Source organism: Triturus cristatus, chromosome 7 (assembly GCF_964204655.1).
Source record: "Triturus cristatus chromosome 7, aTriCri1.1, whole genome shotgun sequence".
Taxonomy (NCBI): Eukaryota; Metazoa; Chordata; class Amphibia; order Caudata; family Salamandridae; genus Triturus; species Triturus cristatus.
In genome coordinates this window covers 1,270,818,845-1,271,107,202 of record NC_140590.1, presented here as the reverse complement: position 1 = coordinate 1,271,107,202, position 288,358 = coordinate 1,270,818,845, and the positions used below count along the sequence as shown (strand labels likewise).

The 288,358-nt window shown below is 44.6% G+C and overlaps 1 protein-coding gene across 1 annotated transcript; it reads left to right on the top strand.

Annotated features, from left to right (window-relative positions):
- The first annotated feature begins 111,863 nt into the window (after nucleotides 1–111,863).
- On the top strand, nucleotides 111,864–277,337 carry KCTD13 (potassium channel tetramerization domain containing 13). The gene is made up of 7 exons (XM_085618795.1): nucleotides 111,864–112,107; nucleotides 158,577–158,837; nucleotides 159,339–159,508; nucleotides 200,603–200,692; nucleotides 201,661–201,713; nucleotides 229,015–229,210; nucleotides 274,538–277,337. Exons 2-7 carry the CDS (start codon nucleotides 158,588–158,590, stop codon nucleotides 274,766–274,768), a joined length of 990 nt encoding a protein of 329 aa, XP_085474921.1. The 5' UTR covers nucleotides 111,864–112,107; nucleotides 158,577–158,587; the 3' UTR covers nucleotides 274,769–277,337.
- The last annotated feature ends 11,021 nt before the right edge of the window (nucleotides 277,338–288,358 follow it).

Genomic DNA, 288,358 nt, shown 5'->3' with positions numbered 1-288,358 from the left:
TTCACTAACTTTTCTAAATCACACACCATGACATGTGTCCCCCAGTGCACTAAACTGCACAACCTTACCATAAATGGAAACAAGCTTGAATGTGTATAGTTTTCCCACATTGGGATGTGGTTTTCGATTCTAGCGTGTTGTAACGCCCTGAACGTCTCAGGATCGTTTAACAGACACGACAATGAGGACGCAACCACTTGTGAAGGGTTAGTTCTTTTAATGAAGGCAAATAAAATACAAAGAACAAACAAAAGTTATAGTCACTGGAATCCTCCAGGCTAAGTACGTTACCAGCCCACAGCACGGATGATCCTAACCATCCTCTGCATATACGCCGATCCCGGCGTATGCCAACAGAGGGCAGAAATGAAATGGCCGACAATGCCAATCGGTAGGCTGTGAGGGGCACGAAGAGTGTTGGGGAGAATCGAGGAGTCAGGGAAACACCCAGCCGGGGTCTCTACCTGAAGGGAGCAGCCGCTCAACCTCTTCCTCAGACTGCACCGGGACGCGGAGTCACCTCCTGGTGATGCGTCACCGATACCCCAATCACAAGCAAGAAGACTGAACCGAGAGCAGCCGCTCGATCGATCCTGTGGACTTCCGAGTCTGTAACGCGGCAAACACCTCCTGGTGTGCGTTACAGCTGGCAGTCCCTGTGTCTCTGGTCGGGCTGGGAGTTACGACTCCAACCAGCAAAAGCGCCACTGCGCTTGGACTCAGCCGAGTCAAAAAGCGAAGCTCAATGGTTGACCGGTAGAGCTTCCGGGTCCTTCACAGGTGACGATGGGGCAAGACACGGCCCAGGGAGTAACGACTCGACCTACCTCCGTTCTTGCCTTACTGGAGCACCACTCCGAAACACTGCTCTTCACGAAGCAGGTACGTCGGTGTAAACACAATATCCGACAGCCTTGTACCTCCCAGTTCCTCCCTTTATAGGGCGTGTTTTCCTTGAGTTATGTAACAGCTCTCCTGTTTACATAAGGGCGTGTTTCCCTTGAGTTATGTAACAGCTCTCCTGTTTACATAAGGGCGTGTTTCCCTTGAGTTATGTAACAGCTCTCCTGTTTACATAAGGGCGTGTTTCCCTTGAGTTATGTAACAGCTCTCCTGTTTACATAAGGGCGTGTTTCCCTTGTATGACAGGAATTCTTGACAGTACATCCTCCCTCTCAGCGGCTCCCCACGGGTCCAGCGCTGGCAGGAAAACGCCGATCGAACAAGGAGACCAATCGCGGAGCATGAACCCCTTCAGCCGGTTCCCATGAATGCTCCTCCGGGCCATAGCCTTTCCACGCAACCAGGTACCACAGCTTCCCCCTGCGCCATTTGGACGCCCGTATGCCCGACACTTCATACTCCACCTCCGACTCCACGCATACCGGCCTAGGTGTCCCAGACGGCTTGGAGGGTGCTGGTTTGAGCAATGATACATGAAAGACAGGGTGTATCCGCAATGACTGGGGCAAGCACACCTTCACGTTCACGGGACCCATACACTTGGTAATTCGATAGGGGCCCATGTACTTGGGATGGAACACACTGTTCTTTCGAAACCTCATGTTTCTTGTGGATATCCAGACGTAGTCTCCAGTGCGGTACAGTGGCCCGGGCCTTCTCTTCCTATCTGCCGCAGCCTTGTATCTTCTCTTGGCCTCTATTAGGACATCCCTTGAGCGCATCAACGTGTCTTTTATGTGTGCCACCCTGTCCGCTGTGGCGGGAATCCTGTCCTCTCTGAACGGATGTAGAAATGGCAAGAACCTGGGATGTTGGCCATAGTTGCTATAGAACGGAGATGACTGTGTGGAGCTGTGAGTGGCGTTGTTATAGGCTATCTCTGCAACCCATAGCAAGTCGACCCATTCTTCCCTGCCCTGGTCCACAAAACATCGCAGATACTGTTTGAGCGTTTGGTTCAGGCGCTCGGTTTGGCCGTCCGTTTGAGGGTGGTAGCTGGTGGACAGGGCGGTCTTAACATGCAGCGCAGTGCACCAAGTCTTCCAGAATTGCGCAGTAAACTGCGACCCCCGGTCCGACACGATCACCCCAGGTAATCCATGCAGTCGTACCACATTCTTTAGGAGTAGTGACGCCAATTCCCCGGCCGTAGGGACTCTCTTGCAGGGGATGAAGTGCCCCATTTTCGTCAAGTAATCCACCACCACCAGTATTGCCGTCATCCCCTGGTCTACCGGTAGGCCCACCACGAAGTCCAGTGATATGCTATCCCATGGTCTATCCGGGGTCGGAAGTGGATGTAAGAGCCCTTGGGTTCGGCCATGGTCGGCCTTCATGGTAGCACACGTAGGACACTCCTGACCCCACCTCCTGACATCCACTCTCATGGTTGGCCACCAGAAATGCCGTCCCATGCTAGCCACCGTTTTTTCAAAGCCCAAATGACCTGTGCATGGAGAGTCATGGCACCAGATGAATGCTTGTTTCCTTAGCCTAGGCGTGGGTATCAATAGGCACCTGCCCTTCAGGGGTATCCCGTCCTTTAGCTGCCATTCTCTGTGACTGAGGAGCCACCTCCGCCATGCGAATGACCTGATCCCTCTCTTTATTCCCCTCAGGAAAGTATCCGGTTGGATAACCCCCAATACCATCCTCGGGGAAATGATGGAACGCTCGATTGCAGGCAATGGTTCCTTAACTGCAGATTGACGGGACAGGGCGTCCGCCTTCCGGTTTTCCGTCCCCGGCCGATATGTGATGCGGAAGTTGAACCCCGCAAAGAAGATCATCCACCGCAGCTGCCTGGGAGAAAGGTGTCTAGTGGCCGTCATGAACTGTAGGTTCCGATGGTCCGTGTACACCGATACCACATGTCTTGCCCCCATCAACCAATGCCTCCATTCGGTGAAGGCGTCCTTGATTGCGAGAAGCTCCTTCTCCGCAATATGGTAGTTGCGTTCGGCGTCGTTGAGTTTGCGGGACATGTACGCAACGGGATGAAGCACCCCTGTGTCGTGGTTGCGTTGGGACAAGATAGCCCCCAGCGCCACATCCGACGCGTCCGCTTCCACCACGTAGGGGAGATCCGGATCGGGGTGAGCCAACACCGGCGCCTTACCAAAGGCGCTTTTCAGGGCCTCAAAGGCTTTGTTCGCTTCAGGGGACCAGACAAACTCCTTGGACTTCCTCAGTAGCTGTGTGATTGGGGCCACCACTCCTGAAAATCCATCTATAAACCGCCTGTAAAAGTTGGCGAAGCCAATGAAACTTTGGACGTCCTTCACGCTTTGGGGCACCGGCCATTCTTTCACCGCCTTGATCTTTCGTTCTGCCATCTCCTGTCCCTCTGGACTCAGCATCACTCCGAGGAATTCCACGGATGTGACGTGGAAGTCACACTTGCTGAGTTTACAAAACAGCATGTTTTCCCTCAGCTTTTGGAGCACAGCTTTGACGTGGTGTACGTGCTCCTCCACACTGGACGAATAGATGAGGATGTCGTCGATATATACGACCACGTAGATATCCAACTCCTCTCTGAATACCTCATTCAAAAAGTACTGAAAGGCTGCCGGGGCGTTGCACAGACCGAACGGCATGACGAGGTACTCAAAAAGGCCGAACCTGGTCTTAAAGGCGGTCTTCCACTCGTCTCCGTCCCTCATGCGCACCAGATGGTATGCCCCTTTCAAATCCAACTTGGTGTAGATACGAGCTTTCTTGACCTGTTCCAGAAGTACACTGATGAGAGGCAAGGGGTACCGATTTTTTATGGTTATCGCATTCAATGCCCTAAAGTCCACACAGGCTCTCAGCTCCCCATTAGCCTTCGGGATGAAGAAGAGTGGCGAGGCGGCCGGAGACTGGACGGGCGGATGAATCCTAGCTTGAGGAGTTTATCCAGGTACCCCCGGAGATGCACGTTTTCAGGCTCCGTCAGGGCATACAGCCTGCCGCTGGGAACGCTGGCCCCTGGCACCAGGTCGATCTGGCAGTCAAACTGTCTATGTGGTGGTAGCACTTCCGCCTTCACCTCATCAAATACATCCTCAAAACTGTGATAAGCCTGGGGGAGAGCCACATCTTTTTCTGCCGCTGTAGCCACCGTCTGACTCCCGCTCTCATCTGCGTCAAGGGATTCCGTTCTTATTCCACAATGCAGGATGCAATACGGTGACGTCATTTCGATGCGATGTGTTGGCCAATCCACAAAGGGGTTGTGTTTCTGTAGCCACGGCAATCCCAATATGACGCCATATTGGGGCGCTCGGATGATGTTAAAATCGATTTGTTCCAAATGGTTCCTCCCATATCTCATCGGAAGGACCCCCGTGTGCTGTCCGATGGGCCCCGTCACCAATCGCCTTCCGTCTACCGCATAGACGTCTTCGGGTACTGCTTTGGGAAGAAGCACTAGCCCTAGCCTGCATGCCTCGTTGTGGTCCATAAACATGCCAGTGGCCCCTGAATCCACCATGGCCACAACGGGTATCCACTGGTCATGCACTCCCACGTGCACCGTGATAAACAGGTGTCGTTGTCCCTTAGTGACCGAGTTGGAAAGTGAAGGGATGGATGAGTGACTCCGAGATGCCCCTTCTCTGGTCTTGGAGTCCTCTAGTTTTCCGCCGGTATGTCCACCACAGCTGTTACCGACCGGTTGGCCCGATAACGTGACGTCTTCGGTTTGGCAGGGCATTCACGTACGTAGTGGCCTTTTTTGCCACAATATAGGCACAATCCTTGTTTACGGCGTGACTCTTTCTCCGTGGCTGTGAGGCTCGCTCGTATTGCGCTGATGTCCATGGGTTCTCCCTTGGATACGGTGGAAGTTTCAGGACTTCCCACCGTCACATAGGATGGAAGGGATTTTCCTTTTCTCCCATGATCCCCCTTTCTTTCACTTAGCCTATGTTCCAGCCGTAATACCAGGTTGATAAGGCCCTCACATGTCTTGGGTTGAGGGTCAATATGAGCCACGGCGTCCTTGAGCTCATCGCACAGCCCTTGATGGAAGAGCGCCGTCTGTTTAGCAACAGGCCACTTGGTTTCCGCAACCAGCCTTCGGAACGCGTTGAGATACTGCACCAGGTCGTTGGATCCCTGTCTCAACTCAAGCATTTCACGGTCCGCCGTGTACGAGTCAGCCCTTCTGTCGAATACCTTCAGGAATTCCTCGCGAAAAGCACCCCAATCACATAAGAGGGGGTCGTCCCTGCTCACCAGAGGTACGGCCCATTGTGCCGCGTTTCCAGCCAAATAGGATATAAGGAAAGCCACACGAGCCTGACTCGTGGGGAACGCCTTTGGTTTGCACGATAAATGTAGCGCCACTTGTGTGAGGAATACCTGCACTGTGTTAGGATCCCCACTGTACCTCTCTGGTGTTGCCAAGGGGATGGCTACCGGCATTTCCACTACTACCGCAGGGGTCTGGTTCGTGAGGGAGGTGCTGGGCGTGAGCGGGTCCAATTGGATAGCATCCAGTCTGGCTTTTACATCGGCTGTTTCTTGCCTAGAGGCAGCCACTTCAACTTGCATGGCCGCTAAAGCAGCCAGCACATCATCAAGTGTTGCCATGTCTGTTATCGACCGGGAGACAGTTAGTGTTATTAAGGTCGGATATTTTGTAACGCCCTGAACGTCTCAGGATCGTTTAACAGACACGACAATGAGGACGCAACCACTTGTGAAGGGTTAGTTCTTTTAATGAAGGCAAATAAAATACAAAGAACAAACAAAAGTTATAGTCACTGGAATCCTCCAGGCTAAGTACGTTACCAGCCCACAGCACGGATGGTCCTAACCGTCCTCTGCATATACGCCGATCCCGGCGTATGCCAACAGAGGGCAGAAATGAAATGGCCGACAATGCCAATCGGTAGGCTGTGAAGGGCACGAAGAGTGTTGGGGAGAATCGAGGAGTCAGGGAAACACCCAGCCGGGGTCTCTACCTGAAGGGAGCAGCCGCTCAACCTCTTCCTCAGACTGCACCGGGACGCGGAGTCACCTCCTGGTGATGCGTCACCGATACCCCAATCACAAGCAAGAAGACTGAACCGAGAGCAGCCGCTCGATCGATCCTGTGGACTTCCGAGTCTGTAACGCGGCAAACACCTCCTGGTGTGCGTTACAGCTGGCAGTCCCTGTGTCTCTGGTCGGGCTGGGAGTTACGACTCCAACCAGCAAAAGCGCCACTGCGCTTGGACTCAGCCGAGTCAAAAAGCGAAGCTCAATGGTTGACCGGTAGAGCTTCCGGGTCCTTCACAGGTGACGATGGGGCAAGACACGGCCCAGGGAGTAACGACTCGACCTACCTCCGTTCTTGCCTTACTGGAGCACCACTCCGAAACACTGCTCTTCACGAAGCAGGTACGTCGGTGTAAACACAATATCCGACAGCCTTGTACCTCCCGGTTCCTCCCTTTATAGGGCGTGTTTTCCTTGAGTTATGTAACAGCTCTCCTGTTTACATAAGGGCGTGTTTCCCTTGAGTTATGTAACAGCTCTCCTGTTTACATAAGGGCGTGTTTCCCTTGAGTTATGTAACAGCTCTCCTGTTTACATAAGGGCGTGTTTCCCTTGAGTTATGTAACAGCTCTCCTGTTTACATAAGGGCGTGTTTCCCTTGTATGACAGGAATTCTTGACACGTGTCTTGGGCCAGTAACATCTACAGCCGCAGTTTAAAGTTTGCTCAAGCAGTTAGTTCACTTTTCAATCTTAGTTATTCTTTGGATGGCAAACCTAGCCCTGCTTCTCTGCAGATTTATAGTTCCCAATGCGCATCGATTGCGAACTATGGGAACAGTATTTGGAGCTAGGCTGATTGTCACGCACTCCGTCTCCAAGCAGAGAAGAATCGATAACAGGCGTCTTCTCTCCCTCCCCCATTTCACCTCTCATTTTATCTGTCATTAAAAACTAGGTCTACCATACAATGAGTGTCAAACTTGCATCCTTCCTATTGTGGCTTTCCAGTTGGAAAAATACCTATGCTATTTTTAATCTGGCAATAATCAAAGATTGTTTGCTATGTGAACATGGACTGAAAATACTCTGGTTCGCATACGTCAAGCTGAACCTTGGAGAGTTAGGCAGGTTCTCTTTGTTTGAGGATTCATCATCTGTAAGTAAGAGGGATAAGATTCATGTCAAGCGCATGCTCTTAGAACTAAAGTGTTTACTAAATCAAAGTGTAGAAATGAGTAAACTGCTGGAATTTGAAAAAACTGTTGTGGTAGGGCGCCCTCCCTGAACTTTGTACGTGGAAGCTGGGAGAGGGCCTTGTTACAAAGGTTTAGAGCTGGGACTATTAGTCATCCTCTATGTTTCCCTTTGTGCCAATTGACTAAACTGAATGTATGTGTGTGTCCTTGTATTGTATTTCTATAGCACTTCCTACCCAGACGAGGCACTGACCTACTATATGGCGAGTAGCACGCTACTCAAGAACCCAAGGTTAGTGGTTAATCCTGTGGTTACTGTTGGTTATTGTCATTCGTCATGTGCTATCCAGAAGAAAACTGCATGCATTTATTCCAGCTACTTTGTGATAAACTATGTAATACCAGTTAGGTGTGATCATTAGTGGTGGGCTATGTGGTTTCAGGTGAATGGCTGGTGAGATATTAGGCTGTTGGAGATTAGGTAAATGTTAGGTTACAGGTATAGGGTTTTAAAGAGGAGAGGTTGAGGGCTATAAAATGAGGTATCAGCCAATTGCAGAATTATAACAAAAAGGATTAAGGCATACAGGCATAAGACCAACAGTAGGCTATACTCAGCAATAGAAGGCATAGAGAGGAAGGAATGTAAGGAGAAGGTCACTCTGAAGAAAGAAATTAGCAGATTCAACCAAGACTATGTCAAGGTCAACTTCTCAATCAAGGTTTTAGGATTATAGTGGGGGAAGGATTTCTGAGATAGTAAGCAATCAGAGGATATAGGCTGTAGAAAGAAACAACATTATACATAGCGTTCCATATCTGGGAGACAGCTTAAACATGTGTTTCCGAGTTTGCACATCATTTAAACATTAAGAGTCCTAGCTTGCTGTATGCCATGCTTTAGACAACCATTTTAAACATAAACAGGAGTATCTCCGCCTTGGTACAGGGTCTGCACAAGGGGAGCTGGCAGCGAAAAAGAGAAGGTCTTATTTAAAGATCTTCCCTTACTATTCTGTAATTAAAGCTTTTTTTCCACTCACTCAAAAATTAGTCATTTGGCACTGGCTGAGTGCGCAATGCGCAGTCATATTTATACCGTTTTGTCACCTTATCCCATTCAAGTGTATATTGTCCATGTGGCTATTGTAGTACATGCATTGTATGTATAAGCGACACAGAGGGATGGAGGCCTGTGGGTTCCTTTTTTAAAGCCTTTGGCCTGTTCCTGTGCACAAGATGGGGGTGATGTGGTTTTTACCTGACAGAGGAAGTGTATCACAAGGGATGCAGGAGGGAGAAGACCTAGACAGTAAAGGGAGGACAAAGGAGACAAGATTCCAATAGAAATGTGTTTATGTCCTTTGGCTAAGAGTGTGACTACTCTTCCTGTAGCAAGGCTACTTGGTGGATTGTGGGAGCCACGGATGCTGTTGTCTCTGTTGTTCAGAGTGAGAAGGGTCTTTTAACTAAAACCACCCTTTTGTCTCTTTCCAGATCACTGTCTTTGTGCCTGTTGATAGCCAGATGCAGATAGTTCACACCTCTTTGTGCCTCTGCTGTGGGTGCTTCAGGCTGTAGACCACCCTGCTGTAAGGAGCATCACCCCACATAATGACTGTGTCTTCAGCACAGCATAGAGAGGCAATTTAAAAGGGAAGTCACATCAAACCATTTCTCTTGGCTGTGCCTTTTAATATGTTAAGCTTAACCTAAAACGTTTAAAGTTTAAAAACTTAGATTTTTTTTTTTACCTTGACAGTGTCCTTCCCGAAGTTAAACACAGATCCTTCCTACAAAACATCCTATGATCTCCACAATGCAAGAATACTCCAACCCAGAGAGAACAATTTTTGTACAACTATAGGCAGATTGTTTAATAAACAATGGCGCCAGGGGATACAGATATCAGTATTTGTGGAGCCTGTTGTCTCCTAACAAAGGAATCTGGACTGCACGCTGCACGCTGTATTGTGTTAAGTATCGCACATTCTTGCTTCCTACGAGGCCCAAATACACTTTAGGAATGAAAACACAGGTGCTGGCTCCGAAACAGAGCACACAAGATTTGTTGAGTGTCCTGTCTCTACCACTCTCTACCTTATCAAACTTATGTCTTGCGACCACCCAAACAGATCAGAACCTTAGTTCTTGCTCCTTTCAGGCTTTCTTTCTGTAGTCCCTGAATGTTGCCCCGGAAAGAAAATCCTAGTGCCACCCAAAAGGCAAGAATCTGAGCTAAACCTGCGCTCACTCATTGAGAGCTTTAGTTGGTGCACTCAAGGTTAGATTGGGGCCAAACACATAAAACACGAACTACAATGACCAAATCTTCCAGGTTCCTCGCACCTAACAGAGCAAATACAGTCTATTGCCATTTGTGCTGAGCAAGCAAAATCCATGGTCTGTATAAAAAAATTACGGTGTGTCTACCCTAACAATTTTGCAATTTATAATTTTCTGTAAATTTTATGAATTTTTTGGAGTTCAATTTTTGCTACCACTTTTAAAAGAATATAAATATACCCAATGTAGAATAGCACTTCGATTTCTGCAATTATCTAATGAAGACGTGTGCTATAGAATAGGATATTTTTTTAATGAGGTGTTTTTCGTCCTAAGCATATGCTTTTGTAACTATCTTTATGTGAAACTGTTTTTACCCATGTTTTTATTTTTATGTAAATACTTTTATGATTGACTCTGCCTTTCAAATAAAGTTGATGATTACCTTAGACCATTCCTTAACTATTAGCTCAGTTCTAATCCTATACCTAAAGCAGCTGTACACCTTATCTTAAATATATGTTATACCATGAAGTAACCCTAACCTGTAAACATAACCTAAGGGGAACCATAAACCTCTCCCTAGCCCCATCCCTCAAACTATGCATTTTCACAACTTTCCATTTGATATTTCTGCATTTTTCACTTATTTTCAGTCTTATATTTTACTTTTCTCTCTGTATGTTTTGTTACTCTAGATTTTTAATTCTACTTTTAACTGCAAATTGTTTCTCGCTCTGACATTCCCCAAGCAGTCATATCGGACTCTAGACCTTCAGAGGAAAGAATGTCAAGGATTTTTCAGAGAACATGGGCTTCCACCATTGTAAAACCACTGTATTGTGGCCTCAAGCAAATACTATACTGGAAAAGTTCAGGCTAGCCCTGAAAAGGCAATGCCAATCTCCAAACTGACTCATGAAACTGTACACAAAGTTTTGTTGCAGACTCCAAGAGACTCTAGGGTCACTCCCCAAAGCACCACAGTAAAACAGTGTATGTGGTAGATTATGGAATGAGTGTTCTTAGCTAGGCCAAACAACCAATGTTGCAGAAGCTGATTAATCTTTGTGAGCTAACTTTTGTGTTCAGAGTGCATAGAGATGAACTTGATACAAGTTTAGAAGAGCAGGAAGCTGCATTTGGCTCAACTTGGGTCGTTTGAGAGAAATCAAACATGAAATTATTCTGAAGAATGGTACTGAGACTGCTAAGCAGAAGGTGAGGAACATTAATTTATTGGCACGTAGTAAAGTGAACCAACTATCAGATTAGTGGTGCAAGTCTGGGGTGATAATGCCATGGAACGCATTATAGTGGCTGTCACACGTAGCCATCACAGCAAAGGAGAATGGAAAAATTAGATTTTGCAAATACATGCGCCAGTTGAATCGTCATGTGATAGCAGACTGCCAGCATCTTCCACTCATCAATAAAGACATTGGGTCAAAAACATTTTTCAAAACACTTGATTTCAGCTCTGCAATCAACCAGATTGACTTACACGAAAATGTAAGTGGGTACATTGCGTTTATTATACCAGAGGTTGCATATCAATTTTACCCCCATCTGTGTTTCAAAGATTAATTAACAAACTCTTCATAGAAATGTATATAGTAATGGCATTCCAAAATGATGTATTGATTTTTTGTTCTAATATGAATGATCATGTTACAACACTCAGGTAAGTGTTCCTGAGATTAAGGGTAAATGATCTCACTTTTTCATAAAACGGGTGTTGAAAACTAAAACAGCGATATGATTAAGCATTCACTAAAGACATGAATTCTCTCTAGTTAAAACATGTTTCTTGTCTTATGTTGACTAATGTCCGGACTCCATTTTGTATTGTCATGTCTCCACGTGCTTTGCACGAGAAGAGTCCTACCTTTTCGCTAGTTGCTCTTGTAATCTGCCTAGTAACAGTCTATCAATAGCTCCTTTGTCCGTCTGGCGCATGCCCAGACTTGACCACATCTGTTATCAGATATTCCTTGTTTGACCATGTTTTCGCAGGCTCAGGAAACTGTTAACTCCGCCCACATATTGATCCTGTATCGAAAATGTCCATAAATGGTAATGAATTTTGCTCTATGTTGTATCCACCCACTTATGAGCCCCTCTGTTGTGTATAAAAGGGGACCACGTACGCAAGTTCTGTGTGCTACTCTATGCAATACTGAAGAGTGTTGTGTAGGTTGTAGGACCACCCTTAAGGGTTAATAAACTCTGTCTTTGTATTTGCAGTTTCCGTGCCAACTTCCTTCTAGGTTTTGTTACAGGAGAGCGAACCCTTGTATTCTGCGGGCCTAGCTGGGGCCTGTACTCATCAATTGGCGCCCGTCACGTGGGGCTCATCGGCGACTCGGATGCTCGAAGGACTGGTCGTGACGAAGGTGAGGAATTTGGCCGGGGATGTGATCACTGCCAGCGGCGTCTTTTAGTCCTGGCATCCCGAGGTTTCTTCCTTCCCTTCCGAGCTGACCATCTGGGTGGCGCCGGTCCTCGACTGAGACCTCTTCTGTCGGTTTGCCGTGTGACAGCCGTTTGGGCGAATTTTGGAACTTGGCAGTTGGAATCTGGACACTCTTGATTGGTAAGAACCGTTGTACGGTACTTGCTCCGAGTTTTTGAAGCCTGGGATGGCTATTTGAGTTTGATTTGTGATGACCGGTCATATTTTGTATCGATTACTGTGAGAATATATGCGTTGCAACACATATAGGCAGGTAATGTGGAGATATTTCTCCGGAGTTGTTTAAATCTGAACGGCGCAAAGTTTAAGTGCCATTTTTTTGATAATACTGCATATTTTGCATTATTTTTGAGCATGCCTGCTTTTAGCGCACTCCGTAAGTGGTGCTGCTGCTTTGGAAACCGGTTAAATCTTGAGGAATCCGCTCCAGCCCCCCCAGAGGGGACTCCTAATAGGGATATGTATGTGAAGCATGGTCTTTCCTCTATAATGTACAGCACAGTATGGAGGAAATACACCAAAAAGGATCCTGAGTTACGTTGGCCTTTGTATGGATCGTTTGATATGCGTAAGATTGAGTATGTGGAACAGTGTATGTGTAAACGGCGTGCTCGGCAAGACATGTTTGAATGTGTACGGTTATGGGTGAAGGAAGTGCGTGAGCGAGAGAAACGTTAGAAAGCGCTGATTGATAAAGAGCAACAGAAAAATGATCATGTGAGAGCACAGGAAGCGAAGCGTCGGGAGGAAAGAGAACTGGCGGAGAGACAAGAGAAAGAGCGTAGGTTGCAAGTCTCGGGTCAATATGCTGTCCGCCAGCCACTTTATCCTGTCCTTACTAATCTCGAAGATGATTTTTATTTATTAGATCGCTCTCCGCCCCCTTATGTTGGCGCGTCTGCCCCGAGGTCACAGGACTCTGGATCGGTTTCGGATAAGGTAGCCACGCGGTCCATATTATCAACTGCTCGTATGGGTGAGCTTCGGAAAATTTCTTTTCGTGCGCTTAAAGGCAAGCTATCTCTTACTGAATTATTGGAATTTTTGGAAAGTTGGCAGGATAAAGTGAAGTTGTATTTTGCTGAAACTTTTTCTGAGGAAGTGATTACTGCCTTTCGGAAATATTCAGATGTTTTTGAGCCTGATGATGTAGTATCAGATTCTAAAGCATTACGTAACGGTGTCTTTTCTCCCTCTAAGGTACCCGATGTGGTCCGACGGCTGTTTGCATTGCGGGATGCGGCGTCTGAACTTAAAGAAAAAGCGCGCCAAAAGACAGGGGAGAAGGAGCAATCGGATTCACATGTCGGCGGGACACAATCGTCTACCTCCCATTCAGATAAGAGCGACCTAGTGCATGCTAAACCGATGCGAGAGGCGGCACCTTTGTATGTTCCTCCTAAAGGAACTGGACTAAGTTCAGACATATCTTCCCCCGATGCTAGGGGATATTTTGTGTACAATTGGGTTTATACTCCCTGGCATAGGACTGATGTTATGGCATTAAAGAATGCATTGCCTGACCCCCGCAAGAATCCAGCGGCCTTTTATGAAGAGGTCGAAGGGGCCTTGAATTCTTGTACTATGACTTTAGCAGATATAGATTTGTTCTTTGGGCTCATTTTACCACCGGATATGTGGCGATCTGTGCGGAAGGTGGATGATCCAACCGCTTTTAAGGCTAGGTGGTCTGAGATTGAGGATGAGGATAGGGAGAGGAAACCCGCGCAAAAACCGCCCCAGCTTATTTTAGATCTTCCTGCGGCTATCTTGACCAAGTTGAAAACGATTATTCCCCCTAAAAAGATTGACTGGAATATGTTAGCCTCGTGTAAACAGAAGGTTGATGAATCAGCTTCAGACTTCTTTACGCGCTTTGAGGAATTTCAGTGGTCAGTCACTTACGGATGATACGGGTCGACATCTTTTTGTTGATAAATATGTGGCGAATTTATTACCGGGAATAGCAGCTCGTTTAAAAGCGAGTGAAAGTTCTTGGTCCACCTCATCTCCGGCATCTCTCCTGACCATGGCTCAGTATTATGAGCGTCAGGAACAAGAAGCGAAGGGGAATGAGGAGAAGAAATCGAAAGATTTGAAAACTAAGGTGATGTTAGCACAAGTGTATGGTCCACCACGTCGGGGTGTTGAGAGAGGTAGAGGAGGATTCTATGGTCCCCCTTCGGGTCGGTCAGACGTTAATAGAAATCAATGTGCGTATTGTAAACAGTTGGGTCATTGGGCCAAGGATTGTCCGGTATTATATGCATCTCGTCAGGGACGTGGTCAGGGACCGCCGAGAGGTAGAGGGAGCTTTTCGAATTTTAGAGGGAACTCTAATGATCGTGCTCGCTTTGAGCCTAACGTGCAGCAACGAGATAGACCTAATGTGTTTGATCGGCAAAATCAGTATCCAATGTCTGGGAATGACCGTTCTGGGTACCATGATTCACAACATGCGTAGGATTGCGTTGGATGGGGGTTGGAATCAGTTGAAGTGCCGGTTGATCAGAGGGGTCCTTATGTTTCAGCAAATGTTCTGGGTTCTACTGATCAGTTCCTAGTTGATACAGGAGCTACTCGCAGTGCGCTGTCCAAACAATTGGTTCCGAGGGCTCCCCCATCTGGCTTAATGGTTACATCGGTAGGGTTTGATGGTACACTCTCTCGAAGCCCTCTATCCTGACCCCTTGCATTTCGTGTTGAATAACTTTCTGCACCTTGTCCGTTTTTGCTTGCCCCGAACACGCCTGACAACATTATGGGTCTTGCTATGCTTAAGCACTTCAGAGCTACGATCCGCTGCTCCCCTACTGGAGTACGTGTGATATTAAACGATAATCACCCTCTGACAGAACGGATGTGTGTGGTTGCAGAGGATACTGTATTAGCTTCTCTCCCTCGTACTTTGTGGGCCACTTCGGATACTGATGTGGGACAGATGGTGATTCCGCCTGTCCACATTAGTGTCCAGGAGGGTGTTACCACGCCTTCCTCAGTATCGTATTTCCCAGGAGGGGGAGGAGGCACTCATACAGATTGTGCAGGACTTGATTAAGGTGGGAGTAGTGGAGGAAGTTCCCTACAATGTCTGCAACAGTCCTATTTTACCCATTTTGAAGAAAGATACCGATACTAGGGTTTATCGTTTTATTATTGACTTACGAGAGGTGAATAAGATAGTGATACCCCAGTATCCAGTGGTTTCTGATATCACGACGTTACTTACTCTGGTCCCGCCAACGGCGACCACATTTTCAGTTATCGATTTGAAAAATGCTTTCTTTTCGATTCCTATTCATCCCGATAGCCGATACCTCTTCGGCTTTACTTTGAATAATAGGTCTTATAGATTTTGTAGAGTCCCTCAGGGTTATACAGAGAGTCCTAGTATTTACAGTCAAGCATTGAAAAGACAATCGGATTCCTTTGTTCTGCCTGATGGTGTCGCCCTTATACAATATGTCGATGACATCTTGTTGGCGGCCGACACTCCTGAGCTGTGTGAGAAGTGCACGTTATCTTTGCTTTCCTTTTTAGCATCTCACAATCACAAAGTGTCGAGGAAGAAATTGCAATTCTGTAGACCAAAGGTGACTTATTTGGGTCACCTTTTGTCTAAGGAGGGGCGTGCACTCACACCAGATCGTATTCAAGCAATTTTGGACACACCAGTAACTTCCACACAGAAGGATGTGCGTGCATTTTTGGGTCTTGCTTCTTTCTGTAGGCAATGGATATTGGGGTTTTCACACATAGCTAAGCCATTATTAGCACTTTTGACAAAAGATACCCCAATTCCTCTTCCCTGGTCAAATGAGTGTGAAATTGCCTTTCAGCAATTGCGACAAGCCCTTTGTTCAGCACCAGTGTTAGGTACCCCTGATTATACGAAGCCTTTTACACTGTATGTGCATGAGAAAGATGGATGTGCATTATCAGTTTTAGTGCAGATGCACGGCGACATGCAGCGCCCTTGTGCATATTTTTCGGCTGTACTTGATCCTGTCGCCCGAGCATTGCCTGGTTGTTTTCGCTCGGTTGCGGCGACAGCTGTGTCAATACACCAAAGCAAGGGAATTGTGTTATCTCATAAGCTGTTGGTATTAGTTCCCCATGCTGTTGATGCTCTGCTTAATCAGACAAAGACGCAGCATTTGACCAGTGCTCGTTTAACGGGATATGAGTTGACGCTTTTGGCTCCTCATATTACGTTAAAGAGGTGTGCAACGTTAAATCCAGCCACATTGTTGCCGTTTCCGGAAACTCAGTCTGAAGCACGAAAAGCACACAACTGTATTCTTGTGACTGAGGAACAGACAAAGGGTCGTATTGATCTCCAGGATACGCCCTTTACAGATGTAGATGGAGAACTGTGGGTGGACGGATCATGCCTGAAGCTACCAGATGGTACGACTTCAGCAGCGTATGCAATTACCACATTACAAACAATAGTGGAGACAGCACGCATACCGCAGAAATCAGCTCAAGCAGCGGAACTGATAGCATTAACACGAGCATGTGAGCTCAGTGCTGGATTGTGTGTGAATGTTTATACAGATAGCCGCTATGCCTTCGGAGTAGCGCACGATTTTGGCCTACTCTGGAAGGAGAGAGGGTTCCTAACGTCACATGGAGCACAGATAATGTATGGAGAGTTAGTTCACAACCTTTTGACTGCATTAACATATCCAAAGAAGATTGCTATAGTTAAATGTAGTGCCCATAAAAAGGTGGTTGATAAAGTTGGAGAAGGGAATGCTTTGGCAGACCGGGTGGCACGAGAGACGGCGATGCAGCCTGGCTCTACTGCAATGTATGTTGTGAAGTCACAGGCAGAAAGATGGCACGATGCTAGGAGAGAAGTGCTGGAGATACAGAGGACCGCTTCCGATAAGGAACGGGAGCAATGGTCCAATGATGGAGAATTAGATGATGAAGGGTGTTGGAGAAGTAAGCAGATGGATAAATGGAAGTTACCCACAGTTTTCGTACAACCTATGGTTCAGATGGCACATGAACTAGCGCATGTCGGAGCTTCCGCAATTGTCAAACTACTCACATGAGTTTGGGAGCATACGGAGATCGCTAGTACGGCAAAGAGGGTAGTGCAGACCTGCATGATTTGCCTGAGGTACAACCCAGGAAAGGGTACACGAACTCCAGCAGGAGGATTTGCAACACCCACTGCACCCTTTGAGGTTTTGCAGATGGATTACATTCAGCTTGAGCGCTGTAACAATCTAAAGTATGTTCTAGTAGTGGTTTGCGCCTTCAGCAAATGGGTTGAGGCATACCCTACGAAAGACAATACTGCAATGACTACAGCCAAGATGCTATTGAAGGAGTTCTTCCCTCGATATGGTGTTTGTAGATTGTTGTGGAGTGATAACGGACCTCATTTTATAGCAGACGTTATCAAGTATGTCCTGAAAGGACTGGGAATTACCCAGAAATTTCATGCAGTGTTTCACCCTCAGTCTGCGGGATTGGTTGAGAAATATAACGGTACTTTGAAGCTTAAGATCGCTAAGATCCAAGCTTCGACTTCTTTGACTTGGCCAGACGCTTTACCGCTGGCATTATTGTCAATTAGATCGATACCGCATTCTCGGACCGGTCTCACACCCTATGAGATCGTGTTTGGACGCCCAATGAATATTTGGGGTCCACCGAAACCGAAGTCAGTGTATGATGTACCTTGTGTAATGATGAATGATTATCTGGCACAGTTAACGGATAATTTGGTTTCTATTCATCAACAGGTTCGAGAAGCGCTCCCTGATCGGTCCACAGGTGAAGGACATAACCTCCGGCCTGGAGACCATGTCATGATCAAGGTGTTTGAAAGGACGAACAGTCTGGAGCCGAGATGGGTTGGTCCTGAGCAGGTCTTGCTCGCAACGAGGACAGCTGTGCGAGTCTCCAATCGGAAGAACTGGATCCACTCCTTGCACTGTCGTAAAGTGCCGCCTGGATTAGTGGAGCCTGCTGTATTGACCGACCATCGAGAAATCCTTACTGCAGAGAAAGGCCGTGCTGTGGAACCGACCGACACTGAGGAGCTCTTCCCGGACCCAGCGATTCCTGGAGGAAGAAGATATCATCTCAGACCGAGGAGGTGATTTCTTTCTGTATCAGGACACGTTGTCAGGACGGCCCTTAGGTTAGTGAAACGGAGAGCCAATGAGGCATGGGGGGGGGATCAGCCCTGCATTAGTGTAGTGACACCCGTCTTGGCCCGCTGGTGAAGAAATCAATGGCTGCCTAAGGGGAAGAGTTCTGACAACCTTTTAGTTTCAGGAAGATATTGACTTTTACTATAAAATGGAGAAGAAGAAGATTTTTTGTGCGACAAGCTTTATTCTCATTGTAGCTATTGTTGGTATAACCACGTGGTTTGTTGACGATGTGACTCCTGCCCGTGAGTTACTTGTTTTGACTACTCCAGTGCCTGAGGAGCACTACTTTTATACCCTTCCGTATCAAGAATTGAAGCATCGTCAGTCTTATTTGAATAACACTTTTATCCAGATGTTGCATCATACCCATGTTGCTACAAATTCTACAAACTGTTGGATATGTGGTATGATGCCAGCTCATCAGAAGAAAGGAGGAACGCTGTTCATACCTCTTCCTTTCTCCCATAATGGCTCTTGTAGAGCATGGTACACTTTGCTTTTTGCCACACGGAAACCTACAGTGGGACGATTACTTTTTAGACTTAATAGGGAATGTCATCAAGATAAAGAAGGCTATCCACAAGCGAATGGGACAATATGGGAGTGGGAAGAATATCGACCAGATAATGAATCGATCCCCTACATCTTCACGAACACCAGAGACACTGCTGGGAATGAACAATTTGTGATTCAAGTGGCACAAGCTCAAGCGGACCTGTGTGTTCAGAGTGTGGGTCATATTCCTGTTGGTGTTAGTGACTGTATTATTGTTTTGAATATAGATGGATTAAATAATAGCACTTTCTTAGCTTCCCATAATACGTATTTCGTATGTGGGAATAAGGGTTATTATCGCTTACCAGCCGGCTGGTCCGGAGTATGTTATGTAGCGTTCTTATTACCCCCTGTATTCTTGGCGCCCGCATCCTATCATAAAGATTTGAAATTATTGAACAATGTAACTGTAAACAGGTATAAACGTACTCTATCTATTGATGATGTTGACCAAACCGACACTAGCTTACAGCAGTATGTGGATTTTAACTTAGGATTGTTTTTCTTTGTTGGAGCTGCTCTAAATAGTAGGAAGGTTCGACGATTAACAAGAGTTGTAGAGGCTGTAACGAATCAAGCTGCTGCTGCTCTTGGGAATCTTACGGAAGAATTACAAATCACTAGAATTGTTGCGTTACAGAATCGTATGGTATTAGATGTTATGTTAGCAGACAGAGGTGGAGCATGTAGGATTATCGGAAGTAGTTGTTGTGTATTCATTCCTGACCACACGCCATCAGTCTATAACGCTATTAATAAATTGCATAAAATCGCAGCTGAGATCCATACAGAAAATGGCACTTGGACCTTTTCTGGATGGTTTTGGGCATTGATTACTACATGGGGATGGAAAGTTTTAACTGGTCTCTGTATTATTGTAGCAGTTCTGTTTTCCTGTTGCATCTGTGTTCAGTGTGGTCCCTTACTCTGTTCCTTATGTGTGTCATTCTGTATTCCTGATAAGAAAGCTATTGCCAATGTCATCTATCAGAAAAATTTAAACAAAGAGGTGGAAGAGATGATGAAAATTGACATATATGACGATTATCCTAACAAGCCGAATGTCTTCAGTAAATGCTGAAAGGGTCGTCTGTTGAAAACTAAAACAGCGATATGATTAAGCATTCACTAAAGACATGAATTCTCTCTAGTTAAAACATGTTTCTTGTCTTATGTTGACTAATGTCCGGACTCCATTTTGTATTGTCATGTCTCCACGTGCTTTGCACGAGAAGAGTCCTACCTTTTCGCTAGTTGCTCTTGTAATCTGCCTAGTAACAGTCTATAAATAGCTCCTTTGTCCGTCTGGCGCATGCCCAGACTTGACCACATCTGTTATCAGTTAGTCCTTGTTTGACCATGTTTTCGCGGGCTCAGGAAACTGTTAACTCCGCCCACATATTGATCCTGTATCGAAAATGTCCATAAATGGTAATGAATTTTGCTCTATGTTGTATCCACCCACTTATGAGCCCCTCTGTTGTGTATAAAAGGGGACCACGTACGCAAGTTCTGTGTGCTACTCTATGCAATACTGAAGAGTGTTGTGTAGGTTGTAGGACCACCCTTAAGGGTTAATAAACTCTGTCTTTGTATTTGCAGTTTCCGTGCCAACTTCCTTCTAGGTTTTGTTACAGGAGAGCGAACCCTTGTATTCTGCAGGCCTAGCTGGGGCCTGTACTCATCACGGGCAAATTCCTACAAAGGAGTGTTGAAAACTTGGGCCAGGTCATTCGTGAAAAAGCCCTTGTTGGTCATAGCAATCACCAGAACCTCAAAATAAGGAGGAGTTGGTATCATTTCTGGGCATGTGTGAATTCCATTTCAATTTCATCTAGAACTATGCAGAAAAGATGGAGCAGATGAGGCGTTTGGTGAAGAAAGGAACAGACTTTAAATGGGACAGAACCTGGGCAGACAGTATAAGGGAAATCATTCAATGAGACATTGTAATCTGTGTTCACTGCTAATGCTAGCCAAATTGGTTAGGGGGTTATGCTTGGTCAACTGCAGGGTCAGAAATCTGCACCTATGCTTTTCCTTTACGCAAGGTAAGGGGACCAGAATGTAAGTATCAGGACTTGAATGGGAATTACTTCCTAATGTGTAGGTTAGTCAATAGGTTTAAAAGTTTTCTTTGGGGAAAGTTATTCATCATAGGCACACATCACAAGCCATTTAGTAGCATTTTGGAAGGTGGATGTTCTGGCAAAGTGTCTCATATAATAGCCAAATATCTTTACATTTGTGTTGAATCCCTGTACCAAACAGATTTTCAAGGGAAAGTTTCTCAGGTCAGTTTGTGAGTGGCAATGATATCCAGTCACTATACCAGGAGATTACAAAATTCCTCTTTTTTAATGGCATCAAGCACATCAAAGCGTTTCTGGACCATCCACAGAATAATAGTCAGGATGAAAGACTCAATCTGTCAATCAAGGAGACAATACAGTTTGCACAGAATCTCACGATGCCTGTTAAGGCAGCTTTAAGAACCCATCTGTGAGCTTATAAGACAATTCCACATAGTTCCACAGGAAGACTTGTCAAACGTAGCAATCACGTGTGAGTCAAAAGTTCCCATTTCAAGGGCCATGAGGAGATGTATAGTGAACTATTCCGGATTGTGACAGCCAAGGAGTCAGTTCTTTTATTAGAAAATGGGCAATTTTGGAATTGTTAGCGTGTTGTGTTAGTTAAACCTTTTGTAAGCAATTACTGGGTGCAAGGTTCACGTGTTGAACCATTAACTTTATCTAGTAAACATATGGACACAAGAGATGGCCCTAAATATTCCTTGTAGTAGGTTCCTAACGATGTCTCCTGGCATTTATTCCAATGTTGCTGGCCAACTGACATGTGGAAACAGTGTGTTGCAAGAGGTGGAACATCCATCAAAAAAAGCTGGTTTGCCTTTTAGGATTAAAAATTGCCTAATGGACTGAATTATTTATTGTAAGGGGAGGAAGAAGAAGTATTCATTGAGATATATTTGGTTATTGTTGGTGTTATTTCCCTTATTTGTATCCTCTTCATGTTAACTCCTCTACCTCTATGTGCATGCGCGTGTGACCCTATATGCGCTGGTGTGGTTTGACATCTCACACTGAATTGTAATGCATCGGGTTGTTTCCGGTGGCCGTTATTTGATTCGCCCCCTGGTCCTCATGGGAGAATAAACTGAGTTTCTTTCCTACTGTATCTCTCCCTTTACTACACCAATTTAAGGGATTCATGCTAAGGGTAAGAAGGGGTGGTGATATCTTGATGTACAATTCTGCATACTTTCAGAAGCTGAAGACCCTGTATGTTGTCACTGCAAGAAGAAGACATTTCTCTGGAGAATCCACCCAAAGAAGGAACACATATGCAAGGCTGTGCAGCCGACTACTCATCAAAGCTTGTGCCACACCAGTGTCCCTGTTTAAGCACAAATTATCCATCTCCCTATTTCACATTATCTCCAGCTCCCATCTCCCAAACTGCCACGTGAGGCCCCCGGAAAGACTTCTCAGTCATGCACTGGCTGTTGTGGGTAGATTGATAGGTAAGGTGAATGCCATTACTGCTCTGATAGTGTATACATCTAAGAACAGCTAAGACAGCAATTTCTTGAAAAGAATAAGGGACTGCAGTTTCACCATTAACTTGTTTTGGAGTGGATGACAGTTCACAAGTGAGAAAGATAAAATTAGTGTATATCTTCCTTAAAAAATCTGGAGTTTCCTGCCTAAATCGTGACTGGTGGTATGTATGGCAATAGTAATCCTGGCGCACTCATCACATACATACCAACAAACCTGATTCAGGCAGGAGACTCCTGATTTTTAATGCCCAAAATGGCTTTATATTAGGCATCTCCCACCTATAACCACCTTTTCAATGAAACTCAATTAGGAAAAATCTATTTCCTTGATTTTATTTTGCCCCAAATCTCTCTTACCAGGTTCAAAATGTTGGCATGTAGGACAAGTCAGGGAAATCTTTATTAGATTTGATAAACAAATTCGTAAAACATGCATATCTATAAAAAAGTGTGAAACACTTTAAAAATTCATACAAAAGGCATATTACAATACATTTCCTACAGTAAAAAGATGAGACAGTATAAATCATTTAAAATACTAAAATCTTAGTTGTAGGTCATTATCATCTGGGTTGCAGATGTGGGTGCGCAAAAATGAAAAACACAGGTTGTAAACGGAGGGCCAGAATCCTGTGGACTGGCTGTAGTGCTAGAGGCACTCTTGTGGTCTGACACCTTGTGATGACCTTTGACTACCATTATTTTAACTGACTTTAGTGTGCTATTTTATCCTAGCCTGAATGTACGATGGTCCTGCATATGCCTTCCTTCTCTTACAAGTCTCTTTCTTGTAATCTTGTTGTCTTTCAGTGGGAGCTGTCACGAAGTAGGACAGCCTTGCCAAGAACAGAGGTGTGGAATGTACTTTTTGGTCTCGAAGTGCAGTGTTGTGGGCAGTAATGCACACATGTGTTCGGTGTTGTACATTGAGAGATGAGGTACGTGAATCTATAAGCAGTTGGGCACAATTATGCATTGTGTTGTACATTGATGAGAATTATGAAGTTCTTACTATTGGCTTTGACATGGCCTCATGTCATCCTTTTTCCTCACTCTGCCTTGCTTCAGCTTTTCTGTGTGCACAGCAGTGCTTGCAAGTTGTTTAGGTTATTCATGTTCAAGGATTGTTTTTGTGAGAGATTGTTTAATGTACTTTCGTGTGCTTCGTCAAGATAAAGGCTGGAACATGCGAGATTTGGAGAAGGGTATGTGAGAACTCCTTCCTGCCATGGGAGTGCTTGCTTGGAACCTGGCCAGTTCTGGTAAGATTCCTCTGACGCGGGGGAGTGAGCTGAGATACAGTGTTTGCAACAGGTGAAGTATTAAGTTTTGGTTATTGCCATATTTGGCTAGTGGCTTTGATCATTTGAGGCGTTTTCTTTATGATGTGTGAGTTAGTCAAGGTGCACCTCCAAAGTACTCATTTGATGTATATATATATATAGCTTTCTGATCTCTTGCAGGACGTCCCAGTATATTTGCTTGAGTCTTATTTCATATTATTTGCTGCATGTTTATTCTTCAGTATTATTCATGCATTATATTTACCAAGTATGTTATTATTACTTGCATATCAACATATATCTCTTTGTGTATTTGAATCTTGTTCATTTGGCATATGAGAAAGCCTTTCTGTTAGAGAGCATTATGTAAAATAAAACCCCAAACCTTATTCTAAAAGAGAGAGAGTCCTTGCATTTTGTAAAATAAAACCCTTTTCTAAAGGTGCTGTCTTAGAGTCTTTTGCTTCAAAGTGTGTTGAGCCATCGTGTGGGAGCTGTATTATCTGATAGGCGCAAGCAAGACAACTTGGCATCACTTGCCAGGATTCAAATAGAAAATTGAAAGGGGAAAATGCTCTCTAAAATGCCTATGTTTTCAGTTGCAGAGTCCCAGATGCCAACTGAGTTATTTGAGAGGGAGATTGTCTCTCTTAAAGAGGGACAACAACTTGGTATTTTAGACAGAACCAGTGGTGTCATTTTGAATGCATGTATCAAAAATTTGAACATGTAGTGAGCTGAGACGAGAGTTGGATGGCGCTCAATTTGAAATCAAGTCTTTGAAAAAAGAGTTGTACATGTACCAAGCTCCAATGCGGTTTGTTTTGCAAGGCTGTTTAGATAGCCAGGGTGAGTCATATGTGAAAAATGTGAACTTAGAGATGTTGCCAGTTAATCTGCCGGTCTTACAGAAGGTCTTAATGAATTCTTTTGAGGACGTTCCTCAGCCAGAAATGAATTTGAAATGAGAAAATGTGAATGTGCAGGGAGATAAACAGAACAGTCTGTTAGAATTAGCGATCGCTGGTTGCAGGTATAAATCAGACATGTCAGTGAATGATGAATCTTGCTCTACATGAAAAAAACGCTATTTTGAAAAAAGAAATACAGCAATGTACTTTGTGAATCTGCACAACAGACTGTGCAGAATGTTTCAAACATGTGGTCAATTCAGAAAGGAGACAGTGTATCTTGTGTGCCAGTTCGGGAGCTGTGTGCTATCTTTAGTTACTGTGAAGAACAGAGAAACAAGAGCATACTTTTAAACGTATTAATTGAAACATTTTCAGATGCTGGACAAATACAGATGCTTTTGTGCTTTTGTGCATTGAAAGACGCTGGGCAGAAGACAATAAGACATAATGCAATTTGTCAATGGGAGGAAGCAACTGTTATTAAGTGGTATATACAGACAGAAACTGCAGTTTTGCATGAACAGTTGGTGCAGGTCCCAGGGGTGGTGTTTGAGACACAGGATGCCCCAGTGAAGTGGCAGATTGTACTGCAAAGCGCAGCTACTGTGCATGCTCATGGTCCTAAACATTCACTAGACAGAACCTTTAATTCCCTTACAGATGAAAAGGCAAAAATCTTGGAGACAGAGGTGGTGACCCACGATTCAGATTTGGTGTACATGACTAAATAAGAGCACCTAGGAGAGAAAGACCATACAAACAGGTGGACAGAGAACGAAGAGATGCATATCCCCCTAGATTTACATGGAACTGTGATTCTTATGTGTCAGTGTGTATGAGCCAGACCAGTCCCATAGAAGGTGAAGGGCGAGTTGAAGAAAGGAAAATTACCAGAGCAGACAGAGCAGATGGATTGCCTTGGGCTTCTGCCAATTGATAAAGGGAGCACGTATTCAGCAGTGAGTGGAAAAATAGTCAGGAAGGAGACTGCCCCAGCCCTTCTTACTGTGCAGGGAAAAGGAGAGTTTCACTCCAATACCAAGAATTCAGAAGCTAAAGCGTGGGTAGAATTCTCAGATAATTCCCCAGAGCCAGCAGAGAACCATGCAAACAGGAATGATAATGTTGTGCCTTCAAACTAAAAACAGAGAAAGGAAAGCGTGCGCTTTTTGAAAAATGTTTTTTGCAACAAGAGTGATGCTTGTTTCTTATCCAGGTCATCATACTGCGACGTGTTGGTGTACTTGATGTCCCTGTCCGTGTTTGTGTGCCCCGTGTGGGACCCCTCCCCTCCCCAACCCTGGATCATAACCGGACGGTGCAAGCTAACATCCTGTGGCTGAACAAACCAGACAGACTTACCAAGCCAAGAATCATGAACTAATATAAACATGAAGTGAAACGTTTTCAGTTATCATTTTAAATGCAAGAAGGCTGTGTGTCTTTCACACAGGAGGACATTATTTGTTCAGTATGAAGAAAAAAAAGAACAACAAAAATGTTGTAAAATTGAAGTGAAGTAGATTTGTTTTGGTTTAAAGATGATGATGTTGCCTTTATTTTCAAGCACAACATATATAAGTTTGGCTGCTTCAACAGAAGAAGTTCCAGTATTAGCCATTTGAGGCATTAGGAGCATTACTGAGTTCAAAAGCTTGATTCCATTTGTGCATTTATTTTGTGTACCAAACATTTATTCTTGCTGAATATCCAGATATGCATGAGCTACTTTTACATGCTTTGAAATGATTATTACATGCTTTTATGATTTCACTGTTTTAATGTGTTTCAATTATACTTCTGCTTTCAGTTCAGCACATGAGTCTATAATGTTACTGCTTTAACATGTGGTTCAATCATAGTTGTACTTTCAGTTAAGAAGTTCGGTTTGTTTTATGTTTGTTTGTGATGATAGTCAAAGGTCAAGGGGTGGAATGTAGTGCTAGAGGCACTCTTGTGGTCTGTCACCCTGTGATGACCTTTGACTACCATTATTTTAACTGACTTTAGTGTTTTATTTTATCCTAGCCTGAATGTACGATGGTCCTGCATATGTCTTGCTTCTCTTACAAGTCTCTTTCTTGTAATCTTGCTGTCTTTCAGTGGAAGCTGTCACGGAGTAGGAAAGCCTTGCCAAGAACAGAGGTGTGGGATGTACTTTTTGGTCTCGAAGTGCAGTGTTGTGTGCAGTGATGCACACATGTGCTCGGTATTGTACATTGAGAGATGAAGTATGTGAATCTATAAGCAGTTGTGCACAGTTGTGCATTGTGTTGTGCATTGATGAGAATTATGAAGTTCTTACTATTGGCTTTGACATGGCCTCATGTCATCCTTTTTCCTCACTCTGCCTTGCTTCAGCTTTTCTGTGTGCACAGCAGTGCTTGCAAGTTGTTTGGGTTATTCATGTTCAAGGATTGTTTTTGTGAGAGATTGTTTAATGTACTTTCGTGAGCTTGGTCAAGACAAAGGCTGGAACATGCGAGATTTGGAGAAGGGGATGTGAGAACTCCTTCCTGCCATGGGAGTACTTGCTTGGAACCTGGCCAGTTCTGGTAAGATTCCTCTGGGGCGGGGGGAGGTTTTTCCAGAACCTTCTAGTGTATTTTGAGATTATAAAGCTGAGGGATGTTGACTTAGAAACCGGAAGTTTGGAATCCGAGTGGGGACGGACGCATCTACCTCAGAGCATGGACCCTGGTTGCTGAGGCTGTCAACCATGGCTGTTTAACTTCCCCAGTCAGGAGTGGGCTGAGATGCAGTGTTTGCACCAGGTGAAGTATTGAGTTTTGGTTATTGCCATTGTGATGTTTGGCCAGTGGCTTTGATCATTTGAGGCGTTTTCTTTGTGATTTGTGAGTGAGTCAAGGTGCACCTCCAAAGTACTCATTTGATATATATATAGCTTTCTGATCTCTTGCAGGATGTCCCAGTATATTTGCTTGAGTCTTATTTCATATTATTTGCTGCTCGTTTATTCATCAGTATTATTCGTGCATTATATTTACCAAGTGTGTTATTATTGCTTGCATAAAAACATATATATCTCTTTGTGTATTTGAATCTTGTGCATTTGGCATCTGGCAAAGACTTTCTGTTAGAGAGCATTGCGTAAAATAAAACCCCAAGCCTTATTCAAAAAGAGAGAGAGTCCTTGCATTTCGTAAAAGAAAAGCCTTTTCTAAAGGTGCTGTGTTAAATTCTTTTGCTTCGCCAGGTGTTGAGCCATCGTGTGGGAGCTGTATAATCTGATAGGCGCAAGCAAGACAACTGGTGAAGAAAGATGATGTGTGCTAGATGTAGCACTATTACTATTGTTAAAATTCAGGGCCAGCCTTGGGCATGGGCGAGCAGGGTCCAGGCCCACGACACCTAGGATTGGGGGGCACACAATGAGCTGATCTAATTGCCTACTTTTCCTTTTTGTATTGCAGGTTGCCATCGCCTTTTTATTTTCTCTATAAATCTTCCCACTCTCTGTATTTGTTTGCATCCCTCTATTTCTCCCCCTCACTCCCAGCCCCAATACCACTGTCACTTATCTCCAATATAATTCCTGAATAGGTGACAAAGGTTTGGGGGTGTAAGAGAACATTTGTGTTCACAGGCTGCTCACTGCTAAGGTTACACAGCAGGACGTGACCGACCTGTGAATACAAAAGGCCACCCCCAAAGATCATCTGCAGTTGCCTAGGGGAAGACAAGTTCCCCAAGTCAAAAAGGAAGATCATCCTATAGTCATTCTGGAGTCATCCGATGACTTCAGCTTGGCTAATCCTGAAATTATCTGGGGAAGTTATCCCAAGCCATCCTGAAGTATGTTTATAAGGCGAAATATTTAAATGAGATGACTCTAGAGTCATCACAAAAACGACTTCTGGATGGTGCCCTGATTACTTCAATTGAAAATGCGTGATGATGTTGTACTACTTAAGGAATTCTAATTGACAATTTCAGGATGAGAGTGAACTATTCCAGGATGATTTCTGGACAACATCAGGATTACTGTGGATAACTCCAGGATGGTGTCCTGATTACTTCAATTGAAAATGCATGATGATCTTGTACTACTTACGGAATACTAAGTGACAATTCCAGTATGAGTCTCAATTACTCCAGGATCACTTCAGGACAACATCACAAATTTTGTGGATTACTCCGGTATGATTTTTTGACAACTTCAGAATAGAGTGTGGATTACTTTTAGATGACTTCATGTCTACTGCAGGATGAATGGAAGTTACAATTAATATACACAAGGGGGGTGGGGGAAGCACACTATGATCCATTCCCTAATCAATGCAGAACGTCCAAGAGTACTTAGTGGAATAATTTAGAAGTAATCCCCATTTGTAATGATCGAGCAGGTAAAACAAAATTTTGTATACCTCCTCTATTTTGCATGAAATTAATTACGTAATCATTCTAAGAATTAACTCGTACTAATTAGTTTGAAGTGAGAAACTATTAACCAACCCTTACACCTTGATAAACACAAGACACACGTGGGACTAAATTGCTAATTGCATGGCAGAACAACTCATTAATTAACTGCGGTACGCAAAGTAACTTTAGTTCGTGGTGAAATAAAGAATTGCATGATTCATGTTGCTTTGTGATGGTTTGTGCTTTCAGTACTGCAGAATGGTGAGTATTATTGCTTTAAACGTTGCTACAAGCTAGGAAAATACTAATATACATTGGGATTAGAGTGGTATTAAACATTAGAATCTTCATTTCTATATTCTAATTACTGTTATGTCTGTTTTTGCTTAAGTTGGCATTCAGGCCTGCTAGGCCACAGTACTTGAGATGGAGCTCCTGTGAAGTTGTCGTCATGTGAGCGCGATAACTTCTGCGCAGAATCGGATGGCTCTGGAGATCTCCATGTGACCTCAGCCCCTGTACCATCGTGTTCCTTGTCAAGGATAGGAGCATGGAGGGTTGCCAAATGATAAACGGTGTGAACTACCAAAGGGGCCAATAGGAGACCTGTACAAGGAGGCTTGCTTGTTATTACTTCTGAATTTTTGCCTGTGAACCGGAGGGGGAAAAAAAAAACATTTTGCGTTTTGCTATGCCAAGTCTCATGGAAAACCAGTGGGTCATGTGAAACTTTTGAGAAATTGCAAGTTGAACCGGACTGGCCAATCAGAACAGTTTCTACCCCTAAATTGTTGCATGTTGATCTGAAGTAAGAGAGAAAAGGGTATAAAAGACCCTCATCCGCCCAAGGGGGGTGGATCCCTGGGCTGGTCTTCCGTGGCGTTGGGTCTATGTTGCGCAGATGAAGATTTCCATGATTTACCTTGGGTTTCTTTGATTTTGCCTAGGCATGGGTCCTGTGCTCTCCATTCCACAAGAGTCAAGCTAGCTGGTCTGATGAGGGGCGAGACCCCGAAACCGGTTGGGCGATGCTTGTTTCTGGTCTGGGGGGGGGGGGGGGGCCTGGCAGTTCAGGCTGGACTGTTCCCCTGACTGATTTGCATATGGCTGGATTTAAACTGGAATGGCATGTGGTGCAACAAAACGATGAATTTAGGACCCGATCTGTGTACTGGGGTGAATGTTTGATATTGTTCAGCATTCTGTCCATCAATTGTTCTTTTTGCAGCATACACAGTAGCCATGTCAAAAATGTATTCCGATACCAGTTTTATCTCTTTGCAGGGAATCTACAATGCTTGTCAACACACAAAGTGCTGTCTGCAAATGTTACATAGCCCACTGATTTCCACACATATTTTCAACTGTCCTACAATGCAGTAGTTTTTTTAAAATAATTATTATCATTATTATTATATATTTTTGAAAAGTTACAGCATTTGGTGAACAGAAACCTATTTCTGATCTATGCAGGAGGGGATAAAATATATAAGTGCCAGGTGGAGCATGACGAAGATCTTTTTAAAGTGTTAGGAGTACTAGAAAAGGCTGGTATGACCCTCAGACACGATAAGTGTAAATTTGCAGTGCAAGAATTAGATTACTTAGGACACACATTATCACTTGATGGCATAAAACCAAAATATTCCCTCATAAAAGCCATTAGGGATGCCACCCCCCCCCCCAAAGATTCATTACGTTTGTTTCTGGGGTTGGCAGAATATTATGCCAGTTTTGTACAAGGCTATGCACTAATCGTGGAACCCTTAGGGGTTCTTTTAAGAAAAGGTACAAAATGTACTTGGTCAGAACGTCTTCAGTCAATTTTTGAACAATTCAAAAAACTAATTGAAAAGTCACCCGCCTTACATCCATACTTAGACGGTTTCAAGTGCTTCAATAGTGTTAATGCCAGTCTTTCTGGCTTAGGTGCTGTTTTGAGTCAATGGGTAGCAGGAAAAGAACACACCGTTGCTTTCGCATCAAGAGCACTTCAGCCTGCCGAGACTAAATACAGTACCATTGAATGCGAAGCCTTAGCTTGCGTCTGGGCCATTCACAAGTTCAAAATCTACATTTGGGGTCGAGAATTTGAGATATATACAGATCACAAGCCGTTCATGCACATGCTTTCTAAAAGCACTTCAAATCAAGCATTCACTAGATTAGTCCGTTTATTGTCAAAACTCAATGAGTTTCATTTTGTTATAAAGCACATTCCTGGTGGTAAAAATTTCAAGGTGGACTGTTTGTCAAGGATGTCGTTAAATGAAACACCGGAAATGGATGATGATGTTGAGTGTGTTGTTGCTGTTGTTCATGCAATTGCTAAATGTTCTCTCATTTCTGAACACGAATGGAGTACAGCCTGTCTTTTTTTTTTTTTTTTTTAAACCGTTTATTACAAAATTAAAAAAATATACACAGATGGGCCTACAACCTTCAGGCCGGCCGCTAGCAGACAGAAGGAGCATATGGTACAAACAATAGCGCACATGCTGCGGCAAAGGGAAATGCACAGGAGTTAGCAGCGTTGATAGCCACACCATCCGGAACCCATATAACGGTTTCTTTTTGATATAAATAACAACAAAAAAACAAATCCACAAGGCAACCCACAATCGGAAACAGCGACATGTGCTCCCCTAGAAGGGGGACCCTACCAATCCATAGGAGTATCAAGGGGGGGAAAAGGTCAGGACAGGGACTAGGTGGACTCAGTGCCCGGTACCGGGGCGATAAACCGGCTAAGGGGACGGGGCCGGAGACGGATCGGGCAATAACGGCGGGGTACAGATTCCCCCGCGGTAGGCGTTCCAGGGGCCCCATACTTTCACCCATGTCCCAGGCTTACCTCTCGCAACATACACCACCTTTTCCCGAAACATGCACCAGTCCATGTTGTCCTTCCAGGCCGAGACGGTCGGCGACCTCTGGGAACCCCACAATTGGGCAATGTCGCGTTTGGCCACCATGTATCCCAGAGTCACCCACCACGTCTGCGGCGCCGAGTAGTCGGTTGGCTCCCACACATTCAGAAGGCATCTCCTCGCTTCAGGCGGCAGCGACACATGCGTAACCACCCGCAGGACCTCATGCACACCACGCCAGAATCGCTCCACCTCCGGGCAGTCCCACAGAATATGAAGAAAGGTCCCCAAGGAACCACACCCATGCTTACACAGCCCGTCCACAGCATAACCCATACGCAATAGCCTTGGCCCCGTGACGTAGACCCTATGGAGTATCTTGAGCTGGACGAAGCGAAGGCGGGCCGGTATGGCCACCTCTTTCGGGGAGGCCACCGCAGAGACCCAGTCCTCGTCGTCCAGCTCCAAGCCATCGGCAACCCATGCCTCACGAAGGCTAGTTAGCAATCCCGCGCGGTCATTAATAAGTTTTTTATAGATTAGTGAAATCGTGCTTTCCGGTACATGTCCATCTAGCACTCTGTCTTCCAGAGGGGAATACTCCGGGATGGAGGCAACATCCGGGAAGACGGAGCCTAGCGCATGACGGATCTGCATATACCGAAAGTACTCCCTGTCCTGCAACTGGAATTCCGTCTGCAGCATCTCGAACGTTTTGAATCCCTCCCTAGTCCAAAGATCACCCACCCTGCTGATGCCTATCATGTCCCACCTCTCGAAGCCCTTCGAAGTCCACAGGGTGCCCAACTGCTCAGCTGCGTATAGTGGCGACGCCCGAGTCAAACGATCTTTCCACCCCATCGCTACATTAGCCGCGTGCCACACTTGTACCATGACACGCGTGGGCCCCGTCAGACGTGCGTCGAGCGAGCTGGAGTAAAGCGCACGGTTATAATCACCACCCGGCAGTAACATCTTATCCATTTCAAAGGCCGGGTTTAGAGCGGGCCCGTACATGCCGTGATTAATCGCAGCCAGCTGGGAGGCCCAATAATACCGCTTGATATCCGGGAGGGCAATCCCCCCGTCATACCACGGGAGCGTCAGCTTCGCCAGAGCGATACGCGGCCTCCCCTCCCAGAACATTCGGCGCTGCAAACTTTCTACTTCGCAGAAGTAGCGCGCCGGGACGACGTCCATTGTGTTCTGCAGAGCGTACAGGAAACGCGGCAGCGACATCATCTTAAACAATGTCGCCCGGCCGAGCGGCGAGAGCGGCAAGCGCCTCCAACGTGTGACATCCTCCTTCAGGCGCTGGAGGGGGGGAAGCAAGTTCTGACTATATCGGGCCTCCGCATCCAGGGTAATGAAGACCCCCAGGTACCGAAATCCCCGTGGGGCGATCTGGATAGGACAGCCCCGCGGAAGGATAGGTTCCTCCCCAGAGAGAACATAGACGCACGATTTAGCCCAGTTGATAACAAGGCCGGAGTTAAGACCAAATGAATGCAATACATCAACCAGTACTATCAATGACTTACGTGGGGAAGCCAGGTATAGGAGAATATCGTCAGCGTAGAGAGATACGCGGTCCTCAAACTCGGGGGTCCAGCGGAGACCACGAATAGAAGGTTCCCACCGCAGCCACTCCGCCAGGGGCTCCAAGGCGAGCGCGAAAAGGAGCGGCGATAACGGGCAGCCCTGCCGCGTGCCTCTGCCCAGCTCGAATGGAGCCGATACTCTACCGTTCACGACCACCTGTGCCAGCGGGCCAGAGTACAACAATTTAACCCAACTGATAAACCCAGGGCCAAACCCAAATTTCGCGAGCGTCGCCCAAATATATGGCCATTCCAGTGTGTCAAACGCCATAGTGGCGTCCAAGGACGCCAAGATGGCCGGCTCCCGTATGTACGGGACACGTGCGAGCACCCCATGCAAACGCCGCAGGTTAAGCGCTGTGTTGCGATGGGGGATGAAGCCGGACTGATCCTGGTGAATCAAGTCACACACTACGCCGACCAGCCGATTGGCCAGCACTTTGGCAAGAATTTTGGGCTCCGCATTCAATAGCGAAATGGGCCGATAGGATGTGACTCGGTCCCGCGGCCTCCCCTCCTTGTGGATAACCACAATTGTAGCCAGACGCTGGTCTAGCGGGAGGGAACCCGTCGAGTGGGCCGCAAGGAACATAGCACGGAGATGTGGTGCCAGCGTATCCGGTCGCAATTTATACAACTCGATGGGAAGACCATTAGGACCCATGGCCTTGCCGGAAGCGACCGAGCGTGTGGCGAGGGCAATTTCGTCAGAAGTTGGAGCGGCGTCCAACGACATTCTGTCCTCCTCCGAAAGGGAAGGCAGCGCGATATCTCTGAGCAGGGCATGGGAATCCTCTTCAGAGCGGGAGGACACCGGGGAATACACCCCACGGAAATAGTCTGCAAAGCAAGAAACAATTTCTTCCGGTTCAGTGACACACACACCATTCTGTTTCTCAATCAAAGGGACAACTCGACTCGCTCTCTCCTTTTTGTCCAGCCACGCAAGCAATTTACCAGCCCTATCACCCACATCATACAGTCTCCCCTGTTGCTCTCTACTGAGGCCCCTGGCCGCCTCCGTGACGAGGGCCTTATAGGCCGCTTGCTTGAGTCGGAGAACATGTAATTTGTTATCCGTCACCCCACATTCTAGATCCCCCTCCAACTCGGTTATCTCAGCTTCAACACGGGTCACCTCCTCCTGCTCGCGCCTCCGGGAGTGGGAAATAAGGGACAGGGCCTCTCCTCGGAGTACCGTCTTGAACGCCTCCCACAGTGAGACCGCCGATGACACAGACCCCATATTCTCGTCAAAGTAGCACTTAAGGGATTTAACCAACTCCGCGCGGATGGTGGGGTCACGCAGGTACCAGGGATTAATCGGGACCACCCTACCCTCTCCCCTCGGAAGAATATCAAAGCGCAACAAGAGCGGGGAGTGGTCTGAGATACCCCGTGCCAAATGGCTCACCTCTCCCACCCTCCCCACATGAGCCGCCGGAACCAGGACATAATCTAGCCGTGAAAGGCTACCATGAACCCCGGAGTGGAAGGTATACTGGAGCTGCGTGGGATGTTTCAAACGCCAACAATCCACCAGCCCCAAGGTGTCCAAGAGGCCAGGCAACCACGCCTGGGCCCGGGGGAGATCCCTAGGGGGGTGACGGTCCACAGTTCTGGAAACCACAGCATTAAAATCCCCCCCCCACCACTAGAATCCCCTCCGGAAGGCCAAGGAGGAGGCGCCCCAGGTCCGCAAAGGTGGTCGTCTGCAGCCCCGGCGGGACATACACTGACACAAAAACGACCACTCTGCCCTCCATTCTGCCCACCAAAACCGTGTAGCGTCCCCTGTCGTCATGGAGCACCTCATCAATCTCCAACGGAAGCGAGTTCTTAACCATAATGCCCACACCCCTTGAACCAGACGTGAAGCCCGAATGGGCCACAAGGCGGTAGCCCCGTCGATTCATAGCACGAAAGGAGTTGCCAATGAGGTGTGTCTCCTGCAGAAAAACTATATCGGGCGAAATTCGCTTCAAGAACTGCAGGACCACACCTCGTTTTATCCTGTCCCCCAGTCCATTAACATTCCAGGACAACAAACTCAGTCCCCTACCCCCCATCATAAACAGAAGCCATCGCTCGTCCCCCAGAGAGCACTTTAAAGATAACACAATGATACATTTGCCTTGTGGTGTAAACGAACAACACCCCGCCCCAACCCACCCGCCCCAACAAAACTCCCCCCTCCCTGCACCCCTGCATGAGCCCGGACAGCCTCCCCAACTTGCAGTGTGCCTGTCGCCTCTATATAATGAAACTAGCTAGACCCCCTAGAGGAGGAAAGAGTACCCCTTCCAGACCCCTCACAACCTCCATGGGAGAGGAAAGAACAAAGACAGAAGCTTAGTCGAAAGTGGCATCATAGTCGTCCAGAGTGAGGACCAATATCAATCCCTCAGTCCCGATCCAGTGGGCCGTCTCCTCCCGCCGCACCCCCCCCCGCCATCCCGACCACGATCCCCAGACAGAGTATCCAGCCAGTCCCCGGCTGCTTCGGGACGATCAAAAAAGTGCGTGCGACCATCCACCTCCACTCGCCGCTTGGCCGGGAAGAGCATGGCATATTTTAGGTTCATGTCCCGAAGTCGGCGCTTGACGCCCAGGAAGCTCAGTCTCTGCTTTTGGACCGCTTGAGTAAAATCAGGGTAAAAGTGCACCTCCATATTTTCCAGCTTAATCGGCCCTTGCAGTCTGGAGGCTTGCAAGATCGCGTCCCTGTCCCGAAAGTTAAAAATCCGGGCAATGAGAGGTCGCGGAGGGGCTCCGACCTTCGGCCTTCCCCCGGGAACTCTGTGGGCCCTCTCCACGGCAAAAAATTTACTCAGTCCCCGAGGCTGGAGATGGGTAGCGATCAGGTCTTCCACAAATAGATCCGCCGCCGCTTCCTCCCGTCCCTCGGGCACCCCGATGATGCGGATGTTGTTCCTCCGGGCCCGACTCTCGGAATCCTCAAGGCGCCGATCCATAAGCGCACTCGCCTGACAAAGTCGGCGCACCTCCGTTTGTAGGGCCGCCACCTCAGTCGTGAGGCCCGATGTGGTGTGGGCCAAAGAATCAACCCGGTCGTTGGTCTTAGAGAGATCAGCCCTCACCAGGCCAACATCCACAAGGACCGCGTCGATCTTATGTGCCAGGGTATCGAACCGCTGGCCCACCGAGGCCTTCATCTCGGCAATGGCGCCCATGACGTCTTGCAGAGTCAGATCCGTGGGCAAGTCCGGAGCATCAGAAGGGCCCTCAGAGGACTTGTGTGGTCCGCCAGGAGATCCCCTCTGAAGGGTATAGCGGTCCATGATGTTGGACTGGTGTGCGGCGCCACGCCGGGTCGACTTGGTCTTTGATCGATCTCCATCTTGTTTCGTGGCCATCGCCACCGTTCTCACACTCGCACCAGCGACGCCGTAGAGGGCAGGCAATCGGGGCCACAAGCTCCGAGGGGGGCCACCCCAGATCGGCGGGGTGGATCACAGCCGGCAGGCAGGCAGGCAGGGTCCCCCAGCGAGGCCACACCAACGCAAAGAGCTCCGAGATCTCACTCGCAGAGAAGGCGAGGGGGTGCGAAAGTGAAAGCGAAAGTGCGGGGTACGCGACCCACCAGGCCCAGCCCGCCGTTGTTGTTCACTTTGCCACCAGGTCACCCCTCAGCGCAAATCCGGGGTCAGGCGAGGAGAAGGCCGCAAACTTCAATCGGTGCTCACTCCGGCACCCGAGGTCCGATTTGAGAACGGGAAACGGGTACCACCTCAGCTCAGGCTCACCAACACAGTCCCCTCAACCGAGGCAGGATAAATACAGGATAAATGTAGGAGGTTGCGGAGGTCCTCGGAAGCCTCGCACCTACGCGGCCATCTTGGTTGCGCGCTAGGCTCCTCCCCCCGAGTACAGCCTGTCTTAATGATGAAACTCTTTCAAAAGTTAAGAATTTTATTGTAAACAAATGGCCAGAACGTAAAGTTTTATCTCAAGGTTTAAGAGCTTTTGCCAATGTTTCTGATGAACTTTCCTTAGTCAATTACATGATTTTACGAAATAATTTGTTTGTTCCACCTGAGTCCTTACGCAATTCTATTATTCATTCAGCACATCAAGGTCATTTAGGTATTACCAAGACCTGCCAGCGCATCAAACAATTTTATTGGTGGCCATCTTTAGACTTACATGTCAGAAAAATGATTGAAAATTGTACAGAATGTCTATTATCTGACAAAAACTGGAAACTCTTTCCACTCCATTACATCCTGTTCCTCTTCCAGAGAACCCATGGGATGAAGTGGAAGTAGATTTCTCAGGCCCCTATGATGTCTTGCCAAGTGAAAATAGTTATTTGATCTTACTAGTTGACTTCTACACTAAGTGGCTTTACTATGGTTTCTGTAACGGAGCATCAACATATAATGCCATCAATTTAAAAAAAAGCATATTTGATGGTGAAGGTTTTCCCACAGTGATTGTGACCGATAACGGAACGCATTTTGTTTTACAGAAAATGTGTTCCTTCCTTAAAAAAAAATGACATGTCCTATAATAAGGTTGCATTGTATTCACCTTCCTCCAATGGTTTGGTAGAGCGGGGCAATCAAATCATTAAGGAGGGAATACAAACCGCAATCTCCACCAGAAAGGATCCTTTGGCTTTTGTACATGACAAGGTGTGGGTGTACAATACCACCCCACACTCAACCACTGGCATTGCACCTTTTACTCTTCTCAGAAAAAGAAGAGCTCCCTCACATTTCAATCCAACCTGGTAACTTGAGAAAAACAAGCGAAAATCTGATTAGACATCTGATTCCAAGTTACTACAAGAACAGGTTAAGGCCAAACAATTGTCTATGAAAACACGATTTGATACTGGGAAACATTCCATTGATCAACCTTTACAAAAAGGAGACTGGGTTCTTATTAAGAACCCCAGAAAAGTTGCCAAGGGAATGTCAAAATTATCTGCACCAACCTTGGTAATACAAGTGAGCAAGTGTTCTGCTCTCCTGGACTACAAAGGATGGTGGAACGTATTTTCTCCTCAAGGTGATGTCTTGTCTAAACACTTTGATATGGAAAATGAACATTGTGATTGGTTTGACTTACCTCATGTAAAAGAATCTAGTTGCAACTTTATTCCAGCACCAGTCACAACACAGTCAAATCATTTACAAGCTGTGGATAATAGTGTGTCATCTGAAGCATGCCTTAAAAAGGTCCACACGCCTTAAACAAATTTCTTGTAGATTACGAGACTTTGCTTTAATGTAATAATTTCATTGTATTTAGTATTTTTCAATTTATTCATGCAATTCATTGTAACTTTCTTTTATTCCTTCCTAAGGGGGAAGATGCTGTAAGTGCATTGTATCCTTCTTCAAATGCTTTGCTGTAATCACGAGTCGCGTGTCACCACGGGACTCGTGAAGGTTGTGTTTTCCTTTGTTTGTTCCTCACGTTCTCGAATGTGGCTGCTCCGTTGCAGAGAATCCTAGCAATGCCACAGTTGGTGCGCCATTCTCTGCAGCTGGATGGCTCTGGTCGTGGGTGTATGCTTTTTCCTTGAATAAATCTTGGAAACTACCTCACTCTTCCTGGACTTCATCATTTAATAAAGTGTTGTGCTCAGAATCACAAGCTGTTGAGTGCCCCCCCCGCCCCCCCCCAGGACTCTCTCCTGGTTCCCCTGCAGTTCCAAAGTCAGCAGCTTTGGCCGTAATGCCACATTGATCTCTCCCCAATTAAAATACCTTCCCTGCAGCAGACCAAAAGTAAATGTGTGCAATACGTTTGAAAACAAACTAAAACAAAAAAACGAACATTTATGCTTTACTTTTATTTACCCAGTGCATTTTACATCACGCCAGCTATTTAACATCCAAGCTCTTTAAAGAACCGCTTCGAATAAACTGAGCTAAAAAAATCACATAATCGGGAAGAACATAACTTTCTACCAGTACATTTCAGAAAGCTGAGCTACATTTGCTTCAAAATGCATAAATGAACAGCTTTTCTTTAATAGGGACATTTTACTTCTATGCTACGAACCCCCAAACTTGGAGAAAAAAATGCCCCATACCTGTTACCAGCAGTCCAATCACTGGCTGCTGAAGAAATCTGTCCCTGTGGTCAGGAACGTGGGGGGAATCATCATCCCCTTGTTCAAAGACCTTGACAACTTTTTCACCATCTTGGAATTGGCACAGTAAAGTGATGTAATTTCCAGCCACGCCGAATGTGCGTGTTACTACGCCTGTTTCATCTGCCGCATCTGCTCCTTGCTGGGGGCCAGGAGCACAGGACTACTTGCACCAGCATTCTCTGCGGCATGCCTGCCGTTGACGTCATCCATAGTGCCAGGAGGCACTTCAAAAACCACTGAGGGTTCCTGCAGCGTGGGACACGCCCAGGTAAAGCCCGGGCCAAGGGCGCCCCCGTCTGCACCCATCAGCACCAGATAGAGCCAGGGCAGGGCCACCCCCCTTGGGGTCATCCTGGCAGCAACTCGAGAACTGTAAGTGTTGCACAATACAGCCTCAGGGCCTAACCTGGAATATTCTTGGTTCCTTTAATTATCTTCTACCCCCCATTGAGTGGCCACCACAATGGGCAAAAGGAAAGCATCTGACAAAAGCCTAGGCCTCAGTAGTATAAGGAAAATCCAGCGACATGCTGCAGAAAATTGCACTCTAACCGAAATTGACGAGCTAATAGAGGAGGTTGAGGTTCTTCTAGCCCCCCAACCAAGACCACCAGGCTCAAAGAGCAAGAGGAAGGAAATATTTCCTGTTGGGAATCGACTCACAAACCCCTAAAGTATTGCCACCTACTTTGGGTCCCATCCAGCTGCAATCCCAGTTGCCACCACCTCTAATCAAAGTCCATCCATTGAGCATCAACAGCAAACCACCGTCCCCACGGCAGACCTTCCGAATAATAGCGAAGAACACTTCGTTATTAATGTCGACTGTATGAATAAATATTTGCCACAGGGTGACCATAAGATTGTAGGCAATGACCCCACACACCTACCTAGTGAGCAGATCATAATAACGGCATGTCCCCCCTCAACAACCTTGGGTTTGGTGGATCAATTGAATATCATCAGGGAGGAAGTTAAATCCCTAAAGGCGATTATTGAAAGGATGGCCAATATAATAGTCGTAAAATTTGATCCATTCATTCATACTGTATTGGCTCGGGGACCAACAAACTCAACAACCCCACGAGAGAACATTGACTCCAAAAGAACTGAACAAAATGAGCCACTCAAGAGTCCCACAAACAGGGCAGAAAATCTGCATTCTGAGCGCCATAAAAACATTTCCATTCATAACCAAATGCAAAGCAGAAACTCCACTTTGAGTGCTGACATTTTACCCAAACATGACTATGCTCCACCAGGGGATATGACAAAAATTATCAAATCTATTACGTCACACAATGCAGTTTTGAACCACAATTCCTACACCTCTCCCACATAGAAAATCTATAGAGGGGGCATTAACAGAGGAATTCATAACACCAAAAGTGTTGATTTATATATGATTAATGTTCCAAAGTCTGAGAGGCCCTATACCGAAACATATCAGGCCTTAGTGAACAAAGTGATCCACTGGATTCGTCACACAAGGGGTTGTAGATCAATCATAACGGAGGATATAACAAACGTCAGAAGGTTCTCAGTAGGAAATCCTGAGAGGGACTATATATGTGTGGCCTTTAGGGATGTGGCCCTAGCAGAGGGCCTAATTGCATTAAGAATTGCACTTCAGACTAGATAGAGATTTACAAATAACACTAAAAAAGTCACAAAAACTGGCCTCCGAGTACACTGAAACCCAATTCTAGTGAACCTGTTAGCCTTTCAAACACCTCAGACATCGATTGACTTACTGTCGACCCACATGAACAGCGTTCTACAATCCAATTACCCTATCCTCTAGTGGCCGAAGGGCTTCCACTTTATGCTGCAGTAGACACTGATGGTACACCAGGGCGCAGGGGACTAGCTATAGGAAATAAGAAAGGGGAACCCTGAACATCGCAGGGAGGACCTACAAAGCCCACCATGGGAGTCACAGGGTGGACAGAGGATGATTACCTAAAATTACTATCTTGGAATGTTGCGGGCATTAAGTCCAAACTCTCTGACCCAGAGTGGGGAACATTTATTGACTCCCACTACATTGTTTTGCTTCAAGAAACCTGGGTGATCGAACCGGTACATCGCCCAGGCTTTGTTGCTTTCGGCAAAAGAGCACTTCCATCGTCGGCAGGGCGCCCTTCAGGTGGCCTTCTAATAGGAAAACAGCCACTACAACGCGGGCGTCACATCGCGATGCCCTTTAAATGCGGTCGTTACAACGATTGCGTTGTTACCACGCAATGCCATTACTATGCAAGTCATTACATCGACTTGCAGTAGATGGCGTGCTAACATTAGAAATAGTATAGTTTACTATTCCAACACCTTTACTGTTACGTATGCTGAAGTTGGAATAGTAAATTATACATTTCTCATGTCAGAACGCCATCTATTGCAAGTCGATGTAATGACTTGCCTAGGAACGGCTTTGTGTGGTAACAACGCGGTCGTTGTAACAACCACATTGTTATGGCACGCATTGTGATGACTCGCGTTGTAACGAGTCCTATTCCTTCTAATATAGCTAAGATTCTATTTGTTTCCAGCTGTCAAAATGCTCTCAACAGAATCTAAAGATCTACTTGCCCTGCAAATTACTAGCAATACCCGGTTAGGCCCTAGATACATAACTCTAGTGAACATTTACATTAGGTCTGTACCTCCATATTTGCAATTCCTGACAGTAAGTAGGCTAGATGACCTCTTGGGACAGTTCACCCAAAAAGCTCTAAAAATTGTAGCAAGTGTCACTAACTCCTGCTTTCCTTTATCTGAGAAAATATTGATTCCTGCTCCGATCGACTTAATGATGTCCTATTATCTATTGAGTGTCATTCAATTGATGTTTCTTAAGTTAAGGGACCGTGGTGTGAATTACTAGTTGGCACTGTTCCCCTTAAACTCAAAGCCGATTCAGGTTCTCCAAGCACCATCTCTCAGATACAGAGATTCACGCACACTGGCATGGACATGTTTCCCTTACCAAATCAGACATTTATCCAAAGGCGTATGGAGAAAAAGATATTGAGATGTTAGGATACTTTCTTTCCAGAATTGAATGTTTGACTAGACGCACTTACACCAAAGTTTACGTGGCTATCAAGGGGAGAAATATTGTGGGTTGGTTAGATTTAGCCAAAATGGGCTTACTTCTCAAACCAGGTTCTGATCAACCAGTCACCTTAGGAGACATTCCTCGTGATTCTTATAGCTATCAGGAACACAATTACATTGGTGTTGACCATATTTCTGTCTCTAATTATAATATTGATAACTTACTCACTCGGTTTCCCACTGTTTTTCAGAACAAGGTTGGCAACGTTTTACGTTTTAAACATAAAATACGTCTCAAACCAAATGCCCAACCCATTGTTCACAAAGTCCGATCTTTACCCTTGAGTGCAAGAGATGAGTGAAAGAAGGTTCTTAAAAATCTATGTGATGAGGGAATTATTATACATTGCAACTCTGAATGGGTTCCTCCCATAGTTTTGGTACGCAAAAAAAGTGGTGAGGTTAGGCTATGTGCAGATTTGCGCTCCCTTAATGACAACATCATCGTAGATTGTCATCCCTTACCTAAAATTCATGATCTCTTGGCCAACATTGGTGGAGCAATGTATTTCTCCTTGTTAGACCTTAAATCTGCATATCATCAGATTCCCCTCTCTTTCAAATCCCAAGAGTTAACCACTTTCGTAACACCGTTCGGTGCTTACAAATATTTGAGACTGCCATTTGGACTAGCCTCTGCGGCTAGCGTTTTTTAGAAACTCATGGATACTCTGCTCAAAGATATTTCTGGGGTACAAGCGTCCCAGGACGACATCCTAGTCTTTGCAAGCAATGTTACAGAACATGACAAAGTTCTTTTTAAAGTGTTAGGAGTACTAGAAAAGGCTGGTATGACCCTCAGACACGATAAGTGTAAATTTGCAGTGCAAGAATTAGATTACTTAGGACACACATTATCACTTGATGGCATAAAACCAAAATATTCCCTCATAAAAGCCATTAGGGATGCCCCCCCCCCAAAAGATTCCTAACGTTCGTTTCTGGGGTTGGAAGAATCTTATGGCAGGTTTGTACAAGGCTATGCACAAATCGTGGAACCCTTAGGGGTTCTTTTAAGAAAAGGTACAAAATTTACTTGGTCAGAAAGTCTTCAGTCAATTTTTGAACAATTCAAAAAACTAATTGAAAACTCACCCGCCTTACAGCCATACTTAGACGGTTTCAAGTGCTTCATTAGTGTTGATGCCAGTCTTTCTGGCTTAGGTGCTGTTTTGAGTCAATGGGTAGCAGGAAAAGAACACACCGTTGCTTTCGCATCAAGAGCACTTCAGCCTGCCGAGACTAAATACAGTACCATTGAACGCGAAGCCTTAGCTTGCGTCTGGGCCATTCACAAGTTCAAAACCTACATTTGGGGTCGAGAATTTGAGATGTATACAGATCACAAGCCGCTCATGCACATGCTTTCTAAAAGCACTTCAAATCATGCATTCACTAGATTAGTCCGTTTATTGTCAAAACTCAATGAGTTTCATTTTGTCATAAAGCACATTCCTGGTCGTAAAAATTTCAAGGCGGACTGTTTGTCTAGGATGTCTTTAAATGAAACACCGGAAATGGATGATGATGTTGAGTGTGTTGTTGCTGTTGTTGATGCCATTGCTGAATGTTCTCTCATTTCTGAACACGAATGGAGTACAGACTGTCTTAATGATGAAACTCTTTCAAAAGTTAAGAATTTTATTGTAAACAAATGGCCAGAACGTAGAGTTTTATCTCAAGGTTTAAGAGCTTTTGCCAATGTTTCTGATGAACTTTCCTTAGTCAATGACATGATTTTACGAAATAATGTGTTTGTTCCACCTGAGTCCTTACGCAATTCTATTATTCATTCAGCACATCAAGGTCATTTAGGTATTACCAAGACCTGCCAGCGCATCAAATAATTTTATTGGTGGCCATCTTTAGACTTACAAGTCAGAAAAATGATTGAAAATTGTACAGAATGTCTATTATCTGACAAACACTGGAAAACTCTTTCCACTCCATTACATCCTGTTCCTCTTCCAGAGAACCCATGGGATAAAGTGGAAGTAGATTTCTCAGGCCCCTATGATGTCTTGCCAAGTGAAAATAGTTATTTGATCTTACTAGTTGACTTCTACACTAAGTGGCTTTACTATAGTTTCTGTAACGGAGCATCAACATATAATGCCATCATTTAAAAAAAGCATATTTGATGTTGAAGGTTTTCCCAAAGTGATTGTGACCGATAACGGAACGCATTTTGTTTCACAGAAAATGTGTTCCTTCCTTAAAAAAAATGACATGTCCTATAATAAGGTTGCATTGTATTCACCTTCCTCCAATGGTTTGGTAGAGCGGGGCAATCAAATCATTAAGGAGGGAATACAAACCGCAATCTCCACCAGAAAGGATCCTTTGGCTTTTGTACATGACAAGGTGTGGGTGTACAATACCACCCCACACTCAACCACTGGCATTGCACCTTTTACTCTTTTCAGAAAAAGAAGAGCTCCCTCACATTTCAATCCAACCTGGTTGCTTGAGAAAAACAAGCGAAAATCTGATTAGACACCTGATTCCAAGTTACTACAAGAACAGGTTATGGCCAAACAATTGTCTATGAAAACACGATTTGATACTGGGAAACATTCCATTCATCAACCTTTACAAAAAGGAGACTGGGTTCTTATTAAGAACCCCAGAAAAGTTGCCAAGGGAATGTCAAAATTATCTGCACCAACCTTGGTAATACAAGTGAGCAAGTGTTCTGCTCTCCTGGACTACAAAGGATGGTGGAACAAGAGAGCTCTTGCTAAATTATTTTCTCCTCAAGCTGATGTCTTGTCTAAACACTTTGATATGGAAAATGAACATTGTGATTGGTTTGACTTACCTCATGTAAAAGAATCTTGTTGCAACTTTATTCCATCACCAGTCACAACACAGTCAAATCATTTACAAGCTGTGGATAATAGTGTGTCATCTGAAGCATGCTTAAAAAGGTCCACACGCCTTAAACAAATTTCTTGTAGATTACGAGACTTTGCTTTAATGTAATAATTTCATTGTATTTAGTATTTTTCAATTTATTCATGCAATGCCACAGTTGGTGCAGCATTCTCTGCAGCTGGATGGCTCTGGTCGTGGGTGTATGCTTTTTCCTTGAATAAATCTTGGAAACTACCTCACGCTTCCTGGACTTCATCATTTAACAAAGTATTGTGCTCAGAATCACAAGCTGTTGAGTGCCCCCCCCCCCCAAGACTCACTCCTGGTTCCCCTGCAGTTCCAAAGTCAGCAGCTTTGGCCGTAATGCCACATTGATCTCTCCCCAATTAAAATATCTTCCCTGCAGCAGACCAAAAGTAAACGTGTGCAATACATTTGAAAACAAACTAAAACAAAAAAAACTAACATTTATGCTTTACTTTTATTTACCCAGTGCGTTTTACATCACGCCAGCTATTTAACATCCAAGCTCTTTAAAGAACCGCTTCGAATAAACTGAGCTAAAAGAATCACATAATCGGGAAGAACATAACTTTCTACCAGTACTTTTCAGAAAGCTGAGCTACATTTGCATCAAAATGCATAAATGAACAGCTTTTCTTTAATAGGGACATTTTACTTCTATGCTACGAACCCCCAAACTTGGAGAAAAAAATGCCCCATACCTATTACCAGCAGTCCGATCACTGGCTGCTGAAGAAATCTGCCCCTGTGGTCAGGAACGTTTTGAAGGTTATCACCTTCAAAACTTTCAAAAAGTAAAAACACAGAGTGGGGGGAATCATCATCCCCTTGTTCAAAGACCTTGACAACTTTTTCACCATCTTGGAACTGGTACAGTAAAGTGATGTAATTTCCAGCCACGCCGAATGTGCGTTTTACTACGCCCGTTTCATCTGCCGCATCTGCTCCTTGCTGGGGGCCAGGAGCACAGGACTAGTTGCACCAGCATTCTCTGTGGCATGCCTGCCGTTGACGTCATCCATAGTGCCAAACTACTGAGGGTTCCTGCAGCGTGGGACACGCCCAGGTAAAGCCCGGGCCAAGGGCGTCCCCGTCTGCACCAATCAGCGCCAGATAGAGCCAGGGCAGGGCCACCCCCCTTGGGGTCATCCTGGCAGCAACTCGAGAACTGTAAGTGTTGCACAATACAGCCTCAGGGCCTAACCTGGAATATTCTTGGTTCCTTTAATTATCTTCTACCCCCCATTGAGTGGCCACCACAATGGGCAAAAGGAAAGCATATGACAAAAGCCTAGGCCTCAGTAGTATAAGGAAAATCCAGCAACAAGCTACAGAAAATTGCACTCTAACCGAAATTGACGAGCTAATAGAGGAGGTTGAGGTTCTTCTAGCCCCCCCAACCAAGACCACCAGGCTCAAAGAGCAAGAGGAAGGAAATATTTCCTGTTGGGAATCGACTCACAAACCCCAAAAGTATTGCCACCTACTTTGGGTCCCATCCAGCTGCAATCCCAGTTGCCACCACCTCTAATCAAAGTCCATCCATTGAGCATCAACAGCAACCCACCGTCCCCACGGCAGACCTTCCGAATAATAGCGAAGACCACTTCGTTATTAAAGTCGACTGTACGAATAAATATTTGCCACAGGGTGACCATAAGATTGTAGGCAACGACCCCACACACCTACCTAGTGAGCAGATCGTAATAACGGCATGTCCCCCCTCAACAACCTTGGGTTTGGTGGATCAATTGAATATCATCAGGGAGGCAGTTAAATCCCTAAAGGCGATTATTGAAAGGATGGCCAATATAATAGTCGTAAAATTTTATCCATTCATTCATACTGTATTGGCTTGGGGACCAACAAACTCAACTACCCCACGAGAGAACATTGACTCCAAAAGAACTGAACAAAATGAGCCACTCAAGAGTCCCACAAACAGGGCAGAAAATCTGCATTCTGAGCGCCATAAAAACATTTCCATTCATAACCAAATGCAAAGCAGAAACTCCACTTTGAGTGCTGACATTTTACCCAAACGTGACTATGCTCCACCAGGGGATATGACAAAGATTATCAAATCTATTACGTCACACAATGCAGTTTTGAACCACAATTCCTACACCTCTCCCACATAGAACATCTATAGAGGGGGCATTAACAGAGGAATTCATAACACCAAAAGTGTTGATTTATCTATGATTAATGTTCCAAAGTCTGAGAGGCCCTATACCGAAACATATCAGGCCTTAGTGAACAAAGTGATCCACTGGATTCGCCACACAAGGGGTTGTAGATCAATCATAATGGAGGATATAACAAACATCAGAAGGTTCTCAGTAGGAAATCCTGAGAGGGACTATATATGTGTAGCCTTTAGGGATGTGGCCCTAGCAGAGGGCCTAATTGCATTAAGAATTGCACTTCAGACTAGATAGAGATTTACAAATAACACTAAAAAGTCACAAAAACTGGTCTCCAAGTACACTGAAACCCAATTCTAGTAAACCTGTTAGCCTTTCAAACACCTCAGACATCGATTGACTTACTGTCGACCCACATGAACAGTGTTCTACAATCCAATTACCCTATCCTCTAGTGGCCGAAGGGCTTCCACTTTATGCTGCGGTAGACACTGATGGTACACCAGGGCGCAGGGGACTAGCTATAGGAAATAAGAAAGGGGAACCCTGAACATCGCAGGGAGGACCTACATAGCCCACCATGGGAGTCACAGGGTGGTCAGAGGATGATTACCTAAAATTACTATCTTGGAATGTTGCGGGCATTAAGTCCAAACTCTCTGACCCAGAGTGGGGAACATATCTTGACTCCCACCACATTGTTTTGCTTCAAGAAACCTGGGTGATCGAACCGGTACATCGCCCAGGCTTTGTTGCTTTCGGCAAAAGAGCACTTCCATCGTCGGCAGGGCGCCCTTCAGGTGGCCTTCTAATAGAAAAACAGCCACTACAACGCGGGCGTCACATCGCGATGCCCTTTAAATGCGGTCGTTACAACGACTGCGTTGTTACCACGCAATGCCATTACTATGCAAGTCATTACATCGACTTGCAGTAGATGGCGTGCTAACATTAGAAATAGTATAGTTCACTATTCCAACACCTTCCCTACTGTTACGTAGGCTGAAGTTGGAATAGTAAATTATACATTTCTTATGTCAGAACGCCATCTATTGCAAGTCGATGTAATGACTTGCCTAGGAACGGCTTTGTGTGGTAACAACGTGGTCGTTGTAACAACCACATTGTTATGGCACACGTTGTGATGACTCGCGTTGTAACGAGTCATATTCCTTCTAATATGGCTAAGATTCTATTTGTTTCCAGTGGTCAAAATGCTCTCAACAGAATCTAAAGATCTTCTTGCCCTGCAAATTACTAGCAATACCCGGTTAGGCCCTAGATACATAACTCTAGTGAACATTTACATTAGGTCTGTACCTCCAAATTTGCAATTCCTGACAGTAAGTAGGCTAGATGACCTCTTGGGACAGTTCACCCAAAAAGCTCCAAAAATTGTAGCAAGTGACATTAACACCTGCTTTCCTTTATCTGCAGGGTGTAGACCGCAGGAAATCTCACCTCCCCATGAATTTAAGAAAACAACAAAAATACCAAAGGTGGGCACCCAAATTATTGATCTCATCTTTAATCATGGCCTAAGAATAGTAAATGGCAATACCAGGTCTGACTGCCCTCCTTGCTTCACCGTCAATAGAGGTCTTAGTAAATCAAGGATTGACCACATAGTAGTGGACAACGATCTCTGGCCAGATCTGCATGATTTGCAAGTTATCCCTAGACCAGGCAGCGACCATCAGGTATTAAGTGAATCCTTTTTTATGACGGGATTCAGAGATACACAACTGGAGGCATTCGTTCCCACCTCACTAATTACAGCTTCAAATAATCTGAGAAACATTAAGTGGGCAGAAATGGTGGAAGACGAAAAAAGTGATGACATTCATTTAAAATCTGTTTGTGTCTAAACTTTCACAGATAGACCCAAATAATATCCATAATATTCAGTTTATTTCCCTACACTGTGAACTCATGGACACTCTGAGACCATGCTTCATGAGGGAACAGAGGAGAGTAGCCCTTAAAAAGAAAACGCCAACTTAGTACAACAACGCATGTCGGCTAAGAAAGTTCCAACTCCTGCACGCAATTAAAAAGGGCTCGAGGCCTGAAATTATTAAAGACTAGGCATGAGTATAAAAACCTAAGTTAAAACTAAAAGAGAATAGGATGAGGCCCAATGGTCAACGCTCGCCGAGGCCTTAGAGAAGAGAGACTAAAATAACTTCTGGAAATGAATAGCAGTGAACCCTATTTACAACAATCACTTAGATCTTGTGATTATGCCCGACACCTGGGTCACCCATTTTAGAGTCCTTTATGATTGTCTGCAGCAAGGGGGGGCGTGGTCAGCAGCCCAATATGGCGGTCGCTTGAGCGACGAGCTCCGGGCCGGGGCCTGGCATTCGGACAAATATCCGACTCCTCTCACCTTGGCGGACGGCGAATGGTGAGCTGCCGGTGAGCCCAGTCGGTGGGACAAACTCAACGGAGTATTCCGGCCACCTGGAGGCTCCGGGGACGCTCCTGCTGGTGGTGGCGATTTCCGGCCTTCCCCGGGCCTGGTGAACGCTGGAGGCCGCGGACTTTCCAGTGGCCTGGTGGGGCTGCAGAGGTACCTTCTGGAGGCGGCGCCTACGAGGGGTCCCGGCTCTGGGCCGCCCGGGAGTGTTGCTGAGCGGGGAGATCCCGCTACCGCCGGACGTGCGGGGCACTGAGGGAACACACTGACGCAGTTGGGACCAACGCAGAGACGTGATCCCCGGCTGGGTGGCCGCGTTGTGCGGCGGGACGGGGGCGGACCCCAGGAGGCTCATATCGGCACACACCGCACGGTACAGATCTCCGGACGCGATGGTGAGGTGTTGTCCAGCGACCCCCTCCCCCCCTGGTACGGCGGAGGAGTTCTACGGACGGACGCTGTGGCTGCCGTGGCTGTTGTCCGGGGTAGCTTCCCCCCTCCCTCTTCCTGAGCTGCTGCGGAGGGCTGTGGAGGAGCGGCCTGTCGCCTCCGGGACTAGAGACCAGGGCAGGAGGAGCTGATCCATTACTGAGGGCCCTGCTGGTTGCAGCTGCCGTGGAGAGGCCCTGCCCGGACCAGCGACACCTGGTGAGAACAAGCAACTGGGAGTGAGCTGGGTCTGCCATAGCGCCAGGGGTTGAGGCCTTTCATCGAGGATACCGTGCTGTATCAAGACCAGCTTACACTGGATGCCTCGGGAGCGACATGCGGCCCTGATTGAAGCCCGTGATTCTGACCGGGGCGCTCGAGGGGGCGCACTGACCAGCGTGAGGACAGCTGCCGTGGCCAGCTGAGCTGCCTGGGTAGCCTTTGAATTGTGTGGCTCCCTTCCGGCTGCCTCGGGCTGTGGGTTGGGGGGCGACGCCTTTTGCCTAGCACACTACACCGCTGGCTGAGTGGTGACTGCGGATACACAATCGCTGCTGGGTATACAGTCCCGGGCCCTACTACGCCATAGGCTATGGGAAAAGGTAGGCCAAGGGGGCTGCCGCAGTCTGGAGGAGCGGGATCTCTCACACCGCCATCAAATCACGCTCCTACCATGTCCCGGCAGACGGTGGGAGCCGAGGAGACCATCGGGTCTGGGGACAAGCTGGACATGATTTTGCTGGAGATCCGCAACTCCCATTCTGTGATGGAAGCGCAATTAGGCACAATTTCGGTGGACCTCAACCTGCTCAAAGATGATCATAAAAACCTGGTGGATAGGGTACGAACGACGGAGCAGAAGGTAGACACCATGGTGCCCCAGGTGCAGGCCTATGACGAGCAGCTCCGGCACATGCGCCAGCAGATTGAGTCCCTCCAGGCACGGGCTGATAATGCAGAAGATCGGGCACGCCGGAACAACCTCCGAATAGTGTGCCGGAAGGGACGTAAGGAGCAAGGCCTATGGAATACATCGAGAACTGGTTAAAGACTGCTGTGGCCCCCACTGGCCTGTTTGTACATTTCACAGTGGAGAGGGCGCATCGGGTCCCTACATGTCGCCCAATACCAGGAGCCAACCCACGTCCCATCCTGTCCAGGATATAAAATTACAGGGATCGGGATCATCTACTGCAGGCGGCAAGGGATAATGGCACTCTACAGATCGACAATGCGAAAGTTTCAATATTTCTGGATTACACATTGGCTGTTCAACGCAGAAGATTTTCCTTCATGGAGGTTAAGGCGCAGGCTCGGGCTGCAGGCCTGTCCTTTGCCTTATTGTTCCCTGCAAAGCTGAAAATCCTTTATGAACAACGTTCCCTGTTTTTCGATACCCCTGACACTGCGTGGGAGTGGCTGGACAAGACGGTCCCCACTGTGCAACCCATGAGGCACATGGACTCCTCAATGCCCAAGGCACGACGCCCCTCTCGGAGGCGTAAGATGGGTCTTATCACGCAAAGTTCGATCTCTAACTCCTTGAGTCATTCGCAGATACTGGAGGACAGGCAGGGGGCTCTACAAGCGGCCTCCACTTTGCGCACCTCTCGCCCTGAGATTAGCTCTAGCCCGTCTGAAGGAGTGAACACGGACACCGAGTCTGATGGTAGCCTTGCATTGTTTCCTTCGGCGGCCTCTCGGCTCAGCAGGGACCCGCTGGCCTCGGCAGACTCTTAGATTCACGTTTCTAGGCCTATTGAGATATGCATAGCCTATGGTTGTTTTCCTGTATGGCCTAGGGAGGTATAGTTCGTTGAATGCACCTTATCCGGGAGGGTAACAAAGTATAGTCCATAGACGCCGTTGCGACAGGTGGGAATAGAAGAATAGGTCCCTGGCCAGGACCACGTTTTGGGTGCTTTCATGTGTGCCTTACTGCTTTAACGCGACTATTACTGGTGTTAGCGACCTTACCCCATCGGCGAAAGCACTGGTAGTACGTGAAGTATGCTAATTTTGTTTGAATGGTTTGGTCGAACGAAGTTTGGGCGTGGGACCCAGTATTGGGGTTTTGTTGATTTGGTTGTACCTATGCCGCATGGTCTGAGGCTCCGAGGGGTATGGGTGGGATTGGGTGGGCTGGGCTGGGATCCGGGGGGGGGGTTTATTTTCACTGATGTTGCCTGCAGTTAATTCCTATACCCTGGTGTCGTGGAATGTGAGAGGTATGGCTTCCATAGCTAAATGTCATAGAATAGCTGCGCAGTTGCATCGCTGTAAAGCCCACATAATTTGTTTTCAAGAAACACATTTAATTCCCACGGAAACTGCAAAGTTGCAACGACGATGGCGGGGGCAATTCTTTGCGACGGCCTATTCGGCCTTTTCCCGGGGGGCCGCAATTTGGATTAGGGCGGGCATCCCCTTCTCCCTTACTGAGTGCAGAGTAGATGATCAGGGCGGTTCGTTCTTCTATTGGGAGCACTAGATGGTAGACAGGTGGTGCTAGGGTCCCTTTATGCGCCAAATATAGACCAAGGGGCTTTTTTCATGCGGGTGTCCCGGGCGCTGGCTGACTGGTCACATATCCCGTGGCTGCTGGGTGGTGACTTAAAGGCAGTATTTGATGTTGACCTGGACCGTTCCCATCCTCCCTTGCTTAACACGGCAGCGAGGGCGCAGGCGTTAACCTTAACCCGCTGGGCGCAGGGCTGGGATTTAATAGACATCTGGAGGGCTCTGCACGCGGACATGAGGGAATATTCCTTTTATTCTTACCCCCATAAGTTGCACACACGCTTGGATCCCTTTTTATGCTCACCGGGGCTTTCCTCTGCTATTACCCACTGTGAATTTCTGGGCAAGACAATATCTGATCATAATCCCATTGAAGTGCGCTTGGCTTGGGGCCCTTCCCCAGCCCCAATTCCAACGTGGAGGATGCAACCTCTACAACTAGAAGATCAGGTATATCGGACGGCATTGTCTACAGCTATTGATACCTTTTTTGTGGAGAATGAGGGCTCAGCCTCGTCCAGGGCTATTGAATGGGAGGCCTTTAAAGTGACAGTACGTGGGGTTGCCATGGGGACACTGACTGGGTCGCGGAGGGAAACGATTAGAGAACTGACAGATCTGGAAAGGGAATTGCAGGCGCTAGAGGTGGCGGCCCAGGAGAGTGCAGGAGACACGGATCCTTTACAGTCTGCCAGGATTAAGTATGCAGAGCTGTTGGAGCGCCTACGCCTGTTAGACTTTGAGGCTTATACACAGCGTACACACTCTGAGGCAGACAGGGCGGGCACACTGTTGGCACGACTGATACAGCCGACGTTGAGCCCTACTCCAATCCTGGCTGTAAATACGGTGGACAATGTATTGGTTTCGTCTCAAGGTGAGATTAATGCCGCGTTTCGGGACTATTATGCTCAATTATATGCCGCCCCAAGTGTCGATATGGTGGCTCCCGCGCTTTCCTTCCTGTCAGAGGTTCAGCTCCCTACGGCTTCTGACACAGTGGCCGAGGAGATGGCTGCTCCGATTACTGCGACGGAAATCCGGGTGGCGATAAAGGCACTAGCCCGCAATAAGACGCCGGGCTCCGACGGCCTTCCAGTAGAATTTTACTCCACCTTTGCAGATACATTGATCCCGAGGTTGTTGCAACTCTATACTACTTCCTTGGAGGATGGAGTTCTGCCCCCTACTACCAGGGAAGCGATAGTCACGTCCTTATTAAAACCTGACAAGGCACCGACTGATCTTTTGTCTTATAGGCCACTTTCTATTCTAAATACAGAATATAAGATACTCAGTAAGGTCTTGGCGTCGCGACTCCTCCCACTTCTACCCCGCCTGATCCTTACGGACCAATGTGGATTCGTGCCCCAACGCAGTACTTCTTTGAATATCCGCCGACTTCACGCCTTGATGCATGCGGTATCCGATTCTTTCCCTCTTGCTGGCTGCCTGTCCTTGGATGTGCGTCAAGCTTTTGATACCCTCAGCTGGCCATATATGCTAGCGGTATTGACTAAATTTGGCCTGCCCCCGTCTTATTGTGCATGGATTAAATTGCTGTACACTTCTCCCACGGCACGTGCTAAAACAGGTAGGACCATTTCTTCCGCCTATCCAATATCCCGGGGTACTCGGCAGGGCTGCCCCTTATCCCCCATGCTTTTTGTGTTGGCCCCGGAACCCCTTGCACAGTATCTGCGTCAGATAATGGACCCATATGGCATTCCGCTGCGCGGGGAGCTACATTTGGTATCTTTGTATGCGGATGATATGCTGTCATATTTTCGTAACTTGGAAGATGATAAACATCAAATAGCTGCTGCTTTTTCTAGATTCGGGGCTATATCGGGCTTGGATCTTAACGCTTCCAAGTCGGTAGCCTTTGCCTTCTACAATGTGGATACACCTCCTACACTACCATTTGGGGGATTGCATTTCCAAGTTGAGCCAACTACTTTTAAATACCTGGGGATTAATATTTACAGATCAAACACTGACACCATAGACGGCAATATAGTCCGCGCTATAAACTCGCTGCGCTCCCAGATTGCCTTTTGGACTTCGCTGCCCTTGACGATGGCGGGCCGCGTGGCGGTTTCGAAAATGGTTATGCTACCTTGCCTCCTTTATTATTTTGTGAACTTACCGGTGGTCCTACCAGCCTGGATTTTTAAGCTGCTGGATAAGTTGTTGATATCTTTGGTGTGGGGGGTGGGCAGGCGTCGATTGGTGTTTGCAAAATTACAACTGCCCAGTACTGCAGGAGGCATGGGGGCGCCCAATTTTAAGTCGTATTGTATAGCGGGACAGTTACAGTGGCTGGCATATTGGCTAGCGGGTAAGAACCTATTTGAAATAGGGTACTTTCCGAACTTGTTAAAGCGAGGGCTTCTTCAGTCGCAGCTATGTCCAGGTGCACAGAGAATGCGGGACCCTCCTTACTTGTTGCATGTCGCAATGCATTACTGGGCACAGGCGAAAAGGACGGCGGGGTTACCATCTCCGTACGCCCCGAATATTCCTCTATGTGGACTGCCTACTAGGCGAGGGGTACTATCGACGATTCAAATACGAGGGTGGACCCAGGAGGGGGTGGAGACCGTTGGGGACTTCTTCTTCGAGGGTCACCTGATGCAGCATGGCGAGTTTGTACGTACCAATTCGGTACCTGACACTTTATTTCTCACGCATGCAGCTGTAGTGCGCATCATTCGAACATATTGGTACACAGATCAGGTAGAACTCCCGACTTTCCAATTGCTGATGTCATTGCACATTATGGGACATGGCCGATATTTGGTGCGCTGGCTTTACCGCGGCTTGAGAGAACATTTGCATATCCCACTACTGCATCTTCGGCTGAAGTGGGACTTGATCTTGGGGCGGGATTTAGAGGATAGTGAATGGGTACAACTATTGGAACATCCCCGGCGAGTCTCTCAGAATTGCCGCTTAAAAACGATCCAGTTGTTTATCCTGCGTAAGGCATACCTTGCCCCAGCAACGATTCGAAAGATGTTCCCCGCGGCATCCACGGCATGTCCGCGCTGCAGGGCACCTGAAGCTGATTTCTTACATATGATATGGCATTGTCCACGGCTGCGGGGGTTTTGGTCTGAGGTTGTCCGGGGCCTGGAGGAGTTGACGGAGCGCTCTCTATGGGACACCATCGAGGCCTGCCTCTTAGGTTTGTTCCCTCTCCCTAAAAAAGCAAAGTTGATGCGCAGATTTGTGGGGCTGGCACTAATATTGGCTAAACGTATGATAACAAAACGCTGGAAGTCTACCCTAGCGCCGCGGGTGGGCGCTTGGCGTGAGGAAGTGGGCAGATGGGCGGGAGCTGAAAGAGAGGCTTCATACCGGGAGGAGACTAGGGGACAGCGGAAGCGCCCGATTGCAATGGACTGGGCATGCCTTGTAGAACAATTTAAAGCGGGGGAGGAAGTCGACCCGGCGGTAACACAATACAGCTCACGGGAGAGCGGTACGGTGGGGTAGTGGGAGGCGGTCTCGGGACCATTCATTCATGCTCTATAGGAGTGCTGCCCTTTTGCTTTCACCTCCCCCTCCCCCAGATGTGTATCTGACTCCCCTCTCTCCCGTCCCTCCCTCCTTCCCTTTGCTTCCCCTCCTTGCTCCTTGCTCCCCCTGACCCCCCCCTCTTCTCCCTTCCCCCCCCCTCGGTGCAAGCCCCTCATTGGGGTTCTTAGGCCCGACACTCACCGGACGCAGGTACATCAGCGTGGCGGTTAGTCTACAAAGCGGCATTTTTTAGATTTTTTTTTTGTTTTTTTGTTTTTTGTTCTGTTGGGTGTTGGGTAGGGAGGGTTCTAGTGGGGAGGGTAACATGGGTATTGCACTGGGTAACATTTAATGGAATCGATTCTAGCGGCTTGGGGTGGCAATTTGTACACTTCAGCTGTAAGAACTGCTGTACTTCCTGTAAGCACCTATCGCTTTCAGTATGTAGAGTAATGATGAGTGACCATGACTTAAGCCAAATTGAGCCACTGTATTATTTTCAAAAAGCATATTACTTGCAATGTACATATGTGAACCATGTGCAATGTTAAATAAAGATATTTAAAAAAAAAATGATTGTCTGCAGCAAAATAATGATCTAGAGAGCACCCCCCCTAGAGGAGGCTAGTGGTGCCTAATTACCTTATGTGACTACTTTATCTTTCACTTCTGCTGCACAATCGAACCTTACATTCACCTTATTTGAAACATATAAAGCAATAACACAAACGGAAAGGGCAAGGGCCTAGGAATGGATGGCATTCCGGGAGACCTTTATCTTTCTGAACCAGATATTTGGGCCCCCTATCTGAAAGCTCTATCTAATAGCATGATAAAAGACAATAAGATCCCCCCGTCATGGCAAGGTGCCGTCATTATACCGTCATTATACCGATCTACAAAAAAGGAGAGAGATCTATCGCCTCAAACTATAGGCCGATAAGTCTACTTGATAATTCACAGAAAATCTTCTGCAGAGAGGTCCTATTTAGACTAAACGAGTGGATGCACCACCTATACGTCAATTTTATTGACCTAAGAGCGGCGTTTGATCTGGTCCCTAGAAGCAGATTGTGGAGGGTGCTAGAAGGGTACGGTATCCCCCAGACCTATTAAGGATACTTAGGCTCCTTCATGAAAACACATATGCAAGGATGCGATGGAATACAACAGGGGAAATGACAGAGAAGATAGAGATTCGGAAAGGGGTTAGACAGGGATGCGTCCTCGCGCCAACACTGTTTAGCCTATTTATTAATGGCGCAGTGAAGAGTCTGAAGACATGCAAACATGATGCCCCTAAAGTGGTGGGTATACCAACCCCAATACTAATGTTTGCAGACGACACCCTGCTAATCTTGCAAACCCCTATGGGCCTCCAATCCAAATTGAATGCCTTTGTCACTTTTTGTGCGGAAAGAGGGCTAGAATTGAATTTGTCCGAATCCAAATTTATGATGATCAACCCCCACAAGAGGTGCAGCGGTATTGTGACTGTAGAGGGCCTTCCCCTAGAGGTAGCCCATCATTTCGACTATCTTGGGGTAAGGGTAACTGACACTCAAGGCTGGGCCCCACAGTTGGATAAAAGCATTACTGCTCTACATCAGAAAGCCTCTGCTATAGCTAGACGCTACAAGGCAGCATCTGGATGACCCGTCTCCCTGGTTAGTGCCATATGCAAAGCTACAGCTGTTGCGCAGCGCTATATGGAGCTGAGATCTGGGGATATGCTGATGCAGAAAGGTAAACTAAAGTAGAAAACAGGTTCATAAAAACACGTTTTAAACTTCCCTAAAGCTCCCCTGCAACTCCAGTATGACTAGACCTGGCTCTCAACCCTATATTCATCTAATAGCTGTTTTAAAACCTTTGTTATATTGTGTCAGATTATGGTCCACGCATGAATTGGCACCTTATAGAGAGTGTGTGAAAGACCTTCTGGCCCTCGATAGAAAAGTGAGAACACCGTGGCTGAAACATATACAAGAAACAACACTTAGAATAGGTATGAGTGTCTTATGGACAGCCCCATACTCAATAGTAAAAGGAGATGCCACAAGAGTCAAACAGTCTTATTGGGGGGCAGTTTTAGCCCAAACGTGGGAAGTGTACCAAACCAACACCCTCACAGGCAAGTTCCAGAACCATAAAAGTGTACCAGGGTTTGAACTATACATAAACAGGATGCACCCACACCAATCAACATGTTTGTACGTCCAATACAGTTGCGGGCTTGTGCCCCTGAGATCACACTCGTGCTTGTGTTGGTATTGCCCTTGACCATACTTTAAAATACCCAATTGTAAGATTATGATGCATATGTATGTATTTGCCTGTCCCTTTTTGTTATCCCTATGTCCCTCGATTTGCACACTCTCCCTGTTGTAAATATATGAATTTTCCTGACTGGTGATAAATGTACCTGTTTATTGCACATCTGGTTGCTTCGCCATTCTTACAACTCATTTACATAGATGTTGTTCCTATCTCTTCTTGTCAATACATTGACTTTTAACCTACTTTCACAGTTAGGTAATTGTACCATGATGTTTTTATGTTCTTTTTAAATTATGTAACCTTTCAATCTAAGAGCACTCTTGCTGTATCAATTTGATGTGTTTTATGGGTTGTGCCCGAAATAAACATTTTATTATTATTACTTAAATATATTGGGATTCTTCTAGTTTTCTACATAGCGAACCCTCCTCAAAGACGTAGTTGGAGTTCTTTACATTAGCCCCAGAATTACAAGTGTGCCAACGTCTATTATAAGCAGGAGGAAAACCCTGTAAAACAACGCTTGAATAAAATTCACTGTATTATCTTTAACCAAAACCCCTCCCCCATCCCCCAATACTGTGATGAAGTCCAGAAGAAGGCAGGTAGGACACTGGCCACTGATCTTCTAGGTGCTCACAGCTATTTAACTCCCGCTGTGCTCAATGAATACGACGAGGCAGTGCATCTAGGAACGCCTTAAAGCGATTGACTTCTATTCAGAATGTGTTGTAAAAAGAGACGGAGTTGTGAACAGGCACAAGATTAAACGCTGCCGAAGTTGGAGTGTCAGCACCAGCAGGGCCGGACTGGGAACCCCCTTGTCGGGCCAACCCACCCCAGATAGAAGTTTAGCAGTTGAGGTTTTATAATTTGCTTTCTGGTACCTATGGTTTGGTATTTACCACATGAAAAGCAGGACTGTCCCACAGTACAACCAAATCAGACAATGCTCTATTAACGTGTGACATCACCATTACTTCTTCCTTTGGCTTTACACATTTCTGAAAGAGCAGAGTCTCTGAAATGCATGGTTTCCTACTTTTCTTATGTCTCCTTTGCCTTTTAAATCAGTTGGGGGTGGGGGGGGGGGGTCAGGGTAGTGTATAAAGAGACAAGATTTTAGGCATTAGGGCAGTAGGAGGAGAATGGGTAGTCAGGGTAGTTTTTAGGGCTGGGGGGTCGGGTAGGTTTCAGGGCAGTGGAAGGGGTTGGGTAGTTTAAGGGACAGCATGGGTTGGGGAGAAGTTTAAGTAAAGGGCAGGGGTTTAGGCCTTAGGGCAGTGGGAGGGGAATGGGTAGTCTGGTGGTTTTTAGGACTTGGGAGGGGGGTGGAGAAAGGTTTCAGGGCAGTGAAAAGGTTTGGGGTAGTTTAAGGGACAGCGCGGGTGGGGGGTGGTCGGGGTAGTGTAAGTAAAGGGACAGGGTTTAGGCCTTAGGGCAGTGGGAGGGGAATTTGTAGTCAGAGTAGTTTTTAGGGCTGGGGGGTTGGGGTAGGTTTCAGGGCGGTGGAAGGGGTTGGAGCAGTTTAAGGGACAGTGCAGGGGGTGGGGGGTAGTGTAAATAAAGGGGCAGGGTTTTAGGCTTAAGGGCAGGGGAATTGGTAGAGTTAGCATGAGGTGGGGGGGTCCGGGTAGTGTTAGTAAAGGGGCAGGGTTTTAGAAATAACGCAGGGGTGGGGGGCAGTCAGGGAGGTTGGGGTAGTGGCGACCTTAGCCACACATACCCCTTTAACATTCATGCCTATGCCACGAAATTGTGTGGTAAAGGTAAGTGTGGTAATGGAATGCATGGTTAAGGCACATTCGTGGTTTGGGCTGCATGATAGAGGCATGTGTGGTTTAACAATGCGTGCTTCTATCATACAACCATTTAGCAACACTTTTCTTTCTCACCCGCAAGCTACAGAACATCCAAAACGCCGCCGCATGACTGGTCCTCAACCTGCCAAGACACTGTCACATCTCCCAGCACTTGCGCACACTCCACTGGCTCTCCATCGAAGCTAGAGTCACCTTCAAGATGCTAACCCACGCTCACAAGGCCCTCCACGATACCGGACCAACATACCTGAATAGCCGACTCAAATTCCACGCACCCCAAAGGACCCTACGGTCAGCCCATCTCTCTCCGCGCGGCCAGAGCCTGGAACGACCTTCCGCTTCACCTCGGACAGATAACATCGCTCCCCATCTTCGCAAGAAATCTCAAAACCTGGCTCTTCGACAGACCTCCTCCTTGATGGACTAGAACCTGCGACCCCCCCCACACACCCCAGCGCCTTGAGACCCTTACGGGTGAGTAGTGGCGCTTAACAAGCACCTGATTTGATTTGATTCTGAATGCAAACAATCCTTGTGAAGTAATCAGCTACCAGTTTTGAAATCATCAAGAACAAAGTCCTCTAGTGAAGTCATCACACACTCAATTTCAAGTCAACCTGAAATCATCAGGAACAACTGCTGCAGATCAGAGCTTATAAATTCTCCCTACTTCCACGGACAGAGTAATTTCACAGTCATACGCACATACACTCACCATACGCTAGGGCCCATGACACCAACATTCATTCTATTACTCTATTCACACTGAATATACGAAAGAACTCCTAAATCAATCTGCATTTAATTTGAGGTCAATGCAACCTAATTGAATTGTCTCGAGTCATGATTTAAACAATAAGAACACATTTGAGATTTCAATAAATGACAAAGAAATAACCACCGACACTGAAATTCAAACAAGAAATTACTTTATCTAATTTAATTCATAAGAAAGTTAATCAATTGCAAAATCATTATTCTCATATTTACCTATTCTAGCTAAATGTCGTATTTTAGGTCAGGACAGGTCCCTCAGTAAAGAATCAAAGTCTCTCGAGTCGCCGTCCTCTCAATCGGCATCGATCCTCTTGAGCATAAGTTCAGGAAGAAGTGGCCTTAGACCCTCTCTAGTCTAACAATATTTATACCAAAACTTACACATTAAAAGTTACAAACAAGCTCTAAGCGTCCGTTGAGCAGAGCGAGCAGGAGAGGATGTTAGCTCGCAACATTTAGAAAAATCTTCACTCTCGGATATCTCAAAAATAAAAACACGGAAAAAGGAAGCACAAACTAAATTCGCAACATCCATGGATGCTCTTCTCCGGAATTATAGTGAAGCCACCGCAAATTTATAAAAATGTTCATTTGTGACAATTGTTCTCCTCCAAGGATATCTGGCGACCAGCCCAGAGCTGCTGTTCTTTCGTAACTTTTAGCTCAGACAGAGGCCGAGGTCATTTTCAACCATATTCGGCGAGGCCTCTCTTCATATTTCATCTACTCAAATGCAGGCTGTAGATGTCGGCCATTTCTCAACAGGCCAAAATGGACAACTTAATTAAAAAGAAACACAAAACAACGTTACTACATCATATTGATTATACAGTGTTAATTCCCACTAATACCCTTATGTGTATGTATTTATCTAGCCTTTTGCGACATAAAGAAGCATTAAAGCATATTATTTTAGAGCGCAATCACACAACAAATAGCACATTAACCACACTTATTTAATTAATTTGCTCACCAACTTAGTTCACTTATTAATTAAGCCATGCAATTGCATTCCCACGTATAGTTCTTTCATTAGTAAGGTTGGTTAATAAAAAACTCGACAAAACTTAGTACTTAATAATTAATTATTAGTAATTTTAATTATGACATACAAAAATATAAGCTGACGTTCGGGTTTAAATGGAAAACCCTGCTCCAGCTATCCCCCCTTGGGTGATATATCATCACCACAAAATTCCAACCCAAAAAATTTAGTTCCCCTTTTAGGAAAAATTCAAATGTCTTTTTGTGTTTACATTAAACACCAGTTTCTCTTTCATCATCTCTTCTTGTTTCTAAATACATGCTCTCTCTAAATTCTTCTAATTCTATTTCTTGTGGGTCTCTTTTTGACCTCTTTTGTCTCTTTTCAACATTTTCTTTTATTATTTTCTTTTTATTTCTCCTATATCTACAGCATAAACACCCTAATCTAAGAATCAATAAAGCAACAATCACACATGTCAAAGGAAATAATATCTTACCAAAAATGGTACTACCTATCTTAGCAATAACATTTTTAACAGCAATCATCTTATTAGCCATTTTAGTCCAGATACTTTCAGCTTCCAGTGGTACTAATTCCTCATGCAATTCAGTAATATTTTTGATATAGACCTTTAAATCTTTGCTTTCATCAGGAATGTAAGTGCAACAATGTTGAACTTTCAGCATTCCACAAACTCCACCCTCCTTTGCCAATAAAATATCAAGGGCAAGTCGATTTTGCATAGACATGGCGCGTAAGGCAACCATCTCTGTATTCACCAATAGAAACCCTCCAGCGGTACTTGTCGATAAGCGATCCACCACTGTTGACAGCTTCCGAATTCCATATGCATTTAATGAAATTCCCACTGCTGGTATCAAAGCTCCAAAAATATCTCCTACAATTTCTGACCAAGTTTCTCTTTTAAAGCGTGTTAGTAAATTAATTTGTTCTGCATCTTCTATTCTATCCATATGAAAAATCTTTGGAAAGACCAGGCCAACATAACATGTGCCATACCAATGGTCAGGCAACCTGTAAAAAGCCTTGTTCCCACAAATATAATACACTCCCGGGAAAACTGGATCTTCTCCTCCCTTGAATCCCCATCCCGTTGCAATAAAGTATGTATCATGACACTCACTAGTCCCAACGAAATAATTATCATATTGGGATTTCCTCCTGGTAATGCATAGTTTACCCTTCTGTGGTGCATCTAAAGCCAAAGTTGGACTGGCCCCATTCTTCAACTCCTTTCCCATCTCGATGTCCCACATTGCCTCACTCATTTTATATCCTCCTGCCTTTTCATGCATGCTCATTCTCCTTTTCTCTACCATGTCTAGGAAAGCCTTTTCTTCTTCCTTCAAACTACAAGTTAAATTGTTTCTAAAAATGTAATCTAATGTTAATTCTTCTGTTTCAATAAAAATCTCACCAAAAATGTTAGCTTCTTTAGCAGGATTCAGTTTCTTATTCATAGGTAATTGCCCAAAAATGTTATCTTTATTAGACATATCATAATCTATTTTCCCTAAAAGATAAAATATACTAACTAACACACTACATGAAATTCCATACGTAGCTGGAAGATGATGATAAGTAACTCCCTCTGAAACGGATGCAGGTAACTGCATACAGACATAGCAATCCCTTACCTCCATTGTCTTTACCTATTCATACAATAATTTTGAAAAAACATTGCTAGAAAAATCATTAATTGACCTATCTTTGTGTATATATATATTACTAATTCTAGTTGGTACTACTTTCTGTGAACTCTTCCCTATGTTAGTCACATTCTCAGTATGTATTCCCAAAGTATCTATTGTAACTCTAAAAGTAACTAATAAAGCAAGTACACTCCATAGTAGCATTAATAAACCTGTACAACAGCAGCACATTTTGCACCATCTTTTCAGAAAGGTACATCTACTTTGATTATTTTCTGTGTTAGCCATCTTATTACTTTGGCAGTGTCTTTTGACTTAGCCTCTACTACTCCACTACTGAATCTCTAGAACACTAGATTATTTCAATCTGTTAATTTTTAGATCTCTTCTCTTTCACTCCTCTCCAAGTGACTCCTTTAATTCACTCAATTTGGATTTTCATCACTTTTCACTTCTTCTTCAGCAACATCAAATTGTATCAAATCCTGAATATCCTGAACATCTGTCTCCTCTCCAATGTCAGTCAAAATAACTTTCAGGATTCCAACAGTTTTCTCCTCCTCAACCACTCTCCGTAAGGTCCCCTCTGGATTTCCTTGACTTTCTGCCTCTTCCTCTTCTTCAGGCAATGCCACATACGTCCATTCCGGTGACCTATACTTCTGGTTGGGCTTTCTAATTCTTTTGATCACTTCTGGTTCCTTTGGTTCTTTTGGTTCTTCTTCTTTCGCTTGATTTTGACTTGACACTTCATTCACCTGTTCAGCTTTCGATGGATTCACTCGTGTCAGCCGATATCTCAGCCTCTTTATCTTGTTAGGCCAAAGATCTCCTTTTACACTTCTTTTCTGTTTCACTTCTCTATTGTTTCTTTCTCCGATCCAAGTTCTCTTTCTCAGAACTCGACCCTCTGGTTTCTCATTCTCACTCTCATCAGACTCTGTCTCATTTGCCTCTTGTTCTTCAACAATTCTCTCTTTTCCCACAGTCTTCTTTTCCACCGATTGAGATTTCCCTGCTACTGTCCCTCCTCGGGTCTCCGACACGCAATCTTCTTGCTGTCTACTTGTCCCTTCACCTGGCTTATCAGGAATGTTCCCTACACCTCCTCGGGGGTCTTCCGCAATCTGTCCCTCTCTATCTGCTTCTGATCCTACTTCTTCAGAAGTTGTCTCAGATGAATTCTCAATCTCTTCATTTGACTCAGGTGTAGTCTCTGTGGAACTGTTCTTTTCTTTCCTCTCTTTCTCTTTATTTTCTCCACTGCTTGTTGGAACTTCAGGCACTCTTCCAGAATCCGAACTCTCCTCTGAGGTTCACAATGTTCCTCTTGTAACTCTTGAAACTTCTTCTGTTAAGAAAAAAGAATCACCTGACTCTCTTTCTGACTCTCTTTCCCCCCTTTCAGGATTCTTTTTTCTTCTCACTGTTTCAGTGTCTGCATCATCACTGGAATCTGACTCTTCAAAGTACTCTTTTCCAGTCCCATCCTTTGGATTTGGAACTCTCAGAGTATGACTTGCATGAACCCAGTTCTTCACTCCAGCACACTTCACAGCAGTCGTCGTAGTCAGAATGACTTGTCTTGGCCTTCCCCACCTTGGAACCAAGCAATTTCTTCTCCTGTGCACTTTTATTCTCACCCAGTCCCCTGGACTCAGATCATGGGCTTGCTTCTTTTCAAGTGTGGTGGCGTCTTCTCCAACCTGGTGAAACACACAATGAACTGCGTCAGCCAGGCCTTTACAGTAATCCAAAATCATGTCATCAGTAATAGTCATCAGCTTGTTAACGGGCACGAATGCATGTCTCATTGCTCGTCCCATTATTATTTCATGTGGACTCAACCCCGTAGTTCTGTCTGGAGTAGATCTAATAGTCATCAGCACTAGAGGCAAGACATCAGGCCATTTCATTCCAGTGGCTAAACACATCTTGCCAATCCTGTTTTTGATTGTGCCGTTCATCTGCTTAACAACGCCAGAAGCCTCTGGCCTGTATGCACAATGTAGCTTCTGCTGTATACTCAATGCTTCACAAATTAAACTCATTAGTTCGTTATAGAAGTGTCCTCCTCTGTCTGACTCAATTGTCACTGGGAACCCGTACCTAGGAATCAACTCTCTTAACAGCAACTTGGCCACTGTTATTCCATCATTTCTCCTAGTCGGATATGCTTCCACCCACCTAGAAAACAAACAGACTACCACTAGAACATACCTCAATCTATTGACTTGGGGCATTTCAATGAAATCTATTTGCATTCTGGTAAAAGGACCTCCTTCTCTGCCTATTGTTTCTAGGCTCACCACTGTTTTCTTTCCAGTATTGAATTGCTGACAAATCAAACATCTTTGACAGATGCTCTCCGCTATCAGCCTGAACTTTGCATTGTACCAGGTCTGTTTAAAGGACCTAATCATAGCATCCCTCCCCAGGTGTCCCTGGCCATGATACATTCTTGCCATTGTTGACAACATAGAATTTGGCATGACTGGTCTTCCATCCCTATAGATCCACACATGATCTTTTTCTCGTGGTGCACAACCTGCCTTGATCCAATCTCTCATTTCCTCATCTCCTGCTTCATCCTGCAACTGCCTCACCTCATCCCATGTTTCCATCACATTAGTAAACATCACAGAACAAAAAGACATTTCTTTCTCTTTTCCCCTGTTAATGGAATGATTGTTCTTTGCACAATACTGTGCTATGTCATTTGCAAACCTGTTACCAAGAGTAACAAAATCATCACCCTGTCCATGAGCAGCACATTTTACAACTGCTAGCTCTTTAGGCAGCTGTATCGCCTCAAGCAATTTTCTAATCACTTCAGCATTCTTTATAGGAGTTCCACTCGAGGTCAGGAAACCTCTCTGTAGCCAAAGTTGGCCAAAATCATGAACAACTCCGAATCCGTACTGACTATCAGTCATTACAGTCACTCTCACATTTCTCCCAATCTTGCAAGCTTTTGTCAGTGCCACCAATTCCGCTACTTGAGCAGATTTAACTCCTTTCAAAGGTGAAGCTTCCATAACTTCTGAAACTTTACACACCGCATATGCAGCACTCAGCACACCTTCTTCTGTTCTCAGACATGATCCATCCACAAACAACACATGATCATTCTCAGGCAGTGGCAGATCTCTTATGTCTGGCCTCGGTTTTGTACAGTAATCAAGCACATCCAAGCAATCATGATCAACATCATCTCTCACACTCACATTTTCAGCATCTGGCAAAAGTGTTGCTGGATTCACATTCACACATCTCTCAAGAGTCACATTTGATGCTCCCAGAATGATTTGCTCATATTTAGTCAGCCGACTATGTGACATATATTGAGTTCTGCTTCTTGTCAAAAGAATTGCCACATCATGAGGTACGAACACCCGTACAGGATATCCCATTATTATACCCTCACTCTGTTCCAAGCTTCTGCATGTAGCAGCTACTGCTTTCAGGCAACCTGGTAAACCCACAGCTACTGGGTCAAGTGTTGATGAGAAGTACGCAATTGGCCTCTTCAGACGTCCATGTTTCTGGATTAACACTGAAAGAGCACATCCATTCCTCTCACTACAGTACAGTTCAAACTCTTTCTCATAGTCTGGCATTCCCAGAGCAGGAGCTTCACACAATCTGCTTTTTAATTCTTCAAATGCTGCCATTTGTTCTGCATTCAATTCCAATGGGTCTTTTACTTCACTTTTGGTCAATTTAATCAGTGGCTTTGCTATCAGGGAAAAGTTACTTATCCAATGACGACAATAACCCACCATTCCCAGGAACATTCTCACCTCTCTCTGGGTCATTGGGGCTCTCATTCCTCTTAAAATTTTGATCCTGTCAATGGTCACTTTTCTCAGACCTTTTTCAATATTGTGTCCAAGATAATGTACTTCTTTCTTGCAAAATTGCAATTTGGCTGGAGATACCTTTAATCCTCCATCAGCCAGATGATTCAGTAAAGCTATGGTATCTACTTCACATGCTTCACGTGTCTTTGATGCCACAAGTAGGTCATCGATATATTGTACCAGCACTGAACTTTCAGGCATGATCAGACTTTCCAATGATTTCTTCAGCAACTGATTGAATATTGAAGGACTTTCTGTATACCCCTGTGGGATACGGCACCATGCCAAAATACGCTGTCCAAACCGAAATGCAAAAATCGGCTGGCTGTCATGATGTAATGGAATTGAAAAGAAAGCATGGCACAAATCAATTACCGTGTACCATTCAGCGTCATGAGGAATCTGATATAAAATCACTGACGGATTTGGCACAATGGGACAGCATGATACCACAATTTTGTTAACTTTTCTCAAATCTTGTACAATCCTGAACTTCCCATTAGGTTTCTTCAACCCCATTATTGGTGAATTACACGGGCTACTCAGTAACTCTCTCAAAACACCTTGCTGAATCATTTTATCAATTATAGGTGTTATTCCTTCAATTATCTCTGGTGTCAGTCTGTATTGTGGGATATTAGGATAAGAGATTCCCTCTTTCACTGTAATCTTTACTGGATCTACATTATTCATCAATCCCACATCCTCTCCAGTAAAATCACAAACTGCTGCTTTTACTGTATGTCTCAACTCTTGAGGCAAGTCATCTGGATTAAATACAGCATATGTTCCAACAATCTAATTTTCTCTATTATCTAGAGTCACTCTGTATATGACATCCTCATACGGTGTCTCAAAGGCTATTCCATCCGGAGTACAAAAAATTGTGCAATTCATTTTACACAATAAGTCCCTACCTAACAAGTTCACTGGACTAGTGTCACACACTACAAATCTGTGCATGTCCGAAAATGTCCCTATCCTTACCCTTTCTGGTTCAGTAAGACGAGTCTTAATCTGTGTATTAGACACACCAACCACTTGGATTGCTTCGTCCGAGAGAGGAAGATTTCTTATATCTGCTGACCTGACAGTTGATCTCGTCGCTCCTGTATCTACTAAAAAAGTAACACTTTCCCCATTTATTTTCCCATCTACAAATGGTCCTGCCTGGTCTATTTCTAGAGTTGCTCCAAGTATGCACTCTTCCTCCTCTGTTCGGCACCGTCAGTAGTCCCCTTCAGACTCACTCCCCTCATTCTTTAGCCAGTATTGTTGTACTGGATTCGTACGTCTCGGTTTGTTTACCTGTTCATCATTGTAGAATCCTGAGTCTTGGTTATATTTCTGAGACCCTCTGTTCTGCGGCAAGGGCGGTTTTGGCTCTTGATTCTGCTGCTTGACAACCTTCTGCTGTTGTTGCTGATGATTACACCCCTCGTTCTGCACCTGTTGATTCAAAGATTTATTTTCATTACTTACTAATGGTGGATTCGTACACTCGGATCTCCAGTGCCCCAATTGTCCGCAGTTGTGACACGGAAATTTTTTCTTCGCCTCTTCTAGGATCCCCTTTCCTTTTCCTGAACCATATCTGGGCCTATTTCCTGGATTATTTGCTTGTTCAACCAGCTGTGCTTCTTGCCTTTCTGCAACCTTCACCTGTGCCCACATTGCTTTCTCCTTCAGCTTTCTTTGTTTCGCCTCAATTTCATCACTGAAGTACTTCGCATTTCTCAAGATTTCAATCTTCTTACTCTGCCAATCAACTGTGTGCTCACGAATCATTTCACTGATTTCAGGTCTCAAGCCATATACAAATCTGTATACAAAATGACTCAAATCCTTATCACCTAGGTGTTCATCTCCACTAAACTGTTTAAAAGCCAGTATCAACCTTTCATAAAAAGCATGAACTGATTCTTTTGCTTCCTGATGTGTTCGATCTATCTTAACCCAGTCTGTCTCTTTAGGGGGAACCTTATTCTTCAGGAACACAATAACCTGCTCATACTTCTTCATTACCTCCGGGTCTGGAGCTCCTGTTCTTTGATCTCTCGGTATTCCTTAGCAGGCCAATCTACAACTATTTTACACTCTGCCCACAAGTGTGCCGGAACAATTATATCAAACAGACTATTCAGGTCAATCCACAGCACTTTTGACAATTTCACAAACCTATCTACCTGCCTATACCACTCGACAGGCTTTTCTCTCAGTCGAGGGAAATCATTTGTAAATGACAAAATATCCTGCCTAGTCCATGGGACATGTACATATCCTCCTCCAGGAATCTCTCTCATAGGATAGGCATCCACAGTTTTTTCCTTTTCTCTCATGGGAAATGCTGAGTAAGTCCTGTCCACTGAATCTTCTCTTTTCTTGTACCATCTATCTTTCCATTTTTCCACATCACCCCATTTTCGCAATAAGGAAATCATTTCCTTAATCTGCCCTGTTCTGCCAACATCATTTAGATTTTCAAAGTCCTTGTCCGAAAAATCCACTCGGTAAGGCTTCTGCAAAGCTTTCACCTTATCCATGTCAATTCCCATTTCACTCGCTATTCGTTTTAACCTGTCATGTGTATTCCTAGTCCTCCATGTGATGCTCTTGCACATAAATAACAACTCTCCATCATGATGTTCTTTTAACGTCTCTGTAGGAATTGTTCCTGCTATAAGCTCCTCCAGTTCTATACGCAATCTGGCTACATCAATTGCCTGAGAATCTTTGTCCCTCCTTTGGAGAACTTTCATCCAATCATTCAAATCCTCAGCCGTTATTTCTGTAGATTTCTTCCCTGCACTCACTTTACTCACTTGTTCTGCCATCCTCTGTGGTTCCAAAATTGATCCTCCCATCACAACATTTCTTTCCACACAACCAGTATTCAATCCTGAATTAGGCTGTACATTTAACTCTCCACCACATGTGTCATGTCTCGACTGTCTCAAATGATTCTCTTCCGTCCCCATTCCTGACTGATCTGGAGAACTAACTAGTCCATTTCCTATATATGGAACTGTTAGACCACTTTCACCCATTCTCTGCTTATCAAAAATAGGCATAACCGGACCTATGGTTACAGGCACTGTAACAGCTTCTAGATTCTTGGTTAATTCCCTTATCTTCTCTGTCAATTCAGATGTGGTTCTTGCTAATTCTCTTGTTTTCTCATCCTCGATTTCATTCTCTCTTCCTCTATCTCGCTCTCTCTCTCTTTCCCTTTCCGCGAAAGAGCTACCACTTTTCAGATCAGGTGTCACAACTTCTGTTTTAATGATTTGCAAAGTATCTCTCATTGGGGTAGCAACTGGTGTTCTCACTTCTGGCTCCGGTCTATATGGAGGTGGTCTCTTGTAAATCATGTCATCCAAGACCTCATCCTCATATTCATTAGCCCCATACCTTCTCAATTCTGCATCATGTACCTTTTCCGTACCTTTCCTCCCTTCTGCTTCCTCAACAGTTCTCATCAGATATAGTCCCTCAGTCATACTAGCATCTCGCCATCTCCTCATTCGATCATGATGAGTTTCACGATCATATTTCCTTCCAAAAATATACCTATAATTGCCTCCACTCCTCTGTTTTTTCTCGCTCATGCACCTCATCTTCCCATTCTACCAATGCCTCGAACTGTGTTGGCCTTGGTCTAGGCTCTAGACACATCATCTTTTACCGTAAATTTCTCAACACGGCCAGATTAAATGAACCATGTTCCGGGAATGCTAAAACACCATCTTCTTTAGTATACCTAGCCGAATTGTCTAACCAAATACAGGTTTGATACCCATATTTCGCAACCATGAAGGATGCAGGAGTTCTTGTCGGAGGTAATAACTCACCTTCTCTAGTTATTATATCCTTATCCTTGTCAAACCATTTTTTAATTTTACTGAACAAGGATTTCTTTTTCTTTTCCTCTGTTTGGTAATACATTTTTGCGTTTACCACAACCCTCTAGTCCTTTCTACAACTGTATGATCTTTTGTCCAATAACAGCGCGACTCACACTAACGCACCAATCCTGGAGCGTCTACATCACCCTGTACTTCTTCCAATCCCTGCGCGGCTCACACCAACACACCAATCACAGCGCTTTCGCTGTCCTAACCCACTGTCCAATCACAGCGCGGTCTTTCTGACGTCAGTAGTCGCTGCAGTCGCTTCCACTCCTGTCTCCTGTCACTTGTCTACCCCTCCTTTACAAAACCTTCTCGGTAGACTCTGTTTCAGATTCTACAAATCTATTAGTTACAACATATAAACATCTCCATTGTCTGCTCCGCTAACCACAGAATAGTAAAGACCTTTCTCACGAGAATCCCGCTTCTCTCTAGAACAGCGCTTACCTCTGCTCTACGACGGAATTATTACTTTCGTTGACACAGTAGCACATCCCTCTACTCTGCCCTTCTAACATGCATCCATTAACTGTTTCCTCCCGGAATGCTCCTAAGAGTTTCACAATCAACTAAATGCCCATATATTCACACACTTTCACACTAGAAAATGTAGCACATTTACACAAAATCCTGCCTTTCCCGAGAACAGCGAACAGTCTGTCCTACCACAGAATTATAACACACGTTAACCAAGCAGCACTTACCTCTGCCCAGTCCTTCAAACAAGCTCAGAGAATACCTATTACTTCTCCAGCGGTAAGCTTTAACGGCGAACCTTACGGATCCCTGGGACTTAAGACCAGAGTTTCACAGATAACCTTTCGCTACCATACACACTTCTCTTATACCGGAAATATGTTTCTAATAGTAACACACGACGATGTCACTGATTCGAACCCAGACAATGCAACGCGCAACTTCAATTGTCACACGCTTTTCCCTGCATTCGTACAGGGCCAACAATCCCGTTTTTCCCAAGAGCAGCACTCACTTCCCTCTGCCCTACTACGGAACCGTCACCGACTCCCTACGTCCCAGAAGCCGTACACACTACATATAACTCAATACAACGACTTCAACATTTAGTGTTAGTACATGTATCAACATCAATCAATAAATCAATAAATCCAAATGCCTATGTACAAGCAATCTATCAGATCAAGACAATAATCAAAACCATCATACTGCAACCAGGAAACTGCTGCAGATCAGAGCTTATAAATTCTCCCTACTTCCACGGACAGAGTAATTTCACAGTCATACGCACATACACTCACCATATGCTAGGGCCCATCACACCAACATTCATTCTATTACTCTATCCACACTGAATATACGAGAGAACTCCTAAATCAATCTGCATTTAATTTGAGGTCAATGCAACCTAATTGAATTGTCTCGAGTCATGATTTAAACAATAAGAACACATTTGAGATTTCAATAAATGACAAAGAAATAACCACCCGACACTGAAATTCAAACAAGAAATTACTTTATCTAATTTAATTCATAAGAAAGTTAATCAATTGCAAAATAATTATTCTCATATTTACCTATTCTAGCTAAATGTCGTATTTTAGGTCAGGACAGGTCCCTCAGTAAAGAATCAAAGACTCTCGAGTCGCCGTCCTCTCAATCGGCATCGATCCTCTTGAGCATAAGTTCAGGAAGAAGTGGCCTTAGACCCTCTCTAGTCTAACAATAGTTATACCAAAACTTACACATTAAAAGTTACAAACAAGCTCTAAGCGTCCGTTGAGCAGAGCGAGCAGGAGAGGATGTTAGCTCGCAACATTTAGAAAAATCTTCACTCTTGGATATCTCAAAAATAAAAACACGGAAAAAGGAAGCACAAACTAAATTCGCAACATCCATGGATGCTCTTCTCCGGAATTATAGTGAAGCCACCGCAAATTTATAAAAATGTTCATTTGTGACAATTGTTCTCCTCCAAGGATATCTGGCGACCAGCCCAGAGCTGCTGTTCTTTCGTAACTTTTAGCTCAGACAGAGGCCGAGGTCATTTTCAACCATATTCAGCGAGGCCTCTCTTCATATTTCATCTACTCAAATGCAGGCTGTAGATGTCGGCCATTTCTCAACAGGCCAAAATGGACAACTTAATTAAAAAGAAACACAAAACAACGTTACTACATCATATTGATTATACAGTGTTAATTCCCACTAATACCCTTATGTGTATGTATTTATCTAGCATTTTGCGACATAAAGAAGCATTAAAGCATATTATTTTAGAGCGCAATCACACAACAAATAGCACATTAACCACACTTATTTAATTAATTTGCTCACCAACTTAGTTCACTTATTAATTAAGCCATGCAATTGCATTCCCACGTATAGTTCTTTCATTAGTAAGGTTGGTTAATAAAAAACTCGACAAAACTTCGTACTTAATAATTAATTATTAGTAATTTTAATTATGACATACAAAAATATAAGCTGACGTTCGGGTTTAAATGGAAAACCCTGCTCCAGCACAACCTCCTCCAAAGAAGTCATCGGGTACTCATTTTCAAGTCATCCACAAATCACTGGGCACAAGTTTCTAAGCTTTGCTGGTGACTTCAGGAGCTTGATGATGTCTGATGATGTGAAAATGACTTCTAATGTAGTTGGATGATCATCAGATCACTCTGGGATAGCTTCTAAAGTAAACTAGTTTGACATGGGTCAGGAGCAGTGAGGGTGGCAGGGCACAGACCTTCCATAGTGTAGCAGTCACAACTTAAACAGCAGCAATTAATATTTTACTCATGAATTAATTTATAAAGCAAACTGTTACCCTTAGGAAGATGTAATGGCGCTGAGCAGACATGGGTAACGTACAACAGCGCCAGGCACCAGGGAAGGCTTTTCTCATTCCCACACAAAACATAACATAAAAACAGCACTGTTAAGGTGTGTCACGGTGTAGGCCATTAAATACAGCACTTAGAAAAGGAAGACGTGTAATGGCTAGGGAGGGGGAAGATAAGGCGGGGGTGGTATGTATTGCATTGTATTTCATGTTCACTGTTTCTTCAATGCTTTGTCAGAACCCTTATGTCTCAGGGTTCTGACTATTGGAATTTGGAGCCCTGGTTGACGAGCTGAGAGTCAGTTCAAATCAAATCAAATTAGTCTTTATTCAATATTTTTCAATCATAAATGACACAAATACAATACATGCAATGTCATAAATTAGCATTAAAAATTAGGATTTCTTGTTAGAAAAATATCATTAAAAAGGGAATTTTCCGTTAAAAAGTATGATTCTATATAAAAGTTAATATCATTAAGTGATGGTAAACAAGTAATCACTAGGATTATTATATCCTTAGAATTGAAAATTAAAAAAAAAAACACCAGTATAGAGAGCAAATTTTTATAGAGATACAATACACACAGGAGACACCACACTATATATGTATAACAGCTAATTATTGCGGGGTGGTAGCTGCTGTAACCCCCAGGCTAATTCTTCTAAGGGCCCATGTCCAACTCAGAAACTTAGCCATTGCTATAGCTACGTCTTCGCGTGTGTCTGTTTTCAGGATACGCAGCGCTGTTTGGCATGATCTTGTGCCAAGGTTTAAACAGATCGTCTTGAGCCATTTGTGTCGAGGGCCCTTGTATGCTGGGCACACAAACAATATGTGGGCTATGGACTCTTCCATCGTTAAACACGAAGGACATTTGGTGTCTAAGGCATTATGCCAATTTGAGGTAAAAGATTTTATAGGGAGGGTACCGACTCTAAATTGATGATATAGTTTCCTGTCGCAAGGTCTTGCAATAAAATCCCAATATGCTTCAGGCCTGAATTCATACTTATGTTCTAGAAAAATGCCTGTCAGGGAAGTACTGCTCACAAGTGACATGGACTTAAGATTTACCATGTTCCTATATAATGCTTTATAATTGTTTTTAGATGGGAACAAGTTACCTACTCGGTCCTCATACAAATGGCTGAGCCCCATATCAAATAATGTGCCCTTGATCTTTTGCAGCCACTTAATTGCTAGAGCGGGCCCCAGCGGTTTAGTGTGGGAAAGTCAATGCTTTTTCAGTAGGGCACCTGCTAATTGGTTATGCCTGAGGACTAGTAGATCTATCTGGGGCTTCCAGTTCATCCTCTTACCCTTTGTTACACCCAGATATGTGAAGGTGTCAGTTTGCGCCAAAGAAACCTTGTTCATAACTACTCTGCCTTTCACTATTTTGTGTTTATGCAACACCAAGAACTTTGTCTTATCGACATTTACTACTAGCTCATGGTCGTTGCAGAAAACGGTAAATCTGTCGAGGGCACGTTGCAGACCTGATTGAGTTTTGGACAGAATTAAGGTATCATCTGCAAACATTAATAGTGGTACCTTCGAACCGGCAAGAGTAGGAGCATCGGTTGGATAGGCAGTATAGTATGTGATAACCTTATTTATGAACAAGGAAAAGAGGGTAGGGGCCAAAACGCACCCTTGTTGTACCCCCTTATTTACTGGAAAGCGATCCGTTAATTCGCCCTGTTGTCTCCAACGTACCTGGGCATAGTTGGACTCATGCAGTTTAATAATAATGAGTAGGAGCTCAAGGGGCATCCCTGCTTCCTTTAATGTGTTCCATAGCTTGTGCCGGGGGACCAGATCAAACGCTGATTTTAGGTCTATAAATGCCGCGTAAATAGTCCCCCCAGCTAAAATCACAGTGCTAATGTAGATCATCATAAACCTAAAGACTTGGTCGAAAGTGCTAACATGGGGGGCGAAAACCCGCTTGAAAAGTGGATAGAATTTCATGATCATCTATCCATGTGTTAACTCAACTCAACAGAAGCCGAGACACAATTTTTTGTATTGTGTCAATTAGGCTTATTGGTCTGTAATTACTTGGGCTGGCGCGGTACCCTTTTTTAGGGCTCACGCAGCGAGAGCCCTTTTGTGTGGGGTTTGAAAACAGAGCCTGGAATCGCACACGTTCCGTGCGTGTGCTTTTCCTTTTGGCTTCCGTGATTGGCCTTTGCGAGCGTGTGTTTCTGAAAGACGGCACGCAATAGGCCAAAGGCGGGCGCATTGCTCCGCCCATGGCCTATTGGAGTCTGTTACGCGCACCAAAGGCCATGTGGTTTCAATTATCGCGATAATTGAAAACACATGTTCGCTGTGGCGCGCGCACCACTCGCGGGCGTTTTTTTTTGTTGTTGTTTTTTTTACAATAGAGATCGCGAAAGCGATGTTTACAAACAGCTGCTGGAGGGCAGAAGACGCGAACCAGCGCTGCTCCTGGAGTTGTAAAAGATTATCTCCACAGCTAGAAGGGATTATGTTAGATTTAAAAACCACTCGCAAAAAAATTCCATCACGGCTGAATGAAAAATATCATTTGATGGTCAGAGTTCGGAATGCAAGGAAGGGTCAGTTACAGGACCCCCCAGCCTCCACTGCAGCGGGCCTGTTCTAGGAAATGTCCTCTGATAAGAGCAGGCAGGAGAGCATTATTGCGTAGCGTCTTTCATCTTCCCTCTCTCCCGTCGCTGCTCGTGACCCCGCGCCCCCTTCTATCTGGTAATAATCCGAGAACTCTTTTCACTTTCGGAACCAGCAGCAGATGTCTTTCATTGGTTTGTCCAAACCTGCCATTGAGTACCATCAATGCTGCAGGAATCCTGGAGAAATGTGTCATGTGAGTGCTTTTGTGTGTGCGTCTGTGCGTGTATGAGGGGGTGTGTGCTGACGCACGTGTGTGTGTGCGCCTGTGCGTGTATGAAAGACTGTGTTCACATTTGTGTGTGCTTGTGCATGTCTGTGCGTGTGATGGTGTGTGCATGTACTTGAGTGTTTTTGTACTAGCGCATGGGATTGTATGTGTGCTTGTGCGTGTGGATGTTTCTGTATGCGTGCTTGTGTGCGCGCTTCTGTTCGCGTATGAGAGTGCGTGCGCACATTTGTGTGTGCTTGTGCATGTCTGTGCGTGTGATGGTGTGTGTGTGTGTGCATGTACTTGTGTGTACGTCCTTGGGTGTTTTTGTTCTGGAGCATGTGATTGTATGTGTGCTTGTGTTTGTGGTAGTTTCTGCATGTGTGCTTGTGTGTGTGTGCGTCTGTGCATGTATGAGAGTGTGAGCGCATTTGTGTGTCCTGCTTTCTTTCCCGCCCCTGTCTAGCTCCTTGGGTCTGCTGAAGCCCGCTTCCTGAGGTCCAGTGAACATCTGTTTTGGTTTGTGCCCTTATTCCCAGAGTGCATCTGTGCACTGTTCAGCCCGTAATTGTCAACTTTTCTTTGCAATTCGTATTTGGCTTTACTTTAGGCATTACTTTTGGCTCCTTAATTTGGCTTATTAGTTCTTTTGGCATTGTTGTTTTTGTGACTTTTTACTACCACTACAGTAAAACAGTTGCATCAGTATTGCAAAAAAAGTGCCAGACTGCAAAAAAATAGAGAAACCTTCACAAAAGAGCGCTTACATACTTACTTTCATTTGCCTCCCTGTCACAGTACTGATTTTACTTTTCCTGCAAAATTGATGTTTTTCAATTTTGGAACGGGACACACTTAATTCCTGAGCACCACTGCTCTACATTACTACTGTGTTGGTCACTATCAAATGAAGGATTCTGCCCCTTCTGCTCATGGTGGATGGTGATTGGCATTGAAAGTCCAGGCCTACAGACATTTTTATCTTCATCACGGTGTAGGGGTATTTCTTACTGGCTATCTCCGTTAAAAATCCACCCTTTCCTCCATAACAGAGTTGAACCGGTATGTATGCGTGCACAAAGTGGTGGTTCTCCTGCAGGGTTTCTTTTTCCATGGTGGACATCGCAGCCTGCACGTCACCTTTGAACTATTTTTACCTGTCGAGTTTCCTTTAGAGTAGATTTCTCTTGCAACCATTAACCAGGCACATTACTGCTGTTGTCTAAAAAGTTTCCTTGTGTTGGATTTGGGCTGAGACATCCACACCTTGACCTGTCCAAACAATAGGTCTCGCATTATTAATGTTTGAGCTATTGGTGTTGCATTATTTAGCAATGCCAATAGCTCAAACTTTAATAATGCGAGACCTATTGCATTGCAAATGCTTGTTATATATTGGTATTATTTCTGCTCCATGCAAGGATTCGGGTATGGGGGTGATCCAGCGCAGGGTGCAAAATCCCTCTCTACTGCCACGGACTTAAAAGATCTCACACACACGCACACTATCTATACATTCGCTGGTGGGGCCCATAACACCAACGCACACTTACCATTAGTCCGTACGAGAGGCGATCTATCCTTCTAAGCACTGGATAAATGAGGGAGAAAGATACGAATTTACCCTAATGAGCAACACACCTATAAACCCTTCTAATACTCATTAGGCCCTAGTCTTCCACATTTGGTATTATCCTCCCAAAGACCGGGATGGATCTGTTACTTGATGTATTAGTGAAGCCCTAATTCCCTAATCAACCTTTACATTAACACATTTCAAAGAATAAACAACCCGACTCATTTCTGATGTTATTCAAATTCAAATTTATATTAATATTGCAGATTAAACCATTCATTTGATCAAGTTGCCATTCATATTTGCCTATTCTGGCTAAAGTCGTCCTCTATGTCAAATCTGGCAGTCTCGCAAATCTATCAATTTAGCAGGTAAAGTTCATCAGGAGTTTGGGCATTAATTCAGTCCGTCAGAGAATTGGGCTAACAGCTGTCCTGCAGTGTCACCGTCCTCTCCGTCAGCATATCATCAGGTAATCGAAGGAGGGACCACTCTCCTTACCTCTCTATTCTACCATAATTTATAGTAAAATTGATGATAAAAAGTAACAAATTTTGGGCATCCGAGTTCGCTGATTGGACAATCGGGGATCATCCTCTCTGTTCCCATAAGGTTTAGTCCATGATGTCAGCATACTTGCTGGTTCTTGTTCTTTATGTAAAGTCTTTTGTTTGTAGCGTTGACACCGCTCCCAGTGGCCTTGATAAGTACATCTTGCCTGGGGTCAGGACGGGGCCATTGTTGCTCATCTTTATCGCAGGCGCACTTCACCCAAGCCTTGTTCAGCGTTGGCAGTCGGGTTAGGCACCACAGGCACCCATCTTTTGGCAGGCCAAAATGGACAACTTAAGCAAAGAAAACACAAGACGTAATTAATACATAGAAATGACTAATTAAATGTTATTCCCTCGCTAATACCCATATGTGTGTATATTTATCTAGCAAAAGCAACACTCATTGCGGGTTATACTTACAAAATAAAGCACGAATCACAATTACATCACCAACGCAACATATATCATGCAATGTTCTATTTATCTATCTTTAATATGCGTACGAAATTTAGTTTACGTCATTAATTAGGCCATGCAGATACAAATCCCACGTGTATTTCGGTCATTAATAAGGTTGGTTAGTTATTTCCACATCACTCAATACCATTAGTATGATTATAATTAATTGATTAATCTAATTAATAAAATGACATGCAAAATGGGGTGGGTATACAACATTTTGCATTACCCGCTCCAGCAATCCCCCCTTTGGTGATTTTATCACCACACCACCCAAAACTTTGTTCTGTCTTTACCGAATCTTTAAAATGTTTTCTTGCTCTTAATTATAATTCAGTTTCACCTTTGTCTTCTCTTTTTACTGATTTATACATACTCTCCTTCCACTCCTCTAATGTTATCTCTTCTAAATCTCTATCTTGTTTCTTATCTTTTCTTTTTGAATTTTCACTTTTTATTCTTTTCTTATTTTTCTTGTTTCTACAGCACATACAACATAATCTTATCATTAAAACTATGCACATTACACATGTTATTGGAAACAATATTTTACCTATAAGTGTACTACCTATTTTCACTAAGCAATTCTTAATAGCAGCTATTTTCTTACCAATTCTATCCCAAACACTTTCAACCTCCAGTGGTGCAAGTTCATCATGCAATTCAGTAATATTCTTAATATAAGTTTTCAGATCTTTGCTTTCGTCAGGAATGTAAGTACAACAATGTTGAACTTTCAGCATTCCACAGACTCCACCCTCTTTTGCCAATAAAATATCAAGGGCAAGTCGATTTTGCATTACCATAACACGCATGGCAACCATTTCAGTATTAAGCAATAAAAATCCTCCAGCGGTGCTTGTTGACAAGCGATCCACTACGGTTGACAATTTTCTAATTTTGTTTGCATTCAGAGTTATTCCCACTGCTGGTATCAATGCCTGAAAAATATCACCTACAATTTCTGCCCAAGATTCTCTCTTGGTCCTAGCTAAATGGTTACTTAAGCTATGTACACCATCTTCTCCTCTATCCATATGATAGATTTTTGGAAAGACCAGGCCTACGTAACATGTGCCATACCAATGGTCTGGCAAACGATAATATGCCCTGTTCCCACAAATAAAATATAATCCAGGAAAGACTGGATCTCTTCCACCTTTGAATCCCCATCCACCCATGATTTGATATGTATCATGGCACTCACTATTACCTAGAAAATAATTATCATACGCCGTTTGATTCCTTCGAATGCAAAATTTCCCTTTCTGAGGCCAATCTAAAGCTATAGTTGGACTAGCTTCTCCTTTCAAATGTTTTTCTTTCTCTATATCCCAGATTGTTTTCTCCACTTTCCCTTCTGCTGCTTTCTTTTGCATTATCAATCTCCTTTCCTCAATCATGTCTAGGAATGTCTTTTCCTCCTTCTTCAAACTGCATGTTAAATTGTTTCTAAAAATATACTCTAATGTTAATTCATTAGTTTTCAAAAAGAATTCACCTAATACCTTAGCAGGTTTTACTTTGTTCAACTTATTATAAGAAGGCACTTGAGCAAAAATGTTATCTACATCCGGAAAATAATATTCCAATTTCCTTGTCTCATAAAACAAACTAGCTATCACACTACATGTTATACCATACGTTGCTGGAAGGTGATGATATGTCACTCCCTCAGAAACAGATGCAGGTAACTGCATAAATACGTAGCAGTCCCGTACGTCCATTGTCTTTACATATTCATACAATAATTTTGAAAACACGTTATTAGAAAAATCTGTTATTGACCTGTCTTTATGCAAATACATTTTATCTATTCTAGTTGGAACTACTTTTGGAATCTTCCCTATATTAGTTTTATTCTCACTATGTCCTTCTAAAGTGTATTTTATTTGGCCAAACATCATCTCTTGCAACTCTTTTTACTTTACTTCCTTTGTCATTCTTTTCATTCCTCCAAGCTCTCTTTCTTAGGACACGACTTTCAGGTATTTCGTTCAGACTCTGTCTCAACTTGCTTTGTCTTTTCAGCAACTTCCTTTTCCACCACTTGTTTTGTTTTCCCTACTTCTGTCCCTCCTCGGGTCTCCGGCACGCAATCTTCCTGCTGACTACTTGTCCCTTCACCTAACTGGATGTTGGAGTTCCCTACACCTCCTCGAGGGTCTTCCGCAATCTGTCCGTCTCTCTCTGTACCTGTCCCTTGTTCACTTAGATTTGTTACTTCTAGTGGAATTTCTCTCAGTCTCTCATCTGGTACTTCCTTTTCACGTATTTCCTTTGTTGCATCTTCAGTACTCTTTCCTTTTTTCTTCCTGTGTTCCTTCTTGGAACCTTGCACTTCCTGCTCGTTCTCAGAATCGCTGGATTTGGAAATCTGCAATCTTCTTCTCAGAGCAACACTTCTGGGGACTAAAGCTGATCTTTGTTCTGTTTCCCCCCTTTCAGAGTTTCCTCGTGTCTTTGACCCTTCGTCATCTGATTCAGTGCTTGATTCTGATTCATCAAAGTATTAATTTCCTGTGCTGTCCACTGGATTTGGAATTCTCAATGTATGACTGGCATGGATCCAGTTTTTCAGTCTAGCACACTTCACAGCTGTTGTCGTGGTCAAAATGACTTGTCGTGGTTTTCCCCACCTTGGAACCAGACAATTTCTTCTTCTGTGGACCTTTATCCTTACCCAATCACCTGGGCCCAGATCATGGGCTTGCTTCTTTTCAAGTGTGGTGGCATCTGGTCCAACCTGATGAAACACAGAATGAACTGCGTCAGCCAGGCCTTTACAGTATTCCAACACCATGTTATCAGAAATTGTCATCAGCTTGTTGACTGGTATAAATACATGCCTCATTGCACGTCCCATAATTATTTCATGAGGACTCAATCCTGTGGTTCTGTCTGGAATGGCCCTAATTGTCATGAGCACAAGAGGCAAGACATCAGGCAATTTCATTCCTGTGGCCAAACACATTTTCCCTATTCTATTTTTGATAGTACCATTCATCTGTTCAACCACACCAGAAGCCTCTGGTCGGTAGGCACAATGTAGTTTTTGTTGTACATTCAATGCTTCACAAATTAATCCTACAATCTCATTTTGGAAGTGTCCTCCTCGGTCTGACTCAATTGTCACTGGGAACCCGAACCTGGGGATGAATTCTCTTAATAATAGCTTGGCTACTGTTAACCCATCATTTCTTCTTATTGGGAAGGCTTCCACCCACCTGGAGAATAGGCAGACCACTACCAAAACATACCTCAATCTGTTACAGGGAGGCATCTCAATGAAATCTACTTGCATTCTGGTGAAAGGCCCTCCTTCTCGACCTATTGTTCCCAGACTCACTACTGTCTTCCTGCCAGGATTGTACTGCTGACATATTAAGCATCTCTGACAAAGACTTTCTGCCGCAAGTCTGAATTTTGCATTGTACCAGGTCTGCTTAAATGACCTGATCATAGCATCTCTCCCAATATGTCCCTGGCCATGATACATCCGTGCCATGGTAGACATCATGCTATCAGGCATCACTGGTCTTCCATCTCGATAGACCCACACATGATCCTTTTCCCTTGGGGCACATCCTGCTTTTACCCACTGTCTCATTTCCTCATCTCATGCCTCATCCTGCAATTGTTTTACCTCTTCCCAAGTTCCCACACTGTTAGTGAACATCAATGAGCAAGAAGACATTTCTCTTTCCTTAGCCCGATTGACCGAATTCTGATTTCGTGCACAATACTGCGCCATGTCACTGGCGTACTTATTTCCAGTGGCAATATAATCACCACTTTGACTATGTGCAGCACATTTTACAACAGCCAATTGTTTAGGCAGCTGTATCGCCTCAAGCAATTTTCCAACCACTTCTGCATTCTTAATGGGAGTTCCACTCGAGGTCAGAAAACCTCTTTGTAGCCATAGTTGGCCAAAGTCGTGGACGACTCCGAAGCCATACTGGCTGTCAGTTATCACAGTCACTCTCACACTCTTCCCAATCTTGCATGCTCTAGTCAAAGCCACAAGTTCAGCTACCTGGGCTGAACTCACTCCTTTCAAGTATGAGGCTTCAATTACTGCTGCGACTGTACATACTGCATACGCTGCACTCAGCACTCCTTCATCTGTTCTTAAACATGACCCATCAACGAACATCACAAAATCACTTTCTGGCAAAGGTACATCTTTTATGTCTGGTCGTGGTTTGGTACAGAAATCAAGTACATCCAGACAATCATGATCAACTTCATCTCTCACCTCCACAATCTCATTATCAGGCAACAATGTTGCTGGATTCACATTCACACATCTTGCAAGACTCACATTTGTTGCACCCAATATGACCTTTTCATACTTAGTCAGCCGACTGTGTGTCATATTACTGAGTATGACTCCTTGTCAACAGAATTGCTACATCATGGGGTACAAACACTTTCAATGGATAACCCATCACAATTCCTTCACTCTGCTCCAAACTTCGACATGTTGCAGCCACTGCTTTCAGACATCCAGGTAAACTACAGCTACTGGATCTAGCATTGATGAAAAATATGCAATTGGTCTTCTTAATTTTCCATGTTTCTGGGTCAACACAGAAAGTGCACATCCATTTCTCTCACTGCAGTACAACTCAAATTCTTTTTCAATTCTTTTTCATAGTCAGGCATGCCTAATGCTGGTGCTTCACACAAACCATCTCTCAATTGTCTAAATGCTGCCAATTCTTCTCTGCTTAATTCAAGGGGATCTTTTACATCACTTCTCGTTAATCGCACCAAAAGCTTTGCAATCAAGGAGAAGTTCCCTATCCACTGACGGCAATACCCTACCATTTACAAAAACATTCTTACTTCTCTTTGAGTCATGGAAGCTCTCATTCCTTTTAATATTCTGATTCTGTCTATGGTTATTTTCCTTAGTCCTTTCTCAATGTTGTGTCCCAGATACTGCACTTCCTTCTTGCAAAACTGTAATTTTGCAGGTGACACTTTAAGTCCTCCATCTGCCAAATGATTCAGTAAGGCTATTGTATCTACCTCACAGGCTTCACGTGTCTTTGACGCCACCAAAAGGTCGTCAATATATTGCACTAATACCGAATTTTCTGGCATTTCTAGACTCTCCAAAGATCTTTTTAACAACTGATTGAATATTGAAGGTCTCTCTGTATACCCCTGTGGGATTCGGCACCATGCCAAAATACGCTCACCAAAACGAAATGCAAACATTTGCTGACTTTCATGGTGCAATGGGATGGAAAAGAAAGCATGACACAGATCAATTACTGTGTACCATTCTGCATCATGGGGAATCTGATACAAAATCACTGATGGATTTGGTACAATGGGACAACATGATACCACAATTTTGTTCACCTTTCTCAAATCTTGCACTATCCTGAATTTCCCATTAGGCTTTTTCAGTCCCATTATTGGTGAATTACATGGACTACTCATTATTTCTCTCAAGATTCCTTGCCTGATCATTTTCTCTATTATAGGAGTTACACCTTCAATTATTTCAGGTGTCAATCTGTACTGTGGAACATTTGGATACGTTACTCCTTCTTTTACAGTTATTTTAACTGGATCTACATCTTCTCCAGTGAAATCCCAAACCTCTGCCTTTACAGAGTTTCTCAGTTCTTTTGGTACTTCATCAGGGTTGAATACAGCATATGTTTCAGTAACTTCACTTTCTCTGTTAGCTAGGGTAATCTTATACAGTACATCATCGTCTGGCGTTTCAAAAGCTGTGCCATCCGGAGTACAAAATATAGTGCAATTCATTTTGCACAATAGATCCCTACCTAATAAATTCACAGGACTGGTGTCACACACCACAAATCGGTGCATTTCTGAAAATTTCCCTATGCTCACCTTCACTGGTTCTGTAAGGTAGGTCTTAATTTGCCTGTTGGACACACCAACTACTTGGATCGTTTCATCCGAGAGAGGAAGATTCTTTACATCAGCTGATCTAACAGTTGATCGAGTAGCACCAGTATCCACTAGGAAAGTAATATTTTCATCATTAACCCTCCCATCTACAAAAGGTCCTGTCTGGTCTACTTCTAGAGTTGCCCCAAGTACGCACTCTTCTTCCTCCCTTCGGCACCATCAATAACCCTCTTCTGCGTCACTCTCATCACGTTGCAGCCAATACTGCGAAACAGCGCTAGCGCACGGCAGCTTATTTACCTGTTCTTCATTGTAGAATCCCGATTCACTACTATACTTCTGTGTGTTTCTGCTCTGTGGGAAAGGCGGCTTTGGCACCTGATTCTGTGGGGGAACAACTTGCTGCTGTTGCTGCAGTTGACCACTCACCTCATGCTGCACCTGTGGGTTCAATGATGGATTTTCATTGTTAGTACTCGGAGGAAATTTACACTCGGATTTCCAATGCCCTATCCTGCCGCAATTATGACACGGAAATTTCATTTTAGCTTCTTCAATGTTCCCTTTGTACTTCCCATTATTAAATTTTGGCTTGGTCCCTGCTTGTTCCACCAATTGTGCTTCCTGTCTTTCCGCTACCTTTACCTGTGCCCACATTGCCTTCTCTTTTAACTTTCGCTGGTTTGCTTCAATTTCATCACTGAAGTATTTAGCATGTCTCAATACTTCATCTATTTTCTTGTTTTGCCAATCTACCGTATGCTGTTTAATCATATCACCAATTTCTGGTCGTAGACCATATACAAATCTGTATACAAAATGGCTCAGATCCTTTTCACTCAGATTCTCATATCCGCTAAACTGCTTAAAAGCTTGTATTAGCCTCTCATAGTACGCGTGTACTGACTCTTTACTTTCTTGGTGTGTTCGATCAATTTTTACCCAGTCTGTTTCTTTGGGGGGCACTTTATTTTTCAAAAATACCATAACCTGCTCATACTTCTTCATTACCTCGGGGTCTGGTGCTCCTGTTTTAGGATCCCTAGGGTATTCCTTGGTTGGCCAATTAATCATTAACTTACACTCTGACCATAGGTCTGCTGGTACTATTATGTCAAATAGACTATTCAAATCAATCCATAATACTTAGACAATTTTACAAATCTGTCTACCTGTCTGTACCACTCGACGGGCTTTTCGCGTAGTCGAGGGAAGTCATTCGTATATGACAAAATATCCTGTCTTGTCCATGGGACATGTACATATCCTCCTCCTGGAATCTCTCTCATAGGGTACTCTGTCACTACTTTCTCCTTTTCTCTTACAGGAAAAGCTGAAAATGTCTTATCTGAGGCATCATCGCGTTTTCTATACCACCTGCTTCTCCATTTATCCACGTCTCCCCATTTTCTCAGCAAAATGATTATGTCCTTAATTTGACCTATTTGTCCTGTAGTGTTCATGTTTTCAATGTCCTTTTCAGTGAATTCTACTCGATAAGGTTTCTGCAAAGCTTTTACCTTTTCAATATCAATGCCCATTTCAGTTGCTACTTCTTCTAGCCTTTCATGCAAGTTTTTCGCTCGCCAGGTTGCACTTTTACATAAAAATAACAATTCTTCATCCTGATAGGTTTTCAATTTTTCTGTTGGGATAGTCCCTACGATTAACTCTTCCAATACCATTCGTAACTTGGCCACATCAATTGATTGGGATTCTTTGTCTTTCTTCTGCAAGCTTCTTAACCATTCACTTAACTCGTCTGTTGATGGTCCTACTGGTTTTTCTACACTTCCAAGTCCAAAATCATTTTGTGTTTCTGACACTGTCTCAATCATTGTCATACGTCTCTCTACACAATTCTGATCTACAAATGGATTATTGGTAAAATTCGGTTCCATTATACTCATAGTCTGTCTCCATGGATTCTCATTCTGTCTTACTCTTGATTGTTCTACTGGGTTACTATTTCTGTATGCTCACTGTCCTTCTGTTTTTCAAAAATAGGCATTACTGGACCTATTGTTACTGGAACAGTTACTGCTTCTAGGTTTTTGGTCAATTCTCTTATTTTCTCAGTTAATTCCAGGGTTGTATTTGCTAATTCTACTGAATTTTCTCCATCTGTTCTTCCTTCTGATCTTCTTTCTATTTCCCCGGTATCACTGTTTTTTCTCAAGCTTAGGGATTCTGGTTCTGTTTTAATAATTCGTACTATTTCTCTTATTGGGGCACTTGGACTTAATATTTCTGGTTCTGGTCTATACGGTGGTGGATTTTTGTAAAACATATCATCAAGAACATCATCCTCAGACTCATTCGCTCCATACCCTCTTGATTCTAAATTATGCCTCTTTTATGCACACTATCGACCTTCATTATCTCCTACCGTTCTTACAGGGAACACACCCTCAGTCATGCTCGCATCTCGCCATCTTTTCATTCGGTCACGATGTGTTTCATGTCCGTATGGTCTTCCAAACCAATACCTATAGCCTCTACCACTTCTGTTTCTTTCTCGTTCATGCATTTCATTTTCCCATTCGGTTAAAGCCTCAAACTGTGTCGGTCTAGGTCTTGGCTCCAAATTTGTCATTTTTTCCCTCAAGTTTCTTAAAACAGCCAAATTAAATGAACCATGCTCTGTAAAAGCTAGTACTCTGTTGTCCTTGGTGTATCTCACCCAGTTATCCAACCAAATACAAGTATGATACCCATATTTCGCAATCATAAAGGATGCAGGGGTTTTCGGTGGAGGAAGTAACTGTCCTTTCCTAGTCTTAACTGGTTTGTCTTTCTTAAACCATTTCGTAATTCTCCCTAACCAGGACTTTTTCTCCTTTTCTGGAGGGTCGTAATACATTTTCTTGTCTTTTGCGCAATGCAAGTCCCTCTTACAACTATACCGCTAGTTTATCCAATCACAGCGCGACTTCACACTAACGCACCTATTCAGAGCGTCCACGTCACTGTCACAGTCCTCGAATCCTAGCGCGACTCACACTAACGCACCAATAAGGAGCGTCTACGTCACCCTGTTTCTTCTCCAATCCCAGCGCGGCGCACATTAACGCACCAATCCGGGGCGTCTCACAGTTCTGACCGACTGTCCAATCCCAGCGCGGTCTCTCTGACGTCAGCAGCCGCTGCGGCAGCTCCTGCTCCTGCTTCTGTCTACCCCTCCTTTACAAATCCGCTCAGTAAGTTTTTGTTTCAATTTCTACACTTCTGTAACAACATAGAAACATCTCCATTGTCCGCTTCGCTAACCAAAAAACAGCTAAAAGACCTTTCTCACGAGAATTCCGTCTTTCCCGAGAGCAGCGCTTACCACTGCCCTACTACGGAATCATTACTTCCGTTGATAAAGTAGCACATCCCTCTACTTCACCCTTATAACAAGCATTAGCTAATTGTTTCTCTAGTATTTAAGACACATAGTTGGAGACCCAGTGCTCCTGAGAAATAAACCTAGAGTTTCGCAACCAACCCAAATGCCTCTACATTCACACTCGTTCACACCAGAAAATGTAATACATTCACGCAGAATCCTGTCTTTCCTGAGAACAGCGAACAGTCTGTCCTACTACAGAATTGTGACATACGTTAACAAAGCAGCGCTTACCTCTCCTTTGTACTTCTAACAAGCTCAGAGAGTACCTATTACCTTTCCAGTGATAAGCGTTATCGGAATGCCAGTTGGATCCCTGGTACCTAATACCAGAATTTCGCAGGTAACCTTCGCTATCATCCACAATTCTTTCACACAGAAAACGTCTCTAATGGCAACACACGACGATGTCACCGAATCGAACCCAGACAATGCGCCGTGCAACTTCACTTGTCACACGTTTCCCCTGTGTACCTACAGGGCAACAACAAATCTGTCTTTCCCGAGAGCATTGCTTACCTCTGCTCTACTACTGAACCATTACAAACTTCCGACTTCCTACATCCCAGAAGCCGTGCAAACAACATTGAACTCAACGTAACTCAACAGAGTGTTAGTACATAAATCAATACCAATCAATAACCAAAATCAATAAGCAATGTACAAGCAATAATCACTAAATCAAACAATAACAAACCATCATTCTGCTACCAGAAAAACTGATCCAGCGCAGAGTGCAAAATCCCTATCTACTGCCACGGACTTAAAAGATCTCACACACCCGCACACTATCTATACATTCGCCGGTGGGGCCCATAACACCAACGCACACTTACCATTAGTCCGTACGAGAGGCGATCTATCCTTCCAAGCGCTAGATAAATGAGGGAGAAAGATACCACTTTACCCTAATGAGCAACACACCTATAAACCCTTCTAGTACTCATTAGGCCCTAGACTTCCACATTTGGTATTATCCTCCCAAAGACCGGGATGGATCTGTTAGTTGATTTATTAGTGAAGCCCTAATTCCCTAATCAACCTTTACATTAACACATTTCAAAGAATAAACAACCCGACTCATTTCTGATGTTATTCAAATTCAAATTTATATTAATATTGCAGATTAAATCATTCATTTGATCAAGTTGCCATTCATATTGACCTATTCTGGCTAAAGTCGTCCTCTATGTCAAATCTGGCAGTCTCGCAAATCTATGCCCATCAATTTAGCAGGTAAAGTTCATCAGGAGTTTGGGCATTAATTCAGTCCGTCAGAGAATTGGGCTAACAGCTGTCCTGCAGTGTCACCGTCCTCTCCGTCAGCATATCATCAGGTAATCGAATGAGCGACCACTCTCCTTACCTCTCTATTCTACCATAATTTATAGTAAAATTGATGATAAAAAGTAACACATTTTGGGCATCCGAGTTCGCTGACTGGACAATCGGGGATCATCCTCTCTGTTCCCATAAGGTTTATTCCATGATGTCAGCATACTTGCTGGTTCTGGTTCTTTTGTAAAGTGTTATGTTTGTAACGTTGGCACCGCTCCCAGTGGCCTTGATAAGTACATCTTGCCTGGGGTCAGGACGGGGCCATTGTTGCTCATCTTTATCGCAGGCGCACTTCACCCAAGCCTTGTTCAGCGTTGGCAGTCGGGTTAGGCACCACAGGCAGCCATCTTTTGGCAGGCCAAAATGGACAACTTAAGCAAAGAAAACACAAGACGTTATTAATACATAAAAATGACTAATTAAATGTTATTCCCTCGCTAATACCCATATGTGTGTGTATTTATCTAGCAAAAGCAGCACTCATTGCGGGTTATACTTACAAAATAAAGCCCGAATCACAATTACATCACCAAAGCAACATATATCATGCAAGGTTCTATTTATCTATCATTAATATGCGTACGAAATTTAGTTTACGTCATTAATTAGGCCATGCAGATGCAAATCCCACGTGTATTTCGGTCATTAATAAGGTTGGTTAGTTATTTCCACATCACTCCATACCATTAGCATGATTATAATTAATTGATTAATCTAATTATTAAAATGACATGCAAAATGGGGTGGGTATACAAAATTTTGCATTACCCGCTCCAGCAGGGGCACCTCTGGACAGGGCATTGGATAGGGTATGGATATATTTAAGCCAATTCATTCTGTCATGTTTAAATATATCGGGCGGAATACAATCCGGGCTGGGGGCCTTGCCTGTAGGAACATCGTCCAATGCTCTTTCAATCTCCCCTATTCCAAAGATTAAAACATTGTCAGAGTATTTCAGAAGATAGTATGGGGGTGCCTACTGTGGCAGCAAATTGTGCCTGGTAGTGCGAGACCCATTGTTCTGGTGCCACATTATTGACTGGTACAGGCCCTATATCTCCACTACCCCATTTAACTGTTTGCCAAACTTTCCGCCAGTTTTTCCCATTACTTGCGACAAACAAATCGTTCCATCTATTTTCATTGAAACTCTTCTTTGCCGTGCGTTGCGCTTTATTGTATACTGACCGTGCATTTTTGACCTCCTATGGTACTCCCAACCTGATTGCTTGGGAGAGGTGCCTAAATGCTGACATACATGCCCCATCATGCCATTTTGCTGACTTTGGGGTTACATGCCTGGTGGATCTTTTATTCTTGGTAAACAATACTTTCAACTTGGCAAAAAGATCCTCATGTGCCTTCGTAAGGGCATAGAGAGAGTCATCGCGGGTATCTAGGGTGGAGATAGTTGTAAGTGTGTTTTCGACTGTTGTCTTTATCTGATCTAGAATATTACCATCTTCTAATACCACTGCCCATTTTAGCCGGCGACAGTCCTGCGACATAATTACGTCTGCTGTCACTATTTCAGTTTGTGCCCTTTGTAGTTCCAAACCCTTTGACTCTAGAGTTAACAATAGGGGGTCATGATCACTCAGTCAGTTACTCTCAGTTCATCTGTCTGCCTGCTGTGTTGCCGTGGGTTCTGTTGTATCTTAAGACAGGTAGCCAGGATGAGTTTTGTAGTTTTATTAGTTCCAAGTTGCTATATACATCAGTCTTAAAGCCAGGTATATCCATTGCACCAGCCCTTACTCCATCCCCACCAGGAGCAGCCTGCCTGCTGCTCAGCCCATCTCCAACTGTCACCACTCATCCACACCGGCACCAAGGCAATATACAATAATGCTATTGCTGGAGTGGGGTTTTCTTTAAAAATCATATACCCTCTCCATTTTGCATGTTTTAGATTAAAATGAATACTGAATTAATAGTAATTGTACTAATCGTTTGCTGTGTGAATTGACCAACATTACTAATATAAGAAATACACGTGGGAATTGCATTGGCATGGCCTAATTAATGACGTAAACTAATTTTCGTATGCATACTAATAATAGACAAACAGAAATTGCATGATTATATGTTGCTTTCGTGATGTATCTGTGATTTGTGCTTTATTAATGTGAATATAACCCGCATTAAGTGTTGCTTCTGCTAGATAAATACATACACATATGGGTATTAGTAAGGGGATAACAGATTATTAGTCATTTCTATGTATTAATTACATTTTTGTGTTTCTTTGCTTAAGTTGACCATTTGGTGGCCACAAAATGGGCGACGTCCCTGTTAGACGAGAACAACTCCATTATGAGCATCTTTGGGTGAAGTGCGCATGCGTCGCCAACAGCTGCCGCGGCCTTTGCACGACCCGACTCAACTGTGACAACCAAGGCTATACCCCGGGCTTTCGGCCAGCTGCTCTGAAAGAAACAATGAAAAGATACTATTGCGTGGATTGGAACTATATCTAAAGACACATTATATGTATGGGAAAGAAGTCAAACTTTCCCCAACGGACCAATCAAATTTGTTCAAAATATCAATTGTTACACCTTGGAATGTAAATTTACTATAAAAACGGTAGACTAGAGAGGGGTTTTTCGGTCGAGACCCTTCAAAAGATTTGCGATTTCCAGACGTTATGCTGACGGAGAGGGCGGTGACACTGCAGGACAGCTGTTTCCAAAGACTCTGACAGTATGAACTGATGACCAAGATTTTGACTTAGAGGGCGACTTTTAGCCAAAATAGGTAACTATGACGATCTATTTTGCTTGATTAAAACCCAGAGAATCGAATTTCAGTTATTTAGATAAAATGTAATATGCATTACAAGAACTGTGTTGGGTCGTTATTATTTGAGAAAATGTATTTATGTAAATGATGTTATAGATTTTGTTATCACTTCAACCTGCAGCTAGTAGATCCATGGCCTATACATGGGAGGAGTACTAAAGGTGAAGCTTAGATCTTTATGAATAGGGTTATGTGAGTACTCTCTTCCATTACAGCGAGTGGAACTATCACCTCTTTAAAACAGGTGATTAGATGGGTGTATGTTGGTGTTATGGGCCCCACCAGCGAATGTAGTATTGTGTGTGATCTATGATCTGTGACGAAGGGAGGGATTTTGCATTCCGCGCTGCATCAGTTTTTCTTGGTAGCAGAGATGTGGTTTACTACTGTTTTGGTTTAGTGATCATTGCTTGTAAATAGCTTATTGATTATCGATTGGTATTGATTTATGTACTAACACTATATGTTGAGTTGCGTTGAGTTATATGTTGTTAGCACGGCTTCTGGAATGTAGGAAGTCGGAAGTTTGTAACAGGTCCGTAGCAGAGCAGAGGTAAGCGCTGCTCTCGGGAAAGACGGAATTGGTGTTGCCCTGTAGGTACACAGGGGAAACGTGTGACAAGTGAAGTTGCACGGCGCATTGTCTGGGTTCGATTCGGTGGCATTGTCGTGTGTTGCCATTAGAAATATTCTCGGTGTGAGAGAAGTGTGTATGAAAGCAAAGGTTACCTGTGAAATTTCGGTCTTTAAGTACCAGGAAACCAATTGGCATACCGATAACGCTTATCACTGAAAAGGTAGCAGGTGTTCTCTGAGCTTGTTAGAAGGACAAAGTAGAGGGAAGCGCTGCTTTGTTAACGTGTGTTATAATTCTGTAGTAGGACAGACTGTTGAAAACTAAAACGGCGATATGATTAAGCATTCACTAAAGACATGAATTCTCTCTAGTTAAAACATGTTTCTTGTCTTATGTTGACTAATGTCTGGTCTCCATCTTGTAATGTCATGCCTCCACGTGCTTTGCACGAGAAGAGTCCTTCCTTCTTGTTAGTTGCTCTTGTAATCTGCCTAGTAACAGTCTATAAATAGCTCCTTTGTTCGTCTGGCGCATGCCCAGACTTGACCACATCTGTTATCAGTTAGTCCTTGCTTGACCATGTTTTCGCGGGCTCAAGACATTGTCGCCTCCGCCCACATATTGATTCTGTATCGAAAATGTCCATAAAAGGTAAAGAACTTTGCCTCATGTTGTATCCACCCACTTATGAGCCCCTCTGTTGTGTATAAAAGGAGACCGTGTACACAAGTTCTTTGTGCTACTCTATGCAATACTGAAGAGTGTTGTATAGGTTGTAGGACCACCCTTAAGGGTTAATAAACTCTGTCTTTGTATTTGCAGTTTCCGTGCCAACTTCCTTCTAGCTTTTGTTACAGGAGAGCGAACCCTTGTATTCTGCGGGCCTAGCTGGGGCCTGTATTCATCAAGACTGTTCGCTGTTCTCAGAAAAGACAGGATTCTGTGCGTATGTACTACATTTTCTTGTATGAACAAGTGTGAATGTAAGGCATTCGGGTTGATTGCGAAACTCTAGGTTTATTTTTTAAAATACCAAGAGAAACAATTAGCTAATGCTTGCTAGAAGGGTGAAGTAGAGGGATGTGCTACTTTATCAACGGAAGTAACGATTCCGTAGTAGGGCAGAGGTAAGCGCTGCTCTCGGGAAAGACGGAATTCTCGTGAGAAAGGTCTATTGCTATTCTTTAGTTAGCGAAGCGGACAATGGAGATGTTTCAGTGTTGTTACTAACAGAATTGTAAAAGTTTCAGTAAGAGTTCACGGAGCGGTCTTGTAAAGGAGGGGTAGACAGGAGCAGAGCTGCCGCAGCGGCTGCTGACGTCAGACGACCGCGCTGGGATTGGACAGTGGGTCAGAAGTGTGGAACGCTCCGGATTGGTGCGTTGGTGTAAAGCCGCGCTGGGATTGGAGAAGTACAGGGTGACGTAAACGCTCTTCATTGGTGCGTTAGTGTGAGTCGCGCAGGGATTAGAGGACTGTGAAAGTGACGTAGATGCTCTTGATTGGTGCGTTAGCGTGGAGTTGCGCTGTGAGTGGACAGAATAGCGGTACAGTTGTAAGAGACTAGCGATACACCGAAACTAAGAAAATGTATTACCAGCACACAGACAGAGAAAAAAAATCCTGGTTTGGTAAAGTTAGAAAGTGGTTCAAAAAAAATAAACAGGTCAAAACTAGGGAAGGACAGTTGATTGCGAAGTATAGATATCATACTTGTATTTGGGTAGATAATTGGGTAAAATATACCAAGGACGATGGAGTCCTGGCTTTTCCAGAACATGGTTCCTTTAATCTGGCTGTTTTAAGTAATTTGCGCCAGAGGATGGTGTACTTAGAACCAAGACCTAGACCGACGCAGTTTGAGGCATTGACAGAGTGGGAAGACGAAGCACATGAGCGAGAAAAGCAGAGAAATGGTAGAGGTTACAGATATTTGTTTGGCAGGTCATATGGACATGAAACGCATGATGATCGAATGAAAAGATGGAGGAATGCAAGTATGACTGAGGGTTTGTTTCCTGTAAGAGCGGTAGGAGAGAATGAAGGTAGAAAATGTGTGGAAAAGAGGAATAATGTGGAATCAAGAGGTTACGGAGCAAATGATTCGGATGATGATGTGTTGGATGATGTGTTTTATAAAAATCCACCACCGTACCGACCAGAACCAGAAATGTTGACACCAAATGCCCCAATGACAGAAACATTACGAATTATCAAGACAGAGACTATATCACCAGATTTAGAAAACAGAAACTCCATCAGAGAGGTAGAAAAGAGATCGGAGAATAAAATAGATAACGAATATTCAGCAGAATTGGCCAAAACAACCCTAGAATTAACAGTGACTATAGGTCCAGTAATGCCCATTTTTGAGAAGCAAAAAGATAGCGAACATTGTTTAACGGTACCATACCGGAACAATAATGTGATCGAGAATCCAGAACGGAGTCAAATTGAGAATCCATGGGGACCGACAGTAAATATGTTTGAACCACACGTTTCAAATAATCCCTTTATAAATCAGAATTATGCTGAAAGGAGTAGAATGACAGTAGAAACTTTGTTAGAACCCCAGAGAAATCCAGAACAGAGTAGTGTAGAGAACCCGGTAGGACCATCTGTGGAAGAACTGAGTGAATGGTTAAAGGGGTTGCAGAGACCAGATAAAGATTCCCAGTCAATAGATGTAGCTAAATTACGGATGGTATTGGAACAATTGATTGTAGGGACTATTCCGGTAGAAAAATTAAAGTTTTGTCAGGAGGAGGAGCTGTTATTCCTGTGTAAAAGTGTGACATGGAGAGCGAGGAATCTGCATGAAAGACTAGGAGAAGTTGCGAATGAAATTGATAAGGTAAAAGCCTTACAGAAACCCTATCGAGTTGATTTTACTGAAAAAAAGACATTGCAAATCTGAAAACCACAGGACAGATATGTCAAATTAAGGACATAATCATTTTATTGAGAAAATGGGGAGACGTGGATAAATGGAGAAGTAAATGGTATAGAAAACGTAATGATGCCTCAGAAAAGACAGTTTCGGCCTTCCCTGTTAGAGAAAAAGAAAAGGTAGTAACTGAATACCCCATGAGGGAGATTCCAGGAAGAGGATATGTATATGTCCCATGGACAAGACAGGACATTTTGTCATTTACGAATGATTTCCCTCAACTACGCGAAAAGCCCGTCGAGTGGTACCGGCAGGTAGACAGATTTGTAAAATTGTCGAAAGTACTATGGATAGATTTGAATAGTCTATTTGATATAATAGTACCGGCAGATTTGTGGACAGAGTGCAAATTAATGATTAACTGGCCAACTCAGGAGTAACCGAGGGATCCTAAAACAGGAGCTCCGGACCCTGAGGTAATGAAGAAGTATGAACAGGTTATGGTATTTTTTAAATTTTTTTTATTCTTTTTATTAACAATAGGAATCTTCAACACCAGGCACAGTACTTCATTACAATATATTCTTATCTTAACATGGCTCCCAAACAATTGAAAGTATACAGTGTGCTGTCAAGGGGCGATTCGTGTCATGCCTGCAACAATTGGTTATGGTATTTTTGAAAAACAAAGTGCCCCCTAAAGAGACATATTGGGTAAAAATTGGTAGAACACATCAGGAAGGTAAAGAGTCAGTACATGCATACTATGAGAGGCTAATTCAAGCTTTTAAGCAGTTCAGTGAAGATGAGAACCTGAGTGATAAGGATTTGAGTCATTTCGTATACAGATTTGTATATGGTTTACGCCCAGAAATTGGTGACATGATAAAACAGCATACGGTTGATTGGCAGAATAAGAAACTAGATGAAGTATTGAGACATGCTAAATATTTCAGTGACGAAATTGAGGCCAAGCAGCGAAAATTAAAAGAAAAGGCAATGTGGGCACAAGTAAAGGTAGCTGAAAGGCAGGAAGCTCAATTGGTTGAACAAGCAAATAACCCAGGAACTAGACCGAGATTTGGCCCAGGAAAAGGGAAAGGTAATATAGAAGAAGCTAAAAAGAAGTTCCATGCCATAATTGCGGTAGGTTAGGGCATTGGAAATCCGAGTGTAAATACCCTCCAAATAATGATAATGAAAATGCATCATTGAATCCGCAGGTGCAGAATGAGGTGAGTGGTCAACTACAGCAACAGCAGCAGGTGGTTACTTCACAGAATCTGGTGCCAAAACCACCTTTTCCGCAGAGCAGAAACACCCAGAAGTATAGTAGTGAATCAGGATTCTACAATGAAGAACAGGTAAATAAACCGCCGCGCGCTCGCGCCGTTTCACAGTATTGGCTGCAACGCGATGAGAGTGACTCAGAGGAAAGCTATTGACGGTGCCGAAAGGAGGAAGAAGAGTGCGTACTTGGCGCAACTCTAGAAGTAGACCAGACAGGACCATTTGTAGATGGGAAGGTTAATGATGAAAATATTACTTTCCTAGTAGACACTGGTGCTACTCGATCAACTGTTAGATCAGCTGATGCTAAGAATCTTCCTCTTTGAGGTGAAACAATCCAAGTGATTGGTGTGTCCAACAGACAGATAAGGACATTTCTGACAGAACCAGTGAAAGTTAGTATAGGGAAATTTTCAGAGATGCACCGCTTTGTCGTATGCGACACCAGTCTGGTGAATTTATTAGGTAGGGACCTGTTGTGCAAGATGAATTGCACTATATTCTGTACTCCAGATGGAATAGCATTTGAAACACCAGATGAGGATGTGCTATATAAAATGACTATAGCTAACAGAGAAAATGAGGTAACTGAGACTTATGCAATATTCAACCCTGATGAATTACCAAATGAATTAAAACAGTCAGTGAAGGCAGAAGTGTGGGATTTTACCGGAGAAGATGTAGGGTTAATGAGAAACGTAGATCCAGTCAGAATAACTGTGAAGGAAGGAATAAGTTATCCAAATTTCCCTCAGTACAGATTGACACCGGAGATAATTGAAGGGGTTACTCCAATAATTGAGAAAATGATCAAGCAAGGAATTTTGAGAGAGATTATGAGTAGTCCATGTAATTCACCGATAATGGGACTGAAAAAGCCTAATGGGAAATTCAGGATAGTGCAAGATTTGAGAAAGGTAAACAAAATTGTGGTATCATGCTGTTCTATTGTGCCAAACGCATCAGTAATTCTGTACCAGATTCCCCATGATGCGGAATGGTATACAGTAATTGATCTATGTCATGCATTCTTCTCTATCCCATTGCACCACGACAGTCAGCCAATATTTGCATTTCGTTTTGGAGAGCGGATTTTGGCATGGTGCCGAATTCCACAGGGGTATACAGAGAGCCCCTCAATATTCAATCAATTATTGAAGAAATCTTTGGAAAGTCTGCAAATGCCCGAAAGTTCAGTACTAGTGCAGCATATCGACGACCTTTTGGTGGCGTCAAAAACACGTGAAGCTTGCGAGGTAGACACAATAGCACTACTGAATCATTTGGCAGACGGAGGATTGAAAGTGTCACTAGCAAAATTACAGTATTGCAAGAAAGAAGTGCAATATTTGGGACATAAAATTGAGAAAGGACTGAGAAAAATAACAATAGACAGAATGGTGAGAATGTTTCTGGGAATGGTGGGGTATTGCCGTCAGTGGATTAGTAACTTTTCCCTGATTGCAAAGCCCTTGGTGCGATTAACAAGGAGTGATGTAAAAGATCCCCTTGAATTGAACAAGGAAGAATTGGCAGCATTCAAAAGATTAAAAGAGGGTTTGTGTGAAGCACCAGCACTGGGCATGCCTGACTATGAGAAAGAGTTTGAGTTGTATTGCAGTGAGAGAAATGCATGTGCACTCTCTGTGTTGATCCAGAAGCATGGAAGATTGAGGAGACCAATTGCATATTTTTCCTCAATGCTTGACCCAGTGGCTGCAGCTTTACCTGGGTGTCTGAAAGCAGTGGCTGTAACATGTCGAAGTTTGGAGCAGAGTGAATGTATTGTGATGGGGTATCCATTGAAAGTGTTTGTACCTCATAATGTGGCGATTCTTTTAACAAGGAGTCATACTCAGTATATGACACATAGTCGGCTGACTAAGTATGAGAAGGTCATATTAGGTGAAACGAATGTGAGCCTTGCGAGATGTGTGAATGTGAATCCTGCAACGTTGTTACCTGATGCTGAGAATGTGGAAGTGAGAGATGAAGCAGATCATGATTGTTTGGATGTGCTTGAGTACTGCACAAAGCCACGACCAGATATAAAGGATGTACCTCTGCCTGAGAGTGATTTTGTGTTGTTTGTTGATGGGTCATGTTTGAGAACAGATGAAGGAGTGCTAAGCGCAGCATATGCAGTATGCACGGTTGCAGCAGTAATGGAAGCATCTTATTTGAAAGGAGTGAGGTCAGCTCAAGTAGCTGAACTCGTTGCTTTGACCAAAGCATGTGAAATTGGGAAAAGTGTGAGAGTGACTGTGATAACTGACAGCCAGTATGGCTTTGGGGTCGTCCATGATTTCGGCCAGCTTTGGCTGCAAAGAGGTTTCCTGACCTCAAGTGGAACCCCTATAAAGAATGCTGAAGTGGTCGGGAAATTGATTGAGGCGATACAGCTGCCTAAACAATTGGCTGTGGTAAAATGTGCTGCACATAGTCAAGGAAGTGATTACATCACTACTGGGAATAGGTATGCTAATGATATGGCACAGTATTGTGCACGGAACCAGAATTCAGTCAATCGGGCCAAGGAGAGAGAAATGTCTTCTTGCTCAGTAATGTTTACTAACACAGTAGGAACCTGGGAAGAAGTGAGACAATTGCAGGAAGAGTCAGGAGATGAGGGAATTAAACAATGGATAAAAGCAGGATGTGCACCAAGAGAGAAGGACCGTGTGTGGGTCTATCGAGATGGAAGACCAGTAATGCCTGATAGCATGATGTCTACCATGGCACGGATGTATCATGGCCAGGGACATATTGGGAGAGACACCATGATAAGGTCTTTTAAGCAGACCTGGTACAATCCAAAATTCAGACTTGTAGCAGAAAGCCTGTGTCAGAGATGTCTGATATGTCAGCAATACAATCCTGGGAGAAAGACAGTGGTGAGTCTAGGGACCATAGGCCGGGAAGGTGGACCTTTTACCAGAATGCAGGTTGACTTCATTGAAATGCCTCCGTGTAACAGACTGAGGTATGTTCTGGTTGTAGTTTGCCTGTTCTCCAGGTGGGTGGAAGCATTCCCAACAAGAAGAAATTATGGGATGACAGTGGCAAAGCTACTTTTGAGAGAATTCATCCCTAGGTTTGGGTTCCCAGTGACTCTTGAATCAGACAGAGGAGGACATTTTCATAACGAGATTGTAAAATTAATTTGTGAAGCATTGAATGTACAACAGAAACTACATTGTGCCTACCGACCAGAGGCTTCTGGTGTGGTTGAACAGATGAATGGTACAATCAAAACCAGAATTGGGAAAATGTGTTTAGCCACTGGTATGAAATGGCCTGATGTCTTGCCTCTTGTTTTAATGACTATTAGAGCAACACCAGACAGAACCACAGGGTTAAGTCCTCATGAAATAGTCATGGGACGAGTGATGAGGCATGTTTACATTCCAGTCAACAAGCTGATGACAATAACTGATGACATGGTGTTGGAATACTGTAAAGGCCTGGCTGACGCAGTTCATTCTGTGTTTCATCAGGTTGGAGCGGATGCCACCACCCTTGAAAGGAAGCCAGCCCATGATCTGAGCCCAGGAGACTGGGTAAGGATAAAAGTCCACAGAAGAAGAAATTGTTTGGTTCCAAGGTGGGGAAAACCAAGACAAGTCATTCTAACCACAACAACAGCTGTGAAGTGTGCTGGAGTGAAAAACTGGATCCATGCCAGCCATACTTTGAGGATACCAAATCCAGTTGACAGCAAAGGAAAAGAGTACTATGACGAATCAGAGTCAAGTACTGAATCAGATAACGAAGAGCCAGGAACACAAGAAAATCCTGAAAGGGGGGAAAAAGAACCTGATCAAATATTAGTCCCCAGAAGTATCTCTCTGAGAAGACGATTGCAGATTTCTGATATCAGTTCAGATTCTGAAGACGAACAGGGAAGACAAGGTCCCAAAAAAGAACACAGAAAGGAAAAAGGAAAAGACAACCAAGAGGCAGTGAAAGAAATTCGGGAAAAGGAAGTTCCAGATGAAAGACCAAGAGAAATTCCACCCGAAATAGTAGACCAAAGTGGAACAGGGACAGGTACAGAGAGAGAGGGACAGATTGCGGAAGACCCCCGAGGAGGTGTAGGGAACTGCAACATCCAGCTAGGTGAAGGGACAAGTAGCCAGCAGGAAGATTGCGTGTCGGAGACCCGAGGAGGGACAGAAGTAGGGAAAACAGTGGTGGAAAAAGAAGTTGTCGAAAAGAAAAAGCAAGTTGAGACAGAATCTGAAGAGAGTGAAAATGAGATACCAGTTCTAAGGAAAAGAGCTTGGAGAGAGGAAAAGAACAATAAAGAAAGTAAACAGAAATGAGTCAAAAAGGACGAAGTGTGGCCAAACAAAATAAAGAGATTGAGACATCGGCTGACACGAGTGAAATCACCAAGAGCAGATCAGGTGAATGAAGTGACAAGCCAAGACAAATCGAAAGAAGAAGAGACTAATCAAGAAGAGGGAAAAAGAACAAGGAAACCCAACCAGAAGTATAAGTCACCAGAATGGACGTAAGTGGCACTGCCTGAAACGGAGGAAGAGGCAGATGGTCAAGGAAATCCAGAGGAGGCTGTACTGAAAGTGGTTGAAGAAGAGGAAGAAGCAGGAATCCTGAGAGTTATCTTATCCGACATCGGAGAAGAAGAAACGGAAGATCAGGAAATTCTGTATTTGGATGAACTGAAAGAAGTGAAAAATGATGAAATGCCAAACTGAGAAAATCTAGAAAACTATTGATGAAGAAGTAACAATTGAATCGAACGATAGATACTGGTAGAACTAAGTAGGGCCTTAGAGGCCTAAGATTAGAGAACTAGTTGCGAAATAAAAGAGGCTAAGTCAAAAGACACAGTCCAAATTAACAAGATGGCTAACATAGATAGTCTCAAAAGTAAATGTACATTCATGAAGAGAGGGTGTAAAATGTGTTGTTGTTGTACAGGATTATTAATGCTTCATTGGAGTATACTTGCTCTGCTGATTTCTTTTAAGGTCACTATAGATACACTAGAAGGACACACTGAAAACATTACTAACATAAAGAAGATACCAAAAGTAGTCCCGACTAGAATAGATAATAATTATTTACATAAGGATAGGTCTATTAATGATTTTTCAAATAATGTGTTTTCAAAGTTATTGTATGAATATGTAAAGACCATGGACGTAAGGGATTGCTACGTATGTATGCAGTTACCTGCTTCTGTGTCAGAGGGAGTGACATATCATCACCTTCCAGCAACATATGGAATAGCATGTAGTGTGATAACAAGCTTATTTTATGAAACAGGTCAATTAGAATATTATTTTTCAGATGTAGATAACATTTTTGCGCATGTACCTGCTAATAACAAACTAAAAAAGTAAGACCAGCTAAGGTATTAGGTGATTTTTTCTTAGTGACTAAGGAGCTAACATTAGTGTATATATTTAAAAATAATTTGACATGCAGTTTGAAGAATGAAGAAAAGACATTCCTAGACATGGTCGAGGAAAAGAGATTGAAAATGAGAAGAAAGGGATCTGAAGGAAAAGGGGAGAAAACAATCTGGGATGTAGAAATGGAAAAACATATGAAGGGAGAATCTAATTCAACTTTGGCTCTAGCTTGGCCTCAGAAAGGGAAACTATGTATAAGAAGAAATCAAACAGCGTACGATAATCATTTTGTAGGGAATAGTGAGTGCCATGATACATATCGAATCGTAGGTGGATGGGGATTTAAAGGTGGAAGAGATCCAGTCTTTCCTGGACTTTATTTTATCTGTGGGAACAGGGCATATTATCGTTTGCCAGACCATTGGTATGGCACATGTTACGTAGGCCTGGTCTTTCCAAAAATCTTTCACATGGACAGAGATAAAGATGGTGTACATAGGTTAAGTAATCAATTAACACGTAGTAAAAGAGAATCTTGGGCAGAAATTGTAGGTGACATTTTTGGAGCATTGATACCAGCAGTGGGAATATCTCTGAATGCGAATAATATTAGAAGATTATCAACAGTAGTGGATCGCTTGTCAACAAGCACCTCTGGAGGATTCTTATTGGTTTATACTGAAATGGTTGCCATGCGTGCTATGGTAATGCAAAATCGACTTGCCCTTGATATCTTATTGGCAAAAGAGGGTGGAGTCTGTGGATTGCTGAAAGTTCAACATTGTTGCATTTACATTCCAAACGAAAGCAAAGATCTAAAGGTTTACATCAAAAATATTACTGAATTGCATGACGAAATTGTACCACTGGAGGTTGAAGGTGTTTGGGAAAAGATTGGGAAGAAAATTGCTGCTATTAAAAATTTCTTAGTTAAAATAGGTAGTACAGTTATAGGTAAAATATTATTCCCATTAACATGTGTTGTTTTCGTGTTACTAATATTAAGATTAGGAGGTATGTGTTGTAAAAACAAGAAAACAAAGAATAAAATAAAAAGAGAAAAACTAAAAAGAAAGAAGGATCCAGATGGAGACTTAACAGAGATAACTTTAGAAGAATGGAAAGAGAGTTTGTATAAAAAGGCAAAAAGAGATGAAGAAAAAACTGAACTATAATTAAGAGCAAGAATACATTTCAATTTTCTGTAAAAGGGTGAATCAATTTAGTGTTGTGGTGGTGATAAAATCACCAAAGGGGGGATTGCTGGAGTGGGGTTTTCTTTAAAAATCATATACCCTCTCCATTTTGCATGTTTTAGATTAAAATGAATAAATAGTAATTGTACTAATCGTTTGCTGTGTGAATTGACCAACATTACTAATATAAGAAATACACGTGGGAATTGCATTGGCATGGCCTAATTAATGACGTAAACTAATTTTCGTATGCATACTAATAATAGACAAACAGAAATTGCATGATTATATGTTGCTTTCGTGATGTATCTGTGATTTGTGCTTTATTAATGTGAATATAACCCGCATTAAGTGTTGCTTCTGCTAGATAAATACATACACATATGGGTATTAGTAAGGGGAAAACAGATTATTAGTCATTTCTATGTATTAATTACATTTTTGTGTTTCTTTGCTTAAGTTGACCATTTGGTGGCCACAAAATGGCCGACGTCCCTGTTAGACGAGAACAACTCCATTATGAGCATCTTTGGGTGAAGTGCGCATGCGTCGCCAACAGCTGCCGCGGCCTTTACATGACCCCGACTCAACTGTGACAACCAAGGCTATACCCCGGGCTTTCGGCCAGCTGCTCTGAAAGAAACAATGAAAAGATACTATTGCGTGGATTGGAACTATATCTAAAGACACATTATATGTATGGGAAAGAAGTCGAACTTTCTCCAACGGACCAATCAAATTTGTTCAAAATATCAATTGTTACACTTTGGAATGTAAATTTACTATAAAAACGGTAGACTAGAGAGGGGTTTTTCGGTCGAGACCCTTCAAAAGATTTGTGATTTCCAGACGTTATGCTGACGGAGAGGACGGTGACACTGCAGGACAGCTGTTTCCAAAGACTCTGACAGTATGAACTGATGACCAAGATTTTGACTTAGAGGGCGACTTTTAGCCAGAATAGGTAACTATGACGATCTATTTTGCTTGATTAAAACCCAGAGAATCGAATTTCAATTATTTAGATCAAATTTAATATTCATTACAAGAACTGTGTTGGGTCGTTATTATTTGAGAAAATGTATTTATGTAAATGACGTTATAGATTTTGTTATCACTTCAACCTGTAGCTAGTAGTGTAAAGATGAAATTCGGAAACAGGTAAGGTAGACTAAATGAAGTTTAATCCGGTAAAGCCCTGACACCAAGAGGTGTCTAACAATCTACCTGGCAAGCTGTCAACTGTCCTTCCAACCGTCACCCTCGCCCAAGGTTCCAGAATAGAACGGGGAAACGTCATGGAACCTTGGGCGAAGGCTCGAGGCAGAAGGTAGCGCGAGGCAAGTTGCGAGGACAGATAGAAGTAAACACAACACATCTCCTCATTTACAGAAAATTAAAACAGGATGAGTGGAACCACAAAGTAGTGTAAGCAACTGTAAGGGAAATAAGATTACAGGAATATCAAAAGTGAAAGGATACAAAACAAAATGTAGTTAATCACATACAAAATCTTGTAACTTTTTAGGAGGAATTATCTCTCTCCCGTGTCTACTAATGGTGGACTCTTTAACATTGGAAGCACCAACGTCAAGCTCATGAGGAGGGAAACCATCTTGTGGCGTGTCTGGAATTCCAACTTGGGGAGTATCGTCAGCACTACGAGTAGTGGAGTCAAATGACGTGCGAACAATGGTCTCCCCAGCGGAACTCTCAGGAATAGGTTGATCATTGAAAACAACACTAGAGTCACTAAGACTGGTGGAATTCTCCCTCAAGACAGGACAACCACTGGTGCCCTCCCCAGGATCGTTTAAGGGTGGAACCTCACTACCTACATGGGAGTATCCCTGGTGGATGTCGTCGTCAAGAATCCAATCATATCTAGAAGAGGTGCAAACACTCCTCCACCCTGGATCAGAGTACTGTGGGGGCAAGGTACCATCTCCCCGGCACAATGACAGAGACGACAAATGCCACACCTTTCCATCACTCAAGAGTGCAGAATTGCAAAAGATTTCCTTGACCATAAGGGGTTGCGAATAGCGGCTAAATCCTTTTTTGACAAAACCACTACTCTTGACTCTAACCCACTGTCCTACATGAATATTGACATGTTTGCATGCATGCTTGGAGTCATGATGGTCTTTACTCTTTTGCTGAGTACGTGTAATTTTGTCGTTAACCGATTCCACAGACCAATCAACTTTCTTAGGGAATGACCACCCAATGCAGTCTTTGGTGATAGGTGTTCTGCCTCTTAATAACACAAAGGGACTAAAGCCAGTAGACTCGCAGGGTGTCACACGGAAAGCCCACAAGTTGTGAGTCAATTCCTTCCTCCACGAGAGATCATTATGATTGGCCAATTGCACAATCCCCTTCACAACACGGTTAAACCTCTCCACTGCACCATTACCAGCAGGGTGGTACAGGGAGGTAGTCTTGTGAGAAATGCCATTGTCATTAACAAACCGCTTAAAGCTGTCAGAAACGAACTGTGGACCATTGTCGGTTACAATACACTTGGGCAACCCTTCCCTCATGAACACACTCTTTAAGAACTTGATGATGGCTTTAGCATCAGCAGATTGCACAATTTCCACTTCTGGCCATTTAGAAAAATGATCCACCAAGACAATGAGATAAACTTGCTCTCCTTTTTCCCAAATGGGCCCAAAAATGTCAACTCCCAGTCTTGTCCATGGCATACAAGGATTGGACAGTGGTTGAAGGGGTGGTTTCAAGGTATGCTGTGACTTATCAGAGTTTTCACAAGCCAGACAGTTCCTCACCCTCCTTTCTATTTCCAGGTTCAACCCCAGCCACCAGTAAGAGGTTTTAACCCTACTCTTAGTCTTCCCTATACCAAGATGCCCTTCATGACAGATATCAAGCAATTTGGATCGAAGGGAAGTGGGAGGTATGACTCTACCATTTCTGAGGATAAGACCACCTTCTAATGACAACTCGTGCCTCAATTCCCAGAAAGTACGCAAACTGGGGGGTAAGTCTTTCTTTATGGGCCAGCCCTCAACAATATACTTCCCAACCTGGCACAAAGTAGTGTCTCCAGCTTGTGCTGATAACCATTCATGTTGCGAAATACAAGAAATGTCATCCAGAATTTTAGCAACACAAAAAGATTTGATTTCTCCTACGGAGTCATCTGTTCAAGGCAAAGGTAAACGACTCAAACAGTCAGCAACCACATTTTTTGATCCAGGAACATATTGTACATTGTAATTATAATCCAACATTCTCACCGAAATCCGTGCAAGACGGGGAGAGGCAGTTTGTAAACCCTTAGTAGTAAGTACTTTGACCAGGGGTTTATAGTCACTTCTCAGGGTAATGTTAAATCCCCAGACATACTGCCGAAAATGTCCCAAACCCCATGCACATGCTAAAGCCTCACGCTCTATAACGGAGTATCTTTCCTCAGTGGGTGTAATGGAGCGTGAGGCAAAAGCAACAGTCCTCTCAACGCCCAGGCTGTCAATTTGGCTCAAAACCGCCCCCAAACCTTTTCCGCTGGCATCAGTGGTAACAATGGAATGTAGGGAGGGATTAAAACCTTGCAAAGGTGGGGCACTGCAAATGTCATCTTTTATATCCCCAAAAGCCCTCTCACACTCATCAGACCACACGAATTTGCATCCTTGTTTAACAAGCTGTCTAAGAGGAAAGGTCTTAGAAGAAAAGTCTTTTACAAATTTCGCATAAAATTCAGACAACCCCCAAAAAGCCTTCACTTCATCTTTGGTTTTTGGGGAAGGGGCATCTTTGATAGCTGACAACAACTCTTTTTTTGGTTTGATGCCTTCACCGCAAATTTCATGACCTAAATAGGTAACACTGGTCTCAGCAAATTTACACTTCAGAATGTCAGCGGTAAGACCATACTGTTCCAAAGTCTTAAGAACCCTAAACAAATTCTCATCATGTTCCTCCCTGTGGGTTCCCATGATCATAATGTCATCCTGAAAAATTAACAGGTTGGGCTCATCTTTAAATAGCATATGCATGAGCCTCTGAAACATAGCTGCAGCAGAGGCAAGTCCAAAAGGGACTCTCTTAAACCTAAAACATCCAGATGGAGTCACAAATGTAGTGAGGCTTCTGCTGTCAGGATGTAATGCAACCTGGTGGTACGCTGCAGTAAGGTCAACAGTCGAGAGCCATTTTATTCCATTAGTACGAGAAAACATCTCACTGATTCTAGGCAAAGGGTATTGATCAATAAGGATATTCTTATTAAGGTCCCTGAGGTCCACACATAAACGGAGCTTGCCGTTGGATTTTTTAGCGCAAACCAAAGGTGCGACCCATTCTGCAGACTCCACGGGTTCAATAATACCACCCTTTTGTAGTTTAACGAGTTCTGATTTTACTTCATCCCTCATGGAGAAAGGGATGTTCCTGCATTTATGGATACACGGAACAGCATCTTTTTTTAGTTCAATTTTATGATGAAATCCTTTAAGCTTCCCTATTTTCCCAGAAAATACAGTTTGAAACTTCTCTTTGATATTTATTGCATATGCATCTTCCGATTGCACAGACAAGACGGGATCAGGGCTGTTGGGATCCAGGAATATGCCCAGCTTACCTTGGACCCTCCACCCCAGTACAGAAGGACCAACGGCAGAAACGTACAATTTGCTGTTTGTCTGTCTTTGAATAGGAAAGGCAGTTCCCTGTAACCCAAAATATCGATAGGTTCTCCTGTGAAAGTCTTGGGTGAAATGCCAGGACTGGCAAGGTTGCGGCCTAACACAGGAATGAATTTTTCCTCCCAGACACTTCTGTTAACAATTGTATAGGGTGATCCCGAATCAGCTACAATGGCAATGTTCACCCCACCAATCTCCATATGGCAGATAGGTTTTTTGCTTTTGCCCTTCACATTCAGAACGTCATCATCAACAAGTATCACAAAAAGATTCATGTCATCCTCATCAGAGGAATCCGACATGTCATATCCAGCAGGTACAACTACTTTCACGTTAGAGTTCTTCCTTTGCTTGCTATGACACATTTTTGCAAAGTGACCAACAATTCCACACTTGGTACATTTCTGTTTCAGGGCAGAGCAGTTTTTGTCGTTCGCCAGATGGAGTTTGCTACCACATCTAAAACATCTTTTGTTTCCGGTCAACATGACCTTCGACGAAGACTCATTCCTTGTTTTTAGTTCATGAGAAGCTGTCTTAGTAGTATTTCTAAAGTGTTTCACTTTGGCTACAATAGTTTGATCCTCCTCTGAATGTTGACTTTTCTTTTCAGAAAGAACAGCTTTGGCGCATCTACCTGTCAATTCCGTTCTCTTGACCATGTCAATGATTTCTTGGAGAGGAGCTTCTCCTTTAGCCCACAGTTTCTCCTGGATCTCACGATTCGCAGAACGCATAATTATCTGGTCCCGAATGAATTCATCATGAAGCTCACCAAATCTGCAGGTCAGAGCCAAGTTTTTAAGTGCAGAGACAAAATCTTCAATGGACTCCTCTGAATTTTGTTTGCGATGAAAGAACTTGTATCTGTGGACTGACACGCAAACAGTAGGTTTGAAGTAATTCGTAAGATCCTCTAAGGCATGAGCATAAACGTCGTCATCCCCAGCAGCTCTCACTTTCTTATTAATGCTGTTATAAATCTTCATAGTTTTCGGGCCCCCAGCAGTGCAGCAAAATTTTCTTCTTCCTCTCTGGAGTAAGTTCCTCACCTTCCTCATCAAAAGTAGAGATATAATTCTCGAAGTATTCACGCCAATCTTCCCATTTAAGAGACGAATCACCTGGCGCAGGAATGAAGGGTTGAGGTGGAGAAAGGTTCCAAATATTGCCTGAAGCCATGACAAAATGGAAAAGACGAAAGGAAGAGAGAAAACACAAGAAGAAGGAGAATAAGGAAATAAATAAATATTCCCATCCTCGTCGCCAATTTGTAAAGATGAAATCCGGAAACAGGTAAGGTAGAATAAATGAAGTTTAATCCGGTAAAGCCCTGACACCAAGAGGCGTCTAACAATCTACCTGGCAAGCTGTCAACTGTCCTTCCAACCGTCACCCTCGCCCAAGGTTCCAGAATAGAACGGGGAAACGTCATGGAACCTTGGGCGAAGGCTCGAGGCAGAAGGTAGCGCGAGGCAAGTCGCGAGGACAGATAGAAGTAAACACAACAAGTAGATCCATGGCCTATACATGGGAGGAGTACTAAAGGTGAAGCTTAGATCTTTATGAATAGGGTTATGTGAGTACTCTCTTCCATTACAGTGAGTGGAACAATCACCTCTTTGAAACAGGTTGTTAGATGGGTGTATGTTGGTGTTATGGGCCCCACCAGCGAATGTAGTATTGTGTGTGATCTATGATCTGTGACAAAGGGAGGGATTTTGCATTCCGCGCTGCATCACTATGAGGATATAACAGGTTTGTTCCTGTAAGCTTTTTCTTCCTAATAAAAGCTTCCTTTCTTCAAGAAACGGTCTTGGACAGTTATTACAGCTCAACCTCCGTACTACGGGGGAAGGGGGTGTGGAAAATGTGGTTTTCCCAGGGCGCTTTTAGAGCATTGGCCGAACACCTGCCCCACTAAAAATTGTTCATCCTACTAAGAGAATGCCAACAACCACCGTCGCGCGCATTTTAAAAGATACACATTTCCAATTGCTTGAGAGAGAAAAGGTTTATTTGAGTATCTTAAAAACACCTCCACATCACCGCACAATAAATGAAGAAATAAGTTCTTCCTGTTTTTTTCCTTCTAAATTTCAGTTCCCCAATGATTAAAACTATCGCCTCAGACGTCCACTCGTACAGCATATCGTGCGCCAAGGCTTATGCGCACCATTGAGTACCATCATCCTACAGAACTCTTTAGGAACACCCAGTGCCAGCCTCAGGCCCATAGAACAATGAAACGCGTGAGCGGTTCATCCCAATCCAAGATGGCGACGAGACTATGTTCCACTCTGTTAGTACCGTTTCTTGATGACGCACGGTCGGTCGCGCACACTGGCAGCCGTTCGAGCGCGTGCCCGTGTTCCACTCTACTGTCTCCTTGAGCCTGAGGCTGTTTCTTCATCTCTGACGCGTCTGCTTCTGTGTGTGCGCGTTGTGACAGCTCTCCGTGTGGCACTCCTTGCAGAGGAGCAGAACACCACCGCACTACCAGCTGCTTTTACTGCGGATTGTTAGATCAGCGATAGCACAGACATTCGTCAGGACCTAAAGGAATATCCAGTGGCACCGCAGGGTGAGAATCGGGGTTACAATAAACGTGGCGTGACTGTCCCGTTACCAGTTCCTTCTTTTTTCCCTTTCCCATTTGCAGTTCCTATCTACCCTCACCTGAGTAATTTAAACCAATTTTGTCTCCTCGTAGTTGGTTCTTTCCCCCCTGCAGTTCCTGCTTTTGCCGGCTTCCCCAACAGCAGTTTATAATAACCACCTACCAATTCCTGCTTCTGTGATTCCCCACATCATCACTCCAGTATGCATTGCTGTCGCCCCCGTTCATCTAAATACAAGCTTTATTTCTCTCTCTCCCCAACCCGTACACTTCCCTTTCCCTGATTTCATCCGTCAGTATTTCAAGCTTCCTCTTCTTTATGGAACCGTAGTTCCGACTACTCTACCCTCAGTACTTTTAATTCTTACTCTTGTCTCCCTTCACCGGTTCTCCTTCAACACTCCCTGACCAAACGCCCCACTGTGCTAACCTTCCTATAGTACTGTTCGATGCCCGGTAGGCGTATGATGCCCTATGTTTATTCAACTACAATGCCAATAAGGCGTATCTGCTCTCATTCCTCTCTCCTAAGCAGCTCATGCTTCCTCCTCCGCCCTGCCTTTCTGCCGCACGCAGTGTTTACATGATCGTAGTAGGTTACACCCTACGCTGAAATGTGGCTTTTGGTCTGAGTTTAGTCCGTGTGAGCGTTTGAGTTTTGTAATACTGTTTTTAGTACATCTATTTTGTCGGTACCAGTCATTTTTTTCTACATTCCCACATTCCTTAATTGTAAGATTTTGCTACTGATTCCCAGAATGTATGTTCTGATTTCTACGATTAAAAGGTCTTGTGTTTCTACACTGTAAACGATTAATATTTCCCATGGTCTCTGTTCGTAAGGATATGTTCCAGTAGTCTATATATTGTGTTTCCGCCGTATATTTCTATAGTTTTTAGGAGCTATATATTTTCAAAGATCGTATTGTGTTTCTAGAGTCGGTGTTCTCGTTCCTGAGGGTTATGTCCCTAATTTACCAGGATTTATGTTTCAGTAGGGGCTGCTACGTTTTCTGAGGGCATTTCGTCATTGGATTTCCAAGGTCTATGTTCTTGATTATTTGAGTGCAGTTCCCAATATGTATGCTCTGTAAAGTTCTGTTTTACCTTGTTTTATGCTCCCATACTCCATTTATTTTCATTTAATTCACAAGATCTGTTTCTGGATTTAAAGTTCCTAAGGTCTGTGATCCTGGATCTTTAGTTATGCAACATTGTTCTTAAAATATTTGTTCCAGGTTTCTAAGGATTTGATTCTGGTTGATGTTCTATATATTCCAAGGTTCTATGGGCCAGATGCACAAAGATACTGGTTGCAATTTGCTCCCCAACTTTTTGAGACCGGTATTTTATGTTACAAATCACCCTATGTACTAATAGGTACGTTTTCAAAATACCAAATCAGAGTGGGTTGCAGAACAAACTACCTAATTAATATTCATTAGGCAGGTCGTAAATTGTGACTCCTTCAGATTGGCTGCAAGGGACATAGGAGGACCATGCCTGTCTTTGAATTTCAAAATTGAAAACGATTTTCTTAAAAGTAACAAGGCCACTTTCAAAGAAGAAAAAAGTTTACGGTTTTGAAAAACTTAAATAAGAGTTGGCAGCGGTCCTCTAGATTACTGCACACTCCACCTGAAGCTGCTGCCCCAGTTTACAAAGGAAGTGGAGTCCAAAAGGATCCCATCCCTTTTGTGAATTAGTTAAAATGCAAACGTGGGAGTTTTTAACTTTTTATTGGCTTGCAACCGGAAATATGACTGCAAACCATTGATGCATAGGGTACCAACTTGATATTTGGAAGGGACGCTCAAAACATTCCCTTCCAAATACATAAGCAGCAATCCTTTCTAATACCTGTTACGAGTCGAAAAAATGTTTTTTAACTGGTTACAAACCCTCTGATGTAGTAAATCAGAAAGTTTGCAATTGGTTAAAACGTTAGTACATCTGGCTCCAAGTTCCGTGTTACTTTATTTTATGTGCATGTTGATTAAAGGCTAGTTCCTTGGGTATGGATTTCTGCTTCCTTTTCCCTTATTGAAAGTTCAGTGTTGGCACTTAAATGCGAGCAAATCATTTTCGTATCAGTTTTAGCCGTAGTGTTGAATATAAGGTCATCACTAAATTTGCACTTGTTCCAGTTTAGAAATTTGCTACAATATCAAATACAAACTAGCAATTAAAATAGAGAATTAAACGTGAAAAACGCTGCAATAATAAGTGCAAAAGTGGAAGAAAATGGACAATTCTAATATGATGAGGATATGGGATTATTAGAGCCTCATTACTGCTTGAGATATAAGATAAATGCATAGGGTGACCGCCCAGTACCCAGTTGGAACCCCAGGACGTACACAACACAGGGGAAGTGGTGCTAGTGGGTGTGTTTTACTTAAGGGGTTCTCACATTCTCAGCTCTGTGTTACTAGGTTTCTAAGATTTGTTACTAGTTTCTCTGTCTGAAACAGACATGACTAAACTTTAATGTCTTGTGATACTGGTGTGCCAGGTTCATATTCCCCAGTCTGTCTGCCTATTTCTGGAGCCTGCTCTTAGGCTGTCTGGTACATATTCAGAGTCTTTGGCATCTTCATTCATAGATTTCTAAAGTATAAGTTTAGAAACTCTACACTTCTAGTACTTGTGTTAAGATGCTTACGCTAGTACTTAATGCTTGCCCTGGTTTGAACCCCTAAGTGCTTTGCTTTTTCTACATCTTATTTGAGGCTTCCACCAAGAAGTTGTGTCTTGATTTTTGCATAAGCACTCTTTTTTACTTCTATAAACCTCACTGGTAATGAGTGTAGCTTGGCTGTAGCGGGGCCTTTTGGTTTTTACTTGGGCTTAGTGTTTTTGTTTAACTCACACCTTCAGAAAGTGTTTCGTGTATATGGGTCCAAACCCCTTGCACATTTTAATTTGCCTTATTGTTCCGTTGTGCTGAACTAAGCCTGAAAGTGATATGCAGATTCATATAGTATGTTGAACACTTTTTTTTATTTGGAGGTTTTGTTAAACCTCTGTATTAAATTCATATGTTTATGTTAGGATTTAGGTTGCAATGACACGTACAAACATGCACCAAAGTCCAAAGATATAGGCTATTTTTAAGGAACTAAGATATCTGTAATTTGGTGAAATCTTGCTTCAAATACATTTCTTTTGATAATGAAACTGTGTCTCAGACAGCCAATTACACAAATCTGGGTTATCTGGGACTGAGTCAAGTGACTAATTGTGAAGGAGCTTGCTTTAAAAGCGGTACTTGGCATGCCTATTAAGACCATATAGTAATTGTGCCAAGCTATGGCATTTTTGTCCTTCCTGGAGCAGCAGAGGTGCCTGTTGCTCCATGGCAGCAGATGGGACCCTTCCATCCCTGGTCAGATTGAGAGATCTTCGACAAGGGGGTCAAAATGGTCAAGCTGCTTGCAGGCCTTGGAATACTTTGTTGTTAGCATGTTCTTCCTCTTTACAATGCGCCAAACTTCTAATTCAGTGTAAAGTTTGCACCCGTTAATTTTGACCTCTAGCCTGCCCAATCTTGACTAGGTGCTTAGTTATTCTTTATGACTTTTTAACCATTTTTCATAGATGTCCAGTTTATTCGTCGCTCTTCTTGACATAAGTGAAGGAGTTAAAACTGCTACTATCCTGTTTAAAAAAAAAAAAAAATTACCTTTTTTGCGGTAGTTAGTAAATACGTATGTCATTTTAATAAACTTTGTTTGGACTGTGCAATTTAGTTATGGTTATAGATAGCTCTAGTTGTCTGGTAGAGCTCATGTCATCATAAAAAGAGCGAGCGTAGAGTGTGAGGGACTTTTGAATGTTGATTAGCCTCTTTAAGCAAGTTGATTATTTAATTGTCGAATAATGAAAATTTGCCTAACTGTAGTGCTGGTAAGTTTCAATTCTATTAAGGACACGGAGGCGAGGATTATGCCTTCTTCCTTCGCTTTATTTTTCACAGCAGCACATTTTTTTAAACGATAACCAACTACATTTCCTATGAACAATAGGGAAACCAAAAAAGTCTCAACAGGAGTCCTTCCTTTCTGTCCGCACAGTAGCCAACCAGCATAGTCCTTTCACGCTGTTTCCTCTTCCTCTTTCTTCACAAGACCATTTCCTGTTGGATTTCACCCTCTTGTTTGGATCCATCGTTTCCTGAAAAAACAGGCAGTGTCAGAGGACTGAGCTGGAACCAATTACATTTCAGAACAAACAAATATCAGCACATGATCAAGGTCATCACATATTTAAGCAACACAATTCCAAAGACCCATGAATGGATTACTTACACCAGAACGGGCAAGGTCCACATCTTCAGAGGTCATTGGGCGGGATAATCTTCGCCTCTGTGTCCTTAATAGAATTGAAACTTACCATCACTACAGCTAGGCAAATTTTCATTTTATGTCGGGACCGGAGGCTCAGATTATGCCAGTTCAAAGCTTGTCGACCTCTCGCCGTGCCACCTCTAGCACTGGTTTGAAATAGAACCTCTTAAAGGTAGAGTCAAAGGACCAGTCAGCAGCACGCATCAGATCTTCCAAACGCGCTCCTAGAGAAAAAGCTTTAGAGGACATCGCCCCTCTCGCTGAGTGGGCACCAAACTGCCTTGCATCAATCCCCGCCTCCTGCATCACCCAACGCACCCATCTGGCAATGGTCCGGGATGAGAACGCTCTGTACTGTTTACGTAGCGCAATGAGCAGCTGCTTCTCACCCAGAGGGCAGTTTTCTCGGTCAATTCTTCGTCAGCACGGAGGCACTGCACCACACACAGTTTAGGGGAGTCGTGGAATGCTGGGTATAAGATGACCCTGGTATTACACTTGGTCCTTCTACTCACCTTAAACTATACCCTCTTTGGGAAAACACACTGGCCGAGATGGCCAAAGCCCGTATGTCTGAGACGTGCCTGCACAAAACCAGGCATAAAAGCATCGCCAACAAGGCTGTTACTTCTTTACGGGACAGAAACCTGCTCGGTTGCCAGGAAAGAAAAAAATTCAACACTAGGTTAATGTCCCATAGGACCGAATACCAAGGTTCCGGGAGGGAGAAAAAGGCGAATATCTCTGAGGAGTCGGAAAAACAACGGGTGCTCCCCCATCCCTGCACAGTGATATGACCTGCTGAAATCGCAGAGCGGAAGGTGTTAATTGAATGGTAAGCCAAGCCATCCTCCGTTAAACCCGCTAAGAAATTGAGGTTGTGGACTACATCTGCCCCCACGGGATCGACATTCCTTCGCATACACCAACGACGCCATCTGTTTCATGCTGATCGGTATCTCTTGGTCGTGCTGTCAGCCCGTGCCTTGGCAAACAAGTTCTCACCTGTCCCGAAAAGGCCTGGGAGCGACGAGCAACGCCGGAGATCCGCCAGGCCATCATCCTCGAGATCCGCTCTACTACCAGCCGATGGGGAACAAGATCGGGATTGAGGAGACAGTGAGGAAAGTGGGGGGAGTCGGATTGGAGAATCCCAAGAAAGTTCCAGTAGAACCGGAAACCAGACTTGAGACCTCCATAGGGTGTGATCAACACAATTCAGCCTGCTTGCGGTGAAGTAGAGCGGACACCGTGTGATCATGGAAAAAGGAGGAAAGGCATAGCCCTGCTCCTGCTGCCAGTCCTGAAGAAACGCATCCGTCGCCTCCGCTTGAGGATCTGGCTGCCAACTGAAGTACCTTGGTAACTGATGATCGCGACGCAAAGAGGTCGACTGAGAAGGGTCCCCATCTCTCATCTCTCTGCCAACTGGGATAAGGCCTGTGGGTCCAACTTCCACACGCTGGCATGCAGGAGGTAGCGAGAGTGCCAGTACTCCACTTCGTTCTCCCGACCCGGAAGGTATTCACTGAGATCTGCCTAGACAACCAGAAGTGCCAAAACTCCTTGGCTAGGTTTGCTAATGTCCTGGACCTGGTGCCACCCAGGTGGTTGATGTACCGGACCGCAAAGATGTTGTCCATCTTGAGAAGGGCCAAGATTGCACCCTGTCCTTTGCTTAGCATTGCAACGCAAACAAACCTGCCAGAAGTTCCAGACATTCGATGTGCAATGACTGTTTGTGAGTGGACCAGGCTCCACCTGTGGAGAACTCTCCAGCCCCTGCCCTCCAACCGTAACGGCTGGCGTCAAACTCGATCACGATATCCGGGGCTGAACCAAGTATTGCACAGCCATTCCACGCGTCCATGTAGGTGATCCACCAGGCCATCTCGTGTCTCACCTCCTCTGTCAGGGGCACCAACTGGGAGTACGTTAGACCCCTCCTGAGATTGTGTGCTTTTAGGTGCTGCATGGCTCGGTAGTGGAAGGGCCCGGAAAAATGGCCTGTATCGAGGAGGAGAGGAGACCCACTAGGTGGGCCAGCTAACGTAAGAAAATCTGCGAGATCCCCAAGGTCTGGCTCAGCATGTGCCCGATCTTTGCATCTTCCTGGCGGGAAGACTCAGAGTCGAGGAAACTGAGTATACTGTGAAACCTAAAAAGGTTGCGCACTGGACCAGGAACAAAAGGGATTTCTTCTTGTTTATGACGAACCCCAGTCCCTGAAGCAGATCAACTGCCATCCTTAACTGTCTGGACAGCCTTCTGGGGCACTGGTCCAGAAACAACATGTCATACAAATAGACTATCATTCAAACTCCCTGAGCATGCAGGAAATCCTCTGCCAGTCTGAGGACCTTCATGAAGCACCACGGAGTGGAGGATAGCCCGAAAAGGAGAGTGGTGAACTCGAAAACCTGGCCTTCCCATCGGAACTGAAGAAAATGTTGATGAGGTGGGAAGATAAGGACCGTCAGGTACACATCCTTCAGGTCGAAGCGGACCATCCAATCGAGTGGTCTCAACACATCTCTGAGGATGTAGTGGATACCCTCCATTTTGAAGTGGCGGTAGACCACCCTCTCATTGAAACTCTTCAAGATAATGACTGGTCTCCGACCCCCGTCGCCTTTGTCGACCAAGAAAATGTTGCTGAGGAAGCCACGGGGATGCTCTTTCGCATAGCAAATCACCCCTTTTTTGGAGTAGGGCGGAGACGTACTTCGCGTATCAGCTCTGTGTCCTGTTGGGAAAACGAAATGGGGCGACCAGTTCAACTGACGCGGACGGCCATGGAACTCCAACTGGAAGCCCTGAAACGTCTGCAGCACCCAAGCGCCACTAGTGAGTGAGACCCAAGCTGGGAAAAAGAGCACTAAGGGGGCCCCCCCACCTGCAGATTCGCTGAGGGTAGCACACTCACCTTTTCCAGTGTTGTTTTGCTGGCCTCTGGAGCCTCCACGGCCTCGGAACCTCTGTCCGCTGGTGGGGTAGAACTTATTGAAACGGGCATTGTCTTGATATTGCCTGCGCCCGAGCCTTGCTCCCTGTCAGGGTTGGAGGAGAACCGGCCGATCGAGCGGCCCCTGCCACGTTTGGCCCCTTAAACCCCAGGGTGTAAAGACCTTCCTTATGCTCGACTGGGCTTTGTTCAGTGAGGTGAACGATGCCACGAACTTGCGAAGCACTTTGACGAACGGCTCGCCAAATAAACCCCCCTGGGCCACTGCGCCGGCTTCTGAAGAAGCCAGTCAACCAATTTCGGGTCCACCTTGACCAGGAGAGAACGCGGACTCTCCGTTGCGCTCAGCCTGGGAGCACCTCTGGGGAAATTAGGGTGCCGGAAGCCTTAACCTCTTGGCCATGTCAAGGATTTTGGTCACTTGACCCACTGCATCCAACAGCTTGTCCTGGCATGAGCACCAGGACCAATCAATACCCTTCTTAGGGCCCCTCACAAATTTTGCCAGGAATTTTGCCATCTTCGGGTCTATTTCGGGCATTAGGGTAACCTTCCCCTCCAAACTGGGGCAGGGGCACTCCGCCCGGAGGCAGTTGCGAGCGTCCTTCTCCATTAGCTTGCGCAGACTGCTCTCTACATACTGGGCTACCTTGTCCCCCGGGATCCAGTATGTTGACCTAGGGTGGACAATATTGTCCGGATCCAGAATGTCCGAGACCTCCCTTGGGCCAGGAGTGGCAGCCGGGAGCCATGGCCTAGAAGGACCTGCTTCCTCATCTGTGTCACCAGGGGAATCGCCATTGCCTAGGGGTCTGGGAAAGCGGAACGCGGAGGTGTTGGGGTACAACCCGCGAGGGTGCGTGCTGTGGCTGCGGGAGCACCGGTGCTAAGAAAACTTGCTTTTAACGGGCGAAAGCTTCCACATCCACCCCTTGGGAGCACTGTTTTCTAGCGGGGGTACCGTCCGGCTGAGGCACCTGTGGAGACTTAGGGGTAGCTGGCGCAGTAGCAGCTCTCTTAGCGCACTCTTTCGCGATCTGCGCTGACAGGCGCTGCTCTAAAGGCTCCATGGCTTGATTAACAGCCCTGTTGATGGGGTCATCCACCGCCTGATAAAAGTTATCGTCCCAGGGGAGGTATGACAAGGGAACTGATACTGCTCTGACTGCATGGCTAGGTAGGTACACAGCCGCAGGCAGTACACTGAAGCAACATGCAGCACGGTGCTGAAAGCACTACTTCTTGAGGCACAGAATGTCACACAATAAGAGGCTGGGAGGGAGCCCAGGCATATGTGGGTGGCCAAAGACACACAATTAGCAGCAGGACAGAGCCCAGGGACACCACAGTCCTCTCAATTGCAGGGCAGCCACCCAGGATAGTGTCCCACAGGCACCATATGGTGCAAATTATGACCCCCTAGGTTGTTTAGCCAGAAACCAGGTACAACACATAAACGGGGGAAATACAGACCCACAAGGGCGTCAAACGGAGTAGCAGGGGGCAAGGCTGAGCTCTCACAGGGGCAGCGCTTGTCAGTACTCTAATGCCAGTGCCTGACTTGCGCTGCCCATAGAGAGTGCACTGCGCCACCTGGCGGTGGAAAGACCTCGCCGCACCTCTAAGGGGAAAGCCAGTCACGTAAGGTACACCCAAAGCATCCCGCGACCTAAGGTGAATCTGAAAAACAGATATATAGCCAAGCGCTGCATTACACCATTAAAGACAGCTTTTCAGAACTCCTCTCCCCCCCCCCCCCCCCCCAAACTAGGAGAAATAGATAAATCGACTTAGCTTGCTGCTGAGCAGCGAAGGAAGAGGAAACCGCATAAAAGGACTACCCTGGGTTGCTGAAGTGCGAACAACGAGGAAGGACTCCTGTTGAGACTTTTTTGGTTTCCCTATTGTTTATGGGAAATGTAGTTGCTTATCGTTTTAAAAAATGTGTTGCTGTGAAAAATAAAGCGAAGGAAGAAGCCATAATCTGAACATCCGGTCCTGACATAGAATTGTTTGGGGTTGAATATGCCAAGAGCCACTTTTTTCAGGTCTAGATATAGACTGTTTTAGATGTCTGGCAATGAACAAAAAACGCATGCATAGAGGAGGTTTTGATCATTCCCTCAAACCCCCATGTCCATTCCTGATACCGCCAGCCCCAGCAGCAACCGGTAAAAGCATAGAAAAGACCACAGCTTCAATCACAACTCTTTAAGAAAAAAAAAAAAGGTAGTGACCACAGCAGGGACAACAGCATCAACATAACAGACAACAGCATCAACAACAGCTGTTGGCAAGGACAACATCAGGGGCCACAATAGGATTCATGGCATGGACAACTGCAGTAACTGCTCCTGCCAGCCAGCACAGTTTCAACAGCAGGAGCTACAACTACAACAGTTCCCACCGCTGCAGGGATTACAACAGTGACCACAGCTGCAACTTCAGCAGGGGGTGGAGGGGGAAGCATGAGCTGAATAGGGTTAAAGTAAGATGCTGAAAATAAGTGGAGGGAGGTAAAACAATAAAAAGTACTCGGTGATTCGGTGACCAAACGTGTAGATATTTCAGTCACTTTTGTTTAATAGGGTAGAGAGGCCTAGTGCAGGGTCCAGGGCAGCTGACTTCGGAGCACAGGATTCATGGTTCGATCCCCTGCTCTGGCGGCAGCTCAGCTCGGCACCCTGTGACTCTGGGCAATAGCTCACTTAATTTCCACGACAGCCCCCAGCGCCTTGAGACCTGTAAGGGTGAGTAGTTTGCGCTTTACAAATACGGATTTACATTTACATAGGGCCACTCAATGACCGGACACAAAGAAACTCCAGGGGTGTGGAATTCCTATAGCCCGACGCCTGGGACATATTGTTTGGGGTCAAGGACAACACGTTTTCATGTGTTCCTTGTCCTTGGGACGAGTAGGCCCAACCCCCAATAGCACAAACCTGTGGCAGCCAGTTTACAGTACCACATTATGAATCAGGGAAAGACACTGCCTGCAGTTAAGGTAATATTTGTGTCCATGTGGTAATGCTGTTCAAACTTTTATTTATTGTTCATTAATGCTAAGCCTTTATTATTAGGGTGAGAGCTCTCAGTAAATGTTGTAAACCCAGACTGCACTACTGACAGTGGTTCCAGTATAAACATGTGTACATACGTTATCAATATTTAGCAATATGAGGCTATGTATACTGCTCCCAGAATGCACTCTGATTAGAATCAAATATTTAAAGAAGCTTGGAAGCAAGATTGATGATTCTTTGGCTTCAAAATAAAATGTTCACAAAAAACTCTAAAACACTTCGCTAAACTACTGTAAAATCTTAGGTACCATTTCTTTGCAGCAGCATTTAGTCAAATGTGTTGATGTATGCTAGTATTTCCCAAAAATAATCATAATGGAAAAATCTGTGTAACCTCTTTAAGAGTATGGGAAACAAAAATAAACAAGCATTGCGAAAGCCAGTGGGTCTGATATTGTTGGTCAGTCTTTTGGTTTTGTCAATGAGTGACTTGTTTTGGAATGGTTTTTGTAAAACCTTATTGGTGTGGGAGCTGCAGGGCCCTCACCCTTATAACAAACATTGGCAAAAGCAAAAATTGTTTTGGTCTCAAAAAGCACACATTGCCACAGTAGTTCCTGGCACTGAACAAAACGACTGTGTGTCAATATGCTCCTTGTGAAAGAACAGAATGCTGTCACTCAGCGTGAAGCTAGCCGAGAGAGAGAGACAGAATTTTTAATAAACACAAAAAGTCAAGGTTAACACCGTTTCTAATTACGGGCCCAATTATTAGATAAAGTCTCCAAAGTGCACCCATGTCCTTGCATTAAGTGTGGATATACGACTTTTATGAATTCACAAAACTTTACAGAAGAAGGCCAAGAAACAGTACACCTAGAAAATATTTGTGAACTGCATTTTATCATTAGCAAATCTGCAGGTGTAGATTTACTCATAAGAAAATCAGAGTTCACATTCACTCCAACCACTTTATTTCCCAACCCTGGAAGATGTTTTATGTCTTCCATTGTCAGGAGTAAATTTCCAACCTTTCTCAGTATTGGAAAAGATTAGAGAAGAGTTGGTGAAAAACATTAAATCATGCAAGTTATTAGATTTGCACAGACTCAAAAGGGCATTCCAACTCTGGAACTGTTGCTTACCATTACCTTCAGCCCTAGTATGTAGATCTGCGGAAACGTTGCAACATAAGAGAATTGCTAGTATTCAAACCCTACTATGGAAGGAGTTTTGGCATAATCAGAGAGGCTATTTCAGAGCTCTTAGATAATGAGATTGCTGACATAATTTGCCGCTGCATTACATGGAACAAAAGTGACAAGTGGATTTTGTTACAGGACAAGTAGATGTATGAAGCAACCTGCCCCATGGAAAAGTAGATATTTTATTCAATTCTGCACCCCTGAGAAACATGCACAGCAACCTGGCAAAATATGTTCTCAAAGCATTCAACAAATTCATGGTATTTTCTATTAAATAGTCTGTATTCTGCCCTGAAGACGTTCAAGGCGGATGGGCCTTACGAAACATGTTGGCTGGAGGTGATCTTAGATTTCGAGATAATAAAGAACATACTGTATGGAAAATTTCCCAATACTCAAACATTTTTCCTCTTTGGCATGCCCATGGTGAATCCTAAATCAGTTTGAATTGGTAAAATAAAGCTACTGCTGGGAGGGGTGTGGAGCCTTGGAACAGGAAAGGTACTGTTGAGAAGAGAGAAAAAAAGGGAGGGTTGCATATAACCGGAGTCTTCACTTTCATTATAAAACTGTGGTAGTTCATAACTTCCTAGGTAGGCAGGACTAGGTTTTAGTGATATTTGTTTGCGAAGAAAAGTAGGTTAGGTGAATGCACGTCTAAACCCAGCAGCCAAAGGCAAGGTTTGATGGCTGCTGAGGTGTTCCCATAGTTTTATGTACACAAAGCTCGCCTCAGAATATCGTAGGCGTTTATTTGTCTTGAGGGTAAAGGTTGATGTATTAAAAGGTGCAGTAGTCCAGATGACTGATTATTGTTGCATGTCATTCCAACTTCCTGTACTTACTCTGGATGAAAGTCAAGTCTCTTAATTTTATTTTGTCTCACTTTTGAGCCATCTCCTGGACATTACTAAATTTCACAGCGGTGCCAGTTCGAGTCTCTATTTATAATTTGGAGATGCTCATTCAGTTTTTATTTGATTTGCCCTGGCCAGTCATGTTCTTGTGGATCGTTGCAACAAGTGAGTGGTATTTGATTTAAAGATTCGTTTTTTTCCCATTACGAAGAGTTTTGTGTTAGTGACACTGAGTGTTTTTTTTATTTTTTTTTATAATGATTTCTAAAGTTGAAGCTTTGTCACCCTAGGTGCACGCTTCGAAGTATATTTGTGCTTATTTAACTTGGGCATCATCTGCATAGTAATTGAGAAAAGTACAATACAGGAACTGAGTAAGATGGAAAAGAAAAACTGATACTGGCCTCAAAAGGACCTTTAAAGTGCCCTAAAAGGAGTCTTAAATTGTTGTGGCGGAGGTGCACTTTAGGCGCATGCAGAGTGGGATTTCACAGTACACGCAAGCGGCCACTCTAGGGAGCTGGTGAGGTTTGTGCCTTATTATAGGGTTACCCTGGGCACGTTTTGGATGCTTCCGTGCACTTTCCAGACGCATTTGCGATGCCTTTGCTTATGCTAGTACATCCTGATGGGTCTAGAGGCCACTTCTCACCCCTTGTAGGACAGCATTTCTATCAGCACTTCCTTTAGCACTAGCCAAACCCTTGAGATTCTTCAAAATACGTGCCGGGATTGGGACCAGGACTAGGTTCGGGAACTGGAACTGTTAACCATTGTGAAACTGTTGTGAAACCATTGTGGAACCACTGTGGACCCATTTTCGATTTTTAGCTGCTGCTTCAACCACGATAATTTCCATAACTACTACAACTGCTAGTGGGGCTCAGTAATATTGAGACCTTGTCTTCATTTTGAATAAATCACATTAGTCTCTGTTATTTCGGATCGCCTTCTGAGACTGAGAAGTAGGGCTATGGAGCTTGACAACGCAGAGGTGAGAAGTATGCGATCGAAGATGGTGTTGGTGCAGGTGCCCCCAGACGCATCCCCTCTGGTGCCGCCTCCCCCTGTTTTAGATATTCCCAAAGATGCCGCCCAAATGTAGAGGCCCCAGAAGTTCCCACCCCATGCACTATACAGAGCTCTGCTGTGATTGTGCCGTGAACAGCTGCTCAGGGGAGTTTGCTTGTCAGTCCAATATCTTGGACAAGTCAAGATGCATAGTAAGGGTCCGCGGAGCCTGCACCGGAGCGTCAAGAAAGTTCACTACAGAATCTCCCATTGCCCACCCTCCGGTGACTAATAGGAAGCAGATCACGAAGCAGAGTCAGAAGTCGACCAGGTCTGATGCAGGGCTCCCATTATCCCTCCAGGACTTTGTCACAAAACATTTTGTGGTTTAACTCTGTTTTATTAAGTTTTGCATAGAAATATCAACAGTACATAACTACCCACCTATATCCACTGGCCAGTGGGGTAGAAGCCAAAATGAAGATTTAACCTTGAGAAGAGCAGGGAGAGAGATAAAGGACACGTTGGGCAGGTAGTGACAGGAGGAGCTAAGGAGAGGATGTAAACAATAGCTCTTCGCCTCTAATAGTGTTGTGTTTTGTAGTCATTTACCATCTCAGGGTGGGGTATGATTGGCAGGATTCTCCACCGCTTGAATTTGTTTTCCTTGTGTGAGGTGGATTATACATAAGTTTGTCGGTCAAGTCAATTCTCTGAATTCTTGGGAAAGGAAACATATGCATGTTTTATCGAATTATGGCAGTCTACAGTCAATCACTGTTGTTAGCTTCTCCATGCACAGTAGACTCCATTGCCCATGAAGCCAATCTAGTTTCAACAGGATGGTGTCTGTACCCCACGTGGCCAGTATTGTTTGTTTAGCTGCATAGTGTGCAAGAGTGATGGCTTTACCTTTCAAGGAGTGTAGAGGGTAGCTGAGTGTGTTTGGTAATCCCAACAAGACGTACCTAGTTATCATACATCCCTTCGATATCCGCTAAGACCTCCGACCAATAATGCTACAATTTAGGGAGATGCTAAAGAATGTGTCAGCGACCCAACCTGACCTCACTGCCTCCAACACCTGTTGTTGGGGATCACTGATGATGGCATCTCTCATGGTGTTGGTGAGTGTGCCTGTGGAGCTAAACGAGTTGTACAAGCAGGCCAGTAGGGGGGCGAGTGTGGATGTAAAGGACTTATAGATGTCAGTGGGCAAGGTGCCTTCCCTGTTCGTTACCGAGTTATGGCCATTAGTACCTCAGCTCCCTGTATGTCTCGTTCCATCTGTTCGGCATCCCTATTTGGAATTTGTGTCATCGGGAGAGGGACAATATTTCGGGCAGCCTCTTCTGCATTGAGTGTCTCTGCAGTGTATAGTGCAGCATAGAAGTGTTCAAATTGTTGTGCAATCTGTGAGTCTTGGTACACCCTATGCCCCTGTGATGCCTCAATTTCAGCTATCTGATATCTAAGTGCCAGGGCCTGCTTATTGTGAGCTAATAGGCGCCCTGCTTTAGAGCCCTCAGTGTAACACCTTTGTTTGACCGGTAATAGGACATACACTGCCCTATCCATGTTTAGGGTCCTGAGTTCTTTACGAGCTGTCATGAGCGGACACCACAGCTGAGGAAGCCCAAGTGTTTATTCTCTCCCTCCAGCTCCCTCCCTTGTCTCTCCAGCGCTATCTCTTTGCTGCTCTGTCTCTATTATGGCTTGCTGATATGGCAATGTCCCATAATAATTCAAAGGGCGTTTCTGGGGTGTCATTGATCTCTAAAAATGTGTGCATTGCTGTGGTAATCTCTGCTGTGAACAATGTGTGCTGACATTTTTTAGTATTCAGGTGCAAGTTGTTAGACTGTAATGGATGGTATGGGGTGCATAAGGTTATGAATAGGGGAGAGTGATCAGATTAGCCCATTGTACCCAGGTCAACTCCCACCACAGCGGAAGATAATTGCAGGGAGGTCAGAAAAAGGTCTATGCAAACCAATGTTTGGTGAGATGCAGAGTAGAAAGTATACTTCCTGTCCTTGGGGTGTTATGTCTGCCACACATCCGCGCTTGACACCGTTAATCATCAGGTGCTAACGCAGAGGCTTCAGACAGTAGGAATAAAAGGGACTGCTTTAACCCTGTTTACTTCCTTTCTCTCCCACAGGGAACAGATGCTGTGGTAAGGAAATCTGACCTCTGACACTTTTTTCTCTGCCCTGTGGAGTTCCTCAGGGTTCAGTGTTGTCCTCCACTCTATTTAACATCCATGTCACCCCTTTAACTTGATTCAAGCTCATGGTTTTTCAGTGGTATCCTGCGCAGGTGATACGCAGCTACTTATATCTATAACATCGCGCATAGACTTAGTGGCAAGTCAGCATATCATTAGATGGATGCATGGTAACTACCTCAAGTTAAATGCAGATAAAACAGAGGTGGCAGTTTGGGAGTGGCCATCCCCTATGGAATAACTACTGGTGACCCGTTGAGGCAGGTTTACGTCCTGACCCGGGTAGCAAAGCGAGAAATCTGTGAGTCCTAGTTAACGATCAGATCTGCTTTTCGGAACAGATTAACCATATTACATCTTCTGTTTTTTATTTTTTCTCTTGAAATCTTGCAAAAGATCCTTCACTACATTACACAAGAGTTGCAAAAAACGGTTATAGTCGCTCTGATCTTGTCTAGAATAGACTATTGCAATGCCCATTTTTGGGCACTGAAACGTCTACAACTAAAATTACAGTCGTAACAAAATACTTCTGCACAGAAGCTGATGAAAATACCCAAATTTTATCCTGTATCCAACTGTATTGGGGACCTCCACAGGTTAACTGTCCAGGAAAGGAATAGGTTTAAAGCACTGTTTGGTACACAAAGCATTGAATTGGGGGGGAGGGGCCGTGTGATCTGCAGACACCTTTTGCCTGGTATGTTCCGCAACGGGACCTAGGGTCTGCTAATGCTGGGCTAGTTCTTGTTCCTAGGATTAGAAGGGCTAGGTGGGGTGGTAGAAGTCTATCCTACCTAGCAGCAAAACTTTGGATTGCGCTTCCGGTCTCAATTAGACTGCAATCTAACAGATCCTCTTTTAGGAAGCTGCTCAATACTTGGCTTTTCCCCTCCAAGTATAAGCAAACCTTTTCCCCCCATTTTCAGACGAAGTACATGTACGTTTTTGCACCAAGACGCCGCGGCATTAATTGCACTTTACACATGTTTACTTACTTACTGACTTACACATCGTCTAGTCCCACGTCCCTTATCCAGCGAAGGGCGGTCTCAGAGAAGGCCCCAGTTTGATCGATTCTGTAAGCTGACCAGTCCAAATGTGTGTCTGGAAAGGTGTGGTGCAGCGGCCAGGGCAGCTGACTTCGGAGCAGAGGGTTCACGGTTCGATCCCCAGCTCCGGCGGCAGCTCAGCTCAGCACCGTGTGACTCTGGGCAATAGCTCACTTAATTTCCACGACGTCCCCCAGCGCCTTGAGACCCGTAAGGGTGAGTAGCTGCGCTATATAAAAACGGACTTACATTTACGTACATTTTTACCAAGTTAATATCTCCGCCTATCAAGATAGCTACGTAAGGGGATGTCAATACCCTTCCCATAGCATCTAATAACAAGCATTTGCAATGCAATAGGTCTCGCATTATTAAAGTTTGAGCTATTGGCATTGCTAAATAATGCAACACCAATAGCTCAAACTTTAATGTGAGACCTATTGCATTGCAAATGCTTGTTTTTCCTCGGGTTGATGTATTCTTAGTGTCCTGATAAATACCTTCTATTTATCTAAATGTCGTTGACTACTTCTACGGACCCAATTTGATGGGCCATTTTATTCTTATGTTATGTACTATGTTGTTACTTGATACACACTTTTAGTCTTGTCACATGTGTGAATCACTTGTATGAGAGCATCAATTATATTTCTCACCACACACCCACTGTGCTGTCACATTGTTTTAAATGTTTTTTTTTAATGAAATTGAATAAATTGATCATTTGATGTATTTGCACATTTTTTTTATATCCATGGTCTTGGACCCACCGTTATTTATTTACTTTGCACCATGTTGCACTGCAGCCCTAATGACTTCTTGGGCTGTTATTGATGAGGGGGCAAGGGGGACTGCGCTCTGGGAAAGCACCTCAGACCACAATGACACCCATGTGTGAGATGCAGGCAGCACTAAGAAGGATAATAAAGAAAGCAGTGACATCTGCAAAGACTGTCTGCTTCATGAGCAGAAAGTTCTAGACTCACTGGCATACATGCCACACACTCGCAGATACCATCCAACTGCAATGAATTATATTACAACAGATACACATACCTATCACATACGAATAACCAGGAATATGCATATATAACAAGTTTCCACTAATCACTTACTACACACATATACCACTTTTCTCAAACACATTACACACAGGCACACACATCGCTCAATCAAACAAGAATCACAGGTCTATAAAAATGAATGTGCCCTTGTCTAATGTAACTGGTGCTCATGTAAAGCGCTCCAATACGTTTGAGTTGAGTTGCACTATATGAAACTGCAGAAAAATTTATCCAAAGGACGAGTATGACAGAGAGTATATACTTAGCACGACTTATTAATTAACACACACATCACATAAAGACATCTTGACATATCACACACAAAAGCACACACAGATGATAAAGCGATGGTGTCGCAAAATACACATTTCAAAGGCAACAAGCATTTGCAATGCAATAGGTCTCGCATTTGTGAGACTGAGCTACTGGCATTGTAAATGACAAACCTTTATCTATGTGTTGGTTTTGAAAACCAATAAAAGGCATGGTCATTTACAATGCCAATAGCTTAAAATTTCGCGAATGCGAGACCGATTGCATTGGAAATGCTTTTTTAGGACTTGTGCCCTGCGCTTACTTATTACATCGCAAAAATGATTATTATAGTATCTTAAAAGTACATTGAATCATTGCACCTTTGATCATTTATCTCCGATGCATTATATACATAATGCAAAAAACAAAACAAATTAGCAGACATTTTTTAGGTAGGACTTAAAATAGAAGCCAAAAGGATTAGCTTTGCAATGCTTGCTTTTTCTTGCAGCCTAGTTTCCTTCTATTGCAGTTTATGCAGGGCGCCTTACATCTATAATCGGGACGTTAATCTGAATTTTATACTGGAAACAAGGAGGCTAGAATGTACGGCTCAGTTTCAAGTTGCATGCGCATAAAACGGGTCTGTGCCTTCATTCTAGAGGGAAATCTGTGGATACATCATGCGCAGGATGGCAGGCTGCACGGATCCACTAAGATGCATATTTTCTACAGATGTTAGTCCACGGCCCAGCGCGAGCCATGTGATGGTTTAGACAGGGCATGCGCGCCACAGAGGGTCAGGCCAGACTAGAGGAATCCGAAGCGGTCGGCAGGGAGCAGGAAGGTGCAGGGCCCGGTCGCGTCCCAGGGAGAGCCTGCAGGCCTCTCCCATTCCTACCCCCATTAACGCCGCAATCGATAGAACAGATAGTCAATGCATTTAAAGTGACAGTTTGATCCGCGGAAGATTCATTTCATTAGTAAACAGGTCAGCAAAGAAGGGATGTTGAGAATGATCGTCCCAGGAAGCTAAACACCAGCACGCGGAGACCAAAAGGTGCATCCATGCAGGGCGAGGTAGGGTGTAATGCGGGGGCACTAACGACTAAGTGTGCTGTTAAAATTAGGGGTGATTGATGGGAAAAGAAAAGGGGGCAAAAGAAAAAAAAAATACGTTTGTCAGGTGACCCATAAAAGCACTTAAATGGACAAAGAATACCAACATTTTGTAGCTTATCAACTTGCACTACATCCGTTTATGCATGAACGATGCTAACTGGTGGTTGACCTCGGTAGATGGAGTGCCTTCTGCGAGATTTTCTAAAGTAATGGGTGCATATGCTCGTGAGATGGGAGGAGATTAAACTGCATGCTGCAGGTGTCTTATTTAATTTAATGCACCTAAAAATAGAGTGACCAGGAAAGAAGACCTCTGTACGTTACGTGCGGGACACAGATGGCGATTCACGGAACTGTAAGAAGTTTGGTCTTCCTACAGGCCCTTGTGGTGCATGCATTTACAGTGATAAAGGGAGAGAAAAATGTAAAGGAAAGCGAGCGAAAAAGGAAGTGGGTCAAACGGGAAAGAAAACGCAGATGTAAGAGCACTGTGTGAAGAGAGCAGGAAGAAAAGTTTGCGAAACGAGAGGCGCCATGAGGAAACAATCTCTCGGCATGCTGTGGCGGGGCGGGAGAGCGCATTCCAGGCGGGGGAGCGGACCCTTTGACGTATGATGCCGAGGCTGTGGCTACACGTGCACGCGCCAGTGGGCTGAAGCGCATCCCCAAACGGATTGCATGGCGGCACGATGCACATGATTGTGTGCGTGCTCGCCATGCAATCCACTTTTGGGAGTACTTTGAAATGCCCCTCTTACTAGAGTCTCGCATAGCGATTTCGTAAACGCAATAGCTAGGCGAGACCTAACAAGCATAGCCAAGCACATCACATACAAATAAAACGCATATGCACTAATCTCACAAATTACACACACTTTTGTGCAGTTTTATATAGCACAAACTCCACCACAAGTTATTTAAGCGCTTTACATGAGCACCAGTTAAATTACACAAGGTCACATTCATATTTTAAAGACTTGGGGATATGAAGCGACTGGTCCAAGAATCCCAGTTTGTTGTGCCGATGTCGAGACTCGAGCCTGGTTCCCCTGCTCCAAAGTCGGCAGCTCTAGTAACGCCACATCTTCTCCCACATCGCATATTAAACACACATTCCACTTTCACGCTTTTCAAGCCCACTACTCACTCACACAGGCATCTCACAAATAAGAAAAATCACATCATATCATATGCGTTCGTAGGATGGCACGACGTAACACAGACAAGTCACATAGGAACATGCATGACGGCAAATCTCAACTGCGTCACATATGCACACTAGGACGGATACCACACATAAAGGGACAATATCACTACAAACACACACATATTGCAGACACACACATAACCACAACACGAACATATCAAAATCAAACGAGGGATCACACACCCACCACTCATCATACATACACATGTAAGCTTCTTGCACAGCACACATACGCATGAATACATAATGCAAATCAATAAATTATCATGACATTAATAGTAATAAACCCGTTACTGAATAACACACATCATATGGAGAGAGCACATAAAAACCACAGACATACACAGATCAAAACAGATGGCCCCTGCAGATCAGACACCTATGTGCATCACCCATCTGTCATACATACCCAATCATACATCGTAGGGGGTCCACAGACACACACCTGCTAATATCCTTTCTGGAGAGGCCGTCACATAGATGCCAAGGCAGATGAATGACACTGTGTGAGGCGTGTGTACAGTGGGGCTGGCTCACAGCATCACTTAAACGATCAATGCAGCTTGGGTTACACTGCCTGGCTCCTTAGTAACCATGGAGGTCTAAATGCGTTGTCAGTGTGCCAAATAACCTATGCCATTAAAACCTCTCGCTTTGTTCTGCTCTGCTTACACCTCCCTGTTTCACCCCGCCACAAATAAAACATTGACAAAGCCACATAACTTGGATATACAAGATCTTTTTGGCTTTGTCAATGTGGTGACTGCTGCTGTGAAACTTGGACGAAAGTAAAGGGAAACAAGGGCGATCAGTGCCTATGCTATATAAATAAAAACATGTCTATAAAAAGAATGTGCCCGGATCAACTCTGCAATGCAAATGTAAACATGTCTGCACTTTAGGAAATGTTTTAACTTTTTATGTGCTGCACGTGCAACACCACTTTTAAAAGTCTCCATCCGCCGCTGCCTTTCACGGTAGCCAATGGGAAACCAGCGCAAAGGGCAAACGTAGAGCATTTGCAGGGGCCAATGGGAAACCCCACAGATACACTGCTTGGAAGCACCGGCCTGCTGGTAAGACCACGGGGATGTGTATCCGTGCGCCCCTTTGATAATTAAGCAGCCTTTCTTTTCATGTTCAGAGCACTCGCCTGCAGCTGCTGCAGTGAGGATTAGCTGGGTTCCCACGCGCCACGTCCCCAATATTAATTACTGCGTATTTACACACAAACATCTGTGAAGCCACGCTCGGCTCTTGCTGAAGTCTTAGAAGCGAAAACGCATTCGCAACTTCTTAGCTGAAGAACTTCAAACGAAACAAACAAACGAGATGCTGCTGGCACACCAGAGAGAAAGACGCAAAGCTTAGCTCTGAATCGCAAGAGGAAATGGATCCCGTGGACGAAGCAGCCGTGCTCACCAGAAGGAATGCGAGTATATCAAGGGTGCGTTTGCATTCACGTAACCTTTACGCAAAACACCGCCTCTGAGACCATCAGATAACAAGTGGGATAAGGGAGGGGGGTAGGCGGAGAGAGGCACGCAGGCTGGCAAATGGTGAGCACTTCCGCGGCCGCTTTGATGTTCTCAGTGGCCCCGCGGCACACTGAGAACATCAAAGCGGCCGCGAAAGTGAGCACGCAGGCTGACAAATGATGCGCGCGCCCGGCGCACATGCACTGTTACTGGTGACCTGACAAAAGCCACTAGTCTGCACTTCCAAATCCCGCTTACTATGACTCTCGCCAGAGCAGCTCTAAAGCGCTGGCTCAGGCGAGACCTAAAAATGATTCTTGATGATCATTAGGGGCATATACCGTGACGAATGTGAATGTGTAGGTGTGGAGTGTAAGCTTAAGGGCAAGCAACCGGCCAGATATCTCGGTGTGCGTTTGGAGGATGTGGCCTGGGAAGGGAGTGGCCAGAAATATTACAACTCCAGCAGGGTTCTGAGACCCAGAGGAGAAGAACGAGCAATCGAACCAGCGGTATCGTAAACAATTCCAGTCCCTATTTGGATGGAGGGTCTCTTGAATGAATCATATATCGCACTTTGCTTCTCTAAGCATAGATTGAAGCACCAGCCTCTTCGCTGGGGAGTTGAGGCCCTGTACATTAGGGCTAAGAATTTTGATCATGGGACTGTGTGATCCAGGAAGCTCTACTAGAGAAATGGTCAAAGTGGTGCACAGGAGATAGCACCCACGTCTGCCATGGAGACTGACGATGGTGTAGACTAACACTAGATTGGTTAGGGAAGAGGCATCGTAGAGAGAGAAGAGGAAAACCTGGAAATAACATTGGCACTTCCATTGCCGGGATACAAGAGTTTTGATAGACTAGGGTCTATCACAACTGTGGCGGTCCACCATCACTGCAACAGCCAATTAGGAAATGGTGGGTACGCATTAATGAGCAATTGCAACAGTGATGGCAGCCCTGTCTGGAGAACAGGGACTCAGTCTACGCCAGTAAGTATGTGCCAGTGACCACCGCCTGTTGCCTTCAGCCAAAACTCATTTTTTTTTATTCTCTCAACTGTCTTTGCAACTGTCGCAGGAGGTCTGCTTGTTCCTTCTGGCTTTCAGGTGCTGAAGGTTTGGTTGTTGTGAGCATCACACTGTGTTTCTGCCAGTTCTGCCATTTGGTGGAGCGAGAGGATGAGCAGGCCCCAGAGTAATGAGTGTCGTCGTCAGAGGTGGGCCCCAGGCCCAAGATCGCGTGTGCTTCCTCGAGTGTACGGATTGCATGAGTTCCACAGAAATAGAACTCGAAAAGGATGCCCCCATCGGTACCAAACTATTTTTTTCACATAGGAAGGCTGTGACAGGCCACAGCATTCTGTGGCGTTGAAGAGTAAGTGGGGAGGGATCCTGAAATATGCTATCCTTGCACCTTCAAAAGTAATGATGGGCAGCTCCTTAACTGCAGCCATGATCAATTCCTTTTGTTTGTTGGAGTGGAGGCATGTAAGAGTGTTCTGAGGCAATCCTGGAATTTTTGCCAGTCTGCCTGCCCCGTACGTGCATTCCAGGGTTATATCCATGTCTTCCAATTCTGGGACTAGCTGCCGGAATATATTTGGCACATTGTCTTCTAGTTTCCCTTAATACGCCTCTAGCAACACACCTCTGATGCAGACATTGGAGCGGCGCTACCGGTTTTCAAGGCCTTCAAGTCGATAGTACAAATCTTCAATTGTTGCCTCATATCCTGCAACTCCCACCTGTATTCCTTGATTTCTTTCTCCCTACGGTCACCTGCCCTTTGTAGAGTGTCCAGCCGTTGACCCACTTCTCAGATTTCTTTCTGAAGCCCATTTGACTTCGGGTGCCATGTTGCGCTTGAGGGCCACAATGTCCTCTCTCAGGGCACCAAAGAGTTGTTTTTAGAATACGTGGGTCACTGGTTCCTCAGTTGCTGGGCCCCAGAGTCTAGGCCTATGTCTTGGTAATAGAGGGCAGGTGGAGTATCAGGTTGTTGCTCCGGTTTCTTGACAGGGTTTGCCTAACAAGTCCTTAATACTCGCATCTTTTTTTTGAGCGGTTTGCAGTCCTGTTGCAGTGCTGAGCTCCTCAGACCTATAACGGGCAGGTATGAGCGTTGTTGCCAGTCGGGCAACTCCAGGAGGGTAAGTCTCATAGAAGGTGTGTCACCGCAGAGCCTCTTCTCCGAAAGCAGGCCCCCCGGTGCTACTGGGATTGTTCTGTGTGTTGGACAAATGAGGCAAGAGGGCCTACTGCAACCAACCAGGGCGGGGACAAAGATCCTAGGCCTCCTGACATTCCCAGGTTGGTAGAGCGGTCGCAATCCTACATAGCACCACAGGGCGCAAAAATGCTTGGATTAATTTCCTTTAACCCCCGAGCCTTTTCAGAATAGTAGAGGGTCAAGGTTAAGCTCTACGATGCAATATGGCTTGCTCTCCTCCTCCTCCGGACGCTCCACATCATTCAAGTTGCAGTGTATGGGTTGAGGCTCACAGGGCCTTGCGCTCACTTATTGGGGGTGGGGGGGCGGCAAAGCCCACCCAGTCCTCAGCGTTGCTGCCAGTAAGCGGAATATTTCAGAGTGCCACCCTCCCCTCTACCTTGAGCCATCTGTTCCAGGGGCCCCTCAACACCCTTGTATGTCAGCAGCAGTCGATGGAGTCAGTTGCTCCCATGTGTGTGGGCAGCAACCACCCACTTGTTTGGCTGGTCTCTGGACGTTCATGATGCAGCTGCTGCCCTTTTAAAGCTGTGACGACCGGTACCGCTGCTGATCCCTCTGCGATTTCGGCTACACCACTGCAACCCAGGTCCAGAACTCAGTTCTCTGGTTGCTCACCTTAGTATCCAGAGCACCTATTGTTATATTTCATGTCTGTACCCTAATATAGGTCCAGGGAACATCGTACACTTTCCCTATATCATCTCCCCGTTATTTCATATGAACGAACCTTGTAAGGACATAACTCCAAATAAGGACAGAATGCCTTATAGGGACATCACGCCTTATAAGGACTGCAGCCTTTTATGGACTAAACCTTTCACCTAGTTCCATGCCAAGGGTTGGTTTTTCCCAGTCGATATTGCTAAAATGTCATCCTTAGCACAAATGAATAACTGATGGGTACTCTCTCCAGGAGGTATACTTCACTTCTCCCATCGACGCACAAGGTTTAATCCCCAACGTCCTCCTCATACTGAACAGTGGGTAACACACGTACATAGTCTGTATAAATACAGCACCTCTTACTACAAGACAGCAGGAGGGAACCGAGACTACAAGACCGACACACTGACCAGAGATGCTGCAGCTCCGGCATGCCATTGCTCAAGTCCAGGACGAAGTCCCACACTCTCACTATTCAGGTATGGGGGTTCGACTCAATCCTAGCAGGATTCTTGGCTCTTAGGCTCTGTAGCACCTACTCACATGCTCGGTACACTTAGGTACATCTAATCAGGCATCTTAGGAGTACGCACTTTATTTTATAAATACATTTCATATTCATGTATACGTTCGTGACTATTGCAAAATGGTAGTACAATACTATTCTTTTTATTCACTGTACTGATGGTTCTATATCTTTGCTACTGTGTTACAGCGCACTTATTTTACATGAGGAGAACTACTATACAATAAATTCTTATTGTAAAAACGCTCAACTGTTTCTTCTCTGTATCTCTCTGAGAGCAAAACAAGCAAGTATGAGTGACTGGGTGAAAAGTAGTATATTGTTTCCACGAGTCTGAGGTTATTGTGTTCTGAGTTTGCCAAAAACGAATCTCTCTGATAACAGGAGATTCTAGTGGCACTGCGAGCTAGCTAATGCAAACAATAGGCTAACATATGCGGCGGGGTGCACGGAGTCAGTCTGCCACCAGACCCACAGTATATGTTATCCGTAAACAGCGTAGGTCCTGCATGATGGCGCACTTACTAAACAGTAGAATCAGAGTAGCCCAGTCATGCTTTTTCTCAGAGTCCCTACTTACAAAACCCAGAGACGTCTGGAGCAAGTGGGAAAGACTCCGCCACAGCTGAGTAGGCGAGATATCCTATGTATTGGCTGTTGGTTAATCAAGCTTGAAAGGACAAATTTCCCAAAATTGTGCATAAAACCTTTTTATCCTTTCCTTGGACAATAATTCCTTGTCCTAAACACGAGGTCCAACGAGGAGAGAAATCTAAACTAGGGACGTAATCAGTCTGGTGAGGAAGATGCGAATGCAATCCAAATTGCAGCCAAAGTAAGACAAACTTTAACAGTTAAACTACTCAAACATGGGTTACAACCCAGAGGAGGTGTAGTAATATTCGTGATAGAGGCACACAAAGATTTCAAAACAGAGGTATTCTACTCATAGGTTATATTCCCAGCAGCCGATGCTGTAACAAAAACCTTTCATTATTACATACATGATGACATTCAAATGGTCTATACTCCTTTTGAGAAGACTGAGATTCCGCTTAGTTTCCAGTAACATATTTTCTGGTTTAATGGCACCCTACCCCACATAAAAACAAGAGCAAGGCTTGGTCCTTTAGGGATTCCAGGAGCAACATGGCCGACATTAGCGACCTATGCACCACATCCAGACATTGACACAATGCCACAGGATGAACTACTTGTTCAACACAGAGTTGATAAAACTCTACAGAAACATGACACACTTTGTCTTGAGGACTCTAGCAGTCCAACCAACAGTAATTACACCTACTACAGCTCCTACATAGAGCTCAGGTACTAAAATTACTCCACAAACATTACACGTGGTAATGTGCAAAGTGCCCACAAAACGTGAACAAATTCCTTTCTGGGTAGCTCTGAAAATAACCCAGTTAGAAGCAGTATTCCCAATACAACATCATTTGAGAAACACAGAATGTTAACAATCTGTTTGTCCATGGGGATTACACCACAGTTAGAGAATTGCACCTCTTGGGGTATAGTCTTTGCTGCCATATATACCAGAACACATGGTATTCCTTCATTAGCAGTAGTTCCAGATGTATTAAGACAAATACAAAACGACTATGGAGCAGAACCTGCCCTGAACTTGGATGACCGGGTATCCGCCATAATACTAGCTAACATTAAAGGGGGAGCAGCATCAGTGGCAACCCGCCAACGCCTAAGGGAGTACTCTCCATTAGAACAGGAGAATGAACTACCCAAAATAATTGAAACTGTGTATGCAGAATTAGGCAGGGATAGTTTGGGGGGAAAGCTTTAAAACCTCAACTACAGGGCAGTCCTGAAAAGGACACTTTTAAACAGACACCTAATTCTTCGAAGAAGAAGTGGGATGATAAAAAAGGAAACTCTAAAGAAAAGAGATCTCAGTCCTGAGGTAGGTCTCCTCAACAGGGGCACTCTGAAAAGAGGTACAACCTTAGGAATAGGAATAATATTAGAAAACCTGACAAATATCAGGATACTGATACATGTTCCTCTCGTTCCTTTCAGGGCTTGAAGAAAGGCTCTGAGAGAGGACGATGGTCAGAAAATAGAGAGGAGCGCACACAGTCAAGAGACCAGTAGCGCGCTGAAAACTTTAGTTCTAAGAAAGAAGATGAGCAAAATCCAAAACCTCAATTTAAGAAAAAGAAAGTTGCTGGTCTGAAAATCAGACATGCCCAGAATTCTGAGGACACAACTTCTGAACGGGGAATGGGCTCTGACGATGCTCGCCTGAATCTGAAGGAATTTCTGGTGACAGCGGAGTTGAATGATTACATCACGGCGGAAACACCAGCCACTAGGGTGAGCGTCCCACATAAGTTATATGAAATAACACTCCGGCTGGAGGGGGACGAGCCCAGGAAAGTAAGAGCTCTTTTTTGGAAGAACTTATCATCTGGTTATGACATCCTATTAGCAGAACAAGATTGGCTCCCTGCATTTGTAATTGAGTGCCCTAGGGGAGAAAGTATAATTTTTCCAACTACGTTCCCGTTCACTTAAAACACGCATATGCACAGGAGTGGGCAGTAGCCCAAGCTCCAGTATTGTATAACAATCACACAGGAAGGGATGAGAACTCAACCTACCTATGATCCGTTAAAAGTTTCACCTAATGCTCAGAGGCAATACCCAATAAAGCAAGAAGCTGAAAAAACAGGTGATGGAGATCTTTGATCAACTTGAATACCAAGGGGTCATTGAAAAATGTACCTCACCAATGAACAATCCTTTGTTTCCCGTTTCTAAACCAGACAATACATATTGTCTAGTATTAGATTATAGACATTTAAACTTATGCACAAAGACATTTGCTGTCAAAAATGCACACAGTGCCGCATTAATGAATAACATTGTGCGCAAAAGATACAAAACCACACTTGATATCTCAAATGGATTTTTCTGCCAAAATACAGCGCCTGAAAGCAGGTATCTAACAGCCTTCAGTGCGTTGGGGTCACAGCGACAATTCTGTCAGTTGGCACAAGGGTATAAAAATAGCCCAGGTGTATTTTTAGCAAGAGTAACAGAGTTACTTCAAAATTTTGATGGAAAGCGTTGTGCTATGTGGATGATATCTGTCTGACTGACGACGCCTTAAAGAGGCACTTGATCAGGGTAAGCACCATTATTATGGGATTTGCCACAGAAGGCTACAAGTTCAAAAGTCGAAAATAAACCACCTCAATGTCCTATTTTTTATATGAGTTGTCCAGTGAATGCAAAAGTCTGGCAGCTAACTTTTTAGAAAAGTATGCGCTGCTCCAGCCTCCAAAATCATTGAAAAATTTACAGTCAATATTAGGATTCCTATTTTTCGGCAGGACATACATTTTAGATTATGCACAGAGGGTAAAACCTTTCTATGAATTAATCAAACCTGACTTTTCAGCCAAAGATTGGACACAAGAACATACTAATATCCTTTGTTTACTCCAAGAAGACATGATTGCTTCCAAACACTTAGACACGCATAAACGTACGCCCCTTAGTGATCCGATTAATAGCGGGTCAATGCGAGTACACTTATTTGACCTTTAATGAGGGAGAAACTCTACCTATCGCTTACAAATCACACCTGTACACAAATGCAGAAATGCGTTTCACTTCAACAGAAAAAACCCTGACAAGATCACTGGCTCAGGGGAAACGCATCATTGTCGTGACTACAGTACCAGCTTTAGAAGCTGTTACAAAGGCCAGCATCCCAAATGTGAAAGCGTTACATCCTAGGTGGATACAATGGGCCAATTCTCTTACTGCAACAGACATTGAATACAGATTTGATCCCAGTTTAAAAACGTAGGCATTCCTGCAATATGATAAAGAATATCCTCTATCTAATGAATTCTTGCCTCTTGACCAGTATGAATATATTATATACACTGACGGATCTGCGCATCCGGCCATAGGAAGTAAGCAACAATATTTTTCGGCATGTGCTATCATTAAAGGTCGCATGTGTGATGGCAAGTTCCATCCTAGTTGCACAAAAACGCAATCTCTAGGAGACTGCATGGCTTAGTTGTCAGAATTAAAAGCACTAATACTTGCACTTGTAAATACGGATCACAAATTCCGCACACTAATCGTGAGTGATTCCTTTTACTTTGTACAGTCGTACAATAATTTCTTACAGCATTGGGAACAAAACTAGTTTAAGGACGCAAAAGGTGGCACAATTAAGCACAAAATGCTATGGGAACAGGTAGCAGAATTGAAGTCCGAGCTACCAAGGACTCACGTGATCCATACGCTGAGTCATTAACGTGATGGCGTTCACATTGAAGTGAATTCATAGGCTGATGAAGCCTCAAAGGGGGCTGTACGCACAGCTTCTGTATCTGCGCTGACTCGTTTGAAAACGAGAATAGACTGAGATATAATGGTAGCTGTCATCGCATCACGCAAAGGCAGGACAGCAGTACCTAAAAAATTCCACTCAAATACTCCTACAGATTAGATGCACAAAACATTCCATATGCTCAGATTCCTGGAGTGAAGGATAGAGTAATACCAAATATGGATCGTAGGCAAGGTTTAATACTAGCCGCACACGAGGGTTTGGGCTCTGCGCACACAGGCGTTACGGCAACTATTTCTGTACTGAAACAGCGCTACTGGTGGCCAGGGTTATCAAAGCAAACTAAAGACTGTCTTGAAATGCGACATTTGCCAGCAAATGAAAGGCTCCACCATTACACGTCCGGCATAGACGCCATTACTAAAGTCAGACAAACCTCTTGCATGTGTGTACTTGGACCACTGCGGCCTCTTACAAACGGATGGGGTTTACAGGTATATCATGGTGGCAGTGGTTTCATGCTCGAGATTCCTATGGGTTTGGCCTTAGCGTTCTGCTGATGCTCGAACTGTTATTAAAGATTTGCGAGTCTTTATCGATACATACGCAGTTAGCACGTTAGACTCTGACCACGGCCCTGGGTTAGCTCTCAGGCTTACACAGAGGCCATGGAAGGAATGGGCGTAGCATTGCGGTTCTCATCTCCATATCATCCTGAGGGAAATTCTGGTGTGTAGAGAAAAAACCGAGACTTAAAGCAATCTTTAACAGCTAGGGTATTAGGCAAGGGCAGTAGTTGGGTCACACACCTGTATGGGGTACAGTGGGCATTAGATAGCCAAGAAGCACTCTAGGGAGTGTCACTCCATATGAGGTCCTCTTTGGGACACAAATGTGGGTACCTGATCTTGATTGTGAAGGCGCAGTGGCGGATGAAAAACCATTTGATATCCATGATCGTTTGGCTGTTTTACAGGATCTAAAAGAATCCAGGACAAAACAAAGCAATGTCCACCTAAAGCAGACCACCACTGAAGAAGTCAAGGTAGTCACGGGAAGACCTGTCTGGATCCCAAAAGTCGGGGATCTGGTCGGAGAGAAAATTGCGGACAAAAAGGAATTTGGACCCTCTTACAGAAAACCTGTACCAGTCCTTTCAGTACACGGAACAAGAACTGTGCTCCTCTTGCCGGAAAAAAGGAGAAACGATTTGTCTCAATCGACTTAATCAAACCACACTATGTGGCCGATACTAAACAGTAGGCCTTGTGGTCTCCGATGTAGCAGACGTCCTCCTCTAGCTACAATCTAAGAAGTTCAAACAGAAAGACTCATCACATTTGCAGAGCCACCTGTAAGGAATGAAGGACTAAGCAACGATGCTATGGAACTTGTTCCACTTGAACCAAACATTCACATTCTAAATGAGAATCTGAATAACTCACAAGTTGCAATTAGACCGAATACAGATGTCTACATCAACACGCCTCGTCAAGAGGAAAAGGACATTTCAACTAATCCCGATGCAATTCCAACAATTGATCGAACTGCTTCTGGCTACTTCATTAACTTTGATATGTTTTCTCTGGATCCAAGCAAGCTGGAAACGACGCTAGCCAAAACACCATTCAAGAAACAAGCAGAGAACTTTCTTCTCTTTCTTCAAAAGACATGCCTGATATCGCCTTGGATTGAACTCTGGGTAATTTCTGGGATAATGTTTTTTCTTTTATGGCTAGGTTTAGTATTGACTTTTAATATGCTTATTAATGGACATTATCTTCAACAAGATTCCACAGCCCAAAAGATCAACATCCTCTTGAAGCCACACACATCGTCACATCGTGAACAGAGAGACTTGTCATCAGTGAACATCACAGCTGTTCCTATACCGGATGGTATAGTATGGGACAAGGTTGATTTCAACATATTCCGATCAATCGAACTTTTAAAAATTAATCATTTATTTAAAATCTCATTAAGTGATTTCATTACATCCAGTATATTTTCTGATGATTGGGACACTGAAACAGTTAATAACATGTTATCTGATTTAGAGAAAACTGCTTTTCTAATAATGAAATGTTAGAAGGTTCATCAGACTATGACAAATTGTCCTGTTACCAACATTTTGGTCATCATTTCCTGCACTAATCCATTTCGGCTAGGAATGTATTTGAATACCATCAGTGGCAACATTGCCCAACACCACCAAAAAGTAGTTCACAGACATTTGCACAGAAATGTGCATACTTTTCAGGGTTTAACATCACAGATCCTGCCTCATTCTATTATAAGGTTGCACCAGCACTGAAAATCATGCTAACAAACACTAAACAGATTTACTCTGCTTCCTTTCTAGCCCAATTGGCTGAAAAGGGTTTCGACCTAAGGCAAGACGAAATTGACACAAAATCGATTTGGTGTTCAAAGGACTAGCAAGTCCAGGGTACAGAGGCACTATTTAGAGCATGCCTCATTCCACAGCAGATGATCTTTTTAAATGATACTGTGCAACAGACATCCTGTCTTGGGATAGCCAAGATGAAGGAGCTAAACACTCCTAAGTATCCAACACCAACCCATGGGTGGCAGAATTCTTCTACAAAGGAAGGGGCAACAATTGACATATTAAAGTACAATAGAACAGACCCCAATTCGAAGGAGTGGGCGGTTTGGCCCTTAGACACTAACACATGTCATAAAAGGTTCCTGCAAATCACCAGGGGACTCGATATGCATAATCCAGACCCACGTTATGTACAGAGAGAACATCCAGGGGTAGTGACAACCTATAGTGTTGGGAAGTTGTGCCTACAATGGCTAGAAACCTCAACACTTGCAGAAGTGAAACACTTATCTTTACTCTCACAGGACATGGATCTCAGGGACTTTTTACTAGGACCTAGGAGACAAAGTCAAAATTGTTTCATATATGCAGGCATTTATGCTACCTATAACGAAATCTGGAAGATTTCTCAACAAGAAGCCGAGGAGTTACATCTATGCACACTTGACGTGCTATGCGAGGTATTGCAGTGTGTGTCCCCTGCTCTAGCAGGCAGCGATAATATTATGTCTCCCAGCCAGGACTTCTATTCTGAATCTGTCTCATCGTGTGCTGGGAACGAATATGGATCTTTACCCTTTAATTTCGTTTCTCTTCAAAGACTCTTTTTCAAATTGACACTTTCTGTCTCAAAGCATGGCCTTCTAAGTACGCTTGCAGTAGTTCAACTTGTGTGATCGAACTCCTTTAGAACTGTGATTTGCGGAACTTTACAACAAAGTCAAACATTACCAAGGAACATTCTTTCCTTGTTTTTTAAACTGTTTTTTAATTAATTTTTAACGTTTTAGAAACTTTTTAAATCTCTACTTGATAATTTTATGCACTTACACTGTTATAAATGTGTATTTCAAAATTGTGTATTATTATTGTTAAGTATAAGGTGGAGTGGGTGTTATACTTCATATCTGTACTCTAATATAGGTCCAGGCAACATCGTACACTTTCCCTATATCATCTCCCCGTTATTTCATATAAACGAACCTTATAAGGACATAACTCCAAATAAGGACAGCATGCCTTATAGGGACATCACGCCTTATAAGGACTGCAGCCTTTTATGGCTTAAACCTTTCACCTAGTTCCAAGCAGAGGGTGGGTTTTTCCCAATTCATATTGCTAAGACATCATCCTTAGCGCACATGAATAATTGATGAGCACACTCTCCGGGAGGTATACTTCACCTCTCCCATCGACGCACAAGTTTAATCCCCAACATCATCCTCATACTGAACAATGGTTAACACACGTACATAGACTGTATAAATACAGCACCTCTTGCTGCAAGAGAGCAGGAGGGAACCAAGACTTCAAGACCGGCACACTGACCAGAGACGCTGCAGCTCCGACATGCCATCGCTCCAGCTGACAGTTGTCTGACAATCCCTTGCGGGGTGTCCAGCTCAAGTCCAGGACGAAGTCCCACACTCTCACTATTCAGGTATGGGGGTTCCATTTAATCCTTGCGGGATTCTTGGCTCTTAGGCTCTGTAGCACCTACTCACATGCTAGGTACACTTAGGTACATCTAGTCAGGCATCCTAGGAGTACACACTTTATTTTATAAATGCATTTCAGATTCATGTATCTGTTCGTGACTATTGCAAAATGGTAGAACAATACTATTTCTTTTTTTTCACTCTACTGCTGGTTCTTTATCTCTGCTACTGTGTTACAGTTGTAACAGCGCACTTATTTTACATGAGAAGAACTACGGTACAATAAATTCTTATTGTAAAAACGCTCGACTGTTTCTTCTCTGTATCTCTCTGAGAGCAAAACAAGCAAGTAGAGTGACTGGGTGAAAAGTAGTATATTGTTTCCAGGAGTCTGAATTTATTGTGTTCTGAGGTTGCCAAAAACTAATCTCTCTGATAACAGGAGATTCTAATGGCACTACAAGCTAGCTAATGCAAACCATAGGCTAACATATTGCGGCGGGGGTGCACTGAGTCAGTCTGCCATCAGACCCACAGTATATGTTATCCGTAAACACCGTAGGTCCTGCATGACAGGGTACTATTGGGACTACACTACACTACAGAGTCCTGGTGCTGGCAAGGTATAGAAGCCTACATCCGGCAGAACTCCACGGAAGAGCTGTTACACTGCTGCCATCTTTCACAAAACATTTTAAAGCAAGAAGCCCAGCAACTGAGCTGATGGGGTGGGGTGGTAATATGGACTTGGGTAACAATTTATTTCTAATGTCAGCGATAGGTTTGACTTTGCTAGTGTGGAAAGGTTGCAAATCAAAGACAAAACGGGTTTTTACAATTGAGTTTTTTGTTGAGGCATTGGTTACCCAGTTCTTGAAAGCAAGTTCTCCTATGGGCGATGGTGAGACAGGTGGTGTGGTGGTTTTACCAAAGGACAAAGGTAGAGGAAATTTGGTAGAATCGATGAACCATCATGGTGAAGAATTCCAGCATATATCTGTGTGTCCTAGAACAGGAGTGGTGCTACCTCTGGTGGACAAACACATAAAGTACAGAAATCCTGTAAATTACACAGATGATAGGGCCACTGAGGCTTCCCAACACAGCGTCTCTATTGATAATGAGAAATGCTGCAGAGTATACCTCGGCTGCTACCGACGCTGTCGGACTTGGTTTTGGAGAGCTGGAACTGTCAAGTCTATTGAACTTGATGGGCGGGTTTCAATCCGGCCAGAAGGTTGGGACTGGCGCAGTCTTGACGGATCCATCTTGAGGGCATACCCTTTATTGAGCATGGATAGTCGGGTTGTGGCCTAAGGAAGTAGGGTCTAGGCGAAGAGCATGAGATCGATTCCCAGGGGAATGCTTCTGAATTTACCCAAGACTTTTCAGTGCTAATCCTTTTATCCCTTATGCAAGCAACTTTCCAAGGAATGTTAAAAGCGTTAAGGTTGAATGACACCCAAAATGCTAAGCAGATCCAGCTTTTTGAAAGTATAAGTAAAACGTTAAAGGACAGGGCTAAGGACCCTACCCTGGGAGCAGTGCCAAATGGGCTTATCCCCAAGACAGTTGTTCCGTCTGGCCCACAAGAGGTAAGGCCATCTACTGCACATGTTGTAGGGGGTGGACGTTCATCTCAAGATGTCCCTGTCTAGTTCTGAAAAATAGGAGTGTTTTCGGCAAAAGAAATGTCCTGTCAAGGTTCAGTATCAATATGTCATGCAGAATGGTTGGTGGGGAGGGGGGTGGCGGCGGCGAAAGGAGGGCCATCAGAAGGAGGGGTAATATAAATAGAGTGGGACGGTTGAAGGCGTGTGGAGTGGGATCCATTAGGCTAATTCCTGAGTCCTCAATAATAGTTGTGAAACCTGCAAAGGGCAAGCAACCAGTATCCAGGGAAAGGCCTGATAAGAGAGGTATAGGAAGGCCAAAGAAATTTCCAAGGGGAGGAAAAACCCAGGTGCAGTCTGCTGAATGTTTGACTGCAGTGAAGGAGACAAGTGAGGGCAAAAGTAGTATAGGGAGATTACACCAAAATCCCCCTCCCCTTAGAAGCAATTCTGGCAAAAGAGAAGTGAAGTAAGTCTCAAAAAAGACTCCACCTGTTCAAGTAAGTGATGATACCAGGCCCAAAATACAGATGCAGTTATTTTTCAAACCTTAATTTAAGAGGAAAATCTAGCACTTTGCTAGCCGCCCTTTAAATAGATTAAAACACTGTTAAGTGCATACACAAATATTAAAAGATTAAAGAATATCACCTCAAAGGACCTGGTACTTGTCGGTTGCAAGACTGTAGCAGGCGAAGAGGTAACTTGTGTTTTGTTTGCCTCTGAGGAGGCAAAGGGTTTAGTTGAAACCTCTGGACCAGCATTGATAACAAACAGCATTTGCCTCTGTGAAGATACTGAGGCAAAGTGGGAAACCGTTAGTCAGCTGGGTGATGGCTTTCTCCCCCGAAAATCTTTATTTTGATGTTAACATAGTGCGTTACAACACAATCAGGTTTCCTCTATTAGGTCCCTGGCTGTCGGGCAGAGAACAGGTGCCGGTGGGAACAGGATGGCTCCCAAGAAAGAATAGTAACCATTACATTTCAAAATGATAAAGCCAAAACATTTTTTTAAACTTTATTTATCATTTTCATAATAGTACATACAGCATATGGGAACTTACTGTTAGCTAGTAATGTGAAAGAAGGAATTATGGGATTGAACAATAAAAGAAATGAGATGTATACTAAATGGTACCCGTCCTACAACCGGCACAGCCCAATCACCTGGTATCGTACATCTCAATCATTTGTGATAAAGTTCCGCCAGAGTGTTCGAATATTTTAATACATACCAATATAAATTTCCAACAATCCACATTGATGTACTTAACAAACTCCGGGCACCTATAACTGGTTACTTCCCTTCTCAAGACTATTTATCCCACTCTAGAGGGCACAATCCCATCCGGCTGCTGCGAGGCGGGGGCAGCGTTCATTTCAAGTAAATAACTTTTGAGAGGGCCCCAGATGTCTTTGGGGCGGGATGCCGTGGGTTGAGTGCTAGCAAAAAGCTCACTATTCGTGTTACAGTATGTAACACAAATCCGTGTCAAAGGCGTATCCTTTGACAAATCTTGCATAATACTCCCCTAATCCTAAAAAAGAACGTAGGGAGTCTTTATCAAAGGGTTTACTCGCCTTATCCAAGGCACTCACTAAATCATCTTTGGGAAAGTTACCACGGCCTGAAACTTTGTGACCCAAATAGTCAATCTCTTCAACAAGAAATTTACATTTGTCCTTGCTGACTGTCATACCTTCAGTTTCCAGAATATTTAAAACAGTGTCCAAAATATTGTCATGTTCCTCGCAGGTTTTTGCAAAAATTAAAATGTCGTCTTGGAACACTTGCACACCTTTTAAACCTTGAAAAAGGTCCTCAATATGTTTTTGAAAAACACTGGCCGCTGATGCCAGGCCAAATGGCAACCTTAAAAATCTATAAACACCAAATGGTGTAACAAAAGCTGTCAAATCTTTAGAAGAATCATCAAGAAGCACCTGATGATAAGCTGATTTCAAATCAATAATCGAAAAGTACTTAGCATCATTGACGGCAGCTAATAATTATTGAATTCTAAATATAGAGGATAAGTTTCAACAACAATATTTTTATTCAAGGACCTAAGATCCACACACAGTCTCAGATCATTTTTTATTTTTTTGAAGTGCGATCAAGCTAGCCGAAACCCATTCTGAACTATCAGTAGGTTCAATTATACCTTCAGCCACCAAATCATCCAAATGCGACTTCAAATTTTTACGTACACTCAACGGAACCATACCTACTTTATGTTGAATGGGAATGGCTCCTTCCTTAAGCTTAATCTTGTGGGTAAAACCTTTTACTTGACCCACCTTATTTTGAAATACAGCACTATGTTTAGCAAGAATACATTCAACATTTGAATCCTCCACCTTAATTGAGTTAACAGAAATATCCCTCAATCTAATGGGACAATCTGTACCCGGACACAACATAACCCCCAACTTGCCTAGATCATACCATCCAACAATATTCTTTCCATCAATAGCTACATAGATTTTGCTAAAAATTTGGCGTCCCTTAAAATCAAGAATATCTTCAAAATACCCCAACATTTTGATGTCAAAATTGCCAAAAGCTTTGGGGTTGATACAAGTCTGTTTAAGATTAACGTTAGACCAATTTTCCCTAAAAAACAAATATCAGATAGAACTGTAAAGGGTGACCCAGAATCTGCCATGACATCTAAACTCACTTTTCCAATGTGAACAACTCCTTAAGGTGCTTTAAAAGGTAGATTTACATTGTTAATAGACCATTCAGAATTAGGATCAAACGACGTTAAGAGTAAATTGTCCAAATCCTCTTGAAAATTTGAATCATAATTTACAGAAACCTTAGAAGTAGTTGTCACAGATTTGCATAAACTTTGAAAATGACCATACTTGTTACATATTAAACATTTTCTTTTTAAAGCAGGACAATCCGGAAAATTGGCAAGATGTGTCTTAGAGCCACATCTAGAACAACTAAGTGTAGTACCCTTAATGATTCCTGTTTTAATAGGTCTTTGAACAGGTTGAATAGAACGTACTTGAACAGGTTGAATAGAACATACATGAGAAGAAGTATTGACCTCTTCATTAGAAATAGTCCTGGCCGATTGAATGGATCTCTGAATGCCTTTAGCAATATCTAAAACTTCAGCTAATGAAGGATTGCGACAAGCTAACAATCTTTCTTGCACCTTCTTGGACTTGCAATTAAAACCAAATAGATCCCTTATACAGTAATCAATATTTACCTCAAAATCACAATTAGCTGCCAACACTCTAAGAGCAGCAACATATTCTTCAATGTTCTCATCTACTTGTTACTTTCTTTTGTTAAAAGTATGTCGCTCTATCATTACATTAGGCTCATCTACACATTGTCTTGCAATTGCTTCTTTGTAGACGTCCCATCCTTCACCTTGATCAACAATAGAGGCTACGTTTTTAAATATGTCAATAGCTGCTGTACCTAAAAAACTAAATACAATTGCTTTTTTCCTTTCAGGAGAAAACTTGACACCATCAATGCCCAAAAGATAGTTTTCGAAAGTATCAAACCACTTTTTCCACATCAATTTAGGTTTTCCTGGAACTTGTAAAAAAATAGCAGGTTGATTGCACAATTGTGAACCAGCCATAATGAATAAACAGTACAAAAAATGAATGTGCACGTAACTGTAGTTCAAAACCAAAGTAATAGTTTTAAAATGCGTAAAATGACCAAAGAATACAAACTGTACTTTCTTTTACAAGTGTGCACCTCACATGAAATAATGCTTCGTTTTGTTTTTAAGTGTGCACGTCACAGAAATGCACGTTGTAAAAGTGTAAAGTAGACTGTAAGTAGTGTGCACATCACTGAAATGCATGTAGTAAAATTGTGAAACATACTGTAAATAGTGTGCACATCATTAAGTGCACTAGGATTTAGAATAAACTGGAGCGCAAACAAATTTCAGCGAAAAGAGACATTAAATGAAATTGAAGCAATCTCCGGTAAGCAACTTCTGTGAAAATCCAAGACGGCCACAGCGTGACGTCTCTTGCGTGCCGAACAAAAGAATTCCAAGTATGCACCGAAGACGTCAGATAGGACGTGGAGGATGACGAGAAGAAACGTTCCTCTGTATGCCCAGGGAACGTCAGAAGAAACACAGTAGAGTATTCTTACCAACGGTCGAGGTTTGCTCGAGCACAATTTACTTTCAAGCGAACGAACTCAGAGCCCTTCTCAACTGTCATCCGGTAAGAATTTTAAATAAACAGTACCTTATGTCCGGTTTAAATTCAGAAATCCGCAAATTGAAATAGAAATCAGGACATCCAGGCCCTCTTCAACAGCGCTGGCAAAAATGCAGGAATACCGGACCAAAGAAAGTGGGTCAGCAAAAAACACTCATCGCCATTGTAAAGAGGCGAAGGAGTCGGTTAAATTCCAGAAAATGGTTTATTCAGTAAAACCAATAAATGACCCACTGGTGCATAACAAAATCACATCCAGCTGCATCCGACTCCAACCGCTTCTCTGTCTTCCCCTACCGTTCCAACCCATGACATATTAACATTCTACATGACATAAAAACATTCTGAACTACAATGCCTAAAAGAAACCTTATTAGTGCACTAAAGTGTGAACACCACAGTCACCAAGTGTTGCCAGCTAATTGTACAAATTGATTAATTGGGAATTGATATCTGCTAGCGGCCTGCCTAATCAAAGGATGGAGGACCCAATATCTCATCTGCACATAGTGAAAGCGTTCCTATTCGCCTAAGTAGAATTTCTTTATACATGACTGAAATATTTGTGAGATAGCTAGCTGCCTTTCTTTCCATTCATCGGAAGGGCCAGGTTCAAGAGCCGGTATAAAGGCTTTGGCTATAATGAACTGGTGTGTGTGGCAAGGGAAATGATGCCAACGTGGATTTATCAGTCACTGTGCCTCATACTATAAGGGTGTTTTTAGGTCGAGGACCGTCCGGTCTGCCGAAGGCAGAACCGGAAGTCGGAGATTTAATGTTTCTTAGAGTGGCTATTTAGCCCTCCTCTCTTTTTGCTTCTCCTCCATTGGCTGGCTTCCTAAACGGAGGCCAGCCATTGGAGGAGAGAGCCGTCCCTCCAAATAGGCTCCGTCTTTTTCAGATTTGGGGGCGTGTTCCGTGCTGTTCTTTCCACTTTTTAGCCACGCCCTTTCTCAGGCGTGTTTTTCTCTCCTCCAGCCAATGGCAAGAGGAGAGAAAAAGAAACACGCCTCCGAATCTGAAAACGCGACTGCGTTTCTCCGAGGCATTTCTGCTTTGCCTCGGAGAAAGGCGGTGGTGTCTCCTACCTACTTCTAATTTGGCCAGATTCTCCTACATATGGTTGGCTTTCCAGTGTTCCATTTCAGATGTTCATCTTGCATACTTCCTGTCAGCTTTTCAATCCATCACTCTTAACGTAACAGAAGTGTATCCCCAGTTCGTTGGCATTCCTCCGTCATCCGACTGCATGGTTTCTGTATGTGTGCTGTATTCAAGCAGTGTACAGGAAATAGGATGCAGCCACTACACCATGCTGCCCGATCCTCGAGGGTCCTTGTCTTCCAGAAATCGGGCTTCACAATGAAATTGGAAATGCAAAACCAGCAGCACAGTGGTCGAATTAATATCTCCGGAGGGGCGAAATGTAATCTTAGAGAATTTAAGAAAATAATTTTGCATGTGATACCTTTTACGTTTGCTTCGTTAATGCTGCTACATGCTCGGAGGGTGGTGGAAGGTTTATAACGTGAAAACAGCCGCCCTCCTGGCTTTAGCACTTCACACAAACTGAAAGTTAGCACTCTAGCTCTTCCTCACTACTCCGAGAACTGACTGTGCCTCAGGAAGAGGGAGAGAAGCTTGGTGTTCAAACAAAGCAGGACTACAACTGCATCGTAGCAGCCGTCTTCAAACCAACCTTTTTATTTTGTTTATCAGATTGTAGTTCTTATTGAAATCGTGAGGCATGCGGAGACGGTATTTTGGAGACGAACGTGACATTCTCGATGTTACCGTGCATATTTTAAAACATCGCAAACGTGTCTAGTGTGAAATATATTTTTAAGAATAATACACTAGAACACATTGATCGTCTTTGCTTATGTAGGTCATTAGCCTTCGTTGCATCGGTTAACCGTATTGTTTATATTGACTTGGCAGTACCGCTCATGCGTGAATCGCTCAAGTCACACAGAGGCCATGTTGGGTGTGGATGTGGCCTTCGTATAGAGGGAGGCGCAAGTAGGGTAGTTATCATTTCTCAACTTACACGGCTTGCGGCCAGGCCGTGAATCCCCAATTAGCAAGGCCCACGAGAGGTATAGTGTCTGAGGTGTGTAAGGTGCACGAGGATTGGCTGCATGCGTTGCGCGTACGCTTGAGGGTAGCGTGGTTGGCTGTGCAGTCCAGGAAGTGAGTATATTTCTGAGGCTGATACTGGTCATGGACAAACTGCACAGGCTAAAGCAGTTCGATGCATATCCAAAGACTTTGGAGGATTTCAGGATTTAGACCTGCGGGGGGGGGCTGTAGGTAAGAATGTTCAGGTCTTGTATGAAAGACATGGGCCGCAATATGTGCCCTTTTGCAAATATGGCTCCTGTCTACTTTTCATAGTATGAACCTGGCACAAGGTTACAAGGGCGCTCTACAAAAGGAACCACATTGCTTTCATTTTTAGATTCACGATTAAGTCTTTTGCCCGGAATCACAGAAAGGTGAGGCGTGGGTGGGGTTTGAACCTCACGCCCCTTGCTTTAAGGTCGGCCGTTCTAGCCTCGAGGGATCTCACAGCTGCTTTGCAGGTAACTGGAATGTTCAGCTAGGATGCTTTAAACCTACCCTTCCCTTTTATTTAATAAGGTGCGCAGAACAAAATATGTAAGCGGTAAATATTCAACTTTCTTCACTTCACGCAAACTATGGGCGAGTGAGACTATTTCCGTTTCTCTGGGTGTGTATGTGCTTTCCAGTATGGAGCAGCTTTGCACATTCATTTCCTGGTCGCTGAAGTAAAACGCCTGAAGGCGTATTCTCTCGCTTGTGACTTCTTCAGAGCGCTGCCGTGACAGAGTGTTATCTATTTCTGTCTCACTCTGGTGCATGTACCTCTCTCTCTATCTCACTACATCACAACATCACTCTATGCTTATATATCACTACCTCACAACATCCCTCTCCCTCACTACCTCACTCTCTATCTACCTCACTCTCTATCTCACTACCTCACTCTCTATCTACCTCACTCTCTCTCACTACCTCACTCTCTATTTCAATACCTCACTCTCACTCTCTATCTCACTCTCTCTCTGCTAATGCAATAGGTATCACATATGCAAAAAAAAAGCTAATGCCAATAGAAATGACAATGCCATTTATTTAGGGATACAAAAATCATAAAAAAATAATGAGCAATACCAATAGCTCTACCTAGAATGTTCCCGAGACCATTGCATTGTAAATGCTTGTTTGTAAATGTGCTTAAGTAGGCGTTTGACAGCCTGTCATGATTTGGTTTCCATATCAGATCCAAGATCTAATCTATTGTTTTCTTTTATAACCATTCAGAGCATTACACAACAGAGTGGTGAAACTGCATAGCTTGATTTATTCAAATACTAGCTCATACAGACAAGTTCATGGTAAAGCAGCATGTTGTGAATGGAGGAAAATCTGCACTGTGTTTAAGTCGGGCTAGCAAAAGGGGTAAACAGTTTTTAACCTATTGATTAGCTAAGGGGTTGCTTATCTGCATCATCTCGTGGAGCACGGTTGTTTGTTCTGGCCTTGGGATCGTCGGTAATGGTTTACAAGGCTTGGGCTCCTCATCCTCCAAAAGCCTTTTTGGCTTAAGTCTTAAGTTCATGTCACTTGGAGGGAGCATTCACCTGGTTTGGTTTCATGTCAGCATTGGCTGCTAGAAAGGTTTGAACTTTGCAGCCCACTAGCCATAATGTACTTTTGACCATCTAGGAGGAACAGTAACATTTTAAGGGCAGGGAGAGGTGTGGTGCTGCTGCAACATTTCATTATTCAGTCTCTTCCTAGTCCGTCACTATTCTAAGGTGTTGCTATGATTTGGCAAGCTCTCAGGTGCACAAGATAAAGAGACACTGTTGAGGCAGAGGCTTTTATGGCACAGTGGGACGCAGAGACTGTTTGGGCACAGCCATCAACATTTAAATGGTGTCTCCAGTGGTGTAAGCGATAACCAGTACACACACGGATGCTAATGGCTGATGCTCCTGGCACCATTGATTGGTTTTTCACTTATAACTCATTGTTTTTAATAGCCATTGGCTCCATTTATTTATGGATTCATTCTTCATTTTGTCTTAATCAAAAACAAGGTTGCCCTCACATTACACATTTATAACATCCACCTCTCTTTTTGACTTTTGTGAATATGTCCAATAGTGAATTTTTGGACAAGAAAACTTTTAATTATCCTTTCACATGTGATTAAATTCACTTCTCATTTTCTTTGTATTTGTGCTGAGCATATACAAAAACATATATTTACAAAACAAAACCTCTGTACATATAACAAAACTACGCTACTGTCCTAAACATTTAATTTTCAATTGTGGGTCCACCCTTCAATAGTGTGGACAACCCCAGAGGGCATATACATTGCATGAGAAGTATCAATGTTCCCACAAATTCTAAGGCAATGCAAGGTTGTTGAATCCCAACGTAATCAAATTATTTTGGGTCCCTCTGTAAAACCAAAATGTCGACGCGGTCGCGTTTCAGCCAATAAATTCCTTTTGGCCTCTTCAGGACAAGGAAAACAGCAGCAATCTTAGGCTGGTCCCTCTACTCAGCATACCTAGCGTAAGTACTGTACAATAGCCAGAAGTGGGACGCAGAGGATCCACCCCTATTCCATCTCTTTATTGAAAAGTCAGCTGGGCCCCCTGTTCGTGTTCTAAAGGCAAGATTTCTTCCGTCGTGATTACACGCTTGCTTCTCTACCCTCTCCCCGATAGCTCCTCCGCATCTATCGGCGCCAACTCTCGCTATGTTTTTGTATATGCTCAGCACAAATACAAAGAAAATGAGAAGTGAATTTAATCACATGTGAAAGGATAAATAAAAGTGTCCTTGTTCAAAAATATTGTTATATCTTTTCCTCCATACCACGTTTCTTTATATATTGTGTTCTCTGTACCCAGGTAATGGTAGGGTAATTGTTGTGTATACCCCTAGCTATGAGAAACAATAGTGAATTTTTGGCACAGTTAGTCTAAACAGAAAACATATACACTATTTACAAAAAATACATGGATGTGACTTAGGACTTTTAAACAAAACTACATACATAAACAACAGCAATCCGGTTTACAGTGATTTTTTTCACGTATATCAATCCCGACATGAGTAAGTCCTACTGGTTTACAATTCTGATTGAGACTATTATCTCTATTTAGTCCTCAATTAACTCTACTAAGCAGGTCCTAGAGAGGTCAGAGAGTTATTTACAAACTCGTGTCTAGAGCGATGATCTAAACGGCTCAAGTGCGCCTATTATTGAACAGAGTTGTTTTGTCCGGTTACTCTAAACCTCTCTAAAAAGACGGGACTTTAGACATGTAGGACATTAGGTGCCTTATCCGGTTCGCATCATGGAGTACAATATTCCTCCTAGGATCTTATGTATGGGTACTTCTTTTTGTTTAGATTGTTCTTTTCATCCTGCTGGTTTTTTGGTTGTTTGGACTTCTTCTTCTAAAATGTAGCCGGACCGCAGGAATGGTGGTTATGTTCTCCTCTCCGGCATTGGATTCACTCGTATTATTACTTCCGCGTTCTCGCGCGCCGTCTCTAATCCCGGAAATAGAAGTACTAACGTACTACACGTCTAAAGTCCTGCCCTGATGAAGACCTTCATACAAAATATCCTATCTGGTCCAACTATCTGAAGGTCGAAACGCGTTGGCTCTCTTTTTAGAGAGGTTTAGAGTAACCGAACAAAACAAGTCTGTTCAATAATAGGTGTACTTGAGCCGTTTAGATCGTCCCTCTAGACACAAGTTTGTAAATAACTCTCTGACCTCTCTAGGACCTGCTTAGTAGAGTTAATTGAGGGCTAAATAGAGATAATAGTCCCAATCAGAATTGTAAACCAGTAGGACTTACTCATATCGGGAATGATATACATGAAAAAATCACTGTAACCAGGATTGCTGTTGTTTATGTATGTAGTTTTGTTTAAAAGTCCTAAGTCACACCTATGTATGTTTTGTAAATAGTGTATATGTTTTCTGTTTAGACTAATTGTGCCAAAAATCACTATTGGACATATTCACAAAAGGCAAAAAGAGAGGTGGATGTTATAGATGTGTAATGTGAGGGCAACCTTGTTTTTGATTAAGAAAAAATGAAGAATGAATCCATAAATAAATGGAGCCAATGGCTATTAAAAAAACATTGAGTTATAAGTTAAAAAAACAATCTATGGTGTCAGAGGTATTCTACCTTTTTTGATAATCATATTGATTCTAACCTCTGTACTTCCTGAAGTGAATCACTCCCCACCTGGCACAGCACACCAGAAAATGTGAGTTTTCTGCTGGCTATCTGGCACTCTGGAACCTTCTAGATGGATCCAAAGGATGTGAAACCTGGCTGTGACAGCATAGAGAGTTATGATAAATATTCCTCATTTACTTAGTGGTCTTTGCACTAGTGTATTTGTTTATGCCTGTATACATGTATTTGTGTACATTTAGCCGGCCATCCGCTTCCTGGAAAATGAATTTAGGAAGGATTGTGGACTCAAGCACTGATCAAGTACATTGAAGAATCTTGGGTGAGGATTTGTAGTAGTAGCACTGGAATTATTGGTTATCTAGTTACCCCCCACACTACCTCTTAAACTGGTAAAAAAAAAAGGAAGAGAATCTAGCTATGATGATGGGGCTCGACACACATGATGTACTGTAAAACGTATCCACCCAAGAAGTGAGAATAAAGGTGAATTTAATATGGCTTTAAGAGAAATGAAGGCGCGCCCAAATGTTATGTTCCATTTGTAGCATACACTTTTTCCAGTGATGAGTTGCTACGGCAGCCACTCAGGATTATGCTGCTACCTCAAAATTGTGTTTGGTTTTGTGCTGTTTTATCGGGTGGTTTACCATGTGGTTCTAGAATAATTTTAATTTTTGTCCCACTCTCCTTCCTCCATCCACTGTGCAGAAGCTGTGGCGATGTCGGCTGAGGCATCCGTGGCCCTACCGGCTCTGCTGGCCTCCGAAGGGTGCCCTTCACTGGTACCTACCCAGAATCACCGGGCCGGCGTGACCTTTGATCTCAAGCCACTGAGTCCCAGCAGCAAATACGTGAAGCTGAATGTAGGGGGCTCCCTTCACTACACCACAGTGCAGACCCTCACTAAGCATGACACTATGTTGAAGGCCATGTTCAGTGGACGCATGCAAATGCTGACTGACAGTGAAGGTATGGGAAGGTTTTCTGTGAACAACAACGTTTTTTTCGGGTGGCGTTAGCAAACATTTGTCGGGCAGCCATGAGGTACAGAGTTCAATAAATGTAGGAAATTATAGTGGAAGTTGTCTACTTCAAAGGCTAAGGTGGATCAATGTCTGTACTAGGGTGTGCTAAGCTATCTATGACATTCGGGTGCAACTCGCATTATCATAAAAGTGTATGAGGGAAAATAAACAAAAAAGTTATTGGAGGAGCAGGAAAGTGCCAGATGTGGAGCTGAGAGCAGGTTAATGGGATGGAGGTGCAACAAACCTACTGTTTGAGGATAGTGATAATACTGGGAATGTGATGGCAGGGGGGAGAGAGAGGGAAGAAAAATGCCTGAAATATTTTACCCTAAGAGGTGATTTTTTTCAGAGCGGCAAAGGGCTGAGTGGGCCAAATGTCATGTCACTTACCCTGTTCATCTACCTATTCTTGCACCGTCACAGACTGGACTTTTCTTTGCAGGATGGATTTTGATTGACCGGAGTGGGAAGCATTTTGGGACAATCCTGAACTATCTGCGGGATGACTCGGTGTCCCTACCAGAGTCACAGCGGGAGCTGGAGGAGGTGCTGTGTGAGGCACGTTATTACCTCATCCAAGGACTGGTGGAGAGCTGCCAGCAGGCTATGCAGGTGACTATGGGGCTTTCGCTAATCCAGTCCATGCTGCTGGTACTTCTCCCAATGTCTTTTGCCAGCCCGCTTCTCAACCTGAGTTCTCATGCAAACCCCAACCCTACTTTTAACCAAATCACAGTTGTACAATATGAACCATACACTAACTAAAACCCAGCCATACTGCTGTCTTCCCCACTAACCGCAATCCTACTGTTAACCGAGCTCACTGCAGTCTTCCATTGGAACTCAAAAGCTACTGCTAACTAAAACGTAACCGTACTGCTATCCTTAATAGGTAACCACAACCCTTCTTCTATTCAAAACCATCCATACTGCTATATTTGCCCTCAGTACTCACCTAAACTAACAAAAACCTAAACATACTGCTGTTGTAAACTCTAATATTATTCTTAACTACAATATCCCCAAACCTGACCACAAACCCAGCACTACAGTCAGCTCTAACCATAGCATACCTTGCTGGGGTGGTGAGAGTTCATGTTTAAGAGGAAAGGGGGGGGGCAGTGCAAATGATATGACGAGACTATGCATTAGAGAAGCCCCAAGTCTAAAAAGGTAGTATATGACAGGGAAGACACATAATCTGAGGCAGGTAATTGTGGTTTCAGGGAGTTGAGGCTAATTTTGAGGGGCCGCGCCTAAACGTAGTTGGGAGCCAGATGGCTGCTATTCATTTAATAATTAGAGTAGTGTGTTTCTATGTTGCTTTGCTATCTTAATTTATGCTGTTTCGAGGAGCTCTGACTAGCTGATTGCCACATTTAATTGAATTCTATTTATTTACTTGTGAGAATTGAAAAGCGGAGTCTGCCCTACCCATAAAGGGATCTGTGACCTGCAAATAACACAACAATTTCTGCAGCAAACACATACTTTGCTGAATTGTTTTAGCAATTTGGAGAGTCCACTATTAGAGGAGGCATGATTAGATGCCCATCGTACATTTGGTGATCAAGGACACTGTCTATGGTCCTGAATTTTAAAGCCACAAATTATTCTTCTCAGGTGTGCTCATCTAATTTGTTCAGCTGAAGCAAAAGAAACGGAATGCTGGTTATCAAATGAATGTCCAGGACTGGAAACCGTGTCTGTAATAACTTGTAGTAAGAGGCTCGCCTCAGGTGTGATGTTCATGAGGAGGGTCTGGGTTTGAGACTGAGTTGAGTTTTACCTGTATTGGACACTGCCACAGATCCATGTGTGTTTCAGATGCCCCAGTCTTGTTAATTTGGTACAGACTCCGTGACAAAAGAATTGACAGAGAGCTGCGGTGGGAGTTCTGCTTATTCGGGTCCAAAGATTGAGGGTATGCAGTTATGTGTTTTCTTCATCTTGTCAGTTGCAAACGGCCCCTTGAGAGGAAAAGAATATTAAATCTCATGCAATGTAAACATTATAACATGAGTGGGGATAAACTTAAATTGTAACAAGTAGTGCAAGCACATAGACAGCAGGAGGGTTTGGACTATGAAGATTAATTGGTACTCTTTTATAGCATAAGGTATTCCTATATCATGGCCTCCTTTTCTGGCATGAGGTGCCCGTCACAGGGGAAAGTTTGTACACCTCACCTTCACCAGCAGTAATTCTATTGAGCATTGTATTTCTTTTCTTGTGACGCAGTCAGTATATGACACAGCTGCACTGTTCCAAGTCTTGCTTTGACATTGGATCTTCACTGCACTTGACAGAGGGTGCGTCAAAATAATGAATGAATAGTCTTTTGTTGAATTTTTGTCCTTTCTGCCCTGAGTTAACTGTTGAGCAGTTGCATAACAAAAGGTGCCAGACCTATGCCATGTAAGATACTAGCTGGGGTGTACAGCTCTGTGTCTGTTGTCTGGATCATCATGAAAACAAGCCAAGCCTCGGGTCATCACTTGGCCTTCCACCATTCACTCGCAAATCAGAACATTCAAAACCCTGGTACTCGTGAGTGCTTTTCTAGGGTCCTTTTGAGTACTGAACATCTTTCCAGTTTCAAACGTCGGTGGTCTATGCGAACTGTCTGGGGCGCTGGAAGGATGAATTGTAGGGTAAGGAATCTGCAGAAGGATGTATCCATTACATTTGTCCAGATTAGGACCGGACTGGGAATGCAAACCAGCCCTGGCACTTGTGTTGGACTGGCCATGAGGATGCGGGGGGTGCTGGTAGGAAGCGCTGCTGCTTTTTATACCGGGAGCCGATATTGCAACACTCCTGCAAAACTGGCCCTCTGTACCAAAATCACCCATTACCGGTCCAAAACCGCCCCCACATTTCTGGCCCACGGGAAATCTGCCAGTGCCCACTATGGCCAGTCTGGCCCTGGCCAAAATATTTTGGATATTTTTGTTCTATCCTCTGTGGCTTTTGTGCTGCCTAACTGATTGTTATGGCTAACAGAGCCAAATTAATCCTTGGTGCTCCACTTGCTGCTGCTCCCCCAACTCCTAACCCCTATTCTCCCTGCTTCCCTTGATGGAACCATCGTTCCTTGGTTTTACTGAGGAAGAGGACACAGATGCCACCCTTCCTGAATTTTCTTTTTTTTTTTACAGAGCTAAGAGAGCACCTCACTCTCTGGGTTATTTTCTCCAAAGACTTCATGCAGTAAGTTTGTTTTACTCCTCCATATGAGCAGTGATTTAAATACTTAAGTCCTGGAGCTGGTCAGTTCTAGAAATGGGCTGTGATATTTTTTTTTTTGCAGAGAATGTTTACTCCATATGACAAAAAAAGCTTTCACAATGCATGCAGTCAGTTATTCGTTATTGAATCATCAAGTGACTATAAAAGAAGCACAGTATAAACTTGCATAAAACATTACACGGGAATCCTGTAAAACTAATAATACATATAAAAATAAAAAGTCATAAAACACGCATAATAAAGAGAATTCATAATTCATGATACATTCAGTGCCCTTGAACGTATAGCACGCTGTATAAAAGTTGCAGTTAAAAACATATCCTCTCTTTAGGTAATGACTGTTAAAAGAAAAACTCCTTACCTGCCTTGTGTAAAATTAGCCTGTTTTAAAAAAGGTAATTTGTTTTCGGTGATTGAAATGCCTCCCACACGTAATGACCTGCTTTCACAATGCTTTGGTACATGTAATCTTTTCATAGTTCTCTTCTAGGGGATACTCCTCAATAGTCATAAGCACTGAATAATCCCCGCCCATGTGCGGGACCCCGGAGCATATACAAAAATACATATATATATATATATATATATATATATATATATATATATATATGTTTAGAACCACATAGTACTTCCAAAACATACATATATATACATGTATACACCTATAAATATGCAGCCTATAAAAGGTCCAATAGACTGAAATGCCAAAATTACATGGATTTCTACTATAAGAAAATAATATCACATGTAAATAATGTAACATAGAACATATATTGCAGTAGTGTTCAGCAACAACCCTTTATTTTCATAAAGAAAAACAAGTAATTGCAGGCAATTTGTTCGTAGGTTGCATAGATGAATAATCATCACCGTATAACAAAAAACTGTCACCTTGCCTTTAAGGCTTCAGAGAACCTGGACACCGTGCCTTTAAGACCTCCAAAAAACCCCTCCTCCCAACATGCACCACAGGTGCCAGTTAGGTCCGTTCTTTTTTAAGGCTCCTTCTGTGAGGATCCTGGAGCTTGAGCTTGGTCTTTTTTTGACTTTTTTCAGTCAGAAATTGATTTTCTACTACTTTGTTCGACATTTTACTTTGCTGGTATTAGTTTATAACTATTTTCTGACATTTTTACTATCTTTTTATGTCAGAAATGCCAGCTTTGTTTAACAAATGTCCTTCCTGTGGGAAGAAAATGGTGAAATCCAACCCTCACTCTGTGTGTATTGTGTGTTTGCCATCCTCACACAATCCACAGAAGTGTTACTACTGTCAACAATTTTCAAAAAGAACTCTGCGTGACAGAGAAAAGATCAGACTTCATGCGTCGATGGAGAGAGGAAAAACCAAAAGTGGCCTTGAGTCGCATTCCAAGAAGCCCTCCTCTCATGGACAACACAAGAAGTGTCGATCTGCTTTCCCAGCTTCCAGAAGAAAGCAGATTCCAGAGTGCTCGCCGTCGAAATCGGCGTCAGGAAAACAAGCAAGTCATTCTACGACGTCGAGGGACAGATCGCCGTCGAAGAGACGAGAACCGCCGTCGACAAAAAGTAAGTTGACGTCGAGGCATACTTCGGACTCGAGGTATGTGGGTGAAGACAGATCTAAGTCGACGTAGAAACATCCGTCGACGACGAGACACCGGTCGAGATCTCCACCTTCTCGAAGGTCGGCGTCGAGGGGATCGATGACGAAAAACCCCTTCCGAACCACAGAAGGTCGAGGGCACGATCGACAACGAGGAAGTCGACGTCGAGGGCACCACATACCTGCCAGCATTCGACGTCGAGAAGACAGTCGCTGTCGAGGAGACCGATGTCGAGAGCATCATCGCAGAGACACGAATCTTCAAGTGCGTCTCCACAGCGGTCCACGTCGGTGGTGGCTTTATCTGGGTCGGCGTTGAGGCAGCGTTCGACGTCGAGGGAGAGGATTGTTGCCACTTCAGGAGACTCACCAGAAAAACCAGGATCGACATCAAAAACACAGCGGTCGACATCAAGAGAAGTGTCACCTTCGCCTGGAATCAACATTATACAAGTCACACTGGAGGGATCTCCGGGTCCAAGAGAAAAGTCTCCTACTAACTTATCTCCACGATGGCTAGAGAGTATCTGACACTGGAAAGTGCCAGCTAGAGTTCCGGGCGCGGAATTCTCCAAGTCTCTATCGCCACCCAGAGTTTCTGGGGGACCCCCTCTACGCAGGTCCCCAAGAAGGTCTCGATCACCTGTGAAAAAGCGTTCAAGATCTCGCCGCTCTCCTACTCCTAAAAGAAGACATAGATCTCCATCAACAACTACATGTACAAGGTCTTCCATTAGAGATTACTCTCCTACTGTATCCACTACACCCCCGCCCAGGGTGTCCCCGATAGACTATCTCGGAACGTTTAATGAAGTCCTTTGCAGGGGTGCCACCAAGCTAATTATCACTATATTTACACCTCCAGTTTAAACATCAGTCATCTTTGAAACTCTACATCACAGGTCTTCTGCAAAGCCTCTGCTACCTTTGGTGCCAGGTCTGCTACAACCAGCAATGCAGACCTTTCTTGCCACGGTGAGTTCAGTTCCCACGCTGATATCCAAGAAATATAAGGCCCCAGAGCAGGACCCGTTTTTTCTTCGCGCAGTCCCACCTCCATACTCAGTGATAGTGGTTCTAGACAGGAAAGCACATTCGGCTACATCTTCTACTGCCCCACCAGAGAAGGACAGCAAAAATATGGACTCACTGGGCAAACAAATGTGCAATACATCGGCTTCGGTGATGAAGGTGGTAGTGCTTCTGCTGGGTCGGTACGATAGCTCTGGGATTCTTTGGCGAGATTTACAGAGAAGCTGCTGAAGGAAGATCAACAGTACTTCCAGGAGATATTCTGAGAAGGCGGTCTGGTAGCTAATCAGATCATCAGTGCAGCCGCAGATGCATCTGACTTGGAGGCCCATGGATACTCGCATGGCATCTGCTCAAGAAGATCGGCATGGCTTCGTCTTACGGGGCTAAAACCTGATGCACAACAAAGGATCACAAACCTTCCATTCAATTGATCCTCTCTGTTCGGTTCCCATGCAGATGACGAAATGTCCAAGATGAAGAATGACTTGGACACTCTGAAATCTGTTGGCGTAGAAAAGCGGAAAGAGTTTAGGCGTATATTCTGTCCCTATGATTGACGCTCCTCTCAACAGAGGGTTCAAACCCCTCATTGGAACACGCAAAATCAGGGTCAAGGTCAATCCAGGTCCCATTACCAACAAAGAAGACCTGGACGAGGGTGAGGATCTACAAAACAGCAACCTAACGCTCCTAAACAATCAGCAAAACACTAAGGGATGGCTTCCTCCATGCCCGTTGACCACTCCGGTGGGAGGAAGTGTCATGTTACACCTGAAGGAGTGGGAGAGATTGACAAAGGACAAGTGGGTTTTGAATATTGTGCAGAATGGCTATCTGCTCAGGTTCAAATCCCCACCACCATCAGTTCTTCCACAGCAAAGGCCTCTTGAAAGGCACCACTTGTTACAAGCAGAAATAAACGTTCTCCTACAAAAACATGCCATAGAAAATTTCCCTATTCAACAAAGAAAGCAGGGGATTTATTCTCGCTATTTTCTGGTTCAGAAAAGAGGTCGTATCAGAGAATACAGACCAATACTCCACTTAAGACTGCTGAACATGTACATTCCCAAAGAGAAGTTTTGAATGTTGGCTTTACATCAAATATTCCCTCAGCTTCATCAGGGAGATTGGATGTGTGCGATAGACTTGCAGGACGCATACCTTCATATTCCAGTGTCCATAAAACATCGCAAATTTCTACGATTCCAAGTGTCTGCCCAACACTTTCAGTTCAAAGTTCTCCCGTTCTGGCTCAAATCAGCCCCCGAACGTTTTTCAAGTGCATGGCAGTGGTGGCAGCTTTTCTTCGCAAGCAAAGGATATTCATTTACCCCTATCTGGAGAACTGGCTTCTGAAGAGCTCATCACCTGCTCTGCTTCAGAGTCATCTCTCGTACTGTCTTTAAGTACTAAACAGGTTGGGCCTTCATGTAAACTAAAAGAAATCAATCATCAATCCATCTCAGAAGATCCACTATCTGGGTGCCTTACTGGATACCGCAGAAGCAAGCGTGTGTCCTTCGGAGGAGAGGTTATCCTTATTCAAGAGAAATGCCGCAACCTTCTTCTCACGCAGTATCCCACAGTCAGGCAGGTGTAATCACTGCTGGGATCAATGGCATCATGCATCTTCATCGTACCAAATGCCAAGCTAAACATGTGTCCGTTGCAGCAATCTCTGGAAAACCAATGGATGCAAGTGCCATGGCGTTGGGAGGATCAGCTACTTCTCTCCCAATCGGCCAAGGATTCCATCAAATGGCGGATGAAGAGATTCATTCCGATGAAAGGAGTTCCTTTTCACCTGGACCCTCCTACACAAACGATAGTCACGGATGCATCCCTCCAGGGATGGGGTGCGCACATGGGGATTCTTCAAGTTCAAGGCCTGTTGTCGGAGACAGAATAAACTTACCATATCAATCGCTTAGAGTTGAGAGCTGTGCACTTGGCTCTCAAATCATTGTTCCCGTCACTTCGATCTCAGTACCTTCTGATCCAAACGGACAACACGACCACCATGCATTACTTAAGCAAACAGGGAGGTACCCAATCGAGGCCTCTTTCTCTAGAGTCTAAAAGCATCTGGAAGTGGCTTCTTGCAAGAGACTTGAACATTCTGGCAATGCATCTCCCGGGGACTCTCAACGTCCAGGCGGATGCCTTGAGCAGAGAATACGTCGAAGCTCACGACTGGTCGCTCAACGACTAAGTCATTCAAAGCATCTTTCGAAACTGGTGAACACCAGACATCGACCTGTTTGCAGACTCGGTAAACGCAAAATGCCCAGTCTTCGCATCCAGGTTTCCCCAACCAGGATTTCTGGGCAATGCCCTTTGGATAAATTGGTCTCAGACATTACTGTACGCCTTTCCACCCAATCCGATTCCCACAGTTGTCATCAAGTTTTACAGGACCAATTCCAGGATGATTTTGATAGCTCCGGAATGGCCGCGTCAGTGGTGGTATCCGGATCTCCTTCAGCTATCAGAAGTCCCGCATAGGAGGTTACCATGCCGTCCAGATCTACTATCCAAGAACAAAGGGAAGGTATTCCACCCCAATCTATCATCCCTACGGTTGACGGCATGGCTCCTGAAGTCCTTCAATACAGACATCTAGACTTCCCTCCAGAATGTATGATCATTCTTAAAAAGGCTTAGAGGCCTTCCACTAGAGAGTCTTCTGCTTTTAAGTGGAAGAGGTTTTACTTATGGTGCACAAATAATAGACATGATCCCGTCCGGGGTCAGGAACAGGTGCTTTTACTATATTTACTGCATTTGGCCAAATCTGGTTTGAAATTTTCCTCTATTAAGGTGCCCCTTACAGCTATACCAGCGTATAGAAAATCACCTAATCAAATTTCCTTCTTAAAAAGCCCTGTGGTCAAAGATTTTCTCGAGGGATTAAGAAAGGTTTACCCTCCAATTAGAGCTCCTTCGTCACCTTGGGAGCTCAACATTGTATTAACAAAATTGATGGGTGCTCCTTTCGAGCCTATTCATAGAGCTTCTTTACAACGTTTGACATGAAAGCTGAGTTTCTCGTGGCTATCACCTCTGCTCGCAGAGTAAGTGACATCCAGGCACTATGCTATAAAGAGCCCTATACTGTTTTTCATGCAAACAGGGAGGTTTTAAAAACTCATCCGAGTTTTTTACCCAAAGTAGTCTTGGATTTCCATATTACCCAGACAATCACTCTCCCCACTTTCTTTCTGAATCCTTCAAATCCTCCGTAAAGGTCTCCACTCTTTGGATCTTAAGAGGGTTCTGAAGTTTTACTTCGACAAAACAAAAAGCTTGAGGAAAATGGACCGACTGTTTATAAACTATGGATCCGTAAATACTGGTTCTGTCGCTTTGTAAAGATCTATCTCTAGGTGGATAGTGTCTTGTATATCCTTGTCCTATCAATTGGCCAATAGAGTCCTTCCTGGCAAGCCTAAGGCCCATTCCACCAGGGGAAAGGCTTCTACCACAGCTCTTCTTAGAAAAATTCCTGTGGCAGAGATTTGTAAAGCAGCCACATGGCGCTCAGTGCATACTTTCACGCACCATTACTGTTTGGACTCTGATACACAGGCGGATGCCCTATTCGCGCTGGCCTCACCCAGAAATCTGTTTGGATAATTACTTGTTAGATGCTATGTTAAAAACTATTGTGACTGTTTGCTCACCCGCGAGGAAGTGGGTATGGGCTTGCTACTCTATTCAGTGCTTATGACTATTGATGAGTACCCCCTGAAGGAGAAGGATAAGTTACTTACCTGTAATCCTAGTTCTCTTCCAGGGGTATACTCATCAAAGTCATTAGCAACCCTCCCGCCTCCCCAGATGAGCATTAAGAGTATGGTAATGTGTTCTTTGCATCTGATATCCTGGTTACCACATGTTAGTACGCAGTACAAAAAGAACTGACCTAACTGTCCCTTGTGGTGCATGATGGAATCAGGGGGCTCCTGGAGGTCTTAAAGGCACGGTGTCCAGGTTCTCTGTAGCCTTAAAGGCAAGGTGGCAGTTTTTTGTTATACAGTGATGATTATTCATCTATGTAACCTACGAACAAATTGCCTACAATTACTTGTTTTTCTTTATGAAAATAAAGGGTTATTGTTGAAGACTACTGCAGTATATGTTCTATGTTACATTATTTACATGTAATCTTATTTTCTTATAGTAGAAATCCATGTAATTTTGACATTTCAGTCTATTGGACCTATTATAGGCTGCATATTTATATGTGTATATATGTATGTTTTGGAAGTACTATGTACTTGTGGTTCTAAACATAGACATATATGTATTTTTGTATATGCTCCGGGGTCCCGCACATGGGCGGGGATTATTCAGTGCTTATGACTTTGATGAGTATACCCCTGGAAGAGAACTAGGATTACAGGTAAGTAACTTATCCTTCTTGATTTAAAGGCCACATGTATCAACATTTGTAATAGCGATTACCTAATTGCGATTTTCAGCGAATCACAATAAGATAATCGCTATTACAAATGTATGAAACTCCAAGCGTTTCATATAGCGATTCAGTGGGGGTCGCAAATTGACCTACTTCATTGATATTATGAGGTGGGTCGCAATTTGCGACCCCCTAGGAATCGCTAAAATCACGGGGATTGTGGCCTGCTGGGTCAGCAGACCACCATATCCGTGATTGCTTTTCAATAAAGCAATCTTTTATTAAATGCTGCCCGTTTTCCTTAAAGGGAAATGGGTTGTTTTAAAAAAACTAAAATTTAAAGTTTTCTTTTCATTTTTTAGGAGCAGGCAGTTTTCCATGAGACCGCTGCCTGCTCTTAAAGTTTTCGCCACCGTTCCAAAAGGAAGGGTTCCATTGATTGATTGATTTATTTATTTGTTGATTAATTAAAATCATTACAAAGGGAAAACATTTTTTTTTTTAAAACAGTGAATATCCACAGCAACATTTAACTAAACATATACATGTACAAATACAATGAGATTTACTTACAGCACCAAAACTAAAGTGCCTTATAATAGAAGCAAATGTAAACAATTTTAACAATATGCCAATAAAAATTAACCACAGAGACAACGTGCATTACAAATTTCAACTCCAAAACTAAAGTGCCATTGTGCTAGCAGCAAAAAGTTGCAGCATTTCAAGGGGTAAACTACAACATTAACCCCTTCCCTGCTCATGACGAAACCACTCCGTCATGAGCCACGGGTGCCGTGTGCTCATGACGGAGTGGTTCCGTCATGCTGAGGCCGTTGGCGGCCGCTCCGCACACGCAGCGCTAATTCCCCGCCTGTGCGGGCGATTAGCGCCGTGGGCGGAGTCATGACGGAACCACTCCGTCATGAGCACAGCTCAACCGTGACTCATGACGGAGTGGTTCCGTCATGAGCACGGCGCCACCGTAGTGCCCCCAAACCCCCCCCAGCGCTGCGGCGGAATTCCTGCCGCAGCCAAGGGGTTAAAATAACAAATACAAACAACAAAAATTACACATAATCAAAATAAGTCTAAAATACATTAAAATAGCCCAATACTCCCGAAAGACACTTAAAAACATTATATCATTACCCTTTTTCTATTAACTTTCATAACAAGTATTTCTTTTACTTAGAATGTCTGCTTTACAAAGTTTCTTTTCAGCCATAAAAACAAACATAACAAATTGGTAAATAATATAAATGTTAACACCACTTAGACATAAAATAAATGCAGTCCTACATGATCTAACCCCCAATTCCTTAAAATTAGAATTGGGGACCCCTTCTCAATTGCGAATGGGTTACCACCAACTTGAAGTTGGTGGTAAATTGCGAATGCTTTGCGACTACTTCACGGTTACAAAACGTTCCTGCATACTGCTGTGATTCACTATTTGGAAGGGACCTCTTAAACACCCCCTTTCCAGATACCGAATAGCTAACTCATTTTGTGATTCGGTAACAGGTTACTGAATCCAAAATAAGGTTTAATACATGTAAAAAGCTTTTTTGATTTCGCAAATGGGCCTATTCTGCGAATCGGCCCGTTTGCAGACGCAAAATTGGTTGATACATGTGGCTATTAGTGTTTTATGCTGTAAATGAATGCTCGTATTATAGTGTGAGCTAACTAAGTTTGCTGTGAATATTTAATGAAGTGATAAGTTATATAAAGAAAAATTTTAGTGCATGAAATGTTTGTAATGCTAGAAGTGACAAGAAATGTGTATATATCTGTCAGACCATCTGTGGCTGTGGTGTTGTCTCTCGATTGTTGTGGCCAACAGAGCCTGATCAGTCCTTGCTATTTCGCTTTGGACTCTTCCCCTCCAGCTACCTGACCATAAGCCTGGGGCTAGCTGCCTCTAGAGCAGGGGTCTCCAACCTTTTCTGTAGTGAGAGCTACTTCTGATCGGTGAAAACTGTAGTGAGCTACCTAAAAGGTTAAACAGCTCACAATTTTTTTCCGAGAGACCTCCACGCCCAGCTTCATTGACTTTAAGGCTGTCTCACACCTCATCACCCACCATACTGCTAAGCACTGCGTCCCATAACATGATAACCGCACCTTGGTGTTCATCAGGTAAGACATGGAAACGCTTCCCACAAAGGAACAAAAACCAAAGAAAACACTTCCAACCACCTACCTTACACACTTGCTCACCATGTAGGTAAGTACTACAGTGCCATACATTGGGTTAGTAAGCGCTATAAAAATGCTGAAGCAAAATGCCTCTCCTTTCTTCGTTATCAAATAAACAAAGGGAGAAAAGTTATGCTACAAATGAATACATATGATTTTCTTTCATGTCCAGGCGTTTGCAGACTATTTAAACAACAACAAATGACTGGTATTTGGAAAGGTTGTAACTACTGTGTACATATATGGACATTGTTTTTCACCCCTCCGGCTTTACAGAAAAAAAACCCATAAAATAACAGAGTAATGTTCTCACACCCTTCCCCTTGAATTTGGCACCTGGTTTTGAGATAGCTGCACCTGATGATTAATCGTTAATGTAAGAGGTTTCAAATACTACTTAAGCTGACCATTTGATTACTTAGCCAAGTATCTGTCAGCTTCTGTCAAGCAAAAAAATGCAGACTAGTATCTTTTTAATGAGAGCCGCGTTTTCCATGCTGGTCAAATTATGGTTCCATAGCAGTGAACTCAGTGGCTTAATGACATATACCTGCTGCAGAAATGTGTATATGTGTTAATGCGCCTGCTGCAGAGATAGGCATGCAAACTGAAGGTCGCAGATTCAAATCCAGTACGAAAGCTCAGGGGGTAAATGTGATTGATGCAGAGCTCCAACCCGCAGGTTACTAATTCTAGCCCCAATAATATAGTTGAAAAGGTTAACGCAGGACCTCTCCCTACAGATAATAGTTTCCTGTTCTAGATTAGAATATACATCGGAGGTCAATGCACCTCCTCCTTCACTAATCTGCATTAACCAATGTCTCATTGGTTCCAATGAAACTAGGATAGATCAGGGGCTTAATGCACCTGTTGCGAAGCCCTCGAGGTCACATTTTACAAGTGACTTCCCCCACTTCCTGCCTCCTCTATGCCCATCCCTCTGTGTACGGGCTGATCATCTTTTCGTTAATCGGTTTGCTGACAGAGAAAGCAGGTTAACTGCCAACTCTGAGAATGCATATCTTACCTTCTGCTTCACATGCACTCAAAGACTGCTTGTCTCTGGGGCTGGCCTGCCCTTGGTAACTTGGTAACCAGAAAAGGGAATAGGTATCGTAAGAGAATTTTGACTTGTATTCATAGTACTTTTTTCCTGTGGGTTTGTTTCTTGAATTTCAAATATTTATCTTTGAATAAGATAATCCACGGCACTTGCAAGTAGGCCTTTGCTTAAATAGGCGGCAGCGTTATTGAACATAAAACAGCACATTTACTGAAATGTTATCTTTAAAGTTAATAGTGAATGTTTTTCAGCTGCACGCATTTTTAAAATGAAGAGCAGGACGGTGCTTCCCGTGGCGCATGTTCGATCTTGATATTATCAGTATGCTGATTAACTATTGTAGTAGAATCCTTCAAATTAGGCAGCATTTCACTCCGATTTTTATTTGGGGCGGGGGCGTTATTGCATGAACGGGTACACACGTTCGAATCAGAGTCTTACACGCACTGAGTTGCTTTTGCTTAATATGAAGCTACTGAGCCAGGGGCTCACTTACCAATCTGCTAACGTGCTCCACTCTTCGCAGGATCGAAAGGCACGTGGCAAGGTTTCCGGTAAGGTAGATAGCTCAACAGTGCTTGTGCCTGCACTACAGCTATCAGGCTTTCCGTCCTGATGCTTTGCGCACATGTCACACAGGATATAAAGCCTGGTAAATGCCGGTGGCGCGATTCCTGTTTGTGACGGAGTTCAGGAAGAACGTCACGTTCTTCCGCCCGCCCCGCCCCAGATAAAGCTCAGTTCAGCCAATCTGAGCAGCTGGTTTGGGTGAGGGCGGGCAAGCGCTCATAACACGCCTAAAAAAATAACGAAGGGAAAATAAATAGATACCGGATCTTAGAAAGAAGCAATAATTGGATGCCGGGCGCGAGCTACTCCCGGGTGGTCAGCGAGCTACCGGTAGCTCGCGATCGACCGGTTGGAGACCCCTGCTCTAGAGCCATATCTTCGCTTGTTTGCATCACCCCCACCCCGCCACCCAAACATCTTTACTTTACATCTATTTTTACCATTCTGCTCAGGTTGTCCAGATAAAGGTTGGAAATTTTAAGAGCATCATCCTGTGATGCCTATGTTGTTTGGGCTTGTTATAGCCTACAAAGGGCCTTGAGCCAGAATTCTTGCTTTTTTACCAGTCTTCTTCCGTCTTTCACCTTTTACTTCTTCCTTCTCTTCACTTAACGTAATACTTTCTTCCTACAGGCAATCCCAGTTGCCACCTCAACTGGCAACAGTGTCTACCTATAATTATATAATTAACCAACAATTTACCCAACATGGTGTATGCCTCACTTATCTATGCCCCTTAATATTTCCCACTGGTTTAATACCACCACCAGAGCGTAGTCTTCTGTTGGTCCTGATGTGACTCTATATTGTACTTTCTGCTGGCTTTGCGCTGTAATTAACTGAACACCAGTTTGAAAGGATTTCTCCGAGTAGATTTATTACTCTTTTGGTTGTTGGATATTACAGTAATGGGATGGTCTGCTGTTGCTCTTGGGTAGCCTCCTTGTAGTGTTTCTTCAGTAGTTTAAGCATCACTCTATATATACGATTAATCAGTTTCCCGCATCATTAACTGTTGTTCCCAATGCCATTGCATTTATCCTCAGTACCACTCTCTGTATTTCATAATGTACTGGTCCAACTGGCAGCTCTCACTTCAACACATTTTTTTTGTATTTAACTCCCAGCATAGCCTCTTTCTCTCCTTTCCCAAACATGCTATAATCTTTCTTATCCTACTTTATTCTTTTCCTACGTATCCAGTGATTCTTATGAGCTGTGTTGGGGGGGAAAAAACTGAGTTTATTGTTGCATGTAGTAACACTTAATTATATTCCAGGGGATCCTCATCAATAGTATAAGCACTGAATATTTCCCGCCAATGTGCGGTAAATAATAATAAAAAAAAATATATATATATATAATTTTTTCTCATCCAAATGCAGCCCCCATATAGGAGGCTAAACAATGCAATAATAAACAAATAACATCTTTTGCAATCCCATATTACTTATAGCTGTAGACCACAGGAAGGCAAGTGTAACTTGAACTCCTTTTATTGAGTAGAATCATGAAAAAAAACTGCAAAAGAGCAAGCATTGTTAGCCTGCAGGCTACATTGGAAACCAGTAGAATAGAAATTGAAAGCAATTGTAACACAAAAACTGGCATCATGCCTTTAAAGCAGCCATAACCCCTAGCTTCCCATCATGCCTCAGGGGTGACAGTTAGGTCAGTTGTTCTTTCCGGCTCCTTCAGTCAGGACCCTGGAATTCACAGCTCTGTCATTTTAACTTTTTTGTCAAATAAGTCTACTCTGATTGTGGTTTTCTACCTTTCACTCAACGTCTTTTAGGCTCTAAAGTGAAGTACGGCCATTTTTTTGACAGAAAGCGATTTATTTTCTGTCATAATGCCATCTCTTTTTGACCCTTGCCCCTCCTGTGTCAAGAAGAAGGCCAGGTCGGACACACATCCTGAGTGTATTCTGTCTCCCTGACTCTCATTCACCAGAGACCTGTCAGCATTGCAAGAAGCTGTCCAGGAGAACCCTCAAGGACAGAGAAAGAATTCGTCTATATGGGCTCTCTGAAAGAGGTAGGTCTCCAGTGAGACAGAAGAAAAAGAGAGCAAGATCGATGTCGAGAAGCAAGATTCCGATCTATTCTCCATCGGCGTCGAGATCGGCATTGAACTTATCAGCAGGGAAGAAAATGTCGTCGTGGAAGTCTTTGACTGTGCAGACACACCATTCGAGTTCAAGACCAAAGACGACTGTTCCAACGTCGAGTCACCAGGTAACGGACCCTCCGTTGACGTCAACCCGGGGACGATAAACGTCGAGGAGCAGGCCTTCGTCAGCGTTGGGTGAACGCTCGGCGTCGAGGCACGACACTCCGTCGGTGCCCTCTGGCAGGCGGTCGGCATCGAGGCACAAATCTGTCGACGTCGTCCAGTAGACGATCGACTAGAAGGCACAAGTCTCTGTCGACGTCGTCCCATAGACGATCGACATCGAGGCATAAGACTCTGTTGGCGGCTTCAGGTACAGGCTCACCGTCGAAGCAAAAGTCACTGTCACCGACGTCGAAGCAAAAGACTCCGTCGGCGTCGTCTCAGAGAAGGTCGACATCGAGGCACAAGACCCTGCCGCAGAGGCGATCGAGACAAAGAGCTCCGTCGGCGTCATCACAGGGATTCTCGGCGTCGAGACGAACTCCTCCGTCGTCGTCGAGGCATCGGTCTCGTTCGGCTTACGTCCTGTGAGCATTTCTCTGTCTCCATCACAGACGTCGAGGGCAGAATCTCCAGCGCTGGTTCATTCAGTGACTCCACGATCAAGGTCGAGACACACTCGCCAGTCGGCATTGACCCATCGCACTGTTTCAAGACGTTCTTCGTCGTCTTCCTCAAGATCACCTCCGGTAGTTATCTCGACGTCGAACAGTCCGACGTCTTCACCCGAACGCCCCCACTCACCTGAAGCTCCTGCACGGGAAGAGAGGCAGAAATCGCCATCTGTACACCATGTTGCCTCTACATCACTGGCAAAAATCGGACACTGCACAAGCTAATCAGGACTACCCCAGTCCTCTGCACAGATCTCCTCTAACCCAACTAGTTCAAGCTGTAGATCTTTCTCCTACTACTCCATCGAGGGGTCCAGGTTGTACACATACTTCTGCACCCTCCTCAAGAAGGAGATCCAGGTCTTGAGGTAAAAGGAGAAGACCCAGGTCTCCGACGCGTTCACCCTCTTCCACCAAGTCTTCAAAGAGGGACTACTCACATACTCTTACAGACAGCCCACCGTCGAGGGTCTCCAGTGGATAATGACAGTACCTTTCAGGACGTTCTGGCCAGAGGGGCGAATAAACGGAACCTCGTTATCCCACTCAGCAGAGTTCATCCTCAGTGATTTTTGAAACTTTGCATCAGAGGTCAGCAGCCAGACCGTTGTTGCCATTGGTGCCGGGGCTACTTCAACCAGTGATGGACACTTTCCTTACGCCGGTGACACTCAAGACCGCGCCTACGAGGATCTTAAAGAAATATAGACCCCCGGAAGAGGATCCATTATTTCTCAGATCTGACCCGCCTCCGGACTTAGTAATTATTACTGCTGTTAAAAAGACCCATGCAGTGGCCTCCTCATCAACAGTCCTACTTGATGAGGAGAGCAGATCACAGGGTTCGCGGGGGAGAAAGGTCTGTGGCACTTCAGCTTCCATGCTGAAGGTCTCCAGCTCCTCGGCACTATTAGGGCACTACGATAGATCCTTGTGGGACTCGCTTCAAAGAATTACAGAAAAGTTGCCCAGAGAAGACTGCAGGGATTTTGAGGAGATATTGCAGGAAGGCAGCTTGGTGGCGAACCACGTTATCCGTGCTGCAGCTGAAGGAGCGACGCTGTCTGCACACTCCTACGCACACAGAATCTGTGCCAGAAGGTCATCCTGACTCCGACTGACTGCACTTTAACCTGAAGTGCAATCCCGAATTCTCAACCTTCCTTTCTCAGGCTCATCCTTGTTCAGGCTCATCCTTGTTCGGCACTCACACAGATGAGGAAATGTCGAGGATGAAGACAGAACTTGATAACCTGAAGGCTGTCGGGCTTGAAAAAAGAAAAGAATTCAAGTGCCATTACAGGCCATACGATCGGCGGCCCTTCCATCAGAGGGTTCAAACCCCTCACTAGTAGAGGCAGCAACATCATCAAAGCCAATCGAGATCGCATTACCAGGGCCGTTGTGCCCCTAGAGGAAGAGGAAACCATCGTCAATCTACCGCCTCAGCGAAGACACCATCTAAGCAATGAGTATCAGCTTCCCCCATCGCCGTTTCCCACTCCAGTGGGGGGGGGGGGAAGTATTGCCAACCATCTAGAAGAGTGGTTGGTATCACAAAAGACCAGTGGGTGTTAACTATGCTGCAGAATGGGTACTCTCTACATTTTTGGCATCTGCCTCCTTCGATACCTCCGGTAAAAACAGCGTGCCACCAGATGAAAATACTGCAACAGGAAGTATTCACCATCGAGGAGGTTCCTGTATCACAACAAGGTCAAGGGGTATAGTCAATGTATTTCCTAGTGAGGAAGAAAGGTCGGAAATCGGAATACAGACCTACTCTAGATCTTCGGGCCCTCAACAAATTCATCATAAGAGAGAAGTTTTGCATGTTGGCTCTCCATCAAATATATCCACATCTGCAGCAGGGAGATTGAGTGTGTTCGCTGGACCTGCAAGATGCATACTTTCACGTCCCGATCAGTCCACATCACAGGAAGTTCCTGCATTTTCTGGTGGGATCCCCCCATTATCAGTTCAAGGTTCTGTCCTTCGGTTTGAAGTCAGCACTTCAAGTGTTTACAAAGTGCATGGCAGTAGTGGCATCCGCTCTATGGCGCAGAGGCATTCGTGTACCCCTATCTCGAATACTGGCTTCTGAAAGGTCCCTCCCCCCAGAGCGTGAAAAACCATTTTCAACAATGTCTAGACCTTTGCCACCAACTGGGTCTCCACGTCCACTTTGAAAAATCGACTCAGCAGCCCACGCAAATAATTCATTATCTGGGTGCAACAATAGACTCCGCAATAGGAAAAATGTTTCCGGAGAGACTGTCATCTATCACACTGAAGGGCAAGCAGATTCTTTTATTTAAAAAAAAAATGTTATTGAGATTTTTGCATAAAAAAGGAAACCCAAAACAGACGCACACAAAACTAAACATTTAGTCATACAAAAACATAAAACATGCTCAAAATCTGCGATTTCTCAGATCTACAGTACCCTCCGTTTAGTCTGCCTTTCCCTTCTGTTCTAATAGAAGATCTCGAGTATGTAGGAGGGGGGAAGCTACTTGATCTGCGATGAGTGTATAGGAGCACAGTGAGAGAGCGAGGGAGCTCGGTGGGTTGTTCTAAAAACTAGGCGGCAGGTGTCAGTCTCGCCTTCTTCAGGGGGGTTCATATGGGCCTAGGTACTTATACATAGATGTCCACATCCCTCTGTTAGGCTGTCTCCACGGTGAGTCTCGTAGGGACATTGCGTCTGCCCCCCTAAGGTATGTTACCCAGTTGAGCCACCCTTTGAACGATGCCTTAGATGTGTCCTTCCACTTGTTTAGAATCCGTTTAATCCCGGCAGTTAGCATAAGGTCAAGTAGATCCCTATCTCTTTGAGACAATGGTTCTGTCGTGATAGGTGTGGTTACTATGGTTGAAAACTCTGGATTAAGGGAACACCCTAGCATGTCTGTTAGAAAGGTAAACATTTTCCCCCAGTAGGTTTTTACTTTTGGGCAGTAAAAGATGAGGTGTGCCAGATCTCCCTTCTCGCTATTACAGTTCCAGCATAGGTCGTTTGTGTTTGTGCCCAGTTTCGTCAGACGAGCGGGAGTCCAGTGTAGTTTATGTAAGATCCAGAATTTTGTCTGAGCCAGTACCGGGGTTACATTACTGTGTGTGGGGGAGGACCATAGTATTTGGCTTTCCTTTTTGCTTAGTGTGTTACCTCGCTGGGACTCCCAGTATGTTTGTGTTTTATTGTTGAGTCTTGATGTATTTGGGCGCAGTAATCTATAGATGTGTGACACATGGTGTCCCGTTCTGTTGAGGCTAGACATGTACTGGAAGATTGAGGGCTTGGCATTAGATATTCTTGCTCTAGACAGTGCTGCTTTTATCTTTAGAAAGTTATATAGTTCAATGTCGGGTATGGTGTGTTTGTTTTTAAGCATGCTGAAAGTGGAGGGTCTTCCTTCATCCTCGAGTTGGATGGGAAGGGATCTTCCTGCTTTCACCCATGTCTTCATATATAGTGTCTTGCCTTTGTATTTTATTTTGTTATTTGACCATAGTGATGGCAAGCAGATTCTACACAGCAACCTGCCTTCGGTCCGTCAGGTGGCCTCTCTCCTAGGGTCAATGGCATCCTGCATATTTCTTGTCCCCAATGCCAGGCTGAGAATGCGTCCCTTGCAGCAGGATCCGGAGGACAAGTGGGATCAACGAACGGCTAGGTGAGACGACAGGTTACAACTGTCAGAAGCACCCAGAGCATCCATTCCATAGTGGATGCGACAGGAAAATCTGCTGGTAGGAGTTCCATTCCATCATACACCGCCCTCTCAATCATTGATCACGGATGCCTCCCTCCAGGGTTGGGGAGCTCAGATGGGGGTCCCTCTGGACTTCAGGTCGATGGTTACCAAAATAACAGTTGTACCAACATGCTGGAACTGAGAGCGGTTCATCTAGCTCTCAAGGCTTTCCTCCCTTCCATTCAGACCAACTCCATTCTAGTACTGACGGACAATACAACCACCATGTACTATCTGAACAAACAGGGGGGAACTCGATTGAGGACCCTATCACTGGAAGCCCAAGCTCTCTGGCATTGGCTCCTTGTGAGGAATCTATCAATAACAGCAATACACCTATCAGGAGAGCAGAATTTGCAAGCAGGCGCTCTCGTTCGTCACTTAGAGGACCAGCAGGACTGGGTTCTAAACGATCAAGTCGTAGAAAACATTTTCCAAGAATAGGGCCGGCCAAGCATCGACCTGTTCGCAGACGACACAAACAAAAAATGCAGAGACTTCGCATGAAGATCCTACTGACCAGTGTCGAAAGGGAATGCCCTTTTGATCAGCTGGTCAGGGGCATTTGTGTACGCCTTTCCTCCCCTTCTACTCATACTGAAGGTCGTGACCAAGCTGTCCCACTCAGAAACAAGGATGATTCTGATTGCTCTGGACTGGCTGAGGCAGTGGTGGTACCTCGACCTTCTGCACCTGTCAGAATGCCCACACAGGAGGCTGCAGTGCAGACCGGACCTGCTGTCCAAGATGAACGGAAGCATTCAACACCCCAACCTTCCATCACTGAACTTGGCAGCATGGCTCCTGAGGTCCTCCAGTATGGTCACTTAGGTCTTCCACAGGACTGCATGACCTTCTTGAAAGAAGCTAGAAGACCCTCTACAAGGCACTCCTATGCTTGTAAATGGTATTTTTTTTACTTATGGTGTGTGCAAAACAATTGTGATCCTACCAAGGGGAAGGAGGAAGTGGTGTTGCTTTACCTGCTTCACTTTGCTAAGGCAGGCCTAACATTCTCTTCCATTAAGGTACACCTAGCTGCCATTACAGCATATAGGTGTTCTCCTTCTCAGCTTTCCTTTTATCAACTGCAGGTAGTAAAGGACTTCGTGCAAGGCTTAAAGAAGGTCTGTCCTCCTGTTCGGCTTCCGTCATCTCCCTGGGAGCTGAACTTCGTGCTATCTAGATTGATGGGTCCCCCATTTGAGCCTATCCACAAAGCAACCTTGCAACACCTTACGTGGAAGGTAGCTTTCCTAGTGGCGATTACTTCGGCTAGCATGGTGAGCGAGATCCAAGCTGTCTGCTCAAAAGAACCCTACACAGTGTTCCATCTCAATAGACTTGTTTTGAGAACCCACGCCTCCTTCCTTCCGAAGGTGGTGTAAGATTTCCATGTCAACCAAACCATTTCACTTCCGACCTTTTTTCCTAATCCCTCTGCTCCAGCTGAGAGGGCACTACACTCCTTAGACCTAAAAAGGGTTTTAAAGTTCAATTTGGACAGGTCAAAATCGATTAGAAAATCTGATCAATTATTCATTAATTACCGTTCGATCAGAACAGGTTTTCCAGCTTCCAAACGTTCCATCTCCAGGTGGATAGTTTCATGTATCAAACTGGCTTATCAGTTAGCAAGCCACTTTGGTCTAGACCCAAGGCTCATTCCACTAGAGGAAAAGCTGCTACAACTGCTTTCCTTAACAATGTACCGATTTCCGAGGTGTGCAAAGCAGCCACTTGAAGATCTATACATACATTTACAAGACACTATTGTCTTGATTCAAATACCAGAGCAGACACCCAAGTAGGCCAGGCCTCCTTGAGGAATCTGTTCCAACACTGATTAATGCTGTTTGTTTGTTGGGTCATTCCTTCTCATTTGACCGCAGGCGGAGGATGGGCTTGCTATTCTATTCAGTGCTTATGACTATTGATGATGCTCCCCTAGAAGAGAAGGATAAGTTACTTACCTGTAATCCTAGTTCTCTTCCAGGGGCATCAAAGTCCTAAGCAACCCACCCGCCTACCCAGGCAAATGAGACTCTGTTATTGTTAAGCTATATCTTTGTGCCCTGACCATCGGGTCTCCGCAAAGAACAACTGACCTAACTGTCACCCCTGAGGCATGATGGGAAGCTAGGGGTCATGGCTGCCTTAAAGGCACAGTGCCAGTTTTTGTGTTACAATTGCTTGCCTTCCTGTGGTGTATGTGTGTGTGTGTGTGTGTGTGTGTGTGTGTGTGTGTGTGTGTGTGTGTGTATATATATATGTATATATATATATATATATCACCCAATCCCCTGAACAACTCCAAAGGATGATGACGCCTTGTCCTGGCTCAGACTAGTTTATTGTGCAGTCAGCCGGTTGTACGCGTTTCGCCTGACCTGCAGGCTTGATCACCAACAATATGTACAAACTTTGATTCGTCATTTACATACTTTTTTTCTTTTCGTGCTCGTGACAAGTCACGTGATGTGACTACAAATGTAATGTGTTGAAAAACAGACTCGTAGTTTAACGGGAGAAATAACCATTATGACTTATTAACATTCAATCGTTAATACAAATCATGACGCATTCAATAAAATTAAATTGAATTCAATGGCCTGACAAATATATTATCTTGTCCCAAAACAATCAATACAATTGTACGCGAGTGCATAATTCATTCAATCGCTAGAGAGAAAGGTATACCTTGTTAATTAACTAGAGTTAGATTCAGACATATATACTAACTCTCCCAAAATGGATCGTTACATGCAAGTGCATAATTCATTTCCTCTTATATTATTCGCTGAATCAGGACTATGCAGCTATGTAAGCTACAGTTATATTACTCTCTAAACCCATGTGGGTTTTTCTTAACCAGGCATAGATGTCTATATAGCAACCCGCTGACTATGGCAGGCAACTCTCACAATTCGACCCAAGTGGGCAAAAAATTGTTTTTTTTTTTAATATTGCAGTTTTCCCTTAACTACTTCTCGAAAGTGAAATAAACAGTGCACAAACTAAACCATATTATACAAACAGCTCATACATGTAAACAATAACGAGGGGGGTGGCTGCTATAATCTTGTATATATATATATACAGTATTCAGGTTCTTACAGATGTGTTATTAGGTCTTCCTCCATGTTAAGACCTGTGGGGGTTCGTGTGTTGAGTGCAAGAATGTAACATGACTCAAGTTTCCTCAACTTTCTCTCTCAATTGTCCCCTCTGACGTTTGGCAGTATGCTGTCAACAACAAAATACAAAAGGCCTGTCTCTTTCTTCTCATGATGAGATTCAAAATGGCATGCTACGGGGTAGGTCTTATCCCCATTTCTGATGGCCCTCAGGTGTTGCAGAACTCTCTTGTGAACCGGATGGATAGTGCTGCCCACGTACCGCATGCCACAAGGGCACTGCAGCACGTATACAGCAAAATCCGTTTTACATGAGTAGCTGCCAGTGATCTTCTTAGATCTTTTGGAGAGTCCTAGTGTGTAGGAGGTGGTATTTTTGCCATAGCTACAGGCTTTACATTTATTACATTTCGTAAAGCCTGCTCTTCTCGTTAACCAGGTACTGCCTGTTGGACCTTGTTTTTTAGATGTTATCATATTAGACACCAGCATCTGCTTGAAAGATCTAGCCTTTCTGAAAGTCAATGCTGTTTTTTTCTGAACGAGTTTGCCCAATAGGGGATCACTCCGAATTAGGTGCCAGTGTTTGGAAAGAATGCTCCTAATTTGTCTATGGCTTTGGTTATAGGATGTGATCATCCGGATCTGGTTGCTTTGGTTTTTTTGTCGATTGATTTTACTTCGACTCTCATTAAAGAGAATATCTTCTCTAGTTCTCTTTCTGGCTCTTGTTATTGCATGGTCAATAACTTCGTCTGCATACCCTCTGGCCTTAAAGCGGTTATGCATCTGTATAAGCTCCTGTTCAATTACTACCTCTTCACTGCAATTCCGAATTGTTCTCAAACTTTCCCCATAGGGGATGCTTCTAATCAAACTGTAGGGATGAAAACTCTTTGCATGTAGCAAAGTATTGCTTGAGGTAGGTTTCCTAAACGGTTTAGTATGTACTCGCTCATCTTTGATGTAAATCGTGAGGTCAAGGAAATTTACTGCAGTTTTACTGATTGTACTTGTAAAACTTAAGTTTAGGTCATTAATTTGCAGTTTGTCAATGAAGTTTTGTGCTGTTAGTTCCGACCCCTTCCAAATAACGAAAAGGTCGTCGATGTATCGACTCCAAAGCAACACGTTTTCATCCCATTCTCTCTGGTGGACGACTCTGACCACCTGCTCCTCCCACCAGCCCATATGCAAATTCGCATAGCTGGGGGCGAAGCAGGTGCCCATCGCCGTACCACAGAGCTGATGGTACAGTTGATCATTGAAGAGAAAAAAGTTATTTTTCAAACAGGTCGAGATCATAGAGAGCAACATTTGAGTATGTGACCATAATTTGATTGGGCGACGGCCCAAAAAGTGCTTCATAGCTTTAAGGCCATCCTCATGCCTAATGCTGGTATATAGCGTAGCCACGTCTATTGTAACCAGCAGAAGATCATCTTCCCACGGGAGGTCATAGATTTTTTTCAGGAAGTCTTACATACATACATACATACATACATACATACATGCTCATTTGCCATGTCCCAAACTTTGAGCTGCACTCGAACAACGACCAGGGTGGCAAGTCCTTAAATCAAGGGTATAAGCAGGCTGAGGTTGACAGTTAGTGATTCAACAGCTACAAACGCGGTAAGCCTGACGCGTTTCAAAGGTGAGTCCTTCTTCTTCAGAGGCGGTTGCATTTGTAGATACGTGCTCGGTTCTCCGTCCTGAACGCCATTTATACGCCTGGGATTTAAAGCAGACGGTGTTGACGGTGGCCCATCTGTGGGCTTGAAAAGAAGCAGAAATTAGTGCACCATCAGTGGAAGCAATATCGGGACTCCTACAACCAGAATGCATCGAGCATTGAACCGGCCCATTTGGGGGCGTATAAATGGCGTTCAGGGCGGAGAACTGAGCACGTATCTACAAATGCAACCGCCTCTGAAGAAGAAGGACTCACCTTTGAAACGCGTCAGGCTTACCGCGTTTGTAGCTGTTGAATCACTAACTGTCAACCTCAGCCTGCTTATACCCTTGATTTAAGGACTTGCCACCCTGGTCGTTGTTCGAGTGCAGCTCAAAGTTTGGGACATGGCAAATGAGCGTACATTTTTGGCGGCGGTCCGGCCGTCGAGCAGCGCCACCACGCTAAGAGAGGGGGCCATGCGGCGGCAATCTTGCTGAGCCGTTCATTGGGAACGCTGACCTGGGATTTAAAGCAGACGGTGTTGACGGTGGCCCATCTGTGGGCTTGAAAAGGAGCAGAAATTAGTGCACCATCAGTGGAAGCAATATCGGGACTCCTACAACCAGAATGCATCGGGCATTGAACCGGCCCATTTGGGGGCGTATAAATGGCGTTCAGGACGGAGAACCGAGCACGTATCTACAAATGCAACCGCCTCTGAAGAAGAAGGACTCACCTTTGAAACGCGTCAGGCTTACCGCGTTTGTAGCTGTTGAATCACTAACTGTCAACCTCAGCCTGCTTATACCCTTGATTTAAGGACTTGCCACCCTGATCGTTGTTCGAGTGCAGCTCAAAGTTTGGGACATGGCAAATGAGCGTACATTTTTGGCGGCGGTCCGGCCGTCGAGCAGCACCACCCCGCTAAGAGAGGGGGCCGTGCGGCGGCAATCTTGCTGAGCCGTTCATTGGAAACGCTGACCTGGGATTTAAAGCAGACGGTGTTGATGGTGGCCCATCTGTGGGCTTGAAAAGGAGCAGAAATTAGTGCACCATCAGTGGAAGCAATATCGGGACTCCTACAACCAGAATGCATCGGGCATTGAACCGGCCCCTTTGGCGGCGTATAAATGGCGTTCAGGACGGAGAACTGAGCACGTATCTACAAAGGCAACCGCCTCTGAAGAAGAAGGAATCGCCTTGAAACGCGTCAGGCTTATCGCGTTTGTAGCTGTTGAATCACTAACTGTCAACCTCAGCCTGCTTATACCCTTGATTTAAGGACTTGCCACCCTGATCGTTGTTCGAGTGCAGCTCAAAATTTGGGACATGGCAAATGAGTGTGTATATATATATATATATATATATGCCACAAGGAATCGCCTTACCAACCGCACAGCATTCCAGCGCGAAAGACGAACACGGACCCAGAGTAAGTGCTTAGTGGTTTTTATTGAATCAAAAACCCAATAGCTGCCATGACGCGTTTCGGCCTTCCAGAGGCCTTGATCACATGACGCTGTCTCGTGAAGCCAGAGTTTTTAAAGTGCAAGTGCAAAGGTTAATCATGACATCATCACAATAGATATAGAAAATATACTATATAAAATACATTTGTGCAAATGCGCAAACAGTTAAATGCATTAATTCATCATGTGATTCATATTACAATAAATTCTAAAGCCACAAATAAAAGTCAAATGCTTTCAAAACACATGTGTGCTGGCCAAAGAAATTTAAAATTTCAAGACTGATGAGACATTCTGTGCAGCTCAATTCGATCCGATAAATCGATCTAAAATTTGTAGCTTATATCGGTTGCACCAGAGAACTCCCTGGTAACCAATGCCTACACAGAAAAAGCCAAAGCTAATAATAACTGGATCAATCCGGTTAAACTCAATCATAATCTTGCCTCAAATCAATCAAGACATAAGAAAAACAATTTTGAAAACCCATGCATAAAAGAGAATGCGCAAAGTGATGGTCTGATCAATCTAAAAAATACATATATACAAAGTTATTCCTTGTGAAAGTGCTGATTAATGTAGAGGAGGGGACATAAGAAAGAAAAACAACAACAAATTAACAACAAATTTGTGAAATACATAACAGCTAGATGGATAAAGCTGTCATGATAATCTATATACTCAGGAGGAAAAACGAGGTTAAATAAATATTGGAAGCTGCGGAAAAACGTATTAAGAATGGGTAACTCAGAGTACGTCAGCGAAAGACAGCAAATACGGGCTATTACAGCCAGGTATGAAAGTCCTCACTCGAATTTAACCCGTTGGGTGCCTTCGAGTCTAGCTCAAGAATGTACCTAGTCTCCAATCTCCTAAGCATTGCTTCCCTGTCACCACCGCGCCTCAGTGGAGGTATTGTATCGATGACAAAGTAGCTAAGGTTCTCAAGGTTACTGTTGTGCTTTTCACCAAAATGCCTGGCTACTGGATAAGACGCATCATGGTTAATGATGGCTCTCATGTGCTGGAGTATACGCTTGTGTGCCTGCAATTTGGTACTCCCAACATATTGCAGGCCACACGTGCACTCCAGCACATACACTGCAAAATCTGTCTTGCAAGTGAGTTTTTTGGATATTTTACAGGGAATGTCAGAAAACGGAGAGGTGTAATTGGACGTGCTTTTGCCCAAGGTACAAGCCTTGCAAGTAGAGCATTTAATAAAGCCCTTGCTGGCCTGCAGCCAATTACTTGCATTGCTCTTGAGCTCCGGACTACTCTTGACCAGCATATTGCTCATTGAGCGTGCCTTGCGAAAAGTGATGGCAGGATTCTTCGCTATGCTATTGCCAATCACCGGGTCTTGTTGGATCAATGACCAATTTTTCTTTACAATTTTACGCAAGTTATTATGCTGGCGACTGTAGGTTACAATCAGTCTAGATGTGTCATCCTGGACAGAAGCAGGACTAGGGATGCTCTCATAGCTCGTATCTGTGGTGTTGATACCTAGGATTTGATCCCTGACTAGAGCCCTAGTCCGGGATATTGCCTTGTCGAGAATAGTAGGGGAGTATCCCCTGGCAAGAAACCTAAGCTTGCTCTGTTCCTGAGCAACCCTGCAGTCTTCATCTGTGCTACAAATCCGTTTTATGCGCAGCATCTCCCCATAAGGGATGCTGCGTATAAGATGGTCAGGATGGTGGCTAAGTGCATGCAACACAGTGTTGCCTGCAGTTTCTTTTCGATATAGCTTGGTGAGGAGTCTCCCTTCAGAGATAAAGACCTCCACATCAAGAAAGTTGACTTGGCTCTGACTTAAAACAGCTGTAAACTGTAAATTAAGCTGATTCATGTTGATGGCTTGAATAAAGTCACAGGCTGAAGTTTTGGAACCCTTCCAGACCACGAAGAGATCATCAATATAGCGATGCCAGGCAACGATGTTATTAGCCATGACAACACTATATTCCTTGTGCAGGACTTGCTCCTCCCACATGCCCATGTGCAAGCACGCGTAGCTTGGGGAAAAGCAAGCCCCCATTGCCACGCCTCTCAGTTGCTGGAATACAACATTCTGAAACAGAAAATAGTTGTTGTTGTTTTTTTCTCCCTTGTGGGTCCTTTAATTTATTTAATAAATGTGATTGTTACTTCTTTATTTTTTTTGTATTTTTTTTTTCCCGTGCGCGTACGGTAAGCTTACCGTACGCGCACTCCGCGATTTTTTTTAAAATTATTAAATGTATTTTTCGTACTTTTGGGTCCTTCTTGGACCCGCTGACAAACACTAGGGGGTCTGCAACTCTCTTCGTTGCCCCCTTTTCACGTTCCCCACCTTTGTTTGTCAGTGCGAGAGACAGAAAATGGCGGCCGACGCTTCCTGATTTCGACCGATTTGAATGTTTACAGTCATGTAACCACCAATCAGAATTGAGCCCGCGCACGGCACCGTACGCGTACGGTAAGCGCACGGAGCGCGCTTACAGATATATATATTGATTTAAATGCTATTTTCTCAGGACCTACTGAACAGATTTACACCAGACCTACAAAAGGCACATCCTTGACCTGAGGACTACCTCTCTGCCAAATTTCAAGTAATTCTGTTCAGCCGTTCGGGCTGTAGCTCGGACTAAAGGTCCTATGGGAAAATGCATGGGGAAAACGCGTTTTGGGACCCCCCTTTTTTCTCAGCCCCCGCTTGACGATTCCCCCCGAGACTTTCAGGGTAGGAGCGGAGCGTAGCGCCCCATTAGTTTTGAAAATTTCGCGAGGATTCGTCGACCGGCGCCAAAGTTAAACCAAATAGAATGTTGCGGATTTCCTATGGAAACACGGTCCTAACTATAACTATCTACTGGCGACCGCCAGTAGATAATGTATGTTTATATATATATATATATATATATATATATATATATTTTTTTTCATATATATATTTTATTATTTCCGGGGTGCCCGCACATGGGCGCGAATATTCAGTGCTTATAAATTTGATGAGGATACCCCTGGAAGAGAACTAGGGTTACAGGTAAGTAATTTATCCTAATTTTATTTAGGTTGTTGAAATTTACTTTTCACTTTCTCCATTTGATCATTTTTTCTACTCTACTACCTGGGTATAGTCCTGGGATACAACAACTCTGATGAACCTCAATTGAATCTGTCTGAGCTTTCTAGTACCTTGTATTATAACATTGATGTCCTTGTGATACAAGAGAACAATTTATCTGTATGTTGTCCTTCTGTGCTTTGACATGCCTACCATTCTACAGACATTCATTCATCATTTTTGTTTTTTATTCTGAAAAGTGGTCCTCCCACATTCCAGAATCGACCCTAACAACAACCTTTGAATCATTAACATCGGATGTGGCTTGAAAATACCATGTATCTACTTTACAGGCTTTCAACGAACAATCCTATCCTCTTCATGATGGGTATCTTGAGCTCCTAATGCATTAACACTTTGGTTCCAGCATATCTTTCTAACAAAGTCTCTCTTTAGGTTTCATCACATGCTCTACAGAGCCAGGATATGCCGTTCCTTACTATCCTATGATGCCAACTTCAGTTCAGAGGTAGTAGGGTTTTCTTGATTCAGTGACCATCTTTTAGGAATTCTTTTACTGGGAACATTTGTCTTCTTTCTTAATCTTTTCTTGAGTCCATTGCAAATAAATCTAAAGCTAATATGAGTTTTATAAATGCACTTAATCTTTCAATTAATATTTTCCTTGAATCTGTTTTGAAAATCTTGGTTTCTGACAGGTAGCTCGGTACTTAAGATTGTAATACTTCCACTACATCATTTACCTTGGATGTCCTTTTTAGGTCTCGCTGAGTCAGCGCGCATGCGCTGCTTGGAGAGACTTTAGTAGGTGAGTTTTCAAAGTGCTGTCCATCATGGTTTGGCTGGCTACAAGCTTGAGTGCATGATGACGTGCACAGCTGCTCCCCGCATTCCCCCCTCCCTTCTCGCCCAGCCCTTTGATGCTCTGCTCGCATCTCCCTCCTCCCTTTTCGTCATTTTCAATGTGGCTCCTCTGCTCCTCGCATTCACCCCTCCCTTTTCGTCCAGCCCTTCGATGCTCTGCTCGCATCTCCCTCCTCCCTTTTCGTCACTTTAATTCTGGCTCCTTTTCGTCAGTTTCATTCTGGCTCCTCTGCTCCTTGCATTCCCCTCTGCTCCTCGCATTCCCCCCTCCCTTCTCGGCCAGCCCTTTGATGCTTATGACATTGTGTTTCTTTTAGGGCATTAAACATAAAGGAGCACTGGCAACACTGATAAAATGGATTTCATTTTGAGTAGTGACTAAAACTTTAACCACACACAACCACAAGCACACGCACACACACACAACCACACACACATAACCACACACACATAACCACACAACCACACACACACAACCACACACACAAACAACCACACACACACAACCACACCCAGCCACACACAGCCACACACAACCACACACACACACAACCACACACACAATAACACACAACCAGAACTCTACACAACCCCCCCACCCACACAACCCCACCCACACAACCCCACCCACACAACCACACACACAACCACAATCACACACACAACCACACACAACCACACACACAACTACAATCACCCACAACCACACACACAACTACAATCGCCCACAACCACACACAACCCCCCACACCCCACACACACACACACACCCAACCACACACACCCAACCACACATGCCCAACCACACATGCCCACCCACACACACACCCAACTACACACACACAACCACACACACACAACCACAAAGACACACACAACCACACATAACCACAACCACTCACACACACAACCACAGCCACACACAACCACAGCCACACACAACCACAAACACACACAAAACCACACACAACCACAACTACACACACAAAACCACAAACACAGAACCACACCCACCCACAACCACACAACCACACACCCGCCCACAACCACACCCACCCACAACCGCACCCACACACACAACCACACACCCCCCACACAGAGACCCACACACAAGCACACATAACCACACCCACCCACAACCACACACACACACAAACAAAAAAACAACCACCCATACACACACCCACACACAACCCCAACCACACACAACCACAAGCACAAACATCCCCCACACACCCCCCCACACACCCCCCACACACACCCCCACACACACCCCCACACACACCCCCACACACACCCCCACACACACCCACACACACACCCCCACACACACCCACACACACACACCCACACACACACCCCCAATCACACAAACAACCACACACAAACCACACACCCAACACCACACATACACACACAACCACACACACAACCACACACACATCCACACACACAATCACACACACACACACAATCACACGCTCACACACGCTCACACACACTCACACACACTCACACACACTCACACACACTCACACACACTCACACACAAACACAACCACACACCCACACACCCACACACACCACACACACACACCACACACACACACACCACACACACAAACCACACACACACAACCACACACAACCAAAACCACACACAACCACAACCACAACCACACACAACCGTTGCATAACTAAATACTTATAAGGCCCCAAAAGCGAGACCTATTGGCTATGCCAGTGCTGGTTTCTGTCTCTGGCACCCCTTCCACTATATTGTAAAGTCCTGCTGCGGTAGTGAAACTCCCAGTTTCACACCCCATTAAGCCAATGATGCCATTCAGTTCCCTTGGAATAGCTGCACTATACATAAGCCCCCAGCGCTCTGCTAGATTTCCCATTTTTGTGCTGCTTATGTTTTTAGGTCTCGCCTAGCGACGCAGCACATACGAGCTGCTTGCCTTGGCGAGATCTATTGTTGTCGGTTTCTTGGCCGAAGGGGGACAAAACATGTGCGCGCCTGGACAGCCCATGTGCACGCTCACGCGTCTCTTCACTTTCGAGCGCTCCCACCGCAGATAGCACATCGAGGAGCTGGTCGCATTCGCACGTATCACGGCCTTGGAGCCATATGCTCGTCACCCCTCACGCCTCTATTCTGCAGCGCGCGCCGGACCCCAAGGGAAGGGCGGTAATTAAGCTCCAAAGACAGCCACTGATTTTGAGCTAAAAGCAGGTCTTTAAATAGTGAAAGTCTTGCGACGCCGGCTGAAGGCCCTCGGGTGCTTGTTGACACAGCGTTGGAAGCTGGCGCCTGCTCCGTTTCAACAGCTAAACCGAAGGAATCACGAGGCTTCATCTGCATAAAGCAATATGATTCTGCCAGAGGGTGCAGGCAACTGGGAGTGATTAACAAGACATCTTTTTTGTTGTTGTTGTTGCTGCTACTTCATTACTCTGCTAACAAGCCACTTGTCACCGAGAATGCAGCGACTGCGCCATATGCCAGGCCGCATCTGCCGGGACCCCCTTGCTGATTGCACAGCGAAGATTTCGTCCTCAGGACGCGAAGTGCTGTCAGGAGAAATTCTGAAAAACACAGCGAGCAGGCTGCAGAGGCAGAGCGCCTGCTGCTCCGCCGCCCTCTCCTTTTGCTGCAGACCCCCTCTTTGCAGAAGGGCGAGGAGAAGGCGGCGGCGTGCCTCGGCTTGCTGTTGCAGGTTCTGTGACGCAGAAGCCTTGGGGTCACTCGCGCGCCATTCATCTGTGTCACCGATTGGACAAACCCTAGTGACTTTGGTGTCTCGTGAGATTGGCCCATGCAGCAGGGCGGGAGCATATTCGAGGTGCTGTGTATAATTAGTACACAAGTGCCACATTAGCTCTGTGAGTTTGCGGCAGCCTTACAAAATGTGAGATTGAAATATAGACCTGCGAATAAATTAACGCCTTTCTTTAAGCGTGCAAAACTGTCCTTAGCGTAACCAAACAAACAGCGCTGTTATCGCGCGGTTAATTATTCGTGGAGCGGTCTGCCTCCGGGCTGAAGCTGCCATGGCATGGTTGGCATTCCTGCCCTGCTGCAGGCTTGCACTTGAACCATGACCGTTTACCTTTGCTGTTGACCGGCGCATACGCTAACCTAGGCGAGGCAGGCCCAGCTGCTGGAAAAGCCTGCTTCTCTTTCCATCTTAAAAGGTGCAGTTTTCATGGCACAAATATTCATTGTGCCACATTGTGAGAAGGGGTGTTAAATGGACGTGAACCATTGCAAACACCCAGTGATAGAAGTGGGCGGGATCGGAAGGGCATGGCGTGCCCCTACTTTTTAAATTTAACACAGACCGTTCCCCTACTTCCTTACTTTAGACATGCATCCCAGGACAGCAGGAATAGTCCGAATTTAAAAAATATTGCGTGATCGTCCAGCCCTGTGTTTTTCACATTAAGGACGGTGTCTGCAGTTGCCATGACCTCCTCCCCCTTCCCCTCTGTGTCTGGGGGCAGGGGCCTGCAAAGCAACACTGTAGGACTAATCAATCTGCATGGGAAAACGGGTTCCTTTGGTGGCCCTGCTGCTAGAGTGCGATTTAAACCTCATTTAGTTAGGAGGCCCACTGCCTGCCCCAACTGACTACGCCACAAGGAAATTGAAAGTACTCCAGTGTAGAATTCCTGGCAGACTATGCCCAAACCATGGCGCTTTAAAATACAAGCATTTACAATGCAATAGGTCTCGCATTTTCAAAACTTTGACCTATTGGTCTGTCTACAATTTGATGCATTTGTCCATTTTATTATTGTCTAGCTGCTGACATGGCACCTTTGGCAGTGCAAGAATTTGAAGTGTAAAGAGTGGTTGGGACTTTGTCAGCATCGCATTTTCAACCTAGTTACTTCAAGGTCTGCTATTGCAGCAGTGGGTTTTATTGTGTTGTTAACCTATTCAGCTTTTATTAACTGTAGATTTCATCAGATGTCTGGCATTCAGCCCCAGTTTATTAGTTGCTGAAGTTTACTTCTATTCAGAGTGCCCGAGGACTCCTAGCTTGATGTCAAACATTTGTTTTCTGCCAGAGTTTGGGTGTGTTTACTGTTAAAAACATTTCATCACATCTAGTCATGCGCGATGCAATGATATGTTTAAGTGAACCAGGCTGTTGTCTACTTTCCTCAGCCCATGTACTTTAGAATTGTTGGACAAGAGCAAATCCAATGTTCATTTTAATTAGATTTTTGTACCATTTTCTGTTTATTTTTCTGCTATCAGTTGGCCAGGTTCAGTTATTATGAATAGGGACTTGTGGAAGCCTCCTCAAAATGTTTGTAACTGTACACCCCTTCTATTTGAAAGTGAATTTGCCTCTTGCACTTTCACCCAGCATGCTAGAAGGTTTTGGGCCGTGTAATTGTATTCTGAATCACCGGACACAGTGTTTAGGGATTGGAGCCACTGTACTTTTACTATCCCTGCCAACCGAAAATTCTTAGTATTTGGGCTGCAAGTTACCACCATCTGGCAAATCCTGATAACTGCAGGGTAAACACGTTTATTTCCCATTGCGATATGCCATCCACCTTAACAGAATTTCTGGTTGCCCTCCAGTTGTAGAGAAAGCCCAGCGTGTCTTGTCCACTTGGCATCCTAGATTCTCTCTTTATGAGACAATTCTGATGGATACTTCTGCCTGTGGATTCCTCACCTTATGAATACCCCTAGCCCTCCCACATCGACGAGGCCGTCACAATAGCACGGCTCCGCTTGCGTCACCGTATGACGTCATCGGAGCCATAAGAGGACCTCGTCGGCATGCTGAAGTCAGTTCCCTTTTTTCCGCGCCATCGATGCTTAGCGGTTTTTCTTAGGGCTCTCTATTTTCTTCGAGGGAAACTGTGTATCTCTTGTTGGTTCCTGATGGCTACTTCCAGGAAGACAGGGTTTAAACCCTACAGAGAGTGTGACAGGCATATGTCAATCACGGACCCATGCAGGAAGATGAATCTGAAGGCCATTAAGGAGTGTGAAGCTAAGTTGTTTATGGCCAAAGCCAAAAAGGAGAAAAGGGGTCGTAAGATGGCAAAGTCTTTGTCGTCTCATACATCGAAGTCTAAGAAACATAGGAGGTCCAAGAGGAGGCATGGCTCTCAACACCGTTCTTCGAAGACTAGGGCCTTGAGGTCGCCGACTCCGGCTGAACGGCCTCGAAGAAAGGACTTAGTTTCTCCATCTCCTTCTCCTCGGGTGACGCCGGTTCCATCTCCGGATCTGGTATTGCCGGCTTCGAAAGGCTCTTCGCTACATGAAGACTCACCAGCTCCAGAGATGTCTCCGGTGCCTAGGGAGTCGTCTCCAGGCCGGGTGGCTTTACCTATGCAGGCGCCGTTCCCGGCTCCGCAGCATCCACCTCGACCACAGAAAGGTACGGATCCATATCCGCCTTTTCCTGCTCCTGGGGCAGATTCTTCGCATTTCCTGAATGTGATGTTTGCCATGTTTGCCAGGGCCTGTGCTCCACCCGGTGTGCCTTGGGCCTCGTGGGTCCTTTGGCCTTTAACTTGGGTGTTCCTCAATTTTATCCTCAAGCGCCCTTTATGCCTTGCTTTCCCTCGACTCTGGCTTGACATTTCTCGGCTCCTCTGACTCCTTCGGCTGTCGACTAGGTGCCGCCTCAAGTTCGTTCGACGTCGGGGTTCGAAGCTGAGGCTCCTCAGTCGACGTTGTTTATGCCTTCACAGGCATCGCTGACGCCGATTCCTAAGCAACGCTCTAGGAGAGAGGCGCAGAGGCTCCTTGAAGAGGAGGAATATACACAGAATCAGAGGGAAGGAGAGATTGTTGATTCTATAGATGAGTTTGAAGGCCTTCGCGAGGCTAGTGGCTTGGATACTTCTCCTGAGTATAATCTCCCTTCTGTGAAAGCTGGGGTTGTGCAAGACATTGCTTCTTATCATGTGGTCATAAGGAAGGCGGCTGATTTGCTTGGTCTACAGCTTCCCTCAGCAGAGGTGAAGTCTAATATTCTTATGGAGGTTCTTAATACTTCTTCTTCAACTTCTGAACCGTTGCTTCCCTTTACGGATGCTTTTACGGAATCAATAATAGAGGTGTGGCAGAAGCCTTTGTCTGCTCCTGCGGTTTCTCGCTCCATCTCTAGAAGGTACAGGCCTGCTCCTGGTGATCCGGCTTTTTTATCCTCTCATCCTACGCCGGAAAGTCTAGTTGGCCAGGCTTCTTGTTCGAAGCAATCTTCTGGCTCTTTCCCTATCATTCTTGGTGATAGGGATTCTAAAAAGACTGAGCAGGCGGCAAAGAAGGTGTACTCTTCTTCAAGTATGGCTCTTAAATCCACTAATGCTACCTGTCTTCTTGGAAGGTATATCCATGCTTTAATGGACTCAGTCATGCAGCTAGCTCCTAAATTGCCTGAGGAGGATCAGGCTAATTTCATGAAGTCCTTTCTGATTCGCAGGCTGCGGCACATCAGGTGATTCAATCAGGCCTGGACACTGCTGCAGCTTGTGTGATGGGATCTTCTGTGGCTGCAAGGAGGCAGGCTTGGCTTCGTTCGTCTGGTTTCTCACCTGATGTTCAGGCGACTTTGCTGGATTTGCCCTTTGATGTGTCAAAACTCTTTGGTTCAAAGAAGGACTCAGCCTTAGAGTGTTGAGGACAGCAGGGCTACTGCAAGGTCTCTAGGCCTCCAGGTGCAGTCCAGAGGATACGGCTACAAGCGGTATCATGGATTTGGGGGATCAGCTTCCTTTTGTGGCTGTCCGCAATCTCAACAGGGCCCACAACAGCAGAATCCCTGATACAAGTCGTACAGAGGGAGGAATAAAAGAGGCCTCAGGGGTGCAGCTCGTCAACAATCCTCCTCCTCTTCCTCTACTTCCCCTCCCGCCACCGTTGGTTCATCAGAAAGCAGTTCTAGATCCCCCATCTTAGAACATATTGGTCCAGTTGGAGGTCGGCTGTCCCATTTTCTACAAGAGTGGAGACTGATCACGTCGGATCATTGGGTCTTGAATCTTGTAGAGAATGGGTACGCCCTCCCTTTTTTGGAGTTTCCTCCTCCTTACCCTCTTCGCCAGGGTAGGTGCTCAGAGGACCACTTACTGCTTTTACAGCAGGAAGTTCTTACCTTGCTACAAAAAGGTGCGATAGAGGTGGTTCCGGAGCAGGAAAGGGGTCAGGGTTGCTACTCCCGGTATTTCCTGATCCCCAAAAAGGACGGTCGATTAAGGCTTGGACCTCAGGATTGTGAATCTTTACCTCAGACAGGAAAAGTTCAAAATGTTGACCTTGGTTCAGGTTCTTCTTGCGCTGCAACAGGAAGACTGGATGGTGTCCATCGATCTGCAGGATGCGTATTTTCATCTTCCCATCCCGAAGTAGCATCGGAAGTATCTCCGGTTCACGGTAGGGTCGCAACATTATCAGTTTGCGGTTCTTCCGTTCGGTCTTACTTCCGCACCTCGAGTCTTTACAAAGGTGGTGGTAGTGGCTCATCTCAGAAGGTCAGGGGTTCCTGTTTTCGCCTACCTGGACGACTGGCTGTTGAAAGCGGACTCTTCAGAGTTGGTTTCGCGCCACTTGCAGGTAACAACTAATCTGTTATTCAATTTGGGTTTTTCGATAAATGCACCCAAATCTCACCTGGTGCCTTCTCAGCGCAGCCTGTTCATAGGGGCAATACTGGACACTTCTGTGTGTCAAGCCTTCCCTCCTCCGCAGAGGATTCTCGACATTCAGGAAATGATTCCTTTATTTCACGATGGAGCAGCTGTTCCAGTCCTGAAGGTTCTTTGCCTGCTCAGTCTGTTCGCTTCCTGCATTCGGTTGGTCAACCATGCACGCTGGCACATGAGGGCATTCCAGTGGTGCCTCCGCAGGCAGTGGTATCAGCTCATCAGAGATCTCGGGTAGAAGATCAAAATCTCCAGAGAAGCTGCAGCATAGCTGATTTGGTGGAGTGTGCGGGGCAACCTGTCTCAAGGAAAGCCCTTTCAGCCTCCTCCGGTGGCCACAGTGATCACGGATGCCTCCACTCTAGGGTGGGGTGCTCATCTGGGGAATCTGGAGGTCAAAGGTCTTTGGTTTCCAGAGGAAATGTTGCTTCATATTAACCTGCTGAAATTGCGGGCGATTCGTTTGGCACTAAAGGCCTTCCTCCCTTCCCTTCGCGGTCAGTCGGTTCAGGTCCTGACGGACACTACCACGATGTGGTATATCAACAAACAGGGAGGTGTAGGGTCGTATCGTCTGTCGAGTGGCTCTGCGGCTCTGGTCCTGGGCTCAAAACCATCGGATTTGTGTGTTTGCAAATCATCTGGCCGGTGTGCAGAATGTACGTGCGGACAGTCTCAGTCTGCGTTACTCGGCCGACCACGAGTGGCGGCTTCACCCGGAGGTGGTCCATCGCATCTTTCAGATGTGGGGGTCTCCTCAGTTGGACCTGTTTGCCACAGACAAGAACGCGCACTGCCTGTTGTTCTGCAGTCTTCAGTATCCGATGCGGGGAGCGCTGGGGGACACGTTTCAGTTGGATTGGAGCTCGCAACTCCTTTACGCGTTTCCTCCCAAACCCTTGATTCCTGGGGTTCTGAGGGAGATTCGCCAAGACCGGCCCCAAGTCATATTGATCGCCCTGGATTGGCCAAGAAGGGTGTGGTACACAGATCTTCACCTCTCATCGCACCCTCCGCTCAGTCTCCCTCTCAGGGCAGACCTCCTCACGCAGTGGCAGGGACCGGGTCTACACCCCCACCTCCAGAGCCTGCACCTTCATGCCTGGAGATTGAACGGGGCAACCTGAGTTCCTTCTCTCTCCCGCCGGATATAGTGGATGTTATTTTATCGTCCAGGCGACACTCCACTAAGTCTGTTTACTCTTCCAGATGGTCCCGATTTGTTAGATGGTGCGGAGATCGAGACATTGACCCTTTGAAGGCCTGTTTGTCTAATATTCTGGAGTTTTCACTTTCTTTGGATCAGCAAGGTTGTTCTGTAGCCACTGTTAGGGGCTATTTGTCGGCCTTTCTATGTTTACCGGACCAGCCGTCTTTATTTAAGTCCCCCATTGTCATGAGGTTCATTAAGGGTCTTACAAATAAGTTCCCTCCCACGCCTTTCATTATGCCTCAGTGGGATTTGAATCTCGTTCTTACCTTTTTAATGGGTTCTCCGTTTGAACCTCTTCATACTTGCCCGTTGAGGCCTCTTTCTTTTAAAACGGTTTTCTTGATTGCCATTACCTCGGCTAGGAGGGTAAGTGAGCTTCAGGCACTTAGTTCGAAACCTCCATTCTTGACCATTCATGCAGATAAGTTGGTCTTAAGGACCAGGGCTGCTTTCCTTCCCAAGGTGGTTACCCTTTTTCATTGGGGACAATCCATTACTTTACGTAACTTCTATCCTCCGCCTCACCCTTCCAAGGAGGAGTAGAGACTGCATCGTTTGGACCCTAAAAGAGCTGTCATCTTTTATTTGGATCGGACAAGAGATCTGAGACTGGACGATCAGCTCTTTGTGGGCTATGTTGGGAAAATGAAAGGCAAGGCTGAGCACAAGAGGACTCTCTCCAGGTGGATTATCTTGTGCATCAAGATTTGCTACGCCTTGGCCAAGAAGGACCCTCCTGAAGGTATCAGAGCTCATTCCACCAGAGGTAAGTCTACATCTTCTGCTTTGGCTAGAGGTGTTCCTGTTGATGACATTTGTAAGGCAGCAACTTGGGCCTCCCTCCACACCTTTCCGAAGCATTACTGCTTGGACTCTGAGGTTAGGAGGGATGACCATTTTGCTCGTTCTGTTTAACAAGATTTTTTGGTCTAGTCAGGTGGACACCTTCCTCCAGGAAAGGTATGGCTTTGGGAATCTATTCATAAGGTGAGGAATCCACAGGCAGAAGTATCCATCAGAAGAAAAAGTTACTTGCCTTCGGTAACGCCTTTTCTGGTGGATACAGTATCTGCCTGTGGATTGCTCACTGTCCCGCCCGCCTCCCCGTTGTCCACCTGTTTCTCGATAAAGTTATCTGAACTGTGACTTCAGTACTCCTAGTCCACGAGACCTCCAGTGTATAATCACCTCCTGGGCAGTTCCTCATTTTGTCAACTATCACTGTATGCTGTCTGGCATGTGTGGTAAGTGTGCAGCTGCATCAGGGAGGTAGTGCTCAGCTGCTAAAAGCTTTGGTATAATGGCTGTCTAAGACCAAATTCTCTGTTAACCCACCAAAATGAAGCTAGACGTGATCATAAATAATGTGCAAGACTAGGAGTCCTATACTAAAAAGTTGACTGAATACAGACTTGTAGAACGCTTTGATACCCTAAGAGGATGTCCTAGCACAAAGAAATCGAAAAAAAGGCGGAAGAGAACATTGAATAACCTCCCGAAACAGTCCGGCCTGAAGACTTTTTCAAAAAGACAGGTACATCTTATCAGACTTCATCTCTAAAAGTTGTGAATTTCAGTATTCGGTAACCAAATAGGAGAGAGCGACTGCCAATGGGGGTTCTTCAGATTTTGTGATCTGTACAAGATAAGAAGAGGAGCAAAGAAGTCTAAAAGATAACTTTATATTGTCAAAGTTCAGTTGACTTACAGCTGTGATATTATATGACACCAGCAGGTTCCTGCCTATGCAAGTTTGAACCTAGCCAGTATCCTAGAGTATGTACATCATTTAACAGCAATGTTCTCTTGCTCTTTCAAGAGCTCTTTCAAGAGCTTTAGCCTTTTTGGGTTCTCTTCATCTGACCATAACCACCTAACTCTTTCTCCCCAGCAAAAGATTGAGGGCTTCGACCCCATGTGCCTGATTCCGATGGTAACGTCGCCGAAGGAAGAACAGAAGATTATTTCTTCTTGTGCCAAGGTGAGGATTCCACTAACTGTAAAGTAACCACCTCACGCCCTTCTGCGGCTAGATTGAAATCAAATATACGCTGCAGTACTGTAGAAAGCACTCCTACATACAGCATTATCTGCTGCTGTCCTGGATCCAGAGCACAAGTGGCATTTCCTACAGCTCGCCTTCAACTTGTGCTCCAACACCCAAATACCACCCTCTTCAGCTCTCCTATAGCCTGCTCTTCAACACCATTCCAGTTCCTGATTGATGTGCACAGTGCACCATTCCTCAATATGCTCATGGATGATGTTCCTGCACTATTCCCTATACTCCCCCTCACAGCAAGAGTTTCTGTTCCATTCTCTTTGGGCCTGGTTCACAAAGATTAGTTGTACACATTTGTTTAAGCTTACGCTTTTTCAGCATTCACAAGACTGCATTTTAGTAGTAAGTTCACCAGTGCTGAGACTCCACAGTCGGGGCAGAGAACTCTGCACATAAAAAGATAGGCCAATCCTAGAAGCAGAGACCTCTGCACATAACAAGATAGCCCTGTCTTTGAGTAGGACAGTCCTATCATTTTATGTGTGGAATCTCTGCACTTTGTGAACACTGAAAAAGCGTAAACTTAAATGGGTAAGTTTACTGTTGTGAATCATGCCACCATCTCTTGCACAGTCAACCGCCACACACTACTTTAAAGCACCACAACAACCAGCTTTCTCTTCATTATCTGCAGCTCTCTCACAGCGATGATTCTTACTTGATCGCCTAATGCCTCCCATACCTAGAGCTCCTACACCATTCACTAGAGCTGTTCCACTGGCAGAACACGAAGGTAGTGTTGTAAGCTAATAGAACAGATTGTATTTAGACTGGCATTTGAAGTGTGGGGTTGTAGGATTTTAGTAATGTTGCAGAGTTATGTTGGATGGATGCAGATCGATCTACTAATTTGATTTTCATCCCAATTTCGTTTCCTTCTGTTTTAGCCTGTGGTAAAACTTTTACACAACCGAAGCAATAATAAGTATTCATACACAAGGTCAGTATTCATGTTAAAACATCTCTACAGCATCTTTCCCAGTCTCCTTTCTCATCTTTTATTCTTCCTAACTTTAATTTTTCCACCTGTCCACATTGTCCCCTTGTACTTTCCATGCTGTTTTCTACCATTTAAGTTTAAGGTCTCCTCTGCTCTCCCCGCTGTATTTTCTCATCTTTATCCTTTCTCGTTTTCTCTCGCCGTCTATTTTCTTTTCTCTCTATCTCCAGTGTCTCTACATCTTTCTTCTCTATCCCTATTATGTCTTTTAAACTAGATTTTGTCCTTATTACCAGTCTCCGCCGCTTCCTCATTTTTTTGCTTTCTCAGTTCCCGCTCTTAAAAACAGAAGAAGGAATTGGTCTTCTCAACTTGTCTCTCACTTCTGTCCCATTCAGTCTTCTCCTTTCTGCTTACCTTTTGTTTTTTCCCTCACTCCATTTCTCATCAGTTCTTTTCTTTGAGCTGTTCTTGATTCCATCTCTACTGACTCTGTGTCTCTGATTCTTTCTCTGTTGCTTCTTTCTTTCTGTCATCTCTATCTATATAGCTCCTATGTGTCTGTTATCTCTCCTTTTTTTCCTCTCTTTCTTCTGTCTCTCCACCCTCCTCTCTCTCCTCCTCTGTCAAGCACCTCACTTTTTTGCTGTGCAATCTTTTCCTAGGTGGGTAGAAGCTCCGTTTGACTCAAATAGAGCCTGCCTAACTCCAGGTCGTTTTCCACTCCTGCTGAAGAAAGTAATCCGCACACAGCCAAAATGTATGATGTTATTACAGCTTTTCCATTGTAAGATCTATTGTACCACAAAAATGGCTCAGAGAGACTCGGTACTTATCTTCTGATGGATACATCATCTGCCAGTGGATTCCTCACCTTGTGAATATCCCTGCGCCAGCAACATTCGGATACTTTTGTAGAAGTTCACGCCGATGGGGTCGAAGACGACGTCACAGAGACACGGCTCCGCTCGCGACTCCGCTGACGTCACCGGCTCCATAAGAAGACCTCGTCGGCGTGATGACGTCAGTTCCCTTTTTTCCGCGCCGTCGACGCCAACGGATTTCGGGAATTGCTGTTGGTAGCTTTACTGTTACTTTGTTTTTCTTCTGGGTTTTCCCTGTTTCTCTTCGAAGAAGATGTCGACGAAGAAGTCGGGTTTCAAGCCCTGTCGGGAATGTGGCAAACACATGTCGATTACAGATCCACGTGAAGACTGTGTTTGGTGACTCTCTTCCGACCGCGATGTGGATGGTTGCTCTTGCTGTCGCAAGATGAGCTCCAAAGCTCTAAAAGAAAGGGAGGCGAAGCTTTTCATCGCTAAGATGAAAAAAGAAAAGAGAGGAAAAAGGAAGTCAAGATCGAGGTCACGATCGAGGTCGGCGTCGAAGTCGACTTCGGGGCATGCTTCACGAACCAAGAAGCATAAGAAGAAGAGGAGGCATTCTTCTCATCATCATTCTGATAAAAGTTCGGCTCCGAAGTCGAAGTCGCCGGCTCGACGCCGAAAGGAATCCGTGTCTCCTTCACCGGTCCCGGATTCTCCTGGTCCTTCTTCTCCAGTGACTTCGCCGGCTCCGTCGATGCCATCCCCGACGCCGGTTCCATCTCTGGATCCCTCTCTGGCTCCCTCTCTGGCTCCCTCTCTGGCTCTATCTCCGACTCCATCTCCGTCTCCGGCCCCGGTTGAGGGTCTTCAAGTCCCGGGTGAGCCTGCGACGCCGCTTGTTCCACCGTCGGCGCCGGTTGGCCCGAGTCCAGTGATGCCTGACCAGTACCCTGCATTCCCTGTGCCAGGTCAGGACCCCTCGCAATATCTGAATGCGATGTATGGGGTGTTCGCGAGAGCCATGTACACCACTGGTGCACCTGCGGGTCCGATGGGTCCAATGGTGTTTAATTTGGGGGTGTCGCAGGTCTATCCGCAGGCCCCTTTCATGCCGTTTTTTCCAGCGACGCCGTCTTGGCATCTACCAGCGCCGAGGACGTCGACGCCGCTTCCATCTTCCTCGGCGGCTCGACCTCGTTCGACGCCGGCTGCTTCTGCGGATCCACGCTCGGTGCCGTCGGATTCGATCACGGCGCCGCCGACGCCGCTTGTGCGGATTCGATCCAGAAGGGAAGCACAGAGTGGTGGATGAAAGGAGGTACCTTTTGGAGGAAGCTGAAGAGGGAGAGCTGGTTGAGTCTGATGAGGTGTATGAGGAGCTTAAGGAGGCTAGTGGACTGGATTTGTCTCCTGAGTGGGAAATCACTCCACCTTCAGATGAACGCTCAAAAGATGTGGCTCCGTATCATGCGGTCATCAGAAAGGCTGCGGAGCTGCTAGATCTTCAGTTGCCAACTACGGAGTTCAGATCGAATATTCTGACTGAGGTGCTGCATTCGCCCACTACAGTTTCGGAGCCTTTGTTGCCCTTTAATGAGGCCATTATTGACCCTGTTCTGGAGGTATGGCGTAAGCCTTTTTCTGCTCCTGCAGTCTCTAAGACGGTCGCAAGAAGGTATAGGGCGGCTCCTGGGGATCCTGAGTTTTTAACGTTGCACCCATCGCCCGAGAGCCTGGTGGTTCAGGCGGCTTGTTAGGGTAAATCTAAGGGTGCTTTCCCTCAGGTTCCAGGGGACAGAGAAGCTAAAAAGGTAGACCAGTCGGCCAAGAAGGTCTTTTCATCGGCCAGCATGGCCCTTAAGTCGACAAATGCGACTTGCCTGTTGGGATGCTATATCCATGCGCTCATGGACTCGGCGAAGAAATTGGCGCCAAAGCTTTCTGAGGAGGATAGAGCCGGCTTCAATTAAGTTTTGACTGATGCCCAGGCGGCAGCACGCCAAGTAATACGAAGTGGGCTGGACACGGCAGACTCAGTAGCAAGAGTCATGGGGTCTTCTGTTGCCACCAGGAGGAGTGCGTGGCTGAAGACTTCTGAGTTCTCCCTGGATGTGCAGTCGACTTTGTTGAACCTGCCATTTGATGGGTCTGGTTTGTTTGGTAAGAAGGCTGATGCTGCTCTTGAACGCTTTAAGGAGAGCAAGGCTGCCGCTAGGTCTTTGGGCCTTCAAACCCAGTCAATGGGGTCTTTTAAAAGATACAGAGGCTTCGGAAGGGCATCCTTTCGTTCATACAGACAGACTCAGCAGCAGCAACAGCAGCAAAGCTCTGTGTCCAAAGGTTACAGAGGTAGAATCAGGGGTCGTCACGTGGCCGTCAACTCTCCTCCTCCTCGGCCCCTCCCACCACCACAAAACAGCCCTAGATCCGCCATTCTGGATCATGCTGGTCCTGTGGGGCGGCCGGCTTACCCATTTTCTGCAAGATTGGGAATCTGTAACTACAGATCTCTGGGTTCTGGGTCTTGTAGAAAATGGGTACGCCCTTCCCTTTCGGGAATTCCCTCCAAATTACCGTCCTTGTCAAGGGGCTTGCTCGGAGGACCACCGTCTTCTCCTGCAGGAGGAAGTCCTGAAGTTGTTTCAAAAAGGTGCGATAGAGGTGGTTCCGGAGCAGGAGAGGGGTCAGGGATGCTACTCCCGGTATTTCCTGATTCCGAAAAAGGACGGCAGATTGCGTCCGATATTGGACCTCAGAATCTTGAATCTTTTTCTAAACAGGAGAAGTTCAAGATGCTCACCCTTGCTGAGGTTCTTCAAGCGCTGAATCAGGAGGACTGGATGGTGTCGATCGACTTGCAGGATGCGTATTTTCACATCCCCATCCTGAAGTCGCACAGGAAGTATCTCCGGTTTACGGTAGGATCACAACATTATCAGTTTGCGGTCCTTCCGTTTGGTCTTACTACTGCACCCCGAGTCTTCACGAAGGTGATGGCAGTGGTGGCAGCCCATCTCAGAAGGTCGGGGATCTCGGTTTTCCCCTATCTGGACGACTGGCTGATAAAAGCGGAGTCACCGGAGAAGGTGCTACATCATCTGCAGGATACAACTCAGCTGTTGTACAAATTGGGTTTCTCGATAAACGTGCCCAAATCTCACCTGGTGCCCTCTCAGCGCAACCTGTTCATAGGTGCGGTACTGGACACTACTGTGTGTCGGGCATTCCTTCCTCCTCAAAGGATTCTCGACATACAGCAAATGATTCCTTTGTTTTACAATGGAGTGGTCGTTCCAGTTCTGAAAGTCCTTCGCCTGCTCGGCCTGTTTGCTTCCTGCATTCTGTTGGTCAACCATGCACGCTGGCACATGAGGGCGCTCCAGTGGTGCCTCCGCAGGCAGTGGTATCAGCACAAGGGAGATCTCAGGGAGTCTGTGAGGATCTCCAGAGAAGCTGCGGCGGATCTGTCTTGGTGGAGCGTGGAGGGCAATCTGTCCCAAGGAAAGCCCTTCCATCTACCTCCATCGGTGGCCACAGTGATTACGGATGCATCCACTTTAGGGTGGGGTGCTCATCTGGGGGATCTGGAGATCAAGGGTCTTTGGTCTCCAGAGGAAAGGTTGCTTCACATCAACCTTCTGGAATTGCGGGCGATTCGTTTGGCGCTCAAGACCTTCCTCCCTTCCCTTCGCGGTCAGTCTGTTCAAGTCCTGACGGACAACACTACCGCGATGTGGTATATCAACAAACAGGGAGGTGTGGGGTTGCATTGTCTCTGCAGAGAGGCTCTGTGTCTATGGTCCTGGGCTCAGGACCATCAGATTTGTCTGATGGCAAATCATCTTGCGCGCGGACATTCTCAGTCGGCAGTTCTCCGCCGACCACGAGTGGAGGCTCCATCCGGAGGTGGTTCGTCACGTCTTTCGGATGTGGGGAACTCCTCGGGTGGATCTGTTCGCCACTCACGAGAATGCTCACTGCCCGTCATTCTGCAGTCTCCAGTATCCGATGCAGGGAGCATTGGGGGACGCGTTTCAGTTGAGTTGGGGCTCTTGACTCCTTTACGCGTTTCCTCCCATACCCTTGATTCCTCTGGTTCTGAGGAAGATTCGCCAAGACCGGGCCCAAGTTATATTGATCGCCCCGGATTGGCCAAGAAGGGTGTGGTATTCAGATCTTCTCCGCCTTTCCTCGTGCCCTCCGCTCCGTCTCCCTCCGAGGGCAGACCTCCTCTCGCAATCGGAGGTTCTACACCCCCGCCTCCAGAGCTTACACCTTCATGCCTGGAGATTGAACGGGGCAACCTGAATTCTTTTTCTCTCCCACCTGATGTGGTAGATGTAATTTTGTCTGCCAGGCGTCATTCCACCAAATCTATATATTCATATAGGTGGTCTAAATTTGTTCTCTGGTGTGGAGAGAAGTCAATTGATCCTTTGAAGGCCCGTCTATCTAACATTTTACAGTTTGCCCTTTCTCTTGCTCAGCAAGGCTTTGCTGTGGCTACTGTAAAAGGATACTTATCGGCTTTGTCGGCTTTCCTTTGCTTGCCGGATCAGCCGTCATTATTCAAATCACCTATTGTTCTTCGTTTTCTTAAGGGCCTTACAAACAGGTTTCCTCCTACTCCCTTTATTGTGCCTCAATGGGACTTAAAACTTGTCTTGACTTATCTTACGGGTTCTCCCTTCGAGCCCTTACACAAGTGTCCCTTGAGACTGTTGTCTTTTAAGACGGTCTTTCTCATTGCAATCACATCGGCAAGGAGGGTAAGTGAGCTTCAAGCTCTAAGTTCAAAACCCCCGTTTTTGACCGTTCATGCTGAAAGAATGGTACTCAGGACCAGGGCTGCATTTCTGCCTAAGGTGGTAACTCCTTTCCATCTGGGGCAGTCCATTACCCTTCCTTCCTTCTACCCTCCCCCTCACCCTTCCAAGGAGGAGGAGAGACTTCACCGCTTGGACCCTAAGAGGGCGGTGAGCTTCTACCTGGACAGGACTAAGGACTTCAGAGTTGATGACCAGCTCTTCGTGGGCTTTGTTGGCTGCAGGAAAGGTCGAGCGGTGCACAAGCGCACCCTTTCCAGATGGATTGTCTTGTTCATCAAGATATGCTACTCCCTGGCTGGTAAGGAACCTCCAGAGGGTTTAAGGGCTCATTCCACTAGAGCAAAGTCTTCCACTTCTGCTTTGTCTAGGGGTGTTCCTGTGGAGGACATTCGTAGGGCGGCAACTTGGGCCTCCCTTCACACCTTTGCAAAACATTATTGCTTGAACACCGAGGTGAGGAGGGACGGACACTGCTTGTTCCGTCCTTCAGGACTTTCTGGTATAGAAGGGTGGACACCCTCCTCTGGGAGTGGGGACTGCTGTGGGAATCTATTCACAAGGTGAGGAATCCACTGGCAGATGTATCCATCAGAAGAACAAGTTACTTACCTTCGGTAACGCTTTTTCTGGTGGATACAGTATCTGCCTGTGGATTCCTCACTGACCCACCCGCCTCCCCGTTGTCCACCCTGGTATACCTTCAGTATATGATGGTGTTTCAAGTTATGTTTATTACTGTCAAAGGCATTGTGTTGTTTCTTTTGTCTTTCTACTTATTCTCCACACTGTGTGTGTTGCTTTGTATATTATGTACTGGGTATACTGTGTATATATTGCTGTCAGTCCGTCCATGTGCCTCGAAGGCACGGAAAAAAGGGCGGAACTGACGTCATCACGCCGACGAGGTCTTCTTATGGAGCCGGTGACGTCAGCGGAGTCGCGAGCGGAGCCGTGTCTCTGTGACGTAGTCTTCGACCCCATCGGCGTGGACTGCTACAAAAGTTTCCGAATGTTGCTGGCGTAGGGATATTCACAAGGTGAGGAATCCACAGGCAATACTGTATCCACCAGAAAATGCGTTACCGAAGGTAAGTAACTTGTTCTTCTTGTATACTCCTTGGTAAATGGCACCAGTTGCAGTGGAAGCCATGAACCTCTCCGTATTCAGAGAACCCGGAGTTCAAATATTCATAAATCCGAGTGTGTCTACTTCACCATTACACCCAATAGTACATTGTATAGAGGACAGGAGTCTCACAGGGTCAGAAGGACAGCATTCATGCACAGAGTTGCTATGCATGTGTCCATTACTAAGTGCAGCTGGCAACTCAGGCGGGCTGTTATTAAAATTAATGAATACTTCAGTCGGTGCCGGGAATGCTGCTGGCATAGTTTGATCGGCCCCTCTAGTTGTATGCCTCGTGGACCCTAGTCAGTCCTTCGTTTCTGGCGTTTCTACACTTTATTTCTCATAGAAAGGCAGCAGAGATGGATGATCTCCAAAATGAAATAACCTGCAGAATGTCCACAATATACAGAAAACTAAGAAAGGGCAATTAAATGTGCGTTTTCTGCAGTGGAGTCTGCGCTGCAGATGTTGACTATACCCAGTTCAACTCTAATATGAATGTGGTGAGGAAACAAGGAAATGTCAGTGGTCTGTTGCCTGTATTTAAATAAAACCAGTCCCAGCATACCACAAATGATGCAGACACAAAAATGAAAAAGAAATGTTATACACTGATGCACCTTAAAAACATCATATTCACAATCTGAAGTAACAAGGATTAAATTAAAGCTCTGTTAGCAAAGCTCTGGATATTTGTGTATACTGGACCAAGAGGTTTTTTGAGGTGTCATATCCCCTTAGTGAGAATTCTCCGTAGTTTTACCAGTACATCTTAGTTGCAGGGTTTACTGCTTTATCAAGGTGAAATAGTAAACCGCATTACTGTGCGTAATACAGAGACATATGTTTAACCTGTTGGTCAGTCTTTCCTATTCCAGGATGATGGCTTCTTGCTCATTGTGTGTAACCTGCAGGTGTCATTCTGAGAAGGCTATTTAAGGCAGGACATTGATGTACCTGTTGCTTGATCTTATGTCAGCAGCAAGTCACATGTTTGAATTCCACAGTTGACAAATCGGTCCAGATATCTTTCCATTGTTGATAAACCTGTATACCATTTAGTTGTGTAATAACAAACCGCCGTTAGAATTCTTTAATACCGATAAATTACAAAACAAAATAGTCAAGGTCTCTTTCTAAATAAACTCGAAAAATGTGGTTGGTGCTTTTGCTGCCTCTTCTCCCTACACATTTTCCTTAGATTCAAGAGGCCGAAAAATGGAAGATGCTACTCCAGGAATTGGAAACCCAGTATAGTTGCAGGAACGTATTTTTTTTGTGTAAAATACTTTTATCCAAAGATTCAAGTTAATTAGAGGTTTCATGACCGCAAAAAAAGAGAAATTGGAAAATCGCGATATGTACGGGCATTTTATCCCCACAAGACCCCACCCCCCAAAACCACATCTATAGATGGCCATATACAAAGCAAGGTTCCAGTTCGTTAAAATTCAGATCTACAAACAGGTACAATTTTTACATAGGAGTTACAAACAATATTCCAGCTTTAATTCATTTCTGAAAATACACAACTTATTTTCATATGAATTAGTCCATCGTTAAAATGAAAGGATTCCTATAGCTTTTCAAATTGACAAAGAGTATTGGTTCTTAGATAGAAGCAGAATTTCAGTTTGTGTACAATGACCTCTTCACACTTCATTCATCACTTACTGACCTCAGTTGGCTAGTATTATTGAGTGAGCCTCGTTCTTGGATTTAAAAAATCAGCTTTTGCTCACAAGTACGAATTCTATCTTGTCAATATGAAATATCTAAAAATAAAGAAAAAAAGGATTTGGTATCTGCCTCTAACAAGTAGTAAATTTGAGTGCTTATGAATTAAAAAATAAATAATTTCCACATTTCAGAGTGTGGACAAGAACAGAACCTATACCTCCTCTCCCATAATTGACAACCTAAGCAACGTTGTTAATTGGACAGAATCATGAAAGAGTACGTAGTTGAGTAAAGTTGAGACTTTACCACCGCGGCTGATTAGGCATTTAACTGGTCATAGCTGATGGGGAATAATATGAAGAAATCAATCATTTACTAAGTGATGATGTAGAATGGGAGGAAGAGGAAACGTTCTTACTATGTACTAGTGACAAGTGTTACTTATATACATTACCTACTGTGTCCATGATAGACTTGTCATACTACAATATATGTTACTGCAGATTTCCTAGGCTTGCTGTGACAGACGGTGGATTATGTGTATGCACAATTTCCACCACCAAAGTGACAGAAGAAATGCTCATAGAATGAATGTAAGCCACTGACCATCACTCCAGACGGAATTAAGTTTTTTCGCCCACTGTGCCTCTGTTGACCGAGACCTGCTATATGCACATCCGCATTGCTCCCACTTTATTAAGAATAGTTCATCCCAAACTAGAGAGGTCCCCTCCAGGAAGAGGAAGACCAACATCCATAGTTCACTTTTGGACTACTTGGACCTTGTCCGTTAGGTATAGCTTGAATCCTGTACGGTCTGGTGGCTCAGTGGACTAAAGCGTCCTCTGCAGGGGCCTGTGTTTGACCTTAAAATCACAGGTTAAAATCCTAGCGGGTCCACTTAGCCTTTCATCCATCTGAGGTTGATAAAATGAGTACCATTGAGTTGTGTTATTCAGCGCCAAGATGCCTATGGATGAATGTGCGCTTTACAAATGCACGTTATGTAGCACAGGACTAATGTCGTGAGGTACCCAAAGCTGGATTGGAAACCATAGTTTTTTGCACACTCCTCTAATCAAGACCTGATCCTGCCAAATTCTAACCAAACTTAAGCCTGCTACAATAGGAATAGTCCTGCCCAACTGCCAAGTCTGAGTCCCTCAAGCTGAGCTGTGCCTGTTGGAGCAGGCCCAAGACTTAAAGGGCCATAAAGCCCAAAAAGCCTGCATAAATGGTACTATATTCCAGCTTCTTCCTAGTAAAAGAAAAAGTCAGGAAAACGACAACCAACCTTCGACTTACGATTTTGAGGATGCAAACATTCAGGATGACCACTTCATCATTTTGTAAGAAAGGGGGTATTTTGATGATCACATCTTGAGTATGTATACTGCTTTATTTTCACTCATGAAATCTCCATTGGTAATCATAAGCATTGAATAGTCCCGCCCACGTTCAGGGAACCCCGAGCAGTTCTTTCAAAGTCAAATTTTTATTTTTTACGGTATGTTCACCTTACTTAGGAAAGGTCAGGATGTACGTCTGACAAAAATATACCGTTTGCAGCCGTAAAACAGAGTATTGTCAATTACATTAATTTACTTTAAAAAAATGTAAGCAAAAAGGTAAGTCACTAAGAATAATTAAGTGACCTTTTCAAAACTTCCTTCACAAACACTTTTGACTTCTTTAAAGTAAATGGTAGGAAAACCTAGGGCACGTACGGCCAATGTACTGCATAGGCCGCAGCATTTAAACAATGAGAATAAATCATTGTACCTTTTAAGGGCACCATCACTTCAGGTGTTCCAGCATGCCCTGCAGGTGGCCTTTTACCCAGTTCTTTTTTTTTTTTTTTTTTTTCAGCTCCTGCTGACAGGATATAGAGCAGATCTCTGCCTTCAGGCTTTTCCCTTCATATTTTTTTCAGAAATCCTTTCAAAAGCAGGTCACTTGACGCAAACAGTATTTTCAGATATTTTCCTGTCTGGAAATATATCTATTCTTTTCTCAAAATGTTATCTCTTTTTGAAACATGCCTAGAATGTGACTGAAAAATGGCAAAAACAGGCCCTCAAAGGATCAGTATCCTCTCTTTGCCATTTTCTCATGATTCCCAGACATGTCACCACTGTTGGAAACTCACCAGTTGTACTTGGTGGGAGCGAGAGAAGATTTGCCTGCATGGTCAAGGGGAACACCAGATAAGGCAAGGTTCCCTGGCTGGAGAGACATCAAAGGGAGCAAGAAGAGACTTTTCCCTCTACCAGTGCCCATCTCACACTCTGAGGACTCCCGCAGGGGGAAATCCAATAATAAAAGATCTGGTGAGAAACCGTGTCCCATTTCAACATCGAGGAAATTTGCATCAAGAAGAGGTGTACAGCACCTACTTGCTCGCAGTCAGTAGCTGGATCTACGTCAAGAAAACACACAACGCCGAGGAGGAGGGCACCTTCCACGTCAAGAATTTTGACGATCAGACAAGATTCGATGTTGAGACACCATGTTCCTTCACAGGAGAAGATGGTGGGATTGCTTTCTTTAATTAAATAACTCCGACTTCCATCTGAATCAGACTCCGCATACTCCACAGTTCATTCTGGGGACGTTTTGACTCCTCTCCAGGCGGGATGCAGAGAGTTCACTAGTACCATTGATCAAGTATTCCGTTTACAGGCGGTCTACCGGAAGACCGTCACTTTGAATTGGGTCGACTTTGTCTTTTTTGTAGACCTGCACTCAGCCACATTACTCAGGTGGGTGCTTGCTGAGATGGGATGCTCAATTACCTGATTGACTTTATAGCAAGGCTACACACTAGAAATTATGCGCAGGCAAGTTGGGGCAACACCGGCGAGCTTTCAGAACCTTTCCCTGTCAACAGAAGAGTAAAACAGGGGGGTGTACTTGCCCCCACACTCTTTCCAGATATATTAATGGGATAGTCAAATAAATGGAACAATAAGACAACAATGATGCAGCCAGATTAGCAAACATGAGGGTGCTTGCTCTTATGGCTGCCGATGACACCCTCCTTTTTTCCAAATTCCCTATGGTACTCCAAAAACTGTTGGATCGATTTGAGAGCTTTTTTAAGATGAAGGGACTAGAGAATTTAGTGTGAGTACGATCAAGTACATGGTCCTGAATCCAGTTCACACTACCCCGGCCAATCCAATGTTATCAGGTGTCCCTTTGGAGCAGATGTGTATCTAGTATGACATTAATAGAGCCATTTCCAAGCTCACATCACGAAGCGCAGGTTAAAGATGGAACAAATCATGCGTGGAATCACCAGCCATACCACCAAAGAAATCATCCCTATTCCCTCGGGAAGTCTCCATCCGCCTTAAGGAACATGCGATGGAAAAAGATTCCAACTCCTCTCAAATGAATGGAAATGTATTCCCATTACTTTCTTGTGAAGAAGAAGGGACAAAAAATCAAGTTCAGACCTGCTATAGATCTAAAACAAAAAGTAAACAAATGAGTTGCAAAAAAAAAGTTCATAATGTTGTCTCCCCGTTAAATCTCACCTATACTCTATCAGGGGGACTGGCTATGCTCAATAGATCTCCAAGATGCCGATTTTCACATTCCAGTAGCCAAAAAACATCAGATATTTCTGAGGTTCACAATAAGGAGAACAGTACCAATACAAAGTTCTCCTTTTTGTTTTGTGATCTGTACCACTGACTTTAACCAAATGGATTGCGGTGGTTGCAGTTTACCTCAGGAAAAGTGGAATTTTCATCTAGTATTTAGACGACTGGCTCATCAAAGCATCATTTTATCAACAAGCATGCCAATATTATCAAATAATTGTTGTGACTCTCGATCAACTGGGATTACATATATTACAGGAATCGGTCTCTGTGCCAGCTCAATTTCTTCACTACCTGGGAGCGATCTTAGACACAGTGCAGACAAGAGTGTTAACTTCGGAGGAGAGACGATTTTGCACATTCCAAGCTCTCGCACGTATATCTTTAATTAAATTCAATAATCCATCACCTTACAAAATTGAAAAAAGGCATGTGTCTAAACGCAAATGATCATCGATGATAATTATATAGCAATAAAGACTTGTATCACTTTGTTTGGTATCTTTACTTCAGAAACCACCATATATGCAATTTATTGTGTGCGTCAAACAATGCACATAAACATCACATAGAAAAAAATATACACAACATGCATTCAATGCAGCATTGCTTCATGATAAAACATATTGACTTGTTATTTACATACATGTGTCCTTACATGTAGTAATCTTTGTGAAATAGTGTCCAAAAATTCATGAAATAGTAAGAAGCCTACATTGGCTAAATAGACCCGGATTAGCAAAGTGCGTCTCAGATAAAATAAAGTACCATTAAATCATGGTGTATGGGTGTATATATATTTTCAATATATTTGATGCCCCCCCATTACCTCTACTGGATCACTCACCGTTTAGAGAGACGCACCCTTTTTCGATGTAGTGCTCACATGGACCACCTCCAGATTCAATTTTTTTTTTTGTGTCCGAAAGAACAGTCCTACCACATCAACCTAATGGAGTTGCGAGCAGTACATTTAGCCCTGAAGGCTTTCCTGCTGTCTTCCAAGACAAACGCCCTCCATATTCAAATGGAAAATTCAACGACCATGCATTATCTGAAGAAGCTAGGGAAGAATGAGATCCGGACCTCTGCCTCTGGAGGCACAAATCTGGAAATGGTTAATCACAGATCTTGAGTATGCATACTTCCTTATTCTTATCCACACAATGCATCATTAGAAGCATTGATAGATCGTGAATCGGCTAGTATTGCATATTTAGTTTGTTCTAAGGTTGGTGCCCAAAATGCACCTCTTCAGTGAGTGCCAATCTCCAGAAGTTTCAGGAAGTGGCTGATAAAACTACTTTCTTCAAGGGAGCAGTCAATGCTGCAAGTAGTACATTAAGGTTCTTGCAATTTCTGAGCCTGATAGTGAATACAAAATACCAGTACTATATCCTATCCGAAGAATCTAGGGCCAAATGGAAAAAATGTTTTTGGCATCTCAAACCCTTCAGATTCACTAAAATACAGGGGTTGTGGCTGCAAAAAGCAGTTTACGTATGTACTGTTGCATGTGTAAGTTTTGAACGTGTAACTATTTCTGAATCACAAAATAAGTCTCAATCATTCCTTAATTACAATTTGGAAGGGGCTTGTTAAGCGCGTTCCTTACAAACTGTAATCTAGTAACTTGTCAGTGGTTTACGATCATAAATCACGGTCACAAAGTATTGATCAGTTAACTCCCAAGTTAGGGGTAGTAACTAATTCACAAAAAGGAAATGTCCCCCTCTGGGTATTAGGGGACCACTTCCTACGGTCACCGAAGTTGTTCAAAACAGAAATTTTTTAAATAAATGAACAAGCACTAATTCCTCTAAGGAACTTGGCCCGCTTAAAAAATAAAGAAAATAAGATATCAGTTTGCCAGTTTTATAATGCAATCACTGGAAGAGTGGTCTGCATTCCCTTGCAGGCCACCATCCCTGTGGTTGTGGCCGATCACAGGTGGTTGCATTTTGCTGCCTGCCTAATAAATATCTGTGATTCTTTATTATGTAAACCGACTTGTTAATACATAGGTCAGCCCTCATAATAAAACATTGGTTGCAAAAAGTTGGTACGCAATTGCGTCTGCTTTGTCCAGCGACTTTCATAGTACGTCTGGCGCTTTGTTTCTAGGAGCAGTTTTCAACACCTCAGTGCCGAGCATATGACAGTTAAAGATATTATTGTGCACCTTTTAAACTTAACCAAGATACATTGAAGAACATCAGAATTTCTCACTGCAGATATAGAAGTCTTTTTATGCCCCATGACCGTGTAATGTGGGACACTTAGAGAACAGAACTTCTGTTAATCCCATGTTCAGGATTGTTTTACAGTGGTGGTGGGCGGGGGAAAATCAGAGCAACTTGAGGTTAGTTTTGCCTTTTCAAGTCTTCAAACCACAGAGAATGCTTACACTGATGCATTGCTTGAGGACTGATGAAACATTTAGTTATTTCTCCAGTTCCTCTGAAGCTGAGGAAATGGGTCTTTCAGCATCTTCTCACATATAAACCAATTCTAAGCGTGGTAAAGGATCTGGCAGATGTTCTAAGCCAGGATGAGGTGTAGGAGCTTGATGATTACATTTTGCAGAACAAATTTGAGGAAGGGGAATCTCCCTGTTGAGGGCCATTTTTGTTGGCCTATTCTGCTTCTTGGCAAACACAAAGAGATGATGGACGGAGTGCGGAAACTTTTCAAACACTCACCCCCAGTCACAGATCTGGGTTGAATCCATAATCGTTCTTTAGCTCACCTCGCCACCTCAGTTCAGACCCAGCTATATGCACATCAGTCCCTGTGCCTCATGGTAACAGTCCAGCCCGAACTGCCAAGCCAGGTCTATCCTGAACTGGAAACAAGCATCCTGGGACCGGTTTTGGGGTTACACCCCTCTTCAGCCAGGCTAGCTTGAATCCAGGGGCAAAGTGAGCAAGGGACCCACGTCTGGGCATACCCTGCCAACTTAGGGCGAACAAAGCAAACACAAAGAGATGATGGTCAGAGTGCTGAAACTTTTCTAACACTCACCCCCAGTCACAGATCTGGGTTGAATCCATCATCCTTCTTCGCCACCTCAGTTCCCCAGAAACTGGTCCCGGGATGCTTGTTTCCGGTTCTGGCTTGGCATTTCGGGCTGGACTGTTCCCATGAGGGACAGGGCCAAGACTGATTTGCATATAGCTGGGTCTGAAGTGAGGTGGCGAAGTGAGCTAAAGAATGATGATGGATTCAACCCAAAGCACTCCGTCCATCATCTCCTTGTGTTTGCTCTATTCTATTTCTTACCAGTTTGATGAGCAGAGTACTGCACGTTTCTTATCAGTCTGCCATATGCCAGGCTGCGGTGGTAGACATGGTTACTGTTGAAGTCCATACAGAAAACATGCGGATTTAAAGTTTATTCACTCCTTCTCATCTGATAACAAGGCCAGAGTTTGCACTACTATCCTGTTTCCCTGGACCATGCAGCATGTCTCTTTACTTAATAGAATTCTGCCACCTCATCATCTTGGAAGACTGTGGAGGTTTTCCTGTCAGCGAGAACAATGGATACCAGAAAGAAACATGTTCAAATTGGAGCATTTAGCTCATCCTGGATTGCTGGGTGTTCACCAGTCCACCCTTTATGCCTATAGGAGTGGTGATTAATCCATCTCCTGCATAAAATGAAGACCCTTCTGTAAGCAATTGTATTTGTCTTTTTTTCCCCTTCCTTTTCCTCTTTTTTTCCCTTCCTTTTCCCCTTCCTTTTCCTCTAGCTGTGAGGCGTGCTTTGGTGTGAGTGCTCAATACATTAGTGTTCAAGATAATGGCGAACAGGGGTTAAATACAGTTGTATTATAATTTGTATAACCACTTTCCTTACATTGAGTGTATATGGAAGAGAAGGGGTGCACTTCCAGATATGAAGGCATGAGGTTTCATCCATTTCATTGCCCAGTTCCTCTTCCAATTTGACAGAATATACTGGCTTAGCCGAAGGTGGGGGTCCAACTAAATGTAGCCTTGTTTGTGATGTGTTCAACCAGCATAGCTTCTTCAGGTGTGAGGAGGTCTCATTTGATTGCTTCCCTGATACCTTTTGAAGTGATCCTGTGTGTAGCAGAAGGGATTGTGCGCTATTTTTGTCCAACGCTGACATAATGATCCCATCAGGACAGGTTTACCTTTTTCAAACAGATTGGCTATAGTTATTGTCTTTTTTTTTTAACCCATTGCCAAAGCCTTTATCTGTTCCAATGTGAAGTCTGTGTTATGTAATACATTGGGGAAGGGTACATGGTCATTCCAGTGGGTTCACAAAATGGAGCATAATCTGTTGTTTCTAGGAGATTCTTATGCTCTCTCGATCTTGGAAGGAGCTCTGGCAATATATATACTGGTTGTGGTGAAAATGCAAATTCCAAGTTTACTTTGCGTTCAGGGCTGTTAGGCCTCGTTAGTTCAATCAAGGGCTGTAATTGGGCAGCACCTACATAGTGTTCGACATGAGGGAAACCCAAACCTCCTTCATATTTATCATAGAAGAGGACTTTTATTTAGATAAATGTAGGGATTAACTCTTCCAGTTGGTTTCTGTATATGTTGAAGTGTTCCCCTTTGGGTAGGTGAGAGGTAAGTTCTTTGTCACATAATGCAACCTGGGGCTAAAATGAATTTTTATACAGGCAAGGCTGGTAGCTATAGCACACAGGCTTAACTTAGGGCAATGTGCAAAGTATTTAATCCATACCAAAACAGTTATAAAGATGTTTATACAAATCAATAAAAATCGAAACTGAATTTGAAAACTAGCCAAATTAAATAAACAAAATGACACCTAAATGGCAAAATTCCAATCAGCGGAACTGAAGATATACATTTTAAAGATTTTAAGTAGGAATAGCTCTTAGAAGCAGAGTCAATGGTTGTATTACTATGGTGATCCTAGTATCCTCCCACATCTCAAACTAAAATCCAGTTGGGGCAGTTGTTGTACTCCCAATAAACCCAGAGACAGAAGTCTGGTAAGACAAAAGCTGAATTGTTCAGCAACCAGACCGTAGATATACAAGACTTGTCTTGCATCCTGTTCTCACCCTTCGCAATGTGCCCCAAGTGTTTTTTGTAAAACCCCAGTAGATCTGTCAAGATTGATTTGACACTCCAGCAGGACTAGACACTGTAATGTCAAAAAGAATCCCACTGTGATTTGAGCCTGCTTGGATGGGGAAGGGGATGGCACTTCTCCAGTATTGGGGTATCTTTCATAGATTCACATGCCTGAATCATTCCCCGTCATCTGATCTGGAGTCCCACGGTACATAAAAATAGCGATATATATGCATATAGAAACCATATCATAGGTAACCTAGAACCAGGAAGTAAAGTAGCCAGAACTCAAAAGGAAAAAATTCCTCCACTTTCATGACTCGTCCAAGTCATTATATATAGACCAAACTACAGCCAATCAGGCGACAGCACCACCCAGAATGTTCTCCTCAGAGGCTCAGGCTCTCAGATTTTCTACCTCACGTCGTGTGAAGGGAGTCTCCCTGAGCTCTGCTCAGTATTTCTCTGGTTTCTTAAGGAATTCTTCATTTTATGATGTCTTCTTCAAAGAAATCTCTCTTTCCACCTTGTGAATCTTGTGGGAAGCTCAGGCTGTTTTCAGAAGATCCCCACAAGAAGTGCATTTACTGCTTGTATCCTGACCACCAGGTGAGAGACTGCAAGATTTGCAAAACTTTCCCATAAAAGACTCTGAGGGACAGAGAAGGGCGGCTACTTCTGTGGCTACAGAAGATTAAAGATCAGGACAATCCTTTATCTGAAGTTAGGAGTATTGCCTCTGTCCAGACTACTTCCTCTAGGAAGAGGACAGCTGACAGATTTATCTTCGCCTGGGGCTCAGGTGTCGAAAAAACAGCACACTTCTAAGAGTGCTGAGCTGCCTTCTACTTCTAAAAAGGCTCCTCCACCTTCTAAGAGTAAAACTCTTCCTTCTACGCCCCCGAGAAAGACTGTGAAGTCTCAGACTTCAAAACAAGTTTCTGACAGAGATTTACCTCAGAAACAGGGTCCCTTGTCGACGAGCTCGACGACGATGTCTTCGTCGATGAAGCCTACCGTCAGCCCGACACCGACTGCTGCCTTCTCGTTGCCGAGCCGCAGATAATATGGTCATCGGCATCATCGCCGTCGACGCCTGTATCCGTCTCTGTGAAGCCAGTCTCGTAGATGAAGGAGGTGAGATCTACCGTCGACGTTGCTTTGATGACGAAAATGAAAAGCGGCTCGTTGACGGCTGCCTCGTCGTCGAGGTTTGTCTCGTCGACTATCACTTCATCATCATCCGCCTCGTCGACGGCTATCTCATCAACGCTACAACTGTCTTAATGCATGGCTCTTCCGGTTTGGTCTTCGCCTATGCCAACAAAATCATCTACGGCATCGTCTACACAGTTGCCTCCGTCGACAGCAACGCCTTCTTTGCTACAAAGACGTGGGGCTTCCTTGGAGGTTCTCTCTCCAATTCACACCTCTCCCTCTAAGGTTCCTCTTGTGTTACCTGAACAGTTGCTGGATTCTGAAGAGGATGATGAAGAATCGGGTGATCGGTTTCGTACTGCCAGGAGCCCTTCCGAGCTCTTCATTAAATATCAGGATGTGGATCAAGAAGAGGATTTCTGCCAGGAGACTATTCCTTCAGCTCCAGATCCAATTCCTACGGCCCAAATGCCTGGCTCTTATAGAAATAATCTGCAATACATGTTGGACGATTATTATCGACGTTTCCCTCCATCTGAATCAGCTTCTTTTATACCACCTACACCTGTTCCTCAATCTTCATCAGCATTGAGGTCGCCCAGACCACATTCTCCGGTACCTTCGCATCACTCTCAGGATGCTCACACCACAGATGGCGATAGGGAGGAAGGTGAACAGGATGACAGGTCACTCATGACAGAGTGGGACAGCTACAGATACAAACTCTGTCTCCATCTACTCCTGCTCCGGTTGACTGTCCTCCAGTTGACATCGGAGGTTTTCATCTTCTCATGGAGGGGGCAACACAACGGTTCCTCCTACCTATGGAAACAAAGAAGGATGATTGTTTCCTTTACGATTTTAAAGATCAGCCGAGGAAGCAGATACGGTCGATTCCTATTATTGACTTTATTTGGTAGTAAGGACTAAAGGTTATGAAAGCTCCTGCTTCTGTTCCTGCGGTCTTGCCCTGCCTCGAGGAAATACAAGGCACCAGACAATTCGCCAGCATGTCTGATAGGTCAACCAAAGGCAGATTCCGTTATCCCCAAACAGCTCAACGTCGAGCGCCGAATCCCTCTTCTCCACTCTCAGCTCCTCCTGATCGGGATGGGAAGCATCTGGACGCTATTGGAAAGAAAGTTTCGACCATGGCAGCAACGACCGTCCGTGCAGCTAATTCACTAGCCATCTTAGGTCGATATGATAGACAGATGTGGTCGGACATTTTTCCCTACATCGACATGTTGCCTGAGCCCGCTAAGTCAGAGGTGCTAAAAATCCTTCAGGAGGGTGAACGAATCTCGGCTGAGATTGATTCGGCTGTGGATGTTGCGTCTACAGGTTTTCAACAACTGGCAGGGGCCGCAGTCTTGTGGCAACAGGGTTGGCTAAAAGCTACATCATTTTGCCAGGAGGTTCAGGCTAAAATAATTGATATGCCTTTGCATGTGGACGAGGCCCTCCAGGCCATTAAAAAGGATACCGAAACAGCAAGATCTCTCTGTACTCTTCAGTTTCAGGAAAGCGCCTTTTCGTGGCGCTAGAGGCCATGGATCCTTCTGTGGTCGAGGAGGCTATAATCAGCAAAGACAATATCAATCCTATCAGAGTAACCAACGTTATTCATCTCGGCGTCAGCAATCCTTCAGGCAATAACCAACTACCTCTTGATACGTCTAAAACGCAGTGACAACTGCCACCTGCTCTACCGCTTACCCCTTTAATAGTTGGAGGAAGAATCTCCCGTTTTTACTCAAACTGGTCAGCTATAACAACAGACAAATGGGTCTTGGACATTGTGGCCAGCGGGCATGTTCTAGAATTTGTAAAACTTCCTCCGAATACTCCTCCCAAAGGACCACCTCCAGCTCAACTCTCAGAGCTTTTTTCCCAAATAATTTTGATGTTACGAAAGGGAGAGATTGAGGTAGTTCCTCAGTTGCAAAGAGGAACCGGTTTCTATTCCAGATTTTTTCTAATAAGAAAGAAATCGGGAGAATGGTGCCCCATTTTAGATCTTCGCTCCCTCAACAAATATCTAACTGACTCTTCAAGAAATTCTCCAACTCCTCACGGCAGGGGATTACATGACCACCCTCGACCTGCAAGATGCTTATTTTCATGTACCAATTCTCCCCAGACACAAAGTTCTTGAGGTTCAGAATTGCTGGCAGGGACTTCCAGTTCAAAGTCCTTCCTTTCGGACTACGTTCCGCGCCCCGTGTCTTTACCAAGGTCTTAGCACCAGTGGCAGCTCATATTCGACTGGAGGGATCTCAAATCTTTCCTTATTTAGTCGATTGCCTTTCAAGGCGAATTCTTTCACAGTCGCAAACGCCCATACTCAGAGATGTCGGTCTCTTTTCCCATCTCTGCTCCTCTCTATCAATTTGGACAAGTCTCACCTCGGCCCATCACGAAGGGCGAACGTTCTTGGGAGCCACCATAGACACTCTGCTGACACAAGCCTGTGTCTCAAACGAAAGGCAACTGAAACTTTGCAAACTTGCCCAACTGTTGCGATCAAGAAAGTACATTTCAGTCCGGCAGTTCAAGTCACTTCTGGGGATGCTGTCATCTTGCATTCCCCAGGTCCCCAACTGCCGTCCCAAGATGAGACCTCTGCAAGAGGAGCTCAACAAACAGTGGTTGCAGGTTTCGGGATCCTTTGACTATGACATCCACGTGAATTCTCGGATTTGGGAAGCCTTACACTGGTGGACTTGCACAAAGAACGTGACAGTAGGCTGCTCATTTCTATTGGAAACTCCAAGTTTCGTCATCACCACGGACGCCTCCCTCGAAGGATGGGGAGCGCGTCTGGAAGGGCTCACCATCAGCGGCAAATGGGATGCTCAACAACGGACTTGGTATATCAACCTTTTAGAGTTGCTAGCTATCTTCCTGGCCCTAAAGTCTTTTCGCACCATCGTTCTCGGAGCATCGGTGTTGATCCGAACAGACAACACGACAAGTATGCATTACTTGAACAAACAAGGAGGAACAAAATCCGTTTTACTGTCTCAGCAAGCCCAGCAAATTTGGGATTGGGCGATCCGACATCGGATAAGTCTAACAGCAATCAATGTGGCGGGAGTTTCCAACGTCCTTGCGGATTCCCTCAGCAGGTCGACCGTTTCCAATCACGAGTGGGAGCTCCATCAACCAACTTTGGATCGTATTTTTCAGAAGTGGGGTCGACCTGATCTGGACTTATTCGCGACCAGTCAGAACCGCAAATGCCCATTCTTCGCAAGCTGGCTTCCCCACAAGGGATCGTGCAGGAATGCGTTTTCGATGAACTGGTCACAAATTTATGCCTACGCTTTTCCATCAATACCGTTGGTTCCCAGGGTTCTCCGGAAAATAAAGACAGAACCTTGTCGCCTAATACTCATAGCTTCCAGGTGGCCTCGCCAGTTCTGGTTCACCGAACTTCTTCTTCTCTCCGAATGCGATCCCATTCAGTTGCAACCATAACCGAACCTTCTATCCATTCAGAAGGGACAGCTCTGCCACCCGGATCCTGCATCTCTGCGCTTAGCGGCCTGGTGCCTGAGCACCTAGAATTCACTCACTTAAACATTCCTTCAGACTGTAGGGAAGTCTTGGCCAATGCTAGAGCGCCTTCCACAATAAACACATACAGTCTCAAATGGAAACGTTTTTGCCTGTGGTGTCAAGCCGCCAACATTTATCCAATCCAGGCAAAACCGGAACACATTTTGCCTTTCTTTTTACATTTGGCAAGATCAGGCCTTTCCCATTCTACTCGTGAAGTATTTTTAGCGGCTCTTTCAAGATTTCGACAGGATGGTTCCAACTCTTTGTACTCCTCTAGGGTAATTCAGCAGTTCTTCAAAGGATTGTTTTGCATGTTTCCTCCCATATGCCGTCCAGCTCCATCCTGGCATCTTAATGTTGTCCTCTCACAACTCATGCGACACCCCTTTGAACCTATTCATAGGACAGATTTGAAGTTTCTTTCAAGGAAAGTGTCTCTGCCGTTGGCTCTCGCATCAGCTGGGTGGGTCAGTGATATGCAAGCCTTCACTTTTAAACCGTCTTTCCTTCAGTTCACTAAGGACTCGGTAGTGCTACACACTAACCCCGTTGCCTAAAGTACCTTCGGACTTCCATCTCAACAAACCGGTCATTTTAAAGACTTTTTTTCCTAATCCTCAATCACCTGCAGAAAGGGCTTTACATACTCTTGATGTCAAGAGGTGTCTCAAATTCTATTTACAGAGGACATCTTCAATACGGAAATCTGATCAGCTGTTTATAGCTTATGGAAAGATGTTTACACCCAATATCCAAACAGTCCATTGCTCGTTGGATTTCTGCTGCAGTTTGTTTCTGTCATCAGCATCCAGGCAGACTATTACAGACAGCTCCGAGAGCACATTCTACTAGAGCAATCTCTTCCTCTACCGCTCTCTTTGCTGGTGTGCCTATTCATCAAATCAGCAGAGCTGCTATGTGGTCCAGCAGGCTCACCTTTACCAAGCACTACTGTCTGGAAGCTGCCAGCGATGCTGACACGTGTGTGGGACAGGCGGTTCTCCTTAATCTTTTTAAATAAGGTGAGCCTCTGTTCTTCCCTCCTCCTCTTGTTATTTCTGACATACAGATCTTCTATGATTGTTGGTGTGTGTATATATATATAGATGCGTATATATATATATATATATATATATATATATATATATATATGTGTGTATAGAAATATCTATATTTGGAATTACATATTGCCTATGATATGCATATGCTTATGTTGTGATGATAATATCACTAGTATTGTTATGGAGTTACTGCTCTCTACTCTGATTCAGGCATGTGAATCTATGAAAGATACCCCAATACTGGAGAAGAACAAAAGTTACTAACCTGTAAGCTGTGGTTCTCCAGTATTGGTGCCTTTCATAGATTCACATGCAACCCACCCACCTCCCCTCAGAGGCTCTTCTATGCTCTTTTCACTCTGGAGCACACTTGTGCTAGAAAATCTGAGAGCCTGAGCCTCTGAGGAGAACATTCTGGGTGGTGCTGTCGCCTGATTGGCTGTAGTTTGGTCTATATATATAATGACTTGGACGAGTCATGAAAGTGGAGGAATTGTTTCCTTTTGAGTTCTGGCTACTTTACTTTCTGGTTCTCGGTTACCTATGATATGGTTTCTATATGCATATATATTGCTATTTTTATGTACCGTGGGACTCCGATGACAGGGAATGATTCAGGCATGTGAATCTATGAAAGATACCAATACTGGAGAACCACAGATTACAGGTAAGTAACGTTTGTTCTTCTCAGGTGTACGCTAACATTTGCCTGTGACAGGTGAGGTCTCCTTGAAGTGTGCCCCAAGTATAATATGTAAACCCCAAGCAGACCTGTCAAGCGGGAATTGACACAGTAATGTAAACAAAATGCAAAAAGACGTTCACAGCCCCACCCTTCATATTCTGTCATGTTCAGAGACATCACTGCCGATTCAGGACTGCCTACTGTTTGCTGCTTGGAGGCTTTTCATACCTATTCCCACCTATTCAAATGCTAATTAGTGGCTGACAGTAGTGGGAGAGCATATGTAAATTGGCCTCCATAGGCTTTAAGCAGAAAAAGCTAACTTTCTAAATGTACCTTTTCCTTAATCTTTATCAAAAATCCAACTTCACCATTGAATTGTATTTTTAATAACTATTACAAATATTTGTATAATTATTTTTCTAACTGTTTTCTTACAGAAAGTAGCATTATTAAATGTAAGATTGTAATCCAGTGATGTACTATGAAATAGCCAGCCTTGCTACAGTAAAATGTGCTTTTGGGATTTTTCTCTGTAAACGCATTTAATGGTAAATTCTTACATGTCCTACTTTTAAATTCCATGTATCCTGCCTTGTGGGTAATGAGGCCTACATAGAGGTAACTTATAAGGAATGTTTTGACCCGTAAAAAGGGGTTATTTTGACAGGTTGAATGTGCTCTTTAAAACTGCATATCTAGGCTACAAACGATAGGCTTGCAGTCATGTTTGCACTGCCACTGTTGTGGGTGCTGCAATCCACTACTGAGATTTACCTTACAGGCCCTAGTTACACTTGGTACAATATACTAGGAACTTATAGGCAAGTTAAATATGACCATTAGGGGTATGTCATCTTCACCCTGTTGAAAGGGAGAGCAAAGGCAGTTTATCACTTATTAGCAGGCGCATAATGCACATATTCTACAGCCAGAAAAATATAGGATCCAGCAAAAGTGACAAAAATCCTGTGTGTTTCCGAATAAAGGGCATATTTCTTACAAAGGAGCTCCCAATAGTACTAACTGTAATGATGTATCACACAGCTTATCCAGCAGGACATGTTGGACAGCCCATATTGCAGACTTCGAACATAGCTCAAATGTTCTGCATTGTAACAGTACAAAGTATTAAGGTAGGTCCAGAAAAACATCTGTGCTTTAGACAGAGCACCTAATGTATATATTCAACACGGTAAAAATATGCCTTGTGCTAATTATTGAAAGAGAGAGAGAGAGGAGACTTCTATATGTGCGTAGCAGGAAACTGGTATATTAGAATACTTTCCTTAATTATATACAGTCAAAGTTGCATTGGTGGCACATTCTTTTGTGCCTATGCAGTGGAACATCATTGCTCAGTAGCTAATGTATGTAAATGCTAGTTATCTAAAATGGAACAAACAGGAACCCAAGAAACTTAGTAGTTTAGACATCAGTCATTGTAGTGTAGCGAGAGTGCAGCCTCACGCGCAAGTCAGTTATGGAGGACAAAATTGGGCAGTTGTGGCATGCAAAGCAAGGTTTTCAATATTGTAGTCTAACCCCGGCATGACATTCGCAGCGAAAGGCGGGTCAGTGAAGGAGATAGGGCAGTACACTTCATAGAGTATTAACTATTAGGGGGAACACAGGGTAGCTGTATTGTAGGGTAGGGCTTTCAGAAGGTACCAAGCTTAAGGAGGAAGACCATAGTCTTTTCCTTGAGTGCAGTAGGTAAGGAGGAGCCCATCCAGCTTAATGATAAGGGATATTTGAGGAGTCCTCGGGCCTCCTCACACTGGAGCAAAGCACTCTCTGATTCAGACCTGGAGAGCACAGTTCAGTGTCAAGCTGCTATTGCCAGTTAGTGTTAACCTTCCAAAGGCATGTTATAGAGTGCAGTGCTAGTAGTAGGGCTAGATCTAGAAACCGGGAGGTGGCTTTACTGATGTAAAGTGAGACACATCCTGAACCTATGCAGTGTATTAGTGCCAGATAAATTACATTGATGGCATTTGAAGTCTTCCACTGGGAAGAAAAAATTTAACTTCTCTGGAGTGAGGTATGCCCTGTTAAGAATGTAGATCTGAATTAAATTAAAGCGGACATTACGAGAAACAGCAGGTGGGTGGGAGAATAGTTTATCTTAGTCAGCATTGTTTAGCGCCCTCCCCAAGTCAGACTCCCACAGAGCTTGCAACGGATCTAGTGGCTACCCCACTTCAGTCTACCTGACTCAACTCCATTCTACCTGAATCCACTCCAGTCTACCCCACTCCACTTTAGTCTACCCCAGTCCACCCCACTCTTCCACAATCTCCCCACTCCCCTCCAATCTACCCCAATTTATCCCACTCCACTCTACCCCAATCTACTATCCCTCCACAATCTACCCCACTCCATCATAACCCACTCTACCCCACTCTAATCTACCCCACTCTACCCCATTCTACTTTACCCCACGCCACTAATGTTTAGCCAGGCTTAACAGCAGCCAGACTGGTGTACATAATGGCTAAAACACATGCCAGTGCTTTTTTTTTTTTTTTTACTTAAAACGTAATCATCCAGTAAACTGTGTGGAAGAAACCGATTAGTGCACTACTGCCGATCTAAGCTTATCAAAGGTTGTACTGGATATAATTTCTTAGCTAAAAGATCTAAAAGGCGCCAGTCTGTATTAATTGAAGAGTTGATCAGAATATAATTCCAGTTGGGCATGGAGTAGTGAACCATGACCCTAGAGCTGGTGGAGACATGGAGTCTGTTAATCAACAGTGTACTGCAAAGTGTATATGTATAGCCAGAGTAATGTTTCCCTGCCTGTCGGTATTGCAAACTGAAAATAATGTAGGGAAGGATTATGCATTGCTTTGGTTCCCAAGAGGACCCACATTTTTTAGCCAGACAGATTTTCCAAGTACCTGAAAAGTAACAGAGGCAAAACTTAAATACGGACCAACAGTGAAGGAAAAGTCACTGAGCAGAATCGAGACTAGGGTTGATGTTGACAAATTTTCTCGTTGTCATCACAAAGTACGCTCCCGTGTTAAAAAAAAATGTTGAGCGCCAGATTGATTGATCAATGAAGACTACATTATTAGGGCTTTCGATGAAGAAACACAAGTCTGAAAGAGAACCACCCCCCAACCCTGAGGAGCTCAGTAGCTCAATTCACTTGGGAAATACAAACTGCAGTACTCATTGACACTCAAGCACTCCATGCCAGGTCAGCTGCCTCCCATACTACCATTTTCGCTGTTTTACATTACAAAAGGCCACTTTTACTGTTCATACTTCCTCCCTTGAATATAACGGGAGAGAAAGCAAAAGGCAAAAAGTAGGAAGGATAAAATCTAATTTGTTTTGGGGCAATTTACACTGCTTTCTTGATTTATCCATCAACTTTCTTTTTACTCTTCTTTCTGTTTTCATGGTCTGTTCCTTAAACATAGATAGAATAGGATGGCAGATTGTATCCATCCCTCTCCAGCAAGGCCCACTCTTCTCTACCAGTTCTTTGCACACAGACCTTCAGCTATTCCCTTGTTTTCTCTGTGCAGTTGCTCGCCTGCGTTTGTCCTCTTCTTTCTGTTCCTGTTTTCCCTTCTGTGCACCTTCCCTGTGTAGTGTAGTACCAGTGCCTACGTCACTCTGATGCTACGGTCATTCTCTGCCCGACAGTAACTCAGACGAGAACCTGCTGAAGAACATCGAGCTCTTTGACAAGCTGGCGCTGCGCTTCAATGGTCGGGTCCTCTTCCTGAAGGATGTGTTGGGGGATGAGATCTGCTGCTGGTCCTTCTATGGCCAGGGCCGCAAGATTGCCGAGCTCTGCTGCACCTCCATTGTTTATGCCACAGAGAAGAAGCAGACTAAGGTGAGCTACGTCATGGGATTGGGGCTTTGTGCGGAACCTATCGCAGTGTTGCATGGATGGACAATCGCACTCGTTTTTGTAATCTCCGTAGAATGATGATAAATGGGTAGGTAGTGCAAGAAGGTAAATCCTCCCGAGTGTGAGGATGACTAATATCCAAAGTTGGAAGCGCGATCCTCAAAGTTGAGGGGCGTCTCCCACTTGCACTCAAAAGCATCGTGATCAAATAACCCCCGTTTTGTCAATAAAGTTTGTTTCACAATTAAATTTGTCAGTGATATTGTAGGTTCATAATTTCTTCATTACGATCATTAGTTCCTTGTGTCATTTTCATTCTTATCTTTATATATACAACAGCCCAATGCATTTCGGGCAGTGGCCCTTCTTCAGGGGCATATTAACTGTTACAATAGAGAAAACGTCAGGTCAGCATAACATTTAAATGACTTTCAATGTCATGTACTAACACAAAAATCCAAATTAAAATGTGATTTACATACCACTTGTACTCAGTAATGTCTGTCATAACCATGTCTATAACTGATATATTGATGAGCTCATAATGTGGTTATTCTAATTTTAAAATGATAGCATTGAATTTTAGTGACAGTGTAAAGCATTTGTTGTACACACTCAGTCAGCAGAATGATTTCACACACTCAATAACTGAACTCTAGGCCAATGGTTTATATAAAAAATATATGTCTGTTTTATTTTAGAACCAACAATAGGAATTAAAATATACTTTCTCAGGATGAGATGCTTTATATAAATACTTCTGCAATATGCAATTGGCTTTTGTAGAAAGTTACAAGTTGTTGCAATAGGCAACACAGTTTTAAACACAATAATGCATTGAGTTCAATGGAAGTTTCAAGTTATTTACAATAATTACTTTCAGGATTACTTTTGGGATTCCAGACTGGATCCTAGATTCAGTCCTGGGACAGTACTTAAAAACAAGTGATAAAAGTCGATTTAGTTACTCCTAGGATTTTTGAGTAATATTTTGCTATTTTAAAAGTTGACACTTGGAAGAAATTTCATAGACAACAGTCAGTGATTCCCTATGGAAGAAAATTCAAGTTGCAGGTATAGTCTGTTCTCGTTACTTTTGTAATCCAGTACTGGGAGCCTAGACTCAGTACTGGAACCTTTATCCAAAACAGGTAAGGAATTACGTTTTTACAATTTATACGATTTTTAAGGAATATTTAAAGTTTGCAAAAATTGACACTTGGAAGAAATTTCACAGAAAAACAGTCAATGATTTCCTATGGAAGAAAATTGGGTTACTGGTAAGTACGGTTATGAATATTTTTCAGGGTCAGTGCTGGGCACCAAGATCCAGCACTGGGAGCTCCCTTAATAGCAGGTGAGTATTTTCGTTTTCGTTACTCGGCTGATTTTTGGTGAATATTTTAAGTTTTGAAAACTCCACACTTAAAAAGAAATGTCAGAAGAAACCAGTCAATGTTACCCTATGGAGAAAATTGAGTTATCGGCTTTAAGGTAAGCACTCGACTGGCAAAGTTAAGGTCCTGGGCACAGACTCCGGGGTCTCCCAGGGTCAGGTAGGTACAGTAGTTACACCCTCAGCGGCACAGGGGCAGCCGGGTCCAGAGAGAGTTAGGCCCAATGTTATCCTATGGAAGGCAGGGGGGCCTTGGTTGGTGGCTGTTGACTAGCAGGCCACGCGTCTGTGGGAGCTGGGCTCCTGGTCACTTGCTCAGGGCAAATGGGGAAGTAGATAGGTGCAAAGGTTACACTGCCAGGGCCCCTCGGGTGGCTGGGTGCTTTTGAGCCTTCGGGCGCTTAATTGGTTTCAATGGGAAAGCTCTGGTTTAGAAAAAGACTGCAAGCTCTGGGACGAAGATTCTTCAGGTACCACCACCACTTCGAGAGGTAAGTTGGGTAGTTGGAGGATAGGTAGGTACCCCGGAGTTGGGCACAGGGGGCCGCAGGGCGCCGCAGGGCGCCGGGTGCCGGGGTGCCTTTTTGGTGTCGGGAAATCTTACTCTCTGTTGATCGCGGTTGGGGGGTGCACCTGGTTCTGAGGCTGCAGACGTCGTCAGGAGCGTCGAGGGAAGTCCTTGGGTGCCGGACTCGGGGTCACAGTCGCCATGGGGTCGTCCTCGTGGTCTTTGTTTACTCCGGCACTGGTCAGGCTTGGCGGGTGCAGAGTGTGAAGGGTTCGCGGTTCCGGGCTGATGCTAGGGATTAGAAGCAGATTTTGAGTAGAGCCTCTACTCATGGGAGTCCCAGGTGCTTAGAGCCAAAAGGTAGCCAGGTCCTCCTGGGTTTTTGAGGTTGCTGGCCACAAGAGATGCCGGGTTGTAGCAGGAGCAGGTTCGAGGGTCGACAGGCCGGTAGGGCTGGGGACAAAGCAGTTGGTGTCTTCCTCTTCTTAGCAGCTGCAGGGCAGGTCTTCTTTCTTCTTACTGTTCTCTGTAGTTCGGAATCTGGAATCTGGGGAAGGAAGGTTCAGGGTGCCCCTAAATACTAGATTTAGGGGCGTTACAGGTAGGTAAAGGGCAGGGACCAATGGGTCCCTGACCTGGGGTGGGTACACCCCCTATTCTGCCACTCTCCTGTGGGAGGGGGGCAGTAGCCTAGTCCTGATTGGGTAGGGCCTCCCATCTTCAAGATGGCGAGCGCCCGGAGATGTGCTTCACCTCGCCTCCCCCACCTGAGGGGTGGAGTTGGCATGCTGGCACATCCCCTGTCCTTATTTGGGGTTTCCGGCCAGGCTTCCCGCCAGAGTGGGGGTTGAAAGTGGCCTGGGGAAGCTCACAGAGGCGGCATGCCTTTGAAGCTTCCCCCTGTCCATCCTGGGGGAGGAGACCTAGCTCCTCACCCAGGATGTGCATTGTTGCAGGCCCAGGAGAGCAGGGGCTCTCCTACCCAGGGGTCCAGCAACATTTCTGCTGTGTGGCAGCCTAGGCAGCCTCTAAGACCAGACGTGGATTTTAGGTTAGGTTTCAGGGGGCCTCTCTAAGATGCCCTCTGTGGTGCTTGATACATTAAATCCCACACTGGCATCAGTGTGGGTTTAATGTGCTGAGAAGTTTGATACTAAACTTCTCAGTCTTCAGTGTTGCCATTATGGTGCTGTGGAGTTAGTGTTTGACGAGCTCTCTGCACCATGTACTCTTTAATGGCAGCACTGCACTTACAGTGCCCAGGAATTGACCTGGGTACTGTAGGGGCACAGGGCTCATGCTCCTGTGCCCCCACCACTGGCATAGGGCACCCAGCTAGAGGGGTGGCTGATGTATACCAGGGCAGTGTAGGTGTTGGGCATGGCACACAGGGATGTGTGCCATGTCGACTCTTTGTTTTGTCTTGTACCCAGACACTCAGCCTGCAAGGGCAGTGTGTGTGTGTTAGGGTACAGGGCCTCTAAGGATGGCACAATGAGTGCTGCAGCCCTTAGAGGCCTCCGATGTCACAAGGCCCTGGGTACCTAGGGTACCATTTAGCAGGGGCTGACATGTGGCCAGGGTTTGCCAATTTGGAGGTTTTTGTTTAGGGAAGGAACATAGGCCCTGGGCGTCTGATTGGCAGGAGTCCAGGGCACACTCAGTCAAAGTACATTCAGCAATTCAGCAAAAAGTGGGGGCATACCATGCAAGAAAGATGGCACTTTCTCACACACAGCAAAAATCACAGATGCCTTTCGTGGGGAAAAAAATCAAAAATGTATTATTACTTGTAAAAATACTGATGTGGTTTGGATAAACAGATTTATATTTCACGCACAAAAGCACATGCTGTAAACAGAGTTTTAAAGGTTTTACTAATTAGAACTTAGCTAAACGTTGAGAAGCATTCACTTGTTTATCCCGTCATCTATAATCTGCTAAATTAACCACTTAACATTTTTCAAAGTTGCAGCTTTCAACATTTTGGTTTGTTATTTCATTAAGGGACATTATAAAAAAAAGATGTTTTTAGAATAATCCTCTACAAAAACTCTTTTCAGCAAACAGGAGTATACTCCCATCTTTCGTTAATTCTCCTAGATTACTTTTCCCCAAACAAATTCTAATTTGAAAAGCTGTAGATGCTCAAACGCCACACCTTCAATTACCGGTACCAGGCGGCAACGAGCTGCCATCACTGTGCAAATCCGAGTTAAACCTCTTGGAATGGGGACTAACTGCACGCACCCAGTTTTGCCGGGCATAAACCGCATACCATTCCCAATTCCATGGATTTAAAACTATTGTCCAGCTCCACTAAACAGGTGCTAAAGGAAGCAGTGGCTTCTGTGCAGGGTGGGGGAGAAGATAGTAAAGTAGAGAAGAGGTAATAAGTGTCCTCGCAGGGACTAGCATTGCATGTTCCCTACCTGCTCCAAAGGTAGAATTAAATCCCGACTGCTGTTGCAGCTGAAGCCCACACCGATTTTATCAACTGATTTTTCTTGTCAGTAAAATTAGACTCCTGTTTTCCATTCAAGAAAAGCAGAATCAAGATCACCAGACCATTCATGATCGGGTGGAGCAGCAGTATAAAAAAAAAAGAATCTCACTCCGCCTGCCTTGTAATAAGGACCTTAAAAGGTTATTTTTAACATAGCAAACGTAACCACTATATTTGAAAGACTGGAATCGCTTAAAGATTTTTATTTTAGTACAAGATAAAACCTTTAAAGGCGATATTTGCTACTTGTTTTCAAAGACAAATTGTTTAAAAAAGTTATTTAGAGCAGTTTCACTTAAATATTGTGCTAAATGGGACTTGAAAAATTCAGATTTTTTGCATAAATCTTATTTACAAACTTGCAGCTTTAACTTTTGTCATGAATTTTTAAGCTCAACCGGGGACAATAGAGGAACCGAAGATTATTTATTTTGCACTTCTGTTGGGTCTCTGTCTCGAGCAGGTGCTCGAGCAGAGTGTTCAGGGGGTTCTGGAATGGTTGAGATGACGGTTGGCAGAGGGAGAAAGGAGATGGAGGCTGTGTCGCTCCTGCCGGCTAAATAAAGAAGATATCTCTCCTACCTGCGGAGTCTCTTCTTTTCAGTGGCGACATGCTGCTGCGGGCAGGAGTCCCACGCGTGTACTACATTTGATTTCCGGACTCTGCTTCGGGTCCTTGATGACCGACGGACTGTCTTTACTCTCTGCCTGCACCGCCATTCCATCGAGGTAAGGTCTCGCCGCGCACTCTCTCTTCATTAATAATTGAGCACCTGGTTCAGCATTGGACCTTCCCCATGGTTTCCAGCGGCACCGGTGTTTCCGTATTTCCAGTCGCGAGCCTCTGCCGCGAGCTCCCTTTGCCACGAGCTCCCTTTGCCACAGCAGCCATTTAGCAGTGCCTGACCTTCATTTACGTCACGCACGACGGCGGCTATTTTAAAACCAGGCATTCTCCATCCAGCTCTACCAGTGATACACATACTTCAATTTTAAGCGTGTATCACTCGTGTGTCACTCAAACAATCGGTGATACACACACAATTTTAACTTACTTCAGTGATACACACACTTGAAAAACAGTGTCTCTAATTTAACTAAGGAAACGTTTCTTTAAAAAAAACATTTAATTTGCGATTCAGTAAAACAGACACGTTCTCTTCTTCATTTAAAGCTTGTAATTGAAATTTCTGGATAACACTAACCAATTGTTCTCTAGTGTCACAAATTCACTTCGCCAAATTTACTCCAGTTATATTTTATTTCTGTCTATTTTGCTTTGCTTTTCTCTTCTTTCAAACATGCAACAATCCATAATTCCACCTGCTGTGTTAATGCACAACCCAGTATCCCCAGTAACGGATTGGGAAAGATGGAAGGAAGGCTTCGAGGCATACCTAGATGCCCTTGAGGGTGATTCTTTTACACATAAAAAGAAGTATGCAATTTTAAGACACTGTTTAGGCTCAGAAGGTTGCAGCATTTTCAGACACATTCCTAAGGTTGTTGGGAAGGTGATGGCGTAGAGGATGAATATTCCACAGCCATCAAGTCCTTGGACACAAGATTTAAAGCATGCAAAAACGTTACGTTAGAGAGACACACATTTTACAAAAGAGCACAGTTGCCTGGAGAATCAGCTGCTACTTATGTTGGCGCACTATGGATTTTGGCTGTTTCTTGCAACTATAACACGTTTGAAGAAGAAATGATAAGAGATCAGTTGGTGGAGAAAACCAACTGTAAAAAGGTTCAAGAAGCTCTACTGTCCAAACCAGATCTTACTTTACAAAGAGCTTTGGAGATCGCAACAAGAATAGAAAGCACTACAGCGTATTTAAAACAAATGACGATTTCTGGTCCTAAAATTCATTCTCATGGAGTTTTGGCTGTCAAGAGTAAGTACAAAAGACCAAAAGATAAACTGCATCAAGACAAGAACAATGGAAATGACAAGTTCTTTTCAAAACCTACATACAAACGTTGGGAGTGTTACCGTTGTGGTAGCTCATCCCATCTAGGCAATGCTAAGCTATGTTCTGCTGTGGATGTAACATGCGCAAAGTCTTCTGAAAATAGTCATTTCGCAAGAGTTTGCAGGTCTACTGGAAAAAGATCATTCAATGCAGGACCTTCAAGAAAAGTCTTGAACCTAGAACCTTGTAAAGAAGGAGAGTCATCATCAAGTGAAGAAGAACAGATCTGCATAGTTGAGGAGTCGCGTAGGATCGATGAACAAACTACAAATCCTTCCGAATTTTCTCAAATTACACCTGTTAATACCTACACTGACGTTGTCTTCAGTCAGGACATCACACAGCGCCAGGACACCTCCGGGTAACAGTTAGCGCTCTATAAGTTCCAATCACATTAACATAACAGCATACCGTGAGCACATGTAGTGCCACACCGCAAGGAATTACACGTCCTTTGTGCATTGTGAACATTAATGGTGTGGATGTTAAAGTATTGGCAGACTCTGGTTCTCTTTTTACATTGATTAGTGTAAAAGTTTGGGAAGATTTATTTAAAAATAAAGGGTTTGCTTTAAGATTGTCCACCATAAAACCGATTGGTTATGGGGGAAAAGCCATTGATGTTGTAGGTGAGTTTGATGCTGATTTATGCTTCAAGGCTTCAAGGACAGTAAGTCCCAAGGAATAATCTATGTTGCCAAAGAGGACTCTAGTTTATTGGGGTGGCAAAATCAAGATAATCTAGGTATCATACTTGATCCCAACAACCCTCACCAAGTCATATTAAAAAAAGAATGTATCTGTATTCAAACAATCAAAGAAGAGTCTTGGGACACCAAGTATCCTGAAGTTTTCAATAGGAAATTAGGTCTGTTCAAGGGGTTTAAGCACAAAATAAGATTGGTTGATGGGGCAGAACCTGTTGTGCATAAGGATTGCAGGGTACCTTTGGTTTTATGCAACAAATTGAAGAAATAATTAGATGAGCTATGTGCCAGCAATGTAATTAAGCCTATTGAATCATCAGATTGGGTTTCCCCGATTGTCCTAGCCAAGAAAGCCAATGGTACTCTTCGCATGTGTGTTGATTTAGGTGATTTAAACCAACACATATGGGTAGATCAACACCCTTTACCTAATATTGTTGAAATGACATCCACTCTCAAGGGTGAAAAGTGGTTTGGTGTACTGAATATGACTTCTGCCTATCACCAAATTGATTTACACCCCAATTCCAGACATTGAACTGCCTTTATCACCCCTGATGGTTTGTTCCAGTTAAAACGCATGCCCTTTGGACTTGCTTCCGCTGTGTTTCAAAGAATTGTGGAGAGCATGTTCAAGGGTGTGTCCGGGGTGGTGATCTTTCCGGACGACGTTTTGGTTTTTGGCACCAGTCGAGAACAACACAATGAAAGGTTGCACTCTGTATTATCAATTTTAAATAGCAAAGGAGTCACCCTGAGCCTCTACAAATGCAAATTGAGAGGTGTTGAGGCCACGTACTCTGTTATAGAACGCAAAGTTTTGACTTGCTGGTGGGGTATTGCCCATTTTAAACATTATTTGTGGGGTTCAAAATTCACTGTAAGGGTGGATCACAAGCCTTTAGTTCATCTTTTTACCAAAAAAGGGTGGTAGCAAGGGGACCCCCAGGATTGCCAAATGGCAATACAGATTGTTGGAACACAGTTTCATGGTTGAATATGTTCCTGGCAAGAAAATCCTGTTAGCAGATTGGCTTTCTAGGTTACCCAGTTGTGATGAAACTAGTTGTGTAGACGATGAAAAAGATGCTGATACTGAAATGATCTATCATACTGTGTGTAAGTCCAATGGCATTTTAACAGAACAAGAGTGGAGGAGTGGTTATGAAATGGATGAGAAAATCAAGGAAGTGATCAACCTGGTGCATGTAGATTGGTCTGGAAGTTACTCAAGGGAAGACTCTCTCAGTAAATTCAAGCATGTTTTTGATGAGCTGTCCATTGTTAATGGACTATTCTATCGAACTTCTTTGCTTGTGGTTCCTAAGGCCATGCGTAACAAAGTTCTTGCATTAGCTCACGAGGGTCACATTGGCATGCGTGCCATAAAAAGAAGAATAAGGGAAAATGTCTGGTGGCCTGGTTTAGACCGGGATGTGGAACAATTCGTGAGGGTTTGCATGCCGTGCGCCATCAGTGACAAATCACAAGCTACTACCCGGTCCTGTAGAAGCACTTGAGGTGCCCGCTAAAGCTTGGTCCAAACTTGCCATCTACATCATAGGTCCCATGTCTTTGTCTGCAAATGGTGTTTCTGGGTATGGCATTGTCCTTGTTGACTTTTACAGGCATTGGCCTGAAGTTAAGTTTGTGAAGTCACCCACGGTCAATTGTATCATTAAGTTCCTAGTATTATTATTTGCTATGAAAGGAATTCCTGATGTGATACTTTCCGACAGCTGCTGTAAGATTACTTCTATACAATTTAGGGTTTAAATCGTTTTATTGAATTTACGTGGCAAACAATACACACAACACCCACCTACAACACTGGCCGGTGGGGAATAGCATGGCTTATACTTATAGTGTTAGAGAAAGGAAAAGAGGAGAGATAGGAAAGGAGATTAGGAGTAAAACCAAAGAATAGAGAGAGAGGAGGAGGAGGACAGAGACCTACCCAATACATGACACAGTAGGGTTCTAGCCATCGGGTGGCACCTCCCGTCACAGGTGGGTTGCTCACTGGCGGGGGGAGTAGTGGGAAATCGAAGGACCCTTAAGTAACGTGGGCAGGTGAGCTCAACAAACTCAGAGGACAAGTAGGCCACAGTGCTTCTATACAATTTAAAGAGTTTATGGGGATAAAACACTCTAGAACTTCACTTTATCATCCTAGGAGTAATGGCCTTGTAGAAAGGTTTAATAGGGTGATAAAGGACAATGTTTAACTGTCCAAGGCCAGTGGTCTGAATTGCAAGAAAGAGTTAAAGATTTTACTGTGGGCAAAGCGCACCACTGCCAATGCTGAAACTGCAGTTTCTCCTTTCATTTTGCTGAGAGGACGTGTTCCCTCTTCCAAAATGTTGAGGAGGAGGATGGGAGACTTTAAAATGCCTGAGGAAAAAATAAAGGAGGTAGTCAGAAAAAGGGTTGAAGCTCAGAACAAATATATCCAATCTGGGACCAAAGAATTGAGAGTATGCATTGGTGACCAAGTGAGAGTAAAATATTCCATGATTCTTCCCAAGGGAAAGTCTTAAGTTCTCTCTGATCTTAAGACTGTTGTGAAAACCAATAAAGGGGGTGTAAAATTGGATGATGGCAGAGGGTGGAACAAGTGTAAGATCTCGGTTCCTAAGTCTCGTCATATCATTGCATCTGGAGAAGGTAGGTTTCAGGGTTCTCCGACTCATGAGGTTCATCGTGCACCTTCTTCCAGAATTTCTACATTGCCTACAAGAGTACGTAAAGCATTGATTTTCTTTACACTTTCCATGTTTCTATGCTGAAGATTTGTAATGTATTTTGTCACGCTGGAGTTTTCTTATGTAATTACACCGCAATGTTACAAAAACTTTGTGCTTTGACACAGTAACATTATCAGTGTACATTCTGTTTTAATTTTTTGTTTTACTACTATTTTTAATTTCTGTCAACCACGTTATGTTTTGCCAGTGTTAACTTTTACTGTTGGTTCTATATTTTTGTCATTGTATGGAAGGAAGATGTGTTGGGTCTCTGTCTCGAGCAGAGTGTTCAGGGGGTTCTGGAATGGTTGGGATGACGATTGGCAGAGGGAGAAAGGAGATAGAGGCTGTGTCGCTCCTGCTGGCTAAATAAATAAGTTATCTCTCCTTCCTGCGGAGTCTCTTCTTTTCAACATCTATAGCTAACAAAAGAAAAGCAATTCACCCCTGCTGTCATCAGCATTCACTCTTGCTTACAATTTCTGTGGATGAACTAAAACAGAGTTCTGCGTTTACCGAGTGAGCACAGTACTTTCAGATTCAGGGGCAACGTATGCTGGATTGCTTACTAGCCTTTAGATCAGGAAGTTATTTACATTTAGTAGTAATTATCCTTAAGGGTTTCATCCTGAACTGAAACTGAAGCCTTCATCCCGATATAATGTGTTTATAGTAAATTCATGTGGCATATCGATCATGAGCAGAAGCTGAAACTGCTTCCAAGATTATGGCAAAAGCAGAGATAGAGTATTTCACCTAACTGTATGGTGCATGGTGTCCTGAAGTCAGACTTGAATACTCGCTCTATCAGTTTGTGTATATTTCTTATTTACAGATTAATGATTTCATTAAGAAAAAATCAACAACTTCACAAATGTCTGTTATGGTGGTATGGCCCAACTGCCAGTATTGCTCAACTTTTAAGTATTATATGCCACTGAATATGTCTCATACAAGCCAGATGGTGGTTAGTTAATTTACCTTATTAGTCAGAAAGTCAATCAAGATCTTATTTTATCCATATCCCGTATGGACCCAACTGTAGTCCACGACCAGGAGTCGTCCCAGGCAGAGGGGGTGGAGCCCAGGATGAGGACTTCTTCACCGAGTTGAGTTTGAGGCATCTGTCCTTCATTCAAGTAGCTACAGCCTTCATCCTGTTGTGGAAGTTGTTCTTGGCGACCGTGGGTTTGTTGGTGAGTGAGAGGATCAGGTTCTGGGTGTCGTAGGTGTATAGGAGACTATGTTGAGCCAGTGGTTCCTGATGATGGCTGCGAGCGGACCATGTGGTTGTTGGAGAGAGTGGGGCTCAAGAGGAGCTCTGAGGTACTCCGCAGCTGATCTCTGTGGGTTTAGAGTGGAACGGAGGTAGTCTGACTCTCTATGTTCGGCCGGTGAGGAAGACGCTAATCCATTCCAGGGCTTTTTCGTTGATCTCTGCGTCCTGTAGTCTTGTGCATAGGGTACTGTGGGAGACGGTGTCGAAGGTGGCCGAGAGGTCCAGGAAGATGAGGTCTGTCGTTTTGCCTCTGTTGAGATAGGTGCGGATGTTTTTCTGTGGCTGCGAGGATTGCGATCTCGGTGGTGTGGTTGCATGATAGCTATGGCAAATAGTAGAATGGCTTAACTTAGAGGCAATCTGCATAGTATTTATGCAGTATTAAAACAGTAATAAAGTTGAAATGCAAAACAATTTAAAAAAACCAATTGAGTTGGAAAGATAGAGTAATATTTTCTAAACAAAATAATCTATAAGGGGAAACAGAGTGAGTAATTTTTAAACTTGTAAGTAGAAATACCTCCAAGAAGTAGAAAGTGCCAATGATAGTCAATGTTCATGGTAGAAAAGTACCTAGGTGCAATTTGTCACTGATCGTGATGGAGCGTTGATCCACTACACATATCACGTTCGTCCTGGACAAAAGGTTTTAGCTTCTGACTTAGTCCTTTAAGTTCCAATCCACCTCAGGAGCACACTTCTAAAGCCACTCATTACCTCAGTGGAGGAGCATGAAGACTTACCAGGTGTTGAGCAGAAGCCAAGAGCATGCTTCAGTCCAGGTCCTGTTGCTAGTGGTTATAGCGTAGTTGCAGCAAAGTCTTCTTCGCTTTTTGTCTCCCTATAGATTGAACAGGAGGTCAGCCTTTTAACCCTTGGAGTCAATTTATTTGTCCTAGGTACAAGTGGGAGAGCAGATTCAGTCTTTTAGGGCTCTTAGGTATCACACAGCAGATTAATTACTCTTCTGATCTCCCACAAGCTCAGCAATGTTCTGAAATGGGTGCCCTGAGATGCCACATTTATGCCTTGCACAAAGTAGTGGGTGATGATGACCCCTGGGGATGCCCTAACCAACAGGGTAAAGATTGAAGCCCACTCACTTAGGGCGTTTTCAAAATGGCAAAAGTCCTTGGCCACACAAAACTTGGACTCTGAGGGCTGGGGGTGTGTAAGGAGCATACTATGGAAATCCTAGTGTCCTCCTACATCTAACACCTACGTACAGTATGAAGCACCCATGCTAGCCCCCCCTATCAACCCAGAGACAGAAGTATGGTAGAACAAACAGGCATATCAGTAACAAGACCGTGGATACAGAAGAGTTGTTATTGCATCATGTTTCTCTCCTTTGAAGTGTTTCCCAAGTGGTTATATGAAAAAAGTGTTAATATTTAAAAGGAAGGTTTAGGCCTGTCAAAAAGGAGTTATTTTTGACAGGTTGAATTTTCTGTTTTAAAACTGCACAGCCACGTTACAGAGGGTAGGCCTACAGTCATGTTTACACTGTCACTATAGTGGATAGCCCAGTGGGTGTTGCAGTACACTTGTGCCATTTAAATTGCAGGCCCCAGGTAAACATTTGTATCGTATACGAGGGATCAATAGATAAGTTAAATATGCCATTTATGGGTATGCCAATTTCATTATTTTGAAAGGGGGAGCACAGGCTCTTTTCTACTGGTTGGCAGGGATAAAGTGCACAGTGCTCTACAGCCAGCAATAACAGTGAAGGCAAAAATCTGGGTGTACACCACACAAAATGTGGTCATGTCCAATACACACAACTTTTGGAGGTCAGTTTTATGATTAAGTTTCTTGATCCCTTTGGCTAATATTGAGTCTCCTTGCTTACTCTTTCACACATCTACTTATTTATGCGCTTTTGATTTTGCTAATTTCTAGTTATCATCTTTTATATTTTCTGTAGTGTATCTCAATATTTTGTCATGTTTAGTTATGTTGATATCTTAATCATACAAGAGTGATCTCACAGGTTGTTGGTATCCTGAGGTATCAATTTGTCAACCCAAACCCCTCAACCAATATTTGCCACTGGTGGTGGTAAGTGGTCACCACTATAGTGTAGTATCGGGCGGCATCATCATTGGGTTTCGCACTTAGGTATTCGCTTCTCTGGGTGAATACTGCCTCTTTGAGGGAAAGTACTGGTAGGATCCGTGTGAAAGAAAAGTTAAAATTACCTACTGTATCCAATTAACAACATTTAATATGGGTGCGTTATACAGGGGTAAGGTTAAAAGTAAGGTGGTGATGCTCTGGGGACATGTTAATTATACAGCGTATCACACTTATGCGGTCAACATGTTTTGACCTTGTAATGCCCTTGTGGGTTCAAGGCTTCATCAGGACCGATTAAAGAGATCAACAGATCCCTTGTAATCTTTTGTAAACTCATAAGTTACCTCAGCGTCTATGCCTAGATTCCTCATCTGACCTAGACAGCACCATCCAGGTCAGATGAGGAATCCAGGCATAGACGCTGAAGGACGATCAGCAACAAATAATCATGATCCTTTCCCCCATTCATAACCTAGGAGGCGAGTAATGAATCCCATTAAAGCTCAATGTAAGCCATTGACACACATGATAAATTAACCAGTGAGAAGACATGAGTCTACAAAAACAATTATAAGGGTTCTGTTGATCTCTTGAATCGGACCTGACAAATCCTTGGACCCACAAGAGCATTACATGGCAGAAACATGTTGCCCGTATAAGTGTGATACTCATGATAATTTACATGTCCCCAGAGCATCACCACCTTACTTTGTAATCTTACCCCTGTATACCACACCCATATTAAAAGTTGTTAATTGGATACAGGAGGTATTTTTAACTTTTCTTTTACACAGATCCCACCAGTACTTTCCCTCTAAAGGAGGCAGCACTCACCTAGGGAAGTGAATACCTAGGTGCGAAACCTGACGATGATGCCGCCCAAAACTACACCATAGTGGTGACCAATTCTCACTACCAGTGGCAAATATTGGTTAAGAGTTTCAGGTTGACAAATTGATACCTCCGGTTACCGCACAACCTGTGAGATCACTCTCGTTTGAGTAAGATACGTTACATTTATGGGAGCTTCCACTACTCTTATGTTGATTTTTGCTAGTTATGTTGATATACTTCTGTTCCGGAGCGTAATGCATATTCATAGTTTGTAAATATCGCTACCTTTCTACCTTTTTTTTTTTTTTCTTTTTTTTTGCTGTCTTGAAAGTCAATAAATCTAAATAGCGTTAACTTCAATAACGCACCTATGTGCAGAATCAGGACCCTGGATTCGTTTTTTTGCAGAGAAATGTATAGCACACAAATTTTAAGCTCTTACCTGAAGTTTCTGTTTTTTAGCTAGATAGATTACTATTTTCTGATTTAAAGGAAAAATCTAGTCTGCCTTTAATTTTCCTTACTACAAAGAAATAAACAAGAGTAGAAAGACAGAAGCCTCATAGAACAAGAAATGGCAAAGCCAATAGGTCAGGACTTGGGAAGCATGCAATAATTTTACTTTTTTGTTTTTTTGCAAGCATGCAATGTGCAAAAAATGGCAAAAAATAAGAGCGGCTCAGTAGCATAGGCATATCGGCTCTGGCAAGGGCTTTAAGTGTCCCTGGTCAAGCCCGGCCTGGGCACCAGCAGTAATGAGGAGTTTCTTGTATCGCGCGTACTTAGCCCAGTGGGCGTCAAGGCGCCTAGATTAAATACAGCAACATAAGACCCTACTTAGTCCTATTTAATCATGAGTAGGCCTTCTTAAAGAAATACGTTTTTAGAGCCTTTTTGAAAGAGTCGATGGAAGGGAGAGTTTTTATCTCCATGGGGAGGGAGTTCCACAATTGCGGAGCGACGACGGAAAAGGCTCTGGCTCCCCATCTGACAAATTTGATGCGGGGGACAGCTAGTTGACAGAGTCCCGCAGAGCGCAGGTTTCTTGAGGGGACATAGCGCGAGAGAAGAGAGCCAATGGCACTGGCAGGACCATCCATCAATGCTCTGTGGGTGAGACAGAGGATTTTGAAGGCGATTCTGTGCTGTACCGGAAGCCAATGAAGCTCTTTCCTGGCTAAGGTGGCAGAGGAGGCTTTGGGGAGATTCAAAACAAAGCGTGCTGCAGAGTTCTGAAGAGTCTGCAAACGGTGGATCAGCCCTTTGTTGACTTCCATATAGAGGGAGTTGCAGTAATCCAGTCTCGAACCCACCAGGGCGACTGCAACCTGTTTACGCGCCTGGGGGGAAAGGTACCCACGGATTTTGTTGAGTACCCGGATCACACCACAGCAGGTAGCAACGGTCCTGTTGACTTGCAGGGACATAGAGAGTGAGGTGTCAAATATCACTCCCAGATTTCTGGCAGATAGGGAGGGGGTGGGGCAGATGCCAAGAGAAGAGGGCCACCACTCGCTCGACCACAGATTCTGGTTCTTCCCAAATATCAACACCTCGGTTTTTTCACCATTCAGCTTCAGGGAATTATTAAAGAGTGGCATTGAAACGGTCCTCTTCCTGCTCGATATTCATCCAAATAATTACTGAACTGAAAATAAGAGCAGCAGTTCCAGCAAACAAAAACTTTAATTTAAAAGGCAGGCACTCGGTAACCTGGATCACCTTTGTAATCTCTGTAGTATCACCGCAACCTGCACCAGCAGGGAAGAAACTGGGCTGGAAGGTATGGTGGCTATCCCAAGCCTATAATCAAGCTTTCCTTACTGCCACTTTAAGAGCCCAGGATCTTCTTCACACAGGCCTGGAATCTCGCAAACAACGCACCTTGTGGAAACCGGCAGACCCTGTCTTCTGTTGTATTGTCTTCTATTAATGCTGGTCGCAGCATGGGCACCACACCGGTAAATGATGAGTGATGGACCAGTTGGCAATTACACTGCTTTTGCTGTTTGCAGCTGCTAGAGGCAGCCAGGCCGGTCCCGTTCTGTGACCTCTATTGAGTGAGAAAGAAAATAATGGCTTTGTGACAAAAGAATTTTGGTAATCAGATCAGCAGCTTTTGGAGCAAAGACGAACTGCAGTAATTGAAGTGAGGTATAGTTCTTTGTTTGCATGATTTCTTCTACCACGCTTTGCAGCAATAACTGATATCGTGTGGAAAGCGCAAATGTAAATCTGCTTTTTTTCCTCAAACAGAGAAAGGTCGCTTTTCTCCTCTTACCCCAGGCCCTATGTTATTTAAGCCTTAACCTCACTTTTTGTGCAGCGTTTGTTCTCTGGAAAAATTCTTTCCAACTTTATCCCCACCACAGTTCTGAAAATCCCATTCATATAGTGCTTAATACCGCTAAAATGTCACTTTCTTTGCTGTAACTCTCCGGAACATCTAGGTAGTCAGTTGTCTTATAAAGAGAAAGTCTTTGCTGGGCTTGCATTCTCGAGTGAATAAAAACGCAGACACACTCAGTTAATAGCTCGTCAAGCAACAGTGTGAAGGGTTTGGTGAAAGGTCCTTATAATAAATGTAATCCCTTGCTTTAACTCCCAGAAATTGACATGCATCTTGTAAAGTGTTTTATTGCTCATGATAAATATGCTGCTGCTGATTTCAATAACTGTTTGTTGAGTAAGGCTTGATGAATTTGAGGAACAGGATCTAGATTCACTTGATTTAGGCGACGACCTTATAAAGTGCTCTTTTTGATGCATCTGTGGCCACACCCCGTTAGAGACTGCCTACTTTATTTTTAATCCCAATCAAAGCCCTGGCTCTGGCACTGAAGGGCACTCCCCTTAAGGTGCTGTGCACATGTGATTAGGCAGTTTGTAATCTCTTGCAGTGCCAGACACCCTTTGGAAGTAGTGGGCTGACCCATTGCTCCATGTTATGTGAGTGGTTGCAAAATGTGTACAGGTCAATAGATGAAGACCGCTGAGACGAACAACCTATAGGCATACATGTATGTGTTTTATTATGTATTTTTGTTTTGTTTTAAATATGAGCTGTGGGTAAAAGCATTCTCTGGGTTAGACCTATAAAGAAAGTGAAGAAAAGATTTGTGCTATTGTGTACAGTGCGAAAACAAGAACGACCCAGCGGAGCTTCCTAAAGCGAGAAGTGTTGAAAAATTGGTGAATAGTGCTCCACATGTAGACAGATATATTGAAAGCTAGTGCTCGTTGACAGAGGTTAACTGCAGAAAACCACCTATCATTTTTACTTAAAATAAGAAACGTGTTTCTCTACATAAATAGGCACGCTCTATCAAGATAAACACAGTTTGACTATGTGAAAGCAAGGAATAAATGAACGAGAGGACGCATTTCAAAACATTCATAAACAGTGAAGTAATCCAGAAAAAGACATATGGTCGGGTTAGCAGAAGAGGAAGTGCTTGGAGGGTTGACGTCATGCAGATGATTACAGCGTGCTGGACGTACAGGATGCGCTAACCCAGCAGTCTTACAGTGACATGTAATTAGTTCCAAAATTAGAAGCACTGAGCGTGAATCCATATGCCAGACCTTTTCATGAAATGAAACATGCAGAGTCAAGTGATGTTCCTCTTCCCTCACTTCTTGACATTACCAGTTGCTGACACTGATTCTGAAAACATGCAGGGTCGAATTGACTCCATATTATGCTCCATTGATGAAACACTGTTTTTAGTACATTGACAATAAATTACACTCTCGAAAGAATGCGGGCTTGAGCTAGAGTTCGTTTGGCAGTTCTTACGCTTTATGACTCCTAAGTGCAAAAAGACACTCTGAAATACTGCTATTTTTAGGTCTCCACTCTAGACCGCGCATGCGCTGCCTCTAAGAGGCATGTTGTATATACTTTGTGGGCTTCAGCCCACCCAAAGGCTTCCCATTTGCTGGTTCCATCATCACTCTTATATTCTTTCTCCCCGTTTGTCCATAGTATTCATGAGTTATGCTTCTTGCTGTGTTTAGCCCTTCCAAAGAGCATAGACCAATTACTATTATTCATCCACTGCTCCCATTTTACGAAGTGTTTTAGGAACTTCTTTTTTTGTTTGTTTTGAGCACTTAACATAAGTGCTTGTGTTTTCAGTCGTTCTGAGCTCCTACAACAAAAATCTTGTTCTTAACTTGTCACATTTGCTGTGCATTCAAAAGACTGAGGTCAAATGTCAGACGATGTTCTCCAAAGGTGCCTGTTTACTATTCTTTGTGTGACTTCAAAGTGACCCTGTGTTTTCTTGTTTCATCTGTGGGGGATTTAAATGTGTTGTCTTTCCTGCCATGGCCTACCTACCGGCTTATCTTATTATGGATAGCGGCTTCTGGTATTGATCTAAACATCTTCTGTAAGTAGCGGCATGTTGATCTAACAGTCGCACTCCCATTGTATATTTTCATTAGTTATTTAGCAGTCACTTTGCTCTGTTGCAATCTTTTTAGTGGTGCTCGCATCGCACAAAAGCACGCTCTATAGAGCAGTTATTTCTGCATGTGTGGCATTGTTATTTAATATGTTAATCATCCTTAATGTGGCGTTAAGTTGTCATGCACATTCCGTTTTTCTTTTCACTCTGGTAACTCTTTTATAGCCATTCTTGTATTGCACTGATGTATAAGTTTTTAGCAGGTATTCCAGCTTGTGTCTTAATCGCTTTACTTTTTTACAATATGGCGTCATGCACACTTTATTTAGCAGTGACTTCTGCTCGTGTGACATTGCTTTTCAAAGTGAGAGGTTTTTCATTTGTTATTCAGCACTCACTTTGCTTTGAGGGATACTTAAAATGCCCACTGTTGCTATGTTTTTAGCCCTGCTCGCATCGCCCCGAAGCACGCGTTATTGAGCAGTTATTTCTGCACATTTGGCATTGGTATTTATTATGTGATAAGCATCCTTAATGCGACGTTAGTGTATGCACACTTCATTTAACTTTTCACTATGCTCACGCTCTTTTCCGTGATTGCCTTGCACAAATATATGTTTTTTTGCAGGTATACCTCCTTGAGTGATATATTTTCTTAATCGCTTTACTTTTTTATAATATGGCATCAGGCATACTTTATTTAGCAGTGACTTCTACTGGTGTGACATGGCTTTTCAACATGTTTACTTTTCTACAATGTGGCGTCGTGCATGTTAGCAATTACTTCTGCCCTTGTCACATGGTTTTTCAGCCAAATTAGTATCTTTTTATATGGCGTCACATTATGATGACCATTTTGTGTCATGGTTCTTCATGCTCACTATTATTACACAGGAGCATGGTAAATTCGACAGTTTCTGTTCATGCTACATTGCATGTTTTAAAATCTTTTTTTGTCAATGTTTAATTTAAATTGTGTTTTCATAGTGGACTGTAGGCCAAGATTGCAGTATTTTTTAATCTGAAAGATACACGTTAGTTAGATTCCTCACCTTAGAATATCCCCAGGCGTCAGGCTGGATCCGGAAAGATTTTTCGTCAGCAATACCCCTTGCGCGTCGCTAGGCGTCGTCTGCGGCTCCGCGTCAGTCGTCGGCGTCGTGTGCCGGAATGACGTCGACGGAGTACTTAGACGCCGCCCTCGCTCACTGACGTCAGTTCTTCTTTTTTCCACGCCAGACAGCGCCGATCCAGTAAGTGCTTACCCCTTTAGTCACTTTTTGACTAAAACTTTTTGGACTCTTTTGTCTACTCGATTCAAACTGGTGCCGGTAGGATGCCTGGTTTTAAAGCCTGTGACACCTGTCATCGACTGATGTCAGTGACGGACCACCACCGCCGGTGCCTTTACTGCCTGGGGGCCGACCACGATGCGGAGTCGTACCTCGACTGCCAGGCCTTGACCTCAAAGGCTAGGCGGGAGCGGTCCCGTAAGCTTCTCGAGCTCCGACACTCTGCTCCGCGCCGTTCACGGTCCCGGTCCAGGAGGAGGTCGAAGGACCGGTCGCGGATCCGCAGCCACCACCACCGCTCGTCGGGATCGAAGTCTTCGGGTAAGTCGAAGCATGCTAAGAAGTCCAAGATGCGACACCGCTCTTCGGACTCCCCTCGCGCGACTCGGTCGAGGGTCCGGGTGGTACCACCCCCGCGACTCCGGCTGAGATCAGTGCCTTCCTCTCGGCCATGAGGGGCCTGGTCCGCCGTCGACGCCTGCCGGCGCACCTTTGGGCCCCGCGGGCTCGACTGGGCGACCTAGCGAGCCGGCGTTTTCGGCCCCGGCGCCGTCGTCGACTTCGGTCCCGACGCCGCAGGTCCCCGTGGGATCCAGGCCTGGATCTCAGTCGGTGCCGGTCGACCTCACGACGCCTCCTCCGCCGGCGCCGACACCGGTTCCACCCCTGGCGCCGTCTCCGGACGACGACGTTACCTGGTTCAGCCCCGGTCCGGGCCCAGCGCCGTCCGGCGCCGCAGCCGACGCCGATGGATGACAATTTCATCTACCGTCCGGCTCCGATTATTCCCCCTGTTTATCAGGAATCGGATGACGGGGGCGACTGGGAGGGGTCTGAGGACCCTCTCGCCATGCAGGCCAACTTATCTCAGGACTGGGCAGATGAGCTGGGGGATGCCAGTGGTCTGGACACCTCCCCGGACACTGGTTTCATCTCTCCTCCGACTGTGGCTTCGGAGGAAGGTGCTGCATTTTCAGTGGTGCTGCGCAAGGTGGCCAAAGCCCTTGGTCTGGAGCTGCCTGCTGTGGCCGTGAGGACTAACCTCCTCACTGAAGTGCTTCAACCGTCAGCAAGCTCCTCGGAGCCTCTGCTGCAGTTCAATGAGGCACTAGTGGACGTTCTGAAGGGCACCCGGTCCAAGCCCTCCACAGTACCTCCTGTGGATCGGAACGTGGCCCGGCGCCACCGCCCTGCTCCGGGCGACCCCAGTTTTCTGTCCCAACACCCCATGCCCGAGAGCCTGGTTATCCAGGCCTCTACTTCCCAATCCTCCTTCCCGTCCGCTCCCCCGGATCGGGAATCCAAGAGGCTAGAGCAGTTTGGTAAGAAGCTGTTCTCTTTCCTTAGTTTGGGACTGCGCTTGCCTCTTGGACCGTTATTCCCACTCTCTGTGGGATACGATGGAGGACGTGCTGCCCCAGTGTCCGGAGGAGGCCCGGACGCAGCTCGCCCAGGCTCTTGCCGACGGGCGGGATGCAGTACGACATGCTTTTTGATGTGGACTAGACACTACGGACTCGCTGGGTAGGGCGATGTCAACCACGGTGGCGCTTCGCCGCCACGCCTGGCTGCGGTCCACGTCTTTCTCAGGGGATGTCCAGAGCACCCTCATGGATATGCCCTTTGATGGCACTCGTCTTTTTGGCGAAAAGGCGGATAGTGCGCTGGTGCGTTTCAAGGAATCCCGGGCTACGGCCAGGTCCTTGGGCCTCTCGGGGCCGCGACCGCAAACTTCCGCCTATCGTCCCTTTCGTGGCCAAGGAAGGGGTGACCCCTCACGTCCGCCTAGTCACCAGCCGCAGATCCAACCTGCTCGCGGACGTGGATTCCGCCGAGGCGGTACCGGGGGTCAACGTGCCGGTCAGTCCACATCAACCTCGGCAGCATCCGCCTCAAAGGCCTCCTAGTTCGTTCTTTCAGGCCCATTCCACGCCAGTGGGAGGCAGAGTTCGCTATAACCTGCTCAACTGGCGTTCCTTCACGTCGGACAGGCGGGTGCTGCAAATCGTCCAAAGGGGCTACTCCCTCCCCTTCGAGACGACCCCTCCAGCCATGTCACCGCATGTCGGGGGATCACTTGAATCTTCTACGGGAGGAAGTTGCAGCCCTCTTGGCCAAGGGGGCCGTCGAGCGCGTTCCTGGTCCAGAAGTAGGTCGTGGTTACTATTCCCACTACTTTCTGGTTCCCAAGAAGGGCAAAGGGGGGCTAGGAGATGCAGGAAGTTGTATAACTACGCTAGAAAAACCAGGGAAATTGAAATGAAAGATCCAGCATGGAAAAACCTCAAAGAAGCTGCAACAAGCAAAGACAGCTCCCTTTTTTGGCGGGCCGTCAATGCACCTTTTTTCACTACTGAGTCCGAATCGCCTTACATTGAGGTAGCAATAGATGAAAAAACCTGGGTTGATTTCTTTTCAAATGTCTGCTCCATGCATAATACTATAGAGAGGGTAACAAATCCTAGACGAGAAGCTGAGGGTGGCCACCAGGCTTTTTCGCCTTTTGATCTCCACATCACTCTGAATGACGTAATTATGGTCATAAAAGCCAGTAAGAGCGGCAAGGCCCCATGCCCGGACAGGGTACCAATTGATCTATATAAGTCATACCCGTATCTCTGGTCTCCAATTTTAACACGTGTTTAACAGGCATGTTGTGCAAAGCGATTTATTGATACATGGTATGAATCAATTATTGTCCCAATTTTTAAGAAGGGGGATCGAGAAAACCCCGCCTGCTCCCGCCCGATATCCTTTTTAGATTCCTTTATGAAGGTAGTAGGAAGGATTGTTTTAGATCGGCTACAAACATGGGCAGATGACAATTATATTTTAAGTGATGTGCAGTACGGTTTTAGATCTGGTTTAGGAATCAACGAGCAGGCTCTTAATCTTAATATTTTAATTGGAAAATATACGCAGGCTAAATTAGGAAAATGTTATCTGGCATTTGTTGATCTCTCAGCCGCATTTGACTGTGTCATACACAGCAAATTGTGGAGTATCCTTAGTGATCTTAAGGTCGACCCAACATTAATTCAGTTTTTAAGACAGTTATATTTAGGTGCAACAGAGTGTACCGCACCGTTCAAAGTGGAGAGGGGAGTGAGGCAAGGATGTGTTTTGGCACCACTCCTCTTAACTCTTTACACGAACGCACTAGAATAGGAGTTGGTGTCTAACGCGAGTGACCCGCCATACGTAAAGAAGCGCCCAATCATCTCCCTTCTGTACGCGGACGATGCGGTACTCATGGCATGCACCCAGATTGGATTACAGAAGGTCCTTACCTATTACACTAGTTTTATGGATAATTTGGGTTTAAAAATTAATGCAAACAAAAGTTTTGTAATGACCTGCGGGAGAGGGAAACAAAGTTATAGGAGTTTTCTTGCTGGGGGAGCAGGGTAGAACCCATTAACACCTTTACATATCTGGGCGTTCTATTTAACTGCACTGGGTCTTGGGCACAGGCAAACAAGACGAGGAGCCTCCTGTTCATGAGGTCTACCGCGGCCCTGATACATTTTACCAAAAAATTGGCCAAAAGACCACCCGAAATGCTACTGAAAATCTATCAGGCTAAATGCATGAGCATTGCAATCTTTGGGCGGGAATATGGGGGGTTCCATGATTGTGGCCCAACCCAGTTTTTAAGATTTATTTTGGCTGTCCCTGCTAGTACATCTGTTTTTAACTGCCACAGTGAGCTAGGAGCTAGGAGTACAATACATTTCAGATGTAATTAAGGTACAACCAGTGCTGCTCTGGCACAGAATTTGGACCTCTACCAGTACAGGTCTAAACAAGGAAATTTTAACCGACGCAATGAAATTGGATCATGTCAGCAAGATCACGATTAAAATATGTAAAAAATTTCATGCATGTAATTGGGCATCCAAAATGATTTCCCCAGCCTGAAACGTTGAATTCAATACACCGGAAGGAATTAAAAAAAGTTTGTATGACCGTTCTGGAAGAAAATAGGCTGGTTTTGGAAATAAATAAACCCATGGCGGTCCAACATCAACTGATCACCATAACGTATAACAGCCAACCGTACCTATTATGTTGTTTGGGGGTGTATGATAGGTATGTGCTAACAAGCTTTAGATTTGGGACTTTCCACCGCCTGATTAGTAATCCGGTTACGAATAATTGGTCAAGGGAATTATGCCCATGCCCTTGCGATAACATCTCTTTACAAACAACCATTCATGTAATTTTATTCTGTAGGTACTATGCAAACGAACGACAAAGATGGATTGTACCCCTCTTAAAACAGGGAGGATGGGGACAATGCCGCCCTGCTTTTATGTATTTACAGATGTTAGAAAACATTTATCCCATTGGTACTATGGCGGGCTTCCTAAAAAGTATATTGAGAGCATGGAAACACCTAAATGTTTAGACCTTCAAGGGAATATTACAAATGTAGCTGCCAAACATTCTGTATTTTCATGTACCAGAGATAGTTATAGCTAAATGAACTGTTTTTATGTATTTTGTATTTATTTATATTTACCTATGTACTTTTTAGAAGTAAGATGAAATGTTTTTAACTGTCTGCTTTTATGATTTTATGTGCATAAAATCGAATAAAGCTTGTTTGATTTATTGACTCGTACTTTCGTGTGGCAGTTAGGAGTCTGGCTGCTGCGTCCTGCAAAATCTGTAGTTTATTCATCGACCCTTTATGAATCGTGATATACAGGCTATTGCAGTAGTCTAATCTGGACATTAGTGCTGTGATTGTGCGTCTATCGGCAGAAGAGGCAAATTCTTTTTGCAGGATTTGAGGATGTACGATGTAGAAGAGAGTATTTTGAAAATAATTATGGCACCGGGCGGTCCAGCACAGTGAGCGCAAATAAAACTGCTGAGTGGTGTGACCAAACTAAAGGATGGACCCTCGTGAAGGAGAGCTGTAGATTATTTGAAAATATGCTGTCTAAAGTGTGGCCGGCTTGATGGGTAGCACCAGTCACCTTTTGTTCTAGGTTTCCACCCTTCATCAAGTCGAGCAGATTGAAGGTGTCTGGGTCCGAGGGCAATTCAAGATGATAATTAAAATCTCCTAGAATGGTATAGGAGTTTGTGCTAATCCCCCTTTCTAGTATACTGCCTACTTGTATTAAAAAAACGTCCTCTTCGGCCATGAGCTCTATATATGAGAGTGCCTCTGAATGGGTAGTGATGTGAGAGATTGAGACAAAACTCAAGTGCTTCACATTCCTCGATGGCTAAAGGATTAAAGGGAGCCATAATGGATTTGTGGTAGATGACGGCTAACCCCCCCCCCCCCCCCCCCCCTCTGCCTCTGTTGTCTGTTAAGTGTGTAAGAGAAGTAGTCAGGGGGTGTGGCCTTTACGAGGTCCGGTCCGGACGCCTGATCCGTCCATGACTCGGTAATAAATGCCTCGTATAGTTTATCATCTTCAATGAGGGAGGCAGTTTCTAAGCTGTTTAAGCAGAGACCTAGCATTGAAAAGGGCAAATTTCCAAGCAAGGGGGGAGGCGTCCTTTCTAGATGAGGGTTGCTTAAGTCTTATGTCTGCTATAGGCTGGATGACAAACTCTGGTATCTTGGTGTTGCACCCAGGACAGATAGAATAGACCCGAGGTAGTGCAACGTAAAGATGAAAGTTACAGCAGTTATGATTTGGGGTGATTAGATTGAGATTTTTCAAATAATTTCAAGAGTATCGTATTATTTTGTCCGTCCCTGAGAGATTTTTTGCAGGGGGGCTGGCGCTGAGTGCGTTACGAGCACGGAGGGGGCGCAGACGGGCTTGCCTTTGGCGCGCTAGCGGCGCACCCACTGCGCACGTTCGCTGCACGCTCGCACCAGCGTTTAAGTAGTGTCAGGGGCATGAGACCTAGCCCGCTGACCTTCCTACCACCAAGATGTCTGCCTCAGTGTCGGCAGTCCCGTGAAACACAATGCGGTGGACTTCTAACTGAGAGCAGTATAAATGCAAAGTGTGCAAAGGTAAAAACAGATTAAAAATGAGTTTTAAAATGCAGCAGCATCAGAAATGTGCAAAATAAGTCAAGTACCCCTGCGCGTCAGTAGGTGGCATCGTGCGGCTCCGCGTCCGTCGCTGGCGTCGTAAGCACCGAGATGACGTCACGGAGACTACTTAGGCGCCACCCATACGCGCTGAAGTCAGTTCTTTCTTATTCCGCGCCAGCAAGCGCAGATCCGGATAGAGCACGTACCTTAGTCACTTTTTGACTACGCTTTTTTGAGACTTTGGCCTCCTTTTCCTCCTTGGTGCATGTAGGGATGCCTGGATTTAAGTCTTGTGGGGCCTGCCGTTGCAATATGTCGGTGGGGGACCTCCACAATGCTTGCCTCTACTGCCTGGAGGCTGACCACGACTCCCGGTCCTGCCGGGACTGTCGGGCCATGTCCCCAAAGGCCTTGCGGGAGTGGCACCGGAAGTTGCTTGAGGCCCGGCACTCGTCCCAGTGCCGTTCCAGGTCCCGGGACTGTTCCCGTGAATGCTCGCGGAGCCGCAGTCATCGCTCCTCGGGCTCCAAGTCTTCGCCCTCGGATTCGGGTAAGCGACGACATAAAAAGAAGTCGAAGAAGCGAGTTCGCTCTCCGACGTCCCCCCGTCGGTCCTCTGATGCGGACGAGGGGGACAGGGGTTCTGCCCCTGCGGCTCCTCTGGAGCCTGGGAGTCCCGCGGCCTACCCGCCTTACCCGGGTCCGTCGGCGACTCCCGAACAGGTGCAAGAATTTCTTGCTACCTTGGACCGCCTTTTTAGGCCTCGGGTTCCTGCAGGTGCGCCTTTGGGCCCCGCGGTCCCGTGTCTGGATCCTGTGGGGCCGCCGGCAGATCCAGCTTCGGCGCCACAGGATCCTGCGCTGTTGGCTCCATCCCCGGCGCCACAAGGTCCAGCGCTGCCGGCTCCAGCCCCGGTGCCACCCTCGGCGCCTCCTCCGGCGCCGCAGTGGGTGACGTTTGTCCCGCCCGTGCCCCGGTTCCAGGAGCTTTTCGTTCCTACCTGGGATCCGCATTAGGACACGGCGCCGGCTTGGCCCGGGCCGGCGCCGTTTCCGACGCCGTATGTTCCTGCTCCAGCTCTACCGCTGCGGCCTGTTCCCCATGCGACAGAGGTGGAGGACGACTGGGAGGAGTCCGAGGATCCTCTTGCCCGTCAATGTGACTCCGAGCAGGACTGGTTAGACGACTTGGAGGACGCCGGCGACCTCGATGTCTCTTCTGACCTGGGGTTTGCCTCTCCCGCGCCTACCATGGAGGAGGGCGCCTCCTACACGATGGTGCTCGGTCGGGCAGCAGAGGTCCTCAACCTCGATCTCCCTATGGTGGCCCTCAAACCTAATCTCTTCACTGAGGTGCTACAGACGGCGTCCACTTCGTTGGAGCCTCTGCTCCCCTTTTACAACGCCCTCACTGACGTCTTGTTGGGCACTTGGTCGCAGCCAGCCAGGGGGGCCCTGTGGATAAGAATGCCGCCAGGCGTCATCGTCCGTCGCCTGGTGACCCTGCTTTTCTGACCACTCCTCCTACGCCTGAGAGCCTGGTCATCTAAGCCTCGATGTCACAGAGTGCTTTTCCTATGGCCCCGCCGGATAAGGACTCTTAAGAAGCTGGAGCAGTTTGGTAAGAGGTTGTTCTCAGCTTGGGGCTGAGGTCAGTGAACACTGCTTGCTTATTAGGCCGCTATTCCCACGCGGTGTGGGATACAGTGGCACAGGTGTTACCTCAGTGTCCTGAGGAGATCCACGCTGTGCTGTCCCAAGTAGTTGCTGAGGGTAAAGATGCGGCTAAGTTCGCCATTCGGTGTGGTTTGGACACCGCGGACTCGCTGGGTAGGGCGATTTCTACGATTGTGGCGCTGTGTCGCCATGCCTGGTTGCAATCTCGCGCCGAATCTTCTTCAGCACGCTGGAATTTCCAAGGCGGGCCTCGCTCGGCGCCGAGCGAGGCCCGCCCAGCGTGCTGAAGAATATTCGGCGCGACCAGGCCCAAGTCATTCTTGTGGCTCCGGATTGGGCACGAAGATACTGGTATCCAGAGCTACTCAGCGTGGTGATCGACCCCATGATCCGACTGCCGCTTCGGGAGGATCTTCTGTCGCAGCAGCAGGGGATGGTCCTCCACCCGAACCTGTCCAGCCTTCACCTCCATGCGTGGAGATTGAGCGGCGACATTTGACACCTTTCGATCTTCTTTCCGAAGTCTGTGAGGTCATTCTGGCAGCCAGGCGTCCCTCCACCAAGACGGTATACGCCTGCCGGTGGAACAAGTTTGTGGCATGGTGCACAGCAAAGTCTGTGGATCCCCTTTCTGCCCCCCTTTCTGCGGTTCTTCTGTTCGTACCATCCTTGGCCCAGCAGCGCTCTGCTCTGGGCACTATCAAGGGTTATCTTTCAGCCATCTCCGCCTTTCTAAGGCTTCCAGATCAGCTTTCTCTCTTTAAGTCCCCGGTTGTTAACCGTTTCCTGAAAGGCATTACGCACATGTTTCCTCCTGTGCCTTTCATAATGCCTCAATGGGACTTTAATCTTGTCTTGACCTATCTGATGTGCGCTCCTTTTGAGCCCCTTCATAACTGTCCTTTACGTCTTCTCACTCTAAAGACGGCTTTCCTGGTAGGTATCACCTCTGCCAGAAGAGTGAGTGAGCTCCAGGTTCTTTCTTCTATACCTCCTTTCCTTTCTGTTCATCCGGACAAGGTGGTTTTTAAGGACCCGTCCTTCTTTCTTGCCAAAGGTTGTCACGCCCTTTCACATTGGGCAGACCATCACTTTGCCCACCTTCTTTCCGCATCCTTCGAGAGAGGAGGAGAGGCTCCACCGTCTGGACCCAAAACGTGCGCTGTTGTTCTACCTGCAGCGCACACGACAGTTCCGGGTAAATGACCAGCTCTGTGTTGGCTACGTGGGCGCCAACAAAGGTCAGGCCGTGCACAAACGAACCATCTCTCGGTGGGTCGTTCTGTGCATCAAAGCATGTATCTCGTTGGCTAAGAAGGAGCATCCTGTGGGGCTGCTTGCCCATTCTGCCAGGGCAACGGCAGCCACTACTGCCTTTGGACCCGGCGTCTTGCAGGACATTTGTCAGGCAACTACGTGGGCCTCGCTGCACACGTTTACCAAGCATTACTGCCTTGACAGTCCGGTCCGGAGAGACGGCTTCTTTGGCCGTTCTGTTCTCCGTGACTTTCTGGTGTAATCTTGTTCGCAGACCCACCACCGGGGTTGGTATTGCTGGGGTATGCAGTTTGTTTTTAGGTTTGAGTAAACTCACGATTTGAATAAAATTGCAAGTTTATCTATGTGAGTTCTAACTCAATTTTAATTGGAGATATATTTGAATCTTCTGCACATCACGGGGTCCTTTGCTATTTTTGTTGAGATACACAACACTGTTTTCACCTCTAATTCTCTTCCTGTACACTTCTTGTTTCTTTACGAAAAGGTGAGAAAGTTACCAATGATGAAATAACGTGAGCAAGCTGGTGAGAACCTACCAGTAGCTCCTCTGGTGTAGCACATGTGAGGAACTTTCTCAGCTTCACACATTTTTTCTGTGTACTCTGTATGCACCTTTTCAGTTGAGGGTATATTGGCGATTAGTTGATTGACTAACCAACATACTATAAAGTTGCGGGTATTTAGGAATGGATAAAGACTAAAGTGTGTAGACCAGCTATCGGGTTGAGGTGGATACCCCCTGAGACCAGTCCGATTACACAAAAAGAAGGTATGATGTCCCGCATAATCACGTCCTATATTGTTGATATTGAGACATTGCAGAGCCCCAGTGAATTCACTCAGTCTGCTACTATTCCTCTTCCTTTGCCTTTGTTGCCTGCGAACTTGCTACATAATTTTTTTAAAATATTTTGTCATGTTATGTTAAAAATACTTATAAAGTGCACATACACCAAACAGTTTCTTGGCGTTATTTATGCATTTACACGTTGACATATTTGTGTTACAAACTCAGAAACAACACAACTGTCACATTTATTTCCCATTCTTACCAGCATCTTTATATTAGTGAGTGACCTGTCCCCAGCTTGTGTCCTTCAAGTTGCCTGATATCTTCAATTAGTTACCCAACCCACGACTACCATATTCCATGTCACATGTTTTCCTTACTGTGTGGCAATACCTGGAATTCCCCTCTTGGTCTGTGCCCTGTCCTCTGCCCCTACCGCAGGGCTTCTATGGGCTACATAAACAGTCACGCTGACGAAGCAAACATGGACATCCTTCCCTCTTCCTTTGTCACTACCTCTTTAAATGTCACCAGTATGCCCCCCTCTAAACGTCAAGGTCCTCCTTTACCTCCTCATCTCTGCAAGAGATCCTGATGCAGGTCTCCTCTGCCACTGACAATTCTAGTGTGTCCCTTGCTCACCTGTCTATAAACGATCCCCTAATGCCAGCCTTCCCATAGCGACTCCCCATTTCACAAGCAGGAAATGCCAATTGAAGGAATTTATATTGCATTGTTCCTCTCTTGGACCACCCCACAATACCCAGCAAGCACTGCTTATGGGGCTAATCCAGGGTCAGCCCTGTTGCTCTACCCATGTTCTCAACCGCTGCCCGCCAATATATTAATACCTCCTCGCAGTAACACACTAGATTTAAAAATGTTGCTACCCCACTGTCTATAGCGATGCCATGCACCAGAGCTGCCCCCACAAATCCTGGCTAACTTAAGTGGTGTAAGATAACTTTGATGCACGTAAATTAAATGAATTAACTTAAATGTGGCATTCCTAGAAGCCCCCTTTATCAAAGAGCATGTACTTTTTCATTTGTTATCTTTAAGGTGCCCTTACAGGCCACCAATCTAAGCCACTCTAGCCGGCAACTGTTTTCTTGGCCTGTCAGGCTTAAGAGCTTTATATGTCCAAGACACCAAGTGGCCCCCATCTCCCATGTCCAGGAGCGTCTGCAAGGTCTTCAACCGGGTGGGCGGTTGTAGAAACTCCTTCCTAATTTCCCTTGCTGTTATAGGCCGCCAATCTAAGCTGCTCTAGCCGGCAACTGTTTTCTTGGCCTGTCGAGCTTAAGAGCCTTATATGTCCAAGACACCAAGTGGCCCCCATCTCCCATGTCCAGGAGCGTCTGCAAGGTCTTCAACCGGGTGGGTGGTTGTAGAAACTCCTACCAATATTCCCTTACTGTGCTTGCAATTTTAGCACACTGTTAATATTGACCCTGGAGAAGTCCTCCTCCGCCTTCCGATAGTGAAGTACTGGGTTTTTTAGAACCAACCCAGCGGTGCCAGGGGACACACCCGAAGACTTCGAGTTCTTCCTGTTTCGGACCACAGAAACACAGAGTCTTCTAGGTGAAGTCGAAGATCGTATTTATTGGCTGCAGACCAATCACAGGTATCCGAGAAGTACAACACGGTGTATGTTCTCAGGAGACTGCTCCAAACCAAAAACAAGTCTTTTCTTATATACAGAATATTACGCTCTGGGCAACACCGCCCCTATTTTACAAGTGGTCGTTCACATATTTTCGCTTCAAAGAAAGAGCACAGTCATGATGATAATCCCACATTTCAGCTCGGTCAGCACATAATTATTTACCCAGCGAGGCTCAGAACTCTCCTCAGATATCAGCAGACCCCAATAAAACGGACACCTCTTCCTCGTAAAACAAGCCATAAAGTAGGAAACAGAGTCAGGTGTGAAAGGGATTAGTCAGAAGTCGCGTGGGATACACGACTTTATGATGTGTTGGGCCCTGATGCTAATCCCATAAGGCCGCAGTAAAAGGAACCGGCCGGGCAGGACTGACCTCGGGCAGCGGAGTCAGTTTACATAGGTCACAAAGAAGTCAAAGAAAGATTGCGTGTCCTTTAGGCCTAGGCATGGGCTCAAAGCGCAGCCTATGCGAGGGCAACCACAAAATGGTTACCCTTTTAAAATGGAACCCGAGGGTTTGACATGTTGTATCGTATACACGGTGAATTCATCAGTGACTAATGACGAAAACACTCATACATACCGCATTAGTCATTTGTGGTTCGCTGATACCAAAATCGGCAGGGTAGGACCATGCTACCAACATGGTTCCGAAATTTACAGTACCACAGACCCTCCTTTTGCCCTTACATAGGCAATAACTATACTCATACTAATCTGAGTCCAGGTCTATATTCATAAAGTCATGAAGATGTTGCTGTAGCATCATCCTATTGCTTAGTTCGTCCCTTGATACAGGTCTCCTTACACATGATGTAACACAGAGGCTACACATTACAGGAGCACACTGTACACATAGACAGAACAGGAAAAGAATGGCTAAGATCGTCCCAGCGACTATTAGAATCTTCCATCCCCAAGCTGATATCAGTCCCCAGAACCACCCCATCATCGACCAATCTCCTTTATCCACATGGATGGATTCGGAAATCTTATGCAGTTTGGAGATGGCTTGATAGACTGTCGGAGCGGTATCTGGTATGAAAATACAACAGCTTGATTGGATAACCTTGCATACCCCACCACGGTCTGCAAGTATGACATCTAGAACCATACGGTTCTGCAACGTCATGAGGCGATCCGCTTGGAGCTCAGCTGTCAAGTTACCAAGGGCACCAGCCGTTACATTAACAGTGGTTTCAACTACACGAGTCAGTTGTCTCAGGTTCCTACTATTGACCATTGGTCCCCAAAACGGCAGGAAACCCAGGAAAAAGTCTCCCGCTTCCTGACCGGCAGTATCCTCCTTACTAACAACGCCTCTCACAACTCTGGTCTTGTGATAATCAGAGGCAGCAGTAAATGTCGGCGGTAGCAAATTTGCAACATAACACGTGCCCGAGAAATCAGGGGGCAACCATGTATATGCTCGATCATTACAAAGTATGTACCCTTGGCAGCCAAAAACGCAGGGGAAAACTGTGATGGGAAAATGTACGTTTCAGCACAGTCACTCTTCCCTAATTGAGCTCTTGGATTCTGACCATTACCTTGTAAACGGAACCGACCTATGTGGGGTACGACCCAAATCGGGGATGAACTTTTACGCTGTCTCTCGCCCAGATTAATGCTATACCCTGTCGCGTTCCAACCCACATAAGCTCGCAACTCATCCTTGGGAATAGATGAATATGCATTGATATCTCTGCTCATATCAGCAACTCCTCTCATCAAGGCTTTATTGTTCGTGCTAGGTCTAATGGAACGCGGTGGTCGTGGGGAATAGGTCTCAAGTGCAAAAAGAAACAGTCTGGAATGCCCATGATGACCCATTATAGCTAAACGGCAGCACTAGATATGGGATACCCTTATTAATGGTATGCGGCATCAAACCACACACCCAGCAATTTGTCGTATTCATAACCAGTTGGTGCAGAAGTTGAATAAACAAATTGTTTACGAACTCAGAACGTCTAGCTTGTTCGTGTTCAGGCAGAGGGTGGAAAGAGTGTGAGGAAACAGTAGGAGGAGGTATGGGCTGTATAGTGGGTGCAAACGGCACTTGAAAAGACAATAATACATAACCTACAGAAAACATCATCATGCTAAATAGGACAAACAGACATAATATTACAAAACGTTTGCTATTCATTACTTTACATATTCTGCTCTTAAAATTTATTTCCTCAGCGGGTCTCCTCATCTCGAAAAACTCCATCCTCTAATCGTGCTGTTCGCGGCGGATGAGTGTCTTCTGCTAAGGAGTACACCTGTCAGTCCAGGGAACGCCCTAGACCAACCAGACCGTTGACCTAACGTCTCCGGCTTGTACCCCAAAGTCTTGGCACCGCGACCCTACAGTTGAACCCGGATGGCGGTTCGAAAAAGCAAAAATAAGAAAGTTTTTCAGATGGAAGAGAGAGCTGCACTTCTCAAAAAATATCAAAGAAAAATAATTTTTATTTGTCCATAGTTCTCGGCCTCAGATTGTAGCGACTTCTTGTAGGTACTGTTTGGTCTTGAAACAAGAGTTCAGGCTCTGCAGTGTCCAATTGAATTGACGGTGGCACAGTTTCTTGCAAGATGTCATCGCTTTCCTTCTCAGAAAGCGTTCCTTTTACTCGTGCATCGCTAAACGGCAGGAAACGAGGCACAGTCTCAGTCTCTGAGTCAGCGATCCCTTTCTGGACCCACTGGTTGTAAGGTAAAGGCAAAGGGACCCTCTTGCAGTGAACGCCGTGTATCCAGTTCTTTTTCCCTTTTACTCGAACAGCCGATCTCGTGGAAAGAAGGACGAGATGGGGGCCGGTCCAACGGGGCTCATCATTATTCGTCCTTTTGAAGTTTTTGACCAGCACCCATGATCCAGGATTGATAGGATGTCCTGGAGCTTCAGAGACCTGGGGCAGAGTATCATGCACCTGTTGGTGTAAAACACGCAATTTAGCTGTCAATTCATACAAATAATCAAGCAGTACTGGATGTTCGATCTCACTGAATTTTGTAGGCCTTGGCACTCCCCATATATTGGCCGGGCGGCCAAACACGATTTCGTAGGGACTAAGTCCCACTCGTGAATGCACAGTCATTCTTGTTGATAGGAGTGCTAAGGGCAGAGCGTCAGGCCATTTAAGACCAGAACTCGCTTGGATCTTGGCTAATTTGAGCTTCAATGTGCCATTGTAACACTCTACTAGTCCAGCTGATTGGGGGTGATTTGCAGCGTGGAATTTCTGCTTTATACCTAGTCCCTCACATACATTCTTCATCACTCGTCCCACAAATTCACTCCCATTATCACTCCATACCATTCTTGGCATTCCAAACCTAGGGAAGAATTCTTTGACAAGGGCTTTAGCTGTGGATAAGGCAGTATTGTCTTTTAGGGGATATGCTTCTATCCACCTTGAAAAAGCGCAGACAACAACAAGTACATATTTCAAATTGTTGCACCTTTCCATGTGGATGAAATCTAGCTGCAAAACCTCAAACGGATACGTTGGAGGCGCAAAATGACCAGCTGGAGTTGGGGTTCCCCTACCAGGATTGTATTTCAAACATACCATGCAATTTTTGACCACATTCTCTGCACACTTGGGAATTCCAGCATTCTGCCATACTGGAGCCAACAACTTACAAATCCCTTTCACACTGATATGCGCCAATCCATGTGCCATCGTGACCACTGGAAGCACATATGCATCAGGTAACAACCATCGCCGGTGTTCTGACAAATCAATCCAACAACCATTTTCATCCAATTTACCCTTACTTTCTTTCCACATGCTCAATTCTTTCTCTGTGGCTTCAGCTTGAAGGGACTTCACACTCTCTATCGTGTCTTCACACATTCCAACATCACCAACCCATCTTGCAGGGCCTACATCATACATTCGATTCGTCACATCTTTTGCTGTTTCTTTCGCGATTTCGTCAGCAAATGCATTACCACGACCACCATCATCAAAAACCTTCTTGTGTGCACTGCATTTCACAATCGCAACTTGTAATGGCAAGGTCAACGACTCAAGGAGATCACTCACCAACTGACCATTCTGAATCTTAGTTCCATGCGAAGTCAGGAACCCACGTTCTTTCCACAAGCGCCCAAAACTATGGGCCACGCCAAAGGCATACTGACTGTCAGTATTTATGTTCACTTTCATTCCTTTCGACAACACGCATGCTCTTGTAAGTGCAATTAATTCTGCTGCTTGAGCCGAATTATGTGGTATACGTGCCGTTTCAACAATCGTGTGCAAAGTCGTGACAGCATATGCAGCAGTCGTATCACCATTCGGAAGCTTGAAACACGAGCCATCCACCCATAAGGTACCATCACACTTAACCAGGGGAGTATCTTTAAGATCCACTCTCCCTTTTGTTTTGTCTTCTGTTCTGAACAGACAATCATGCTGTTCAATCTCATCTGTGTCTGCTGAAATCGGCAGTAAAGTAGCTGGATTCAACGTATTGCACTTCTTTATGTGCACATGACTCGCTAGCAGTGTCAACTCGTACCCTGACAATCGAGCACTAGTTAAGTGCTGTGTCTTGGTCCTGTTTAACAATGTGTCCACTGCATGTGGAACCATTACAATCAACGTGTTATTCATTACTAACCCAGCAGACTGTCGAATAGAAACAGCTGCTGCCGCTGTGGCTCTCAAGCAACTCGGCAATGCTTTAGCTACCGGATCCAAAGTCGACGAAAAATACGCGCATGGACGCTGTCTGTCTCCAAAAGACTGTGTCAGCACTGACAACGCACAACCTTCTTTCTCGTGAACATACAATGTAAAAGGTTTACTGTAGTCGGGGGCACCCAACACAGGAGCCGAGCATAATGCCTTACGTAATTCCGAAAAACTTTTCTGACACTCTTCAGACCATGGGACGGGATTCGGTGTATCTTTGCATGTTAATGCTATCAAAGGTTTTGCCAGCAAAGAAAAACTCGGGATCCACTGCCTACAGTATGAAGTAATACCCAAGAAAGCACGCACTTCTGTCTGTGTTCTTGGCACGCTCAATTGTGCAATGGCCTGAATTCTTTCTGGGGTCAGTTTCCTTCCCTCCTTCGACAAGAGATGACCTAAGTAGGTCACTTCTTGTCGACAATATTGCAGTTTTGAGAGAGACACTTTGTGATGAAAGGCAGACAAATGACGCCACAAGGACAATGTAGCTTCTTTACAAATCTCCTCAGTATCCGCGGCGATTAGTAAATCGTCAACATACTGAATAAGGGTAGCACCACTATGTAAGACAATTGCATCAAGCTGCGCCTTTAAAGCCTGACTGTATATTGATGGACTTTCACAGTAGCCCTGCGGAGCGCGTTTAAAGCGGAAGCTACGACCTCCTAAACTAAAACCAAAAATATCCCTGCTTTCCTCTGCAATCGGAATGCTAAAGAAAGCATTCTTTAAATCAATCACTGAGAACCAAGCAGCGGAAGCTGGGATCATAGTTAACAAGGCAGTTATATCAGGGACAACTGGAAACTGGGGCACAACTATCTTATTTACCTCTCTAAGATCGATCACAAATCTGTAAACAGGTGGCTGAGAGGGGTCAGTACGTTTTAAAACAGGCAAAACAGGACTATTGCAAACGTTGCCTCTTGTCTCTTCGATTACATCCTTTTCAATCAAGTCATAGATGATCGCTAACAACGCTTTCTCACCTTCATTAGAGATCTTGTACTGGGGAATGTGTGGCAATTTAACATTGGCTTTCAAAGTGACCACGTATGGCGGTATTTCTAAGAGACCCACATCGTTAGGGCCAGTAGCCCAAAGGACATCCAGAAGAGACGACAATTCAGCTGGCAGTTTATTCTTCGACAAATACATTGGAGAAATCCCTTCCCTACCCAGTGTAAGTTGTACTCCAGAGGGGGAACAATATAATGTCGCATGTAATCTCTTTAACAAATCCAATCCTAACAGATTTTCACCACAACCTGTCGTTAGGATAAGGGGTGCTTTCAGCTCGCAAGGTCCAACAGAAAGGGGCATAGGACTAGAGATCGGGTTCCTAACCGGGGCGCCAGAAAAACCTTCTGAAATATTCATTTCGCCAGACAAAGGCGCGCCAGGGAGTTTTGAGTGCATAATTGAACTCTTTGCAGCACCAGTATCCAATAGAAAAGGCTCTGATACACCCGCTGTAGTCACCTTGACATACGGTCCACTCTGGTCCACTGGCACTGAAACAACTCCCTCTCTCTGTCTATGGCTGTCCTAGTAATCATCACCTTCCGCATTTCCATCTTCTGCATAATAGTCGTTATTATAGTACTGAGCTGTCCCACCAGTTACATTGGCCTGCTGATCAAAACTGTTCATCGTATTTTGAGGGGGAAGAGGACGTGCGTTCTGGGGAACATTCCCACGCCCTCTACCTCTAGGAGCTTGCTGACCACCTCTACCTCTCGCGCCACAAGCATTATTCGTGCGCTGCAACAATATAGGACAACTATACTTAAAATGACCTTCTTGTTTGCAATACGAACACTGATTGGGACCCACAGGAACACGCGGTTGGGAATACCCGAACCTTTGCGAGTTACTCTGAAACTGTTGGGGTTGTTGATAGTTACTCTGACCTTGCTTATAGTTATTCTGATCTCCACGTGGCGGGTAAGCCTGCTGTAAAAGAACCTTCGTCTTTAATTCTTTTATTTTCTTGTCTGCTCTATCCTTCTCATCTTTATCCCTATTTTCGTAATACTGTGCAGTAGCCTGTATTTGCGCTGATGAGGAAACAGCCCAAGAACTCTCTGAATCTTTTAATTTCTTACACAACTCGGGAAGCACATTATGCACAAATTTATCAACAAATAACCGTTGACCACCTTCCGTACTCATGTCTTGACCACTGTGGTCGATAAATGTTTCTTCAAACCTGGTGAAGAAATCAGACACTGTTTCGTCTTTCTTTTGTTTGCATGCGGATAATTTATCCCAATTCACACGCATCGCTGGCATTAAAGTCTTCATGTAGGTAATAATTCTACCAGGGAGTTCTGCTACTAAGGGCTTAGGTTTCGCACCACCAACTTGTCTAGTGTCTGTAGCAGTGATATTAGCCCATGTGCCACCTAGTTCTGCAGCATGACCTGCATTACGAATCAACCCCCATAAAGGCTGCGGAGCGACATTCCCGAACAACATATCTATGTCAGCTAGGTTCATGACACACGATTCTGCAGTCTGTGATAACTCCTTATAATATCCTGCGTGGTTTTTACGGGGGTCAGGCAATGTCTGCTTAAGGGCTAAAACTTCTGATCGCTTCCAAGGAACATGCACCCAAACACGCTGGAAATGGGCTGGCATAGCAGCAATACCGTTGGCGGCGTCAGCCGCAACCGCGTCCTTCCATACCGGAGGGACTTCTCTCATAGGGTATTGTCTAACCTTCCTATCAGAGGAGTCACGTTCAAACAGTGACTGAGAAGGACCCTCGATCCTAAAAGACAATAATGTCGCAACTGCTTTCTCAACATCGGGACCCACAATCGTACCTTTTCCAAATTCAAACCGTACATGACACAATTCCTGCGGGCTTAAGTCCAAACCATGATCTTCCAATTCCTCACAGAGGAATACACACATTTTCTCAAACGTATCCCTGTTTCGGTGCTTCCCATTGATGAAAAACATTTACAACAGACTCTACATCATATCTTGAAGGAAAAACAATCCATTTATATGCCATGCAGTCTAATACTTCTTTCTCTTCAGAACCTGGCAGCTGACTACGCAACTGCGTACGTTGTGAACCAGGGGTCGTACTAGATGACCCAAAGAGAGGCGATATAAAACTAGTGACCGCACTAGCTATTCGTTGTCGTGTAGAAGGAGAAGTTGAGGCAAGAACAGGGGGAAAGACAGAGGGAAGAAAAACGGGTGCAGATACAGGTACAGGGGTCGTATCAGGAAGAGCGCCGAGGGAGGCAGCTGATGTACTAGGTAAAGTCGCAGGAAGCGCAGAAGAGATAGGCAGCGAAACCTGCGGTCCTTGAGAGGGCTGCGCCGTAGGCATAGGAGCCGGCTGATGAGGAGCCGGCGGCTGCGGGAAAGCTTGCGGCAAATTAACTAGAGGCCGTACATTTAAAGGCTGCGGAGGCGCTGTAGCACTCTACGCATACGGGGGTGGCGAACTCAGCAAATGTGACATTAGGGGATCTTTCTCCTTTTCTTCTGACGCATCTTGCTGAAGGGGCGGCAAAACTGGGTAGCATTTATCAATCACTAATTTACGTTGCCTGTGCAGCTGCTCATTCATTTGCTCTTCTTCATTATCTTTAAACTGCAAGGCTGCTTGCATTATCGACATACCTTTCTCTCTTTTATTTTTCTTGGCTAATTTAATTTCTTTGTTTGGCTTCCTTTCGCCATAGGCGGAAAGAATCAAACATCGCCGGCCGGGCTTTCTTTTTAAATAATTTAACTTCTAAGTTATTTAGGATTTCTGTGTCGAAACTACCATTTTGGGGCCATTTTAAAACACCATCCTTCCTGGTGTATCGGATCCATACTTCATTATACGCAATGGGGCCCACGCCATGTTTCACATAAAGCTCATACGTTGGAGTTCCAATTGGAGGAACCGGACACGAATCCTCTCATCGGGAGTCCCTATAACAACCCAAACAAAACAAATTTCCAAATATACTAGAACCAGGCATCGTCGCTCACTAGTCTAGTTTCAAACTTTAAAGGATTATCGAATACGATAGTCTCGTGAATACACGAGTCCTTCGGCTTTGGCACTTGCAAGTTCCAAATCAATGCGATCCCAAAGGGATACCAAACCAAACTAAGGACTGGGAGACGCTCCACTTATACTTAACTGAGGTATCGATGACGTCACCAGAAGACTCGTTAAATTGTTTCGCTCTACCATATCATCAAGGGTCCAAAACAGGGCGATAGTCAGGGCAGCAGTCCTTTGTAGCCGTCGGGACGTGGAGAACCTCGCAGTAAAGACTTTCGGACCACGTCGACATGCAGGGGTCGATGAAGTGGCGGCCTTCCTCCAGAATTTTCACACGAAGCTCCTCACGAACCTCTGGCTTGGACCGGTACCGCTGAAATCGCCCCGAAGTACTGGGTTTTTCAGAACCAACCCAGCGGTGCCAGAGGACACACCCGAAGACTTCGAGTTCTTCCTGTTTCGGACCACAGAAACACAGAGTCTTCTAGGTGAAGTCAAAGATCGTATTTATTGGCTGCAGACCAATCACAGTTATCCGAGAAGTACAACACGGTGTATGTTCTCAGGAGACTGCTCCAAACCAAAAACCAGTCTTTTCTTATATACAGAATATTACGCTCTGGGCAACACCACCCCTATTTTACAAGTGGTCGTTCACATATTTTCGCTTCAAACAAAGAGCACAGTCATGATGATAATCCCACATTTCAGCTCGGTCAGCACATAATTATTTACCCAGCGAGGCTCAGAACCCTCATCAGATATCAGCAGACCCCAATAAAACGGACACCTCTTCCTCGTAAAACAAGCCATAAAGTAGGAAACAGAGTCAGGTGTGAAAGGGATTAGTCGGAAGTCGCGTGGGATACACGATTTTATGATGTGTTGGGCCCTGATGCTAATCCCATAAGGCCGCAGTAAAAGGAACCGGCCGGGCAGGACTGACCTCGGGCAGCGGAGTCAGTTTGCATAGGTCACAAAGAAGTCAAAGAAAGATTGCGTATCCTTTAGGCCTAGGCATGGCCTCAAAGCGCAGCCCATGTGAGGGCAACCACAAAATGGTTACCCTTTTAAAATGGAACCCGAGGGTTCGACATGTTGTATCGTATACACGGTGAATTCATCGGTGACATATGACGAAAACACTCATACATACCGCATTAGTCATTTGCGGTTCGCTGATACCAAAATCGGCAGGGTAGGACCATGCTACCAACATGGTTCCGAAATTTACAGTACCACAATAGAAGACAAAGTTCTCCCCTGGATACAAGTCTCCCAGTGTCCAACACCTTCTCTGTATCCATTAAGTGTTGTACATTGTAGAGCTACAGGACTTCAGCTGCTATACCTCTAGATTCCTGGAGAAGGGAGGCCGCCGCAGGACACTGGTGACCACGTGCTCCTATATCTAGGCCATGTGTCGCACCAGGTATGGGAACTTCTCTCCCAGGCTCATGCCCCTCATCAAAACTTCCCGCAAAGGTGCATCCATTTGCAAGTTGCGATGTCCTCGGAGATGCTGATATAACACTCCGGTGTACCTCACTTAAATGTTCTCTGAATGTGTGATTATTTGCAGGCTGTGGTTTGGTTCTTCCCCCATCAGAGGGCCACAGACACAGTACTGGAGGGACTGCTGTCTCCCTAGTTAGAATCCAGGCATGTTGTATACTAGGTTTATCACCTTCCCTGTGCTGGAGCTGCCTGTAGTCTCTTCGTGTGAACCTGTCTAGTCTGTTCAGTTTCTCTTGCAGGGAGTTCCATTCCCACAACTTCTACTCCTGACTCCTGTCGCTCTACATCTGGTAGCAGAGTTTCCTACTTGGTCCGGTCCATCTGTAAATGTTGCGTTAATCCATACACCTTGTCTAGGTATACCGACAAACTTCTGCCTTTCAGCGCCTCCCACTCCTCAAAAATTCCCCCAATTTCACAGGAGGTCTTGCATATGGCTGGATCTGAACTGAGGTGGCGAAATGAGCTAAAGAAAGATTATGGATTCAACCCAGATCTCATAGTGGCTGGGGGTGAGTGTATGAAAAGTTTCAATGCTACGTCCATCATGTCCTTTTGTTTGCAGAGTAGTCTTCTTCACCACTACGACTGCTACTGAGTGGAAAAGAATCACTCCTTAGGAAGAGCGGATTTCACTTTGAAGCTTTATTTTTCTGTTGACATGATTCATTTGTTTGAACTGTAGTCAAGAACATAGCCAGTGTTGGCCCCAACAGGCCTTGTAACAGGAGTATGAGATGCTGAAGGGGAGTCCGACTCCATGCTTAAAAAAATCTCGGTATTCGGATTGTTAGAGGATTATTGAGTTTAGTAGGTACTCACATCATTGTAATTGAAGATAATGAGGATGTGTGTGTGAATTCCTTCATGGGATTCATTCTGACGAAGGGCTGTGAATATGTGCTCGAGTGAGAGTCCAAACTGATATTGTTGCATGTTCTTTAAGTAATCTGGTCTATGATAAGCCTGAATAACCCAGAACATGTTAGATTTCTGTGACTCTCACCTGGTCTTCTGCTCCTCCTCCTGGAATGGGAGGTCACTCTAGATCCTTTTGGAAAATGATGATCCATGATATTTCCTATGAAGAATTTTCAATGAAAAGCAGGAACCGGTTCCAGTGATTCCTCACTACAATTCTGGTCTGCCAAAAGTAATGTATTACTTTTTTAATTCAGTCCTTGGCATTGAGTCACTCAACAGCCGAGTCTTCAATATAGATCTTGAAGTTGACCTAGACATACAGACCCTTGGCAATATGTGCTCCGTAAGTCTGAGGGGGTTTCTCTGGACCAGATTTGTTGCAGCAATGCCACTACTTGTTTGACTGATTGCTAATTTGCATTCTGATACAAATAGTCAAGTCTGGTGAAGTTGCAGAAAACGATATATAGGTTGCTGAGCTGGTATCCTAATCTAGAAACGATTGCTTTTCTTTGAAGGCGTTCTGGAGCTTTCCCCCACAATGGTCAGCTTGATCTGTATGCAGTTTCACTTTGTGTCACTGAGCCTCCGTGAATTGGGATTTTTTATATAGGCATTTGGCAGTGGTCAGAGAGACCGTAGACCGCCTGATCATCTTTTCTTGATGTTTCTCACCACAAGATGGTAATTTTTTATACAGTGGTGTCCGAGAGCTGCTGAGATTAAAAAATGCTTCTGGAATTAAATTGTATCTTCACCTAAAGGTTTCCAAGACTAATCTGACACCAGTTAGTCTTGAAGTATACAAACCTGCACACCGTTTCACTGGAGCAAGCTATACCTGGCTGATGAGCCCTAACTAGGGTGTACCTTGTCCTGAGTTGCATTGGTTCCAGTTTGGGAAGGGCCTGGCAGTTCGTACTGGACTCTTTCCATTGGAGCAGGGTGAAGACTGGTTTGCGCCTGGCTAGGTCCAAACTGAGGTGGCATGGCGTGCACAATAACGATTGACTGGGATATGACTGGCGTAATTACCAGTGGCTGAGATTAATTCAAGCAATCCTTCCATCTATATTTTTTATCGCAGTTGATGATGGTAAACCCCACACTACCCTAAGCCCCAAATTTTAATTTATGTGATCCCACTGGCAGAGGTAGTGTAGGCACATGGCCTTGCACTTGCGTCATATGCTGATGATACACAGCTAATATTAGCCCTTACCACAGAAACAAGGCTGATATACTTACAAATAAATTCATGCCTAAAGCAGGCCACAGACTGGATGCCAGACAGTAGTTTTAAGTTCAGTGGTGGAAAAACGGAGGTGGTTGTTGGTAATAACCTCTCAAGGTGCAACGTGGCTGGAATACCTTGGAGAGTGCCCACAACCCTACCAGGCAGTAAAAAGTCTAGGTTTTTGGTTGGACAACAAACTGTCAATGGAGAACTCAATCCAAGAAATTACTAGCGACATGCTTTGGACTGTTGAGAACTCTAAGGACAGTCTTTTAATGGATCCCACCAACGTTAAGGAAACTGGACATACAGGGATTAATCAACTTTTGTCTCAACTATGAAAACTCCCTTTTCTTCGGAAGTCCCAAGTATGTTTTAAGACGACTGCAGGTCGTCCAGAATGCTGCTGCACGAACTCTTCATAGACTTCCAAAGCACAATTCAGCTTCCCCAGCCTTAGCAGCCCTGCACTGGCTTCTGGTGCAAAAGTGGAGCTATTGTAAAACTTTGTGCATGACCCATCGGGCAAAACACGGAGAAGGTCTTTCCCTCATTTGGTAACTTCTTATTCCCTACATTCCTAGGAGGCCTTTACGGTCTGAAACCTAAAGTTTCTGACAGTACCCAAGATCAAAGGCGAGATGTGGTGGATGCTTCTTTGCATATCTTGTCCCCAACTTATGGAATGATCTCCCTGCCAACCTTAGATTGGATTAACCAGAAACCACCTTCAGAAAACTCTTGAAGACACATCTTGTAACTTCAGTCCTGTCATATCCTGTAAATACTTCAGGAAACCAGCAGGTGTGTCTGTCTCAGCGCTGGGAAGACGAAAGCTCTGCAAAAACACCTGAATTAGAACTCAATGAGTCAGGCAAAAAAATTATAATTTCCAAAATCGTTAATGAAAAACAGGCAAGTCAAAGGTCAAGTCCCGTGTTAAGGGATCCTTGCTTCAGAGAGTTGGACAATGATTGCTCACACTACCATTATGATACTTTTGGCAATCTGTATATCTCAATGACAGTGACAATGTTTTCTCAGGTTCTGCTGATCTGCTTTTATTATATTCCTTTTCGGAAGTGAGAGTTAGAGAATAGCTTAGACAATTGCATTTTTAAACTAGTTTAAACCCATTTGGTTTACAAGAAGTGTGCCATACAAGCATTCAATAATGTATTTGGAAAGCTGTATTTCCCTACAGAAAGTCTTCAAGGTATTGCACAAGTCAGGTTAGCAGTTATGACTATTAAGGAAGATTCATTGAAGAACTGGTAACAATCGTAAATATTGCAAAACGTGTTAATTTTCCAGAAGAAACAAATGTATATTTTGAACAGTTAGAAATCTACAGACTGTGATAAGACAGTTAAAGAAATAAACGTGTGCCTTTTTTTAAACAGTACATTAACATAATTGTAGATTTTTAAGTTGTAAAGCGAGTCAAGCTTGTTATGTGAGTGGCTTGTGAGCATGCAACAAACATCCACTGAGCAGATGTACAAAAAAAAAATTACTTGTAATCCAAAATTGGAGTGAGAACGATTGATAAGTGTCAAATGTGGCCGTCAGATGACTAATAAAACAGCATAGCTTCGTAGCTGTTTTAGCAGCATCTGCCACTGCACTGTCCCCAGCTCAGAATTGGTCGCAGCTGTCTAATGAGATGTTGCACATGCACACTTCATCGTCTCCCTGTTTTCTTTTGCTCCCCCGCCACAGGTAGAGTTTCCTGAAGCACGCATCTTTGAGGAGACTTTGAACATCCTGATCTACGAGACACCCCGGGTGCCTGACAAGGCACTTCTGGAGGCTACAGGTGGTGGCGGTGGCGCAGCACACTGCACTGATGACGATGATGGTCGAGAGCGCAGAGTTCGGCGGATCCATGTGCGTCGACATATGATGCACGATGACCTCCCCCATGGGCAGCAGATGGTGTTTAAGGACTGAGAAATAGCATCTCCCTCCCTTTCTCTCCACCTTGGTCCAAAATCTTACCGGCTGAGCCTCATAAGAACTTTAATTGTAAATGTTTTACTTTGGTATCGACGGGAAGAGGAGAGGGTCCAACAGGGATCAAAATAGCATCTGTTGCTGAATGAGGTTGCAGGGTGCATTTTTTTGTATATCCCAGAGGTTGACTAAGTATGTAAGTGGTTATAATAGAATTAATATTCTCTTTTTTGTACAGTGCTTGCTGACAGTGTGATGCCTTCATGGCGCTATGCTGAACTTATTGGTACTGTGTAAAATCACTGTTTCTTTAGAGGAGCATGAAGTCCTCTTCCAGAAATCCTCGTCTTCCCTTTGGCCTTTTCCCTCTTCTGCCCTGTGGGTGCATAGAAGATCTTGGCCACAATGGGTTATAGTTCCCCAAGAGAAATGTACATATTGGTACACAGAGTGACCAACCAGCCTTGCACTTGGGAGGGAACCTAAAGCTAGTTGTTGGTGGAGGACGCTGTCCCTTTGAAGGACTAAGGAATAACTTCAGGTTCCCCTCCATTAAGATGTCCAGGACCATCTACTCCTCATGCCAACTTAGTCGTCCTGCCCCATAATGGAGGCTCAGTGGCCTTGTGTCGGCAGAAAAGTGCCAGTTTGGCACTAGCCCCTGCTTCCAAGCGGACCGTTTAGTAAACTCAATCCACTACTTACTTTTAAGGTTAATTTTGGAAATCTGTTCAACAGCCTGTTTAGATGATTTAGGATTTAAATGTGCGCACCCATTCATAGCAGTGGACACTGGTGTGGTTATTGGAGATCCTGCCACAGTGTAGCCAGGTTACAGCAGCTGAGGTTTATCCAAGAACGAAATGCAAAATGCATAAACATACCCTTGCAAATTTACTAAGGCCATGGGCTGATCATGGATCCTTGGGTGTGTGCATCATGGAACCACCCTAATCGTCTTACCGTTCAGGGGATAACAGTGTTGCTAGGGCATTATTGAAGGGTCCGGCCATAGCGTGGACATCTCCCCTCAGTAAATTTGAGTAGCTGGCTTCTCAGTTGAGGGGGTCTTGGTGCCCTTGTGAGAGGGATCACCCTTTCCAAGTAATACGCAGCAAAATGTTTTTGTTCATACTTTTTGTTATTAATTATATTGTGATTTTTATTGTGCTGTAAAAACTTTATTTTTTCAAGTCCCTGTGGGGAACGCACAAACGCTGCCCCTGACGTGCAGGGTTGGCGATCTCTGCACTGCTGGCCAGGCTGAGACTGCTTTCCTGCTGATCATGGGTGCCAAACATGGTTTACAGTCTGGTTGTGTGCGTGCAAGGTTGCACAAGCGAGAGTGACAGTGTGGGTGATTCTATGAAGAAGCAATTCTGCATGGTACACGAGCTCCCTCTGTATAGGTGCTCTAAGCAAGAAATGGTGTAATAGTGCCACTGCCAGAGGGCTGTGATAGAATAGTATCAAAGCTATGTCTGATTGCCACAAAGAGGTGTGACTGGAAGAAGGTGTTTTTCATGCACGAATTGCCTGCAGTTTTGGTTGTCATGGTTGTGTCTCCCTTTCAGGTGCTCATGTGATTTTCTGGTACGTTTTTATTTGTAATTCTTACCGTAGATTCTTTTTTTAAATATATATATACATACCCCTTGATGCAATTGTTTAAAGATTTACACCAGGTTCTAAGGCTTCCATAACACCAGGAATGCCATTTGTAATAGTGCCTGGCTACATTCTGTTGATGTCTTTGTGTTTTGAGGATTCTTGTGTTTGAGAGTACTTGGGACGTTTGCATATGCAGGAGTGTGTGCCTGAGTGTGTCTGTGTGTTTGCGCGCATGTGTCTGTCTGCCTGTGGCTCTGTGCTTTTGAGTGACTGCATGACAGTTTGTGTCTTGCTTTCTGATTATTGCTCTGTGTTTTGTTTCACTCTGATTGCATTTCGTTCGGAGTATTGGTGTCCCTATGGCTCACTGTAGCGGTCACACTACTCTGTCTACTTGTGCCTGACGGTGGCTCTTTATTTTTGCTTGGTTGGTTTTCTGTCTGTCCTGTCTGGATAATTGTACTTTTTTGGCTGCATTCCTCCCTAAGGTAGCCATGCATGTGTGCGTTTTAATTTTAAGATTGTATGCTTTGTGATTGTCTTTGTGCCTCTATTTTCCTATAGATGAGTGAGAGCGTCTATCTGCATCTTTTTCCTGCCTGTCCTTTTGTCATTCTGCATATTGGTGAATCTAGTTGTGTTTGGGTCAGGTCTCTCTTTTCCTTTGCTCATTTGAGTTTATATGCATTTGTGTGCGTGTACATGTGTATTTGGAGAGATGACACAATCTCCTACAGGAATTAGTTTGAATGTCTTGTTATTAAATACAGTTTCGGATGCAATGTTAAGTTGTTAAGGGTTTTTTCATTCTGAACCTTTGTGTTGCTGGCAAGGTACAACACAATCCCCATAATTTAATTTATTTTTAACAAATGTTTTCTATTAAATTATTGTATTAATAAATAATGCAACATCTTTTGTGCAAACGCAGAGATAATAAAATCAGTTATTTAAAGTCAGTGGTTGGTGTCACTTATTCTATTTCAGGTACCACAGGGAGGAGCATTCCCTAGGGGACTCCCCTACCTCCTCCTAACAATCAGCTAATCCCATCCAATCCTAGAGGGCACAGGTTTGGGGTGGCTCAGAGATTGACTATGGATACAGTCTTTGAGAAGGCATGCTGGTTCATCAAAGGCACCATGTGCTTTTCGGGGGACTACACTCTATAAACAAGTGTGCTGCACATACGGTTTACTCTTCTTCAGCAGTGAGATAGTTGCAACATTAACTCTGAACTTCTGAAGATAGTTTTTGTCCAGATACCATATTTTGAAGAATACAAAAAATCTCAGCCCCTTGTAATTACTTGTAGTGGCATTCCTGTCCATCGTGTTTTTGCCCACCTTGCTACCTTATACAGGAACCAGCAATATGTATATTTGCCTTAGCTCTCCTCCATTAGAAATAGTGCAGTGGAACTGCCTGGTCAGGTCCGTCCCCTCTGAATAGGAACACCAGCTCTACCCCAGACTGGTTGCAGCCCATTTGGTCCTAGTCAGTTGGGTGCAGGTTGAGTCTTATGGCTCAGTCAGCACGGGTATACTCGTCGTACTTAGGATATTGTAAGGAAGAGAAAAATATTAGTGGAATTCTTGGTAATCACAGTCAATGGTAATTACTCACACCCACATTTACGGCCATCGTTTATTCGCTTACCATGTCACCTCAGGCAGGAATCCACCATTTTCACAATAGTCACAACCATACTGGAATGATGTAAGTATTGTTATTAATTAAATATTTCAACAAGATAGACATAAGTCCCCATCGTATTATTTTTGGAATAAGGGAAGCCCGGGATGCTCATTGGAGAGAGATAGAACAACGTCTTTTATTCTATCTGATCCTATTGGCAAGAACTTTGATTTGCAAATATTAGACCGAACCTACTGCCCCATTCGTTAATGAATGGATTTTTATGGTTGTTTTTTCTTCGGACTTAGACGAGAAAACTGAGGGGCAATTATGGGAGGAATTTTGGGGCTAGTCTGAAATATGGTGACGAAACCAAGTCTGATGATTACAACACAGATGGCTAACTCCCCCACCTTTTTTAGGGGAGGATAGGGAAGCCATGCTTGTTTCATATACAGGATGAATATGGACAAGGGCTAGAGTGAGTAGTACCTGAACAACCCTACGGATGGAATAGTTAAACTGGTGATTGAGGACAAAAAAAAAGCTGTGTGAGTTTAATCAGCAGCTTGCACCAGGAAAAGGATCTGAGGAATCGGCTCATGACATCTCCTGTGGGTGCTGTATGTTACTAAGTTTTCAGAAGGTAGCAACTCCTAGTGCACAGCTCCGTCCCTATATGACTTTAAATGTTATCCATTTCTACATCTTTACTTTAACCCAATTGCTTTCAATATAATTCTGTTATTTCTAAAACTCTACATGGTTTCTTTATGTATATTTAATCACAATTATTTTGCTATCCATCTACATTTTTGAACCGGGTGTCTCTTATTAAGAGAGTTTAATAATCAGCTGTATAACGTTAGTCCAACTCTTGTATTGCACACATCCAAATGCATTTTCAGGGAGCCCTTCATCAGTGGTCCTTGGTTCATCCTTATTTACAGATTGCAGTTTAAAAGTGAAGCTCAATAAACCCAACATTAGAGGCTTATCATATCACAATAAATCGACTCTCTGATATGATTGATCAGCTGCACCACAATTCTTTTAAAATAATTACAGGAGACTGCCATACTCAATTGCCAGTGGGATAATTAGGTTTGCGGTTGTCTGATACATTGTCTGTATCAAGGGTGTCACCTTCCCCTGTTGTTGATGCCGATGATAAAGTTCCCTAGGGATGCAGGTCAAATCACTGAACTGCTCTGGCACATAGGTTGAAGATACTAAATGGCTCTACCCCGGCTGACCAGCCCCATCATCCCAGTTTTAAAACAGAAGCATATACTGCTAATATCAACACTTTTTTTTTGTAGATGATCTACCATGGTCGCATATGATTGATATAAAGGTTGTCCCTGGGATGGACGGGAACCATGAAGCACTTAATGCCCAATTTCACGCAAGTCTCTTCTTGAAACATGGTTTGCTGACTAATACTATTATTAATGAAGCCATGCCATGTAGCAACAGAAGGAGAGTCCAGAGGGCATCTGTAGCAGAAAATCCCTCTATCTAGTCCCAAATGCGTACGTTGTTTGTGGACACACTGGCCCCACTTGAGTATACTGCCAACAGTTCGAATAATTTTCTGAACTTCCACTGTGTACTGATGGAGTAGTTGAAAAACTTCTTCACAAAGGAAGCAAAGACGGGCCACTATCCATAAAATCTGGCTGGTACTCACAAGAATGTAGATTTGCTAAAACAGCGCTCCTAGAAGCATTAAAAAAAAGGATTGTATGAAGATCAGTGAAGCAAGAAGAGGATATAAGGACATTTTGAATAAGGCCAGAAGGTGTTGGGAGACAGCTCAGTGGGAAGAGCTCACCAACTCCCTCCTAAATAGGAACAAGGAAACCTTTTGGAATTTAATAGCGTTAGGGACTCGGCCGCCAGCAAATGACTTTGAAGTGGCTGCACAACCGAATAAATGAGTTACCCACCTTTTAGACTCGTATAGCAAATGGCCAAATGACCCTCTGCTTTCGACTGGTGACTCCGCAATAGCCTATACAGAGGATGAACCTGTGAATGATGATGGCATCCCCCAAGAGTTTGGCTTAGACTAAACTGTTCCGACTTTGCATATAATGAAGAGGGAGAAAGCAACCGGCCCAGATGGCATTCCTGGAGACCTATATTTGTCATAACCCGAAATCATAACCCGAAATCCGGTTCTCATATTTGACTACCCAGAGTAACGCAATCATTAGAGGAGGGGATATTCCGCCATCGTAGCAGGTTGCCATCATTGTACCTATCTACAAGATGGGGAATCGGTAACCCTTCCAACTATAGGCTTATCAGCTTGATCGACAATAGTCAAAAGATCTTTTGCAGACATGTACTATCGAGACTTCTGTCATGGATGACAGACCACTACATCCTCTCAGATAGTCAATCAAGTTTTAGATGCAAAATCAGTACCCTGGATCAGGTCTGTCGCTCCAGGATGATATGCTGGAAATACGTCACCCCACGGCAGCACCATTTATATGTGGCCTTCATGGATCTGAGGGCCGCTTTTGATCTGGTGCCCAGGGACAACCTATGGAGAGTAATAGAAAAATATGGTATCCCCAATGATATTTTAAGGATTCTGAAAATACTTCTCGTTAATACTTTACAACAGGTGTAGAATCTGGGTGAGGATTTGACCAAGAGGATACCTATTAACTGAGGGGTTAACACAAGGATGTGTGCTCGCCCTCACATTATTCAGCGTATGAATTAATGGAGCAGTGGAGTGGTTGACAAACCGCAATCATGACGCACCTACATCTACAGAAATCAGCACACCAATTCTTATATTTGCAGATGATACTCTTACTCTCCAGAACTCCACAAGGTCTTCAATCACTTTTGGATAATTTTACTTCCTTTTGCTCTGATAGGGCCTTAGAGATAAATACCTCAAAGTCCAAGTTCATGGCACTGAACCCTCATCGATCCTTTATAGTCAGGATGTTGGTAGAGGAGGCACTCCTGGAACAGGTGAAAAGCTTTGATTATCTGGGTGTAAGATTGGCCAATAATCTGTCTTGGGTTCCCCAGATATGGAAACGTAGAGCCATCCTGTCACAAAGGGCGGCAGCCACAGTAAGAAAATATAGGGCAACGGGGCATGGTTAACAAAACAAGCATGGCGGACGTGTGAGCTCGGAGCTCTGTCCCGGCCCGCAAGAAACCCTGTTTTCACTATGGCATCCGCCACTTAGAGTTACTGAAAAGGACCCCCCTCCTCACTGCAGCGTGAAGAGTGCTGAGTTGATCCGTGCTTGCCCAGGAACGCTCCGAGGAGTGAAGTCGGGGTGTATGAGCGAGGCGGCCGGCGCGAGAGACTCATTCAGCCCATTGGGGTGAGGCCAGCCGGCCTTTCACACAGAAACAGCCCAGCAGCTGTGACGCAGACGGCAAGGCCTGTCAGAGCCGCGGAAAGAGACTAGGGTGAACATCAACCTACCCATTAATAGCAGAGGCCTGGGGTAGCGCCGGAGATGCAGGCAGTGGCGGTACATGCAAATTACCACTAACGGTGCACCTGGTGCGGCCGAACAGACAAAATGGTGAGTGCCCTGAGCTGCGCGGGAGGCCCTGGTCATAGAATCACCAAGAAACAACCAATTGAGGCACTGAGGGCCCTGAGACTATCAATTGGCTTCGCACACTGCCCCTGGGGTGGCAAGTAACACCGGGGCAGAAATAGCACTGGGACTACACTTCGGCAGCTATGTGACCCGGCTGAAAAGGGCCCTGAGTGGTGGGTGTGCACCCCAGCAGTAGGCCGCCACCAGAAACCGCTCTCAACGAGGAGCGTGGCCCATGCATGCAGAGAAAACCGTGCCTGGCACGAACAGCAGGGGCCCTGGGAGAGACTCGAAGAGACACACTGATAGTGACTCACTAAGATCCCCAAAGTGAAAGAGATCAGACTGCCCTCCTTACCCCTAGCACTTGAATCGCTTCCTGTTGAGCTTGTGAAGGTGGTAGGGCCACGGGGGCACGGCATCACCTACGGAATACCCCTGAAGGACTGACCCTGTCCCCTGCATGGATCACTAGACTGCCTGAAGATACTCATGACTCAGTAAGACGAGGGCTGAGAACGCGGAGACAGTGAGGTGCACCGTTGGGTCCTGACAATGAGTACGGTGGTGATATCAGAGCCCTAGTTCCACCGATGTCTCACTAAGTGGCTCTTCCATATACCAGACAATTAGTACACGCCCAGGCATCCTGGTGCGGCCCCTGATGACATTATACAGTGGTGGAGCAGGGCCGAGATCCGAACCCCTTGAAGATTCCTCCCCCAGCCTGGTTTCCCCAAGATTCGAGCTGGAAGCAGCACAACCCACGCAATACCTCGGGCCTAAGCAAGGATTCGAGTTCAGGCAGCCATATAGAAAGGGCATTTAAATCTTCTATTCAACCTCGAGAGACTTGTACAGGAGGCTAATAACTGAGCCCACCGAGCTCTCCCCTAGTCCCAACCAAACCACACCAGTTGAGCATACAGGAAGGCAAGCTAAAAGGAGCAGGAGCTTCATCTCCATCTCTGCTTTTTGCTGCACTGCCTCTGATAGAAGAGAAGCCTACAGCTCTAGAACCAAGCCACAATGCCTAAACCAAAGCAGAAAGCTGACGGCCCCCAGCCTGCCACCAGAGAGCCTTCCCCTGCACCACAGGAGACTGGGGAAGGAGAGAACACTGAAGTAGACGATTCTCTACACTCCCACTTAAATAGAGTGCTGGTGGCCATCGGTGACACCAAAGCAGCCTTGCAGCAAGATATTGGGGCGGTCTCGGTGGGCCTGGGTCTCCTACAAGCTGAACACCACAAACTCACTGACAGAGTACGGGAAGTGGGGACTGCTATTTCTGAGCTACAACCAGAGCAAAAAAAACACACCTCTCAGCTAGAGGAGCTCTCTTCTAAAGTGACAATCCTTAAGCGTAGGACCGAAGACGCTGAGGGCCGCAGCCGTAGAAATAACATCAGAATTATAGGAGTACCAGAAAATGCAGAAGGGTCAAATATGGTGAAATTCCTGGAAAAATGGCTGTGTTCTGTGGTTCCTCCAGAACACCTCTCCCAATTCTTTGCTCTCGAGAGGGCACACAGAGTACTGGCACGCCCACCGGCTCCGGGAAGACCTCCCCGCCCCGTGATTACCAAACTCCTCCATTACAGGGATCGAGACATGATACTGCAACATTCTCAAATGCATGGCTGATGGGTAATAGAAAACAGTAAAGTGCTAATGTTCCCTGATTTCACAGCCAAGGTTCAGACACAACGAGCGTCTTTCTTGGAAGCTAAAAGCGCCCTCCGGGAAGTAGGAATACAGTATTCTTTATTATTCCCTGCTAGGCTTAAAATTATTATGGACGGGGCTACACTTTTCTGTGACTCTCCAGATGAAGTCTGGTCATGGTTGGAGGCATACAATGCAGACACACCACTGCATCAGAGAAAACAGAGTGCAAGATCGGCGCAATACCCAGGCAGAAAGAGAATGAGGCGGCCCAGGAAGAAATCACAAATACTAAAACCTACGGCTTCGCACACCAAACAGGCCAGGCAAGCGGCACTACAGGTGGTGGTGCAACTTGTTTCGCCCCACGGCCAGGATCGAGACTCTGGAGCATCAGCCAGATCTAGTTGTGCAACGTCTGAGTCTGGAGACTCAGTACAAAGTGACCCCCCCTCTGCCAAAACTCACTCCAAGATTGACGGATAACATTGTGTAAATCAGCAGAATCCAAAGTAACAGTCGGACCAGAGTACAGACAGATGACCCCAAGATAACCTAGAATGGGGAGGATGTGACATATGGGACATTTGAGGAGCCCATTGAGAACTGCCGCTTTCAAGAAGCACATAAGTTGGGTCCGGGACGAGACCCACCTGCTCCATCTACACGTTTATCCCCCACCCCCACCAGAGTGTTCTGCCTGATGGACCAGCGACAGCGTTCTACTTTAACACATTGTTTTGTTTACAGGTTTGGCCGATTAGCAGTTGCGCTGTTCCCCTTGGGTAAGGGAGTTGGGGTTCTATACGTACAAATGAGCACTCGGGGTCCAGATATAGTCCCACCCAGACATGGCAGATAGGACAAGACACCAGAAACGAATGGCAACCCCAAACGTGAATATTAAAGGGATAAAGATCTTATCTTGGAATGTTAGAGGCATTGGGCCCCTGCTAATAGCCACAATATATACAATTACATTAAGCGTAGAGGATCGCAGATAGTTATGCTCCAGGAAACCCACCTAATACTAGAAGAATGACCGCGTCTCTGCAGACGGTGAAGAGGGCAACTGTTTGCAACAACATACTCAGCGTACTCCGAGGGGCGTTGGTGTGGATAAGACCGGGGACCTCTTTTGATGCGACACAAAAACTGGTAGACCCTGAGGGCCGATATGTGCTGTTTAAGGATAGGCTCTTAGGCAAAGAGGTAACGGTGGGCAGTATCTATGCTCCTAACCAGGATCAACCGCGATTCCTTCTCAGGCTCTCGAGCCATTGGCGGGAAATTGCTTCACAAGATGTATTGCTGGGGGGGTGACTACAATTTCGTAGCAGACACAAATATTGGCAGATCTACACCGCCACTACACGGCGCAACAGCCAATACAAATGCAAAAGCGCTCCGAGACTGGATGAGACATTGGGGGTTAGTTCACATCTGGTTGCTTACACACTAGACTGGACATATTCCTCTGCTCGACTCATTTAAGCCTGCAAATAACAAATACGGAATACTTGGGTCGCACTCTATCAGACCATAGCCCATTGCTCTTGTCATTTTCGCCTGCCCCCGAATTGTAGTCTGAAGACTGGACGCAGTCATGCTAGAAGATAACTGCTTCCAGCAAACATTAAGCACCTCCATTACCGAATATTTCCAAAAGAACCAAGGCACTGCTAGCTTCTCCCTAATCGAATGGGATGCTTTTAAAACAGTTATTAGGGGCCATTGTATGGGACTGACAATAGGGGCCAGAAGAGAGATCGAGAGGGAGCTATGGAAATTTGAAAATGAGGTCTACACTCTAGAAACTAGGCTCGGGGCACAAAACGATACTCAAAAACAGCTTTCCACAGCCAGGAGTAAGTATAATTAAACACTGCGAGCATTGGATCTCAAAACATACCAGAAAAAAACAACATATTGAGGGCGGTGCTACTGGGGGCGGGGAAAACATGGCGGCCGGCGAGTAGCGGGTCGCGGGAGCACCCTCAGAGCGGAGAATGAAGTATGATTTATGAGGAAGGAAAGATCTTTTTGAAGCACACAACCCATGATGATAAAACAAAACAGGCACCCTTAGGAAAATGAAAGGTTTCTACTCGTAATAATGCGCAAAGAGTGTACTTCCTGTATTCAGGTAGCTGGAGTGTGGTGAGAGGCAGCGAAAACGGCGGCGACGGAGCAGCCGTGGAGAAGAGCTGCCCTGGAGTTCCGTAGGGGGAGAGGTGCGACTGCAAAGATCCCCTTCCAGGGGAAAGGTGGTCGCGGAAGCAGCGGCGTAGGCTACACGACTTGGATGGACTGCAGGTCGGAAAGGCAGTCGGAGGGAAGTAGGAGTGAATTGGTAGGCAGACAAAGTCGGCTCCTTTTCCTGGAGCAAGAGGTAACGGAAGAATTGGAGGCAGCAGACTGTACCAGAGCAAAAACACTCAAAGGTAGGAGAAAGGCAGTGAGTGGGGCTGTTCAAAGGGAGGTGTTTTCACGCTATGCATTAAGGAGTCTGAGGAGAGATAAGGAGGAAGAAGAAAAGGTTTTGGATCATCCTGCTAAAACTATTGATATTATTGAAGCTAAAATTTACACTGTACAGTTTAAGATTATTCAGTTGTTAAGGTTAAAGCCAATCCAAAGAAAATAGCGATAAAGAAACGCACGCCGGACCAAAGGGTAAAGGTTACTCCTTCTCTTAAAACCTATTTCAGAATTCTGCCTAAAACAATAATTTTGGCTGACCGCAAAATGGAGGGGCTAAACATTCCACACGAGAAAGGTAGTACAAAGCAGGGTGAAGCTTCTGTAGGTTTGGGTACAGTTGGCGTGATGGATTGGAGTAAAGATATGTCACCAAATAGGCATCAAGCTCTTGCCTCACTCTCTACAGATGCATGTGGGGGTGACTAACAGTCTTTAGCAGAGGGGAGGCAGGATTCAGTAGAGCAACTTAACTCTGAGTCTAATAACAAGGGCCCCGATCAGAATCCGAAGCAGGCGGAGAAGGAAGACCCGGCTAATGGAACTCTCCTAATGGCTTTGACTGACGAGATTAAAACCAGATTTGAGACATCCGAGGAAAACCAGAGGGAGATAAGACACACCTGCGAAACTCTTGAGAAAAAGATAAATGATCTTAACAAGAGGACAACAATGTTGGAAGGGGAGGTTAAAGAGCTTAGAGAAAAGGTACAGTCAAATTGCTCTGAAATAAAAAAATTAAAATCAGGGGAGAAGCAGCAGCAGGCCAGAATGGAAAGGCTGGAAAACTTCCAAAGAAGGAACAATATAAATCTTTTGAAGGTGCCGGAGGGCAGGAAAGTTGAAGACATAAAAACCTATGTAGTGAAACTGATTAAGAGAGAGCTACAGATAGAAGAATCGGAAGAAGAAATAGCTAAAGACCTGCAGCGGGTACATAGAAATCCCTTTAGATTAAATAGTAACCGGACTAAGCCCAGAAAGATCTTGGTCAATTTTTTAACCTTTTCTTTAAAGGAGAAGATTTTGTCGAAAGCTTTGAGCATAAAAAGGATAGAGGTTGATGGTGTCAAATATGAGTTTAGATTGGACGTTCGAATGCTAACTCAAATAGGCAATGGGAGTTGGGGCAAAGGATGGACTTAATAAAAAGTTTGGGCGCCGTGGTTCAGCTGAGGCTTTTGGCTTATTTGAAGGTAATGTACAATAATAAAATGTTTATCTTCCACTCCAGCGATAAGGTAGATGACTTCATTAAAGACCTACAAGTAGGAGATGCGAAACCTTAAAGGACCCTGAGTATGTGGGATAATATTTCACTAAAAGGGAAAAGAATAAATAAAATAATAATCACGGTTGTGAGAAGCGAAATCACTCTTAGGGTCTTTTAAAAGTTTCTGATTAACTAAAGTATAAAATAATGTTTACCTCACTAAGATATAAAAATGTATATCCAGTGAGAAGTAAGCTCTGAGGGGTAACCCATATGGCTTTCAGCCATGTAGAGTCAGGGAAGGGTTGTCCACGGGGGGCAGTGAGCACAGTTTGGGGAGCAGTGGGAGAAAATAAATAGTTCCTCGGAAGCCTCTTTAATGTTTGTAGGGTGTTTATCCTTTTTAGCTGGTATCAGGGATAGGTGAAAAGAAAGGGAGTATCATCAAAATTCTCTTGTGGAATCTAAATGGCCTTAGGGTACGCGGGAGACGGGAAAGAATAATGCAGTATTTAAAGCACTGCCCAGCTCAGATTATAATAATACAGGAAACACATCTAACGGAGAAGGAAGGCATGGAACTTTTCAAGGCAAAGAAATGGATTGCACAAGTGACATGTACAGCTCAGTCAGCCGTAACTAAGGGGGTAGCAATATTAACTAAACGAGGGGCGCAAGTTAGCCTAGAGTCTTATGTTTCGGATAAAGCCGGAAGATGGTTAGTAGCCAAAGTAAAGATTCTGGCCCGCATTTTTATCCTTGCGGGTTACTACGGACCAAATCAGGATGCTGTTAATCCCTTGGGTGAATTGATGGCTGAACTCTTAAACTCCTCTGACCCAATCCTTTTGGCAGGAGATTTCAATGCAGTCCTAAACTATACCTTAGATAGATCTTCACCCAGCAGGACATTGGTAAACCCAAAAATGTCTGGGCTGATAAAACAAATGATGGAGCAATTGGGGTTGTGCGACATATGGCGCCAAAGAGCAGGTCCACAAAAAGGCTTTTCCTTCTATAACAAAAAATACAGACACCAGTCGAGGATAGACTATTTCCTCATCAATAGTAATATAAAAGACGAGATTCACCGAATTGATCATGTGGGAGTTCATCTGTCTGACCATTGGGCAGTGACTCTCCAATTGAAGATTGGCGAGGGGGTTGTTCAGTCCAGATGGACTTCAGATCGTACGATTTTGCAGGATGTAGGAGTTATAGAAACACAAAGTAGAGAGACTGAAGATTTTTTTAAATACAACTGGGGCTCAGCTGCTTCGGTTGAGACATGGGATGCTTATATGGCCTTTTTAAGGGGAAGACCAGGGGCACTGGCTGCGGGGAAAAGTAGGAGATACTATGAAGAGGTGTCCATACAGG

Bases quoted from the DNA above. Each gene is read 5' to 3' on its own strand.
- KCTD13 (XM_085618795.1), top strand. From the start codon at position 158,588: ATGTCGGCTGAGGCATCCGTGGCCCTACCGGCTCTGCTGGCCTCCGAA. The intron at 159,509-200,602 runs GTGACTATGGGG...CTTTCTCCCCAG, and splicing joins GCTGCCAGCAGGCTATGCAG to CAAAAGATTGAGGGCTTCGA. The intron at 200,693-201,660 runs GTGAGGATTCCA...CTTCTGTTTTAG, and splicing joins TTATTTCTTCTTGTGCCAAG to CCTGTGGTAAAACTTTTACA.